Source organism: Myotis yumanensis, unplaced genomic scaffold, assembly GCF_028538775.1.
Source record: "Myotis yumanensis isolate MYYU_CA2020_CCGP unplaced genomic scaffold, mMyoYum1.0.hap1 SCAF_1, whole genome shotgun sequence".
Classification (NCBI taxonomy): Eukaryota; Metazoa; Chordata; class Mammalia; order Chiroptera; family Vespertilionidae; genus Myotis; species Myotis yumanensis.
In genome coordinates, this window is record NW_027223752.1 from 130,534,197 (window position 1) to 130,750,886 (window position 216,690).

Consider the following 216,690-nt stretch of genomic DNA (forward strand, 5'->3'; position numbering starts at 1 on the left):
GCCACTACACCCAGAGGCTACATCAAGGAGGGCAATTGCTTCCACTGGTTCAGTTTTTTCAGAAAGTAACAAGAATTTTAGCGATGGTGTATGAGGACATTTAAATATGTGAATAATCTTTATGAGAAAGTTGTTAAAATAATGAACAATAAATAGCTGGGAAACCTCATCTTCCTGCCTGCCAATTTTTTAGCAAAAGAGATTATATTTAAAACTGGAGGCATGGAGTTGTATCAAAAGATAAGGAATGTGTTTTTTTAGGAATTTATATAGGAATTTTACAAATTTGGGATTCTTTATTATGTATGCTGTTCAGAAGGAGTTAACTCCTTGCCTTTTAGAGCTTTTAGTGGTGATGTGTGATTTCTCTCTAAAATGTAAGGCTCTCTCACTGATATGGTTATGAACTTGGCAGGGACGTGTGTTTGTATTACATTGTGCCAAGCCCTCACACTCTGTACTCTTGGAGTCAGAGAAGTATATTAAATTGGTGGGATGGAACGAAATTTTTATTTCAAAAAGACCAAATCACTCACTTAAGGACTTATAGGATAAAGCCCCATCACCAAACCGAGACCTAATGCCTAACCTAATTTGCAGCTTTGGCCTCTCCCAGGAACGTAAAGGTAGCCAGTCGGTCTGGAATCCCTGGTCAGCAGGTGAGGAAGTCCACCTGACAGAGCCCTGCTTCCCCCACTCTCTGCTGTAAACTTCCTTTTCTCACCCCTTCTGATTATAAAAGCCTTCCATTTTGTACAGCTCTTCAACAGAAATTAGGAGGAAGATTTCAGCCTTGTATGCGGATGAACTTTTGAAACAATTTAGAAATGTACTTGAGTTACTATTGGTGCCTGAGAAGCATTTTCCTAGATGATTCCATAGTCATAGGGGCAGATCACCAGATGCTGGAAGAGAAAACTTGCTCAGAGTGGGGAAATGAAATTTAAGAGAAGTGGAGTGCTTCTGCCTTGTGGTCAACATGGACCAAGGAATCTTGGCCCATGATTATATTTAAAACTGGAGGCATAGAGTCCTGCAGGAGACAGTTGGCAGCATTGTGGGCTTCCTACATGGATTTACTGAACTTTACTCAAAGACACTGATAAAGCAAGAATTTGGACTATTTCATTCTCATGTGATAAATTCTAACGCTGGAATGGAACCGAAGGGAATTAAGTTTTGCCACCATGAAGATGCTTTTGGAATATTGATTTTAAGCTGTTTGTTAAGAAACAAAAGGCTCAGATGTTTTGACTCTACCCCCCTCCTCCTGCCCAAGAGATTCAGAGAAACCTGTTTCAGAAAGATCTCAGGATGTTGCCTTGGCCTAATTTGAATTCAGTATCTAAGTACGAGAGGGTTTCAGGTGGGTGCCTGTTAGCTAGGTACCCCGTGTCCACTGTGTCTGAGTCACCTAGCAGGGCTATTCCTGCCATGTGAGTTCAGCTCTTCCTTCACTGCATGTAAATCGCTCATTCTCACTTCTAAAATCTAATACCCCATTCTCCTTTGTCCAAATGTCTGACATACACAGTATTGCCTGTCATTGGAATTTTCATGCTATGTGAGCTCCCCATGCTCATGTATTAAACTTTTATTTTCTCCTGTTAAGAAGGAGGAGGAGGAGGAGGAAGAGGAGGAGGAGGAGGAGGAGGAGGAGGTTGTTCAGAAAAGCACTATTTTTAATAGCCCCAGAATGGAAACAACATGAATATCATTCACCGATAAAATAGATAAAATTGTTATGTATTCATAAAATAAATTATACTAACAAAGATGAAAGAATTGCTACATGCAAAAATATTCATTATTCACAAATATTGAACAAAAGAAGCCAGGCACAGAAATGTACTTAGAACATTACTCTATTTACATACATTTCAAGAGACAGGCAAAACTCGTCTGTGGCAACAGGAGTCAGAGCTGGGTCTAATGGCTGGGAGTGGGCCAAGGCAGGGTTCCTCGGTGCTAGGAATGTCGCATTCTTATCTGGGTGCTTTTTACATGGGTTTGTTCATTTTGTGAAAATTCATTAAGCTGTACATTTATTATTTTTGCAGTTTCCTGTATGTATATTCTGCTTCAATAAAACGTTTACTTAAAAAATGGTCATGCGGGCCACACACACAATGGACTGCAGCTGGGAACAGAAGCTAAGCTATGTTAGGTTACTGTGGTAGGCTGGACTGTAATATGCAACAGAAATTCTGGGCAGTGGCCTTAACTATGGTCCTGCTGAAGACAAAATTGGACTTCTTCCGTGGTGAGACGGACAGAGATGGGACCATGGAGGGGAATTCCTTTGATTTTACATCAGCAATAAAGCTTTCCACGTAACCCCATCCTCCTAGGGGGCTCAGAAAATTCTTTTCCTCGTGGTACCTCAAGACCTTCACTTCCACAGATAACAGAATGATTAATATTGTGACAGAACCTTAATGGATTTTAGTAATAGAATATCAGTATTTCTAGCATGTATGTGGGGAAAATAAATTCTATGTTAAAATTATTTTTAAAAAATTAACTTACACTGCTCTTACATTTTGCAGTATTAATCATTGCTAGTTGGATCATAATTTCTACAATCAATAAAAAGCTAAATAGCATGTTACCACTTACTGGAATCAATTTCTGAACCAAGATAATTACCCTAGAATGTTAAATATTTGAAAGCATTAAAAGAGCCTATTATACTTGAATGTCCCTTTATTTCACCTGCTAATTTTTCAAAGGACAACCTATCAGAAATACTGATATTCTATTACTAAAATCCATTAAGGTTCTGTCACAATATTAATCATTCTGTAAAAACACATGTTTTTACAATGTGTTTATAACTCATCGGCTAATATCATGCAAGCACAACTTCAAAGAATTAAACTAAGTCATTCTGCCCATTACTAAGATGTTCATTCCACTAGGAAGATTTCAAATAAGAATTTTGATTATTATTGTTAGAAATTCAAATTACTCCTTATCTCCCCTAGAAAGCTATGTTAGGTTACTGTGGTAGGCTGATAACAACCCCCCAAAGATATCAGATACAATCCCAGAAACCTGTGAGTGTTATCCTATAGGGGCCAAAAGTTCTTTGCACAAGTGATAAAGTAAAAGATCTTGGGATAGAGAGATCGTTCTGGATTATTCAGGTGGGCCCTAAATGCTATCACATGTATCCTTAGAAGAAAGAGACTTGACTACACACAGAACAGCAGGTGATACAAGGACAGAACAGAGCCCTGTGTGTGGCTCAGTGGTTGAGCATCGACCTATGCACCAAGAAGTCACAGGTTGGATTCCTGCCAGAGCACATGCCCGGGTTGCGGGCTCATTCGGGTTGCGGGCTCATTCCTCGGTGGGGGGCATGCAAGAGGCAGCCCATCAATGTTTCTCTCTCAGCTATGTCTTTATCTCTCTCTCCTTTTCCCTTCTTCTCCCTCTAAAATCAATAAAAATATTTTTTTTAAAAAAAGACAGAGCAGAGCCCTGGCCAGCATAGCTCAGTGGTTAGAATGTTAGCCTGTGAACTGAAGCATTCTGTGTTTAATTCCGGTCAAGGGCACGTACCTGGGTTGCAGGTTTCCTGTTCCAGTTGGGGCATGTGGAGTTCTTTCATGTCGATGTTTCTCTCTTCTCTCTCTCTCTCCTCTCTCCTCTCTCCTCTCTCCTCTCTCCTCTCTCCTCTCTCCTCTCTCCCTTCCCCTCTCCCTTCCACTCTTTCTAAAATCAATTGAAAAAAGATCCTCCAGTGAGAATTAACAAAAAACAAACAAACAAAAAGTCAGGGTTCAATTCCTAATCAGGGCACTTGCCTGAGTTGCAGGCTTGATCCCTAGTGTGGGCCATGCAGGAGGCAGCCAATCAATGATTCTCTCTCATCATTGATGTTTCTATCTCTCCCTCTCTCTTTCTCTCTAAAATCAATAAAAACATATTTTTTTAAAAAAATAAACAAAAAGAGAGAAAAATCCCCTCTAAACCTACTACACTATGCGATGTGAGAGGGGGCCTCTCATAGTCATCCTGCCTGTTTGAATGGTGGAAGGCCATCTGGAGACATCACAAAAGGAGTCCCTCCCTGTAGGAAGCAAAGCCTGGTCAACTGGAAAAGGGAGATCTGAATTCAGCTCCACTTTTCAAATTCTCAAGTTAGACACTATTTTCTTTTATTAGAACTAATCTGAGGTGTGGGGACATCATTTGCTGTCAAACGTTTCCCAATACTCAATCTGATACTTGGAAGTAAGGTGTTACCTCTAACAGCCAGAATGACATTTTGATGTCACTAGGTAGATGTGAATATTCCTCCACTAACAAACAGGTATTTGGCAATCTTTATTTGATAGTAAAGCAGCTGGTTAAATGATCTTTGAAATATCTCAATCTGGCACTATTTCCACTGAGAGAGGGGGAAAGGGCATTCAGAGTTTCCCAGAAAACTGGAAGGGGCCATTCTTTACAGATATGTTAGGTTAACTGTTACTCAATTTCTCTGGTTGATCACGGTGAGATTGATAATTGGCTAATCATCTTTCATAGTTATTATGTCTAGACCTATATATTTGAAGCTCTGATCACTTCTTACTATATGCACTGCTACTAACCTGAATCTCCACCATTTCTCAGCTAGATCATTATAATAGACTAGTAGCCCTGCGCACGAATCCATGCGCCAGTAGCTCACTGCCGCCCTCCTGTAGCTCTCTGCCCGCTGCCCTGCCCTCCTTAGCTCCCCTTTCACCCCGCCCCCCCCATTAACTTGCTTCCCTGCCCCCTCTTGTAGCTCTCCGCTGCCCTCTTGTAGCTCACTGCCCCACCCTCCTGCTGATTCGTGATCTGGTCGTTATGCGGTCAGTCATTACATAACGACCATTTGCATATTACATCTTTATTATATAGGATTCCTAACTGGACTTTCTTTGCATTTCTGATGTCTATTCTCTACTCTAAAACCAGAGTGAACCTTTAAATTTTTATTTAAATCATCTATTTTATTTTTAATCATCATCTGAGGATATTTTTTTCCATTAATTTTTTTCAAGAGAGTGGAAGAGAGAGGGAAAGACAGAGAGAAATATCAATGTGAGAGAAACACATTGATTGGTTGCCTCCTGCATGTGCCTGGACCAGGGCCCAGGGCGGGGGGGAGGGGTGCGGGGAGGGGCCAAGGTATGTGCCCTTGACTGGAATCGAACCTGGGACCCTTTGGTCCACAGGCTGACACTCTATCCACTGAGCCAAACTGGCTAGGGCTAATTCATCTTATTTTATTGTTCAAAACCATTCTGTGGCTCTCCATGTCACTCAAAGCAAAAAGCAAAATTCTCACAATGGTCTGCATGATCCACCAATGTCTCTAATTCTCAGTAAAGTTATTTCCCTCCTTCTTTCACAAGACCAAAAGAATAATTCAACACAATTCTACAGTCTGATATTTTTCTACTTAGTTATCTAAACTTCCAAACCCTGTAGGCATATGATATATGCCCTTCCCCAACACACACACACACACACACACACACATATACAGAGAGAGAGAGAGAGAGAAAATCAAAGCAGCATAAAGCTCCTATCACCCTTTGAACAGGGAAACCGAGGGAAGAGGTGACATTACCTGAACCTGGTTGGAGGCGGCCTCCCACAGCTGGTACTCAGACCTCTGGTGCGGGGCTGTGGTTTGATCGTGCTGAGTGCAGAGGAGAGGCGGATGCAGCTTGGTGCTTCTGAAACTCTAACTCCTGGATGCTTGTTTCTGGGCTGTTATTCATAACCCGGAGGGCACAGGATATGTCTAAAGGACCTGGGTTCTGAGCTTGCCTGTCCTAAGCAGAGTGAGGTCAACAAGACCAGGGAGCTGGAAGCTCTTCCTAACTTCCAGCCTTCTAACCTCTGCCAGTGACTAACTCTCAGCTGGTAAGGGAGTTGGCTAAATAAAGTTTACAAATTCCAACCTCAGGATCACTGAGAGAAAAATAGAGGTGTAGGCTTGAAACTAAGAGACTCAAGTAAGTAAGGGCTCCCAAACAGAATGTTGTAATGCTTTTAGGTTGCTAAAGACTTGACTACAGATTAAAATTCTGTGAGTTCTTAAAGTGCCATACATATTTATTTTCAGGCTGATACTAAGAGCCTTGATTCACATAGGAACTGACTGGTATAACAAAGTTGTCACAGGTTAGGTTCCCAATAAGCAGGTACTAAGAAAGAATTGGGCTGCAAAATATCTGTTAGAGATTAATGTCAGTAGTGGGAAGGGAGAGGAAGAATGATTGAGGAGAATAGTTCTCAAACATTGGAATCACCCAGAAATTGCTGCTTCTCACTCCCATAATATCTGATTCAGTAGTTCTGAGAATTCACATTTTTTAAAATATCCCAGTTGAGTAGGAGAATACTCAATCTGTAATGGAGATTCAAAAAAAGCCTTGGTCACCCTGGCAGGTAGCTCTCAGGAGAGTGCTGCCCATCAGATGATAACCTGCTGGGCCAAAAGAATCAGGCCCATGTCCCCTCATTTCTCTCAGTCATTGGTCACAGAGAAGAGCATGAAGTTGAGGAGGCCAAGCTCTGTGTAGCTATGGTAGGCTCTGAAGATGTTACAAGCTGTCTTCCTATCTTCCACTGGTAGGCAGTAACCTTCCTGATGGCAGATCAGGTGGTACATCTCCATATCTCCCAAAAAGGTGGAAATAGTTTCTTCATTATGGACTACTGTATGTCTTTTAAATTTTTAAATCAATATCCAATATATATATAGCCATATAGATATATAGATATATATATATATATATATATATATATATATATATATATATATGGCTAAGCAACCGTCTGACTGCCCAAACGGTAGCTATGGTGCACAATGATCAACAGGGGGAAGATGCTCAATGCAGGAGCTGCCAAGCTGCGGTGACTTGGCAGCAGCGGTCCTCGGGTGACGAACCCCAGAACCAGAGGAGGGAGCCCAATTCTGGGGCACATCACCCAAGAACCACCCTCTCGCAATCAAGGACTCATTGGGGATGTTGGAGAGCCGGTTTCAGCCCAATCCCCGCAAACAAGGCCAAAGGACCCCACCTGCTGGAGGGGCCTTCCTCACTCCACAGACAACCTTCCAGCCACGGCCCTGCCCTAGATGCTGGGCTGGGAAGGGACCACAGGAGGTTGGCTCCAGGGGGTACCCAGCCCCGTTTCACCCAGTCCCACCCTGCCAATCACCTTCTAATTAATTTCCTTTCAATTGCACAAATCTGTGCACCGAGGCACTAATATTCAAACAAAATGCAAATTACAGAACTATGGTTCCCTACACAACCATGAAACACATGAAAAGAAAAATGTGCTTATAAAATGAATGTGATATCTCTGTGTCCTCATATTGTTCTGAAATAATTGTACAATAAATCTATAAGACAAAACTATCTTAAAAAAATAATACATGGTGCAATTAAAGATGTTAGAGCTCTTCTGAAACATATAAATGTAAAATACAAGTATAATGGGTAAAATTAATATTTTAATTATGTACAATACTTCCTTGGTTGAAAACATAAACAAAGTTCAAATCATGGTTGGTCTAATTATGAATTTACTAGAGGCCCGGTGCACAAACATTTGTGCACTCGGGAGGGTCCCTCAGCCCGGCCTGTGCCCTCTTGCAGTCTGGGACCCCTCAGGGAATAATGACCTGCTGGCTTAGGCCCGCTCCCCGGGGGATTGGGCCTAAGCTGGCAGTCAGACATCCTTCTGGCAGCCCGGGAACCCTTGGGGGATGTCCACTAGCCAGCAGGGAGCAGGTCTAGCTGCAGTCAGACATCCTTAGCACTGCTGAGGAGGCGGGAGAGGCTCCCACCACCACTGCTGTACTGGCAACCATCAGCCTGGCTTGTGGCTGAGCAGAGCTCCCCCTGTGGGAGCACACTGACCACCAGGGGGAAGCTCCTGCATTGAGCGTCTGCCCCCTGGTGGTCAGTGTGTGTCATAGTAACCAGTGATTCCCAGTCTCTCTGCTGTTAGGGTCAATTTGCATATTACCCTTTTATTATATAAGATAGAGGCCTGGTGCATGGGTGGGGGCCAGCTGGTTTGCCCCAAAGGGTGTCCCGGATCAGGGTGGGGGTCCTGCTGGGGTGCCTAGCCAGCCCGGGTGAGGGGCTGATGGCTGTTTGCAGGCTGGCCACAGCCCCTTCAGGGTAGGTGTCCCCGTTGGGGTGTCTGGCCAACCTGGGTGAGGGGCTGAGGGCCATTTTCAGGCTGGCCACACCCCCTTCAGGGTGGAGGGTCCTGCTGGGGTGCCTGGCCATCCTGGGTGAGGGGCTGATGGCTGTTTGCAGGCTAGCCAAGGCTCCCAGCAGGGACCTTCATCCCATGAGGGCGTGGCCATCCTAGGTGAGGAGCTGATGGCTGTTTTCAGGCTGGCCACAGCCCCCAGCCACTCAAGCTCCCAGTGGAGGCTGGCTGGAAGCAGGTATCTGGGATTTATTTAGCTTCTATAATTGAAACTTTGTTGCCTTTTGCGGAGGCCACAGCCGGCCAGGGCAGGCGGGAAGCATGGCTTCCTCCATCGCCGGGGCAACCAAGCATCCTGCTTGCTCCAGCTCCATGGCTGCCGGCCGCCATCTTGGTTGGGTTAATTTGCATATAGTCACTCTGATTGGCCGGTGGGCATGGCCTGGGTATGGCAAAGGTATGGTCAATTAGCATCTTTGTGTTTTATTAGTGTAGATACTGAAACCAAGAATAAACTTGTTGATGAATTATAAATATTTCAACATTGATATTAAGTATATTTAAATGTACTGTATCTCCAGCTTAAATTCTTATATCTACATATATTTTAAAGCATTAAAACTTTATTTTTATATGTATCCAGAATCACAAAAAAATATTTTTTATTTAGAAGGTAACTAGCAGGAGCTTTTCATTATGAGAAATGAATCAAATATGTACTACATAAAAGTATCTCTTCTATTTTAAAATCTACTTTTCTTAACAGAATGAGTTAGATTCTTGTTTGCTTTATTTTTCAAATTCCATTGTTGTGTATAAAACTCAGGTTTATTTCAAAATGACCACTCAGAGCTAGTTGATTCCATCTTCATGACAGTAATAAGTTTATTCAAAAGTTGCCATATTAAAAGATGCAAAGTCTAAAATATTCATAAAAATAGCTGAAATAGTGTCAACATCTAATAGAAAACATATTATACAAAAAGTTTCATTCTTCATGACATTCACTTTAAGTACTAAAAGTGACTCCTTAAAACTCTGGAGCAAAACTTCACCCAAAAAATGATGTGTTTAAAAAAAAAAAAAAAAAAAACAGATATGCTAGTTCCTCAAGAATTCGTATGAATATTTTATATTGTAACACTAAATGTAGCAATTCAATTGTTGTTTTTTTCATTTTTTCCCCTGAAGTTTTGTTGTGAGTGTACAAGAAGGCAGTGGATTTTGCACATTGATTCTGTAGCCTGCAACTTGACTGTATTTGTTTATTATTGCTAATAGATTTTTGGTGGAGTCTTTAGGGTTTTATAAATACAGAATCATGTCACCCACAAACAGTGACAGTTTGACTTCTTCCTTCGTTATTTGGATATCTTTTCTTACTTTCTTTCACTTGCCTTATTGCTCTAGCTAGGACTTCCAGCACTATGTTGAATAAGAGTGGTAAGAGTAGACATCCTTGTCTTGTTCCTGATCTGAAAAGAAATGCTTTCTGTTTTTCATCATTGAATATGATATTATCTAAGGGTTTATCATATATGGCCTTTAGAATGTTGAGGTATTTTTCTTCTTTTCCTATTTTATTGAGTATTTTAATCATAGATGGGTGTGTTATCAACTGCTTTTTCTGCATCTATTGATAAAATCATATTATTTGTATCTGCTTTTGTTGTTGTTGTTAATGTGGTGTATTATGAGTATTGATTTGCATATTTTGTGCCCCTGGAATGAACTCCATTTGATCATGATGTATTATTTTTTGTATGTTCTATTGTATTTGATTTGCTAGTATTTTGTTTAAGATTTTTGCATCTGTATTCATCAGAGATATTGGTCTTTAGTTTTCTTTTTTTGTGTTATCTTTGCTAGTTTTGGTATCAGGAGTATATTGTCCTCATAGAATATGTTAGGAAGTATTGCCTCTTCAATTTTTTGGAAGAGTTTGATAAGGATAGGTTTTAAACTTTCTTTTAACATTTGGTAGAATGTTAAATCTTCTTTTAACATTTGGTTAACTGGTGGGACCATCTGGTCCTGGACTTTTGTTTTTTTGGCAGGTTTTTTATGGTTGTTCAATTTCTTCACTACTGATTGGTCTACTTCGATAATCCAATTCATATATAAATATATATATATATATATATATATATATATATATATATATATATATATATATATATTATTGATTTCTTACAGAGAGGAAGGGAGAGGGATAGAGGAACAGAAACACCGATGAGAGAGATACATCAATCAGCTGCCTCCTGCACACTCCCCACTGGGTATGTGCCCACAACTAAGGTACATGCCCTTGACCGGAATCGAACCTGGGACCCTTGAGTCCACAGGCCAATGCTCTATCCACTGAGCCAAACTGGTCATGGCTTATTATCTGTTGCATTTAGAGGTGATGTGTTGTTAACAGTGATCTTCATTTTATTTTTTTTAATTGTTTTATTGCTTAAAATATTACAAACAGTATTATATATGTCTCCTTTTTATTTCTCCCCTTGACCCTCCCCGAGCCTCCCATGCCCCCCAATGTCTTGTGTCCATTGGTTATGCTCCTATGCATACATACAAGTCCTTTGGTTGCTCTTACACCCCCCCTCCCACCCCGCAACCCTCCCCAGCCTTCCTACTGTAGTTTGACAGTCTGTTCAATGTTGCTCTGCCTCTGTATCTATTTTTGCTCATCAGTTTATAATGGTCTTAATTATCCATAAATGAGTGATATCATGTGGTATTTTTCTTTCATTGACTGGCTTATTTCACTCAGCATAATGCTCTCCAGTTCCATCCATGCTGTCGCAAATGGTAAGAATTCCTTCTTTTTTACAGCAGCATACTATTCCATCGTGTAGATGTACCACAGTTTTCTAATCCATTCATCTGCTGATGGGCACTTAGGCTGTTTCCAGATCTTAGCTATGGTGAATTGTGCTGCTATGAACATAGGGGTGCATATATCCTTTCTGATTGGTGTTTCTGATTTCTTGAGACATATTCCTAGAAGTGGGATCACTGGGTCAAATGGGAGTTCCATTTTTAACTTTTTGAGGAAACTCCATACTGTCTTCCATAGTGGCTGCACCAGTCTGCATTCCCACCATCAGTGCACGAGTGTTCCTTTTTCTCCACATCCTCTCCAGCACTTGTCATTTGTTGATTTGTTGATGATAGCCATTCTGACTGGTGTGAGATGGTACCTCATTGTTGTTGGTTTTTTTTTATTGTTTTATTGCTTAAAGTATTACAAAGAGTATTACATATGTCTCCATTTTTTCCCGGCCTCCCCTACTCCCCAGTGTCTTATGTCCATTGGATATGCTTATATGCATGCATACAAGTACTTCGGTTGATCTCTTACCCCCCCGGTCCCGCCCCTCAACCCTCCCCGGCTTTCCCACTGTAGTTTGACAGTCTGTTCGAGGCAGCTCTGCCTCTGTAACTATTTTTGTTCATAAGTTTATAATGGTCTTTATTATCCATGAGTGAGTAAGATCATGTGGTGTTTTTCCTTCATTGACTGGCTTTTTCACTTAGCATAATGCTCTCCAGTTCCATCCATGCCATTGCAAATGGTAAGAGTTCCTTCTTTTTTATAGCAGCATAGTATTCCATTGTGTAGATGTACCACAGTTTTCTAATCCATTCATCTACTGATGGGCACTTAGGCTGTTTCCAGATCTTAGCTATGGTGAATTGTGCTGCTATGAACATAGGGGTGCATATATCCTTTCTGATTGGTGTTTCTGGTTCCTTGGGATATATTCCTAGAAGTGAGATCACAGGGTCAAATGGGAGTTCCATTTTTAGTTTTTTGAGGAAACTCCATACTGTCTTCCATAGTGGCTGCACCAGTCTGCATTCCCACCAGCAGCGCATGAGTGTTCCTTTTTCTCCACATCCTCTCCAGCACTTGTCGTTTGCGGATTTGTTGATGATAGCCATTCTGACAGGTGTGAGATGGTACCTCATTGTTGTTTTGATTTGCATCTCTCGGATGATTAGTGAATTTGAGCAAGTTTTCATATGTCTCTTGGCTTTCTGAATGTCCTCTTTTGAAAGGTGTCTATTTAGGTCCTTTGCCCATTTTTTGATTGGATTGTTTATCTTCCTTTTGTTAAGTTGTATGAGTTCCCTATCAATTTTGGAGATTAGGCTCTTATCCGATATAACATTGGCAAATATGTTTTCCCACGCAGTGGGCTTTCTTGTTGTTGTGTTGATGGTTTCTTTTGCTGTGCAGAAGCTTTTAATTTTGATGTAGTCCCATCTGTTTATTTTCTCTTTAGTTTCCAATGCCCTACAAGCAGTATCAGTGAAGAAATTGCTTCAGCAAATGTCTGAGATTTTGTTGCCTTTGAATTCTTCTAGTATTTTTATGGTTTCCCGTCATACATTTAAGTCCTTTATCCACTGTGTTTATTTCTGTGTATGGTGTAAGTTGGTGTCTAGTTTCATTTTCTTGCATGTATCCGTCCAATTTTCCCAGCACTATTTATTGAAGAGACTATCCTGACTCCATTGTATGTTCTCACCTCCTTTGTCAAATATTAATTGAGCATATTGGTTCGGGCCAATTTCTGGGCTCTCTATTCTATTCCATTGATCTATATGTCTGTTCTTGTGCCAGTACCAGGCAGTTTTAAGAACAGTGGCTTTGTAATACAGCTTGATATCTGGTATTGAGATCCCACCTACTTTCTTCTTTCTCAGGATCGCTGCAGCTATTCGGGGTCTTTTTTTATTCCAGGTGAATTTTTGGAAAGTTCGTTCTAGGCCTGTGAAATATGCCATTGGTATTTTAATGGGAAGTGCATTGAATGTATAGATTGCTTTGGGTAGTATGGACATTTTAATGATGTGGATTCTACCAATCCATGAACACGGTATGTTCTTCTATCTGTTTATGTCTTCCTCTATCTCTTTTTTCAATATCCTGTAGTTTTCTGAATAGAGGTCTTTTACCACTTTAGTTAAGTTTATTCCTAGGTAGCTTAATTTTTTTGGTGCAATGGTAAATGGGGTTGTTTTTTTAGTCTCCCTTTCTGTAAGTTCACTATTAGTGTATAGAAATGCCGTAGATTTCTTGGCGTTAATTTTGTATCCTGCTACATTGCTGAATTCATTTATTAAGTCTAATAGTTTTTTGATGGATTCTTTAGGGTTTTTTATGTATAATATCATGTCAACTGCAAATAAGGACAGTTTTACTTCTTCTTTTCCGATTTGGATGCCTTTTATATCTTCTTCTTGTCTAATTGCAATGGCTAATACTTCCAGTACTATGTTGAACAGGAGTGGTGAGAGTGGGCATCCCTGTCTTGTTCCTGTTCTTAGGGGAAATGGTGTTAGTTTTTGTCCATTGATTATGATGTTGGCTGTGGGTTTGTCATATATGGCTTTTATTATGTTGAGGTATGATCATTCTATTCCCACCTTGCTGAGAGTTTTATCAAAAATGGGTGTTGGATTTTGTCAAATGCTTTTTCTGCATCAATTGATATGACTATGTGGGTTTTTTCTTTCAATTTGTTTATGTGCTGTATCACGTTTATTGATTTGCGTATATTGTACCATCCTTGCATCCCTGGGATATATCCTATATGGTCATGGTGTATGATCTTTCTGATGTACTGCTGGATCCGATTTGCTAAGATTTTGTTGAGGATTTTGGCATCTATGTTCATGAGGGATATTGGCCTGTAATTCTCTTTCATTGTGTTGTCTTTACCTGGTTTTGGTACTAGGGTGGTGCTGGCTTCATAGAATGAGCTTGGAAATGTTCCTTCCTCTTGAATTTTTTGTAGTAGTCTGAGGAGGATAGGTTTTAGTTCTTCCTTGAATGTTTGGTAAAACTCCCCTGTGAAGCCGTCTGGCCCTGGGCTTTTGTTTGCTGGAAGCTTTTTGATGACTGCTTCAATTTCTTCCATAGTTAATGGCCTGTTGAGATTTTTAGATTCTTCTGATTGAGATTTGGAAGGTTGTATTTTTCTAGGAATATGTCTATTTCCTCCAGGTTGTCTAGTTTGTTGGAATTGAGCTGTCCATAGTATTTTTTAACAATCATTTGTATTTCTGTGGGGTCTGTTGTTATTTCGCCTCTATCATTTCTGATTTGGTTTATTTGGGTCCTCTCTCTTTGCTTCTTGGTGAGCCTGGCTAGGGGTTTGTCAATCTTGTTTATCCTTTCAAAGAACCAGCTCTTGGTTTCATTGATTTTCTGTATTGTTTTTTTGGTCTCTCTGTCATTTATTTATGCTCTAATTTTTATTATTTCCTTCCTTCTGCTCACTCTGGGCTTTTCTTGTTGCCCTCTTTCTAATTCTTTGAGTTGTAGAGTTGGGTGATTTGCTATCATTTTTTTCTTGTTTTTTGAAATAGGCCTGTAGAGCTATAAACTTCCCTCTCAGGACTGCTTTCATTGTGTCCCATCGGTTTTGGATTGTTGTGTTTTCATTGTCATTAGTTTCCAGGATGTTTTTAATTTCTTCTTTGATCTCATTGGTAACCCAATCAATATTTAATAACATGCTATTCAGCTTCCAAGTGTTTGAGTATTCTGGGTTGTTTTTATTGTAGTTTATTTCTAATATTATGCCATCGTGGTCTGAGAAGATGCTTGGTATGATTTCAATCTTCTTGAATTTGGGGAGACTTTGTTTGTGACCCGATATGTGGTCTATTTTTGAATATGTCCCATGAGCCCTTGAGAAGAATGTATATTCCATGGCTTTGGGGTGAAGTGTTCTGAAGATGTCAATTAAGTCTATCTGATCTAGTGAGTCATTTAGGATTGCTGTTTCTTTGCTGATTGTTTGTCTAGAGGATTTATCCAGTGATGTCAGTAGTGTATTAATGTCCCCTACTATGATTGTATTATTGTCGATCTCTCTCTTGATATCTTCCAGGAGTTTTTTTATGTATTTGGGTGCTCCTGCATTGGGTGCATATATGTTTATCAGGGTTATATCCTCTTGTTGTATTGATCCCTTTAGTATTATGAAGTGGCCTTCCTTATCTCTTGTTATAGCTTTTACTTTGAGGTCTATTTTGTCCAATATAAGTATTTCTACCCCAGCTTTTTTTTTCATTTCCATTTGCCTGAAAGATATTTTTCCATCCCTTCACTTTCTGTCTGTGTGAGTCCCTTATTCTGAGGTGGGTCTCTTGTAGACAGCAAATATATGGGTCATGTTGTTTTATCCATTCAGCCACTCGATGTCTTTTGATTGGAGCATTTAGTCCATTTACGTTTAAAGTTATTATTGAAAGGTACTTCTTTGTAGCCATTTCTATTTTTTGTGCCTGTTTTCTTTCTTAGCTTTTTATTTCTTCTTTTTACATCAGTCCCTTTAGCATTTCTTGCATTGCTGGCTTGGTGGTGATAAACTCCCTTAACCTTTTTTTGTCTATGAATCTTCTTATTTCCCCTTCAATTTTGAATGATAGCCTTGCTAGATAGAGTATTCTTGGATTCAGTCCTTTGCTTTGCATCACTTTGTAAATTTCCGTCCATTCTTTTCTGGCCTGATGTGTTGCTGTTGAGAAATCATTTGATAATCTAATGGGAGATCCCTTGTATGTAACTTTCCGTCTCTCTCTTGCAGCCTGTAAGATTCTCTCTTTGTCCTGAACATTTGCCATGGTAATGATGATGTGTCTTGGTGTGGGTCTTTTCGGGTTCACCTTGTTTGGGACTCTCTGTGCTTGTGTGACTTTTTTCTTCCCCACCTAGGGAAGCTTTCTGATATTATTTCTTCCAATAGGTTTTCTAACCTTTGTTCCTCTTTCTGTTGTTCTGGCACCCCTATTATTCGTATATTGTCTCGTTTCATGTTGTCCCATAGCTCCCTTAGGCTCTCCTTATGTCTTTTAATTTTTTCTTCAATTGCAATTCAGTTTGGGTGTGTTTTGTTTCCCTGTCTTCTAATTCACTAATTTGGTCCTCCACTTCTCCTAGTCTATTGTTGAAACTTTCAATGGTGTTTTTTATTGAAGCTATATCACTCTTCATTTCTTCTTGGTTCTGACATAAGTTATTGATTTTTTCATCCATTTCTTTTTGATTATTACATAAGTTGTTGTTTTTTTTTTCATCTGTTTCTTCTTCTTTTTTTTTTTTCGTATTGGTATCTTTTAATTTTAAAAAAAATTTAAAAATCGAAGAAGAGAGCCTGGCCAGGGCCAGGATGCGACAGATGGAACCCTTCAGAATCCGAGGCAGAGGAAGGCTGTTTGCCTCTGAGAATGTAGGATGTGAACAGGGAGGGGCAGATCATGCACAAAAGGACTTACAAATTACACCCCCTGCCCAACTGAGAAGAAAAGCCCATCACATAACACCAAACAGCAACATTATCACTGAGCCCTTTCTCTGCTGCCATGCCTTATTTGAGAGTGGAGGCCTGTGAGGAGAGGGAGGAGAGCAATGGTGAGAGGGAAGGTCTGCACTCAGTCTGGTTTCCAATTTCCACCCTCTTCCAGATCTTCAGTCATCTAATGGCCATGACCGGGGTGCCATTGTTGGTGGAGTAGCCTTGCCTCAACATCTCAAAATATGATGCCTGCACAGTCTTGTGGTACTGCAGCACTTTGATGGCCTCTTTTACCTTAAACCACTCCCGCTTCCTTCCAGTGTTAACTGAGTCCTCCCAGTCTTCCAGCACCTCCGTGACAATGAGCACATAGACATATGTTCTGTGCTTCCTCTCCTGATCTCAAAAATTCCAACTAATCTTCCCAATGTCCCTTTTACTCCAGCCTCCTCGCAGACTTCCCGGACTGCTGCCACTCTCGGCTCTCCTCAGGCTCCATGCCTCCTCCAGGGACAATCCACCGGTCTGGATGGTGACTACTGCTCACCAGTAGCACCTCCTCCTAGCTCTCGCTGCGGAAACACAGGCACGTGGCCCGCTTCTTGTAGCCGTCGCCGTCGTAGGTGCGGGTCTGGTTCGACTTGAGCTTCATCATCGTCTGGCCCGGGTGGGGGTGTGGTGCGGGTCGCGGGAGTGGAGGGTGGGAAGCCCGCTGTGGACGGCCGCACGCGCGCGCCCCCAGCTCAGCCAAGGGACGCGGAGAGGGGGGGCGGCTCCTCCACTACACGGATCTGCTGCTGGCTTGCCGCGGCCTCCTCATTCCCCCTGTCCCAGGCCCCGCGCCACCGCCGCCGTCACGGCTGTCGTCCCAGCTGCCACCACGGCCGCCGCCCCCACTGCTGCTGCCACCCCCGACGACGACCGCGCCGCCATCTTGGGCGCGCTGCGTCAGCGGCCCATCTGTTTCTTCTTGATTCTTGCATAAGTTGTTGATTTTTTCCTCCATCCGTTTTACGCACTCTAGGACCCTTAATCTGAATTCTTTTTCTGACATGTTGCATGCCTCTGTTTCACTTAGCTGCTTTTCTGGTGAGCCCTCTTCTTTCCTTTGGGGGTTTCTTTGTCTACCCATGTTTGATCTCACCAACAGATCTAGATGTTGAGTCGTTCGGGGGCTGCTCCTTGGGTGGCTGTGGCTCCTTGTGCTGTGGTTGCTCCTCGGGTGGTTATGGTAGCAGTCGCTCCTCAGTTGGCAGCAGCTCTTCTGGTGGGTGCTGTTCACAGCCATAGTGCCTCCTCTGGCTGGTGGGGGGAGGCTTCTCACACAGCTGCTGTTCCTCAGACAGAGGGTGTGCTGATCACGAGGCTGCTGTTCCTTGGATGGGGGTGGGCTACACACACAGCTGCTACTCCTTGAACTGGGGTGGACTGCTCACGTGGCTGCTGTTCCTTGAATGGGGGCTGGCTGCACGCTGCTGTTGTTCCTCTGATGTGGTGATCTGCTTGTGGGGCTACTGCTCCTTGGACTTGGACAGGTTGATTGCAAGTGTGCTCCTCCTCGGATGGGGGTGGGCTGCTTGCATGGCTGCTGCTCTTTGGACAGGAGTGAGCTGCACGTGTCACTGCACCTCCTCTCCAGGTGTCTGGTTATGTGGCTTGCTCTCTAGCATGGCACTGCATGTTCTGGTCAGCGCTTCAGGCTGCCCCCTTTAGGTTCAGTCCTCCATAATTATGGCACCCAGATCTTAAATCCCCCGGCACCAACAGTCTTGCAGATTTCCTTTCCCCAGTCAGGGGCTGTGCCTGTCCCAAAGGATGCAGCTGGGTGTTGCACGGTCTCCCTCTGACCCTCTGGGCTCAGAGATCTGGCAAACTTTCCTGCCCAGGTGCCTGGTTTTTACCTTTCCAGGGGAACTCTGCCCTTCCCAGCTGCAAACTGTCTTACCAGCTGAGTATACTTCGCCAATTCGGGGGTGGATGTTATCTGTTTCAGCTGCTCATTCTATTTGCTCTGGGACAAGCCTTGGGACAAGTCTGCCTATTCTGCCGCCATCTTGTCTCTCTCTGGTGATCTCCATTTTGTAAATCCGATAATCCAATTCTTTATGATTTAGTCTGGGAAGATTATATATTTCTAGGAACTTATCCATTTCTTCTAGGTTATTGAATTTGGTAGCATATAGTCTTTAATAATATTCTAGTATGATCCTTTGTATATCTGTGAGGTCTGTGGTGACTTCTCCTCTCTTATTTCTGATTTTTTTATATAGGTCTTTTCCCTTTTTTCCTTAGTGAGTCTAACCAGGGTCTTGTTAGTTTTATTAATCTGTTTATAGAACCAGCTCCTTGTTTTATTGATTTTTTGAATCGTCTTTTTGTTGTTTATTTCATTTAATTCTGCTCTAATTTTATTAGTTCCTTTCTTCTCCTGCCTTTGGGTTGCTTTTTTTCTTTTTCTAGTACTTTAAGATGTGATGTTAGGTTGTTTACTTGAGATTTCTCTTGTTTCTTGAGATAGGCCTATAATGATATAGACTTCCCTCTTATTACTACTTTCATTGCATCCCAGAGGTTTTGGTAAGTTGTATTGTCATTCTCACTTGTCTCTATATATCTTTTTATCTCATCTTTTATCTCTTCTTTGACCCAATCCCTTTTAGTAGTATTTAATCTCCATGTATTTGTGGTTTTCTTTACTTCCTTTTTGAAATTGATTTCTAATTTGGAGGCATCATGGTTAGAGAATATGCTTGGTACAATTTTAATCTTCTTGAATTTGTTGATGCTAGTTTTGTGACCCAACATATAGTCTATCCTTGAGAATGTTCCATATGCACTGGAGAAGAATGTATAATTAGATGTTCTGGGATGAAAGGTTCTGAAATGTCAATTATGTCCATTTGGTCTAGTGTGTCATTTAAGGCTGATATTTCTTTATTGATTTTCTATTTGGTTGATCTGTCTAGAGCTGTCAATGGAGTATTAAGGTTCCCGACTATGACTGTGTTTTGATCTGTTTCTCCCTTTTGTCCTTTGAGTAGTTGTTTTATATATTTGGTGCTCCATGGCTGGGTACATATATATTAAGAAGTGCTGGGGTCCAATCCCAGCGGGTCCAGGGGTCCCCAAAGGTGTGGACGGAGTCGGCGAAGAAGGAATGACACAAAGACAGCCTTCAGTTGATCAGCAGCCTAGTCAGGACCTATACCCAGGATTTCCAGCCAAAGTTCTGGTCGGAGCTCTGGTTAGGAACTGATGAGGTTCTGATGAGGATCTGATGTTTATTGTCTTGTTACATCCGTATTTATACCAGCCGATTTTAATCCTGTCAATTTCTATTACAAAGGTTAGGGCGTTTCTTATCTCCATTCCAGGGAGTAAAGATTATGTAGCTTAACTACCCGCCTGGCACTAATTAAGGGGTTGTATCCCCTCCCTAACCTCAGGGAATGATCTCCACCTGGGGAAACAACCTTTCTCGGAGAGGTGACCTTGGTTAAAACACATGGCGCTAACGGGAGCAAACATATTAAGAACAGTATGCTATATATGCCAGGTCCATTGAAACATATGCTGTGCAGATGTTTCTTTCCTGCAGCGACTGTGTAAGGCAGCAAGGATGGACCGGCTTCCGGCAAAGAAGTGTTATATGTCCTTGATGTAATGTTCCCTTTATCATTATAAAGTGTCCATCTTCATCTCTTGTTATTGTTGCTATTTTGATATCTATTTTGTCAGACATAGTATGGCCATACCTGCTTTTTTGTGGATTTTATTTCCTTGGAGAATCATTTTCTACCCTTTTCACTTTGAATATAACTTTGTCTTTGCAGCTTAGATGTGTCTCTTGTAGGCAGCAGATGGTTGGGTTTTGTTTTTTGAACCATTCTGCTACTCTGTGCCTCATTATTGGTGAATTCAGAATATTTACATTTAGGATAATTATTGGTGTATGAGGATTCTCTATAGCCATTTTATCTTTTGTTTTCTGGTAGCTCTGTACCTCCATTTGGTTCTCTTCCTTTATGTTTCTGTCTGCTATTTTTGTTTGGTGATATTCCATACATCTCTCCTCTGTTTCCTCTTTTTGTTTAAGCTAAATGTCCTAGTTTGGAGGTTTTTGTGTGTGGTTACGATTAGGTGTACAAAAAATCAAGTTGCATACATACCATAGTTTTTTCCCCTTTTGAGTGCATTTGATCTTCACCTTTTTTTGCCAGTTCAGACCTTTCTGCTTTCCCTTGTATGTTTTTGTTGTCACAAATTATCCCCGTTTATGCTGTAAGCCAGTGATGGCGAACCTATGACACGCGTGTCAGAGGTGACACGCGAACTCATTTTTTTGGTTGATTTTTCTTTGTTAAATGGCATTTAAATATATAAAATAAATATCAAAAATGTAAGTCTTTGTTTCACTATGGTTGCAAATATCAAAAAATTTCTATATGTGACATGGCACCAGAGTTAAGTTAGGGTTTTTCAAAATGCTGACACGCCAAGCTCAAAAGGTTCTCCATCACTGCTGTAAGCTTTTTAGTGATCTTACTTGTAATGTTGTGACCTTATGTTCTTTGTTTCAGGCAGAATAACTCACTTGAGTATTTCCTGCACTAGAGGTTTTCTGGCAATAAAATCCCTCAACTTCTTTATTTCTGGGAATGTCTTTATTTTGTCTTCATATTTAATAGATAATTTTGCTGGATATATTATTTGTAGCTAGTAATTCCTCTCTTAGACGTTTGAATGTTTGGTTCCACTCTCTTCTGGCTTGTAGAGTTCCTGCTGAGACATTGGATGAAATTCTGATGGAATTCCCTTTGTAAGTCATGTCCTTTTTTTTGAGAATTTTTTCTTTGTCATTAATTTTTGACAGCTTCAATACCAAGTGCCCTGGAGAGGGTCTCTTTGCATTGAGATAAGTAACTAGATGTTTTGTTTGCTTCTTGGATTCGAGAAACTAGTTCTTTCCATAGATTCAGGAAGTTCTCATCCATTATTTGTTTTAATAGACTCTCCATTCCTTGTTCCCTCTCTTCCTCCTCCACAATGCCTATAATTTTAATATTACCTTTTCTGATAGAGTCAGAGAGGCCTCATAGAGCTTTTATTTTTCTTTATTCTCATGTCTCTCTCTTCTTCCCTTTGTGTCATTTCTTGATTCCTATCTCTGATATCACTAGTTCTTTCCTCTAACTGGTTGGTTCTATTTTCTATGCTCAGTTTCTCATTCTTAATCTTCTTAATTGCAAACTTCATTTCCAGGATTTTTTATTAATTCTTTCTCAAAAGTTCAATTTCCTTGGTAAAATGCTCATTTTGTTCAAAGATTTGTTTTCTGAGTGCACTGAATAGTCAGTGTTTTCTTGTATCTTGTTGAGTATTTTCAGAACTACAATCTTGAAATTTGTCTTGAAATATTTATTTCATGTATTTCCATGTGTTCCAGCCTGCTTTCTGGGGATTCTTCATTTTCTTTCTGGTTATCATTGTTCCTGTGGTTCTTCATGGTATTTGCTGTCCTTTGTTTTCACATTTATCTCTGAAGAGGTTTTTCCACTATATTCCAGTAGATGGCACTGAATCACGAGATTTTTACCTCTGTCATCTCCCAGTCTTGAACCTCTGTGGCTTCCTTAGGATAGTACAGACACACTGCTTGGTGGTGGGGTTTGTTTTGCCCTCACTACAATGGCGACCTTTGATCTCCGCAAGGTCCCACCCCAAGAACCCCTCCTGAGGATCAGTCACAGAAGGAAACAGCGACTCTATTACAACAGCTCTTGGATTACCGATGATATGCTTCTGGACCCAATTCCAAAGGCAAGAGGAGGTGAGTCTTCGGAGTTCAAACTACGGCAGGGCTCTGTGGCTCTGTTTCTGTCTGAAACACCTCTGTCAGCCTGCCAACTCAGACACTATTTGCTCTCTCACTGCTCACAGCTTACTCTGCTGGGCTGCCCCCAGCCCTGCAGCTCTTTGTTCCTCCTGCCTAGCCAAGGGAAGCGCCTATTACCTCCACCTTTCTCCCCTTTCCTGGCCTGCTGAGCCATGAGCTCCCCGCTGCAGGCCTTCTGTGCTTTTCTCCCTTCTGGTTTCCCTGTTTATTCCCAGATTCCCACCTTTATGTGTTTCACTGCATGGGTCTCTCAGGTGTGCATCTGTGCTGAGCAGAGATTTCTTTGTTGAGTTATAGATGTTTAACTTGTTGAAATGTCTGGGGGAGAGGAAAAGTTGCGCCCTTACACTGCCACTCTTCTGACATCACTTATTCTGTGTTTACCATGTTATGCATAGGAGAATAAATTTAAGTATAAATTTTGTGATAACAACTCATCATTTTGTTTTTTTCTATTGCCCCAACATGTCAGCTGTCTTCATCCAATATCTTACTATATTAAACTATGGTGGTGGCAAATGTAGCTCCAAATAAAGAAGTTCCCAGTTTTTCATGTTCTTTTATATCCTTTACCCCTGAGTAACACTATAGTGGCTGGTCCCCAGCTACAAGAAAATATTCTCCAAAAACTCAATTGCCCTTGTATTTGGATTTTTTCTCCTTCGTTTTTCTTCTACGTGTTTACAAAACTATGTGGTGGGTGGTAGAAGGTGGTTCTTTCTCAAAGGCCTTTTAATCTCTAATTAAGTTAGTCAATGAAGTTTCCCAGGATTACTTTAAGCAATATTATGGTGCTATTTTAGAAATGAGAATTTCTAGTTGGCCATCATTTATGTAAATCAATTTTTTGTTTGATAAAATCACATATATTTTTTTTATATTTTATTGATTTTTTACAGAGATGAAGGGAGAGGGATAGAAAGTTAGAAACATCGATGGGAGAGAAACATCGATCAGCCGCCTCTTGCACGCCTCCCACTGGGGACGCACCCGCAACCAAGGTACATGCCCCTGGCCAGAATCGAACCTGGGAACCTTCAGTCCGCAGGCCGACGCTCTATCCACTGAGCCAAACCAGTCAGGGCAAATCACTTATATTTTTAACAGCATTGCCCAATATTAATATTAGAAAAAGTTTCAGGCAACTTGGCCGCCGACATGGCATCCAGACTGAGGAAGACCCGGAAACTTCGGGGCCACGTGAGCCATGGCCACGGCCCCATCGGCAAGCACAGGAAGCACCTGGGGGGCCGCGATAATGCTGGCGGCCTGCATCATCACAGGATCAACTTCAACAAATATCATCCAGGTTACTTTGGGAAAGTTGGTATGAGGCATTACCACTTGAAGAGGAACCAGAGCTTCTGCCCAACAGTCAACCTTGATAAACTGTGGACCCTGGTCAGTGAGCAGACACGGGTGAATGCTGCCAAAAGCAAGACTGGAGTTGCTCCTATCATTGATGTGGTGCAATAGAGCTACTACAAAGTTCTGGGGAAGGGAAAGCTCCCAAAGCAGCCTGTCATTGTGAAGGCCAAGTTCTTCAGCAGAAGAGCTGAGAAGATTAAGGGTGTTGGTGGGGCCTGTGTCCTGGTAGCTTGAAGCTACATGGAGTGGAGTTCATTAAAATGTCCAAGTACTTTTGTAAAAGTAAAAAAAGAAAAGAAAAAGTTTCAGAAAAGTTATTTAGTAATGTCTTTTAAGAGAATTCATACATTTTAAAGTCATCATATAAAGAAATAATTATTGTATAACAGGTATTATTCTCCAGTCACATGATGCTTAATTCATGTAATATTTGACAAAATTTAATGAGAATATATTGTTTACATATCTCACATTTGATTAGGGTATTGTTACAGGGTTTTAGGAATGTGTCGTCTTTGCTTTTTTTTTAATCTTTATTGTTGAAAGTATTATAGATGTCCCTTTTTTCCCCCATTAACCCCTTCTAGTCCACACCCACCCCACACCCACCCCAGGCCTTCACCACACTATTGTCTGTGTCCATGGGCTATGCATACATAAATACAGTTCTTTAGTTAATCTCTTCCCAACAACCCACCCACCCTCACCTTCCCTCCGAGATTCAAAAGTCTATCCCATGCTTCTGTGTCTCTGGATCTATTTTATTCATCAGTTTATTCTGTTCTCTAGATTCCATATATGAGTAAAGTCAGGTGCTATTTGTCTTTCTCTGACTGGCTTATTTTGTTTATCATAATACTCTCCAGTTCCCTCCATGCTGTCTCTAAGGGTAAGAAATACTTTTTTACTGCTGCATAGTGTTCCATGGTGTAAATGTACCAGAAGGCCTTTGCTTATTTATTAAGAATTCACTAGAAAAGCTTTTTGAAACATGATCTTCACCTTTAAAATGATTGACATTGAGGATAGACTATGTCCTTTTGTTCCTATGCAAAAAAGTTATTTTGTTTAAATATTAATAATCTGTCTTTCTGTGAAATGCAATACTTAATTTTATTTAATGAGCTTAACATATTATTGTGCTATGATAATCATCAGAACAATGCACTCATTACCTAATGTATTTTATTAAACATGGACTCCAAGCTTATCCAAAACATAATATAGAAGCATAATCATTAAGCAATTCCCAAATATATTTGAAATGTGACTATTTGAGAAAGCATATCTAAATTACTCAATGGATATTTGTTAGAGAATTAAAATATTATATTGAGCCAAAGGCTGCCAGCTTCTTTCATATGCTTACATTCCCTGCAGTGCCTGAGACATAGTAGAAGTTAGTAAATATTTGGTGTAGTCCCCTTATGGTATTCAAGAGCATCAGAATATAAATCTAAAAAACGGCATCTAATTTTTTAGTTTTTTGAGATTATCAGTGTAGCACTTGTTGTTTGCATGTACTGAGGTGAAAAGTCATGTCTCTCTCATCCACTCTGGTCTCTTACCTCAGATTTTTCTGGGTGCAAGTAGCAGTATTCTCTAAGGAAACCACTGTGCCACAGGGAGCAGTTTGTCCCACCAATGTAACATCTGTACATTGTTATTAGGATAAAAACTAGTTAACTCTTCCAAGAACCAAATTTAATTGATATGAGCATTTCCTAAGTATATTTATTTTTTTATCCCCAGAACTCAACATTTCTCCAAATTTAAGCTTTTACCTCCCATAAAAATATCAAAGACTTTTCTGCCATTGGCCCCTCCACTGTCACAAACTGCCTTTAAAAAAATTAGTGCCCTAGCTTGTTTGTCTCAGTGGATAGAGCATCAGCCTGCAGACTGAAGGGTCCCAGGTTAGATTCCAGTCAAGACCACAGGCCCCTGTTGTGGGGCTCCAGCCCCAGTAGAGGGCGTGCAGGAGGCAGCCGATCAATGATTCTCTTCATTGATGTTTCTATCTTTCTCTCCCTTCCTCTCTGAAATCAATAAAAATATAATTTTTAAAATTGAGTATAGCTGTTAATCTGCTTTTGGTCAAAAGCAAATTGGATGTCTTAGATCAGTGATGGCGAACCTATGACACGCGTGTCAGAGGTGACACGCGAACTCATTTTTTTGGTTGATTTTTCTTTGTTAAATGGCATTTAATATATATAAAATAAATATCAAAAATATAAGTCTTTGTTTTACTATGGTTGCAAATATCAACAAATTTCTATATGTGACACGGCACCAGAGTTAAGTTAGGGTTTTTCAAAATGCTGACACGCCGAGCTCAAAAGGTTTGCCATCACTGACCTAGATGAACCCTCATTTCTCTTTAATATGATTTCCTGGATTGTTTTAGTATTACCTCTTTCATCTTCCCCAAATTACCTCTCTTCTATAACTTTCTTATTTTAGTAAGAATTTTTGAAATAAGATTTTTTTAAAATTCCAAATATTAGTAATAGCCATTCTAACATACGTGAACTGGTATTTCATTGTAGTTGACTTTGGGTGGTGGGCACACATCTATCATAGAAACGTACACTTGAAACTTAATAATCTTATTAACCAATGTCACCGCAATAAATATAATTAAAAATTCCAAATGTGATTTTTTCCCATCAAAAACTATAGTTGTCATATGTACTATCATAAAATAATCTGCCTCACAAAAATACATTTCACTATGCTTTTCAATTTTTGGAAGTTTATATTAAATAGCATTCTTAAGTTACATAGCAATCTTTTAAGTGCTACAGCATTGAAATGTTGAATTGAAAAAACAATATTTCTTTGTGACATTGGAAAATTTATAATGTAGTGTTCATCTTGAGAACTTCATATGATCTATTTAATTTATAATTTGGGAATATTTGCACCAATATTGTTTTGTTTTGCCAGTAAAGATTCTGACATTAAAATGATCTATAAAGTTTCGGAATATTAATGGTATTTATCTTTAATTTCCTTTATGGTTAGTAATAACTTTGAACATCAATGGTCTAAATGCATCAACTAGAAGACAAATTGTCAGCCTGGCTCAAAAGAAACTCAACTAAATGTTGTTTATAAGAAACTCCATTGCCGAAACCGGTTTGGCTCAGTGGATAGAGCGTCGGCCTGCGGACTGAAGGGTCCCGGGTTCGATTCCGGTCAAGGGCATGTACGTTGGTTGCGGGCACACCCCCAGAAGGAGATGTGCAGGAGGCAGCTGGTCGATGTTTCTCTCTCATCGATGTTTCTAACTCTCTGTCCCTCTCTCTTCCTCTCTGTAAAAAATCAATAAAATATATTTAAAAAAAAAAAAAAGAAAGAAACTCCATTTTATAAAGACATATAGATTAGGGTAAAGTGATAGAAAACACATATTAACCTAACAATAACCAAAAGAAAGCAGGAGTAGCTGTATTCATTTTAGATAAAACCAATCTCAAAGCAAGGGAAGATATCAGGGATACTGAAGGGCATTACATAATGATAAAGCAGCCAATTCTCCGAGAAAATATAACAATCCTTAACATATACACCCAATAACAGAGTGACAAACTACATGAGGCAAAAAAAAAATTACAAAGAAAAATAGACAAATTTACTATCATAATTAGAGACCTCAGTACCCCTCTATTATAAATGGGCAGATTTAGCAGGCAGAAAACCAATGAAAACAATGAACTGAATATAATTTGACATCTATACACTACAACAGAATATAGTTATCATATTCAACTAATTTATGGATCCAAAATTTAAATAGTCCAGGGGCAGCAAACTACCACCCATGGGATAAATCTGGCCTGCCATCTATTTTTGACCAGCCTTCAAAACTAGGAATCGTTTTACAGTTTTTTAATCATGAAAAAAGCAAACAAATAATATTTTGTGATGTAGAAATTAAAGTTTGAATTTCACTGTTCATGAATAAATTTTCATTGAATCACAGCCACATGCATCTGTTCTTATTTTGTTTACAGCTTCACTGTGCTACAATGAAATAGTAGGCACAATGGAATAGTTTTGACAGAGACCATATGCCGTGCAATCCTGTGGTGTTTACTATCTAGAAAATCTTCACATGAAAACTTAGCCAACTTCTGTTGTAGCACAACACAAAGAGTCAACAATCTGAGAACTCACACTAATGCTACATGGATTTAAAGGCATTGTTCGACAGCTCAATGTCTATTATGTCTAGAAATTTCAGCTGCAACAGTTTTTTATCAGGTAATATACTTTTTTTCCCCCAATTCAATATATGATACTTTTAGTGTCTTTTTCACTAGGCTAGCCAAACATGTACAAAGTTTCATCTAACATGTGACATCTATTTCATATGTTAATTTACATGTGGGACTGCAGGGGAAGTATTGGGGAAGATGGAAAGATGTGAAATTGGAAGAAAGACAATAATTATTGAAATAGTATCTCTCAAGTTAAATGGGGGTAGAATTTTCTTCTGGCAGCGAGGAAAGGCTACATGCGGCTCAACTGGAAAATGTAATTTCCTCTTTGTGGGGATGCACACCAACATACTGGCTGGAGATGCACCAGCCCACAGTGACCATTGCAGTTCTTAGGTGTGCCCACAGCCGGGCATAAGACACCATCATGTTCCTTGTTCGTGATAGAGCTGATTTTAGTTCCTGTTCCTAAACCTTTAGGGGGCAAAGGACCCTCTCAACAGGTGCGCTCAATGGGTTTTTGTTAGAGATATAAAATGTGAGAGCGATCTGTCTCCCCACTGGAGCAGATTCCCTTGAGAGTGCCGTCCTCGTCCATTCTCTCCCTGTCCCTCTGGAAGCGGCCTACTTTTTGGAAGACGACAACATTACCATAGAGGTAGGATTTCATTTCATCTGTGAAACAAATATTCTTATTCTCTGTCACCTCGATAATATAAATTATTTATATTCCACGTCTTCAAAAGAGTGGAATTTGAAGTTACAAATGTTTAAAATGTCTACTTGAAACTGTTTTTGCTATTTAATGAGAAAGTTAACAGTTGAAGAGTAAGAAATGCATGTAGTTACTGAAGTGATTTCTGAGGCATGACATTGTGTCGTCTCAATGAGCTAATAGATGGATTAGTTCATTCAGGAAATACATCATTAGTCTATACTTACATATCTACATACGGAACCAGGTGCCCTGAGAAACACAAAGGTTACAATATTATGGGTGATTAAGACAGTTGGAAGTATGTAATTAGTGTATCAAGAATGACACAAAGTAGCCCTGGCCAGTGTGGTTTGGTTGGTTAGAGTGTTATTCCGTACACCAAAAGGAGGCAGATTTGATGGCTAGTCAGCACACATACCTAGGTTGTGGGTTCAATTCCCATTGGGGCATGTACGGGAGGCAACTGATCAATGTTTCTCTCTTTCTCCCTTCCTTCCTTTCTTAGGATCAATTCAAAATAAATAAATAAATAAATAAATAAATAAATAAATAAATAAAAAGAACAGTGGGCTTTGAATATATCAAAAATAAAAAAACAATGACACAAAGCACTATAAGGATTCAAAGGAGAGGGATGTTTTAGTTACATTTATTATGTAAGAGTTCATGGAGTTTCATTTACAGTGGAGTTTAAAGGATTGTAGAATGTGGACAGATGCTCAGTGAGCACATCAGTCCAGGCTGAGAAAATTGGATGAAAGGGGTATAGAAGTATGAAAGGGAAATTGTGTTTTAGGAATGGTCAGTAGTCCCATTTGATTGGACAATGAAATAGAGTGCTTACTATGGGCTAGAATGTTTAAATATTTTATAGGAATTATTTAGGAGTATTACCTTTGTTTTCAGATGATGGAACTGTGGCTTAGAGAGGTTATTTGTCCAAACTATTTACCTGGTTAGAAAATGGTAAAGCAGCACTTGGACTTCAGTGATTTGGCTCAAGAGTCTATGTATGTATCGCTTAGATCAGGAGTCCTCAAACTTTTTAAACAGGGGGCCAGTTCACTGTCCCTCAGACCGTTGGAGGGCCGGACTATAGTTTAAAAAAAAACTATGAACAAATTCCTATGCACACTGCACATATCTTATTTTGAAGTAAAAAAACAAAACTTCAAAAAAAAAAAAAAGGCTCTCCTAACTTCAAAAAAAAAGCCCTTCTAACTGCAAAATAAATAAAAAAAATAGACCTCCTAACTTCAAAAAAAATAAATCCTAACTTGTTCTTACCTCAGTCCTCAGGCAGCAGCACGCTCTGCACAGGCAAGCTCATGACTCGTCCGATCACACCCGAGCCTGAGAGGAGGAGTTGAGAGACAGAGAGGAGGAGGGGAGTCGGAGAGTGCGGCGCACATTCCACACATGCGCACTGCGGGCCTGGGATGAGTCGGCTGCTAAGCAACAGGCAGTGGCGGCAAAAACACCCGGCAGGCCGGATAAATGTTTTTGGCGGGCCGCATGTGGCCCGCGGGCCATAGTTTGAGGACCCCTGACTTAGATCATAGCTGCCTTCTTCAAGGAGATATGTGCAATAAAGTAAAAAGTTAGATTTGGTGTGGACTCTAGACAGTGATGAATGTGATGAATGGTTAGTTGCATAAGAAGTCTGAGCTTCATCTTAGAGGTAATGGGGATCTTTACATTTTGGGGCCAGGAAAAGAAACAATCAGAAGACAATTTACATTATCTTTAGGCAGCAGTTTAAAAAATGGGTTTGAAGTAGGTTAAATTAAGAGCCAGTAGAGACTAGTTAATAATTTACTGGAGCAACATAAGTAGACTCTCACCTAGAAACAGGACAGTGGGACAAGATAGGATGAATGGATGCTTTGAGGATAACTGCATGGAAGATGATCATGTTTTCCTGATACTATGAGTAACAAATAATTAAAACAGGTCTACAGTTTTTGCATTCTGGCTATGAAAGTTTAATTACTATTATTAATTAAATTGATTTTATAAAGTACCCTGTCTATATATATCTAATCTAAAAAAAGACAAACATGCAAATTGACCATACCTTCACTATGCCTTAAGCCATGCTCACCAGCCAATCAGAGTGACGATTTGCAAATTAACCCAACCAAGATGGCGGCCGGCAGCCATGGAACTGGAGCAAGCAGGAGGCTTGGTTGCTCCAGTGATGGAGGAAGCCAAGCTTCCCAACTGCCGTGGCCAGCTCTGAGCTCCACTGAAGGCAACAAAGTTTCAATTATAGAAGATAAATAAACCCCAGATACCTGCTTTCAGCCGGCCATGGCCACGGAGCTGGAGCGAGCAGGAGGCTCCACTGAAGGCAACAAAGTTTCAATTATAGAAGGTAAATAAATCCCAGAAAAAAAAAAGAAAAAAAGGAGAGGCTGGGAGCTTCCATACTGGGGGGCTTGGCCAGCCTGAAAAAGGCCATTAGCCCCTCACCCAGACTGTCCAGGCACTCCAGTGGGGACCCCCCACCCTAAAGGGGGTGTGGCCAGCCTGAAAACAGCCATCAGCCCCTCACCCAGGCTGGCCAGGTATCCCAGTGAGGACCCCCACCCTGATCCGGGACACCCTTCAGAGCAAACCAGCTGGCCCCCACCCATGCACCAAGCCTCTATCCTACATAATAAAAGGGTAATATGCAAACTGACCCTAACAGCAGAATGACTGGGAATGATTGGTCACTATGACACACACTGACCACCAGGGGGCAGATGCTCAATGCAGGAGCTGCCCCCTGGTGGTTAGTGCGCTCCCACAGGGGGAGCTCTGCTCAGCCACAAGCCAGGCTGATGGCTGCCAGTACAGTGGTGGTGGTGGGAGCCTCTCCCGCCTCCTCAGCAGCACTAAGGATGTCAGACTGCAGCTTAGGTCTGCTCCCCGCTGGCAAGTGGACATCCCCCGAGGGCTCCCGGGCTACCAGAGGGATGTCTGATTGCTAGCTTAGGCCCAATCCCCCAGGAGCAGGCCTAAGTCAGCAAGTGGACATCCCTGAGGGGTCCCAGACTGCGAGAGGGCACAGGCCGGGCTAAGGGAACCCCCCCCCCCCCCGCACCAAGTGCACAAATTTTTGTGCACCGGGCCTCTAGTATATCTATAAAAGCCCAGAGACTGGAAAGGCAGAACAACCAGGACAAACAGTGGCTATGACATGCACTGTGGTAGCCAACCAGCCTGATCCAGGCCCCAATTGCAACCCCTCCTCGGCAGACCAAGCCCCCAGTCGGCCCCCAACACCTGAATTAGGGGTAGGGCCAGCCACCAAATGCCCGCAGCCCCTCCCTCCCAAGGGCCTGGCCGGATAAGCCCCCATTGGGGTGAGCCAGCCAGACCCCACCCATGCATGAATTCATGCACTGGGCCTCTAGTATTTTTATAATGTTATAAATAAAAAACAGCTGGTAGAGATCAAATATAGCAAAGTCGAGACCTAATATTCCTCCTTTAAACTTTATTTCCTTCTTTTTTCCCTTCAATTCTTTCTTATTTTCCTTCCTTCTCTAACTCCTCCCTTCCTTCTTCCCTTTGTTTTTCTTTGGTATTGTCTATTATTCTTTCTGGCTGGCAACATATAAGAAAACTATTCTAGCTAATAAAGAGGTAATGTGAAAATTGACTATCACTCCAACACACAAGATGGCCACCCCCATGTGGTCACAAGATGGCCTGCAGGAGGGGACAGTTGGGGGCGATCAGGCCTGCAGGGGAGGAGAGTAGGGGGGGAACCAGGCCTGCAGGGGAGGGCAGTTGGGGGCAATCAGGCCTGCAGGGGAGGGCAGTTAGGGGTGACCAGGCTGGCAAGGGAGGGAAGTTAGGGGTGACCGGGCCAGCAGGGGAGGACAGTTAGGGATGACCAGTCCTGCAGGGAAGGGCAGTTGGGGGCAACCAGGCCTGCAGAGGATCAGGCCTAAATGGGCAGCCGGACACCCCTCAAGGGGTCCCAGATTGGAGAGGGTGCAGGCTGGGCTGAGAGACACCCCCCATGCACGAATTTCGTGTACCAGGCCTCTAGTATTGGTATATAATAGCCATTATCTTACAGGCAACTTTTTCAAGTTTCAGTAGCAAACATATTCGTTTAGGTACAGGGAAATTAGATAGAACTGCAGTATAGGAAAACTTGTCATGGAACCACTTGGTAAGATTATTTGGTTCCTTTTTTAACATATATGTCTACTTTTCACCTTGAACTATAATAGGGAAACGCCTAGAACTGTGCCTGCTACAAAGCAAGTAGAGCAAGAGTAAGCAAAGTTTTACAAAAGAATTTTAATTTAAATACATAGAAGAGTGCTTTCTACAGAACCAAATCATTTTTAATGTTCTTGCATTTACACTGTGTTCCATCTTGTCCTTTGTCATCAGATAGATTTTTTCCCATCTCTTTTCTTTTGAAGCCATTTTCTTGCTTTTTTGGTAAATGATAAGCCATTTTTTTCTCTAAAAGGGTGTGTTTCTAAAACATTAAATAAAATATATTGGTTAGCATCAATCTGCTATTTAAAAATGCAAAACAAATCCTATATAATACAAGTGTAGTATGCATTGTCTCCTCGACCAGGAGTTCGTCTGGGAGTTTGACCAGGAGGAGGGGCCAGCCAGGGGAAGGGAGGGAGGCCCTGGGGAGGGAGGCCCCAGCTTGCAGCATGGCAGTGGTGGCAGGCGGCTGGGGGAAGGGAGGAAGTACCTGGCTGGCAGCCATTACGGATCCTACCAGAGCACGAATTTTATGCACTGGGCCACTAGTATTTATAGTATGATAGTATAAGATTTAAAATAGCACCAGAGTAAGTGGATGCTGGACAGATATGATAGTATATTGGAAATGAATGGTCATTCATGACTTGTAAGGTTACTCTGAGTACAAATCTGAGAGGGATATATATTAAGCATTAAATTTCCATTTGTGGTCAAACATGATAAATATACATATTTAACACATAGATGCAATTTACCTCACTACACATATTCAAGGAACTAGTCCAGTTTCAGATTAGAAAGGGTCTCTTAATCCATAGCTGTCCTGGGAAGCTGAGGGCATTTCTAAATCACCTTCAATTGGAGGATGTCTGAGTGACTTAACCACAGTCATGCAGGCCGACCATAGGTAAACATGACATAATACATGAAATGTGACTTCCCTTTGTGAATCTCGGGGCTAATATTGATCCTGAATGTATCAGAAAGGATATGACTGCACAGAGCAAGAACCCCAGATCTCCTCAGAGGGTTCCCTAGCATAGTCAGCAAGAGACTGGATCAGTACATGCATGTGAAAAACTATCCAAGGCCACAGAAAGGCCCATCCTAAAGGATTAGGGAGAATAGCACTCCTCACCCACCTGTCATGTGTATCCTCAACAGCCACTCTGGAAACATGTTATTCACAGAGCATTGGATAGAGTATTAAAATAGGTATTGTCTCAGTAGTGGGGAACAACTAGTCCCAGATTAAACATGGTTCTGGCTCCATCTAACAAATTTTAAAAAGCAAGTCTTATAGCAAACTGTTCCTAAATAAATTATCTCCATCCAAGGAAAAAGCTAAAAACATTTATAGGAAAATAAAAGTACTCAGCACTCAAAAAAGTAACATTCATTATATCTGGCAACCAATCAAAAACTACTCGGCATATCAAGAAGCAGGGAGATATGACCCTTAAAATGACTAAATCAATCAAAATTGACCCAGAAATGACACAAATGTTAGAATTAAAGAAAATAACATTAACATGGATAACATAATTGCATTCCACATGTTTACAAAGCAGAGACATGAAAGATATACAAAGGTCTAAAATAAAAATTTTAAATATGTGAAACAGTAATACAATGGATACATTTTTAAAAAAGCACAGTAGACAATTCCAAAGAAGAGATTAATTAACTCCTATTGAGGAACAGAAACCATCCAAAGGAAAAAAACTAAGAGAAACAAAATGACAAAATGAAGAGTATCAGTGAGAGATGTGGGACAATACCAAGCAGCCTAATATGTCTGTAGAGAGGATAGAGGGGGAAAGAAGTATTTGATAATAATGTTTATTATCACTGCTTCTATTCTACATTATAGTGGAGGTTCTAGTCCAAGGGTGGGCAACCCCTGGCACGTGTGCCAAACAAGGCACGCCAGTAACTTTCGCTGGCACGCGAAACCCTCTCTTATAATCTTCCATTTACAATTTTTGTGAACATTTGAATGACTTAAATGTTAAATTACAAGGAACTGGCAAGACATTTGATGTTACATTTGGTTACATAAAGGCTTTTGCAAAGAAACTGGAAGTCTTTAAGAGGGATGTGGATGGTGAGAGATTTAGTTATTTCCCAAACCTCAAGAGGCACATCAAAGACCTCCGAAAAGATGACAGAACAGACTGCCAAAGCCTTCAAAAGCTGTTTTTCAACATTATTGAGTCAACTATTAAGCAGTTCTTTTCAAGATTTGCGAAATTCAGAGAACTGGAAGAGACAGCAAAATTCATGAGGTTTCCAGACAGCATGAAACTGGAGGAACTAAACTTACAAATGTTTTCATGGATAGACATGGCTGACTTTGAAATGCAGTTGATTGAATTTCAGAGTAGCTCAATTTGGAAGCAGAAATTTATTGACCTTAGAGTTGACTTGGAAAACATTGAAAAAAAGCGATTAGAGACAGGAGTACCAGAGAGAAGTGTTGAAAACGAACTATTGAGGACTTGGAATGCCGTTCCAGAAAATTTTCTGTTTAAAAAACTTTGCAACAGCATTACTCTCCATGTTTTCACCTACATATGCTTGTGAATCTTTGTTCTCAGTAATGACTTTTGTTAAGTCTTGTAATAGGAGTAGCCTGACGGATGAAAGTAGTAGCTCGTGCATATCTATGAAGTGAGAGGCGCCAATATAATCAGGAGGGTCAGAAGGGGCAGATGGAACAAACGGCACCAGGGTAATCAGGAAAGGTCAGAAGGGGCAGATGAAACAAACAACTTTTATGGGAGACAGCTGCAGCCCGGGAGGGAACTGAAGAACAGACAACTTGATAAGAAACCAGACAGGCATTAACTCACGCGGCGCCAGATCTCCAGTAGAATGACCCCAGATTACTTCCCCCGTTTGCTAGAAAGTATATAAAATGTGCTTAAACTCTTGGTCGGGGCTCGTGGCCGCTGCTCTGTGCTCAGAGTATGCTGCGGGCCCCAGCATGCTGGAAACAATAAACCCTTTGCTTTTTGCATGAGAAGCGTCTCTTGGTTCTTTGTGACAGCGGCTTGCGTCCAGGGCGTTACATTTGGAGGTTCCACCGAGATTAACTGCAGCCGCCTTCGGGTATCAACGTTCCAACAGACGCTTCTTGGGGTAAGTGACGGCGCCTTTTTGGATAAGAATAGCAATCGCTTAGATATTGAGAGCTCGAATTTTGTCTGAAGCCGGCAAATCTGTTTGGTCAGAGTTCTGTTCGTTTGGTGGCTGTCGGGGAGGGGCATGAGCCTCCCCCGCTGTTTGGCCAGTGCTAGCAAATCTGTTCGGTCAGAGCTCTGTTCGTTTGGTGGCTGTCAGGGAGGGGCGTGAGCCTCCCCCGACTGCGGCTGACAGACGTGTCGGGAGGTCGCAGGCCACATCCCCGGGGGACGCCCTGGTGGAGTCTGGAGAGGACCAGGGGCGCCTGGATTCCTCTCGTTTGTTCTGAAACTCTGTTGCCAGCTGGGTCAATTGGCTTTGAAAAACCTTCTTTTTGGATCCTTCGATTTTTGTCCCAACGCGTTGTGTCTGTCCTTGTCTTTTGTTCTTTGTTTCTTGTCGTTGGTGTGTTGGTGTGTGTGTTCTCTCCTCCACCCTCTGCTCCCTCCCCTCCACCCTCTGCTCCTCCTGGACGGACGTTGTGGAATGGACTCGGACTGCTCCTTTGGGTATTGTGATTGATCAATTCAAGGAGATTGGGGGAGGCTTTAGAGCTCCCTCAGAAATTGGGAAGTTGTTAGGAATTAAATGGATTGTTTAAACTCTGAATGAATGTCTGGTGAAAGTATGTGAGTGTAAAGACGGGGGGGGGGGGGGCGCAAGCGTGCGGGAGTGCGGTGCGCGGTGACCGCAGCCCTCGCCCCGGAGCCCGGCCGCGCCGCGGGCCCAGGCAGCTCGGCTGCAGCGGCGGCCCCGGGAGCTCGGCCTCCGGCCCGGTCGGCGGCGGGCACTGGGCCGGAGCTGGAGCCCGAGCGGTGCAGCCTGGAAGAGGCCGGAGGCCGGGAGGGGCGGCGGCAGCCCGGGCGGCCCAAGCCCCGCAGCTTGGGCCTGCGCCCGGCGCCATGGGCGGCGGTGCGCCTACGGGGGGCGGCCCTGGGGGCTCGGGCCGGGCACGGACTCGTTCGCGGAGCCTGGCTGCGGCGGCGGCGGCAGCGGCCGGCGGTGGCCGGCGTTGGCCGGCGTTGGCCCCGGGCTTGTGGCGAGTGAGTGGAGCCAGGTGGAGCGCGGGGGGGGGGCGGGGCCGGCGCGTCGCTTGCGGGAGGCGGGAGCAGCGAGGCCCCCGTCGGCGTCGGGTCCGGGGGAAGGTCTGGGAAAGGTCCCGCGCGGAGCCCATGGGCCGGACACCTGGGGGCGGCGCGGCTACTCTGGACGGGAGCAGGGCTCTTCCCATGGAGATTGCGCCAGCTAGATGACAAAAAGTCCTTCTTGTAATTGAAAAGTTTTAAAATGTGTCTGGTATTTCTGTTCACGTGTAAAGAGAAAAGCTGGTTTAAAACTAATGCGCGCAATTGTCCTGTTTTTGGACATTTAGATAGAGTTTTGAACTAGAGTCTCTTCACACATGTACAGAATAAAACCCAAGACTGATTATTTCCTAAGGAAAATGGCTAATTTTACCCAGGGAAGCAATGCAGGCTTGTTCTAGCAACAAGCCTCCAAAAGAAAATTCAGTGAGATTGCCTCTGTTACAAAATTTGCCAAAGTAAATGCCTTAATAATAATAATTGGATTTGAATCTCAAGAAATTATGTAGCTACAAATTTGCCTATTGACTTTCCCCAGAGAAAAATGGTGGTTTTAAAGTCAAGGGCTGGGCCAGGCCTGTTTGCCAGCCTCAGGTGTGGTTTTCCATAGCTGCTGGGAACTTGAGACCTTAAAGTTTGCTGAGTCAAACAATAAAAAAAAACATTCATCTAGGTATTTTGAAGTGACATAATATACAATATTAATCTGAATGTGCCTCGTACGAAATCTAGAGGGTAGAATTGAATCTGTTGGTTAATTGTGTCTTGTATTTTTGAAGTTTACGAGAAGTCGCTGACCACAGAGAGACAGACAGCTATCCCAAGATGACGTCAACAAGGCCTGTATACTCACAAACTGATAATTGCTAGCTGTGGTGATTCAAAGTTTTAATGGAGAATGTTATCTATCTTTATTGTTTAAGTATATGTCTTTGTTGTTTAAAATTGTTTAGCTAGTGAAATTTTTGTTTGTGTCTCTAAAAAAAATGATGAATGTATTGCTAATCTGAGGAATGTTAATTACTTACATGTCACCTTAAAAATTAATTAAGGCTTAGAGTTCTAACTAACTGGAATGTACAGCTTTGGTGTGATGGAGGAAGGTAAAAAAATACTTAATGGAAGGTCTGAGGCATGGTTATGCATTTTTGAAGGACATAGAAAGAAGGTTTAAAGGCTAACCTAAAAAAATAAAATTTATAAAGATTGTGTATGTAATAAAAAGAAAAAGATAAATGTTAAAAGAAAGTTAAATGCATGATAGGCCAGTAAGCTGGGACAAGTAGAATAGGGAAACTAAGCAAAAATCCTGTCTTCCCTAAACCAAAGACATTTGGAGTAAATGCTTTGCATTTGCCTCCCTAAACAAAGGTTAAATCGTTTATGTCAATCTGATTAGTGTCATTTGTTGTCCACACCCAGGGACAAATGAAGTTAGAAAATAAGCCTTATTTTGATTAATTCTTTTATTCAGGAGGAGCCAACCCGGTCCCTCCCTGCAACATGAATGATAAAATGTATGTTAAGAAATTTTAAAATTGCTCAAAACTCGCTGCCTTGGGTCCAGTTCTGCGTGTGTAAGAAGGGACAGAGTAAGGTTTAGTAGCAGGAGTGGAGAGGCAGGCAGGGCAGGAGCAGGCCAAAAGAAGCTGGCAAGGCCATCCAAACCACCCAGCCGCTATTGGCCAGAGCCGCCTGAGGCAGACCTCCTCGGACTGGCAACAGCTGACTCTGACTAGGACAGGCTGGGCTCTTTCCAACTGGGCCCCCATGAACCGATGGTCGAAATGAAAATCGGGGGCCAGACTGTGAACTTTATGATTGATACAGCGGCAGAGCACTCGGTAGTTACTCAGAAGGTAGCTCCCCTCACCATTATTGGAGCTACCGGGACCACAGCTGCAGACTGTTCTGCTGCCCCCGCCGATGTCAGTTAGGCGGCCATCAGGTGGTTCATGAATTCCTGTATTTGCCAAATTGCCTGGTCCCTCTAATGGGCAGAGACCTTTTAGCCAAAATGAAAGCAGAAACCACTTTTGCCCCAGATGGCTCAGCACAGCCCTGCCTCGGTGAAGAGACCTCTTCAATGATCCTGCCCTTAGCAGTGCCGAGGGAGGAAGAATGGAGACTTTATACCCCCCCCCAGCCAAAGGCCCCCACATCTGTTCCTGTCAGGCCCCCATCAGGGGACTTGGATGATGTTCCTGTTATCTGCTCAAGAGCCCAAGACTGTAAAGATACTTGTTCACTAAAAAGATGTAAGTATGTTTGTAAACTCCTCTGTCTGTTTGTTTACTGGGAACTTTGATTTTCTATGTGATATTCTGTGCTGGGTTGGGATTTTGAAATTCTAGTCTGATTGGGACATTTAAGGATGGGGCTCACAGTTCCTCAAGGCAAAGACTTAATGGGCCTTTCCCCCTGCCTGTGAAGGAAGATAATGGGCCTTGAAATCTGTAAAGATAGACGAAAATGAAGCTGGTCAGGCCCCACCCCCTATCATTCCTGACTTTCTTGCTGCAAGAATTGTCTCTTTTCTTGAGAGGGCGCACGAGGACATTTGGCTGCGCCTCGGTGCCACCCAGGAGACTGGCCCAACCCCAACTCCTCATCAGCACAGACCAGGAGATTGGGTCTACATCAAAAGGCACCACCTGGAGCCTCGATGGAAAGGTCCCTACACCCGACTCCGTGGTGCTGACGACCCCCACCGCTCTCAAGATAGACGGCGTCTGACCTGAGTCCATCACACCCACGTCCGGTCAGCGGACCCATCCATGATCCGGAAAGACTTCGTCAAGCTACGGCGTGCTCGACCTGCCTGATGCTGGTAACATTGAATAGACTTAGATAATGCCTGCATCTTCATGGACATGGCTCCAAAGAGACAAAGACAATTTATAGAATCACATGTTTAATAGCAGAAGATGTGGCTGCCTAAAGCGGCCATGATGCCTATATTATGTTTCATTGTGTTGATATGTCACATTAACCTTTAATTCTCTTGCAGGTTTGAATGTATATTGGCTGTCCTGGAAGGGTACTATGTGGGGTGAACCCCAAAAAGTAAAGGGTGCCTAGCTGCCAAGAGGGCAGGTGCCCACCTGGGCAGGGAACAGTGCCCATCAGGTTTTGGTCTCTGTTGAGAGACAGCTAACAGTTGGCAGCCTGTGTACTGCTTGCAGGCCTTTATGACCATGCCCATGTCAGGGGTAGTCTGAAAAAAAAAAAAGGCCTGTTTAGAGTGAAAAGTCTGAAGCATAGTTATACATAAAAAGAAAGTTTAATGCCAACAATTAAAAGGAATTGGCAAGGAAAGTCAGAAAATCTTAGAGTAGATCAGTATGTCTTTCTTCTTATGTAATTCCTCCGAAATTTGGCGATGCTAACATGGCAATACGTTTCTTTGCATAGATTCAATAAGACCGGTTCCTAATAGTGGTTTTATTAACGGAAAACTTTGACTAGAGTATCATGTTTTAAAGAGCCCTGTCTAAGCTCTAAAGACTTGAAGCCAGTAAAAATGCCACGAAGGAAGCCTGGTATTCTGCTTGGAAGCCCTGAAGATGGCTGGCGCTGGAATGTCAGGCCGATGCCCTACCATCACTGGCGGTTGGTAAGAGTAAAAGGGGAGCAGTAGGGATGCCTCTGCATTCCTGCGGAGCCCCCACACGCTCTGGGCCGCAACAAGTAGGAGGGCTACTGAGATGGGCTTAAAGCCTGGAGCGTGGGCTCAGGTGGAATTGCTACAGGTGAAGAATTCACCTAACTCAGCAGATACTGCAGGCGGGCCTGATGGCAGCTGGGTGGCGTGGCTTCCTGGCCCTACGAGGCACATTAAGATTCAACCATGAGATTCCAGCAAAGGTAGTCAGTTACCATTCTTGTTGTGTTTATGCAAACATCAGGACAGTAGATAAATTAATCTTAATTTGGCTTTTTGATAGCCATGGAGGAATTTTAAGAAGAAAAATCCTATTTCAATAGAAGTTGCTAAAACTAAAATAGTTTCTTTCCCCTCCACCAGACCATTTGTTAAAATATGCCCAGTACGAGCCTCTAGCAACGGTGGAATCAGTCCGTCTCCCTCACATCACTCTCAGAAGTGGTCTTACAGAACAGACGAGGTTTAGATCTCCTGTTCATGCAGGACGGCGGGCTCTGTACAGCCCTCAAAGAAGAATGCTGTTTTTATGCCGATCATACAGGGGTAGTAGAGGAGTCCATGACCAAACTTCGGCAGCGGCTGGCCGAGCGACAGAAGGAAAGGGAGGCGCAGAAAAGTTGGTTTGAATCTTAGTTTACACAGTCGCCATGGTTAATGACCCTCTTATCAGCAGTTGCTGAACCGCTTATAATCCTGTTGTTAATCCTCTCTATAGGACCCTGTATTATAAATAAAATTATGGAATTCATACAACAGAGGGTAGAGGACATTAAGCTCCTTATTATCAGGCAACAATACTCAGCCTTAGCTGAGCCTGAAGGTCTCTAAGATTAGAAACCGTCCACAGAAAAAGGGGGGAATGAGAGGCGCCAATATAATCAGGAGGGTCAGAAGGGGCAGATGGAACAAACGGCACCAGGGTAATCAGGAAAGGTCAGAAGGGGCAGATGAAACAAACAACTTTTATGGGAGACAGCTGCAGGCAGGGAGGTTACGGGAGATGGCTGCAGCCCGGGAGGGAACTGAAGAACAGACAACTTGATAAGAAACCAGACAGGCATTAACTCACGCGGCGCCAGATCTCCAGTAGAATGACCCCAGATTACTTCCCCCGTTTGCTAGAAAGTATATAAAATGTGCTTAAACTCTTGGTCGGGGCTTGTGGCCGCTGCTCTGTGCTCAGAGTATGCTGCGGGCCCCAGCATGCTGGAAACAATAAACCCTTTGCTTTTTGCATGAGAAGCGTCTCTTGGTTCTTTGTGACAGCGGCTTGCGTCCAGGGCGTTACAGAAGGTCATGAAATATAAACCTGATGTAAAATCTCGGTCATCAGTGATGCAGCAGCAAAAGTCCCACTGATAATATCAAATGGAGACATAAAGTTTTCTGTTGGACTATCAGTGTACATGTATACATTAAAAAATAAATGTATTTTTCATCATCATATACTGTGTTTTTGTCGCTCAAATGAATTTTATTTCTTAAAGGTTCTTCACATACGTACACCTTAAGAGATATCAAGTAGGCGTAACATGTTCTCAAAAAATTAGGGTTGGCACCCAGAAGAATTTTGAGTCAGAGATTTTGCTGGTTTTGGCATGCACTCACAAAAAGGTTGCCCACCCCTGTTCTAGTCCATACAATCAGGCAAGAAAAGAAATACAACGAGAAGAGAATTTGAAGAGAAGAAATAAAACTACCTTTATTTACAGACCATCTGATCATTTGTGTAAAATATCAATTTGAAACAGGAATTTTAGGGGAATACAGGCAGGCTTAGGGAATTTTTAGAATTGGAGTCTATGGAAAAAAAACACAGGGATACAGACTGGGAGAAGGTACATTTTCATAACACAAGGAAGCCAGGCATGGTTACATCTCCATAACACAAGGGAGAGGCAACAGCTACATCTACATAAGATAAGAGAACTGGGAGTAGCCAATAGGACTATATTTACAAAATAAAGAAGGAGGAAGAAAGCCCAGAAGGAATAGGAGGACAGTGAGGGAGGAAGGCCTCCAGTTACTATAGTAACAATTTGAAAGGGAATATTGACCAATCAAAGGGGATATCAGGACGCAGGAACTGCAGCCTCTATAAACCATGGACACAGGAAATCTGTGGGACTCTTGCCCCTCCCTATGTGGGAGTCTGTACCTGTTCTTTAATAAATTTCCACCTTTGCTATACCACCTTCTGTCCATGGATTCATTCTTCAACTCCAGTGGACAGAGAATTTGGGACATCCTGCCCAGGGGAACAGCGAGTATTCCAGTCCAAAAATACCATATCAAATTGGCATCTGGGAAAAAACTACTAGAACTAATAAATAATTTTTAATAATGCAGAATTCAAGGTGAATATAAAATTGTTTTCCTTTTTCTTTTCTTTTTAAAATATATTTTATTGATTTTTTACAGAGAGGAAGGGAGAGGGAGAGTTAGAAACATTGATGAGAAAGAAACATCGATCAGCTGCCTCCTGCACACTCCCCACTGGGGACATGCCCGCAACCAAGGTACATGCCCTTGACTGGAATCAAACCTGGGACCCTTGAGTCCGCAGGCTGACGCTCTATCCACTGAGCCAAACCAGTTAGGGCTAAAATTGCTTTTCTATATACTAATATCTAATTTGAAAAAAAATACAAATTATAATAGTAAAAATTATGAAATACCTAGGGATGAATATATCAAAAAGATGCGTAAGATTTGTACACTGTAATCATCTTTAGAAATAAAGGGATTGTAGGAGAAAAAATGGTGGTTGAATAGGCAGACTTGTTGTGCACCTCCTCCTGAAGTATGGTAACAATCATCTCAGGTAGAAACTGTAGTTTAACTCTAACCCTGCTGTTTGGTTTCTGTACTTATTTGCTTGCGAAAATAATAGAAAAGTTATTTTAATTCCTGGATTATATAAATCACCCCATTCGATTAAATACCCTATTGATTATGTGAATATCCCCCATTGGTTGTGGTTATACTGGTCTTAGAAAGCACATTCTCCTTTACCTGGGAAGGACAGCACAATTATTCCAAGGGCTCCAGTTAACGTGTCCCTGTTGACTCAGTGTTCTGGGGACCCAAAAACTGTAATTTAGATAACATGCTGCTTCTGCTTCTGTAAACTGCTTTTTGCAGACGAGGTTCCTCATTCCAGACCCGAGGGCTCTAGATAATGTGTTTCTGTCAATTCAGTGATCCGGAGACCCAAAACTATAATTTAGATAACATGCTGCTGCTGCTTCTGCTTCTGTAAACTGCTCTTTTGCAAATCAGGTTCCTCATTCCAAACCTTGGGATGTAACCAATACCTTTGTGATTTTTGCCTATATAAATCTGGTTTTGCAGCCATCTCATCTGTTAGGTCGGAGAGAGCCCAGGATCAGATACATGCAGACATGTGATGAGATAATGGACCTTCCCTGGATTTCTAACAGATCAGCGTGCCAGACACAGATGCCGGCTTCTCCCTGAATCCACAACGACCCCCACACAGCTACTGACTCCTTCCTGAATACCCTGCCGACCCCCTGTGGCAGGGACTTCCTCAGTTCATGCCCCCCGCCCCTCACCCAACTGCAGTATAAAAAAGAAACCTCCCTCCCTGTTGGCCTGAATCCACGGGCCCTGTCTTTGGGGTTGGTGGGTCGCCCGGGGACGCAGAATAAAACCTTTCCTTTCTTTTCTAATTGACTCAACTCTCTTTATTTCCTACACATTCTCCTGAGCCACCTAACCTAACATTTGGTGCCAAAACTGGGTGGCATGAGCACTCCATTTGGCCATCCCTCCACGGCTCTGGATCCCGCCTCTCCCTCCTCGTGGCTCTGGATCCCTTAGGACCGCATTTCTTCAGCTTGGCAACCTTTCCCAGTTTGGCAACATCAGCGGTGAGTCCCGCCCCACCCCTGTGCCAGTCCCTTGTGGTCACCCCGCCCACCGGCGTCTCTGTCCGTAAAACATGGCCACGTCAGAGATTGCCTTTCCAGACCCTTCCAGGAAGGCTCCTCCGGACCTCGGGAGGTAATGGAGACATCCCTACCTCCCCCAGTCCCTCCATCCGTCTGTAGCTGGGGTCAAATCGCTAGGACGCTGGCCTTTGGCCCCCGCTACAGGCCATAGGTATTGAGCACGGGGAATCCAAATTCCAAACCATAGCTGAGCACACCTCTAGGGTGCCTGCCCGCCAATCTGGCTAAACACTAGGCCTGCCCCGGACCTGCATCCTATTTCTGTAAGGTAGCATGGCCTCAGTATGAAAACGGGACTTTGACTTTACCGTCCGTACCAATCTCAGTAATTTCTGCCAGCAAACCAGGAAATGTGCCCAAGTCTCTCTCTCTCTCCACCCCATCTGCGTCCCTGTCCCTTCCCCCAAAGTTCCTTCTGCCTTCTCTCCTCGGTCTGTCCTCACTCCTCCCCCCGGGCTGTGGCCACACTGCGCCGCACGCTGCTGAGCCGCGGTGTCTGTGGTATGTGTGTGGGGGGATCAGCACCAGTGCTGGCACCATCATCGTCATCGTCATCGTCATCCCCGCATCCTCCCACCCCCCCCACTGGAGACCACCACCAATTCCCCCGGCAATGGCCACCCGTTCTCTTGCCGGCTGGTGCTCCTATCCGTCCACATCCTCTCCTCCTCCCTCCCTGTTGGACCCTCCTCCAGCAACGCCTTGTCCGCTACCTACTGACCCCGCCTCCCTTCTTCCGCCCGCACCAAGCTGGTAACTCAAACTGCCGGACGACAACCCCGAGCCCCTCCACAGCACCGCGCATGCTGCGCCCTCGTCCTCGGGCGCAGGTGGTCCATCTGCCTGCCTCACCGCCATTGGGAAGCGGTCTGCTGGGCCAGGTTGGTGCCATGCCGCCCCCTGTCCTCCTCCCTCCACTACCCCGCTCCAGTGATGCCTTCTCCTCTTTGTGCTGACCCTCCCCACTTTCCACCCACAGCTGCGGGCCGCAGCAGCCACTGCAGGAGCCTGAAACTCAATGCCAGGCGACTGCCCCCTCCCCCACCCCTGCCTGCTTCCCCAGTCAGTTGTTCGCAGGCTCCTCCTCCCCTCTGCCCAACCCCTGGGAGGTTGCAGCTTCTGAGTACGATTGAAAAGTGGCTGGTGTCCTTCTTGCCAACCCCAGCTTGTTCGCCTGCCCAGGATCATTTATCTCCACCTCTCCCGCTCTCCCCCTGTGTGCTCGTGTTCATTCTAACTGCCCCTTGTGTGCTCGTACTCATTCTAACTGCCCGCCTCGCCACGTGCACTCTCCGCCAAATCTCCAGCAATTGAATTCACAGGTGGCCAGCCAGTTCCCTTTGCAAGAGGTTGCAGCTGGGAAGGATTTTATCCGGACAGCCACTCTCTCTCACTCTTCTGATCGTCCTCAAATTGAAAAACGCCTCGCCTCTTTCTTTTCAGACCCTCTTAACCAGCAGCTGCCTTCTCCCCTATCCCTGAGAGCCCAAATCCTGAGAACGTGAGCTATTTCTTCGCCCATTCTACCCCTGAGGGAGGCAGCAGGGACTGAGGGCATAGTCTGAATCTATGCCCCCACTCTCTACGTCCAGCCTCACAGAATGAGAGGCATCTCAGGTCCTTTTCCACTGACCTGACCACTTTTACCGTAAACTTAACCTGACCTTTAATGTCCTTAATAGCCCTCAGACCCCAGTCCAAGATCCAGTGAACATGGTCTTTAAGGTTAATGCCCGTGAGGAGCAGGCAGAATCAAATTGGGAGGCCTGCCTTCAACAGAAGGTAGACCTGCAAACTTGGTTGCAGCCCTGCGGCTGATGGCAGCCGACATGGCCCCAAGGGGGCTGTGCGCGGTGGGGGTGCAACAAAAGGAACGCCACCGGAGAATGCTTCAAATGAGGAAATGAAGGCCACTGGGCAAAGCAGTGCCCCTGGCCCCGGGTTCCAACCAAGCCCTGCCCGGCGTGAGGTCAAAGCTGCCACTGGAAGAGTGACTGCCCCTGGAAAGGTGGCGGGCCCTCTGCACCCTAGCGTGGAGGGGCCACCCTTCCAGGTCATGACCCGCCTCTGGCCATGCTGGGACTGGCTGAAGAAAGAAGACGCCCTGACACGATGACCCCCACCACCCTCGCCTAGCCCAGAGCTGCGCTGAAGGCAACGGGTCACCTTCCTGGTCAACACAGGGGCTACCCTCTCTGTCCTGCCCTCCTTGTCAGGGCCCCTTTTTCCTTCCAAGATCTCGGTCATGGGTACTGACAGAAAATCCACCTGCCCGCTGACCACCGGACCCCTTACCTGCCTCCATGATGATAGCCCTATAACCCACTCGTTCTTAGTCATGTTTTCATGTCCCATGCCCCTTTTAGGACGAGATATTCTCACCAAATTAGTGGCCACTCTGCAGCTCACTCGGAGCCCTTCAGCCTCCCTGCTCCTTCCACTCCTGGCCCCCTCCCTTCACAGGGAGGCCGATCCTCCACTACCAGGCATCCCGTTATGGGGCCCTGTGGTCCCAGACCACGGTCGCCTACTCAGTCTCACTGTGAACACCTTATCTCCTTATCTCCTCCACAACTGTCCCCTCCTCTGAATAAGAAATGTTCTCCTTCCTCAGTCTCACTGGGTACTCTCACCTCCAGGTTCACAACTGTAGTCTTCTTGCAAACCTCCTCTACGACATGACATGGCGAAGGGACCCCCTCACTGAGCCCATAGATCCCAAGGCCAACATCCTCATCCCTTTAAAAATATATTTTTTGATTTTTTACAGAGAGGAAGGGAGAGGGATAGAGAATTAGAAACATCGATGAGAGAGAAACATCGATCAGCTGCCTCCTACACACTCCCTACTGGGTATGTGCCCGCAACAAAGGTACATGCCCTTGACCAGAATCGAACCTAGGACCCTTGAGTCCGCAGGCTGACGCACTATCCACTGAGCCAAACTGGTTAGGGCATCCTCATCCCTTTAATGCTCTGAAAACTGCTCTGACCTCGACGCCTTCTCACCCCATCCCTCTCCACCCTTCGCAAAGGAAACTTCCTTGAATGCACTGGTTTATCTAACAGTCTGGCTATTATCAGAAACTGAGATCATTATCTCTGGAAAAAATACGGCAACTTTAAAATCCAAGCAGCTAGAGGCCTGAGAACAGGCTGCGCAACCTGCTCCCTCCCTCCCCCTGCCTTTTCTCCAGCCTCCAGGTCCCTGGCTTCCACTGCCCTGTCCCTTTCTCTTTTCCCTTGGATAACAGCGCATTCTAACATTCCCTCCCACTTTCACTGCAATACCTACCTCTCTCAGGCTCACCAAATGCCTCCCACCATCCCCGAAGAAGATTCAGCGACACCATCCAGGACCTGATGACCCATCATTCCTTATAGGCTCTTACCTGGCAAGGGACCCTCCAATTTTTACTCCAGAAAAAGCTCAGGTTTTTAATATTTTCAGGTGAAATGGACATGGAATGATGAGGAAGTCATCAAGTCTACTGTCTGGGATGGGAAATCCTCTAGTGTCACTCTCTATTTACGAACCCTGGACCTACTCCTATGCCCACCCTCATCAACACAACTTCCATCTACTTTCTAACATCAATCCCGCACCCTCTACATCCTGCTGGATTTGTCTGTCACTGGCTCGAACCCTCATCATAGCCACTCAGTTCCAACGTATTGAATCATCTAACTAAACTCTCTGTAGAAATTCACAGCTCCTGGCTGAACCTCCTGCCCACAGCCTCGACCAGAATCCGGGCTACACCAAGGAGCCCCACCTTCTTGAGCCCTTTTGACCCTTCTTGCTCAACCACCGTCTCCTTACTGATCCCCCTCCCCTGGGTACTTATCTTCCATATCTTAATCAGGCAGCTGCTCCGAGAACACGCTGACAGGTTTCTGCCCAAGCCAGAGCCAACCAACCAGGACTCCCGAGGACCAGCCCTTCACCCTGGTGACTCGGTCCTCCTTAAGAACCTACATCCACAAGCCTTGGAGCCTAGGTGGATGGGACCTCACACTGTAATCCTCACAGCCCCCACCACGGCCAAGCTGCTTGGTGACCCGTCGTGGCACCACCTCTCCAGGCTCAAGGGGACCCTGGAGCAGCATGACTTCTATAAATGTGAGGTGTTGGGCCCCACTAAGGTCCGCCTTGGTCGCCCTCCCCCTCCTCCTGGCCCTGAGCAACCTACACCCACCCCGACCCGATTATGTGTGGAGGTTCAAGGTCCGTGAAACCTCTACCAGATGGCAAACAAGTCACCCGGCAGGTAGGATCTCAGGACTGCCTGCTGGTCAGATGCCAGACAAAGATCCTGATGGCTGTTGACATCTGGTCAGTGGTCAATGGTGGCCAACCCTATGTCTGTTTTGCTTACGACCAGCGGAACCCAGACAGGTGTAATCAAAATGTCAACACCTATGGGGGTTGCCGCTGGAGAGACTGTGTCATCCATGATGACTATAATGAGGTCAGGGGTGGCCTCCTTTTTTCCCTTTGGGAACCCAAAACTCCAGAGCCCACCCTGCTCCCACAGATGTGCTACCAGACCAGTAATCCAGTAACTGGGGGATGAGTCACTTGGAACTGCACCCAAAACCACACCGCAGCCAGTCTCACCAAGGCCAGCCCGGGTACCTTTTTTTGGTGCAACAGCAGCTTAAGCAACTGCGTGAACTCCTCTGACCCCGGGCCTTGCTTCATGGTCACAGTAGTTCCCCAACTAACCTTGTATGGAGAGTCAGAGCTCGCCTGGTTGCTCCCTCCATCCCACCCCCAGGCCCACCAGGCCGTCTTTCTCCCTGTCATGTTAGGGGTGAGTATCGCTGCCTCAGTAGGCCTCACTGGGGAGCCCTCGGGAACAGTCTGGTCACTGCTCAGGACTTTAATGACAAGCTCCAGTTAGCCCTGGAGTCTACTACCACCTCTTTTAGCCTCCCTACAGCGGCAAGTGACATCAGTAGCCCAGGTAGCCCTACAGAACCAGCACGCCTCAGATCTTCTGACTGCAGAAAAAGGAGGAACCTGAATATTCCTTCAGGAAGAATGCTGCTACTACATCAACAAGTCCGGAGTAGTGGAGCAAAACGTGCAGACCCTGACTAAGCTGAGTGAAGAACTACATGCAAGACACTTCCAAGACAACTCTCCTTTCGGCTGGTTCCGAAGTCCCTTAGCTACCTGGGTCCTACCCATGATAGGGCCCCTGATTCTCATCTGTGTCTTTTTTCTCCTAGCCCCCTGCCTCCTCAAGTTCATCCGCTCCCAAAGAGATGTCATGGGTGACTGTGAATCAGCTCCTGCTCCATCCCTACACTCGGCTCCCCTCTGATGTGCCTCTGCCTGACCCTGGCCTTTAAAAAAAAAAACCCTCGTGGTCCCTGGTCAGCTGGAAGCAGTCAGAACAAGTCAGCGTCCCCTATCACCAAAAGGCCAGGATGTTAGGTCGGAGAGAGCCCAGGATCAGATACATGCAGACATGTGATGAGATAATGGACCTTCCCTGGAATTTCTAACAGATCAGCGTGCCAGACACAGATGCCGGCTTCTCCCTGAATCCACAACGACCCCCACACAGCTACTGACTCCTTCCTGAATACCCTGCCGACCCCCTGTGGCAGGGACTTCCTCAGTTCATGCCCCCCGCCCCTCACCCAACTGCAGTATAAAAAAGAAACCTCCCTCCCTGTTGGCGCGAATCCACGGGCCCTGTCTTTGGGGTTGGTGGGTCGCCCGGGGACACAGAATAAAATCTTTCCTTCCTTTCTTTTCTGATTGACTCAACCCTCTTTATTACCTATACCGCCTCCTGAGCAACCTAACCTAACATTATCCCTGCGAGATTTGGAGTGCATGGCCCCCTCGTAGTCCCAGATTACAATAAATGTGACTCTTTAATTCGACTTCTTGAGGTGTCCTTCTGTGATTCGCAGGTTACATTACAACACTCCCAGGGCCAGACTGGAAATACAACTAAATTAGAGAATATCCACATGGGATTACCAATTGAGGTCTAGCTGAGGAGGAGACTTATATTAAGTAAGGACCAGAAGGAAGGGTGAGGTTGAGAGAGGAGCTGACCCAGCTCCCAGGGGCAGCAGGGCCGAGAGTGGGGAGAGAGGTCCTGGCTATGGGAGGATCTGTTCTCTCAGAAGATAGAGGCCTGCAACCCAGGCTGGGCTCCACAGCCCAGAGCACTACAACCAAGACCTATAGCCCATGTAACATGAAAGGCAGGGATGCTGGCCGCAGCAGAGTCTGGAGACGGTAGACTGGAGGCAGAGAGAAAGCCCCAGTTTCGGGGGGTTTGCTGCTGCTGTTGTGTTTGGGTGGTTGTTGTTTTTAAGGCCCAGAGCACAGGAGTTTTCATTTGCAACTACTCACCTGATACTTTGGTGCAGGGAGGGAGACACAAACTCGAGGTGCCTAAGGAGAGGCTGGAGTGGGAAGCATTGCAGGGAGACATGGAAAAGCAACAGCCAGGAGTTATTCGGTCATAGATCCCCAAACTGAAACAGCCATTTTTCCTGAGAGGAGCTAGCCACTTCCAGTAGCAATAGGGCAGGTAAAGAAAAAAACCCTCCCTAGGTGATACAGTCTGTCCTACCCTCAGGAGCCCTGCCTGGCACACCCTGCATTCTGAACTTTTCAGAGGAAACAAAAGCAGAGGCCAAGCCTACAGGTTTGAACAGTACCAGGAGTGCCAGTGACTGGATTGGGGTAGGGGCTATCTGCCCCACTATCCTGGGAACTAGACAGGTACTTTCCTGCACAGGAGGGCTGATAAAAACTCCAGCCAAACCCACTGGCACAACGATCTCTGTCCAGCCAAGGGCAGAGTAAAATTTGGGCCATTCACAGAGAAGTAGCTCTGGGACAGGGAGACACACCCACCACTTTTTCTGAAAGCTGAACAGCACCTCCTCCATGGAAAGCCCTTTCAGAAATAGACTTTTGAGAGATTAAGATTGACAGCTGGCTGGCAGGCAAAAGCAGACAGAGGCGGAGCCTGGGGAATGAGGGGAAGTTTGTTGACCCACCCCTGGGTCCCATGCAAATATAGCTAGTTGCAGATTGGCTCCTCCCGCTTGCAGCCAAGGTCAACAGCTTAGACGCAGTGGTTCTCAACCTTCCTAATGCCGTGACCCTTTAATACAGCTCCTCATGTTGTGGTGACCCCCAACCATAAAATTATTTTCGATGCTACTTCATAACTGTAATTTCGCTACTGTTATGAATCATAATGTAAATATCTGATATGCAGAATGTATTTTCATTGTTACAAATTGAACATAATTAAAGCATAGTGATTAATCACAAAAACAATATGTAATTATATATGTGTTTTCCGATGGTCTTAGGCGACCCCTGTGAAAGGGTCATTCGACCCCCCAAAGGGGTCGCGACCCACAGGTTGAGAACCGCTGGCTTAGAGCTTCAAGCAGGTTGATGAAAACCAAAGAACAAGTCCTGAGATTGGTTAGCACTTAAGTACCTCAGAGGAAGCCTAGAATTGGCAGACAGAAAAGAAGAACAGGACCTAAAGGGAGCTCCCATGGATCACTAAACTCTGCTGATATGAATTGCACTTCACCTTTTTCTCTTTATTTCCCTTTTTTATTTTCTTCTCTTTTTAAATTATTTTTCTTTCCTTTTTCCCCTTTTTGTTTTTATCTATGTGCTTTATTGTTTTGTTATTATTCTAGGATCTGTTGTTTCATTCATATATCTAATTTTCCTCTTCCTTTTGCCTACTAAATTTTTTTTTCTGTCACAACTCAAATTTTTTTCTTTCTCTTTTGTTTGTCTCCTGCTTTCTGATCTTTTTTCCTTTACTTATTTTAGATCTATTTGTTTTCTCTGTTTTCCTTTTCAAAATTTTTTCTTTCCATCTTTGCTTTGCTTTTCATCACCTTCATTTTAAACCGTTTTCCTTCCACTATTCACCTAATTCTTTAGTCTTATTTTCTTTATTTCAGCTCTGCATCTATATATTCCTCCCCCCAACACACACACATTTTTGTTGTTTTTTCTTTGTGCTTTTTGTTTGTTTTGTTTTCTCCTCATATTTTTTCTTTCTTTCTATCATTCTTGTTCTCTTTTCTCTTTGCTAATTATCTCTTCTCTGGTAATTGCTTTTGTTGGTGCTGTAGGGGTCTTTGTTTCGTGTTTTCTTGTGTTGTATTTTGTTCTGTTTGGTCAGCGCCTCCACAACAGCTTGCACAACGTGGTCAGAGGTGAGCCACATAGTTAGCCAAACTGAGAGGAGAGACCATCTACAAACGGGACTATAACCCAACTACAACAGGAGAACCCAAGTAACTCAAGTAAGGTGCTTTCCTAGAGCAGCCAGCTCAGGAGATCTAAGAGACTGCATCACTAGGTTCCACAAAACACCTTCTACACAAGATCAACCCACAAAGTCTGGGAGGCAGAGCAATTTGATCTAATACATAGAAACAAAAACAAAGGGACAACAAAATGGGGGAAAAAAAACAACCCCCAAATTAAAGAAAAGGAGGAATAGCAGAAAGGGAACTAAATGAAATGTAGGCAAGCAATTTGTCAAATAAAGAATTCAGACTAATAATAATAAGGGTGCTCAGACAATTCAGTGAGAACTATAAGCAACTTAGTGAGAACTCTAAGGAACTTAATGGGAATTATAAGGGACTTAATGAGAGCTACATCAACTTGAAAAAAGAGGCTGGAATCAATTGGAAATGAGGAACAAAAAAGATGAAAGAACACCCTGGAAGGCTTCAACAGTATACTAGAAGAAGCTGAGGACAGAATCAGCAAATTAGAAGACAAGGTAGAAAAAAACACAACCATTCAGAGCAGCAAATGGAAAAAAAAATATTAAAAAGCAGGAGGAGAGTGTAAGGGAGTTTTGGGACATGAAATGTAACACCATTTCCTTTACAGGGGTGTAAGAAGGAGCAGGATCTAAGACAGGAACAGAGAACCTATATGAAGAAATAATGGCAGAAAGTTTCTCTAACCTGGTAAAGAAAAAAGTCACTCAAATTCCAGAAACACAGAGTCTCAATAAAGATGAACCCCAGGCCCTGGCCGGCTTGGCTCAGTGGATAGAGCATCGGCCTGCAGACTGAAGGGTCCCAAGTTCGATTCCGGCCAAGGGCACATGCCAGGGTTGCGGGCTCGGTCCCCAGTGGGGGGCATGCTGGAGGCAGCCGATCAACGATTCTCTCTCATCATTGATGTTTCTATCTCTCTATCCTTCTCCCTTCCTCTCTGAAACCAATAAAGAAATATATTTTTTAAAAAAAAAGATGAACCCCAGACAACCTATACCTAGGCACATTATCTACACTAATAAAAGAGAAACATAGTAATTGGCGTACGACCGCTACCCTTCCCATTGGCTAATCAGCATATCCTTATGCAAATTAACTGTCAGCCAAGATGGCGGCCGGCAGCCATGCACTGAAGCAAACAGGGAGGCTTGCTTGCTTCAGTGACTGTGGACTCCAACGTTCCCGCCTCACTTGCCGGCCTCTCAGCTGCAACTCTAAGCAACTATGTACTATGTTGCAAATAAGAAGCTAAACAAAACCCCAGAAACCAGCCGGACTGAAAGCCAGCCGGACCGCAACATTGTATCGATGTTTTCAGCAGTGAGGCCTCAGAGCTAAAGCTGGCCCAGAATAAAAAAAAAAGAAAACAAGGAGCGGCTGGGAGCTTCAGTCACCCGCTTCCGGAAAACAGCCCTCAGCCCCTCACCCAGACTGGCCAGGCACCCCAGTGGGGACCCCCACCCTGATCCAGGACCCCTTCAGGGCAAACCAGCCAGCCCCTACCCATGCACCAGGCCTCTATCCTATATAGTAAAAGGGTAATATGCCTCCCGGCACCGGGATCAGCGGAGCAGCAAGGCTCCCGGCACCGGGATCAGCGTGACAGGGGGCAGCGCCCAAACCCCCTGATCAGCCCTGCTCTGTGCCTGATAGGGGGGAGCTCCACAATCCCCTGATCACCCTGCGACTCTGTGTGTGACAGGGGGTGGGGCCACAACCTCCCTATCTGCCCTGCTCTGTTCGTGACAGGGAAAGGTGCCCCAACGCCCTGATCAGCCCTGCTCTGTGCCTGATAGGGGGGAGCTCCCCAATCCCCCGATTGCCCTGCGGCTCTGTGTTTGACAGTGTGCAGCACCCCAACCCCCTGATTGGCCCTGCTCTGTGACAGGGTGCGGCGCCCCAACCCCCGCCCCCCTACGGGCCCTGCTCTGTGTGTGACAGGGTAGAGCCATAACCTCTCCATCGGCCCAGCCCCGAGTGTGACAGTGGCGGCTCCCCAATCCCCTGATCGGCCCTGCTCTGTGGGTGATAGAGGGTGGCGCCCCAACCCCCCTCCACGGGCCTTGCTCTGTGTGTAACGGGGTAGAGCCATAACCTCCCCATTGGCGCTGCCCTGAGTGTGACAGGGTACGGAGCCCCAACCCTCCTGATGGGCCCTGCTCTGTGAGTGACAGGGGGCAGCGCCCCAACCCCCTGATCGGCCCTGCTCTGTGAGTGACAGGGGGCAGCGCCCCAACCCCCTGATCGGCCCTGCTCTGTGAGTGACAGGGGGCAGCGCCCCAACCCCCTGATCGGCCCTGCTCTGTGAGTGACAGGGGGCAGTGCCCCAACCACCTGATTGGCCCTGCTCTGCGAGTGACAGGGGGTGGCACCGCAACCTCCCTATCGACCCTGCCTTGAGTGTGATAGGGGGCGGTGCCCCAACCCCCAATCGGCCCTACCCTGAACGTGACTGAGGATGGCATCGCTACCTCCCGATCCGCCCTGCTCTGTGCATGATAGGGGGCGGCGCCCCAACTCCCCAATCAGCCCTGCTCTGAGCCTGACCAGGGGCTGCACTTAGGGATTGGGCCTGCCCTCTGCCACCCGGGAGCAGGCCTAAGCCAGCAGGTCGTTATCTCCCGAGGGGTCCCAGACTGCGAGAGGGCACAGGCCGGGCTGGGGGACCCCCCTCCCCCCGCCCCCTGAGTGCACAAATTTTTGTGCACCGGGCCTCTAGTCCTATATAATAAAGAGCTAACATGCTCATTAGACCCGTAGGCGAACGACCTTCTGACCAGTGGGGGGAGGAGGGGCCGGCAGCAGCTGGAGCCACTAGGAGGGCTGAGCCCCTTGCACGAATTTTGTGCATTGGGCCTCTAGTAATATTATAATATTACAATGTGCCTAGGTACATTAAATATTAAAGACAAATATTAAAGACAAAAAAAGCACCTTAAAGGCTGCAATGGTGAAAACTAAAGATACCTATGAGGGAACTCCAATTCCACTGTCAGATGACTTCTCAATAGTAACACTTCAGGCCAGAAGGGAATGGCATGAAGTATACAAAGTAATGAAAACCGAAGGACTGAACCCAAGATTACTCTATCCAGCAAGGCTATCTTTCAAAATTGAAGGTGAAATAAAGAACTTCACAGACCAAAAAAAAAAAGGCTAAAAGAGTTTATTACCACCAAATAAGCACTGCAAAAAATACTAATGGGACTGTTTTAAAAGAAGAAATATAAATAGAAAAACACAAGCATAAAGAATAAAAATGGCAATAAATAAGTACCTAGCAATAATAAACTTAAATGTAAATGGATTAAATGTACCAATCAAAAGACATAGGGTAGCTGAATAGATAAGAAAACATGACCCATATACATGCTATCTACAAGACTCCCACCTCAGAACAAAGAATTCACACAGAATGACAGTGAAGGGATGGAAAAAAATTTTCAAGGCAATTGGACATGAAAATAAAAAGCTAGGGTAGCAATACTCATATCTGAAAAAAAACAGACTTCAAAGTGAAGGCCATAACAAGAGTTAAGAAAGCCACTTTATAATATTAAAGGGATCGATACAACAAGAGGATATAACTATGGTAAACATATATGCACCCAATACAGGAGCAGTCCTGATAGGGAAGTTTATAGCACTGCAGGCCTACCTCAGAAAAACAAGAAAAAGTAATAAGTAATTTAACCTTACAACTTAAAGAATTAGAGAGAAAGAACAACAAGAAAATCCCAGAATAAGAAGAAAATAATAAAGATTATAACAGAAATAAATTACATACAGACTACAAAGGAACAATACAAAAGATCAATGAAAACAAGACCTAGTTCTTTTGAAAGGATAAACAAAATTGATGAAGCATTAGTCAGACTCATCAAAAAACAAAGAGGTAGGATCCAAATAAATAAAATAAAAAATGAAGGTTGTGAAGTAATAACTGACCCCACAGAAATACAAAGGATTATAAAAAAATTAAAATAAAATACTAAGAACAACTATATTCCAACAAACTGGACAACCTGGATGAAATAGACACATTCCTAGAAAAATAGCATCTTCCAAAACTCAATCAGGAAGAATCAGAAAACCTGAATAGGCCAATAACAACTGATGAAACAGAAGCAGTAATCATAAAATGCCCAGCAAACAAAAGCCCAGGTATGGACTGCTTCACAGGGAAGCTTCACAGGGGAGTTTTGCCAAACATTCAAAGAAGAACTAACACCTATACTCTTCAAACTATTTCAAAAAATCCAAGAGGAAGGAACACTTCCAAATTCTTTTTATGAGGCCAGCATTATCTTAATTTCAAAACCAGATAAAGACACGACAAAGAAAGAAAATTTCAGGCCAATATCCCTGATGAACATAGATGCTAAAATCCTCAGCAAAATATTAGTAAATCATATCCAGCAATATATTAAAAAGATCATACACCATGACCAAGTGATGTTTATTACAGGAATGCAAAGCTGGTATGATATTTGAAAATCAATAAACATGATACAACAAATAAGCAAATTGAAAGACAAAAAATCACATAATCATACCAATATATGCAGAAAAAGCATTCAACAAAAATCCAAAACCCTAAAAACTTTCAGCAAAGTGAAAATAGAGGTAGCATATCTCAACATAATAAAGGCCATATATGACGAATGTACAAAGAACATCATACTCAATGGGCAAAAACTGAAACAATTTTCCCTAAGAACAGGAACAAGACAGGGATGTCTACTTTCAACAATCTTATTCAACATAATATTGGAAGTCCTAGCCACAGAGATCAGACAAGAAGAAGAAATAAAAGGCATCCAAATTGGGAAGGAAGAAGTAAAACTCTCATTATTCACAGATGACATGATATTATACATAGAAAAACCTAAGGACTTCACCAAAAAACTACTAGATTTAATAAATTAATTTGGCAGTGTAGCAGGGTATAAAAGCAACACCCCAAAATCGATGGCTTTTTTATACATCAACTAGAGGCTCAGAGCATGAAATTTGTGCATGGGGTGGAGTGTATCCCTCAGCCTGGCCTGCACCCTCTCCAATCTGGGACCTAAACTGGCAGTCAGACATCCCTCTCACAATTGGGACCACTGGCTCCTAACTGCTCGCCTGCCTGCCTGCCTGATTGTCCTTAACTGCTTCTGCCTGGCAGCCTGATCACCCCCTAACCGCTCCCCTGCCAGCCTGATTGATGCCTAACTGAACCCCTGCCAGCCTGATTGCCCCAATTTCCCTCCCCTGCCAGCCTGATCGCCCCCAATTGCCCTCCTCTGCCAGCCTGATTGACGCCTAACTGCTCCCCTGCCGGCCTGATTGCCCCCAACTGCCCTCCCCTGCTGCAACCCGCCTCCTCTGCCGGGCCATGCCTCTGCTGTGCACGTAGCCATCTTGTGACAGCCATCTTGTGATGACATTAGGGCATGATGTGTGAGGGCATGAGGACCACCTAGGCTATTATTAGTATAGATAATGAATTCTCAGAAAGAGAAACTAAACAAACAATCCAACTTACCATTGCAACAAAAAAATTAAGATACTTAGGCAAAAATTTAACCAAGGATGTAAAAGACTTGTACTTGGAAAACTAAAGGATGTTGAAAAAAGCGATAGAGGAAGATGTAAACAACTGAAAGAATTGCCGAAACCGGTTTGGCTCAGTGGATAGAGCGTCGGCCTGTGGACTGAAAGGTTCCAGGTTCGATTCCGGTCAAGGGCATGTACCTGGGTTGCGGGCACATCCCCAGTAGGAGATGTGCAGGAGGCAGCTGGTCGATGTTTCTCTCTCATCGATGTTTCTAACTCTCTATCTCTCTCCCTTCCTCTCTGTAAAAAATCAATAAAATATATTTAAAAAAAAAAAAAAAAAAAAAGAATATATGATGTTCATGGATTGGTGAATTAACATAATTAAAATGTCCATACTATCCAAGGCAATCTACAGATTCAATACAATACCTATTAAAACACCAATAGTATACTTCACAGATCTAGAACAAATACTCCAAAAATTTATATAGTATCAAAAAAGACCCTGAATAGCCTCAGAAATTATGAGAAAGAAGACCAAAGTTGGAGGAATTACACTACCAAATATCAAGTTATACTACAAAGCCACCGTAATTCCAAGAGCCTGGTACTGGCACAAGAACAGGCATATAGATCAATGGAACAGAACAGAGATGCCAGAAATCAGCCCAAGCCATTACACTCAATTAATATTTGACAAAGGAGGCAAAACCATAAAATGGACTCAAGACAGTCTCTTCAATAAATGGTGTCAGGAAAATTGGACACACACATGCAAAAAAATTAAATTAGGCCATCAACTTACACCATGCACAAGAATAAACTGAAAATGGATAAAACATTTAATTATAAGACATAAAGCCATAAAAATCCTAGAAGAAACCATAGGCAGTAAAATCTCAGACATCTCTCATAGCAATATGTTTATGGATACATCTCCAAGTGCAAAGGAAACTAAGGAGAAAATAAACAAATGGGATTACATCAAAATAAAAAAGTTCTGCACAGCAAAAGAAACCATCAACAAAACGAAAAGGGAGCCCACTTTATGGGAGAACATATTTGGTAATGATACATCTGATAAAGGGTTAATATCCAAAATATACCTGGTTGGCACGGCTTAGTGGTTGAGCATCTACCTATGAACCAGGAGGTCATGGTTTGATTCCCAGTCAGGGCACATGCCCGGGTTATGGGTTCGGTCCCTAGTAGGGGGTGTGCGGGAGGCGGCTGGTCAATGATTCTCTCTCATCAATGATGTTTCTAACTCTCCCTTCCTCTCCCTTCTTCCCTGGAATAAATAAAAATATATTTTAAAAAGATATATATAATTGATACAACTTAACAAAAGACAATCCAATTTAAAAATGGGCAAAGAACCTAAATAGACACATCTCCAAACAGACACTTCTCCATGAAAAAAATGCTTAAAGTTACTGATATTCAGAGATATGCGAAGTAAAACAACAATAAGGTATCACCTCATACCTGTCAGAATGGCTGTCATCAACAAATAAATGAAAAGTGCTGGCATGGATGTGGAAAAAAGGGAACCCTAGTATACTGCTGGTGAGAATGCAGACTGGTGCAGCCATTCTGGAATACAGTATGGAATTTCCTCAAAAAATTAAATATAGAACTCCCATTTCACCCATTGATCACACATTTAGGAATATATACTAAGAAACCAGAAACATCAATCAGAAAAATATATGCACCCATATGTTCATCTATATTAATAAAAGGGTAATATGCTAATTAGGGCAGACGTCTTCCGGACGTCCATCTGGAAAAAGCCACAGCAGCTGCAAGGCCTGGGGCTCACAGCAGCCGTGGGCTGAGGCAGCCGTGAACCCTGGCGGCTGCGAGGCCCAGAGCTCAGGCCTCGCAGCCGCCGCAGCTGGCAGTGACAGCAGCAGCGGGGTGATGGGGATGACACCTTCCCCTGATCAGCCCAGTCGCCTCCCACAGAGGCGAAAGAAACCACCATCAAATTGAAAAGGGAGCCTACTGAATGAGAGAACCTACTTGCCAATGATACATCTGGTAAGGGGTTAATATCCAAAATATATAAAGTACTAATACAACTCAATAAAAAGAAGATAAACAATCCAATTAAAACATGTGCAGGATTTAAAATGGCAGCAGAGTAAGAGGATACTGCATGCACACACTCCCAGGAACAAACTGGAATTACAACTAAAATACAGTAAGACTTCCTGAATGATCAACGGAGCAGCAACTGAAGCTCTGGAGAGATATCTCAGCTATGGGGAGAGGGGCAATGAGGGCAATGAGTACTCTGGGATCTAATCCCCAAGCTGGGCTCCCCAGCAGAAAGCACCAGAACTGAGAAGGGTACCCCATAATATCTGACTGTGAAAAGCCTGCCTGCCAGGGAGACACAGCTGGAAATTCAGGCACCCTCTTAAAGGGCCAATGCAAAAAATTCCTGTGGAGCCACCCACCTTGTGCCCCAGCACAGGGAGGGCAGAATGGACTGGAGCTGTGTGAGCAGAAACCAGGATTGGGAGCTCAGGGGTTAGAGCTCAGAAGGCAGACACCCCCAGTTTCCTGGGATGAGTCATTCCCTCACAGCGGGACTGGGCGAGATGGCCCTGATGAGCCCCAACTGGGACTGGGGGAGATGGGCAGACATGCCCTGGAGCCCTCCCATGGTCCTTCCCTGGCCGGGGTGGGGTCCCAGATTGTGAGAGGGCACAGGCCAGGCCAAGGGACCCTACTGGTGCACGAATCCAATGACCTGTAGGCAATAATAACCCTAAATATAAATGGAGTAAATGCTCCAATCAAAAGACAGGGGTAGCTAAATGGATACAAAAACATGCCCCAACTATATGCTGTATAGAAAAGACCCACCTAAGAACAAATGAATGAGAGTGAAGAGATGAGAATAAAGAGATGGAAAAAAATTTTTCCATTAAAATGGAAAAGAAAAAAAAAGTTGAAGTAGCAATACTCATATCAAACAAAATAGACTTCAAAATGAAGGCCATCACGAGACAACAAAGGTCACTATATAATACTAAAGGGATTAATCTAATAAGAGAATATAACCCTGGTAAACATATATGTACCCAATACAGGAGCACCTAATATATTTAAAAAAAAAAAAACAACAACTTCTAGAGGACTTTAAGGGAGAGAACAACAACAATACAGTCATAGTAGGGGACTTTAACACCCCGCTGACTTCATTAGATAGATCTTCCAGGCAAAAACTTAAAATGGGAACAGTGACTCTAACGGACACACTGGGTCAGATGGACTTAGTTGACATGTAAAGAACATTTCACCCCAAAGTAACAGAATATACATTCTTCTCAAGTGCACATGTATCATTCACAAAGACATACCACATGTTAGGACACAAAACCAGTCTCTACAAGTTCAAGAAGACTGAAATCATATCAAGCATCTTCTCAGATCACAGTGGAATGAAATTAGAAATCAACTACCGTAAAAACACCCAAACAAATTCAAACATATGGAAGCTAACTAGCATGTTATTAAAAAATGAATAGATTACCAATGAGATCAAGAAAAAAATCAAAAACTTTCTGGAAACAAATGAAAATGAACACATAACAACCCAAAATCGCTGGGACACAGCAAAAGCAGTCCTGAGAGAAAAGTTCATAGCACTACAGGCAAACCTCAAAAAAAAAAATTAATAATAAACTATTTAACACTACAACTTAAACAACTAGAAAGAGAACAAGAAAAGCCCAGAGTAAGTAGAAGGAATGAAATAATAAAGATTAAAGCAGAAATAAATAACATAGAGACAAAAAAAAATCAATGAAACCAAGAGCTGGTTCTTTGAAAGGATAAACAAAATTGATGAAGAACTAGCCAGACTCATCAAGAAACAAAGAGAGAAGACCCAAATAAATGAAATAGAAACAAAACTGGAGAAATAACCACTGACACCACAGAAATACAAAGGATTGTTAGAAAATACTACGAACAACTATATGCCAACAAGCTGGACAATGTGGATGAAGTGGACAAATTCCTAGTAAAATACAGTATCCCAAAACTGAATCAAGAAGAATCAGAAAACGTGAATAGGTCAATCACAACTGATGAAACAGAAGCGGTAATCATAAAACACCCAGAAAACAAAAGCCTAGGTCCGGACAGCTTCACAGGGGAGTTTTACCAAACATTCAAAGAACTAATACTCCTATATTACTAATATAGAACTAATACAGCAGCAGTTCTTAATTCAAAGAACTAATACACCTATACTTCTCAAACTATTTCAAAAAATCCAAGAGGAAGAAACACTTCCAAACTCTTTTTATGAGGCCAGCATTACCCTAATTCCAAACCCAGATAGAAAGAAAGAGAATTACAGGCCAATATCCCTGATGAACATAGATGCTAAAATCTTCAACAAAATATTAGCAAATCTGATCCAGCAACATATTAAAAAGATCATACACTATGACCAAGTGGAGTTTATTCCAGGGATGCAGGCTGGTAAAATATTCACAAACTAATAAATGTGATACATCACATAAACAGGTTGAAAGACAAAGATCACATGATCAGCCCTAATCGGTTTGGCTCAATGGATAGAGCGTTGGCCTGCGGACTAAAGGGTCCCAGGTTCGATTCCGGTCAAGGGCATGTACCTTGGTTGCGGGCACATACCCAGTGGGGAATGTGCAGGTGGCAGCTGATTGATGTTTCTCTTCATCGATGTTTCTAACTCTCTATCCCTCTCTCTTCCTCTTCATAAAAAAATCAATAAAATATATTATTTAAAAAATAGATTATCAATAGATACAGAAAAAGCATTCGACAAAATTCAACACCCATTTTTGATAAAAACTCTCAGCAAAGTTTGAGGAGAGAGAGAGCATATTTCAACATGATAAAGGCCATATATGACAAACCTACAGCAAACATCATACTCAATGGGCAAAACTAAAACCATTTCCCCTAAGAACAGGAACAATACAGGGATATCCACTTTCACCACTCTTACTCAATATAGTATTGGAAGTCATAGCCACAGAGATCAGACAAGAAGAAGAAATAAAAAGCATCTAAATTGGGAAGGAGAAAGTAAAACTCTCATTATCTGCAGATGACATAATATTGTACATAGAAAACCCTAAAGACTCCACCCTAAAACTACTACATTTAATAAGTGAATTTGGCAATGTAGCAGGGTACAAAATCAATACCCAAAAATCTATGGCTTTTTTATACACCAATAATGAATTACCAGAAAGAGAAACTAATCAAACAATCCCATTTACCATTGCAACAAAAAAATGAAGATACTTAGGAATAAACTTAACCAAGAAAGCAAAGACCTGTACTCTGAAAACTACAGGATGTTGAAAAAAGAGATAGAAGAAGATATAAACAAGTGGAAGAATATACTGTGTTCATGGATTGGTAGAATCAACATCGTTAAAATGTCCATACTAACTTAGGCAATCTACAAATTCAGTGCAATCCCTATTAAAATACCAATAGCATATTTCACAGATCCAGTCAACAAATACTCCAAAAATTTATATGGAATCAGAAAAGATACTGCATTGCTGCAGCAATTTTGAGAAAGAAAAACAAAGTTGGAGGAATCACAATACCAGATTTCAAGTTATACTACAAAACCACCATAATCAAAACTGCCTGGTACTGCCACAAGAACAGGCATATATAGATCAATGGAACACAACAGAGACCCCAGAAATTGACCCAAGCCATTATGCTCAATTAACATTTGACAAATGAGGCAAGAGCATACAATGGAATCAAGAGAATTTCTTCAATAAGTTGTGTTGGGAAATAGGACAGATACATGCAAAAACATTAAACTAGACCGTGAACTTAAACCATACAAAAGGATAAACTCAAAATTGATAAGACTTAAGTATAAGTCATGAAACCATAAATATCCTAGGAGAAATCATAGGCAGTAAATATCTCTTGTAGCAATATGTTTACAGATACATCTCCTAGAGCAAAAGAAACTAAGGAAAAAATAAACAAATGGGACTACATGAAAATAAAAATACTCTGTACTGCAAAAGAAATCAACAAAACAAAAAGGGAGCCCACTGTATGGGAGAACATATTTTGCAATGATACATATGATAAAGGGTTAATATCCAAAATATATAAGGGACTCATACAACTTAACAAAAGGAAGACAAACAATCCAATTAGAAAATGGGCAAAGGACCTATAGACACTTCTCCAAAGTGGACATGCAGATGGCCAAGAGACATGAAAAAATGCTCAAAGTCACTGATCATCAGAGAGATGCAAATTAAAATGACAATAAGGTATCACCTCACACACCTGTCAGAATGGCTATCATCAACAAATCAACAAATGACAAGTGCTGGCGAGGATGTGGAGAAAAGGGAATCCTAGTATACTGCAGGTGGGAATGCAGACTGGTATAGCCATTATGGAAAACAGTATGGAGTTTCCTCAAAAAATTAAATATGGAACTGCCAATTGACCCAGTGATCTCACATCTAGGAATACATCCTAAGAAAACTGAAACACCAATATAACAAATGTGTACACCCCTATGTTCATAGCAGCACAATTTACAATAGCTGAGATCTGGAAACAGCCCAAGTGCCCATCAGTAGATGAGTGGATAAAAAAGCTCTGGTGCATTTATACCATGGAATACTGTAAAAAAAGAAGAATCTCTTACTCTTTGAGATAGCATGGAGGGGCCTGGAGAGTATCATGTTAAGTGAAATAAGTCAGTCAGAGAAAGACAAGTATCACATGATCTCACTCATATATGGAATCTAAGTAACAAATAAACTGATGAAGGGAGTTTATCCAGAGACATGGAAGCATGAAACAAAGTGAGGAATCTCATAAGGAAGGCAAGGGAGGGGGGGTGGGGGGGACGTAATTAACCAAGAACCTGTATGCATATATGCATAGCCCATGGCCACAGACAATGGGGCAGTGAAAGCCTGGGGCAGGTAGCGAGAGCGGGCTGGAGGGGATTAATGGGGGGGAAAGGGAACATATATAACACTTTCAACAATAAAGAATTTTTTTTTAATAAAGAAGAAAAGGACACAGAAATAGAAGAAGGTATGTGCAGGTGGAAGCACAGATTGGAATAATGTGACTACAAGCCAAGGGATGCCAAGAATTGCTGACTACCACCAGAAGCAAGGAGATAGGCATGGGGTCGTCTGTCCTTCAGAGGCTCTGGAGGGAATCAACTCAGCTGATACCTGGATTTTGTTCTTCTGATCTCCTGAACTGTTAGAGAATACATTTCTGTTGTATTAAGTCACAGAAATTTAAATGTAATACAATAGAAATTTAAATTAATAAAAATTTATTGTATTTTGTTACAGCAGCCACAGGAAACTAATACAAGAATGATGAGAATAATAAAGTAGGGTAGACACAGGCAATATTGAGAGAGAGAGAGAGAGAGAGAGAGAGAGAGAGAGAGAGGAGAGAGAGAGAGAGAGACTGGGAGGATTTTTGTTATATGGGTGCTGAAAGACCTCACTGAGAAAGTGACCTTGGAGCAGAGACCTAAAGGTAGTGCCAGGTAGAGAGAATGTTTCAGAAAGGGAGAGCAGTAACAAGACCCTGAGGCAAGAGTGTGCTTGGCATGTCAGACAGGTGAGAAGACCAGTGCATGAAGAACGGTGGAGTCCCAGCAGAGGGCGCTGAGAAGCAAGGGAGTCTGAAAGCATTCTGAAGACAGAGCCAGTAGGATTTCCCATGGGTTGCATAGGAATGTGCTGCATGTCCTGGAAGGAGGTGCTCAGTGAATTCCTCTGATAGGCATCTTCTACTTGTCTCCCTACCCAAAGCTTCACCTCATCTCAGTCCCAACCTGGGGCCAGTGGGTGGGTTGGTCAGACTAGGACCCTGTTTTGGAAACTGGCATCTATTATTCCAGAATAAGAAGGGACAATTTCAACTAGCCAATTTCCTGCTAAAGTGGAGAGAAACAGTAAAACAATGAGAAATTTGTTATTTCTAAACTATTATGGGTACTGGGTACCTTAAATTAATTTCAGTCAAGCAATGGACTTCTCTGACTTCAATTTATTAGGAGTTGAGAGGAAAGGTTATGTAAAATGATTATCCAAAGTGTATGCTATTATTTATCATTTTTAATCACATGTAGTTTAAGTACCAGTGAATTTCTGCTTCTATTTAAGACCTAAATATTCTAAAAGGCTATTAAATTACAAAGAATATTATCACTTATCAGCCTGCCTGGATATGAGGCACAAGGGGAAGAAGGAGGGTGAGGGTTACAAGCTACCAGCAGTCAAATATCAAGAAATAGAGTCGAGCTGAGAGACAGTCTGCAGCCAGGAAAGACAGAGAACTCCTAAAAAATACGGATGGTTAGAGATTGAGGCTGAAACCTCCCCCTGGGCGCCAGCGCAGCGGCGAGACCGCACCATCTTAGGTAGCTGTTACCGGCATCCAGAGATCAGCTACTAACCCGGCGGCTACTAACCCGGAGGCAACGACTCGCAAGCAACGTGACTGTAAGAGCCCAGAGGAGACCTGCACCCCTCCACGGAAAGGTTAGACTTACCCCAAAGGTGCGGTTTGCACTTCAGGTTGGAGCGAGGAACGTGCGCAGGCGCGTGCGCGGGCGCAGGGGGAAATCTACCCCCTCCAAAATCCGCGCCCATAGAGGCCAGCGTGACCCGCAAGTGGGGAGGGCTCCCACAGGGCTGCTGCCAGAAGGTAACACTATAAATGAGCCCATAGTTGGACTGGATGCAAAAGGGCGGCCTCAGAGTTTCCCTGATAGCCGGCTACTTGTCGCTTGAGCGCGCGCAGACATCCCGCGCAGTTCTGGAGGGTGGAACCCTGTGAGTTCGAACAGCTTCCCAGGCTCTTGTTTGCACACTTCCTCTTACTTCTGTGTGTTTGATTGTTGGCCCAGAGCATGTGATTGCCCAGTTGGGGTCACTAGCAGAGCTTGTAGGGGAAGACTGTTTTTGGGGAGCCTGGAAAACAGAGCTGGGAGTGGCGCCTGGGGAACCAACTCTGGGCGGAGCTGGTTCAGGTACAATAGAGAGCTTCTGGACAGAGAGAACTTTTAGCCTCGGAGGTCAATCCAGACACACTGCCACCCAGAGGCAGAGCCACGAACTGACTCTTCTGTAAATACAGATAAGGCAATAAGGGGATTTTACAGCCGGCCTTAAAATCAGGACTGTGGCTTACACCACGGAGGAACAGTGTAACGGAGGAAAATTCAACATTCTCCTGAATTCCGGGCGTGCCAATAAGAAGAGTAGAAGATCTGAAGCACCTGCATTACTGCACATTTTTATTTTTATTTTTTTAAATTACTTTTTCTCCTTTTAACTAAGAAAACATTTTTTTTCTTTTTTTCTTTTTTCTTTTTCTCCATCACCTGATTTTGCCCTTTCAGCTGCTACATTTTTATTTTTAACTAGTATTATTACCGCTACCATTTTACCACTCTTTAAAGTGTCATTTTATTTTGTCTTTATTTTATTTTGGGACTAATGTTCTCCATTCTACTTTCATCGTTCCTTTAGCAACATGTTTCTCTACCTCAATTTGCCTCTGTGCTAAACAATCTCCCCCACTTTTTCCCTTTTGCTGTCCTGTTTCTCTTACCCTACTCCAGCTTTTGATTTTCCCTACTCTTTTTACCCCCTGTCAAAATTTAACCCTGCTTATATATCCTACGTCCAATCCCCTGTTCTAAATCCTTATACACCTTTCCCTTATCTTCCTTCACTATCCAATTTTTTTTTCTTTTTTTCTCTTCTTCTTCTTCTTTTCTCTCTCCATTGTTTTATTGTTGTTTGCTTGATTGACGAGTATATTGGGTTTTTTGGTTTTTTTTTAGGATTGTTTGTGAGGTTAGACTGCTTATTCTTTTTATTTTCCTGCCCCTCCCTCTCCCCCGCCCCTGGTTATTTCTGTGCTTCTGTTTCCCCTTGCGTTGCTTGATATTATTGGTTGTTTGTAGTTTGTATTCATCTCCAGGAATCTGTTGCTGTAATTTGTTGGTATTAGTGACGGACCTATAGGAGTTTTCTCCTCTTATAAATAGTCTCTTCCCCTTCTATACTTCATTCTCTTTTCTCTCTTACTTTTTTTTTTCTTTTCTTTTTTTTTTCCTCCTCTTTTTCCCCTCCCTTTTTCCAATTTCATTTTTGCACTCCTTTTTTTCTTTCTTTCTTTTTTCTCTTCTACCTTTTTCTCTTCTTTCCCCCTTATCTCCCAACTCTCTTAGCTCGGGTGGCCACCTTTATTTGGGGTTAGTAATATCGTAAATACAATAGTGTTCAGTGCCTGGTACGTTGTGCCTTGTTGTGTTGTATTTTGTGCCTTTAAATCAACGCAGCAGATTCAAGCAACAGCGGCCTCCTGATCACCACACGCTCTGCCTGGGGAACAGTTGCTGTGTGTGAAGCCTCCCTCCACCAGCCAGAAGAGCCACCACAGCTGTGAACAGCACCCACCAGAGGCTCTGCTATCAACAGAGGAGCTGCTGCTACCACAACCGCCCAAGGAGCAACCAAAGCCCGAGGAGCCACTGCCACCCAGGGAGCAGCCACTGCCACCCAGGGTCCAGCCACTGAACGATTCAACAACTAGTCATGTCAGTGAGATCAAACATGGGTAGACAAAGAAATCCCCAAAGGAAAGAAAAGGAGGACTCGCCAGAAAAGCAGCTAAGTGAGACAGAGATATGCAACATGACGGAAAAAGAATTCAGAATAAGGTTCCTAGAGTACATGCACCAGATGTTCAAGAAGCAAGAAGAAACAGATGAAAAACTCAACTACTTATGCAAGAAGCTAGAAGAAACAGATGAAAAAATCAACAACTTAAGTAAGTCCCAAGAAGAAATGAAGAGCGACATAGCTTCAATAAAAAACTCCATTGAAAGTATCAACAGTAGACTGGGAGAAGCGGAGGACCGAATTAGTGAATTAGAAGACAAGGAAGCAAAACACACTCAAACTGTACGGCAAATGGAGAAAAAAATTAAAAGACAGGAGGAGAGCCTAAGGGAGCTTTGGGACAACATGAAACGAAACAACATACGAATAATAGGGGTGCCAGAACAACAGAAAGATGAACATGGATTAGAAAACCTATTCGAAGAAATAATATCAGAAAACTTCCCTGAGGTGGGGAAGAAAAAAGTAACACAGGCCAGAGAGTCCCAAACAAGGTGAACCCGAAAAGACCCACACCAAGACACATCATCATTACCATGGCAAATGTTCAGGATAAAGAGAGAATCTTACAGGCTGCAAGAGAGAGACGGAAAGTAACATACAAGGGATCTCCCATTAGATTATCAAATGATTTCTCAACAGAAACACATCAGGCCAGAAAAGAATGGACAGAAATCTACAAAGTGATGCAAAGCAAAGGACTGAATCCAAGAATACTCTATCCAGCAAGGCTATCATTCAAAATTGAAGGGGAAATAAGAAGCTTCACAGACAAAAAAGGGCTAAGGGAGTTTATCACCACCAAGCCAGCCATGCAAGAAATGCTAAAGGGACTGGTGTAAAAAGAAGAAATATCAAGCTCAGAAAGAAAACAGCCACACACACACACAAAAAAAGAAATGGCTACAAACAAGTACCTTTCAATAATAACTTTAAATGTAAATGGACTAAATGCTCCAACCAAAAGACATCGAGTGGCTGAATGGATAAAAAAACATGACCCATACATCTGCTGTCTACAAGAGACCCACCTCATTAGAAGGGACTCACACAGACTGAAAGTGAAGGGATGGAAAAATATCTTTCAGGCAAATGGAAAGGAAAAGAAAGCTGGGGTAGCAATACTTATATCTGACAAAATACATCTCAAAGTGAAGGCTATAACAAGAGATAAGGAAGGCCACTTCATAATACTAAAGGGATCAATACAACAAGAAGATATAAACCTGGTAAACATATATGCACCCAATGCAGGAGCACCCACATACATAAGAAAACTTCTGGAAGATATCAGGGGAGAGATCGACAACAATACAATCATAGTAGGGGACTTTAATACACCACTGACATCACTGGATAAATCCGCTAGACAAAAACTCAGCAAAGAAACAGCAATCCTAAATGACTCACTAGATCAGATGGACTTAATTGACATCTTCAGAACACTTCACCCCACAGCTGCGGAATATACATTCCTCTCAGGAGCTCATGGGACATATTCAAAAATAGACCACATATTGGGTCACAAGCAAAGTCTCCACAAATTCAAGAAGATTGAAATCATAAAAAGCTTCTTCGCAGACCACGATGGCATAATGTTAGAAATAAACTACAATAAAAACAACCCAAAATACTCAAACACTTGGAAGCTGAATAGCATGTTATTAAATATTGATTGGGTTACCGATGACATCAAAGAAGAAATTAAAAACATCCTGGACACTAATGACAATGAAAACACAACAATCCAAAACCTCTGGGACACAATGAAAGCAGTCCTGAGAGGAAAGTTTATAGCTCTACAGGCCTATCTCAAAAAACAAGAAAAAATGGTAGTCAATCATCTAACTCTACAACTCAAAGAATTAGAAAGAGAGCAACAAGAAAACCCCAGAGTGAGCAGAAGGAAGGAGATAATAAAGATTAGAGCAGAAATCAATGAAATAGAGACCAAAAAAACAATACAGAAAATCAATGAAACCAAGAGCTGGTTCTTTGAAAGGATAAACAAGATTGACAAACCCCTAGCCAGGCTCACCAAGAAGCAAAGAGAGAGGTCTCAAATAAACCAAATCAGAAATGATAGAGGCGAAGTAACAACAGACCCCACAGAAATACAAATGACTGTTAAACAATACTACGGGCAACTCTACTCCAACAAACTAGACAACCTGGAGGAAATGGACAAATTCCTAGAAAAATACAACATTCCAAAACTCAATCAGGAAGAATCTAAAAACCTCAATAGGCCAATAACTATGGAAGAAATTGAAGCAGGCATCAGAAAGCTTCCAGCAAACAAAAGCCCAGGGCCAGATGGCTTCACAGGGGAGTTCTACCAAACATTCAAGGAAGAACTAAAACCTACCCTCCTCAGACTACTACAAAAAATTCAAGAGGAAGGAACGCTTCCAAGCTCATTCTATGAAGCCAGCATCACCCTAATACCAAAACCAAGTAAAGACATCACAATGAAAGAGAATTACAGGCCAATATCCCTCATGAACATAGATGCCAAAATCCTCAACAAAATCTTAGCAAATCGGATCCAGCAGTACATCAGAAGGATCATACACCATGACCAAGTAGGATTTATCCCAGAGATGCAAGGATGGTACAACATCCGTAAATCAATAAATGTGATACATCACATAAACAAATTGAAAGAAAAAAACCACATGGTCATATCAATAGATGCAGAAAAAGCATTCGACAAAATCCAACACCCATTTTTGATAAAAAAAACTCTCAGAAAGGTGGGAATAGAAGGATCATACCTCAACATAATAAAAGCCATATATGACAAACCCACAGACAACATCATAATCAATGGACAAAAACTAACACCATTTCCCCTAAGAACAGGAACAAGACAGGGATGCCCACTCTCACTACTCCTGTTCAACATAGTCCTGGAAGTATTAGCCATTGCAATTAGGCAAGAAGAAGAAATAAAAGGCATCCAAATTGGAAAAGAGGAAGTAAAACTGTCCTTATTTGCAGATGACATGATATTATACATACAAAACCCTAGAGACTCCATCAAAAAGCTACTAGACTTAATACATGAATTTGGCAATGTAGCAGGATACAAAATTAACCCCAAGAAATCTGAGGCTTTTCTATACACCAATAGTGAACTTTCAGAAAGGGAGATCAGAAAAACAATCCCATTTACCATCGCACCAAAAAAATTAAGATACCTAGGAATAAACTTAACTAAAGAGGTTAAAGACCTCTACTCAGAAAACTACAGGACGTTGAAAAAAGAGATAGAGGAAGACATAAACAGATGGAAGAACATACCATGTTCTTGGATTGGTAGAATCAACATCATTAAAATGTCCATACTACCCAAAGCAATCTATAAATTCAACGCACTTCCCATTAAAATACCAATGGCCTTCTTCAAAGATCTAGAACGAACTCTGCAAAAATTCATCTGGAATAAAAAAAGACCCCGAATAGCTGCAACGATCCTGAGAAAGAACAAAGTAGGTGGGATCTCAATGCCAGAGATCAAGCTGTATTACAAAGCCACTGTTCTCAAAACTGCCTGGTACTGGCACAAGAACAGACATATAGATCAGTGGAATAGAATAGAGAGTCCAGAAATTAGCCTGAACCAATATGCTCAATTAATTTTTGACAAAGGAGGCATGAACATACAATGGAGCCAAGATAGTCTCTTCAATAAATGGTGTTGGGAAAATTGGACAGACATATGCAAGAAAATGAAACTAGACCACCAACTTACACCATACACAAAAACAAACTCAAAGTGGATAAAGAACTTAAATGTACGACAGGAAACCATAAAAATTCTAGAAGAATACAAAGGCAACAAAATCTCAGACATATGCCAAAACAATTTCTTCACTGATACAGCTCCTAGGGCAGTTGAAACTAAAGAGAAAATGAACAAATGGGACTACATCAAAATAAAAAGCTTCTGCACAGCAAAAGAAACCATCAACAAAACAACAAGAAAACCCACCTCGTGGGAAAACATATTTGCCAACGTCATATCTGATAAGGGCTTAATCTCCAAAATTTATAGGGAACTCATACAACTTAATAAAAAGAAGATAAACAATCCAATCAAAAAATGGGCAAAGGATCTAAATAGACACCTTTCAAAAGAGGACATTCAGAAAGCCAAGAGACATATGAAAACATGCTCAAAGTCACTAATCATCCGAGAGATGCAAATCAAAACAACAATGAGGTACCATCTCACACCTGTCAGAATGGCCATCATCAACAAATCAACAAACGACAAGTGCTGGAGAGGATGTGGAGAAAAAGGAACACTTGTGCACTGCTGGTGGGAATGCAGACTGGTGCAGCCACTATGGAAGGCAGTATGGAGGTTCCTCAAAAAATTGGAAATGGAACTCCCATTTGACCCTGTGATCCCACTTCTAGGAATATATCCCAAGAAACCAGAAACACCAATCAGAAAGGATATATGCACCCAGATGCTCATAGCAGCACAATTCACCATAGCTAAGATCTGGAAACAGCCTAAGTGCCCATCAGTAGATGAATGGATTAGAAAACTGTGGTACATCTACACGATGGAACACTATGCTGCTGTTAAAAAGAAGGAACTCTTACCATTTGCAACAGCATGGATGGAACTGGAGAGCATTATGCTAAGTGAAACAAGCCAGTCAATGAAGGAAAAATACCACATGATCTCACTCTTTCATGGATAATTAAGACCATTACAAACTTTTGAACAATAATAAATACAGTGGCAGAGCTGCCTCAAACCGATTGTCGGACTTCAGTGGTAAGGCCAGGGAGGGTTGGGGGACAGGAGGGAGGGGAGTAAGAGATCAACCGAAGGACTTGTATGCATCCATATAACCATAACTAATGGACATAAGACACTGGGGGGTAAGGGAGGGCAGGGGCTTGTCAAGGGTGGGGGGGAAAAAGGACACTTATGTAATACCCTTTGTAATACTTTTAGCGAAAAATAAAAAAATAAATAAATAAAAAGAATATTATCAATTATATTATAATACCTGTTTGGTATCAATTAACTTTAAAATACTATTTATTTATTAACTGATGCAACTAGACTTTTTCAATAAAAATATACCATTTTGTCCCCCTCCACCCCATTTTTGTTTTGTGTATGTGTTTTATACACAGTATATTTTCAGTCCATTACTTAATACTAGAGGCCCAGTGCACAAAATTTGTGTACTTGGGGGAGTCCCTCAGCCTGGCCTGTGCCCTCTCCCAATCCGGGAGCCCTCAGGGGATGTCTGACTGACGGCTTAGGCCCACTCCCCACCAGAAAAGGAAACAGAGGCAAGCAATTTGTCAGAGAAAGAATTCAGAACAATGGTTATAAGGACACTGAAAAGGATGGAAGACAAATTCAACATGTGTAAGAATCAAGAAGACATGAAGAAGAATTGATAGTAAATAATGACACAGCCACAATAAAGAACACAATGGAAAGTTTCAGCAGATTAGAAGAAGCTGAGGACTGCATCAGTGAGTTAGAATACAAGGTAGAAAAAAAAACACCCAAGCACAGCAGCAACTGAAAAGAACTTAAAAAGCAGGAGGAGAGCCTAAGGGAACTTTGGGACAAGATGAAACGAAACAACATCTGCATAATAGAGGTGCCAAAAGGAGGGGAAGATGAGCAAGGAATACAAAACCTGTTTGAAGAAATAATGAAAACTTCCCTGATGTTGGGAAGAAAAAAGCCACACAATTCCAAGAAGCACAAAGAATCCTAAACAAGATGAACGCAAAAAGACCCACACCAAGGCACATCATAATTAAATTGGGAAACATCAATGACAAAGTAAGAATCTTAAAGGCTGCAGAGAGAGACACAAAGTTACCTACAAGGGATCTCCCATTAGAATATCAACTGATTTCTCAACAGAAACACATCAGGCCAGAAGGAAATTGGATGAAATATATAAAGTGATGCAAAGCAAGGGACTGAATCCAAGAATACTATACCTGGCAAGGCTATCATTCAAAATTGAAGGTGAAATCAGGAGCTTCACAGACAAAAAAGGGCTAAGGGAGTTTATTACCACCAAGCCAGCAATGCAAGAAATGCTAAAGAGACTGCTGTAAAAAGAAGAAATAGAAAGGGAAGAAGGAACACAGGCATAAAGAATAAAAATGGCAACTAACAAGTACCTATCAATAATAACCTTAAACGTAAATGGATTAAATGTTCCAATCAAAAGACATAGAGTAGCTGAATGGATAAGGAAACATGACCCATATATTTGCTGCCTATAAGAGACCCACCTTAGAACAAAGGACTCACACAGACTGATAGTGAAGGGACAGAAAAAAATTTTTCAGGCGAATGGAAATGAGATAAAAGTTAGGGTAGAAATACTTATATCTGACAAAATATACCACAAAGTGAAGGCCATAACAAAAGATAAGGAGAGCCACTTCATAATACTAAAGGGAGAAATTCAACAAGAGGATATAACTCTGGTAAACATATATGCACCCAATGCAGGAGTACCCAAGTACATAAAAAAAACTTCTGGAGGATATCAAAGGAGAGATCGACAGCAATACAATCATAGTGGGGGACTTTAATACCCCACTGACACCAATGGATAAATTCTCTAATAAAAAAATCAGCAAATAAACAGCAATCCTAAATGACTCACTAGATCAGATTGAATTATTTGACATCTTCAGAACATTTCACCCCAAAGCTACAGAATACACATTCTTCTTAAGTGCACACAGGACGTTTTCAAAGATAGTCCACATATTAGGAAACAGGCAATCTCTTCAAATTCAGGAAGATAGAAATCATATTTTAAAAATGGGCATAAGACCTGAATATACATTTCTCCCAAGAGGACATACAAATGGCCAAGAAAAAAAAATGCTCAAAGTCACAAATCGCCGAAACCGGTTTGGCTCAGTGGATAGAGCGTTGGCCTGCGGACTGGAAGGTCCCAGGTTCGATTCCGGTCAAGGGCATGTACCTGGGTTGCGGGCACATCCCCAGTAGGGGATGTGCAGGAGGCAGCTGATCGATGTTTCTCTCTCATCGATGTTTCTGACTCTCTATCTCTCTCCTTTCCTCTCTGTAAAAAATCAATAAAATATATTAAAAAAAAAAGTCACAAATCATCAGAGATACGCAAATTAAAACCACAATGAGATATCACCTCACACCAGTCAGAATGGCTATCATAAAGATTTTTTTAGCTCTAATTCAAGCCCATACTTTGGAGTTATAAAATACATAAAGTCAAATCTGAAAGAAAAGATATAAAAATATTGATACACATACAAATGAACTGAAAGGTTCTTATAGTAAAACATGATGTAAAAAAGACAATTTAGAATAACTCTATTGGAAATATCAATGCTTCAAATAGCTCCACCATTAATATATCTTAAGCAGTCTGTAGTGTTACCATGCCTCCCATCAGTGGTCATGTCTAATGGGTACTTCCTGTGCCAGAATTTACCCATTGTACTGGTTGCCACTAATGTTGGCTAGGACTCACTGAACAGAAATTAGCATCAGGAAAAATTAAGGGAAAACCTGGGGCATTCTGTTGCTCTCCAAAACAAAGATTTTTCAGAGATGTCTAGAAGCAAAAAAGAAAAGAAAAAGCTAACTTGGAGAGAACTCCCACTAAAAAAAGTGGTAACAAATTGAATATTAAAAAATAATAATTACAAAAAATTGGAATGAGCTAAGTTTGCCATCTAAGCAGTGAGTTCCTGATAATACTACAAAGTACATGTGACAAAAGTATCTTTTCCATACATATTTGAATTTCCAATATTAAAAAATTTGTGATATAGCAGTATATATCAATGTATAACAAAATTATGTAAAGCTTACACTTAGTCTAGGTATGTCAAAAATAAGTTACCTAAGATGATTATCCTATACTAGAGGCCCGGTGCACAAAATTTGTGCACTCGGGGTGAGGGCCCTCAGCCCGAGGGCCCTCAGCCCAACCTGAGCCCTCTCGCAGTCTGGGAGCCCTTGGGGGATGTCTAGCTGACGGCTTATACCGCTCCCCCTGGGAAGCAGGCTTAAGCCAGCAGTCGGACATCCTAAGCACTGCCACAGTTGTCCTGTCCTATCCCTTTCTATCCACTGATTTTATTTCGGATGTAAAGTAATCCACTGCTACTGCACTCACCAGCATAAGCCCGGCTTCTGGTTAAAAGGGTAAGATGCAAATAGACTGAATGGCAAAATGATGGGACCCCCACCCTGATCCGGGACACCCTTCAGGGCAAACCAGCCGGCCCCCACCCATGCACTAGGCTTCTATCCTATATAATAAAAGGGTAATATGCAAATTGACCCTAACAGCAGAACGACTGGGAATGACTGGTCACTGTGACACACACTGACCACCAGGGGGCAGATGCTCAATGCAGGAGCTGCCCCCTGGTGGTCAGTGCGCTCCCACAGGGGGAGTGCTGCTCAGCCAGAAGCTGGCTCACGGCTGGCGAGCACCTGTGAGCACAGCAGCAGTGGCAGGAGCCTCTCCCACCTCCACAACAGTGCTAAAGATGTCCGACTGATGGGGGAGTGGGCCTAAACTGTCAGTCCGGCATCCCCTGAGGGCTCCGGGACTGCGAGAGGGCACAGGCTTGGCTGAGGGACCACCCCCCTCGAGTGTAAGAATTTCACCGGGCCTCTAATTTACAATGTTAGACCAACATTTATTGATATGGCATGTTGTCATTGTTATTTAAAAAAGTAATCTACATACCCTGGCTGGCTTGGCTCAGTGGATAGAGCATCAGCTGGCAGACTAAAGAGTCTTAGGTTCAATTCCAGTGAAGGGTATGTACCTCAGTTGCAGGCTTGATCCCAATGCAGGAGGCAACCAATCGATGTGTCTCTCTCACATTGATGTTTCTCTGTCTCTCCCCCTCCACTCTCTCTAGAAAGCAATGTAAAAATATCCTCAGGTGAGGATTAATAAAGGATAAAAATAAATAAAGCAATCAACAAAACAGCCTAAGAGGTATACTAACAAGAATTAATTTATTTATTGGAATATTTAAATATTCAGAGAAATATTATGTTTGTGTGTGTGTGTACACAAGTTAATAGGGTGGTGCTGGGATTACAAATGATTTCTCTTTCTCTTTAAACAGATTTATACTCTAAATCCTAAAATATTATATATTATTTAAAATTAAAAGCACTTACTCTAAAATTAACTGATGGGTAAAAATTGAAAACTTTTTCCAAGAAATTCTGATTCTAAGAATTATAAGTATAGTTTATGGTGTGAAATAAAATCAAAAGTAGTTACTATATATATAAAAGGCTAAGCAACCATTCAACCATCCAACTGTCCAACCAATAGCAATGACACACACTGACCACCAAGGAGCAGACACTCCTACCGGTAGCTATGACGTGCACTGACCACCAGGGGGCAGATGCTCAACACAGGAGCTGCCGAGCTGTGGTGACTTGGTGCAGCCGGGTGGGGAGGGATCGTAGGAGGTTGGCTCCAGGGTGTGTCCAGTCCATCTGGCCGAGTCCCGCTCCACCAGCCACCTTATGATTAATTTCCTTTCAATGTGCACAAATCCATGCACTGAAGCAGTAGTATCAAATAATAAGGCAGGAATTTTTATATTATGGTCAAAATATAACACATATCATTTAGGGGAACCAATCCATTGTTATCTTGTATAGGGTACTTTCAAAAATCCAAACTAATAAAAGCTTCTCCTCTAACAGCCCATATTAGAGGTGAAAGTTAAATCTACCTTTTTGTCACCCTCTCCTCTATTTCTGCGCCGTTGTATCTCTAGCCCAGCTTCTTTATGCACACCTTCTGCAGACTTTGTCAGAAGCAGCATCTCTTTTTTCTTCCATTCCTGAAGAGCACAGTGTTACTGTGATTAGTGTTTACAGTAATCCCTTGTATTTTGTCCACCACCAACAAGCAAATTAGAACAAGTCAAGAGCCTAAGAGAAATCAGATCAAGTGTAGTGGAAGTCAAACATTGGCTTTTGAATGGGCTTCTTTCCTTCCTGCACTATGACTAGGAATGCTAAATTTAAAAAGATATCCCCCTCACACTGAGGGCGATCAGGGAGTTAAATGGTGCCTGGTAACTTCCACAATCCTCTCCTTAAGAGCAGATATAATTTGTGGTGTCAGCCTCATTATTTTATGTAACAACTTGTATATCATAGCTGTGAAGAAAGATTAATGTGGGTAAATTACTTAGACTTGAAGTGACTTCAAGAAATATTATAGACAACTAAAATTATTTTCAAATAAAACACTAGGCACAATCTTTCTCTTAATATTTTAAATGTATCTCTCACCTCTTCAAATTTTCTATGAAGAATATGTTTTCTTCTTGCTTGTTCCTGCTGTCGTCTTTTTTCTCTTTCCAACCAGAGGAGGCGCTGCTCTTCTCTTGTACATCCACATTGATCTAATTTCATACTTATCTTATCCAAATAACTAAATAAAAGTGCAAATGCAAGTGAAGATGAATTGCATGTTTCCCTTATAGTGGCATCAGCTGCTTTGATACGCCCAGACCACCTCATTACTCAGTCTTATTTCTTGCACTATAAGAATTTTCAGTTTTTCTCTCAGTTCTGTTCATGGATTTGTAAGCCAGCTCTCACCATGCTTTGTCATACAGATCTCTCTACCATGTCAGTATCTGTTCTTATGGCCAAGACAGTGGTAAAATATGGAGCAGATTCCTTCAAAATATTTTGCACAGTCCTAGCCATTTTGGCTCAGTGGACAGAGTGTCAGCCTGCAGACTGAAGGGTCATGGGTTCTATTTCAGTCAAGAGCAAGGACCTCAGTTGCAGGCTCAATCCCGGGCCCTCATGTGGGAGACAACCAATTGATGTCTCTCTCACATTGATGTTTCTCTCTCTGTCTCTCCCCCTTACTTCCACTCTCTGAAAATCAATAGAGAAAATAACCTCGGTTGAAGATTAACAAAAACACAAAAATACATTTTGCACAGTAATTATTCATAACTCAGTGAGTTTGCAAAGAAGGCTGGAATAACTGAAAATTTAATTTCAAATCTAGAAAGAAAAAAAAAGGTTGAATTTCCAAAGAAAAAGATGTATCCTGGGTCCCCTGTGACTTACAGAGCCTTCAACAAATCTTCCATCTATAATTCGGGTCTCTGCTATGTCAATATGCTTATGGAACTACCACAAAATGGACCCACAGAAAATAAAAGTCAGGCTGTGCAGCCCAATCCCTCACCTTAATGAAGGATGAAAGAGGAGGAGGAGAAAACGATAATAACCCTAAGATATGGGCTTGACCATGAAATGGTTATGGTTGACCATGAGCAGGTAATATCTGAAGAGCTTACACATTTTCTTTTGGAGACAATGCATCTCTATATCGGCATTAGATATAGTTTAGACAAACCTCTATTTATGACTTTGCATGAACTTCCTTAAATTTAATGCTGTCAGCCCTTAAAGATGAATCATAAAAAGTGACTGCTGACCTAGCCAGTTTGGCTCAGTGGATAGAGCGTCAGCCTGTGGACTAAAGGGTCTCAGGTTTGATTCCGGTCAAGGGCATGTACCTTGGTTGTGGGCACATACCCAGTAGGGGGTGTGCAGGAGGCAGCTGATCGATGTTTCTCTCTCATCGATGTTTCTAACTCTCTCTCTCTCTCTCCCCCTCCCTCTCTGTAAAAAATCAATAGAATATATTTTAAAAATTAATAAAAGCGACTGCTAAAGGCCAGTGCTAAAGGATTGTTTTCCTCCATTTGCAACAACAGGAAAGATTTTGGATCTCATTTGTCCTTTAGTTATCAGTTTTGATTACCTCTTGTACTCCCAGAAATCCTGTCGTCTCTGGTGGAATTTGCTCTTCCTTCCCTTGACACTCAAGTTCCCAATTTCTGTACCTCTTGGTCTCCCTTCCTCTCTATACTTAGGTCAATAGTGGAATTAAATAGTGTCTAGTACATTTTTAAAAATTCCTAGCTCCAATTCTTTCTAGTATTTTTCCAACTTATTTGAGTCTACAATCTATACATAAAATATGCATTCACTTCCATCTTACCTGGGCATTTCTAATGGCTCCTGGTCCTTAAAAGATTGGTTCTCCTCCCATAACAACCAATTTTGGAATTGGGCATCATCAGGAAGTCCACGTAGCTGATTGTTTAGTTGTAGTTTATTTATTTGTTTTGCAAGCATTCCCTATTTTAAAAAGTGTGTATCATATAAATGCATATATCTGTATGTGTGTGTATTTATACATATATATGTTTTTAAAATTTACAGAAATGAATTGTCCTTTGACATACCTTTTTATACTTAGTGTTTAGTAAACTTCTTGTATTTTCTAAATAACTAAGTCAGTTTAACTGCATTTAAATCTATTTCGAATCCATTACAGACATGGGTAACTGAACCAAAGTAAAAATGTATCTCTCTAAAAATTAAAAGTAAATATCTCATTGTACATTTCTATCCATTCTGAAAAAAATTAAATGAAAGTATGGAAGAAGGGCAAGAGAAACTCTAGACACAGAGGGAGAAATATAGAACACTTAAAGGTAAAGGTAAGTTATTCTCATTTCTATACCACTTTCTCACTGTAGAACACAAATTTGTAAAAGTATACATGCACATACCTTTCTTGACCCTAAAATCCAAATTCACTCATGGGCATGTGTTTGCATCACACACACACACACACACACACACACACACACTAACTTTGAGTCAAAAATTGAAAGGAGCCTGGCCAATGTGGCTAGTTGCTTGGCTGTTGCCCCATGCACCGAGAGGTTGCTGGTTCCATTCTGGTCAAAGCATTCCCCTCATGGCACATGTCCGGGTTTCAGGCTCAGTTCCCGTAGCGGACAGGCAGGAGGCAGCCACTCCATGTTGAGCTCTCATATCAATGTTTCTCTCTCTTAAAAAAATCAATATAGCTATTCTTTTTTTAAATAAAAATTTTAAAATTGAAAAGAAGTCACTATTCATACTCACTTTCTCTACCCCTAATCATTTCACTTTACCTTTAATATAATTTTTTACTGGATGAACACAGCTGCATGTGCATAAGTACAAACACACAGTGTATATGTTCTTGAGTCACCTGTAGGACATTATAACTATTCACACTGTTCCTCTCCTATTACTCAAGCTAACTTTGGTTCCAGTTTAAAAATCTTGCTGCCACAATAGATTATTCCTATTGGCCCCAACTCAGATAAAAGAAACACACTGGATTAGCAATTTAGTTACTAAATTATACCCAACTACCACTGACATATTAATAGATGGCCTGGTCCCTTTCCATTTCTTGGCCCAATAAAGCAACCTCAAATTCTTCTTTATTCCTGCTCTAAATTTTCATTTGGAAAAAATAATTAGTCTGCCATAATCAAAGGTAAAAGTATTACAAGAAAATACTTTTTATACAAGTAAACCTTTCTTCCAAACTTAAAGTAAGAAAACAAATTTAACTATTTAACTTACTTGTTCTTTTACGTAGTGCCTTTCGAAGTCTAATTTCAGACTTGTAAGATATTGCCTATACTTGTTAAACTCAGTCAAGTTACATATAACCTAAAAAACAAAACAATAACAAAAAATATAAGTATAAACATTTAAAAATGACAGCAATCACTTTCTGAAGGAAAAATATTAATAACATGCAATTTGATAGCATTTTGATATCAAGAGTAATAAATTGCTAACAATTTTGTAAGTAGTAGCTCTCTACAATTGTTAAACAACAGGACATATCTAAGTCTCATTACTTTTTTAAAATATGATTTATGAATTTAGTACACATAATTGGAGTTAATAGAATAAAATGCCTATCTATATATATAAAAACCTAATATGCTAAGTGTCCAACCAATTGGTCAACCGCTTGATCAGTCGCTATTACACACACTGACCACCAGGGGGCAGACACTTCAACCAGTCAGTTAGTTTGCTGCTGGAGTCCCGCCAATTGGGACTGGGTGAGACGGGCCAGACATGCCTTGGAGCCAAACTCCCGTGGTCCCTCCCCAGCCTCTAAAATATTTCTTCTAATTAATGTTCTTTCAATGTGCATGAATTCATGCACCGGGCCTCTAGTGTAATAATAATTACATATTCAATACATATTAGAATATAAAACTATTCTTATGTTTTATCAAGATTGTATCAGGCTAATATTGCTGTGTTCCTAATCTTTTTTCTTTTTAAAAATATGGAAAGCTTCATGGATTTGCATGTCATCCTTACTCAGGGGCCATGCTGATCTCTGTATCATTCCAATTTTAGTATATGTGCTGCCAAAGTAAGTACCTGTGTTCTTATTTTGTCTTGAGTTTTTAAAAATTTCATAAGACATAATCCTTGACAAGCATACAAAATGATTGGACACAGAGAAAGAGAACTGTGATACAGTCAGAAAATTATTTTTATATCCTCAAATTACTTGGTAATCACCTTTTGATATTATAAACAAAAAAGATGGAAGAAGTACTATCATTTAGAAATGCAATTGTTGTCTGATTTTCCCTTGACCCAAAATACTAAGTAATTTATAGAATTTCTCATTAAGTATCACCAAGTTAAAAGTGAAACCCCACCCCCACCCCAGTGAGGTATAGAAGCCAGTTTATATCAAGTCTTGGAAGTCTTCAATGATTAAAAGGAAGTAATCTTCAACCCACTTCATTATTTCGGGTGATGTAGCCTCCTTTCTTTAATCTCCTCCGGATATCTTCACGTGAATGGTATGCTCTTAAATGTGGATCATGAAGACTATTATATTGGTTGTCCAAAAGTCGACAATAAGGATCAGTCAGGTTAAAACCATAAGAAGGTTGAAAAAGCTGCAAACACAGATTTAAAAAGATGATAAATGTAAATTTTGAAGATGACTGGAATATTATTCCAAAATAAAGCATGCAAGAAGAATTCGACATGGGGAAAATCAGCAACAGAAAGATTTGGATTGGGTAATGCTTATTGCTTATTCCTACTCACCCCGCCCCCCACACACACATCTGACCTGAATTATTCTAAAAACCCACCCTCACTCAATTCCTCCACTGATCTCCATCAGTTTCTACCCCTGAGCCAGAGAGAAAGGAAGACAGGAAATGAAAGAGACTAGGATAAAATGTGTTTTAATGGATAAAGCTAATGCTAAGTTCTCCATTTCCTCCCTCCCTCTTCCAGGTCAAGGCACTGCATTCAAAGTATAAAGAGATAATATTAACTATGACTGTTATATCTCAATAATCTAAAAATGAAGAAATTGGAAAATCTTTTTCAAAGATGCATGGAAACAAGTTTATCAAATAATAATAGAAATAAAGCTCAGATGTTAAAGATGATGGATTAAAGAGTTATTGTTTCTTGGGATCTTTTCTAATACAAGAAATCAAACAATCTCTGAGTGCTACAATCAGGAAAAAAATCAAGATCTGGATTTTAAAGTTTAATATATTGAACCAGTTATGAAGGATATTGACAGGAATTGAGATTTCTCCATATGTGAAAGACCAAATACAACCTTGTGCAATAGCCATTAATATTTAAAAGAAGAAAAATATCAGCTAATAGTCATGTGTCTGTATGTGTTATTTTGCAGGGGTGGGGAAATCTTATCTGCCAAGGGCCATTTGGATATTTATAATATCATTTGTGGGCCATACAAAATTATCAATTTAAAAATTAGCCTGCTATATTTGTCAAACATTTAATTAACTCACCCCTAATGCCTTAGCAGGGCCAGACCAAATGATTTTCAGGGTCTTATAGGGCCCAAGGGCCGAATGGTCCCCACCCCTGCTTTAGAGGAAATCGCTGTTATTTAATCTCAGTTGTAAATGAAAAAATTACCAACTTGGGGCTTTTTTTGTTGGTTGGTTGGTTGGTTGGTTAGTTGGTTTTTCTGGTGTGAATTCTTAGTCCAATTTTTAATAGCAAGATGGTGTTAATACATTAAGCAAGAACCTGTGAAAGGGAAAAAGTAGAGGACAGAAGTAGATGTGGACTTTGTCCTAGTGTCTTTACATTATTTTTGTTTTTATTTATGTGTTTTTGCTCAGGAAAACAGAAGTTTTAGTCTAAAATAACATTAAAGTAGGAACTGGCCCAAGTGAAAGGCAACTGGAATGTGTGGGGATGTGGCAAACCTGAGAGCACCTGGCCTGTTTGCAGGCCCTGATTCAATGTACAAGACTCCACAGGCCTGACCTGTCTGCAGGGACCTGTGTTGCTCTGTCTGGCAGCAGCCATGTCAGTCATGTTCTGAACACTAAGCAGCCTGGCTGGGTGGGGTCCTCAAAGAACTCCCTTAAGGTAGGTGGGAGGATGCTTCATACGTGGGCAAAGGGGATTGGTGGGAACTGATAGGATGCTAGCTTTCCTTTCCATTTAAAGCTTCCTTGGAAAGTTTCTGTTTTCAGCCTTAACACCAGGCTTTAACCCTTCCAAGGGGCCTAAATCATAAAGTGCAATCATTCCTTAATTGCCAGTGCTTCTCTGAGAAGGAAGAGCATGGAATTCTATGGGGCAATGTCTTGAATTCAGTGAAGCCAGATATGAAGCAACCAACAGTCATGAGCCCAGGACTGGTCTGGCTGTTTCTTTTAGAGGTTGACATTTAGCTGTCGAGTTCTTTTAGATATTGGCTTTCAGTTGTGATAAGATGTTTCTCAAGATCAAAACCGGGCTCCTTGACCTATAAACAAAGAACACCTTTTAAACAAATCCATTCATGCCCCACCTGGTTTGGCTCAGTGGATAGAGCTTTGGCCCATGGACTGAAAGGTCCTAGGTTCGATTCTGGTTACAGATTAGGTCCCCAGGCATGTGCGGGAGGCAACTAATTGATCTGTCTCTCTCACATCACATTAGGTCCTTGGGTTGCGTGGGAGATATTTTTGCCGTAAGTTGGAACCCACCTACATAAGCACCTGTGTCACTCACCTGGAACATATACACAGCAGTAATGAAGTGAAACAGTAAAAAAAAATTAAAAGAAAGATAACAATTCCTGACCTTTACTTGTGGTAAATAAATAATAAAAAACATAAAGCACATATGTACATACGTCAAAATGACGGAACTTTTTTTTTTATATAAATAAATGGGAGATGGCGACGTAACCACAAAACAATGCACCTCGAATCCAACGTAACCTGAGGACTGCCTGTATTTCTCTCTCTATGCCTCCCCCCTCCCTTCCACTCTCTCTAAAAATCAATGGGAAAATATCCTCGGGTGAGGATTAACAAAAAATTCATTCATTGGAGCCAGGATAATCCTGTTTGTCAATTAAAATAACTGGTTTGTGTCCCTTTGGAAAAAAAAAGAAACACACTAAAAGTGTAAATATAAAGCATTATTCATTGAGGAACTTTTACTAAAAGAAAAGGAAAGCTCTCACAAACTCAGTCTTCAAGGAAATTGCTTGGTGCCAAATTATAATTAAATGAAGACAGTTTGGGGAAAACGAACATAATAAGAATAGAGAGAACATTTTTTTAAAAGTAGTTGACAAGCAAATTAATATTTGACAGAAAATGGTAACACAACAAATAATATATTTGAGGAAGCAGACAAAAGAAAGAGGGTAAAATTTAAACACAAGAGAAGTAGTATAGGTGGCAAGCATGCTGTAGGAAAGCTATTTTGTGTGAATGTGACCCAGTTAAATTGTGTGAGGTAGGCATGTTTTTAGTCAGCTTGCTCTATCCTAGAAAAACAGATTTGTTTTTAAAAACAAGTATTTTCCAGAAGCAAAACTTGCTTTAAGAAATCATGTTTACTTGGCAAGTATCAAATACCTACTCATTTCTGACATCACAGAGAGTAGAAGGGTAAGGGGGTCGCATGGAATTCTTCCTTGTAGAATTTTTGGCTCTGTTAATCAAAGAAACCATTCAAACAGAATGTCCTCCACCTCCTTCAGGGTTAGTGTTTGACTCAAGGACTGGGTAGGTTTCAGGGTGGGAGTAGTGTTGAGAACTAAAAACAAGAAAGGGTTTGAGGGAAGTATACACTATAACCCAGTATGAGTTAAGTTATAAAACTGTAATTACAGAATTGTAGTGTTGAGTAAAATTATACAAACAAGGGCAATGCAAATTCTAAGGAAATATAAGCTCACTGGGGGCTATGATAGTTCACAAAAAAATCTTGAAAGATGGCTGAAGTTCACAGACTGAGGAGAAGAAAGGGTATGCCAGGTTTGGGGGAAGGTGAGGAAAGGCACAGAAGCATTCCCATGGTATGTGAGAGGAGGTATGAAAGACCCCAACTGGAAGAAGCGGAGGTTCTGGGTGGGAGTAAAACTGGACAGGAAGGTTGGGGGAAATCATGGAGTGTCTTCCGGGAGGCAGAGCCTTCTTCCATTAAAGTGAAGTTAAAGTACCTAAGCATGTTAACTCACTTCAATTCCATTTTTTCCTCACTGTTGTGTAGGAAATAGAATTTCTCTCAAAACAAAATCATAGAGAAGTTTCTATAATGAGAGTTTTGTCCAATTTATTATTGGTTAAAATCATAACATAATTAAATGCCAGCCAACACCAATAATTTTCCACCTTTGAACCAAACATATTTATTTCTAAGTAAATAAAATCTCACTAAATATATTTTGTGTTGTTACAAAGAAAAGTTAATATGCTTCCAAAACTTGAGAGAACTAAGAATAACACCTGTCCATCCCATGATTCTGTGCAAACCAGACTAAATGAAGTTGATTGACATGAATCCTAAACAATACCTTGGTTTACATGTGGGTTTGAGTTGATTTTTTTTTCTGTGAATGTTAATGCGAATTCCCTTAATGGAGTTTGTATAATGTAGCACTTGACTTTAAAAGCAAGTAGAAATGGGCAAAGTCAAACAATGTCAAGACAAAAATTACCTTTTTATTTAACTTCGTCGTATAGTATAAATTATTGCTCCCAGGGATCACAGGCAGCTTGACCTCAAGAGGCAGATCCAGTAGTGCAGTCACTCCACAGCCAGGGAAATGGGCTTTGTGCTCACCCTGTCGGGAAAAAAAGGATAGTTTTGTCTTTCCTTTTAGTCTTTATTTCCTTAGTTCAAGCCTATCTACCCCTAGTTTAACCAAAGGAAGCAAAGGGTCATACAGTCAGGATTAAAGGGGCCTGGCCTGCCAGACAGCCCTGAAGACCTGGTCTGTCACCAGCCAGTTGCTGCTCCCCACTGCACTGCATGAAGGTACCCCAAGCACCATAGTTACACCCATGGGACCTGTCTGTGGCTCTCTTTTCCCTGCCCTACAGGAAAACAGGGCCTCTTGCCACTCACAGCTCCACACTGCTGGGGGTTGTTGTCCAGGCTGCTAGAGTTCTTCCTGGTAGTGGCAACGCTGGTAGCCTTGGAGTGGGTGCTGAGGTACTGCTCCATAGTAGGCCTAGGCTCCTGCTCTCCTCGTCCCTTGTCCTGACAGCCCAGAATGCCCAGTACCCCTTTGTCTCACTGTCTCAGAGTTCCAAGTTGGAATGTGGGGGCCCCAAAGGGCAGAGCCCTCAGAGGGCTGTCCCCTCTTGCTTGAAGCTTGAGCACCCAAAGTTGGGGAAACCAGTATTGGGGCCTTATCTAAGAGGCCCACAGTCGAAATATAATTTCTCTGAAACCAACAGTCAAACCAAACCCAAAATCACAACATATAACACTTTGCTGGCACAAAGCTGGCTAATTTCTTCTGGCCTCCAAGGAGCTATGACTCTAGAAAAAGAAAACTCCAGGAGTGATTGTACCAACCATTCTAGGGCCAGAGGCCTGGCTTTCCACCTGTCCCCTCCTAGACACTATGACCACACCCTGCTCCAGGCTCCTGCAACCACTTCCCACTCCAGGTCTCAATGACGTTTCTTTTAACCCTTGTTTCTCATCCGGTTCATCTGACTGCTACCTTTTATCCTTCTTGATCCTTTGGTGTCCACTGTCACCTCTCTTGCTTTAAGCTCTCACCTTATAATCCAAAAGTTTAAAAATTAAAAGTTAAAGTAATGTAACATTCAAAGGGCTCAACAACATATATTCATTCATGTTACCAAATAAGAACAGGCAACACTTAAGGGTTAAGGACTGTTTCTACCCTGCTTTGCTCCATAACAAATACTGCTCTCAGCTCCAGAGCTCAGGCCCTCTCTGCCCGGCACATCTACTTCCTCCAAAGGCTGATCTACCCAGCGTGCCCAACTCCTTTCCTGGGTCTCAAGTTAAGCTTAAGTGGTAGGTTGTTAATATTATAATAATTGTTTTAATTGTCTGATACACATACATGCTTTCAAATGTTTTTATTGTCTGATACACATACATGCTTTCAAATGTTTTTATGGTGCTGGTATAGCATAAAGTCAGTGAATGTTAACTTCTAATCAAAGCTGGATCTGAAATTCTTTTCCAAGATAATGTCCTTACAGGGAAATCCAATTGATTATTCTAATTCACAGCATCCACTCCTTAAAATAAGTCATCCACTCCTTAAAATGACATCTGGGTCGAAACAGGAAGTATGGGTAGAAGCTGGAGAGAGAGGAATGGGGACCAGCCAGGTACAAATGAGCTCACAAGAGAGGAATGGGGACCAGCCAGGCTGTGGCCCAGGAGAGGGACAATCAGCATGCCCCACAGTCCCTGCAGTCCCGGGAGCCAGCGGCCCAAGAGAGGGACAACCCACCCGCCCTGCGGTCCTGGGCACCAGTGGCTGTGTCTGCACCTGCAGCCCAGGAGTGAGACAAGCTGCCCGCCCTACAGTCCTGGGCTCCTGCGGCTGCAGCCTGGGCAAAGCCGCCCAGTCACAGTCTCCTGTGGCTGTGGTTGGCCCGGGTGAAGCTGGCCTGGGGTCTGGGTGCCTGTAGCCAGCCAGAGAGAGGGAAGCCTGGATCACGGGTGAAGCAGAGGCGGTTAGGGGCTATCAGGCCAGCAGGGGAGAAGTTAGAGGCAATCAGGCAGCAGGCAGAGGTGGATAGGGGTGATCAGGCAGTCAAGAAGGTGAGCAATTAGGAGCCAGTGGTCCCAGATTGCGAGAGACAGTCGGACATCCCCCCGAGGGGTCCCAGATTGGAGAGGTTGCAGGCCTGGCTGAGGGACCCCCTCCCCCATGCACAAATTTTGTGCACCAGGCCTCTAGTATTATAAATAAAATGCAAAAGAGTAAAGAAAAACAAATAATCATAAAAGCAGCAAGAGAAAAGTAGTTGGTTACCTACAGGGAGTGTCCATATGACTGTCAGCTGATTTATCAACAGAAACTTTGCAGGCCTAAAGGGAGTGGCATGAAATATTCAAAGTGATGAAAAGCAAAGACCTACAACCAAGATTACTCTACCCTACAGAGCTATCATTTAGAATCGAAAGACAAAGAGCTTCACAGATAGGAAAAAGGAAAGGGAGTTATCACCACTAAACCAGTATTATATGAAATGTTAAATGGTCTTATTTAAAAAGAAGAAAAGAAGATAAAAAGTATGAACAATAAATACATATCTATCAACAATTGAATGTACAAACAAAAGAACAAGCAGAACAGAAACAGACTCATAGATACAGAGAACTTTTTGTTGACTGACAGATGGGAGGGGAGTTGGAGGGTAGGAAAAAACGGTGAAAGGATTAAGAAGTACAAATTGGTAGCCCAGCCGGCATGGCTCAGTGGTTGAGCATTCACCTATAAACCAGAAGGACATGGTACAATTCCCAGTCAGGACACATGCTGGGTTGTGGGCTCAATCCCCAGTGAGGAGCATGCAGGAGGCAGCCAATCAATGATTCGCTCTCATCATTGATGTCTCTACCTCTCTCTTTCCCTCTTCCTTCCTCTCTGAAAACAATAAAAGTATTTTTTTAAAAAAAGAAGTACAAATTGGTTGTTACAGAAAGGTCATGGGGATGGAAAGTACAACATAAGGGATATAATCAATAATATTCTAATAACTAGTCATGGTGCTGGATGGGTACAGGATTTATTGGGATAATCACATATTGAGCTATAATGCCTGGTCACGGGGGCAACAACAAAATATATATATTTGCATTACATATATTGCAAAAAAATGACTCAGGTTTGCCACTATTACTTGCTATTTGTACACTGGTCTGCTTTTGTGTTTTGCTTGTTTGCTTTTTGTATCCTCTTCAGGATTCTACAGGTTGGAAAGGTGGCTGGGTCAAAATGGAATTAAGTATTAGTGATTCCTAGTGACATCTAATCTCTCTGTTTTTTCTAAGATCAGCCTGTCTCGAAAAATTTATATGCAGTTGATTTCAAATCTGTTCTAAAAATAGTTTAATATCACTTTTTAAAGTGTCATAAATAATTAATATGAATATTTTATAACCTCTAAATGATCAGCAAGAAAAGTAGGCAAATCTGATTAAGCTGCAAATATTACTGATGTTCTGAATAATTACCTGGAAATTCTCTAAAACAATTCTTAGAAAAAGTATGTTAATGATAGTCTTAATTAAAATGCCAGCAATAATAGCATTACTTGCATTTCAGCTCAAAATAGGAGGAAAATCTGAATTGGCCATTTTTCACTCTGCTAGATGAGAAAGAAGTAAGACTTTTCACATTAACTATATAGAACTTTCATGAAAACATCTCATAAACAACTTTTTCTTCTTTGTAGCCAGAAGACTCTTCTAGAGTAAAATATTTCACCCAATACATGATGCAAAATCTTTTGAATTTCTAAAGTATTTTTCAGTGCCACTTTTTCATATTATACTGAAGAAAATAGGACTCGATGATCATATAATATGAAAATTAACTGGGAGGTGTAATCCAAAGATCTGAATCATGACACTGTTTTTACATTGTAATTCAGTTCTTCTTTGATTGTTAAGTAGTGTCGTATTTTTCTACCATAAGCAATACTTAACTAATATTCTTAGTATAAATTGTTTTATCACAGTAAATTGTCAAGTTCTTTTGAAACAGGATATCTTCTTTGCAAAACTTCATTAAATACTTCTTTTCCAATCATCTAGTGTTACTGTGACCTAATATAAAAATGGATAGTTATATATAATCTGAAACACAGTCTAAATAACTCTGAACTGAACACAACTACACATGAATATTCAAGACTGCCTCTACTTCATATGCTTTATCTTACTGCTACAATTATTTAGGCTTTTGAGGTTGAGAGGTATTTGTGGGTTTACAAAGAGAAAGGCAACCACCCACTCTACTGTAGCTCTCAATCTTTTGCAATAATTTGTGGTATTTTAAAAATCACGATGATAAATATTAAGTCCCTGCCATTTGCAAAGTTGTTGTGTTTTCCCTTTCACTTCAATGAGTTATAGTAACAAAGGGAGAGAACACTTGATATCAAAACTGTCCTGGAAAATATAATTTATTTTAATGGTTTATAATGTCACCATAGGAAAGTTAAAGACACTGAGGGCAAGAAACAACTTATGAAACAGAAGTCTAGGGACCCAAGATTTAGTCCTATCCTCTCTAAAAAAAAAATACAAGGACACTTCTAAGATAGAATGGGAATTATGGGACCTACAAATTAGGTCTAAGCAATTACAATTAGGTATTATTATACCTAAAGGTATAATAATAACAGTTAACATTACTGAACAGTTACAATGCCAGGAACCGTTTTAGTGCTTTACCTGTATTAATTATTTTATTTCTCCAACCTTAGGTGTAGTAATTATTATTATCCCCATTTATAATAAGAAAACTGAGCCATAAAGAAAATAAATAATTTGCTCAAAGTCATGAAGCAAGCTATGAAAAAGGCAAGATGTACTATCAATATAGTAGCCACTTAGAGACATGTAACTATTGAAAGTCTGAAATGTTGCTAATCTAAATTAATATTTCCTTTAAGTATAAAATATACACTAGTTTAGAAGACTTAGTACACACACAGAGACACATAGAATGTAAAATATTTCATTAACAAATTTAATAATGATTATAAGTTTAAATATTTTTTAAGTTTATTTAAATAAATATACTATTAAAATTAATTCCACCCTTCTTTTTCACTTTATAACATAGTATCTAGATATTTTTTAAAATAGATTTTTATTGATTTTTAGAGAGAGAGGAAGGGAGAGGGAGAGAGAAATAGAAACATCAATGATGTGAGAGAAATAGCAATTGTCTGCCTCCTGCATGCCTCCTACTTTGGTATGTGCCCTGACTGGGAATCGAACCAGTGACTTTTTGGTTCCTGGATGGATGCTCAAACACTGAGCCATATCTAGCCTGGCCCTTAATAATTTTAAATTAAGTATGATCCTTGCATTGTGTTTCTGCTGGACAGTGTTACACTGGACCATGCTACCACCCTTCATTAATATTCTTTAAAAGAAACAAGTTCGGGGGTGAGGGGGTAGAAAAAATAAAAATAATAATAAAAAAAAAGAAACAAGTTCTTTCTAAAGAAAAAAAATTTCATTGTTTCTGCAAAGGGTAAAAGATTATGAATCATGACAGCTCACATAAAAGATTAAAACAAAGCTTTTCTGGCTGCCAAATATAAACAAATGGCCTACGATCTAAACAGTAACAATTAAAGGATTTTAAGCAACTATCAGTACTCTCACTTTAACACCTACTCAGAAATATCTTTTTGGAAACTAAACTTTTTCAAAATTTTTAATTAAAATTGAAGTAACAATCAATTCATTATTGCTGAATGTTCAAACCTTTAGGGTAAAGGTTTCTGGGGAAAAGACAGTCATAGCTTTGTAATGCACAGATTTGGTGGTCTGTACCTTAACTAAGTGATCAACTTCAGTATTACCAGTAGTGGGACAACCTGACAATTTATACATCCTGGTGGGATCCAGTAAGAAGCATGTAATATTCTTGCTAAAAGTGTTTAATTTAAATCTAAACATGAAGAAATAATTACATAAATACAGAATGTGAGACATCCTAACTGCCTAGACCAGGGGTGGGCAAACGTTTTGACTCGAGGGCCACAATGGGTTCTTAAACTGGACCAGAGGGCCAGAACAAAAGCATGGATGGAGTGTTTATGTGAACTAATATAAATTCAAAGTAAATATCATTACATAAAAGGGTACGGTCTTTTTTTTTTTAGTTTTATTCATTTCAAACGGGCTGTATCCGGCCCGCGGGCCGTAGTTTGCCCACGGCTGGCCTAGACTCTTCAAAAAGAAGTCAGTGTCATGAAAAACTAAAACAAGGGGGTTGCTTGATTAAAAGAGACTTAAGAGACAAAAACAAATGCAGTAAGTGATCTTTTATTGGGCCCTGGTCTGAAAAGAAACATTTAGGGAATAATTGGGTGAATTTAAGTTTTTGGTATATTAGATAATATTACTGAATTAATTTTCATTTTCTTCTATGTGATTAATAGTCTGTTATGTAGGAAAATGTACTTATTCCTAGATACTTCTGCAGTATTGAAACTTTGAGATGAAAACACTGCATTGGGGTGTTGAATGTCTAAGCAATTACAATATACCAGAAGCTATGCAACATGTAGCCTATGCTCTTAGGCATAAGGGCTCAAAAAAAATTCAGATAGGTGAAATTAATTATAGAACCCAGAAGAATTGTAACTTACAGAAAAATCACCTCTATGGCCTAAATGAAACAGTGGACATTTGTTGGTTCTTCAGCTTTCCCATTGATCATTGAAGCTACTACACATCATTTCAATAAACTTATTTTTTACTGAAGTTAGTTAAAATTTGTGATGCTTGCAATAAAGAAACACTTAATATTCAGAGTATATAAGATTTAAAATGGATTTACTATCACACCCTATTTAATAAAAGGGTAATATGCAAATTAAGCATCACTCTTTCACAAAGATGGCTGTGTCCATAGCCACAAGATGGCAGCATCCAGTCCTCTCAGCCCCGCCAGAGTCCCCCAGTGCCGGGGGCGGAAGGCGGCCACTGAGAGCAGGCAGCATGAGCAGCCAGGCAGAATGTTTGCTTTGAGGTCCTGCCCAAGCCACAGCGGAGGCTTGAGCAGGCCCAGAGATGGGGGGTAAAGGGGGTGACAGCTGAAATAGGGTGGCTTGCTGGCACTCCTGCTTCTGTGTGTGAGCTGCAGAGAAAACACTTTTTCTGACTGCTCATTGGCTAAGCTCCCGGTACACCACTGGCAGTGTTCTTGGTAACTTGGGTAAAAAGAATCCAAGAAGGTGATCTAGAGCAGTGGTCGGCAAACTGTGGCTTGAGAGCCATATGCAGCTCTTTGGCCCCTTGAGTGTGGCTCTTCCTAAGCCTTAGGAGTACCCTAATTAAGTTAATAACAATGTACCTACCTATATAGTTTAAGTTTCAAAAATTTGGCTCTCAAATTTCTTTTTTTTTTTAAACATTCTAATTTTTATTTTTATTTTATTATTTCTTTTATTGCTAAAAGTATTACAAAGGGTATTACATATGTGTCCTTCCCCCCCCCCCCACCTTTGACAATACCCTGGACTCCCTTACCCCCCAAATGAATCATTGCACTGTTGATATTTGACTCTGCTGACTAATGAGTTTGCCGACCACTGACCTAGGGTTTTTCCACCTCACTCCTGGAGGAAAAAAAGGAAGGTCTGCTGCTGGAGGGCTAAGAAATGTCATATCCTGCCCTAGCCGGTTTGGCTCAGTGGATAATACCTTGGCTTGCGGACTGCATGGTCCAGGTTCGATTCTGATCAAGGGCATGTACCTAGGTTGCAGGTTCCTCCCTGGCCAGAGCCCAGGTCAAGGCTCACGCAGGAGGCAACCAATCTAAGTGTCCCTCTCACATTGATGTTTCTCTCTATCTTTCCCTCTCTCTTCCACACTCTCTAAAAATCAATAGAAAAATATCCACAGGTGAGGATAAAATAAAAAATGTCATATCCTATGAAAGACACATCTTGAAAATGCCTAAAGAAAGTTGTCATTTTTTCATAGTGAAGGGACTGGAGTCCATGTTGATGAAAACACCCTAGGGTGTCAGTAGGACATCCCCTGAGAGGGGGAAGGCTGGGCTGAGGACCTTCCCCGGCACCCCACACCCAGTACACAAATTTCGTGCACGAGGCCTCTAGTTTTCATATAATTAAAGAGTTAAAAATTACAGAGAAACCAAGATGGCAGCATAGGTAAACACCAGAAATTGCTGCCTGCACAACCACCTCAAAAATACAACTAAAAGACAAAACGAACATCATCCAGAACCACAGGAAGGCTGGCTGAGTGGAAATTCTACAACTAGAAGGAAATAGAAAAGCACACTGAGACTCAGAGGAGGTGCGGAAGTAAAGTGCAGAGGTACGGAGGCACACGTGGAAAGGGCTGGCAACTGAGGACACAGTTCTCTTTTTCAATTGGGAGGGAGTCTCAAGCTCCCAACTGCTCTGAACTCCAGTTCCGGGCAAATCTCTGGGGACCGAGACTCATACGGGGAGAAACTGGACTGTCCGGCATTGGTCAGAACTCGAGGGTGGCTTTCTCTCAGAGGTGCTTGCAGCAATTACCGGGACATTGAGACGTGGGGCCTCTTAGGGTAGGACTGAGGGGAGCCATAGTGCTTGCTCTGCCCTGTTGATCCCCTGAGACCCCTCCCCACCCAAGCTGTGCACAGAGGCTTTTGCATATGAAAGGCCTGGCCCTTTGCAATCTGAAAATTACCTAACAAACTGCAGCTGGGTCAGAGAGACTCAGAACTTCCAAAAGAAGGCCCAAGGCCCCACAGCAGCTTGCATTGCTTCACAGCTGGGCCTCATCTAGGCACCTCCAAACGCCAAACAAAGAAGAGGAATCTGCAGATCTCTCCATAGCTCCTGCTGGGTAGCCTCAGGCAGAGGCTAAATTAGCACCTCCTTAGAGATCCAAGAGCCAGTGTACCCAATGGTCAGAGTGGGACCATCCAGATTACAACTCCTCAGATCCATAAGGGACACACTCAGGGGGCAGACTCAGTGAGCACCAAAGCCCCACTGAAGCAAGTCTTGCCCCAGAAGGGTGTCTCCAGCACAGAAATTCTACCACTGCAGACACAGCCAATAGGCCTGGAGGTCAATTCCTCTCAGTGATACCTACAACATTCAAGACTTAACTACAACAAGACTGTGCACAAAGCCCACAAAGGGGTGCACTAAGAGTGTCCACCTCAGGTAATTGGGGAGGCTGAGCCACTGGGCCCTATAGGACACCTAGCACAGAAAGCCACTCTACCAACACAGGGAAGCATAAAAAATGCAGAGACAAAGAAATAGGACACAAATAACAGAAATGGAAGACAGCAAACTACTGGATATAGAATTCAAAACCACACTTTTAAGGCTTTTCAAGAATTTTCTAGAAACCGCCGATAAATGTAGTGAGACCCTCAATAAATGTAGTGAGACCCTCGACGTTAATGATAAAGGACCAACTAGAAAGTAAGCATACACTGACTGAAATAAAGGATATTATGCAGAGTTCCATAGCAGGCTAGAGGATCACAAGAATCAAGTCAAAGATTTGAAATACGAAGAAGCAAAAAACACCCAACCGGAAAAACAAAATGAAAAGAAAATCCAAAAATACGAAGATAGTGTAAGGAGCCTCTGGGACAGCTTCAAGCGCACCAACATGCGAATTATAGGGGTGCCAGAAGATGAGAGACAGCAAGATATCGAAAACCTATTTGAAGAAATAATGACAGAAAACTTCCCCTACCTGGTGAAAGAAATAGACTTACAAGTCCAGGAAGTGCAGAGAACCCCAAACAAAAGGAATCCAAAGAGGACCACACCAAGACACATCATAATTAAAATGCCAAGAGCAAAAGACAAAGAGAGAATCCTAAAAGCAGCAAGAGAAAGACAGTCAGTTACCTACAAGGGAGTACCCATATGACTGTCAGCTGATTTCTCAACAGAAACTTTCCAGGCCAGAAGGGAGTGGCAAGAAACATTCAAAGTGATGAATAGCAAAGAACCTACAACCTAGATTACTTTATCCAGCAAAGCTATCATTCAGAATTGAAGGTCAGATAAAGAGCTTCACAGATAAGGAAAAGCTAAAGGAGTTCATCACCACCAAACCAGTATTATATGAAATGCTGAAAGGTATCCTTTAAGAAGAGGAAGAAGAAGAAAAAGGTAAAGATACAAATTATGACCAAAAAATATGCATCTATCAACAAGTGAATCTAAAAATCAAGTGAATAAATAATGTGATGAACAGAATAAACTGATGATTATAATAGAATTAGGGGCATTGAAAGGGAGTGGACTGACTATTCTTGGGGGGGAAAGGGGTGTGGGGGATGCAGGAAGAGATTGGACAATAATCGTGCACCTATGGATGAGGACAGTGGTGGGGGGGGTGAGATTGGAGGGGGGATGGGAACCGGGTGGAGGGGAGCTATGGGGGGAGAAAAGAGGAACAACTGTAATAATCTAAACAATAAAGATTTAATTTAAAAAAAAGAAAGTGAAGTTATAAGATAAAATGAGATAGACTAAGAAATGTAAAATCTGAGGAAAGCTGAGGACCACATTCTACAGAACACCAGCATTTAAGAAAATAAGCCTACAAAAGTCCCAGAGGTCAGAGGACAAGAGAACATGGCATCCTCAGGAGTCAAAGAAATATTTAAAGGAGGATTAATGGCTAAGAGTGAAACAAAGGTGGACACACATGACCTAGGCAAGAACAGATGCCAGACTACAGTGTGCTCAGGAAAAAGATGGAGTATGAAGAAACAAGGCCTGTAAAATGTAGAACAGCACTTCTCAAATGCATCACTTGGTTAAATCAGTAGTTGGAGGGTGAGGCCTGAGATTGTACATTTCTAATGAATATCTAGTTGATGCTGATTCTGCCAGTCCACAAGCAACACTTTTGAGAGGCAAGGATATAGAGACCACTTTCAAAAAGTTTGGCTCTAAAGGGTAGAGGAGAGAGAGGTTGGTAAATCAAGAAGATCTGAGTCTGGTCTTCTTTTATAATCTTTGTAATAAAGGAGATACTTGATATGATAAAAGATGGAAAGAACCAGAGGGTGATAAAAAATACTTAGGCAAAAGAAGATAAGATTAGGATCCAGGCTTCTGGCCATAGTGGAGTAATTAGGACTAGACTTCACTTCCTGTTTCAGACAACTAGAAAACTGGACAAAATCAATGAAACAATGCTGTTCAGATACTGGGCAACAGGCAGTACAAGACTGTGACTCCTGAGAGAAAGGACACAAACAAGATGTGCCCTAAAATTAGCCCATATTACAGCTTAAAGATATCCTATCTTTCGAGGTCACAGCAAGAAGAGAAAAGCAAAGAGATATCCTAAGACTTGCAAGTTGAAGAGACAGATCAGAGTTGGGTAAACAAAGGTGACTATAATTTTCTGGGCAGAATACATTGGAGCCTTGACGTATGAGTGTCCCAACTAACAAGTTTTTCGAGATACGAGCCGTCTCTCGGCCAATTTTTTGCTTTGAGTTGCGAGCTAAAATTCAGGTTACAAGCCAGCTTCAGATACCCCACCACTAGTTGGCGCACGAACATCACAGTGAACACCACAACATCAGTCCAGCATTTCAATTCATTGTAATGGTGAAAATTGATTTGACATACGAGTAATTTGAGTTACGAGCTCCGTCACGGAACAAATTAAACTCATAAGTCAAGGCCCCACTGTACAGAAAAGGAAGGAGCAGAGAGACAGAGACAGAGAGAGATAGAGAGAGGGGGCATATGCGCGCGCGTGCTCACACACACACACACACACACACACACACACACAACACATGCATATACAAACAAACCCTGGAATTTCGTGGAAGAGTCCCCTTGAATCTTTGGGTGCCTATGCATGTAGGGTGAGGGGGTTAAAATTATACAAAGTATGTTTTCTAACCACAGTGGAATTAAACTAGAAATCAATAACAGATATTTGGAAAATCCTAAAACATTGGTAAATTAAGCAAAATAAGAACCAAAAGAAGAAATCACATGAGAAATTACAAAATATTTTAACTTAATAAAAATATCGCAGGTCAAATTTGTTCAACGTAACTGACACAATACTTAGACTCTTATAGGGAAATTTTAAGCATCAAATATCTACATTAAAGAAGACACATAGGATGCCCTAACAGGTTTGGCTCAGTGGATAGAGCGTCAGCCTGGGGACCGAAAGGTTCCAGTTTCGATTCCGGTCAAGGGCATGTACCTTGGTTGCAGGCACATCCCCAGTGGGATGTGCAGGAGGCAGCTGATCGATGTTTGTTTCTTATTGATGTTTCTGACTTTTTATCCCTCTCCCTTCCTCTCTGTAAAAAATCAATAAAATATATTTAAAAAAACAAAAGACATGTAGGAAGATTGATTTTGGATCAGAGGATTTCTTTTTTTGTATCAAGATGTAAGATGAGAAGACAAGCTTGGTGGTAGTTATGGGAGTCATTGTTAATTGCTTGTATAATCTCTAAAGCATGAGGTGTGTAAAACTGTTGGTACAGGCAGGCTAGAGATGTTGGGAAGGGACTAATGTTTGCAGATGGTTGTAAACACCTTAACCAGCAGCAGTGAGCATGGAAGGCAGCACTAAAAAGGAAAAGCAGACTACTGGGCTGCACTGAGATTCCAGTTAAATAAGTTCAAATATGAAAATGTGGTTTTTGTAAAGGATACTAGTTAAAGGGAAGAGAAAATAGATGTTGAAAACCGAATGTTCCTTGGCAGATGAGTAGGAAGTGACAATGAAGTAAGAGGGTTGAAGATATCAGCAAGTGATTGTCAATGGGATCTAAGATCGACAGGGAAGGAAATGAACAGGAGTGGAGTTAGATGGGTAAAAATGGTGGCTGTATAATGTGAGAAACCTGGAAGGACAGAAGATGGTGAGACTGTGATATTATTTTAATACTAGAGGCCCAATGCAGGAAGATTCCTCCAAGAATAGGGCTTCCTCGGGCCTATTCCTGCAAGAATAGGGCTTCCTGAGGCCGGAGTGAAGCAGAGAAGGGAGCAAAGCCCAGCTCGGCGGGCTTTGCTCCCTTCTTCGCTGCCTCGTTCCCTCCCATGTCCGCCGCCTCAGCTCCACTCCCGTCTCCGCTGCCTTGGCTCCGTTCCCTTCTACGCTGCTTGGCTTCCTTCTACGCTGTCTTCAGCCTTCGCTCCGAGCCTGTGTATGCAAATTAAGTGCCATCTTTGTTGGGTCAATTTGCATATCGCTCTGATTGGCTGGTGGGCATAGCCGAGGGATGGTCAATTTGCATGTTTCTCTTTTATAAATGTAGATTTCAGCACTGTAGAGTAATGACAAGGGGTAGGGTGCAGTTATGGAAGCTAGTGCTAGAAGTAGCATGAAAGAGAAGTCACTGGAGATGACAAAGTTAAAGAACTGAAGATGATATTAGAAAGGTAAGCCAAGCAGATACTCAAATATCCAGAACAATGGTAGACTTGGAATGGAGAAGAAAATGTAAAATAAGACCTTAAGTTTTCAGTAAACGAAAGTGGATAGTTAGTACATATACAATAGTGAATGAGGAAACTAAAGATAAAATTTAGTGGCCCACATCTTGAAAGGTGGAAATTTTTATAACTATTTCACATTTTTGAAATCTATTTTTACATTCTCCTTCAGTAACCAACTATTTTCTAGAGAACTGATATCATTTGCAATATCACTAAATGATAGTCTTACAAGCTCTATAGACCATGTTCTAGAATTTTTCTGTTCAACTGTACATTTAATAATGGAAATAAACTAAATTTAAAAGCTTGTTAACTCAAGCCAGCATTAGTAAGTTACAGACAATTTCATATTTCATTCACTGATTTTGTAATCTGTTGATAATATACTTCTGATGTGAAATAATCTTGCCGGAGGGAGGGAGAAAGGAGGAGACAAAATCCAAGAAATATGTTAATATCAGAAGGATAAGACACAAGCCCCAAAATACAATAAAGCCATATTGTAACAACCAAGCAATTGTAAATACATTTGTGGAAGTAAAATAAGCCTTTTCCATACCACTATAAATGCAGTCTCAAGACCATGACAAATAAATGCCTGTGGGGTTTTTTTTAGATTTTTCTTTTTAATTTTTAAAAATTTTTAAATCATTTTTATTTTTCATTACAGTTGACATATATTATTGTATTGGTTTCAGGTGTACACCGTAGTGATTAGACATTACATGACTTACTGGGTGATCATCTTGATGGATCTTATACTTATCTGACTCCATACAGAGTTATAAAAAAAAAGTCTACAGATGTAGAATTAGTTACTAAAATGAAATGCAAATGGTCCTTAATCATTTTTAACAGACCTCAACCTCACTCATAATTCAAATTAAAACTACACTGAGATACAATTTCTCACTTATCATATTGGCAAAAATCCAAATGCTTAACAACATACTCTATCATCAAAGTAAAGAGAAAAGGGACTGATGGAAATGCAAAATGGTACCCACTATAAAGGAAAGTTGCAACATCTAGCACAGTTTTATATGCATTCGTCCTTTGACTTAGCAATCCCATGTTTATGAACCTATCCCAAAGATACACTGACTAAAATATGGAGACAGGTACAAGCAAGACTACTCACTGTAGTGCTATTTGTGGTAACAATCTGGAAGCAACCCTGATGTCCATCAGTAAGGGACACATTGAACAAATTATGGTACAGTGACACAAGGCGGTACTATGCAATTACAAAAATGACTACAGATAACTTTATATTCTACCATGGGGTGGTCTCTAGAAAAAATTAAGTAAAAAAAGCAAGGTTGGGGACAAGTGGGTATTTTTATCTAAAAAAGGTGGGATATATTAATACACACACACACACACACACACACACACACACACATACTTTTTAACCCATATAAAAAGAAGAAATATGGTTAGAGAAGAATTCAGCTAGATGTCTCTAAATAGAACTTGTTCATAGGTTTGACTTCAGGACCACATAAATATTGTACATAGTTAAAAAACAACATTAAATTTTAAACATCCCTAAAAATTAAAAGCAGAAATTAAACAAATCTAAATCTCTGGTGGTTATTATAAGCACACAGAGATTAACTAGTCTAAGAGAATATAAGAACACAATAACCAAACTATATTAGCAGAATATGCCTTAAGAACTAAAAGAACTGCATAAATTTTAAACTGTCTTAATAACCATTTTGTTGACGTTACTAGGAGACTTGTGTATGTGTGTGTTGTGGGATAATGCAAATGAGTAATATCATTGCCATCATGAAGAACAAGATTCTCAATGTGGAAGAAAAGTGATATACATATAACACAAATGAGATTAAGTAAAAGCCATGTGTGCCTCCATTTTAATTGTAAACACCAATGTAAATTTATATTTTATTCATTTAAAAAGTATGTACATCTTAGCTAACTTCACTGGAAAAGCATAGTAAAAATGACCAATCCAGTAGCAATGAGTACCTTCCATACAGAGATTTGGCTCTAAATTCCATTTTCCACATAAGAGAACCTTCAAAATCTGGCTCACTCCAGGTCTTCAATTGAAACAAGGATGAATCTGAAACATCTTATTATGCCAGAAAACAAAAAGCTACCAATGACTACTAAGGTCATCCCAAAAGACTCAAGAGAATCTTGATGGCCAAATATGGAAAATTTAAACACTGATAATGATAATAATGCAATAAATTGAAACACTCAAATATGTTTAATTCCATTACTTTATAATAACCTTAAAAAACCTAATTGGTCACTTTGGAGAATGTTACAGAACCAATTCATTATTTTGAAAAGTGGTATTGCCCTGACCGGTTTGGCTCAGTGGATAGAGCATCAGCCTGTGAACTCAAGGGTCCCAGGTTCGATTCCGGTCAAGGGCACGTGCCTTGGTTGTGGGCACGTCCCCAGTGGGGGATGTGCAGGAGGCAGCTGATCGATGTTTCTCTCTCATTGATGTTCTAACTCTCTATCCCTCTCCCTTCCTCTCTGTAAAAAATCAATAAAATATATTTTTTAAAAAAAAGAAAGAAAAATGGTATTAAAGAGTAAAAAAATTAAGTAATTAAGTAAAAAATTAATCAAACTATTCCTAATGCCAATAAATTGTTGATGAAAGTAAGTTTCTGTTTATAAAAGTATAAAAAGTTTCCACCTACTAATGAAAGAATGATACAATATCACCCTTTTGCAACCCTTAATGAAATAACAATTCTGAGCAACAAACATCAATGGCTCAAGAGTCGGCAAACTTTTTCTTTAAATGAGCCAGATGGTATATATCTTAGGCTTTGCAGGCTACATACAGCTCTGTCTCATATTCTTTTTCGCTTTTAAGCTTTCATTTTTAACATCATTTAAAAATGTAAAAACCAAAAAAAAATGTAAAAACCAACATCAGCTCATAGGATGCACAGAAACAGGCCACACACCAGATGTGATCCACAGGCTACAGTGTGCTGAACCCTTGGTGGCTAGTAGCAACATTACAGTATATGTCTCTTGATGAAACCATGTACCACCACCACATATGACGTGGTGGACCTACAAAATCTTGAAGTTGAATTAAGCAAAAGTGCCACCAAAAATACATGATATACTTTTTAGCAAAGAGAGTTCTAAGTTATTTGTTAGATAACGATATACTTTGCTCTTATTTTAACAGGTGTCTAGAAATCCAGCAGGTGAGCTTTAAAATAAAGCTCTTTTTTTTTTTTTTTTTTTTTCCCTTATGGGGGGATCGGATACATTTTTCTTTTTTTTTTTTTCTTTTTTTAATTAAATCTTTATTGTTCAGATTATTACATTAGTTACTCTTTTTTCCCACCATAACTCCCCTCCACCCAGTTCCAACCCCACCCTCTGCCCTCACTCCCCACCCACTGTCCTCATCCATAGGTGCACGATTGTTGTCTAATCTCTTCACTCACCCCCACACCCCTTGCTCCCCTCCCCCCCCAAGAATAGTCAGTCCATTCCCTTTCTATGTCCCTGATTCTATTACAATCACCAGTTCATCAGATTATTTATTCACTTGATTTTTAGATTCACTTGTTGATAGATGTGTATTTGTTGTTCATAATTTGTATCTTTACCTTTTTCTTCTTCTTCCTCTTCTTACAGGATACCTTTCAGCATTTCATATAATATTGGTTTGGTGGTGATGAACTCCTTTAGCTTTTTCTTATCTGTGAAGCTCTTTATCTGGCCTTCACTTCTGAATGATAGCTTTGCTGGATAAAGTAGTCTTGGTTGTAGGTTCTTGGTGTTCATCACTTTGAATATTTCTTGCCATTCCCTTCTGGCCTGTAAAGTTTCTGTTGAGAAATCAGCTGACAGTCGTATGGGTACTCCCTTGTAGGTAACTGATTTTCTTTCTCTTGCTGCTTTTAGGATTCTCTCTTTGTCTTTTGCTCTTGGCATTTTAATTATGATGTGTCTTGGTGTGGTCCTCTTTGGATTCCTTTTGTTTGGGGTTCTCTGCGCTTCCTGGACTTGGAAGTCTATTCCTTTCACCAGGTAGGGGAAGTTTTCTGTCATTATTTCTTCAAATAGGTTTTCAATATCTTGCTCTCTCTCATCTTCTGGCACCCCTATAATTCGGATGTTGGTACGCTTGAAGCTGTCCCAGAGGCTCCTTACACTATCTTCATATTTTCGGATTCTTTTTTCATTTTGCTTTTCCGGTTGGGTGTTTTTTGCTTCTTCGTATTTCAAATCTTTGACTTGATCCTTGCGACCCTCTGGTCTGCTGTTGGGAGTCTGTATAATATTCTTTATTTCAGTCAGTGTATGCTTAATTTCTAGTTGGTCCTTTATCACAACATCGAGGGTCTCATTAGATTTCTTGAGGATCTCACTACATTTATCGGCAGTCTTACCAGTCTTTTCGAGGGCTTCTAAACAGTTCTTTAAAGACCTTAAAATTGTGGTTTTGAACTCTATATCCAACAGTTTGCTTTCCTCCAATTCTGTCGTTTGTGTCCTGTTTCTTTGTCTCGGCATTTTTTTATGCTTCGCTGTGTCGATAGAGTGCCTTTCTGTGCTAAGTGTCCCAATTACCTAAGGTAGACACTCTTGGTGCACCCCCTTGTGGGCTTTGTGCACAGTCTTGTTGTGGTTAAGCCTTGATTGTTGTAGTTATCACTGTGAGGAATTGACCTCCAGGTCAATTGGCTGTGAGAATCAGCTGTGTCTGCGGTGGGAGAACTTCTGTGCTGGAGACACCCCTCTGGGGCTAGACTTGCTTCGATGGGGCTTTGGTGCTCACTGAGTCTGCCTCCTGAGTGTGTCTTTTATGGTTCCATGGAGCTTAAAGCTGGATGGTCCCACTCTGACCTCTGGGCTTCCTGGCTCCTGGATCTCTAGGGAGGTGCTAATCTAGCCTTTGCCTGAGGCTATCCAGCAAAAGCCTCCCTGCAGGGCTTGGGCGGGGCGGGTCCCACGGGATCAACAGGGCGGGGTTAGCAATTATGGCTGCTCTCAGTCTTGCCCTCAGAGGCTCTGCTTCTCAGTGTCCCAGTAGTCGCTGTAAGCCCCACAGAGAGAAAGCTGCCCTAGGGTTCTGAGCGATGCCAGACAGTCCCGCTTCTCCCGTATGAGTCTGGGTCCTTAGAGACTCGCCCGGAACTGGAGCTCAGAGCCTGAGACTCCCTCCCGATTGAAAACAACCGCGCCCTCAGCCTCCAGCCCGCTCCACATGCACTCCGAACCTTAGTATTTTACTTCAGCACTGCGCCTCCTCTGAGCCTCGGTATGCTTTTCTCTTTCCTCCTAGTTGTAGAACATCCACTCAGCCAGCTTTCCTGTGGTTCTGGATGATGTCCGTTCCGTCTTTTAGTTGTATTTTTGAAGTGGTTGTTCGAGGCAGCAAACTCCCGTGTTTACCTATGCCGCCATCTTGGTTGTCAATCCTAAAGCTCTTAATTATTGTCCTAAACCCAACTAGAACAGCTGACACTTGTCTAGTACCTAGTTTCCTCTATTAAATAGATACTCTCCATCTCACAAAGATAAAAATGCAGTAAGTAACATTGACTCAGGGAACAGAAGTCAGACAGCTATGTACAAATGTACAACTCCTAAGTTACAAATGCGACTTCTCTATATGAACTCTGTAATTTTACCCTATTTCAATATAAGCATAAATGCATATTCTGAAGACAAACAAAATATTTTGGAATTATCCGTATAACCTCCATTTGAACAGATAGTTCAAACTTTAAGTAATCACAAATCATGTTAAGCATTCGTTTAAATAACTTTTCTTAAAGGTGCCATATAAAAGAATATAGCTCACTATGCACAAAAGCAGAATATTTGAATGCACCAAACAGTGCTGAGTTCACTGATAATTTTTCTTAAAATCTTTTTTATTATTAAGAGAAAAATGTTTGTTTTCCAGTGGATTACATCTTTAAAATAGTGAAACTCAGTTGGAAAAAAGATAATTATATAAACAAATTTTCAACTCATATATACAACTTTTCAGAAACATAATGTGTATGACAAGGTCAAGTAATACTAAACCATGTTACATATATGTACATATACCAATGCCCACGGTATCTAAAGAAGGTTTCTGCACAGAATAGGCACTAGTCTGGTTAAAACTTTTGAGGTTCAAATTTTAAATCTTATAAACTAGATTTATAGTTAGAAAAATAGCTAAGTAAATTAATGCACATTGATACTATACAGTCACTAAAAATTGTGATGAGAGGAATTAAGAATAATGGATAAGGACATGAGTTCAAGCATCAGGCTGCCTGAGTTCAAATCCCATTTCTTTCATTTGCCAATTATGTGACCTTGGAAAAATTATCTGATCTCAGTTTACTCATCTATAAAATGGGGATAATAGTTACTGCCTCCTAATGCAGTTGGGAGGATTAAGTCATATAATATATGTAAACCATTAAGCACAGTATCTGGCACATACTACACGTTCAAAAATGCTATTAAATTGGAATTCTAAAATGTTAATCAGATTAAATAGAAGCTGTACTGCCATTCTCCCAGGACCAAACTAGAATTACAAGTAAAATGTAGAAAAACCATTCTGAATAACCAACTGAAGACTAGCTGGAGAGAAGCCTTATAACTAAGGACATAAGTGGAGACCGTGTCCCCGGGTGGGCAAACTTTTTGACTCGAGGGCCACAATGGGTTCTTAAAGTGGACCGGAGGGCCGGAACTAAAGCATGGATGGAGTGTCTATGTGAACTAACATAAATTCAAAGTAAACATCATTACATAAAAGGGTACAGTCTTTTTTTTTTTAGTTTTATTCATTTCAAACGGGCCGGATCCGGCCCGTGGGCCGTAGTTTGCCCACGTCTGGACTAGTAGGAAGTGCAGGGATGCAAGGGCTGGCAATGCTCCCAGGGGCAGCAGAAGAAGTCTGGAGGGATAGCTCAGCTGCAGGAGGTTCCCACTGAGAACTCCAGGGCCTAAAACCCAAGCTGGGCTCCCCAGCCCAGAGCACCAGAACTGAGAAAGGGCCATATAACATCTGGCTGTGCAAAGCAGTGAGGTTTCTGTCTGCCAGGAAGAGATGGCAGGAAATATAGGCACCTTCTAAAAGGGCCAACACACAAAATTTCCTGTGAGCCACTCACTTTGGGCTCTGGTAAAGGGATGGCAAAGTGGTCTACAGCTGTGTGAGGAGAATCCAGGGTTGGTGGCTCTGAGGATAGAGCTCAAAGGGCAGCCATCTGGATTCCTGTGCTGAGTCATCCCCCCATACAGAGCATGACCTCTTCCTCTGGCAGACCTTTACCACCCAGGCAGCTTTTGCCAGGGGGGAAGAAAGGGAAGCAATTCCCCAAGAAGTTAGAAAAACTCTCACCCCACCCTGTGAAGTTTATGCCTTGTTGTGCTCTACAGCCTGAAGCTCATTAAGAGACAGCAGGCAGAGGCAAATCTCTGGGTGCTATGAGTTTTTGCCTGATCTGTTTCTGGGCCTAGGGTTAGGAAAAGCAGGCCTTGATGTATATCTTGGTCCTTTCCAAATGCACCCAGCCCCAGCAGAGGGAGTTACAAGCTGTGGATCTATGATAGCTCCAAAAAGGGTACCAAGGACCAGGTACAAATAGTGTCTGACATTGGTCTGTCCCAGAAACTCTCCCAAAAGACTGGGAGTCAGAGCAGATTACCTAGTATTTAGAAACACACCCCAACAGGCAGCCAAAATTGGGAGACAAAAAAACAAAACAAATAAACAACAACAAAATAAAAACAAGCCCCAAATGAAAGAACAAGAGGATTCTGCAGAAGAAGACCTAAATGAAATGGAGATAAGCAAATTATCAAATATAGAGTTCAGAATAATGATTATAAGGATGCTCAACAGCATCAGAAAAGATTTATAAACTATGAAAAATGACCAGTTGGAAATAAAGAATGACATAGCAGAAATAAAGAATACATTGGAAGCAATGAACAGAAGATAGAGGAAGACAATGATCAGATCAACAAATTAGAAGACAAGGTAGAAAAAACACACACAATCAGAGAACTGAAAAGAAAAAAAACAATTAAAAAACAGGAGAACAGGGCGGGGCCTCTGGCCAGCTTGGCTGGGCTGCGGAGCGCTCTCCTGCGCGGGTTTGGAAAGGAGTTAGCGCCTGGGGCCGCTCCTCGAAACCCCCAGGAACTGCCGGCCGACCCCGGGAAGGCGCCAGGGGACCTGGAGGTAGCGTAGGAAGCTGCGTGGGTGGCAGAACGGTGGCCACTAGGACGGAGAAGGTGCCATGGGCCTTGGAAGAGGAGGTCTCCCGTCCTGCCTTGTCTTCCCCATGGCTTCCTCCTCCTGCTGCGGTGCTCCAGGACCTGGGTCCATGTGTGTCCACGGGGCAACCTTCCTGAACTCAGGAATCTGCAACGGAGCCACGCGAGTGCAGATACCTGGCTGCTCTTCCTCCTGCTGCCAGCCCTTGGTTGTGTGGCTTCTTCGCCACGGCCTCTGCTTTCAAATGAAAAGCACCAGTCTTGGTGCGAAGGTGTTCCTCCCACCCGAACCCTGCCAGAAAAGTGGAAATAGAACCCAGGCCATGGCATCTGAGTTTCATTTTAGTGTTTGTGGGAGATGACCATGAAAAGAGCTTTTGTTACTTTTTTTCCCAAGTGTGTTTTCATACAATGTGTTATTAATCAACTGCTGCTATTTCATATCAGCTCTTACTATTCTTTTAGCCCTTTCAATGGCTGCATTTAAAAGTTATTTACACACATATGTATATATTTTTCCTTTGGTTCTCAGCCGTGGTAAAACCTGAGAAGCTTAGAAATGAAAAGCAAAGTGTCCAAAATGTATAATCACCGTTTGTACACAATTAAAATCTGTCAGTTTGATGGCTATGAGTTTATTGTTCCAATTGGAACATGGACTTATCCTCTAATTGATTCACATTGTTATGTATTTCACGTTAAATAATGGAGTACAAAGGAGATGATGGATGGAATTGAGGTGGGATAAAATAAACTAGTAAAAAAAAACCAGGAGAACAGTTTAAGGGATTTGTGAGAAAGCATGAAACTACCAGTATATGCATCATAGGAGTGCCAGAAGGAGAAGAAAGTGAACAAGGTATAGGGAACTTGCTTGAAGAATAGTCAAAGACAAGCATTACATGATCTCACACAGATGTTGAATCTAAGTAACAAAATAAACTGATGAACAAAATGGACCCAGAGAAATGAAAGCATGGAACAGAGAGAAGAATCTCAGAGGAAAGGTGAGGGAAGGTGGGTGGGTGAGAGGTAAACAACCAAGGAATTTGTATACATAACCCATGGATGCAGACAGTGGGATGGAGAGGGCCTGGGACAGGGGGCGGGGGTGGTAAATGGGGGGGAGGGAGGAAGGGGACATATGTAATAATTTTAACAATAAAGATTTTGTTTAAATAATAATAAAATAAAATAAAAATGAATAATAAAATGACCAAAAAAAGGAAAGAAAGAAAGAATGGCAGAATACTTCCCTTACCTGGTGAGGAAAAAGTCACGTAAGTTCAGAAAACACAGAGAATCCCAAGCAAGGAGAACCCAAAGAGGCCCACACCCAGATACATCATAATTAAAGTGCCAAAAATTAAAGACAAAGAGAGAATCTTAAAGGCAGCAAGAGAATAGCAAACTGTTACCTATAAAGGAGCTCCCATACAGCTGACACCTGATTTCTCATCAGAAACTCTACAGGCCAGAAGGGAATGGCATGAAGTATTTATGAAAAATGAGGATCTGAAACCAAGATTACTATATCCAACAAGGCTATCATTCAAAATAGATGGTGAAATAAAGAGCTTCCCAGATGGAAAAAAAAAAAGGCTAAAAGAGTCTGTCACCACAAAACCAGCATTGCAAAAAATGTTAAAGGAACTTCTGTAATAAGAAATAGAGAGAGAAACTTGGGCATAAAGAATTAAAATGGCAATAAATAAGTACCTATCAATAATAACCTTAAATGTAAGTGAATTAAATATTCCAATCAAAAAACAGGGTAGCAGAATGGATAAGAAAACATGACCCAAATATATGATGTCTATAAGAGACCCACCTCAGATCAAAGAGTCACACAGGATGAGATTGAAGGGATGGAAAAAATTTTTCATATAAATGGAAATTTTAAAAAGCTGGGGTAGGAATGCTCATAACTGACAAACTAGACTTCAAAATGAAGGCTGTCACAAGAGACAAAAGAAGTCACCACATAATACTAAAGGGACTGATGCAACAAGAGGATATAAACCTAGTAAACATATATGTAACCAATGTAGAAGCACCTAAATATATTTTAAAACACCTTACCATTCACAGAGATAGACCACATGTTAGGACACAAAACAAGTCTCTACAAGTTCAAGAAGATTGAAATCATATCAAGCATCTTCTCAGATCACAGAGGAATCAAATTCAGTTGATCTGAGAAGATCAACTAAAAAAACATTCAAACACAAGGAGGCTAAATAGCATATTATTAAATTAAAAAATGGGTTACAAATGAGATCAAGAAAGAAATCAAAAACTTCCTGGAAACAAATGAAAATGAACACATAACAACCCAAAATCTCTGGGACACAGTGAATGCAGTCCTGAGCGGGAAGTTCATAGCAATACAAGCCTACCTCAAAAAAAAAGAAAAATTAATAATAAATTATTTAACCCTACAACTTAAGAACTAGAAAGAGAACAACAAGAAAAGTCCAGAGTACATTTAAAGAAGGAAATTAAAAAGACTAAAGCAGAAATAAATGACATGGAGACTAGAAAAAAAAATACAAAAAATCAACAAAACCAAGAGCTGGTTCTTTGATGCCCTAACTGGTTTGGCTCAGTGAATAGAGCGTCAGTCTGCAGACTGAAGGATCCCAGCTTCAATTCCAGTCAAGGGCATGTACCTTGATTACAGGCACATCCCCAGAAGGGGGTGTGCAGGAGTCAGCTGATCGATGTTTCTCTCTCATCGATGTTTCTAACTCTATCCCTCTCCCTTCCTTTCTGTAAAAAATCAATAATATATATATATTTTTTTAAAAAAAGAGCTGGTTCTTTGAAAGGATAAACAAGATTGTTGAAACAGTAGCCAGATTCATCAAGAAACAAAAAGAGAGGACCAAAAAAAATAAAAACAGAATGAAAATGAGAAGTAACCACAGACACCACAGAAATACAAAGGAGTGTAAGAAAATTCTATGAACAACTATATGCCAACAAGCAGGACAACGTGGATGAAATGGAAAAATTCCTAGAAAATAAAACAATCTCTCAAAACTGAATCAGGAAGAATCATAAAACCTGAATAGGCCAATAACAACTGATGAAATAGAAGCAGTCACCATAAAACTCTCAGCAAACAAAAAAACGGGTCCGGGTGGCTTCACAGGAGAGTTTTCCCAAATATTCAAAGAAGAACTAAAAGGCATCCAATTGGAAAGGAGGAAGTAAAACTCTCATATTCACAGATGACATGATATTGTACATAGAAAACCCTAAAGACTCCACCCTAAAAATACTAGATTTAGTAAGTAAATTGGCAATGTAGCAGGATACAAAATCAACACCCAAAAATTGATGGCTTTTTTTATACACCAATAATGAATTATCAGAAAGAGAAACTAAACAAACAATTCCATTTCCCATTGCAACAAAAAAATGAAGATACTTAGGAATAAACTTAACCAAGGAGGCAAAAGATCTGTACTCTGAAAACTACAGGACATTGAAAAAGGAGACATAAACAAGTGGAAGAATACACCATGTTCATGGATTGGTAGAATCAACATCATTAAAATGTCCATACTACCCAAGGCAACCTACAGATTCAATGCAATCCCTATTAAAATATCAATAGCATAATTCACAGAGCTAGAACAAACACTACAAAAACTTATATAGAATCAAAAAAGACCCCCAAATAGCTGCAGTGATTTTGAGAAAGAAAAACAAAGTTGGAGGAATCACAATACCAGATTTCAAGTAATACTACAAAGCCACCATAATCAAAACAGCCTGTTACTGGCACAAGAATAGGCATATACTGTAGATCAATGGAACAAAACAGAGAACCCTGAAATCAACTGAAGCCATTATGCTCAATTAATATTTGACAAAGGAGGCAAGAGTATACGATGGAGTCAAAAGATTCTCTTCAATAAATGGTGCTAGGAAAATTGAACAGATACATGCAAAAAAATAAAACTAGAACACCAACTTACACCATACACAAGAATAAACTCACAATGGATCAAAGACTTAAATGTAAGTCATGAAACCATGAAAACCCTAGAAGAAATCATAGGCAGCAAAATCTCAGAATCTCTCATAGCAATGTGTTATAGATATTAGTACATCTACTAACGTGAAGGAAATTAAGGAGAAAAATAAACAAATGAGACTACATCAAAATAAAAGGCTCTGCACAGCAAAAGAAACCATCAACAAAATGAAAAGAGATCCCACTGTGGGAGAATATATTTAGCAATTATACATCTGATAAAGGGTTAATATCCAAAATATATAGGGAACTGATACAACTTAACAAAAGGAAAACAAACAATCTAATTTAAAAATGGGCAAAGGATCTAAATAGACACTTCTCCAAAGAGGATATACAGATGGCCAAGAGACATATGAAAAAGTGCTCAAAGTCACTAATCAGCCAAGAGATGCAAATCAAAACGACAATTAGGTACTATCTCACACATGTCAGAATGGCTACCATCAACAAATCAACAAATGACAAGTGCTACCAAGGGTGTGGAGAAAAAGGAACCCTGTACACTGCTGGTGAGAATGCAGACTGGTGCAGTCACTGTGGAAAACAGTATGGAGTTTCCTCAAAAAATTAAATATGGATTTGCCATTTGACCCAGTGATCCCAGTTCTAGGAATATATCCTAAGAAACCTGAAGCACCAATCAGAAAGAATGTGTGCACCCCTATGTTCATAGCAACACAATTCACAATAGCTAAAATCTGGAAACAACCCAAGCGCCCAACAGTAGATGAGTGGGTAAAAAAGCTGTGGTAAATTTATACCATGGAATACTGTGCAGCAGTAAAAAAGAAGAATCTCTTACCCTTTGAGACAGCATGGAAAGACCTGGAGAGTATCATGCTAAGTGAAATAACTCAGTCAGAGAAAGATAAGTATCGCATGATTACATTCATATATGGAATCTAAGTAACAAAATAAACTGATGAACGAAGTGTATCCAGGGGCATGGAATAGAATGCAGAATCTCAGAGGGAAAGGGGAGGGTGAGTGGGTGGGAGGTAATCAACCAAAGACCTTGTATGCATATATGCATAACCCATGGACTCAGACAATAGGGTGCTGAAGGCCTGGGGCAAGGGGGCACTCGGGAGGAACTAGAACAGGTTAATGGGGGGGAAAGAGGGACATATGTAATACTTTCAACAGTAAAGAATTAATAAATTATAAATAAACATAATTTAAAATGACAAGGATCAACAAAGATGTAGTAATGAAAATTTTTTAAATTTTATTTTATTTTATTGTTTACGGTATTACGAATAGTAGTACATATGTCTCCTCCCCCCGCCCCCAACTGACGTCTCCCTGGCCTCCCTACCCCCTGGCACTTGCCCTCGTCCCCCCAACCCCAGTGTCTTGTGTCTGTTGGTTGTGCTTATATGCATGCATACAAGTCCTTCGGTTGATCTCTTACCCCCCCCCAACCCTCCCCTGATCTCTTAGATTGTCAAATTAAAAAATGACAAGAGCCCAGCCAGTGTGGTTCAGTGGTTGAGCAATGACCCATGCACCAAGAGGTCATCAGTTCAATTCCCGGTCAAGGCACATGCCCTGGTTGCTGGCTCAATCCCCAGTGTGGGGCATGCAGAAGGCAGCAGATTGATGTTGCTGTTTCTCCCTCATCGATATGTCTCTCTCAATCTTTCCCTTTCTCTCTCTAAAAATCAATAAACAGGAGAAACCAAGATGGCGGCGTAGGTAAACACCAGAAATTGCCGCCTCGAAGAACTACTTCAAAAATACAACCAAAAGACAAAACGGACATCATCCAGAACCACAGGAAGGCTGGCTGAGTGGAAATTCTACAACTAGAAGGAAAGAGAAAAGCACACTGAGACTCAGAGGAGGTGCAGAAGTAAAGTACAGAGGTATGGAGGCACACGTGAAAAGGGCTGGCAACTGAGGACGCGGTTGTCTTTTTCAATCGGGAGGGAGTCTCAAGCTCCCGACTGCTCTGAACTCCAGTTCCGGGCGAAGCTCCGGGAGAGATTTCAGCCGCAGTCTCCAACCATCTCCTTTCTCCGGGTGTCCTCTGTCTTTCCCAGTTGCAAACTGTCTCCCAGCTGAATATCTTCTGCTTATTCGGGCTGTATGTTACCCGTTTCAGCTGCTCGCCCTTATCTGCTCCATGACAAGGCAGGGGACACGTCCGTCTATACCTCCGCCATTTTCTTCCTCTAAACACCTATTTTTTAAATGACAACAGCCAACACAACAATAGCCATACAGTATGAATAAACAAAATTATAACTTTTTTTTTGTCAGATCGTCAAAAAATATATTTTTGGTGTGCCACAGAATTTTAGTAATTAGTTTATGTGTACCATAAGATGAAAAAGGTTGAAAATCGCTGGTCTAAAATATTCTTAGACTTCTTTGTCCATAATTCCACTTCTCAGGAAACAAAGTAACCAATAAGGAAATGGTTATTCTGAACTCAGAGAGCATTCTAACAGAGAAACTGATTAGAGAAATGAAGTGAGAGAGAAAGCAAACATGCCATTTGCTCTCACCTTTGTATTCATGTAGTCAGAGAGAGGAACCCTGGGACATGCTCAAAGTGGTGTTGCTCTCCAGGCTCCATGCTATCACTTCAGAAAATTTTTTCTTTTAATATCCTTCAACATTGTCCTCCCCTTTGAAGATCCCACCATTATATATAACTATTATTCTCTTCCCATTCTCATCATTGTCCTTATGAACCCCTAAGACCTCAGCATCTGGTTAGGATCCTCCTTCATACTCCAAGTCCTGCCACATTCTAGCTGACTTCATCATACACCCCAAGGATCCACTAAACACTAATTGCACCATTGTCTGACCTTGACCCCTATCATTAAACTCCCTCAGCCTGAAAGTTTCTGCTGAAAAATTCATCCATGACCTTATGACACTTCCCTTGTACTTTTATTATTTTCTCCTATCTTTAACTTCTATCTATATACATAAAAGGTTAATATGCAAAGTGTCCCCTTGAGGTTCAACTGGGAGACCAGGAGTTCGATCGCTCGCTATGATGTGCACTGACCACCAGGGGGTGGTGCAGAATGAAGGAAGGCCCAGGCCAGCAGCTGACAGCCAGGGAAGGAAGGCCCCAGTTGGCAGCTGGAAGGCCCCGATTTGCCCCGATCGCCAGCCAGGCCTAGGGATCCTACCCGTGCACAAATTTCATGCACCAGGCCTCTAGTCCTATCTAATAAAAGGAAAATATGGTAATTAACCATAACTTCACTACCCTTCCCATTGGCTAATCAGGGCGATATGCAAATTAACTGCCAACCAAGATGGCGGCCGGCAGCCAGGCAGCTGAAGCGAACAGGAGGCTTGCTTGCTCCAGTGATGGAAGAAGCCAAGGTTCCCCACCTACCGCTGCCGGCCTCTGAGCTGCACTCTAAGAAACAATGTTGCAATTATAGAAGCTAAACAATCCCCAGAAACCTGCTTTCAGCCAGCCAGGCCTCGGAGCTGGAGCTGAAACAGTGTTCAGTTATAAAACCCAAACAAACCCAGATCAGCAGCCGAGGTCTCAGAGCTGGAGCCGAGCCTCAGAGCTAAAGCTGGCTCTCAGTTCCAGTGACAGCCATAGAAGGTAAATAAATCCCAGAATAAAAAAAAAGAAAAAAAGGAGAGGTTGGGAGCTTCAGTCGCCCGCCAGCCTGAAAATGGCCCTCAGCTCCTCACCCAGACTGGCCAGGCACCCCAGGGGGGACCCCCACCCTGAAGGGGGTGTGACCAGCTGCAAACAGCCATCATCCCCTCATCCAGGCTGGCCAGGCACCCAAGCGGGACCCCACCCTGATCCGGGACACCCTTCAGAGCAAACCAGCCGGCCCCCATCCATGCACCAGGCCTCTATCCTATATAGTAAAAGGGTAATATGCCTCCCAGCACCAGAATCAGTGGAGCCGCAAGGCCTCCTGAACCCAGGATCAGCAGAGCCGAGAGGCCTCCTGAACTCAGGATCAGCGGAGCTGCGAGACCTCCCAGCCTAAGATCAGCGGAGCCGCGAGGCCTCCTGGCCCCTGGAGCAGTGTGACAGGGGGCAGTGCCCAAACCCCTGATCGCCCTGCGGCTCTGTGTGTGACAGGGGGCAGGGCCACAACCTCCCTTTCCGCCCTGCTCTGTTCATGACAGGGGAAGGTGCCCCAACCCCCTGATCGGCCCTGCTCTGTGCCTGATACGGGGGGGTGGGGAGGGAGCTTCCCAACCCCCTGGTCAGCCCTGCTGTGTGTGTGACAGGGTGCAGCGCCCCAACCCCTCCATGGGCCCTGCTGTGTGTGTGACAGCGTAGAGCTGCAACCTCCCCATCAGCCCTGCCCTGAGTGTGATAGGGGAAGGTGCCCCAACCGCCCCCCCGCCATGGGCCCTGCTCTGTGCCTGATAGGGGGGAGCTCCCCAACCCCCTGATCGGCCCTGCTCTGTGTGTGACAGGGTGCGGCGCCCCAACCCCCCGATGGGTCCTGCTCTGTGCCTGATAGGGTGGAGCCGCAACCTCCCCATCGGCCCTGCCCTGAGTGTGACAGCGGCAGCACCCCAACCCCCTGGTCGGCCCTGCTCTGTGCGTGACTGGGGGTGGTATCGCAACCTCCCAATCCACCCTGCTCTGTGCACGACAGGGGGTGGCGCCCCAACTCCCCAATCGGCCCTGCTCTGAGCCCAACCAGGGGCTGCACCTAGGGACTGGGCCTGCCCTCTGCCACCCGGGAGCGGGCCTAAGCCAGCAGGTCGTTATCTCCCAAGGGGTCCCAGACTGTGAGAGGGCACAAGTGGGGCTGAGGGACACTCACCCACCCCCCGCCAGTGCACAAATTTTTGTGCACCGGGCCTCTAGTTTAATTATAATGTGTATTAGTGTGGGTCTGTTTAGATTTATCTTATTTAGATCCCTTGGGCTTTGTGGAGCTGGATATCTGTTTTTTCCCCAGCTTAGATAAGTTTTCATCCATTATTTCTTTGAATAAGCTTATTGTTCCTCTCTTGTTCTCTTCTTTTAGGACCTCTATCCTGTGTATATTGGTCAACTTCATAGCATTTCATAAGTCTCTTATGCTATCTTCACAGTTTTTTTCTTTTTTATTCCTGATTTTAAGCATTTATATATATACTAGTGGCCCGGTGCACGAAATTCGTGCACGGAAGGAGGGTGTCCCTCAACCCAGCCTGTACCCTCTCCAATCTCGGACCCTTTGGGGGATGTCGACTGCTGGTTTAGGCCTGATCCCAGGATGTCCGACTGCCGGGATCGGGCCTAACCCGGCATTTAGACATCCCTTTCACAATCCTGGACCGCTGTCTCCTAACCACTCACCTGCATGCCTGCCTGATTGCCCCCTAACAGCTCCCCTGCCGGCCTGATTGACGCCTAACTACTCCCCTGCCGGCCTAATCATCCCCAACTCCCCTCCCCTGCTGTCCCGATCACCCCCAAGGCTTTTATTAGTATAGATATGACCCTTCACAGAAAATTTCACTAACCCTGCTTTACAATAAGGGCTTGACGATTGAATCATTGGGGCCAGGCACCAGGATTTCCTTTCTTTGAATAGTGGAGGGAATAATTATCTTGTCTTTAAATTGCCCTGAACATCAAATGAGATAATGACTTAGAAAAGCATAAAAGCATCATATAAAGACAACTGTCTTATTATATACTGAAAAGACAATAAAGTGGTAAAATGAAAAACACTATTTTTATTCTCCCCCTTCCTTCCTTTACAGCCTTTATTTAAACTTTGAAATTTAGAAAAATTTCACTCCTATTTTCATTTCTTTACATTCAATATTATTTTGTATTAGTTTCAGGTTTATTAGTTACAGAATAGTGGTTAGACAACCATATACTTTACAAAGTGTTCCCTGATACTTCCAGTACCCATCTGGCTTCATACCATCATTACAACACTGTTGACTCTAGTCCCTATTTAAGTGACAATAGGTTGACAGGTTCCTTCCAACCTTTCTTTTGTGTTGCTTGACCTTCCTTTTCTTTCTCAGGTCTTCCCTTATTTTCTTTATATAGTATCTCAATTGGCCCTCAAAGCTCAGTGAAGGCACTGGGACACGCTTAACACATTTTACGGAGCAGGAAACTGAGGCCAATTCCAGTTGGTTATGGAACTGGACTCCTCGCGCAGGGAGCCCTCACAGCCGGCTCTCTGCCTTTCCTAAGGGACAGCCAGGGCAAACAGAACAAACCTCCCCAAGAGGCTTCCAAGCCTCATTCTCCAGCACCTCTTCATCATGGATGCTCCACATTCTTTCCTCTCCCCCGCCCCACCCCCATTCTTTACTGCCCCCCCTTCTGGGGAGCAGGTGGTAGGCTTGCACTCACTGTGCAGGTGTGCACCCCCATGGGGTGGGCAAGAACTGGGGGCGGGGCGGGCGCAGGCTTAGTTTTGGGGCCAAGGCGGGAGCAGGAGTCCTGGCCTCTCAAGTGTGCAGGCCGCAGGGAGGCCCGGTCAGCACCGGGAGCTTCACCAAACCGCTGCAGTGGGGTACCCAGCATGGGGCGCTCCTCCACTGAGGTGGTGCCACCCCTCCACCCCGCCTCAGGGCTGCGAGTCTGTGCCCCTCTGCCTGGGCGTCCTTCCACACCTGCAGTCATCCCTGCAGTCATCGCCTCTTGTTTCCTGCCTATTGGGGCCGATACAGAACCTCACTCTCTGCAGGCGAGGCAGATCCCTGCCCGCCAGCACCCTGCCCAGGCCTGAGCCCCCCCGAGTGCACCCCACCTTGGCGCCGCTCTGCGCTCCTTGGGCCGCCCGCCTGCTGGCCAGCTGCTTCCCCCAAGCCATGGCGCTTGCCCAGGATCGCCCATCAGGCGGAGGCCTGTGCGCGTGCCTGCAGACCCCATGGCCACGGCTCCTGGCAGGGGCTTTGCCAAAGGTTCCTCTACCTTCAAGCTCTCTCCTCAGACTCTCAGGAGCTTGGCTCCCGCGGCCCAGCCCGTGGCTCCCTGCAGCCCTGCTCTACTCAGCTCTCCCGCCACCCACCTGTCAGGAAGCTGTCTGGAGCCTTGCTGCGGGCAGTGTGGTTCTGGGGCAGGGGCAGGGGTGTGGGGAGCAGGTCCAGGAAAGTTTAGTAAACCCCCGGTCCCCAGCCCCTCTTTGAGCGGAGCCCAGGGCAGGCTGGGGGCCTGGGTCCAAACACTGCAGCTGCGGAGGCCCCGCCCGCCCAGGGCCACACACAGGGGTCCCGGCTGGGGGCGTGGTTTAGGCCGCTTGTTCGCACCGCCAAGGCACCCCCACCCCCTCCGCCCAGGTCGCAAACGGGTCCCCGCTGGGGGCGTGGTTTAGGCGGTTTGTTCGCACCGCCAAGCCCCCGCCGCCCAGGCCGCACACAGGGCAGTTGGGGGCGTGGTTTAGGCGGCTTGTTCGCACCGCCAAGCCCTCCCTGCGCCCAGGTCGCACACAGGGGTCCCGGCTGGGGGCGTGGTTTAGGTGGCTGTTTGAGCCGCCAAGCCCCCCACCCCCACCCCGCCACTCAAGGCCGCACACTGGGGTCCTGGCTGGCGTTGGGGCTTAGGCGCCACGGGGGCGGGATGATAGCTCAAGCTGGCCCAACCTGCCTGCATGCAAATTAGCTGCCATCTTGGCTGACAGTTAATTTGCATATACTCACTGATTAGCCAATGAAAAGGGTAGTGGTCGTACGCCAATTACCATGTTTCTCTTTTATTAGTGTAGATATTTATATTTTTTAATTTTTTATTGTTTAAAGTATTACATATGTCCTCTTTTCCCCCCATTGTCATCTCCCAGCCTGCCCCCACCCTCCAGTCCTGGCCCTACACCTCTTATTTTTGCTTCTCTGATTGAATGATTTCTACTGCCCTGTCATTGACATTGTTGATCTTTTCTTCTGCTTGATCTAGTCTGTTGTTTACCCATTCTATTGAATTTTTCAGTTAATCAACTTTATTCTTCAGGTCTGTGACTTTCATGTGTAATTTTTAAATATTTTCTATATCTTTTTGAAATTCTCACTTGGTTCATGCATTATTGTCCTTACTTCAGTGTGCCTCTTATGACCATTATTTGAATTTTCTACCAGGTAAATCTATTTCTATTTCATTAAAATCTCTTTCTGGAGATTTATCTTTTTCTTTTGTTTAGAACATATTCCTTGTTTGGTGGGGGTTTTCCCATTTTCCTTGCCTCTCTGTGCTATTTTCTGAACATTAAACAGCCACCTCTCCCAGTCTTGACAGAGAGGTCTTATGTAGATGAACCTCATCAATCAGCTCAGCCCAAGTTTCAGGTAATCAATTAAACTTCTGTGATTATTCAAGACACCATCTTTGTTCTTATGGCTCCCAGTAAGTGAAGTTGTCAAGACCTATCTGTGTCCCAAAGGGGAGGACTGCAGTCAACACTTAGTAACAGGATAATCAAAACATGAACTCTCAGACAGCAGATGAAAAAGATGTAGCTAAGTCCCTTCCAGCGATAAAATAGCTAATAGGCATTTTTGCCTGCTTCCTTTGTGCTGAACCCAGATGTATAGCCACAGAGGGGTGCTCCTGCATCCATTTAAAAACTGTAGGACTTGTGAATGCAAGCACTGTTGGTTATCAGAGCTAGAGGGTTTGAAGGTCCATCCCTCAAGGAGAAGCCACGAAAGCTGGGGCCCCAGACATGTGTACAAGCTCCTTCCAGGGAGATACTGGCAACTACGTTTTATTGTGATAGTGAGCCAGAAGGCAAAGGCAAGGGAAATATCCAAGTTTCCCTAGTGTCAGGAAGGATTACTGCCAGCCCTAGATATATGCTAAATTCCCTCAGATAGTTGCTTATATACATCAGATTTTTTTTTTTTTTTTTTGGAAAGACTGTGAGATAGGCATTTTACCTGCTTCCTGTGTTGAGCCCTAGGTGTATAATCTCTACAAATGATCACGTTCTGTTTACAAACTGCTTGTTTGCTGCAATCCTGTGGGACTTGTGAAGGCAAGCCTTATTGGCTATCATAGCCAGGTGACCTGGGGCTTTGTATTCAGGCAGTGGCTACAAGCTGAGGTGTCAGATGTGCATACAAGCTCCTTCCAATGAGATACTAGTGACTTGGTTTTACTGTTGGAGCAAGCAGAGGACAAAGGCAGAGGAAGTGCCTTCCACTGACTCTTTCCGGCTCAAAGGATGATCATAGCCACCCCCTAGACATATAAAATTAGAAACCATATCCTCAAGCAGCAGCTTGTAAAGTAGGCAGTTAGATTCCTTTCAGGGAAAGACTGGGAGATGGGCATTTCTGCAGGCTTCTTCTACTCTGAGCCCTAGGGAGACAGCCATGCCAGGTACTTGCACACCCATTAAAAATTGCTTCATTTGATAATAGTCTCATGGGTCTTGCAGACTCAAGCCCTGGTGGCTTTCAAAGCTAGGTGTCTTGGGGGTCTATTCATCAGGTAGAAGTCTTAAAACTTGGGATGCTAGATATGCATTCTTTGTTCCTCAGACGGAAGCTGAGAGTTGGGTTCCCTCTCAATTGTTTGGCACTCAGCTGGGGGTAGACTTTCTGGCAAGAGTGTGTCTCAGCCTTTCCTGCCTGTTTTTATGTGGTATTTCTCATTTGCCCAATGGGTAGTAGCTGTTCAGCTAGTTTCTGGATTTCCTTCAGAAGCAATTTCTTTGAATGTAGCTGTGCATTTGGTGTATCCATGGAAGGAAGAACGTTCAGGAGCCTCCTATGTCACCATCTTGGTCAACTCTCCAAGTGTTTTATATTTTTAGTAGATACTGTGAAATGGCTCGCTCAGTACATGTTTTAACCCTTCTTCTAATATGCTGAGACTAAAGCTAAAAACTATTTCTCAATCCTTCACACCTAGGGTTCTAGCTTTTATTTAAGTTCCTACAATCAGATGTAAAACCTGGCTTTGGCACCCAGTTTTGTTGGTGTGGCTTGGGACAACAGCGCCACCGTCTGCAACAGCAACTATAGCAGCAGCTTCCTAACGACAGGCTACTTTCTGCTCATGGCAGAGGCTCTGGAGCTGATAGTTGTGGTGGTGTCTTCATGATACTATAGCATCTGATTGTGACAAAGGCAACAATCCCTCGGCAGCTAGTATGGCTTTGGAAATATTCCTGGAAGCCCAATCTTGAGTATGTAAGCCATTAATGCTCTTTCTGCTTAAACAAGTTAGAGTAAGTTTTATTCTCCAAACTGAACACTAACCAAAATTCCATTATTATTATTTCTTCTAGAGCAAATTCCCATTTGGAAAGAAAAAGATTTGTGACCAAGACAGCAATTCAGAGACAGGTAACTCTCCACACATTTGACTTTGTCAGTGAAGTAGGAACTATACCCAAAAACAATGAATGGCAAGCAATGGTTTATAATGGGCTTCTGCAGGCATTTGAGGTGTTGAAATTTGGTGTAGTATTTGAAAACATACCTGAATTCCTTGATTATAACAGTGTTAAAATATCATGCCACTGTTTTTGTATATCTCTTTCTATAAGCATGTATCATAATTTTTCCAAATAAACATATTTAAAAAGCAGTCATGCCCAGCCAGCATGGCTCAGTGGTTGAGCGTTGACCTATGAACTAGGAGGTCATGGTTTGATTCCCGGTCAGGGCACATGCCTGGGTTGCAGGCTCAATCCCTCATGTGGGGGGTGGAGGAGGCAGCCAATCAATTATGTTTGTATATCTCTCTCTCTCCCTCTCCCTTCCTCTCTGAAATCAATAAAAAATATATTTAAAAATAAATAAAAAGCCCTTGCAAGTTTGGCTCAGTGGATAAGAGCGTCAGCGTGCAGACTGAAAGGTCCTGGGTTCGATTCTGGTCAAGGGAACATGCCTGGGTTTCGGGCTCCATCCCCAATACGGGGAGCTTGCAGGAGGCAGCCAGTCAGTGATTCTCTTTCATCATTGATGTTTCTCTCTCTCTCCCTGTCCCTTCCTTTCTAAAATCAATAAAAATATTAAATAAATACATACATAAATACATAAATAAAAACAGTCATTACTTATCTGCATGCACTTGCAGGCCCTGGAACACTGGAGCACAGGACTGAAACTCCTCTCAGGAGCATAAGAGAACTCAGAATCAATGTCTCTTTACTGCTAGAACCTCAATGCTGTTCTGTCTGAATTTAGCTGCCATTCTTTCTTCACCTCTGTGCCCTTAAGAAGCTCTCAGGATCATATTATCTACCTTAAAGCCTACTTTAAGTAGTAACAGATGAATAGCTGAGAAAGATGAGTGATGTTCTCCATAGCTTTGAATTCTATGACCCCATTGTTATTTTCTAGGTGATCAAGCAATAACCATAACGTAGAACCAGTAAATTCTTGTGCCAGCCTGTCTGGTGACAAAAAATATTTATTGAATGCCAAAGGTAAAAAGCATTTCAGGTGATTGAGATACAAACAAAAAAAATAGACCTAGTTCCTGCTCTTAACACACACACTGGCCATTTCACTTATGAGTGTTTCTGTTTACTTGTAATGTCACAGAGATGAAATTGAAGAAAACAAAAAGCACAGATGCAGACCGTAATCTGAGATGTGTTTCTGTACCTATAAAATAAAACTATCCTATAATCCCTTATTATACTATAATAAGTAATTTCATCCCACCAGTTTACTGACTTGGAAAAGCCAAGAATTTAACCATTTTCTACTCTCTGTATATGGAAAAACTAACCACCAAATACATCCTCTATATCTTGATAGGGATGGTATATACATGCTAAATCTCTAGGAGAGAAGTACAAGTATGCCTGAAATTTGCTTTGAAAAAAAAACCATCCAGGCTTTTGCATGTGTCAAAACTTATCTAATAGTACACCTAAGATTTAGATTTCACTATTACATAAATTTTACCTTTAAAAAATGAACTGAGAAACATTAAACCCCATTAATTATATGCATTATAAAATGTCTGGGAATGAAGTACACTTATGTCTGCAACTTATTTTGTTTACAATTAGTAATTAATCATGCCTCGGACAAACTTCATTGGCTACGATACTGCCACTGTGCAAAGCTGCCTGCAACTTATTTTGAAGTACCACAAAAAATAAGATGGAAGGATGGAAAGCAAACACAATGTTAACAAGCATAGAGCCTAGGTAACATACACTTTCAACAATCTTCCAAATTTTCTTTATATCAAAATTTTTCAAAATAAAAGTTGAGGGAGGAGAATGGTCCCCTATCAGTGACCAATCGCAATTTTCAAATGGCACTATTCTGAGACCACACTAAGACACACAGATAAAGAATACTAAGAAGAAAACCAAGATGGCAGCATAGGTAAACACCAGAAATTGCTGCCTCGCACAACAACTTCAAAAATACAACTAAAAGACAAAACGGACATCATCCAGAACCACAGGAAGGCTGGCTGAGTAGAAATTCTACAACTAGAAGGAAAGAGAAAAGCACACTAAGACTCAGAGGAGGTGCGGAAGTTAAGTGCAGAGGTACGGAGGTGCACTTGGAAAGGGCTGGCAAGTGAGGACACGGTTGTCTTTTTCAATCGGGAGGGAGTCTCAAGCTCCCGACTGCTCTGAACTCCAGTTCCGGGCGAATACCTGGGGACCCAGACTCATAAGGGGAGAAACTGACTGGCTGACATCGATCGGAACTCGAGGGCGGCTTTCTCTCAGAGGTGCATGCACGGGTTACCGGGACACTGAGACGCAGGGCATCTTAGGGGAGGACTGAGGATCAGCCATAGCTGTTTGCTCCACCCTGTTGATCCCCTGAGACCCCTCCCCACCCAAGCTGTGCACAGAGGCTTTTGCATATGAAAGGCCTGGCCCTTTGCAATCTGAAAATTACCTAACAAACTGCAGCTGTGTCAGAGAGACCCAGAACTTCCAAAAGAAGGCCCAAGGCCCCACAGCAGCCTGCATTGCTTCACAGCTGGGCCTCATCTGGGCACCTCCAAGCCCCAAACAAAGAAGAGGAATCTGCAGATCTCTCCATAGCTCCTGCTGGGTAGCCTCAGGCAGAGGCTAAATTAGCACCTCCTTAGAGATCCAAGAGCCAGTGTACCCAGTGGTCAGAGTGGGACCATCCAGATTACAACTCCTCAGATCCATAAGGGACACATTCAGGGGGCAGACTCAGTGAGCTCCAAAGCCCCACTGAAGCAAATCTTGCCCCAGAAGGGTGTCTCCAGCACAGAAGTTCTCCCACTGCAGACACAGCTGATTCTCACAGCCAATTGGCCTAGAGGCCAATTCCTCCCAGGGATACCTACAACAATCAAGGCTTAACTACAACAAGACTATGCACAAAGCCCACAAAGGGGTGCACCAAGAGTGTCCACCTCAGGTAATTGGGGAGGCTGAGCCACTGGGCCCTATAGGACACCGAGCACACAAAGCCACTCTACCAACACAGGGAAGCATAAAAAATGCGGAGACAAAGAAACAGGTCACAAATGACAGAAATGGAGGAAAGCAAACTACAGGATATAGAGTTCAAAACCACACTTATAAGGTTTTTCAAGAATTTTCTAGAAACCGCTGATAAACTTAGTGAGACCCTCAAGAAATCTAGTGAGACCCTCAAGGATATGAAAAAGGACCAACTAGGAATTAAGCATACACTGATTGAAATAAAGAATATTATACAGAGTTCCAACAGCAGACTAGAGGATCGCAAGAATCAAGGCAAAGATTTGAAATACGAAGAAGCAAAAAACAACCAACCGGAAAAACAAAAAGAATCCAAAAATATGAAGATAGTGTAAGGAGCCTCTGGGACAACTTCAAGCATACCAACATCTGAATTATGGGGGTGCCAGAACAAGAAAGAGAGCAAGATATCGAAAACCTATTTGAAGAAATAATAACAGAAAACTTCCCCTACATGGTGAAAGAAATAGACTTACAAATCCAGGAAGTGCAGAGAACCCCAAACAAAAGGAATCCAAAGAGGACCACACCAAGACACATCATAATTAAAATGCCAAGAGCAAAAGACAAAGAGAGAATCTTAAAAGCAGCAAGAGAAAAACAGTCAGTTACCTACAAGGGAGTACCCATACAACTGTCAGCTGATTTCTCAACAGAAACTATGCAGGCCAGAAGGGAGTGGCAAGAAATATTCAAAGTGTTGAATACCAAGAACCTACAACCAAGATTACTTTACCCAGCAAAGCTATCATTCAGAATTGAAGGTCAAATAAAGAGCTTCACAGATAAGAAAAAGCTAAAGGAGTTCATCACCACCAAACCAGTATTATATGAAATGCTGGAAGGTATCCTTTAAGAAGAGGAAGAAGCCGGACCAGATAGGGGCGAGCAGCTGAAACGGGTAACAATCAGCCCAATCAAGCTGGGGAGGTTCAGCTGAGAGACAGTCTGCAGCCAGGAAAGACAGAAAACTCCTAAAAAATGCGGATGGTTAGAGATTGAGGCTGAAACCTCCCTCTGGGCGCCAGCGCAGCGGCGAGACCGCGCCATCTCAGGCAGCGTTTACCAGCATCCAGAGATCGGCTACTAACCCGGAGGCAACGATTCGCAAACAGCGCGACTGCAAGAGCCAAGGGGAGACCTGCACCCCTCCACGGAAAGATTCAAGCAACAGCGGCCTCCTGATCACCACACGCTCTGCCTGGGGAACAGTTGCTGCGTCTGAAGCCTCCCTCCACCAGCCAGAAGAGCCACCACAACTGTGAACAGCACCCATCAGAGGCCCTGCTATCAACAGAGGAGCCGCTGCTACCACAACCGCCCAAGGAGCAACCACAGACCGAGGAGCCACTGAAACCCAGGGAGCAGCCACTGCCACCCAGGGTCCAGCCACTGAACGATTCAACAACTAGTAATGTCAGTGAGATCAAACATGGGTAGACAAAGAAACCCCCAAAGGAAAGAAAAGGAGGACTCGCCAGAAAAGCAGCTAAGTGAGACAGAGATATGCAACATGACGGAAAAAGAATTCAGAATAAGGTTCCTAGAGTACATGCACCGGATGTTCAAGAAGCAAGAAGAAACAGATGAAAAACTCAACTACGTATGCAAGAAGCTAGAAGAAACAGATGAAAAAATCAACAACTTAAGTAAGTCCCAAGAAGAAATGAAGAGCGACTTAGCTGCAATAAAAAACACCATTGAAAGTATCAACAGTAGACTGGGAGAAGCGGAGGACCGAATCAGTGAATTAGAAGACAAGGAAGCAAAACACACTCAAACTGTACTGCAAATGGAGAAAAAAATTAAAAGACAGGAGGAGAGCCTAAGGGAACTTTGGGACAACATGAAACGAAGCAACATACGAATAATAGGGGTGCCAGAACAACAGAAAGATGAACATGGATTAGAAAACCTATTCGAAGAAATAATATCAGAAAACTTCCCTGAGGTGGGGAAGAAAAAAGTCACACAAGCCCAGAGAGTCCCAAACAAGGTGAACCCGAAAAGACCCACACCAAGACACATCATAATTACCATGGCAAATGTTCAGGATAAAGAGAGAATCTTACAGGCTGCAAGAGAGAGACGGAAAGTAACATACAAGGGATCTCCCATTAGATTATCAAATGATTTCTCAACAGAAACACATCAGGCCAGAAAAGAATGGACGGAAATCTACAAAGTGATGCAAAGCAAAGGACTGAATCCAAGAATACTCTATCCAGCAAGGCTATCATTCAAAATTGAAGGGGAAATAAGAAGCTTCACAGACAAAAAAGGGCTAAGGGAGTTTATCACCACCAAGCCAGCCATGCAAGAAATGCTAAAGGGACTGGTGTAAAAGAAGAAATATCAAGCTCAGAAAGAAAACAGCCACACACACACACAAAAAAGAAATGGCTACAAACAAGTACCTTTCAATAATAACTTTAAATGTAAATGGACTAAATGCTCCAAATAAAAGACATCGAGTGGCTGAATGGATAAAAAAACATGACCCATACATCTGCTGTCTACAAGAGACCCACCTCATTGGAAAGGACTCACACAGACTGAAAGTGAAGGGATGGAAAAATATCTTTCACGCAAATGGAAAGGAAAAGAAAGCTGGGGTAGCAATACTTATATCTGACAAAATACATCTCAAAGTGAAGGCCATAACCAGAGATAAGGAAGGCCACTTCATAATACTAAAGGGATCAATACAACAAGAAGATATAACCCTGGTAAACATATATGCACCCAATGCAGGAGCACCCACATACATAAGAAAACTTCTGGAAGATATCAGGGGAGATATCGACAATAACACAATCATAGTAGGGGACTTTAATACACCATTGACATCACTGGATAAATCCGCTAGACAAACAATCAGCAAAGAAACAGCAATCCTAAATGACTCACTAGATCAGATGGACTTAATTGACATCTTCAGAACACTACACCCCACAGCTGCAGAATATACATTCCTCTCAGGTGCTCATGGGACATATTCAAAAATAGACCACATATTGGGTCACAAGCAAAGTCTCCACAAATTCAAGAAGATTGAGATCATAAAAAGCATCTTCTCAGACCACGATGGCATAATGTTAGAAATAAACTACAATAAAAACAACCCAAAATACTCAAACACTTGGAAGCTGAATAGGATGTTATTAAATATTGATTGGGTTACCGATGACATCAAAGAAGAAATTAAAAACATCCTGGACACTAATGACAATGAAAACACAACAATCCAAAACCTCTGGGACACAATGAAAGCAGTCCTGAGAGGGAAGTTTATAGCTCTACAGGCCTATCTCAAAAAACAAGAAAAAATGGTAGTTAATCATCTAACTCTACAACTCAAAGAATTAGAAAGAGAGCAACAAGAAAACCCCAGAGTGAGCAGAAGGAAGGAGATAATAAAGATTAGAGCAGAAATCAATGACATAGAGACCAAAAAAACAATACAGAAAATCAATGAAACCAAGAGCTGGTTCTTTGAAAGGATAAACAAGATTGACAAACCCCTCGCCAGGCTCACCAAGAAGCAAAGAGAGAGGTCCCAAATAAACCAAATCAGAAATGATAGAGGCGAAATAACAACAGACCCCACAGAAATACAAATGATTGTTAAACAATACTACGGGCAACTCTACTCCAACAAACTAGACAACCTGGAGGAAATGGACAAATTCCTAGAAAAATACAACATTCCAAAACTCAATCAGGAAGAATCTAAAAACCTCAATAGGCCAATAACTATGGAAGAAATTGAAGCAGTCATCAGAAAGCTTCCAGCAAACAAAAGCCCAGGGCCAGACGGCTTCACAGGGGAGTTCTACCAAACATTCAAAGAAGAACTAAAACCTACCCTCCTCAGACTACTACAAAAAATTCAAGAGGAAGGAACACTTCCAAGCTCAGTCTATGAAGCCAGCATCACCCTAATACCAAAACCAGGTAAAGACATCACAATGAAAGAGAATTACAGGCCAATATCCCTCATGAACATAGATGCCAAAATCCTCAACAAAATCTTAGCAAATCGGATCCAGCAGTACATCAGAAGGATCATACACCATGACCAAGTAGGATTTATCCCAGAGATGCAAGGATGGTACAACATCCGTAAATCAATAAATGTGATACATCACATAAACAAATTGAAAGAAAAAAACCACATGGTCATATCAATTGATGCAGAAAAAGCATTCGACAAAATCCAACACCCATTTTTGATAAAAACTCTCAGAAAGGTGGGAATAGAAGGATCATACCTCAACATAATAAAAGCCATATATGACAGGCCCACAGCCAACATCATACTCAATGGACAAAAACTAACACCATTTCCCCTAAGAACAGGAACAAGACAGGGATGCCCACTCTCACCACTCCTGTTCAACATAGTACTGGAAGTATTAGCCATTGCAATTAGGCAAGAAGAAGAAATAAAAGGCATCCAAATTGGAAAAGAGGAAGTAAAACTGTCCTTATTTGCAGATGACATGATATTATACATACAAAACCCTAGAGACTCCATCAAAAAGCTACTAGACTTAATACATGAATTTGGCAATGTAGCAGGATACAAAATTAACCCCAAGAAATCTGAGGCATTTCTATACACCAATAGTGAACTTTCAGAAAGAGAGATTAGAAAAACAATCCCATTTACCATCGCACCAAAAAAATTAAGATACCTAGGAATAAACTTAACTAAAGAGGTTAAAGACCTCTACTCAGAAAACTACAGGACGTTGAAAAAAGAGATAGAGGAAGACATAAACAGATGGAAGAACATACCATGTTCTTGGATTGGTAGAATCAACATCATTAAAATGTCCATACTACCCAAAGCAATCTATAAATTCAACGCACTTCCCATTAAAATACCAATGGCCTTCTTCAAAGATCTAGAACGAACTCTCCAAAAATTCATCTGGAATAAAAAAAGACCCCGAATAGCTGCAGCGATCCTGAGAAAGAACAAAGTAGGTGGGATCTCAATGCCAGATATCAAACTGTATTACAAAGCCACTGTTCTCAAAACTGCCTGGTACTGGCACAAGAACAGACATATAGACCAGTGGAATAGAATAGAGAGTCCAGAAATTAGCCCGAACCAATATGCTCAATTAATTTTTGACAAAGGAGGCAAGAACATACAATGGAGCCAAGATAGTCTCTTCAATAAATGGTGTTGGGAAAATTGGACAGATATATGCAAGAAAATGAAACTAGACCACCAACTTACACCATACACAAAAATAAACTCAAAATGGATAAAGGACTTAAATGTACGACAGGAAACCATAAAAATTCTAGAAGAATACAAAGGCAACAAAATCTCAGACTTATGCCAAAACAATTTCTTCACTGATACAGCTCCTAGGGCAGTTGAAACTAAAGAGAAACTGAACAAATGGGACTACATCAAAATAAAAAGCTTCTGCACAGCAAAAGAAACCATCAACAAAACAACAAGAAAACCCACCTCTTGGGAAAACATATTTGCCAACGTCATATCTGATAAGGGCTTAATCTCCAAAATTTATAGGGAACTCATACAACTTAACAAAAAGAAGATAAACAATCCAATCAAAAAATGGGCAAAGGATCTAAATAGACACCTTTCAAAAGAGGACATTCAGAAAGCCAAGAGACATATGAAAACATGCTCAAAGTCACTAATCATCCGAGAGATGCAAATCAAAACAACAATGAGGTACCATCTCACACCAGTCAGAATGGCCACCATCAACAAATCAACAAACGACAAGTGCTGGAGAGGATGTGGAGAAAAAGGAACACTTGTGCACTGCTGGTGGGAATGCAGACTGGTGCAGCCACTATGGAAGGCAGTATGGAGGTTCCTCAAAAAATTGGAAATGGAACTCCCATTTGACCCTGTGATCCCACTACTAGGAATATATCCCAAGAAACCAGAAACACCAATCAGAAAGGATATATGCACCCAGATGTTCATAGCAGCACAATTCACCATAGCTAAGATCTGGAAACAGCCTAAGTGCCCATCAGTAGATGAATGGATTAGAAAACTGTGGTACATCTACACGATGGAATACTATGCTGCTGTTAAAAAGAAGGAACTCCTACCATTTGCAACATCATGGATGGAACTGGAGAGCATTATGCTAAGTGAAACAAGCCAGTCAATGAAGGAAAAATACCACATGATCTCACTCATTCATGGATAATAAAGACCATTACAAACTTTTGAACAATAATAGATACAGAGGCAGAGCTGCCTCAAACTGATTGTCAAACTGCAGTGGGAAGGCCAGAGAGAGTTGGGGGGCAGGAGGGAGGGGAGTAAGAGTTCAACCGAAGGACTTGTATGCATGCATATAAGCATAACTAATGGACATAAGACACTGGGGGGTAAGGGAGGGTAGGGGTTTGTCAAGGGCGGGGGGGAAAAAAGGACACTTATGTAATACCCTTTGTAATACTTTAAGCGAAAAATAAAAAAATAAAAATTAAAAATAAAAAAAAATAAAAAAAAAAAAAGAAGAGGAAGAAGAAGAAAAAGGTAAAGATAAAAATTATGAACAACAAATACACATCTATCAACAAGTGAATATAAAAATCAAGTGAATAAATAATCTGATAACAGAATAAACTGGTGAATATAATAGAATCAGGGGCATAGAAATGGAGTGGACTGACTATTCTCGGGGGGGGGGGGGAGGGGTGTGGGAGGTGCGGGAAGAGACTGGACAAAAATCGTACACCTATGGGTCAGGACAGTGCGGGGGGCGGGGGGTAAGGGCAGAGGGTGGGGTGGGAACCAGGTGGAGGGGAGCTATGAGGGGGAAAAAGAGGAGCAACTGTAATAATCTGAACAATAATGATTTAATTTAAAAAAATAAAAAAAGAATACTAAGAAGTGGGGGAAGCATAAGTAGCAAATAAGATAAATCATGGGAGGTTCATTTTTCTAGGCACAGGGAAAATGGAAGGAGGAGTAAAGAACATTAAGAACCTCATTAATAACATCCTGGTAAGAAAAATCCTGCAATCAGCAGGTAAAAAATGTGATTGAAATTTTGTTATTTAAATGTCTGCAGGGCACATAATAAAATGTTTTTATTACAATGAAAAGAGAAAGATTGTTTTGCTTTCTGTTTCAGGTTAATCAACTGCTATCAATATCTTCTGGGGAGGGGAATCACACTTAATGAAGGGCCCCCTACATTAAGAAGAGCAGCTTGGTGGTTTTGGGGAAGTGGGGAGAGACAGAGAGAAAAAGATGGAGAGGAAGTAGAAGAGAGAACCAGAGAGCTAGAAGGAGGCAAGGGGGAAGGGGGATCTGAAGTTACAGGGCTAAGATAAAAGAGGAGCCAACCAGAAAAAGAAAAACTGAAATAAAATAATTCAGTAAAACTCCATGGTGGTAGGCAGCCAAAGGACATCATGAAACCTGGGAAGCTGACTGATTCATTCCAGGTTATTTGTGTAACTACTATGTAAACTTTGCTGCTATCCTTTCTCCAAATCTTCACTAAAGGCTCTTAAACTCATGAATGTTTTATGGGAATGGGCTTTTAGTGAACATCATTCAGGGAACTCTGGGGTTTTTTTCTGGGTCTATGTAGTGCAGAAATCTCAAGAAGCACATCAGACTCCCACAGGCCTTTGGAATGAGAGGTGTCCAAGTCAGTTTTTTTTATTGGAGATGTCTGGGGCTCAGGATGAATGAAGGGGGTGGGGATTTCTATGACATTTGGCTTATTCAAAGAAAATCTGGCCTGCATAGAAAAAAAAAATCAAGCCTACTTTTTCTTATTCATTTTTAACCCAGAACATTATCATTACCAGGTCTGGTAATTCAGGAAAGTCATTTTCAACTTTTATTAATGTCTTTTTTCATGGGGTAACACTGCCACCTATTGGTATTTGTAAAAAATAACTTTTATAATAGTTTTAAACTTGAAATTGTTTGCCAACCTTAGAGAGTCTTTCATTTACTGACAAATTCTTCCTTTGTGCTGTAACACAAAAGTAGATGAGGTTCTTTGTCCTCAAAGACTTTATATTATCTAACTAGAGGCCCAGTGCACAAAATTTCTGCACTCGGGGGGTCCCTCAGCCCAGCCTGTGCCCTCTCACAGTCCGTGAGCCCTCAGGAAATATCCGACTGATAGCTTAGGCCCACTCCCACAGACATCCTTAGCACTGCCGTGGAGGTGGGAGAGGCTCCTGCCAACATCACTGTGCTCAACAGCTGATTCTGGCTGAGAGGTGCTCCCCCTGTGGGAGTGCACTGACCACCAGGGGGCAGCTCCTGCATTTATGTTATCTGAAGTTGGCCACTGGGTGTGTTGTTTCTGGACCAGGGTGTAGAGGTCTGGACAGACCAGGGGTATCAGTGACTGAGTGGTGTGACTTAGAAGCAGAGGCCATTACCCCCACTTTCCTGTGAACTTGACTGGTGCCTCCCTCTCATGGGGGTAGAAATACACTAACCCCACACTCCCAACTCCAGGAATCCCTGCCCTATTGAGCTCAGGCTCCTGGCAGAATTTTGGACAGACTAAGTTGTGTGGCTCTAGGATGGGGGCCATTTTTCCCACACACACTTGAGTAGTGCAGAGCCCTCCCTTCAGGCAACCAAATCTTGGTCTGTCTGGGTCTCATAAACTCTGCTGGCATTACCCTAACAACTCCCTGAAACCCCACCCTAACATAAAGGTATGCAGCACCCAGCAGGGGGCAGCTAGACTTTTTATACATGGGACATTTGCTGAGTGGCCTAAGACCCAGCATTTGCACTAACTTTGAACCTACATCAATCTGGTGACCACCACTCACCCCCTACCTGATGACTCACTGAGAACCTATCTCATGCAACTCGAATACCACCAGAGCTCTTTCAGTGACTGAGCCTACCAGGCAGCCAAAAGATGGAGAGAGGCAAAGGCAGATTTCAAGGTGCCTTGAAACTTTTGCTCATTTGAACCCTGGGCCCAAGTGCTGGTAAAAGACAGCCTTGGTGTGCAGCTTGGTCCTTCCCATGCACACCCAGGTCCAGCACACACAACCACAAACTGTGGATCACTTTGTAACTCCAAACAGGTTGCCCAGGGCCAGTCAAAGACAGCATCTGACATTGGCCTGCACCAGAATCCCACAAGAGGCCCCAGAAACAAAACACCCAGTGGCCAGCTTCAGATAACATCAGAGCAAGATCCAATTAGCTTCACAAGTAGAATATCTAAAGGAAGATCTCAGCAGGCACCAGACCCTGTTGGGGCAAATCCCACTTCATATGGTCAGCAACTGCACAGCAGTTCATACACTAAGGTATGGGTCAATCTTTACAGTCAGCCAGCCTGAAAGTCAATGCCACTCATCAACAGGCCAATAGGAATCAAGGCTCAATTACAATAGGCAGGCCCACATAACCCACACAAAGGACAGTCCTAAAGCACCCTGCTCAGGTGATCCCAGGACTGGGTCCCAGAGACACCTACTATGTAAGGCCACCCTACCAAGACTGAAGACATAGCAGATCTATCAAATACATAAAAATAAACACAGAGAGGATGTCAAAATGGGGAGACAAAGGAATATGCCCCAAATGAAAGAATAGAAAAAATTTCCAGAGAAAGAGCTAAATGAAGGGGAGGCAAGCAATTTACCAGACATAGAGTTTTAAAAAAAAAATGGTTATATGGATACTCCAGGAACTTAGTGAGAACTTCAACAAAGAAATAGCAAGCATAATAAGCATAACTAATGGACATAAGACACTGGGGGGTAAGGGAAGGTAGGGGTTTGTCAAGGGCGGGGGGGGGGGGAAAGGACACTTATGTAATACCCTTTGTAATACTTTAAGCGAAAAATTAAAAAAAAAAAAAAAAAGAAAAAAAAAAAGAAATAGCAAGCATAGTAAAGAACATACCAGGTGTACTGGTTAATAATGTGCTTTTTTTTCAACAGATGAAGTTACACATATGTTGATATATATGTGATTTGATATGTATGCTATTTTGTTGTATTGACAGCAAGCTTCAAAACTTCATGTATCAAATTTGCCGAAGGTGTTAACATCATAGATATTTTTATGCTTAAAAATGTTGAATCTCTCCCCCCCAAAAAAAGAGCATTTGCAGGAAGTTGTAATTCATTACTTTATTTTGAAGAAAAAGTTATATACTTCAGGAAGCTTATGGTGAACATGCTCCATCTCAAGATACTTGCAATGATTTTGATGTGAAAGACAAAGAACATCCAGGTCAACAAAAAAAGTTTGAAGACCAACAATTACAAGCATTATTGGATGAAGATGCATGTCAAACTCAAAAACAACTTGCAGAAAGATTAAACATTGCTCAGCAAACAATTTCCGATCATTTACAAGTAATGGGAAAGATTTTAAAGGAAGGAAAATAGGTGTCACATCAACTGAACGAAAGACAAATGGAAAACCGAAAAGTCATCAGTAAAATGTTGCTTCAATGGCACGAGAGAAAGTATTTTTTTGCATCGAATTGTGGCTGGTGATGAAAAGTGGATTTATTTTGAGAACCCAAAATGCACAAAATAATGGTTGATCCAGATCAACATCGACTGCAAGGCCAAATCGCTTTGGAAAGAAGACAATGTTCTGTGTTTGGTGGGATCAGGAAGGTGTGGTGTATTGTGAGATTCTAAAACAGGTTAAACCATGAATACTAATCATTACCAACAACAAATAATCAATCTGAACAAGGCCTTGATCGTGAAACGACCAGAATGGGCCAGAAGACATGGCAAAGTAATTTTGCTTCATGATAACGCACCATCACACGCTTCAAAGCCAGTTAAAGACACGTTAAAAGATCTTGCCTGGGAAGTATTAACCCACCCACCGTATTCACCAGACCGTGCTCCTTCAGATTACCACTTGTTCTGATTGATGGCACACACACTTTCTGAGCAGCACTTCAAAATAAACGAAGAAAATTGGGTCTCTGAATGATTTGCCTCAAAACAAGAAAATTTCTATTGGGACGGTATTCACAAATTACCTGAAAGATGGGGGAAATGTGTAGCTAGCGATGGACATTACTTTGAATACAGCACTTTTGATGTTTCTCTTGAAATCATCGTGTTTTCTTTGATTACAAAATTCTCCATTATTAACCGGTACACCTGGTAGAAACAATAAAAAATAAGCAATCAGAAATGAACAATAAAAAAAACAGTCAAAAATTAACAATACAATATCTGAAATGAGAAATACACTAAAAGAAATAAATTGTAGGTTGAATGAAGCAGAGGATAGAATCAAAGATTTGGAGGACAAGGTAGCAGAAAACACCCAATCAGGGCAGCAAAAAGAAAAATGAATTTTTTTAATTTATCTTTATTGTTGAAATAATTACAGATATCTCCTTTTTGCCCCATTGACCCTTTTTAGCCCGCATTCGCACCCTGCCCTACGCCTTCACCACACTATTGCCTGTACCCACTGGTTACAATATATGCATACAAGTTCTTTGGTTAATCTCTTCCCACCCACCTACAGACACCTTCCCTCTGAGATTTGACAGTATGTTTCACCTTCTATGTCTCTGGATCTTTTTGCTCATCAGTTTATTTTGTGATACTTGACTTTCTCTGACTGGCTTATTTCACTTAGCGTAATACTTTCAAGGTCCCTACATGCTGTCTCAAAGGGTAAGAGATCCTTCTTTTTTACTGCTGTAAAGTATTCAATTGTATAAATGTACCATAACTTTTTTATCCACTCATCTACTGATGGGCACTTGGGCTATTTCCAGATCTTAGCTATTGTAAATAACGCTGATATGAACATAGGGGTGCATACATTCTTTTTGATTGGTGTTTCAGGGTTCTTAGGATATAACCCTAGAAGTAGGATTACTGGGTCAAATGGCAGTTCCATTTTTAATTTTTTGAGGAAACTCCATACTGTTTTCCACAGTGACTGCACCAGTCTGCATTCTCACCAGCAGTGTGTGAGGGTTCTTTTTTCTCCACATCCTCACCTGCACTTGTCATTTATTGATTTGTTGATGGTAGCCATTCTGACAGATGTGAGATGATACTTCATTATTGTTTTAATTTGCATCTCTCTGATGATTAGTAACTTTGACATTTTTTCATATATCTCTTGGCTATGTGTATGTCCACTTTGGTAAGGTATCTATTTAGGTCCTTTGCCCAGTTTTTAATTGGATTGTTTGTCTTCCTTTTGTTATGCTGTATGAGTTCTTTATGTATTTTTAATATTATTGGCAAATATATTCTCCCATGCAATGAGCTCTCTTGTCATTTTGTTCATGATTTCTTTTGCTGTGCAGAAGCTTTTTAAGTAGTCCCACTTTTTTACATTCTCCTTAGTTTCCTTTGCTCTAGGAGATGTGTTGCTATGAGAGATGTCTGAGATTTTGCTGCCAATAGATTCTTCTAAGATTTTTATAATTTCCTGTCTTACATTTAAGTCCTTTATCCATTTTGAGTTTATTTTTGGGTATGGTATAAGTTGGTGGTCTAGTTTCACTTTTGTGGCATGTATCTGTCCAATTTTCCCAATACTGTTTATTGAAGAAACTGTCTTTACTCCATTGTGTACTCTTGCCTCCTTTGTCAAATATTAATTGAGCATAATGGCTTGGGTTTATTTCTGCGGTCTATGTTCTGTTCTTGTTCTGATCTATATGCCTGTTCCTATGCCAATATCAGGCTATTTTGATTACAGTGACATCCTATCTAATAATAGACAAACATAGTAATTGACCATACCTTTGCTACGCCTCCCATTGGCTAATCAGCGCAATATGCAAATTAACCGCCAACAAGATGGCTAATTTGCATACTGCAGGCAAGGTGGGACAGCGTGATCCCGCCTGCCCCGCCGCCATACGGGCCTTCGATTTGTGACCCGGGGCGGCCAGGTGGTGCAGCAGCGATCGGCCGGCCCACCTGGTCACCATCCTGGCGTCCCGTGTGGGACCCAACCAGGGGCGGCCGGGCGGGGCAGCAGCGATCCGTCGGCCCCCCAGGCCGCTGTCCAGGCGTCCCGTGTTCAACCCGACCCGGGGCGGCACCCCAATCCCCGGATCGGCCCTGCCGTGTGCGTGACCCAGGGATGACCACCTGCTGGCTTAGGCCCGCTCCCCGGGAGATTGAGCCTAAGCTGGCAGTCAGACATCCCTCTGGCAGCCCAGGAGCCCTTGGGGGATGTCCACTTGCCAGTGGGGAGCCGGCCTAAGCTGCAGTCGGACATCCTTAGTGCTGCTGAGGAGGCGGGAGAGGCTCCCACCACCACCGCTGTATTGGCAGCCATCAGCCTGGCTTGTGGCTGAGCAGAGCTTCCCCTGTGGGAGCGCACTGACCACCAGGGGGCAGCTCCTGCATTGAGCATCTGCCCCCTGGTGGTCAGTGTGTGTCACAGTGACCAGTCATTCCCAGTCGTTCTGCTGTTAGGGTCAATTTGCATATTACCCTTTTATTATATAGGATAGAAGCCTGGTGCATGGGTGGGGGCCGGCTGGTTTGCCCTGAAGGGTGTCCCGGATCAGGGTGGGGGTCCCGTTTGGGTGCCTGGCCAGCCTGGGTGAGTGGCTGAGAGCTGTTTTCAGGCTGGCCACACACCCTTCAGGGAGGGGGGTCCCGCTGGGGTGTCTGGCCAGCCTGGGTGAGTGGCTGATGGCTGTTTGCAGGCTGGCCACAGCCCCTTCAGAATGGGGGTCCCCACTGGGTGCCTGGCCAGCCTGGGTGAGGGGCTGAGGGCTGTTTTCAGGCTGGCCACACCCCCTTTGGGGTGGGGTTCCTGCTGGGGTGCCTGGCCAGTCTGGGTGAGGGGCTGATGGCTATTTGCAGAATGGCCAAGCCCACCAGCAGAGACCCTCACCCCATGAGTGTGTGGCCATCCTGGGTGAGGGGCTGATGGCTGTTTGCAGGCTGGCCAAGCCCCCCAGTGGAGACCCTCACCCCATGAGGGTGTGGCCAGCCTGGGTGAGGGGCTGAGGGCCATTTTCAGGCTGGCCACAGCCCCTTCAGGGTGGGGGTCCCCCCTGGGGTGCATGGCCAGCCTAGGTGAGGGGCTAATGGCTGTTTGCAGGATGGCCACAGCCCCTTCAGGGTGGGGGTCCCCAGCCAGCCTAGGTGAGGGGCTGAGGGCCATTTTCAGGCTGGCCACACCCCCTTCAGGGTGGAGGGTCCTGCTGGGGTGCCTGGCCATCCTGGGTGAGGGGCTGATGGCTGTTTGCAGGCTGGCCAAGCCCCCCCAGCGGGGACCCTCACCCCATGAGGGTGTGGCCATCCTGGGTGAGAGGCCGATGGCTCTTTGCAGGCTGGCCAGTGCCCCCAGCCACCCAAGCTCCCAGTGGAGGCTGGCTGGAAGCAGGTATCTGGGGTTTATTTATCTTCTATAATTGAAACTTTGTTGCCTTGAGGAGAGGCCACAGCCAGCCAGGGCAAGCGGGAAGCTGGCTTCCTCCATCGCCGGGGCAACCAAGCCTCCTGCTTGCTCCAGCTCCATGGCTGCCGACCGCCATCTTGATTGGGTTAATTTGCATAGAGTCGCTCTGATTGGCTGGTGGGCATGGCTTGGGGCGTAGCAGAGGTGCAGTCAATTTGCATATTTCTCTTTTATTAGATTAGACTAGAGGCCCGGTGCACAAAAATTTGTGCACTCGGGGGGGAAAGGGGGTCCCTCAGCCCGGCCTGTGTCCTCTCGCAGTCTGGGACCCCTCGGGAGATAACGACCTGCTGGCTTAGGCCTGCTCCTGGGTGGCAGAGGGCAGGCCCAATCCCTAGGTGCAGCCCCTGGTCGGGCTCAGAGCAGGGCTGATTGGGGAGTTGGGGCGCCGCCCCCTGTCATGCACAGAGCAGGGAGGATTGGGAGGTTGTGATGCCACCCTCAGTCATGCTCAGGGTAGGGCTGATTGGGGGGTTGGGGCACTGCCCCCTATCACACTCAAGGCAGGGTCAATAGGGAGGTTGCGGCACCACCCCCTGTGATGCACAGAGCAGGGCCAATCAGGGGGTTGGGGCGCTGCCCCCTGTCACGCACAGAGCAGGGCCCATCAGGGGGTTGGGGAGCTCCCCCCTCTCATGCACAGAGCAGGGCCCATCAGGGGGTTGAGGAGCTCCCCCATCACGCACAGAGTAGGGCCGATAGGGGAGTTAGGGCACCGCCCCCTGTCACACACAGAGCAGGGCGGATCAGGGGGTTGGGGCGCCACCACTGTCACACTCAGGGCAGGGCCGATGGGGAGGTTATGGCTCTACCCCGTCACAGACAGAGCAGGGCCCGTGGAGGGGGGGGGGAGGTTGGGGCGCCACCCCCTGTCACACACAGGCCGCAGGGCGATCAGGGGGTTTGGGCGCTGCACCCTGTCATGCTGATCTGGTGCCAGGAGACCTCTTGGCTCCGCTGATCCCGGTGCTGGTGCTGGGGTCCAATCCCAGCGGGTCCAGGGGTCCCCAAAGGTGTGGACGGAGTCGGCGAAGAAGGAATGACACGAAGACAGCCTTCAGTTGATCAGCAGCCTAGTCAGGACCTCTAGCCAGGATCTCCAGCCAAAGTTCTGGTCAGAGTTCTGGTTAGGAGCTGATGAGGATCTGATGAGGATCAGATGTTTATTGTCTTGTTACATCCGTATTTATACCAGCTGATTTTAATCCTATCAACTTCTATTCCAAAGGTTAGGGTGTTTCTTATCTCCATTCCAGGGAGTAAAGATTATGTAGCTTAAGCATGATTAACTACCCACCTGGCACTTAGTTAAGGGGTTTTATCTCCTCCCTAACTTCAGGGAAAAATCCCTACCTGGGGAAACAACCTTTCTCAGAGAGGTGACCTTGGTTAAAACACATAGCGCTAAGGGGAGCAAACATATCAAGAACAGTATGCCACATACGCCAGGTCCCCCGAAACATACGCTGTGCAGATGTTTCTTCTCTGCAGCGACTGTGTCAAGCAGCAAGGATGGACCGGCTCCCGGCATGCTGGGAGGCATATTACCCTTTTACTATATAGGATAGAGGCCTGGGGGCCGGCTCGTTTGCCCTAAAGGGTGTCCTGGATCAGGGTGGGGGTCCCCACTGGGGTGCCTGGCCAGTCTGGGTGAGGGGATGATGGCTGTTTGCAGCTGGTCACACACCCTTCAGGGTGGGGGTCCCCACTGGGGTGCCTGGCCAGTCTGGATGAGGGGCTGAGGGCTGCTTTCAGGCTGGCGGTTTTGACTGAAGCTCCCAACCGCTCCTTTTTTTCTTTTTCTTTTTTTTCTTTTGGGCCAGCTTTAGCTCTGGCTCTAGCTCTGAGGCTTCCGCTGCTGGTTTGTTTGCCGTTCTATAATCAAAACAATGTATAACTTCAGCTCTGAGATCCCAGCCGGCTATATTTGTTACAAAGTTTCAAACTGCCAGCTCAGAGGCCGGCAAGTCAGGCAGGGAACGTTGGAGTCCGCAGTCACTGAAGCAAGCAAGCCTCATGTTCGCTTCCAGCTGCCTGGCTGCCGGCCACCATCTTGGCTGACAGTTAATTTGCATAAGGATATGCTGATTAGCCAATGGGAAGGGTAGCAGTCATACGCTAATTACCATTTTTCTCTTTTATTAGTGTAGATTAGGTACCAGGCTTTACATATATTCATTAAGTTACATAATCATTATAATAATCCTGTGAAGTAAGCATATTATCCTCATTTTATAGTTGAAGGAAGTGAGGCACAAAGAGACTAAATAGCTAAGTTCTCACAGCTAGGATATGGTAAACCTCGGACCTGAACCCAGGTAGCCTGGTTCTGATGTCTACATTCTTAATATCCACAATATTCTATTGCCTTCCTTAAATAGAATATAAATATTATCAACTTAGATCATTTCAAAGTAAATTAATATTTGACAAATTAAAAGGCATAAAGGATGTAAAAAAGTTGAAGAAAAGGGCATGAATGACAGATAATACTGTGTCCTCACTTTATAAAAGGGAATAAGAGATACTGCTAAAATTTAATAGAACGTGAAATGGAAGTTTAGATATACTGGAGTTGCAAATATAGAGGAAATAATGTGAATAAGCTATCCTATATAATAAAAGGCTAATATGCAAATTGTCCCCTCAGAAATTCGACAGCTCACTATGACATGTGATGACCATCAGGGGGTGGTGCAGAACGAAGGAAGGCCCCAGCCGGCAGCCAGCAGCTGGGGGAAGGAAGGCCCCGGCCAGCAGCCGGAAGGCCCTGACCGGCCTTGATCACTGGCCAGGCCTAGGGACCCTACCCATGCACAAATTTCATACACCAGACCTCTATTAACTACATAAATTTTGAAGGAGGGTACAGTAACACAAGAGTAGTGTAAATGAACTAAAGCCTATTATTTAATGGCAGGCCATCAATAGTTACTGCCTTAGTTGATGAATCAAGGAATAGTGGTATATTACTCTAAATTATAGACCCATCCACCAGAAGAGAAAATCATTAAAATCAGCTTGCAAATTTTCAGATAAGCTAGTACAGTACTGCAGTTAAAAATATAAACTCTGAATCAAAACTTCCTTGAATCAAACCCCATTCTCCAATTGGTATTAATTGCACTATTAAGGGAAGTTACTAAATCTTCTTTTCCTCAATTTCTTATTTGAAAATGGTTATAAGCTGAAAATAGTTAATTCATATGGATGTTATGCAAATTAAGAGTTAATACATGTAACCTGGCTGGTATGGCTCAGAGGTTGAATGTTGACCCATGAACCAGAAGGTCACAGTTCAATTCCCAGTCAGGGCACATGCCTGGGTTGCAGGCTCAGTCCCCAGCAGGGGTTGTGCAGGAGGCAGCTGATCAAAGATTCTCTCTCATTATTGATGTTTCTATCTCTACCCTTCTCCCTTCCTCTCTCTGAAATCAATAAAAACATGTTTTTAAACATTAATACATGTAGAATATTAGATCTGTGACTGGCCCACAGTAAGCCCTAAACATTAGTTATCAGCTATGAATTAGAGGAAAGGAAACACACATAGTTAAGTTTACATTTAGTTCTTGACTTAGCCAAGGATACAAAATCTTTTCACTAGTGAGGTTGCCACTCAGAGCAGGAACAGATGTACCATATCTCAGCACAGCTTCCACTGGCCTCTAGAGTCATGCACTACCAGTAACAGGGCAATGTAGGTCTTGCAATATGAGAAGCTCAATTGTTATGGTTCCACTTCTCTTTTATGCTCTGGGCTTACATCACCAATTTGGGAAGAACAAGTCCTAGCAAGCTATGGCCTTTAATGGGAATAAATTACAAACATCTGGGTTCCTGCTGATTCTTGCGACAAACCCAGTGCCAGTAAAGTAACAACTCCATCTAAGGAAAGAAATTAGAATCAGCCATGCTTCTCCCCTCAGTTTTCTAGTGTTTGGAAAGACTTTCCCCATATTGCCTCTGAGGAGTAAAACTGGGATTCTGATCCCTGTGGAAGACATTAAAAATCATGTCCCTGCCACATATCCCATTGGCTCATGAGGAAAAAAGGACTTATATAAAAACTAGAGGCCCAGTGCACAAATTCAAGCCCAGGCAGGGTCCCTAGGCCTGGCTGGCGATCAGGGCTGATTGGGGCCTTCCAGCTGCCGGCCGGGGCCTCCCTTCCCTAACTGCCGGCTGGGGCCTCTCTTCCCTGACTGCTGGCTGCCAGCCAGGGCCTTCCTTCATTTTGTGCTGCCACCTGGTGGTCAGCGCATGTCATAGCGAGCAATAGAACTCCCGGTTGAACTCCTGTGGGGACACTTTTGCATATTAGCCTTTTATATATATAGATATGATGAACATACAAGATAAGGAGGAGGATGTAATAAAGACAGAATTTTGCAAAATGAAATAAAACAGTTTGAAAAAGAAACAGATCATTCTGTGATGAGATAAAGCTGCTTAGAGTAAACTGGATTTAAGTTGAGTTGAAAGAAATAAAAAAGCATTCTAAGAAAAGGAATAGAATGAGCAAAAATAGGAAAGCAGCAAAGCAAAAGGAGAGCTTCGGCAACAAGTACTCCAGCCTGACTGAAATAAGAGATTTATATGAAACCACACTGTGAAAGGCCATAAACAACCTGGAGCCTTTGGGTGTGTGTACTTAGCAGAGATATTAAGAAGTAAAATATTTCAAATGCTTAATCTCTTTTCTTTATACACTTATTCTCTACATGACTCAATTGGCCTCATGGTTTTCAATATTATCTCTTTGCTGATGACTCCTGAACTTCAGTCTAGTATGCCAATGTGATACCTAGACAGTCTCGTCCTGCTTGGATGTCAAGCAGGCATCACAAACTTAGCATATCCAAAGCTTAAATTCATGAAAACCCTGCATAATCTGTTTTCTCAGAGCCACCTTCATCTCACTTAACGGCAACTCCATCCTTCAGCTGCTCAGACCCAAGACCCTCAAATAATTCTTGAGTCTTCCTTTCTCCTCACATCCAATCCAGCAGAAAGTTCTGTTGAATCTACCTCAAATATATCCTGAACCAGAATACTTCTCACTGCTATCACTGATGTCTGAGCCACCATGACCTCTGAGCAAGATTTATGTCAAAGCTCCTAAGTAATCTTTTTTAAAAAATATTTTTATTGATTTCAGAGAGGAAGGGAGAGGGAAAGAGAGAGATAGAAACATCCATAATGAGAGAGAATCATGGGTCAGCTGCCTCCTGCACGCCCCCTACTGGGGATCGAGCCCACAACCCAGGCATGTGCCCTTGACTGGAATTGAACCCAGGACCCTATGGTCTGCAGGCCGACGCTCTGTTCACTGAGCCAAACCAGCTAGGGCACCTAAGTAATCTTCCTGCTTCCCATGGCTTCTCAATGTAGTTGTCAGTATGACTCTGTTAACATGTAAGTCAGACTATGTCACTTGTATGTGAAAAATCCTCCATAGGCTAGACATCTCATTCAGAGTAAAAACCACACTCCTACTTGTGACCTCCAAGACCCTACTCAATCTGTATCTTCCCATTCAATACCACTCCCCCTAATACACACCTTGCTTCCTACTACTCATCTTCCAACTCACTCTGCTCTTTACCAATATACAAACATACCAGGCACTCTTGCACCTGAGGTCCTTTGCAGCTGCTGTCCCCTTTGCCTAGAACCCTCTTACCCCAGATATTCACTGCCCTCCCCACTCACTTTCTTCAAGTCTTTACTCAAATGCCACCTTTACAGAAGGCCTTCCTGGCTACCTAATCCAAAATGTCAGCCTTCTACCCTTAATACTCTCTATCTGCCTCCTTCATTTATTTTTCTCCTTTGCCATTAACACCTTCTAAGACACTATGTATTTTTGCTAATTTGTTATTCCTCTACCTCACCAAAATTCATAAGTTTTTGTTTGTTTTATTACTATATCTTTATTCCTAAAGAGTACTTGGCACATAAGTGCCCGATAAATATTTGTTAAATGAAAGAACATAGCAATGCTGAACAAAATAATCTAAAAAGAAGAAATTATAGTTAAAATACCATATTTTCAAAAACATTCGTTTAGTGCCATTTATGTTGCAAGGCCTTTTGGGTATACAAAGATTAAACAGAAAAGATGAGGAAAAAAACAAGATGGCAGCATAGGTAAACACCAGAAATTGCTGCCTCGCACAACCACTTCAAAAATACAACTAAAAGACAAAACGGACATCATCCAGAACCACAGGAAGGCTGGCTGAGTGAAAATTCTACAACTAGAAGGAAAGAGAAAAGCACACTGAGACTCAGAGGAGGTGCAGAAGTAAAGTGCAGAGGTACGGAGGCGCACGTGGAAGGGGCTGGCAACTGAGGACGCGGTTGTCTTTTTCAATCGGGAGGGAGACACAAGCTCCTGACAGCTCTGAACTCCAGTTCCGGGCGAGTCTCTGGGGACATATGGGGAGAAACTGGACTGTCTGGCATCGGGCGGAACTCGAGGGCGGCTTTCTCTCAGAGGTGCTTGCAGCTATTACTGGGACACTGAGACCGGGACCTCTTAGGGCAGGGCTGAGGATCAGCCATAACTGTTTGCTCCACACTGTTGATTCCCTGAGACCCCGCCCCACCCAAGCTGGGTGCAGAGGCTTTTGCATATGAATGGCCTGGCCCTTTGCAATCTGAAAATTACCTAACTAACTGCAGCTGTGTCAGAGAGACCCAGAACATCCAAAAGAAGGCCCAAGGCCCCACAGCAGCTTGCATTGCTTCACAGCTGGGCCTCATCTGGGCACCTCCAAATCCCAAACAAAGAAGAGGAATCTGCAGATCTCTCCATAGCTCCTGCTGGGTTGCCTCAGCAGAGGCTAAATTAGCACTTCCTTAGAGATCCAAGAGCCAGTGTACCCAGTGGTCAGAGTGGGACCATCCAGATTACAACTCCTCAGATCCATAAGGGACACATTCAGGGGTCAGACTCAGTGAGCACCAAAGCCCCACTGAAGCAAGTCTTGCCCCATAAGGGTGTCTCCAGCACAGTTCTCTCCCTGCAGACACAGCTGATTCTCACAGCCAATAGGCCTGGAGGTCAATTCCTCCCAGGGATACCTACAACAATCAAGGCTTAACTACAACAAGACTGTGAACAAAGCCCACAAAGGGGTGCACCGAGAGTGTCCACCTCAGGTAACTGGGGAGGCTGAGCCACTGGGCCCTATAGGACACCTAGCACAGAAAGCCACTCTATCAACACAGGGAAGCATAAAAAATGCAGAGACAACGAAACAGGTCACAAATGACAAAAATGGAGGAAAGCAAACTATTGGATATAGAGTTCAAAACCATGGTTATAAGGTTTTTCAAGAATTTTCTAGAAACCGCCGATAAACTTAGTGAGACCCTCAAGAAATCTAGTGAGACCCTTGAAGATATGAAAAAGGACCAACTAGAAATTAAGCATACACTGACTGAAATACAGTGGGGCCTTGACTTACGAGTGTCCCGACTAATGAGTTTTTCGAGATACGAACTGTCTCTTGGCCGAATTTTTGCTTTGAGTTGCGAGCTAAAATACGGGTTATGAGCCAGCTTCAGATACCCCACCGCCAGTTGGCACAGCGAACATCACAGTGAACGCCACAACATCAGCCCAGCATCACGTGTCTCACTTGTTCACTTTAATGATTTGACATATGCGTAATTTGAGTTACGAGCTCCGTCACAGAACGAATTAAACTCGTAAGTCAAGACTCCACTGTAAAGAATATTATACAGAGTTCCAACAGCAGACTAGAGGATTGCAAGAATCAAGTCAAAGATTTGAAATACAAAGAAGCAAAAAACAACCAACCGGAAAAACAAAAAGAATCCAAAAATATGAAGATAGTGTAAGGAGCCTCTGGGACAACTTCAAGCGTATCAACATCTGAATTATAGGGGTGCCAGAAGAAGAGAGACAGCAAGATACTGAAAACCTATTTGAAGAAATAATGACAGAAAACTTCCCCTACATGGTGAAAGAAATAGACTTACAAATCCAGGAAGTGCAGAGAACCCCAAACAAAAGGAATCCAAAGAGGACCACACCAAGACACATCATAATTAAAATGCCAAGAGCAAAAGACAAAGAGAGAATCTTAAAAGCAGCAAGAGAAAAACAGTCAGTTACCTACAAGGGAGTACCCATACAACTGTCAGCTGATTTCTCAACAGAAACTATGCAGGCCAGAAGGGAGTGGCAAGAAATATTCAAAGTGTTGAATACCAAGAACCTACAACCAAGATTACTTTACCCAGCAAAGCTATCATTCAGAATTGAAGGTCAAATAAAGAGCTTCACAGATAAGAAAAAGCTAAAAGAGTTCATCACCACCAAACTAATATTATGTGAAACCAAAGTCCCGGTGCACAAAAATTTGTGCACTCTGGTCGGTCCCTCAGCCCGGCCTGTGCCCTCTCACAGTCTGGGGCCCCTCAGGGGCCCCTTCCCCTCGCTGCTGGCACCAGTTTTCCTCTGGGGCCCAGAATCCAGGCCTTCGCTCTTCACTGGGCGGGGCCGGCGCAGTGGGCTTTCTTCTTCGATCGCCGCTCGGGCCCTGGGGGCGAGGCTGGCACGGTGGGCTTCCCTCTTTGCTCTTCGCTCGCCGCTCGGGCCCTGGGGGCGGGGCTGGCGTGGTGGGCTTCGCTCTTCACTCTTTGCTTGGGCCCCACGGGCAGGGCCGGCGTGGCGGGCTTCATTCTTAGCTCGCCACGCCGGCCTTCGCTCTCTGCTCCTGCCCGGAGTTGGCAGGCTTCGCTCCATCGCTTGATGCCTACATATGCAAATTAGACGCCATCTTTGTTGGTGGTTAATTTGCATATCGTGCTGATTAGCCAATGGGAGGCATAGCGAAGGTATGGTCAATTACCATGTTTGTCTATTATTACATAGGATGCTGAAAGGTATCTTTTAAGAAGAGGATACCTTTCAGCATATACAGTATATAAATATATATTGTGACATATTTATGCATTTCAGTTCTGTATTATGTTTTGAAACTTTACTTGCTATTTTTAAAAATATATATTTTATTGATTTTTTTACACACAGGAAGGGAGAGGAATAGAGAGAGTCAGAAACATTGATCAGCCGCCTCCTGCACACTCCCTAGTGGGTATGTGCCCGAAACCAAGGTGCATGCCCTTGACCGGAATTGAACCTGGGACCCTTGAGTCCGCAGGCCGACGCTCTATCCACTGAGCCAAACCGGTTAGGGCTACTTGCTATTTTTTTATATCACTTCATATTATTATTTTTTTAGCACTTTCTTAGTGATTTCTTCCTCAGTACTTCAATTGTCCATTTGTTCTTTTATTTTTCTCTTTCATGGATGCCATGTTCTTTGGAAGCTGGTTTAGACCAAGTTAATGGCCTTTTAGACTTCCTCCACGTGAATAGGAGTTCATTTTTGGAATAATAAAAATTATATGTGACAGGAGGGCATCAAGATTTTAGAGATGTTTAGATGGGGCATGGTTAAAAAAAAAAGTTGGAAACCACTGCTTTAAGGAGTCTATATTTTGTGGGAAAGAACATTAACGAGAATAAATCAACAGTAAGTAAAATGAATAAGTAAGCTTTGTTGCTGATCAGAGGGGGAAAAAATCACTGAAATCTGGAGTAATAACAGGCCACTTTAAAAAATAGTGACACTTTAATTCAGCTTTTATATTTAAATAGAATTCAAATATGAAAGGGATTGTAACTCTTGAGAGTAGAGACTACATGTACAAAGGCATAGAGATGAGAATGACCATAGCACATTGATGACACAATGAACAAAATAGCTTGCACTAGAAGAGCGAATATTGCTAGGAAAGGAATTAAAAGTCATGCAGATATTATAGAAGAAAATATGAGCAAGGAAAAAGCATCATAAGTTTCTAAAGAAGTATCATGGCAGAATCCATATTTTAGAAAGGTAAGTCAATAGGGGTATCAAAGTTGGAGTAGAGTGAGTGGTGATTCTTCACTTACAGGAATTATATACCATATCTTTTAAATATATACCAGCGGTTCTCAACCTGTGGGTCAAGACCCCTTTGGCAGTCAAACGACCCTTTCACAGGGGTCGCCTAAGACCATCCTGCATATCAGATATTTACATTACAATTCATAACAGTAGCAACATTACAGTTATGAAGTAGCAACGAAAATAATTTTATGGTTGAGTCACAACATGAGGAACTGTATTTAAAGGGCCAGAAGGTTGAGAACCACTGATATATACTTTAGGACTAACGAAGTGCTCAGCCCATGGTGGAGAGTAATTGCATCGTCCTTAAGCAGGACACACATTTTTAAATAATTAAAATTTGTTAGAAATACTAACTAAAGATATTATATGTTCACTTCACCAAACTCCTGACACTTAAAATAAAAAACAACATATGACCCTATCAATACATTTTTTAAATAAAAAACAACATATGATCATATCAATACTAGTACATGCAGAAAAAGCATTTAATAAAATCCAGCACCCATTTATGATAAAAACTCTCAGCAAAATGGGAATAGAGGGAACATACTTCAACGTAATAAAGGCCATCTATGACAAACCCACAGTCAACATACTCAATAGGCAAAAACTATAAGCATTTCCCTTAAGATCAGGAAAAAGACAAAAAAGAGGTCTGTTTTCACCACTTTTATTCAACATAGTACTAGAAGTCCTAGTCACCACAATCAGACAAGAAGAAATAAAAGGCATCCGCCCAGCTGGTGTGGCTCAGTGGTTGAATGTCGACCCATGAACCAAGAGATCCAGTTTAATTCCCCGTCACGGCACATGCCCAGGTTGCAGGCTTGATCCCCAGTAGGGGTGTGCAGGAGGCAGCAGATCGATGATATTTCTCTCTCAACAATGTTTCTATCTCTCTATCCCTCTCCCTTTTTCTCTATCTCAAAAAAAAAACAAAAACAAAAAAAACAACATATTTTAAAAAATAAAAGGCATTCAAATTGAAAAGAAGTAAAATTGTCATTATTTGCAGATGACATGATACTGTATATAGAGAACCCTAAAGATTCCACCAAAAAACTACTAGAACTGATAAATTCAGTAAAGTAGTAGGATACAAAATAAATATACAAAAATCAGTTGCATTTTTATATACCAATAAAGAACTATCACAAAAGGAGTAAGAAAACAATCCCATTTAAAATTGCTTCAAAAAAATTAAATAAAATACCTAAGCCCTGGCTGGTGGTTAGAGCATAGGTCTGTGCACCAAAGGGTCTTGGATTCAATTCCCACTCGAGGGCATGTATCTGGGTTGTGAATTCACTCCCTGCTCCCAGCCGGGAAGCATGCAGGAGGCAGCCAGTCAATGTGCCTCTCTACTTTGAGTTCTCTCTCTCTCTCTCTCTCTCTCCTCCTAATTCTCTTCCATCCACTCTCTGTGAAAAGCAATGGAAAAAATGTCCTCAGCTGACGATTAACAAAAACAAAATAAATTAAAATACCTAACAATAAATTTAACAAAGGATGTAAAAAACCTGTATATTCGGAAAATTATAAGATACTGAGGAGGAATCTATGGCTTTTTTATACATCAATTATGAACTCACAGAAATATAAACTAAAAAAAAAAAAATCCCTAGAGGAGAACCAAGATGGCGGCATAGGTGAACACCTATACTTGCTGCCTCTCACAACCACATCAAAACAACAACTAAAAGGCAGAACAACTACCACCCAGAACCACAGGAAAGTTGGCTGAGTGGAAGTTCCACAACTAGAGAGGTGAAGAAAGCGCATTGAGACTGGTAAGAGGTGCAGAGGTGCGGAAAGTGCTGGCACTTAGATGTGCTGCTTTTTTAATTGGGAGGGAGATACAAGCTCCCACTTGCTCTGAATTCCAGTTCCGCACAAGACTCTGGGGACTCAGACACATATGGGGAGAAACTGGACTGTCTGGCATCAGGACAGGAATGCGAGGGCGGCTTTTTCTCAGAGGTGCTCCCCGCAATCATTGTTCCTGCATGGGGGCGTGGGACGCGGAGACTCGGGGACCTCTCCAGTGAAGGGCTGACTGGCAGCCATTGCTCCACCCTGGTGATTCCCACAGACACCACCCCACCCAATTTACAACCCCACCCAAGCTGTGCACATCGGCTTTTGCATATGAATGGCCTGCCCTCTCTCCGCCTAAAACCTGTCAAACTACAGCTGGGTCAGAGAGCCCCAGAGCTTACAAAAGAAGGCCCAAGGCCAGCAGCAGCAGCCTGCTTTGCTTCACAGCTGGGCCTCATCTGGGCACTTCCAAACCCCATACAAAGAGGAGGAATCTTCAGATGTCTCTGTAGCTCCTACTGGGCAGCCCCAGACAGTGGCTGACCTTGCACCCTCTTGGAGATCCAAGAGCCAGTGTACCCAGTGGTCAGAGTGAGACCATACCGGATTACAACTCTTCACATCCATAAGAGACACACTCAAGGGGCAGACTCAGTGAGCACCAAAGCCCCACTGAAGCAAGTCCTGCCCCATAAGGGTGTCTCCTGCGCAACAGATCTTCCAGTGTAGACACAGCTGGTCATCAGTCAATTGGCCTGGAGGTCAATTCCTCCCAGTGATACCAACAGCAATCAAGGGTTAACTACAACAAGACTGTGCAAACAATCCACAAAGGGATGCACCAAGAGCGTCCACCTCAGGTGACTGCAGAGGCTGAGCCACTGGGCCCTATAGGACACCTACCACACAAGGCCACTCTATCAACTCAAGGAGACTTAGCAGCTACCCAGTACATAGAAACAAACACAGGGAAGCAGCCAAAATGCGGAGACAAAGAAACAAGTCACAAATGAAAGAAATGGATGAAAGCAAAATACTATAGAGTTGAAAGCCATGGTTATAAGGTTACTCAAGAATCTTCTGGCCAAAACCGGTTTGGCTCAGTGGATAGAGCGTCGGCCTGCGGACTGAAAGGTCCTAGGTTCGATTCCGGTCAAGGGCATGTACCTGGGTTGCGGGCACATCCCCAGTGGGAGATGTGCAGGAGGCAGCTGGTCGGTGTTTCTCTCTCATCGATGTTTTTAACTCTCTCTCTCTCTCTCTCCCTTCCTCTCTGTAAAAAATCAATAAAATATATTTTTTTTAAAAAAGAATCTTCTGGAAACCTCCGACAAATTTAGTGAGACCCTCAAGAATATGAAAAAAAAAAACAATTAGAAATTAAGCATACACTGACTGAAATAAAAAATAATATACAGAGATCCAACAGCAGACTAGAGGATTGCAAGAATCAAGGCAAAGATTTGAAATACAAAGAAACAAAAAACACCCAACTGGAAAATAAAAAAGAATCTAAAAATATGAAGATAGTGTAAGGAGCCTCTGGGACAACTTCAAGCGTACCAACATCTGAATTATGGGGGTGTCAGAAGAAGTTCAGAGTAATGATGTTAAAAATGCTCAACAGTATGAAAAAAGACATAGTAACTATGAAAAAAAGAACAGTCTGAGATAAAAAATGACATAACACAAATAACACATTGGAAGGAATACACAGCAGATTAGGGGAAGCTGAGGATCAAATAAGTGAATTAGAAGACAAAGTTGAAAATATCACTCAATTAGAGAACCAAAAAGTAAAAACAATTTAAAAACAGAAGGACAGCTTAAGGGAGCTGTGAGACAATGTAAAAGGTAACAATATTAGAATAGTAGGTGTGCCAGAAGAGGCAGAAAGGGAGAAAGGAATAGAGGTGTTTGAAGAAATAATGGCAGAAAACTTCCCTAACCTGGTAAAGGGAAAAGTCACACAAGTTCAGGACGCGCAGAGAACCCCAAACAAGAACCCAAACAGACCCACACCCAGATACATCATAATTAAAATGCCAAAAATTAAAGACAAAGAGAGAATCTTAAAGGCAGCAAGAGAAAAGAAAACTGTTACTTGCAAAGGAGTTCCCACAAGGCTGACACCTGATTTCTCATCAGAAACTCTACAGGCCAGAAGAGAATGGCATGAAGTACTCAAGGTAACGGAAAGCAGGGATCTGAGACCAAGATTACTATATCCAGCAAGGCTATCATTCAAAATAGACTGTCAAATAAAGAATTTCCTGGACAAAATAAAAAATAAAAGGCTAAAGGAGTTCATCATCACCAAGACAACATTACAAGAAATGCTAAAGGGATTGCTGTAAGGGATTGCTGAGAAGAAGAAAACAGAGAAACGTCGCCATATAAAATTAAAATGGCTATAAATAAGTACCTTCCAATAATAACCGTAAATGTAAATGGATTAAATGCTCCAATCAAAAGGTGTAGGGTAGCTGAATGGATACAAAAACATGACCCAACTATATGCTGTCTCCAAGAGACCCACCTCAAAACAAAAGACACACACAGGATGAAAGTGAAGGGATGGGAAAAAATTTCTATTCAACTAGTATGACCTGGAAAAGTTTGATGGTTATTCCAGGAGGAAGGGACACCAGAGATTATCTGAATGCTACTCAACTACTATCTAAAACAGGATTCGGGAACGTCCGGACTGTATAAGGTCCGTGAAATCATTTGGTCTGGCAGTGCCAAGGCACTAGGGGTGAGTTAATTAAATGTTTGACCAAATATACCAGGCTAATTTTTAAGTTGATAATTTTTAAGATATATTTTTATTGATTTCAGAGAGGAGGGGAAAGGGAGAGACAGAAACATCAATCATGAGAGAGAATGAGATCAGCCACCTCCTGCACACTCCCTACTGGGGATCAAGCCACAACCTGGACATATGCCCTGACCAGGAATCAAACTGTGACCTCCCAGTTCATAGGTCGATGCTCAACCACTAAGCAACACTGGCCAGGCTATGTTGATAATTTTGTACGGCCCTGGAATGATGTTATAAATATCCAAATGGCCCTTGGCAGAAAAAAGATTCCCCACCCCTAATCCAAAAGATCACTTGTCAGCTTAGGCCATTTTTTTATTATTATTATTTTTAAATATATTTTATTGATTTTTTACAGAGAGGAAGGGAGAGGGATAGAGAGTTAGAAACATCGATGAGAGAGAAACATCGAACAGCTGCCTCCTGCACAGCCCCTATTGGGGATATGCCCGCAACCAAGGTACATGCCCTTGACCGGAATCAAATCAAGTCTGCAGGCCGACGCTCTATCCACTGAGCCAAACCAGTTAGGGCAGCTTAGGCCATTTTTGTTCAATACAGAGTTTTAGACATCTCTGGATAAGAAGTCACTGGGCCATGGTATCTACTGTACTAGAGGGATTTCAGAGTGGTTGCTAGCCCACACCCTGTTCTGAAGAAAACTCCTTCCTCTCTTCACCCTAATCTCCACAACCATCAGTCCAAAGCATTTAGCACATTAGTCCATCCTCCTAACTTCAGCTAATAGAACTAGGGCAGGAACACTTGGCTTTAAGCAGCCAATCAATAGGAATGTCAGCAATTTTTTGTACCCTGTCTTCCAAAGATAAGCCAATCAGATTCTCTCAAAAATTTCAACTATAGACAAAGACCAAATTTGCAAATGAAAGTGAATGCTGGAGCTAGAAGATCTGTTCAGGGCTAGCAGTTTGGGGTCCCATGTAAAATGAAAAAGCAAAGGAAGTTTGCTGAAAAGACAAAAAAAGATTAAGGTACTCAGGGATGAAGAGACCTTAGTCCCTGCTTTTAGTTCCCCATTCTAGTCCCTGTGAGGCTCAGGTATGCTCTAATGCATGGGTATGGATGTCCTCAAAACTCCGTGTAATATCTTTAAAAAAGAGAGAGAAATCCCCTCATTTACTTAAGTTAAATAAGGAACTCAATTAAAATGATTACTTAGAGACTGTGCCCCTTGAGTAATATCCCTTGTGAGCCCGATTATGGGATAGTGCCTATAATATAAGCTATACAACTCCAAACAAGATAATAAAAATCAGCCAATTCCTGATTTTAACTAGAAGTCAAGGAACCTTATTGGTTGAATCAACTGCATCAAAGACAGCTACACTCAGTTTTGAATATATTTTAGCAACAAAAGTTATCTCTAAAAACACCCATCCTCTTGAATAAAAGACAAGACATCAGTAATGATAAAAAAGACATTCAAGTTAAACCATTTTTTATTTTTTATTTAAACTCTGAAAGGAATAAATTAAAAAATAGTTCTGGAAATAGACTTAAATAACAGAAATTAGCTAACACGGCTAGCTATTGGAACACAAAGTGGACCCAGCCCACATGTATAGGAGAGCTCTTTGGTAACCTGATGTCCTGCAGACTAAATCTGGTTTTGTTTTGCCCTTAGAGTATTTTTAATGTGAATGAGCTGGCAATCAAGACATTTCATCTTTTAGAAAATTAGTATTTTAGTTTCTCTTGAAAAAACTGGGAAATCTGGAAACACAGAGACTACCTTCCCATTTGGGGAAGCAAACTCTAATAAGCCAAAGTCCTCTCCACACCCCATCACAGTGTTCTTCTCTCATTGCTCCTGTCTCTTTTAGTATGTAAGTTATCAATGCCTGCTTTATTGATATAGATCTTCCAATTCATTAACTTGCACAGTCACCTTGTGATTGGCTTAATTAGGAAAAGTTCTGATATGAGCAACATGGCATACCTAGGAAAAAGACCAATGACTTGGTCCTTTGTCCTGCAGCCAACTCACCAGTGCAGACTTACTCAATACTAAAGACAAGTTTACTTCAGTCCCTAATTTCTTTTTCCTGTAATATGACCTCACTAGGAACCATTCCAATCCATCAGACAAGGGAGGAGAGAAAGGAATCATGTTCCCAGTTCCATTCTCCCAGGAGGTTCCTGTGTCTTTAAATAAATTTCTGGATGTTTGATAATAGATAATTATAAAGAAGTTATGTCATCTCTACCTGCCAACAGAGTCTGAAATCCAGAAAAACACAATTTTTTCAAGAAATGTTTGAATTTGAGCAATTTGCATGTGTATTGGTAGTCCTGAACATCTTTTCATGATGTAGCTAAATAAAATCTGTATTGCTTCACAGCTGGGCCTGTGTACTTCAGTGGTTGAGCGTCGTGAGGGTTTTTTCTGTTAAAAATTTGCAAGTGATTCAGCATAATCTATATATATAAAAAGCCAGTGACTGCAACACCATAACGACCGAAATGACCGGTCACTATGACGCCCAGTGCAGCCAGTGAACCCGCCCGATCGGGGGGTGGGGCCCATGGCCAACCTTCCATGGCCCCTCACCCCAGCCAGCCCCAACCCTGATCAGCCTCTCCCACCTGAATCGAGGGCAGGGCAGCCGGCCAACCTCCTACAGCCCCTCCCCTTGGCCAGCCCCACCCCCAATGGGCCCCCACCACCCCAATGGGCCCACAGCCCCTCCCCCTGGCAGACCCTGCCCCTGATTGCCCCCCTACCCCAATAGGGGGCAGGGCCACCCGGCCAACCTCCTGCAGCCCCTCCTCCTGCCTGGCCCCACCCCAGGTTGCCCCCCCACCCCAATCAGGGGCAGGGCCGCTGGCCAACTGCCTGCAGCCCCTCCCTCTGACAGGCCCCACCCCTGATGAGCCCCCACCACCCCAATCGGCCCACAGCCCCTCCCTCCAGCCAGTTTCACCACCGATTGGCCCCCCCACCCCACCTGGGGTGGGGCCAGCCAGCCCACTGCCCACAGCCTCTCCCCACAGCCGCTCCTGCCCCCACCACAATCGGGGGCAGGGCCCACTGGCCAATAGCCCTCAGACCCTCCCTCCCCCCCACCCCCCGCCCAGCCCTGATTGGCCCCAATCAGGGCGGGACAGCCAGCCAACCTCCTGCCGTCCTCCTCCTCCCGATAGCCCACCCCTGATCCACCCCAGTTGGGGCTGAGCCAGCCGGACCCCACCCGTGCATGAATTCGTGCACTGGGCCTCTAGTAAAAGTATATTTTTATAACGATTGTTTGTCAAGCTGCCAAACAATGATGATAATGAAGAGAAAGCTACAGTAAAAATATATTTAACAACCTAACTGGAAAAAGCACTAATTTTAGCATGTTAGAAAAGTAAGATTATAAGAATACTGAATGTTTAATTTCTCTCTAGTCAAATACATTAGAATGAAGACATCTCTAAAACAGAATCAATCATAATAAATCAAATGAGAAAAACAGAACAAACTTTTTACTATCAATAGGCAGGCACATATCCAAACCACCAGAGCACAAACCACCATCTTGACGTTATAGTCTTAGGCACCATTTGTTGCCTGTGTTGCAAATCCAAATAAGCATGGGCAGTTGCTACAGTGACAATATGCCTCTTTTGGCACTAGGAGCTTAGTACTACTAAGTACTTATGAGCTTCATAATGTCAGTACTTCCTCCCACACTTGGAATTATTGTAACTTCACACAATGTGATTTGATTCTGTCCTTTAGAAGTCAATTTTGTTATGTTATCAAAAATAGTTTACTTTATCAAGCATAGTATACATACGTGTCATGAGATATTATCTAACTCATCTAACTTGCTACAAGTATACAAATTCAAAAATACTTAATTAATATTAAAGATGTTTGCTTAATAAACAAATTGTATGACATCACTGGAATTTACTGTTTTAGTATTGTAACTGGACAAAAGCATATCTTATTCATGTCTTAGCTCATTGTATTCCTACCATCCTTCATTTAAAAGTGAAAGTTAAAAATTCAAAAACAACATTAAGAAGCTGAATTTTATTTTATAGCAGATTGGTACATTTTTATTTCCTTTGGGAACTATTCCTAATTACTGAAGACTAATTATTAATGATATCCAAAGAGAACATCATTTTGTTGCTAATAAAATGCCAAGAATAAGAAAAAATATCAATCTCAAATCAATCAAAGAATATTTTCAGATCATCAAAAGTCAGAGACTGGAAACCCTCATTCATTGCCCATAGGAATAGAAAATGATGCAGTATCTTTGGAAAATAGTTTGGCAGTTTCTCAAAAAGTTGTACACAGAATGACCAAACAACCTCTCTCTTTCATTCCTAGGTATCTACCCAAGAGAAATATCCATAAAAGACTTATATATGAATGTTCATAGATATCCTATACAATAAAAGACTAATATGCAAATAAACTGAATGACAGAACAACCAAACAACTGAGCAACCAGTTGCTATGGCGTGCACTGACCACCAGGGGTGCGCATGGAACATGGCAGGTGTCAGCAGCAGGCAGCAGAGCGTGGAACATGGCAGGCATCGGCTGTGGTGGGATAGTGGAGCAGGTGAGTGGAGGCACCAGACCAGGTCGGGATACCGGTCACTGTCATCAGGGCAAGTCTCTGGTGGTTACTGGAAATTCTTTGCTCCCACGTGCCACATTCCCGCCTGATACTCACACCTGCTGCTGGCACCGGCCCCACTAGTACCTGCAGACGGCACCCGAGTGACCACTCGCACCCACTGCTAGCACCCGGCACTGGTCTCAATTGCTTGCCACCGCCAACAGGTGCAAGTGGCAGCTTAAGGCCCCAATTGCCTCTGAGGGCTTCTCCACCTCCCCCTGCTCCTGAGGAGTTATCGGGACAGCAGCTGCCACTTGCACCCGCTGCTGGCACTGGCCCTAATAGCTCCATGCCGTCAGCGGGTGCAAGTGGGGCCTGTGCTGTCTGTGCATGGGAGCGGTGGTGGCGGGAGTGGGGCTGCCGGCAGACAGGGACCAGGGGCCGCAACAGGAGGGGCCAGGTGGGGGCACAGAGGATGGGCCAAGACCCCACTCCTGTGCCCATCGCAGCCTCGTGGCCCACAGTTTCTTTCAAGGTGCAAGAATCCATGCACTGGGCCCCTAGTGTTATTCATAATAACTAAAGACTGGAAAACTAGTGAATGGGTAGGCAAAAAAAAAAACAACAAAAACACCACCACCAAAACATATCATGGAATACTTGTTAGAAATAAAAACAAATGGAATACTGGCACATGCTACATCAGGAATGAAGCTCAAAAACAAGAAGTCAGCCCCTAGAAGATTTGACTCAGTGGGTAGAGTGTCGGCCCAAGGACTGAAGGGTCCTGGGTTTGATTCTTAGTTACAGGCTCATCCCAACCCTGTGCAGGAGGCAACCAATCAATGTGTCTCTTTCATAACAATGTTTCTCTCTCTTCTCTCTCTCTGTCTCCCTCCCTTCTACTCTAAAAATAAATGGAAAAATATTCTCAGATGAGGATTAACCAAAAACAAACAAACAAACAAAAAACATGAAGTCAGACACAAGAGATCACATATTATACTGGAGGCCTGGTGCACAGATTCATGCACTGGTGGGGTCCCTTGGCCTGGTCTGCAGGGATTGGGCTGAAACCGGCTCTCTGACATCCCCCAGGGGTCCTGGATTGTGAGAGGGTGGTTCTCAGGTAACACACCCTGGAATTGGGCTCCCTTCTCTCTGGTTCCGAGTGCATCATCTGAGAACCACAGCTGCCAAGTCACTAGCTTGTGTGTTGAGCGTCTGCCCCCGGTGGTCAGTGCACATCATAACTACCAGTCAGACAGTCAAACGGTTGGCCAGTCGCTTAGGCTTTTATATATATAGACTAGAGGCCCAGTGCATGAAATTGCACAAGACCCAGACCTGTTGCGCTGTAGGACCCATCAATGCACCTCCTGGTGACTGGTCTTCGGTCGTTACAGTGTTACGACCACTGGGTTTTTATTATATAGATGATTCCATTTAAATGAACTGTTGAGCCCTAACCGGTTTGGCTCAGTGGATAGAGCATCGGCCTGCGGACTCAAGGGTTCCAGGTTCGATTCCGGTCAAGGGCATGTACCTTGGTTGCGGGCACATCCCCAGTAGGAGATGTGCAGGAGGCAGCTGATTGATGTTTCTCTCTCATCCCTTCTGGGTTCTAACTCTCTATCCCTCTCCCTTCCTCTCTGTAAAAAAATCAATAAAAATATTTTTTTTTAAATGAACTGTTGAGAAAAGGCAAATTTAGAGACAGAAAGAGTATAAGTAGTTGCCTGGGGGTAAGAGTGGGGATTAGCTGTCAATGGGCATGTGGAATCTTATTAAAGAGATGAAAATATTCTAAAACTGATTTAAAGTGATGGTTGCACCATTTAGTAAAATTACTAAAACTCTCTGACATATAGTTGAAATAGGTGAATTTTATGATATGTAAAATATCCTATATAATAAAAGCCTAATATGCAAATTGTACCGTCGGGCAGTTGTTCGACCAGGAGTTCAACCAGGAGACCAGGAGTTCGACCACTCACTATGACGCGCGCTGACCACCAGGAGGTGGTGCAGAACATGGCGGGCGGCGGCAATGCGGCGCTGGTAGTGGGTGGCAGTGGAGGCGCTGCTGACCCCCATGGGCCCTGATGAGAGCGGAACCACAGTGGGATGGTGGAGCAGGTAAGTGGGTGGCGCCAGGCCAAGGTGGGTGCAAGCAGGGGCCCAATCGTCCCGCCGATCACCCTGCAGACGGTGACCAGCGGCAGCAGCGGTGGGTTAGGGCCGCCGCCCAGCTCCCAAGAGCTGAGGGAGCCAGGTGGGGAGCCTGGCCCTGATCGATCGTCCCGCAGGCAGGATGGTGGAGCAGGTGAGGAGGCCATGCCAGGCCAAGGCAGGGTGCCAGGCGGGACTGCAGGGCTGCGAGGCTGGGGCATGAGCTGGGACTGCAAGGCTGGGAGCACGAGCTGGGGCCCAATCTCTGCAGGCCACCCCAAGGGACCCCACCCGTGCATGAATTTGTGCACCGGGCCTCTAGTATTTCATAAAATCATTGTTGTTTTTTAAAGTCAGAGAACAACAGAGCTGCCAAAACTCTATTTGTATAGACGAAAAAAGTGAGGCCCAAAAAGATTAAGCAAGTTGTTTAAAGGTCACCCAGCCAGACCTTGGCAAAAGCAAAACAGAAAAAAAGATTAAAATCCAGCCTAATCCTCCCACCAGTCCAATATTACATCTACTAAAAAAAATGCTCAAAGAATATTTAAAAAGTATAATTACATAGAATTCCTTGAGAGGTATTGTAGAAGCATCAAAAATTGAAAAACAGAAAGAATGATTAAAACATACCCAAATCTATTAGTCCATAATGATGTTCAGAAAAGATAAAAGCTAGAAAAACTCATTTATCACTCTTTGAACCACATTATTTTAAAAATTGGTAAGTAAAAGAACTACATTTTTTTTTGTCTTTCAGGGTAACTGACTTCACCGCCCATTGCAACCAGTTAACCCCTTCCCAAATTGTGATGAAGGTAAGGAGCACTCTCCAGAAAACCCTTTTCTCAGGCTAAAGAAAACCCTTACTATAGCCACCACAACTGTATTTCAGGGTAACTGAATGTTGCCAGCATATGAAAGAAAGCTTCTACTCAACAGAATAATGCAGGTTATTAAATATAGATGGAAATGAAAGAATTAGAAATTATCATTTTTCAACCCCTAATAAAATTGAGTCAGGCAAGAATTAACAATTATTGTTAAGGCCATTAAGTGAATGGATGATGGGGGCTAGACATTTGTAGGAAACCAAAATAGCACCTCACAGCTTACTTTGTCTTAAGGAGAAAAGCAAAATAAACAAACAAAAAAAAACCCAGAAGGTTACATGAGGTAGATTAAGGTGTCACAAATCTAGGGGAACCTTTAGCATTATGTGCAGGTTTATTAGAAATGCAGGGACCAGCTCTGGCCAGTTTCACTCAGTGGTTAGAGGGCCCGAGAGTGAAGGGTCTCTCTTCCCCGTCAAGGACATGTACCTCAGTTGCAGGCTCAATTCCTGGCCCAGTAGGCAGGCAATTGCTATGTCTCTCTCACATCAATCTCTCTCTCTCCCCCGCTCCACTCTCTCTAAAAATCAGCCCGGGCCCTGCTTGTGGCTCGTGCAGGAGGCAACCAATCAATGTGTTTCTATCTTTCCCTCTCTCTTCCACTCTCCCTAAAAAAAATCAATAGAGCCCTAGCAGGTTTGGCTCAGTGGATAGTGCTTCGGCCTGCAGACTGAAGGGCCCCGGTTCGATTCCAGTCAGGGGCACATGCCTGGGTTGTGGGCTCAATCCCCAGTAGGGGGTGTGCAGGAGGCAGCTGATCAATAATTCTCTCATCGTTGATGTGTCTATCTCTCTCTCCCTCTCCCTTCCTCTCTGAAATCAAGAAAAAAAATCAATGGAAAAATATCCTCGGGTGAGGATTAACAAAAAATAATAATAATAAAATAAAAATCAATGGGGAAAATATCTTTGGGTGAGGATTAAAAAGAAGAAATGTGGGGACCAGAGCAGTAAGCTAAACACCAAGAGAAAGTAATCAAACATTTAAAAGGTGAGCTATTCTACAGGGAAAAAAGCCTGGACTCTTTAGCCAATCAGAGTAAGAAAAACAAAGTGGGTGGGCTATTTTATCTCTTAAAAGGCTTGACATACATAACCAAAAACATATTTGGTCCTTAATTGGATCCTGGTATAACAAAACAGCTGGACATAGGACATCTGGGAGATAATTTGATAAATTTAAAGATGGAAAATTAGATAACATTAAGAAGTTATTTATTTTAAAATGTGATATTTTTGTCTTATAGTAATTTGCTTTTACAGATATGCATGCTGAAGTAGGTAGAAGTGGCTGATGTAGATGTCTATGATTCACTTCAAAATACATCAATGAGGTTAAGATATAAAAAATTAAAATGCAAGTCTTAGAACTTCCTAACTCACTGCTGTTTCCATAAATGCTCATTAATTTATGCATAAGGTATAATAATTACATTGAAAGAACTCGGGCCCAGCGGTGTGCCTCAGTGGTTGAGCAGCATCGATGAACCGGGTCATGGGGTGGATTCCCGGCAGCGCACATGCCCCGCTGCAGGCGGGATCCCCAGTAGGGGGCGTGCAGGAGCCGCTGATCAAGGTTCTCTTTCATCATTGCTGTTTCTCTCTCACCCTCTCCCTTTCCCTCTGAAATCAATTACATAAACACAAGAACTCTTTCAGGCAGAGGTTCAGAGAAGTGACCTACCATGGATGTTACCTTTTCTGTAAAACAGGTCCTGAACCAAAGAGAACTCAAAGGTTAACAACACAATATTGTTGGCAACGTGGTCATGCACGAGGTACCAAAATGCATCAAAGCGGCATGAACAGAGAGCTTTGTCCTCAAAGAACTAAAAATCCCTAACGGAACAAGTTCTGGGTGTTTACTGCAGGGGAACAAGGCTGTTCCAAGATCACAGTTCAGGCTTTGAAGCCGCAGCCTCACCAAAACAATCCTCAATTGTTACATGAAGTCATCTTCCTTTCTGACTTCACCGCCCATGGCAACCAGTTAACCGCTTCCCAAATTGTGATGAAGGTAAGGGGCACACTCTCCGGAAAACCCTCTTCTCGGGCTAAAGAAAACCCTTACTATGGCCACCAGTCTCATTTCAACGAGGGCCCTCTCCATCTCCGAACTGGGAACTGACAGGCGCCTTCAAACCCTGGGAAACCCGCAAGCAGCCCGTTCCTTTGCCCCCCCGACATCCACAGGGCGGCGCTGTCCTCACGCGTCCGCTCACACCAGGTGTGCGCCGAGTCTGTTAGTCGGTCCGACCTGGCAAAGGCCCACCAACCGCTTCTCTCCCGACGCAGCCCGTCGGGGTCTGCACACGAGTGCGTCCGGTCCCCCCAGTTAGTGGCTCTCTCTCGGGGAAACTTAAAAATACTCTGGCAGGTGAGACGGCCGAGAAAGACCCTGCACGCTGGCACCGTAGCTTGGACTCTCCGGCCTAGCGACTGAGAAACGTGTGAGAAAAGCGTCACGGCCCTCGCACTAACCCGAGCTCCGCGACTTCCGCCGCCTGAACGCCCGTGGATGGGAGCCGCAGCCGCCGACCGACGGCAGGGGGCGCTCCGAGCGAGGCCCGCCCACGCTTCCCGCCCCGCCCCCGCCCCCTCCCCCACCCCCCGCCGCCTGCGTGCGTCAGGGCTCACGTGCCGCGTCTCCCTCCCTACCGGCTGCAGGGCGCTTCCTCCTTCCGGAAGTCGCTCCCACCGGCGCCGGGCTCCTCCCACCACAGGCGACGTCAAACTAAGCTCCTACCACTGCTCTGCCTCCGCCTCCAGGCGCAGGGAGGGCCGCGGTTTCCGTACAGTGACTCCTGCCGCTTCCGGGCCCTGAAACCGGCCAGACGACGGTGTTGAAGTCACTGAGGCTGCAGGCCTCGGAGGCTGTGAGTAAAGGCTGAGAGGCCAGCGGCTGGTTCTCCGGGGCCACCCCCGCAGGGGCCTTTCCCCCTCTCCGCCACTTGAGCTGCACTTGGTTCCGCCGAGACCCACGACGGTTCCGCCCCCTTCTTCCTTGTCATTGATGTTGTTGTTCTTGTCAGTGCCGCAGCCCCGACCGCCGGGAGCTCGAACCCGAGCCGGGGCCGCCCGGGCGGCGCGGTGGCGGCGGCGGCAGCGGCTGCGGCTGCAGCAGCTGCGACGGCTGCGGGGGCTGCTCCGGGGCCTGCGGGGGCGGCCGGGGGCCGGCGGCCGGCGGCGCGGCCGGATGGCTCTGTGCGGGCAGGCGGCGGGGGCCGCGTCGCTGCCCAGCGAGCTGATCGTGCACATCTTCTCCTTCCTGCCGGCGCCCGACCGGCTGCGGGCCTCGGCCTCCTGCTCGCACTGGCGCGAGTGCCTCTTCTACCCGGCCCTCTGGCCCCAGCTCCGCGTCTGCCTCCGGGTCTCCCCGGCGGAGCAGCCTCGGCTCGAGTTCCTCATGCGCAAGTGCGGCTGGTTCGTGCGGGAGCTGCGCGTTGAGTTCGCCGCCGAGAATTACCTGAGCGGAGGCGGCGGGCCGGGCGACGGAGGCGGCGCGGACCCCGGGACCGGCGGGGAAGAGGTGGAGGCCTTGCAGCTGTCCGCCCGTTGGCTGGAAGTGCTGCGCACCTACTTGGAGCTGGTGCTGTGCGTGCTGGTCAGCATCCGGAACAACAGGTAGGCTCGTCTCGGCTCCTCAGCACCGCCACCGCCACCCCACCCCACCCCTCCGCACCCGGCCCCCTCCCCCACCGCCACCGCGGGGCTCGGAGTGCCTCCCTCCTCTCACCCAGAAGTAGATTCCGTGAGGCTGTGCTTGGCCCGCTTCGGCGTCGCTCTCTGCAGTGGCTGGGGGCGTCACTTCTCACCCGGCGCTGGTATTGAGGCAGGAAGGCAGAACGGGGGCCAGCGGGACTACTTTGTAAACGGGGGTGTCCTGGGCGTTGATCAGACATCACTCCAGGCGCCTTCCAGGCAGTGGCTCATTCATCCTCTCTCCGTGGCGGTGCGATGGAGCTGTCAGGCGCCGGCATTACTCATTTGACAGACAGGAAAGCTGAAACTTGGAGCGTAAGGCCTGTGGGTTTGGGGAGAAATAAAAACGTAACGCGGTTTTTCTGACTCTGAACCTGTCCATTCAAAGCAGATAGCTAGACAGGGGGTGGGGCAGCATGCTACTGGTGTCATAATTACAAGACTCTTCCTAAAAGAAATCTTGGACAGCCACTTTCTGGCTGGCAGTAGTTTGGATTAACTGGGCCAGGCACAGAGAGTAGAAGAAGTGCTTGTTAAGCCTAGGGATTGGGGAAGAGCCTGCTCATCGGGATTGGAAGTCCTTCCCCATACACCTCGGGACCCCGCTTGTCCCGAGTGAGGCACCGGAAAGCACAGTACAGCATGGTGGTTGCCTGTGTTGGGCGAATTGGCCGATGTCTGCAGAGGGTCAGCACGTATGTAACTGTCCTCGTTTTAGATTAGGATTTTACTGTAATTCTAGGACTAACTTCCTGTGTTCTATGTTCTAACTGATTTTCCTAATAAGAATTATTATTTCTATTCTTTATGGCCCTCTCCATGATCTTATTAATTTTTATTTTCTGTATCTGTATATTCTAACTAACCTTACAATTAAACTATGAGTTGGAAAAAAGTTCAAAAGGTCAAAGGAGCAACGTACATAGTAATAATAGTTGAGCAGTTCCCAGGTACTTTCACATTCACTGTCTTAGTTGATCCTTTCAGTGATCCTGTGCATTAGGCAGGAGGGCTACTATTAGGAAGGAAACTGACACTGGACTATGTCAAGTGATGGCACATTGTTTTGCAGCATTGTTTTTCTCCAAGAGCAAGCAGTGTCTTTTCTTTTGCAATAAATATAGTATGTTGAACGTTATGCATTATGTTGAACAGGATTAATGCTAAACCGAATATATATATATATATATGCTAATCCCTTCACCTTCTTTATCCAGTCACCCCCACTCTCCCTCCCCTCAGACACCCGCCAGTCTGTTCCATGTATCCATACTTTTGTCTGAATCAAAAGTGGGCAAGATAAGCATATAGCTCCAAGTTGTAGCTGAGCATGGCTCCAATATTCCCTAGCTCTTCACAAAGCATTCCATTTCCTTACTTTCATTTTATGTGGCAAGAAAGGCTTTTTGAGGCCTTGATCAGATTGGAGACTCTTTGACAGAGTCAAATGCATGGCTAGAGGACCAACTGACCCTGAAGTTGAAAGGATTCTATCTGTGAGCACTTAACTACTGATGAGATCAAGAGTGGGGGTGAATTCAGCCAATACCAATTAGATTTTCATGTTCGGAGATACAATAGCACTTCTGAGCAACCTTCCAAAAAAGTGTGCCTTTGGTCTAAGAACAAGTCTTGCACAGTGCCTAGTTCCTCTTAGTGTTTTAAGAACTGGTTTGTTAGTTGGATAGGTAGATAACATTACATAGACATATTCTTCCCTTTGGTGTTTAATTTTTCTCTCCCTCCCTTCCTCCCCATGACTTTTTTTTCCAGCTTTATTAAGGTATAATTGACAAGTAAACATATACCTTCCACTTTTATTAGCATCCCAATCTACCTATCTATGAGACCACCCTATACCTGTCCTTTTGGGTTAACTATCATTTCTATACACTGTCATTCCTGATTTTAAGGCTTTGTCATTTACTATAGGGATGGTGCTGTGTTGTATAGCCAAACTTAAAGTGTAGTGTCATTACATGTATTACTACTAATGCTATTTCAAAGGTTTTTAAATTTATGTTTGGAAGTAAGTTAATCTCATCACGGCCCCCCCCCCCCCCCCCCACCAGCCTGGTCGCCCCATGCAGCCTGCTGTTCAGTCGTTTGGTCGTCCCTCACTAACACCCCTGCCAGCGTGGTCATAGGCTGCCATCTTGTGAGGGTGTGAGGGTTAATTTGCATATTACCTCTTTATTATATAGGATAGCATGTTGTCTAGCAATTTTGTATGTCCATCTCATTTGTTAAAATTTTGTATGTCAACCTTATTGTTTTAATCTTTTTTGTATAACCTCTGTGATTTGAGGATGATAGTAATTGAGATGGTAATTGAGTAAATGAATTTGTAAAGCAAATTCTGAGAAATTGCTTTTAGTTAATGGATCATAAAAAAGCTAATAAGGAATGCTATTATAGGCTGATAACTTATTTCTGGTCTCTAAAGTTGTGCTGTCTAATATGGTAGTCACTAGCCACATATAGATTTTTATTTTATTTTTATTTTTTTAGAGAGAGGAAGGGTGAGAGAGAACTAGAAACATCGAGCAGCTGCCTCCTGCACACCCCCTACTGGGGATCAAGCCTGCAACCTAGGCATGGACCCTGACTGGGAATTGAACCAGTGACCTCTTAGTGCATGGGACGGCACTCATTCCACTGAGACACACTAGCCGAGCATAGCCACATATAGCTATTTAATTTGTTGAGTAATTAAAGATTTAGTTAGTCACACTAGCCACATTTCAAGTGCAATAGCCATATGTGGATAGTGGCTACCATATTGGACAGCATAGAATAGAGCATTTCCATTATGACAAAGGTTTATTGGCAACATTTCTGTAAAAAGTTTGTTTGATTTGGTTGTGGTTATTTATTAGTACCTGTGAGAGAAGGAAATATGTTTGTTTATTTTTTTAATATATTTTTATTGATTTCAAAGAGAGAGGGAGAGAGAGATAGAAACATCGATGATGAGAGAGAATCATTGATTGGCTGCCTCCTGCACGCCCCACACTGGGGATCAAACCCGCAACCCAGGCATGTGCCCTTGACTGGAATCAAACCTGGGACCCTTCAGTCCACAGGCTGACACTCTATCCACTGAGCCAAACCAGCTAGGGCCTTTTTTATTTTTTTAATATATATTTTCATTTATTTCAGAGAGAGGGAAGGGGAGGGAGAGAGAGAAACATCAGTGATGAGAGGGAATCATTGATTAGCTGCCTCCTGCATGCCCCACACTGGGGATCGAGACCACAACCCAGGCATGTGCACTGATCGGGAATCGAACCCTAACCTCCTGGTTCATAAGTTGATGCTCAACCACTGAACCATGCCGGCCTGGCGAGGAGGAAATATGTTATCAAAGTATTATGTGGATATAAACACACTTGATATTAAACATGAACTAAAAAGAATAGAATTGACCTGAAAGAATTCCATGCAGTGATGTAGTTTAGTTTAGCTTTTATCTATTTAAAAAAGGAAAATATTGCATTTTATGAGCTACTTTACAGCATTGTAGAACATTTTAACTTTTTTAAGAACATCATTTTAAAGTATCAAGTTCTTACAGATTTTCCTTTTCCATAGTTAATTAGTTTTAGCTGTATTAACTCTAATTTAAGGTGGCTGTTTTTGACATTTTGGCCCTGGTACTACTTTATTACATCAAAAGAAATAATTTTGGATCCTCTGAAATGAAAGAAAACATACTGAAGTTGCTGCCACAGGTAAAGTTCCCCAATTTTGAACCACAGAAGAGTTCCCCAGTTTTGAACTACCCAAGATATTATGATTAAGATCTTCAGTTGTATTAAACAGTCCAACAGAAATACCATAAAAAGATAAAAGGTTTTTAGCCCTCTGCAATGATAACTTAAGGATTAATTCTTAGGTTCATAGGTAGTTAAGATTGGTTTTGAGAAATTGCTCAAACCCACTAAATCTATATGTGTAGATATTTATAAAAGGTTATCAAAAATTGTGATAAAAAATTGTGATGGTGGCCCTAGCTGGTTTGGTTCAGTGCATAGAGCATCGGCCTGGGGACTGAAGGGTCCCAGGTTCATTTCCAGTCAAGGGCATGTACCTTGGTTGCAGGCACATCCCCAGTAGGGGCTGTGCAAGAGGCAGCTGATCGATGCTTCTCTCTCATCTGTTTCTAACTATCCCTCTCCCTTCCTCTCTGTAAAAAACCAATAAAATATATATTTTTAAAAAATTGTGGTGGTGGTTTAGTACATAGGGAAATTCTTATGTTAAAAAAACAAGATATCTCTTTTTAATGGAAGTTTAATATACATATTTAAGTTATGTTTTTTATATGCATACTAAAACTATGGTTGAAAGATAAGTACAAATCATAGGTTTTGAGGAAATAATTTTATTTTTCTGGGCAATTGTTATTTTTAGAGGAATTCCAAGTGTATAATGTACCTGAAAACTGGTCTGCACCCTAAATTTGTGATGTGTGAGGTGTAGCTAAACAGACCCTAGTTTTTGTCATGCACTAAGGTAAATATAACATTCAACAAATATTTACTGAATGCCAGGCCCTCTTCTAGCAGCTGGGGATACAGCAGTAATCAAAAAGCCTTGTCATTATAGAGCTTGTTCTAATGGGAAAAAAAGACAAAAATATGTAGTATCACAGTTGGTAATACATGCATGAAGCAAAATGAAGCACTGAGGGGAGGTAGGAATGGTGGAGGTGGAAAGGAGTGTTGTGTAAAATAGGGAACTTAAGGAAAGAAGTAGTGTTCGAAGGAAAGGAAGGGAGTATAAGCCAGGTGTCTCTTTGGAGAGTGATTCTTGAGGGGAGGAGCAGTAATGGAAGAGTGGTATTTTAGTGGGAATATGCATACTTAAGTATATCACAGAGAACAATGAAATGTACAAGAAAGAGGTCAGCCACTAAGAAGGAAAAGTGATGTGGAAATCAGTAAGACCTTATTGAGCTCTTGTAAGAATTTGACTTTTACTCTGAATGAGGTGAAGGGGCCATGAAAAGGTTTTGAGTTGAGGAGTGACATGATCTAGTATTTCTAAAGGAATGTTCTAGCTGCTATGTTGGGACTAGTTTGTAGCAAGACAAGGATAGAAGCAACAAGTCAAGTTAGGAGGCTGTTGCAGTAATCCAGGCAAGAGACTTTGGTGGTGTGCACCAGCATGAGAGCAATGAAAGCGATTGAGTGCATTACTCTGATTCTGTATTTTTATCTGGAGGCCTTTTAGAAGTGGAATCCTATATAATAAAACCCTAATATGCACCCTAACCAGTTTGGCTCAGTGGATAGGGCGTCGGCCTGTGGACTTAAAGGTCCCAGGTTCGATTCCAGTCAAGGGCATGTACCTTGGTTGCGGGCACATCCCCAGTGGGAGGTGTGCAGGAGGCAGCTGATCGATGTTTCTCATCGATGTTTCTAACTCTCTATCCCTCTCCCTTTCTCTGTAAAAAAAAAATCAATAAAATATATATATTTTTTTAAACCCTAATATGCAAATCGACCAAATGGTGGAATGACTGGTCGCTATGACACGCACTGACCACCAGGGGGCAGACACTCAACACAGGAGCTGCCCCCTGGTGGTCAGTGCACTGCTCAGCCAGAAGCCAGGCTCATGGCTGGCGAGCACAGCGGTGGTGGTGGTGGTAGTGGTAGCCTCTGTGGCAGCGCTAAGGACCTCTCGGGGGATGTTAGACTGTTGGCTTAGGCCCTCTCCCTGCAGGGGCCTAAGCTGGCAGGCAGATATCCCTGAGGGGTTCTGGACTGCAAGAGGGTGCAACCTGGGCTGAGGAACCCCCCGCCCTCCCCCCCAGTGCACGAATGTCATGCACCAGGCCTCTACTGTAAGTATAAAAGAATAGATGTTATTGTTCAGCTAACATTACAGAGCCCTTTTAATGACTATTCCCTAAATATGTCTAAAAATATTTTTCCTTTAGCTGTTTTTATTCATTTTGTTTTCCTTTTGTGGTAATGATTTGCCTTCTCTTTAAGAAAAATAGATGCCTAGGATTTTGATATAGTTTATTTTCTGAAAACATGCCTTGTCTTTGGTAGTTAGCTCCTTTACCATCCAGCAATGCCCTATTCATGAAGGCCTTACATAAATTTGAATCAGTTTGTTAATTGCCCCATAAACTTCCTGGTCTTCCTTGCTGCAGTCACTTGGGATTTTCCTTTCTCTGTTTTCTCCTCTTTCACTTTCCTCCTTCATGTAAATCCATTACTACTTGGAATTTGCCTAAGTCTGACCCTAATATGAGCTATGGGTTCAAGATGATGAGACTGAGTGGAAAGGAAGAAGCAAATGGTACTGTGCACAAAGATTCTTCCCTTTTTTTGCCCCCATATCACTGGTTTCATCACCTGTACAACTAGGCCTAGATAAATCTGTTTTCTGTCCACTCAAAATTTGTACTCTTCTATTAACTCTCTTAAGTGGACAAGGGAAAGAGAGGAAGTGAAGGACAAAGTTGAACTGTCTTTTAACCTGGTTTGTTATTCATATGTGGCTAGAAACTTCAAAAGGACAATTTTAGAATCAAGGCAAAGAAGAAAGGTGGTCACCTGAGGTAAAAGACAGATCTTCTGTAGCTTAGACCCACCTTCTTAAGCCACACACCCTCTCCACACAAGAGTCCTATTAGAGTCACCACCACGGTCATGGGACTGGGTAAGCTCTATTCCTATTGCAGTACTGAAGGGCTCTGAGTAGGTGTGTACTTGACAGCCCTTAAAATCCTAAGCTAGGCCCTGGTTGGCGTGGCCCTATCTCCTAGTTTCAGTAATTAAAGGATTTTTTCATATTAGCTTTCTTTTCTCTTTAGTGAAGTATTTTAAAACAAATCCAAGATATTGGTATCATTTTACACTACATACTTCAGGGTAAGGCTCTGAAAATTATAGGCATTTTTATATATCGCAACAATGCCATTAATACACTTAACAAAGTTATCAATAATTCCTTAGTCTTACCTGATTTTTTTAAAAATGAGTCTTTTTTAAAATTTTATTTCCACCCCCAGAGTATAAACTCATGTGCACTTGAAATATAACCAACATAACTTTTCACATCACTAGCACACAGTGCATGTTTTAATAATCAGATGAATAAAGAATAGGAGAGCGAGCAGCCTGTAGGCTAAGTTTCTAAGTTAGGTGTAAGTACTTAATGATCTGACAGCTCTGTATCTGGAACTGATGATTTTTAAAAATAGGGTTAAAGAAGAATGCAATTAAGTTGAAGAATTCATTATTTTCTGGCAATACTATGTATGGCCTTTTGCATGTTTTAGAAAGATTGATTATCAAACACATTTTAGGATTTGCAAAGGGACTAGTAAGTAGGTTGTATCCTATTAAGTTACCATAGGAACCGAGCTAAATTAATTTGAATAATTAAAATGAAAGAAAAACAGTTTAACCAACTGTAATGTTTCCCAGTATGTGTTTGTTCATGCTTTTTGAACAGTTGCATGGTGGGCATTGTGCAGGAAAGAACCATGTTTGCAGCCGAACCGGTTTGGCTCAGTGGATAGAGCGTCGGCCTGCGGACTCAAGGGTCCCAGGTTCGATTCCGGTCAAGGGCATGTACCTTGGTTGCGGGCACATCCCCAGTAGGGGCGTGCAGGAGGCAGCTGATCGATCTCTCTCATCGATGTTTCTAACTCTCTGTCCCTCTTCCTTCTTCTCTGTAAAAAATCAATAAAATATATAAAAAAAAAAAAAAGAACCATGTTTGCTTCTTCAGTTCACTTGCTGATTCAACAATAAATAAATGAATGAATAAACTCCTTAAGTAAATAAAAGTCAGATCACAGATATCATCTTTAAATCAATAGATGTCTCATTTTGAGGCCAGGAGACTATATCCGAAACAAGGGAATATGACATAATTCCCTTGTTTCGGATATAGTCTCCTGGCCTCAAAATGAGACATCTATTTATTGCCATGGTTCAGTAGATTCTATTCTAGTGTTGTTGCCTCAATGTTCTTTTCAATCCATATTTATCATCTGAAACAATAATGAGCCACCTGGGGGCTATATGCATGCAGTCTCCCTAGCTTCACCATAAGATCTAAAATCTAATTTCAACATAATATATTTGAAGCTTGCTCTTGAGTTGCCAGGTTTTTCCCCTAAGTTTTAAAAGAATTACTATTTTTTATATCACTTAATAAGTAAAATTTCATTTTGAATGGAAAAATAAGTACTTAAAATTTTTTCCACAAATGTCTCTCAGATACTGCTCTAAAATATGCACTTTTAATTTTTCTAATAACTTTCAATAAGACCATTGTATTCTAGGACACAGTTTAATTATAAGAAACAACATGAGCTAAGTGGGAGTCAGAATCCTCTACGTACTTCTGTGCTAACTATATTGCAGTCTTACACAAGTCACTTCAGTTCCTCATGTGTAAAGAGAAATTGTTGGATTGAATGATCCCACAAATCATTCTAGCTTCAAAAGTATGTCAATGATTACATCTGTAAAGAAAGTTCATGAGTGTATCACTGGTTATATTGTAATAAGATTACTGTTCTATTGCTGCAAATAAAAAGAATTTTTGTTAAATTGTCCTTGAGTGGCATGTTTCTAACATTGCTGGGACATTTAAAGATATTATATAGCTGGAACTAAAACAAATCTTTCAGGGATTCTCCTTATTACTTGTTAAATTTTAATAATATGCAGGTGGTCAATTTTTAAATTATTTTCATGTAAATTAGGTTCTTAATAAAGGTGAGAAGCTATGTAAAGGTAATTTAAATTTCTTTTCTGAATTTCTTAGTATGTATTTGTAAAAATAGAATATTTGAAAAATACAGAAAAAAGTAAAAAAATTCAGCAGCGATAATCGCTGGGAAAATGTGATACATCCTTTTGCAAAATAGGAATAATAATCTGTGTATGGTTATCTATTAATATTATATCTTGTGCATTTTTTCACATCAAAAGTCCATTCACCTACTTAAAAGGTCAAAATCCAGAACACTGACATCAAATGCTACCAAAATGTGGAACAATAGGAGCTCTCATTAATTGCTGGAAGGAATGCAAAAATAGTGCAGTCACTATGAAAGATAATTTAGCAGTTTCCTACAAAACTAAACATAACTCTTAAAATACAATCCAGCATTCTTGCTCCTTGGTATTTGAAAGCAGTTGGAAACATATGTCCTAACAAAAACCTGATATAGACTTTTATAGCAGCTTTATTCATAATTGCCAGAATTAGAAACAACCAAGATGTCCTTCAGTAGGTAAATGGATATATTAATTTTGATACATTCAGACAGTGGAATTATTATTCAGAGCTAAAAAGAAATGAGCTATCAAAACATAAAGATACATGGAAGAACCTTAAGTGCATATTTCTAGCTGAAAGAAGACAATCTGAAAAAGCTAAATACTGAATAATTCCAACTATATGAGATGCTAGAAAGAGCAATACTGGAAACAATAAAAAGATAAGTGGCGCCCTAGCCGATTTGGCTCAGTGGGTAGAACATTGGCCTGCGGTCTGAAAGGTCCAGGGTTCGGTTCTGGTCAAGGGCTCAATCCCTGGCCCGGTTGAGGCATGTGTAGGAGGCAAACAGTTGATGTGTCTCTCTCATGTGAATGTTTCTCTCTCCCCTCCCTCCCACTCTCTCTAAAAATCAATGGAAAAATATTGGACTGCCAGTGAGGATTTTAAAAAAGAAAAGTGGTTGCCAGGGATGGGGAGGAAAGATCTGAATAGTCAAAGCACAGAGGATTTTTAGGCCAGTGAAAAACTTTGCGTGATATTATAATGATGGCTTATGTCATTATGCATTGGTCCAAACCCACAGAATATACAACACCAGGAGTGAATTCTAAGGTAAACTATGGACTTTGGATGATCATGATCTGTCATAAGTTCATCCTTGGTTAAAAAAAAAAAAAATGTATCATTCTGCTGAGTGATGCTGATAATAGGGGAAGGTATGCATGTGGTGGAATAGGGTAAATAGTTTCTCTCAATTTTGTTGTAAACTTAAAACTACTCTTTAGAAAAAAGAAGTCATTTTGCCCTAGCTGGGTATCTCGGTTGGTTGTTACACCAAAAAGTTTGTGGGGTCGATTCCCAGTCAGGGTACATACCTAGGTTTCGGCTTCAATCCCTTGTCAGGACTCATAGAGGAGGCAATCCATCATTGTTTCCCTCTCAAAAAAGTCATTTTAAGGGGGGAAATGGGGGACGTGTAATACTTTCAACAATAATTATTTTTTAAAGTAATTTTAACATTGTATCATGAGGTAAATAATTTTTTTACACTCTTTTTTAACTATTCAGTTACGTAGAACATGTTATGCCCCCTACAAACTCAAAGTATATGTGATTCACTCATTTTTTAAAAAATACCCTGGCCATCAAGTGTAGGCAAACATAGAATTTACATTAGAAATTCTATCAGTTTCCCCCTCCTCCATTTGTTTGGGGGATTTTTTAGTTGTATTTTTGTAAGTTTTTTTAATTGAGGTATAATTGACATATAATATTATATATTAGTTTCATATATATCAAGATAATTATTTCATACTTGTGTATGTTGCAAAATGACCACAATAAGTCTACTTAATCCCCTCTCCCCATTTTAAACCATTTAGTGTTTCATTCCTGTGGTCTCTATAAGACAGTACTAGTAAATCTCAGTTTGGAAGCATATCTCCCACACTTCCCCTAATTTATGCTTAAAGAAAAGTGTTACTGACAGAAATGGGTTGTGCATGTAAACAGTAAAGAAAAAAATGTTAAAGTTGCCCTAACGAGTTTGGCTCAGTGGATAGAGCGTCGGCCTGCAGACTGAATGGTCCCAGGTTCGATTCCGGTCAAGGGCATGTATCTTGGTTGCGGGCACATCCCCAGTGGGAGGTGTGCAGGAGGCAGCTGATCGATGTTTCTAGCTCTCTATCCCTCTCCCTTCCTCTCTGTAAAAAATCAATAAAATATATTTTTTAAAAGAAAAGGAAAAAATGTTAAAGGCTATGTGTATATATGACCACTGATTCTAAGAGAGCCCAGAAATAGACCCACATAAGTATAATCAACTGATATTTGACAAAGGAGCAAAGACAATACAATGAAGAAATGATAGACTTTCAACAAACTGTTGGGACAGCAGGGCATCCACATGGGAAAAAATTAATCTAGACACAGACCTTATACCCTTCAAAAATTAACTCAAACTGGATCACACGCCTAAATGTAAAACACAAAGCTATAAAACTCCTAGAAGATAACATAGGGGAAAATCTAGATGATCTCGGGATTGACAATGACTTTTTAGATACAACACCAAAGGCACAGTCCTTGAGAAGAAGAATTGATAAGCTGGACTTCATTAAAATTAAAATTTTCAGCTCTGTGAAGGACACTGTCAAGAAATAAAAAGAGAAGCCACAGACTGGGAGAAAATATTTGCAAAAGACATATATGATTAAAGGACTGTTAACCAAAATATACAAAGAGTCTAAAATTCAACAATAAGAAAGCAAACAACCCTATTAAAAAGTGGGTCAAAGACCTTAACTGACATCTATATATCTTCATTAAAGTAGATATATAGGTGGCAAACATGCATTTGAAGATGCTCCACAAGTTATGTCATAGGGAAATGCAAATTAAAACAACAGACATCACTACACATCTAGTAGACTGGCCAAAATACTGGCAAAGATATGGAACAACAGGAACTCTCATTCATTGCTGGTGTGAATGCAAAATGATAGTCATTTTGTAAGACAGTTTGTCAGCTTCTTACAAAACTGAACCTACTCCATATGATCCAAAAATTGTGCTCCTTGGTATTTACCCAAAAGAGTTGAAAATTTTTTTTGTCCACACAAAACCCTGCGCATGTTTACAGCAGCTTTATTCTTAACTGAGAAAATTGGGAACAACCAAGATGTTTTTCAGTAGGTGAATGGATAAATAGCCAGACAATGGAATGTTATTCAGTGTTTTTTAAAAATGGTCTATCAAGCCATGAAAAGGCATAGAGGAAACTTAAATGCATATTGCTGAATGAAAGAAGCTAGTCTGAAATACTGGTTTCAAAGTGTCTGTATTAAATACTATTCCCAGCAACATGTATAAGAGTTCTAATTATTCTATATACTTTATAACACATAGTATTATCAGACTTAAATTTTAGACATTCTAGTATGTGTGAGTAGTATCTCATTGAGGTTTTAATTTTCATTTCCCTAATGAGGGGGTGAACATTTTTTCATGTATAATTTGCCTTTTGTATATCTTCCTTGGTACAGTGTCTATTCAAATCCTTTGCCCATATTTTTAGTGGTTGTTTTGTCTTATTAAGTTGTAAGAGTTCACTGTGTATTTTCAATACAGTTTTTACAACTAAATTTATGTCCTAAATATGTATATTTTCTCTAGTATTTTGCTTGTCTTATTTTCTTTTGTTGTTGTTGTTATACTCACCGAAGGATATTTTTCCACTAATATTTAGAGAGAGTGGAAGAGGGGGGAGAGACAGAGAAAGAAAAAAACATCAAGAGACACATTGATTGGCTGCCTCCCACACAGAATTGAACTCGTGATCCTTCAGTCTGCAGGCCGATGTTCTTTCCACTGAGCCAAGCCAGCTTGTCTTTTCATTTTCTTATCTTTTCAAAAGCATAGGTGTTAATTTTTATGAAAACCAGTTTATCAATTTTTTTAATTAGTGCTTTTTGTGTCCTATCTAAAAAATATTTGCCTAATCCAAAGTCAAAAGATTTTTCTCCTGTATTTTCTTAATCAGTATGTATTATAGTTTAGCTGTTAGATTTAGGTATATGATCAGTTTCAAGTAGATTGTGTGAGCTAAGGATCCACTTGTCCTAGCACCATTTTTTAAAGACTATACTTTTTTACATTGAATTGACTTTCCAAATTTGTCACAGTTGCTGATTTTCATTTTATGTATCATTGTCTTATACAAAAATGAACATTATGTGGATACAATGACCATATATGCATGGATGTAGTCTCTGTTCTGTTCCATTGATCCCTGGATCTTTGCTTAAGCCAGCACCCTCCTGTCTATAATCTATTTCTAAATTGTTTTGGCTATTCTTTTTTTATTTTTTATTTACTTATTTATTTTTTTATTAAATCTTTATTGTTCAGATTATTACATTTGTTCCTCTTTTTTCCCCCCATAACTCCCCTCCTTCCAGGTCCCACCCACCCTCCGCCCTCACTCCCCATCCACTGTCCTCATCCATAGGTGCACGATTTTTATCCAGTCTCTTCCTGCATCTCCCACACCCTTTCCCCCCCCCAAGCATAGTCAGTCCATTCCCTTTCTATGTCCCTGATTCTATTATAATCACCAGTTCATTCTGTTCCTCAGATTATTTATTCACTTGATTCTTAGATTCACTTGTTGATAGATGCATATTTGTTGTTCATACTTTGTATCTTTACCTTTTTCTTCTTCTTCCTCTTCTTAAAGGATACCTTTCAGCATTTCATATAATACTGGTTTGGTGGTGATGAACTCCTTTAGCTTTTCCTTATCTGTGAAGCTCTTTATCTGACCTTCAATTCTGAATGATAGCTTTGCTGGATAAAGTAATCTTGGTTGTAGGTTTTTGGTATTCAGCACTTTGAATATTTCTTGCCATTCCCTTCTGGCCTGCAAAGTTTCTGTTGAGAAATCAGCTGACAGTCGTATGGGTATTCCCTTGTAGGTAACAGTTTCTTTCTCTTGCTGCTTTTAAGATTCTCTCTTTGTCTTTTGCTCTTGGCATTTTAATGATGATGTGTCTTGGTGTGATCCTCTTTGGATTCCTTTTGTGTGGGGTTCTCTGCGCTTTCCTGGACCTGTAAGTCTATTTCTTTCACCAGGTTGGGGAAGTTTTCTGTCATTATTTCTTCAAATAGGTTTTCAATATCTTGCTCTCTCTCATCTTCTGGTACCCCTATAATTCTGATGTTGGTATGTTTGAAGCTGTCCCAGAGGCTCCTTACACTATCTTCGTATTTTTGGGTTCTTTTTTCATTTTGCTTTTCCGGTTGGGTGTTTCTCGCTTCTTCGCATTTCGAATCTTTGACTTGATTCTTGCGCTCCTCTGGTCTGCTGTTGGGAGTCTGTATAATATTCTTTATTTCAGTCAGTGTATGCTTACTTTCTAGATGGTCCTTTATCACACCATCGAGGGTCTCATTAGATTTCCTGTATATCTCATCAAGTTTATCGACAGACTCTAGAAGCCTCTTGAGAGACCTCAGAAATGTGGTTCTGAACTCAATATCCTCCCTTGATAGTTTTGTCCTGTTTCTTTGTCTCCGCATTTTTTTACACTTTCTTGGTACACCCCCTAGTGGTCTTTGTGTACAGTCTTGTTGTAGTTAAGCCTTGATTGTTATAGTTAATCCTAGAGGGATTTGACCTCCAGGCCGATTGGCTGTGATAATCAGCTGTGTTTGCAGTGGAAGAACTTGTGTCCTCTAGGGAGGTGCTAATCTAGCCTTTGCCTGAGGCGATCCGGCAAATGCCTCTGTGCAGGGCTTGGGCAGGGCGGGTCCCACAGGATCAACAGGGCGGAGGAGGGAGCAGTTATGGCTGCTCTCAGTCCGTCCCCAGGGGCTCTGCCTCTCTGTCCCAGCAACAGCTGCAAACCTCGGAGGGACCGTAGCCAGACAGTCCTGCTTCCCCCGTTTGAGTCTGGGTCCCTAGAGACTCGCCCGGATCTGGAGCTCTGAGTCTGAGGCTCCCTCCAGATTGAAACAGACAACCACGCCCTCAGCCACCAGCCCGCGCCGCAGGCACTCCAAACCTTAGTATTTTACTTCAGCACTGCGCCTCCTCTGATTCTCGGTTCCTCCTAGTTGTAGAACTTCCATTCAGCCAGCCTTCCTGTGGTTCTGGATGATGTCCGTTCCGTCTTTTAGTTGTATTTTTGAAGTGGTTGTTCGAGGCAGCAAACTCCGGCGTTAACCTATCTGTTTTGGCTATTCTAACTCATTTCTTTTTCTCTGTCCCCCCCCCCCCCCCTTCTTTTTCTTATAAATTTTAGAAATAGCCTGCTGGATTTTGATCGGGATTGCGTTGAATCTATTAATAATTTGGGAAATACCACCATGTTAACAACATTTCAACATGTTAGTAGTCTTCTGATGAATAAATGTGGTATATTTCTCCATTTATGTAGGTCTTTGATTTCTCTGAGCAATGTTGTATAGTTTTCAGTGTACTGTTACCAGATTTATTCTAACTATTTTATATTTTTGATGCTATTGTAAATAGTACTGTTTTTGTTTCTTTAAATATATTTGTTGATTTCAGAGATAAAGGGAGAGGGAGAGATAGAAACATCAATAATGAGAGAGAATCATTGATTGGCTGCCTCCTGCATGCCCCACACTGGGGACCAAGCCTGCAACCCAGGCAAGTGTCCTGACCTGGAATCGAACCTTGACCTCCTGGTTTATAGGTCAACATTCAACCATAAGTCACACCAGCCAGGCAATAATACTGTTTTTTAGATTTCAGTTTTCCCAGATGTTCATTGCTGGTGTATAGAAGACAGTTGATTTTTATATATTGATCTTGTATCCTGTGACCTTACTAATTAATAAACTAACTTACTAGTTCTAGCGGCTTTTTTAAGGATTCCTTAGAATTTTTTGTGTAAATGATCAAATAATTGGCAAATAAAGACCATTTTACTTTTCCCATTCCAATCCACATGTGCTTTTTTATTGATGGGTAATATTATGGAGTATCCTATATAATAAAGAGCTAATATGCAATTGGTCATCGCACCCTTGCATCCTCGTTCTGGGGCCGGGGGACCTGAGGCCGCGCCCCCTGTCCCCGTGCAGAGGGACCTAAGGTTGTGCCCCCCGCCCCAGCGCTGGGGCTAGGGGACCTGAGGCTGCACCTCCCACCCAGCAGGACTTGATGGGGGACCTGAGGCTGTGCTCCCCGCCCAGTGTGGCTTGACGGGGACCAGGCGCCGGGCCGGGGGACCTGAGGCTGCACCCTCTGCCCTGCGGGGCTTGACAGGGGTGGGGCTGGACAGGTCTGGGTCTCGCATGATTTCCAGGCGCACGTGCGGGTAGGCAGGGACTTGACTGTGGGTCCCGTGGCGTTACCCCAGACTCTGACAGAAGGGAGATTTTCATATATATTTTACTAATTTTCTTTCATCTCTGACACTTCTATTATAGAGAAAAGGCAAATAACAATATTAAAATATTTCCTCTAATTAATTCCCTTTTAATGTGCACAAACTTTGTGCACCAGTCCATTAGTATTTTTAATAGTTGGTTGAAGTTCCTTGCTTGTTAATTTCTTCATCTGTCATTTCTAGATACTTCTGTTGATTCATTGTTCATAGTTGTTAGTCATTTTTCCTTTTTCTTTTTGTTTGGTAATTTTGGATGCCAGACCTTGTTATTTTTTACATTGTTGAGTCCTATATTTTTTAATTATTTTTATTCCTTTAAAGAGAGTTGGGCTTTGATCTGACACATAATTAATTTATGTGAAATCAGTTTGATCCTTTGGAACTTTGCTTTTAAGCTTGGTCAGGGCAGACCCAAAATACCCTTTATCTAGAGCTAACTAATCTCCACTACTAAGACATGGCTTTTCTGAGAACCCTACCCAATGCCCCTGTATTATAGTATCTCTTAAGTTTGGCGGTGGGACCATAAACTCTTCCCACCACTGTGTGTGCTCTATTATTTTCCAGTGGTACTTTCTCCAGCCTTGTGCAGTTTCACCCCACACATGTGCAGATCATTACTCCACCAAAGACTAGGGTAATGTTTTGGCAATTCCCTCTGCAAGTTTGTCGCACATTCTCTGTGCAGCTTTCTTATCTCTGGTATTTTGACCTGCAAATTCTACCCACTTTGGGCTCCCCAAAATCTGTCGCCTCAACTCAGAGAGGCTATTGGACTCTTTTTTGGTTCCCCCACACTGTGAAGCAGCCTGGAAACTCTCCAGGCCATTTTCTGAGGCAATTATAGTTGTTCTTTTTTTTTTCCCTCTTTCAGGGATCACAGAATATATTGTTTATTGAACAGTGTTTGAAAACAGTTGAGTCATAGTTTTTGTCCGGTTTTCTAGTTTTGGGAAGGTAGTTCTCATGGCTGTTTGATCCTCTATGGAAGAGGTAAAAGTTTCTCACATATGTGTTTTAATACCACAAGGACAGTGTTACAGATATACAGTAGAAATCAGTGGAAGCTGGGTTGAAGGGAGAAAAATATTGAGATTGTATGAACTTGTATAGGAATCTCCTCTCTAAATACTATTATTAGAAATTGAATGTGATATCTTTTTTCTATATTATATAAAAACTAATATTCTCCCAAAATAAATATTGATTTTTTAAGAAGTCTTTAAATTTGTTTTTCTTTCTGGAAGAAGTTATGAGAAGCAGATTAACAACCTATTTGTAATTCATAGATGTAGTGGCAACTTTAGAATAAAGAGTAAAATGGAAAATATTTTAAAGGAAATCATAATTATATATTATAATAATGTGTCCTTTAGAGTCTGATATGGTAGCTATCCTCTCAAGAACAATTATATATCCTTTTTTTAATGGGGGAAAAATGTTTTAAGTTAATGTCTCCCTTTGATATATTTTTAAAAATAGTTTTTCTGATAACGTCATGGAAAGTTGATTAGATCTACTAGTGACTAAGTAAAATTTTTTAGAAGTCAAGTAAAAACAAGATTATACCATTAGTAATCCTTCTAATATTTTCCTCGACATGGTTTACTTGGCTGTTTTATAATCTACCCCCATTTACCAATTGGATTCTTAATGTTTTAGTTTTTATTTATGTGGAGTTATTTTATCTAATCTAATAAAAGACAAACATGCAAATTGACTGTACCTTCGCTATGCCTTAAGCCACACCCACCAGCCAATCAGAGCGACTATATGCAAATTAATCCAACCAAGATGGCGGCCGGCAGCCACGGAGCTGGAGCAAGCAGGAGGCTTGGTTGCTCCCATGATGGAGGAAGCCAAGCTTCCCGCCTGCCGCGGCTGGCTCTGAGCTCCACTGAAGGCAACAAAGTTTCAATTATAGAAGGTAAATAAATCCCAGAATAAAAAAAAGAAGAAAAAAAGGAGAGGCTGGGAGCTTCCATCGCTGGGGGGCTTGGACAGCCTGCAAATGGCCCTCAGCCCCTCACCCAGACTGGCTAGGCAACCCAGTGGGGACCCCCACCCTGAAGGGGGTGTGACCAGCTGCAAACAGCCATCAGCCCCTCACCCAGGCTGGCCAGGCACCCCAGTGGGGACCCCCATCCTGAAGGGGGTGTGACCAGCCTGCAAACACCCATCAGCCCCTCACCCAGGCTGGCCAGGCACCCCAGCGGGACCCCCACCCTGATCTGGGACACCCTTCAGGGCAAACCAGCTGGCCCCCACCCATGCACCAGGCCTCTATCCTATATAATAAAAGGGTAATATGCAAACTGACCCTAACAGCAGAACTACTGAGAATGACTGGTCACTATGACACACACTGACCACCAGGGGGCAGACGCTCAATGCAGGAGCTGCCCCCTGGTCGTCAGTGCGCTCCCACAGGGGGAGATCTGCTTAGCCACAGCCAGGCTGACGGCTGCCAGCACAGCGGTGCTGGTGGGAGCCTCTCCCGCCTCCTCAGCAGCACTAAGGATGTCCGACTGCAGCTTAGGCCTCCTCCCCGCTGGCAAGTGGACATCCCCAGAGGGCTCCCGGGCTGCCAGAGGGATGTCTGATTGCCAGCTTAGGCCCAGTCCCCCGGGGAGCGGGCCTAAGCCAGCAGGTGGTCATCCCCTGAGGGGTCCGAGACTGCGAGAGGGCACCAAGCCTCTAGTCTAGTATATATATAAAAATAATATTTGTTGCAAATGTTTTTCTCACTATGTTGGTTTTTCCTTTTTAGTGAGATGTGCTATTAAATATCGAGTTTTTCATTTATATAGTCAAATTTTTCTCTTTCTAATTTATTCTGTTATTTCTAGGCTTATAAAGTTTTCTCCCTCAGAAATTAGATAAAAATGTATTGCACTTTCATACCACTTTTACCTTGATTTGATGTTTTAGTATGTAATGATATCTTTGTGGATTATTTTGGTCTCTTGAGAAGTCTCTTCCATCTCTCCTTTTCACAGTGATTTTTTTTTTTAAGATTTGTCTTTTTTACTATCTCTTTCCTCACATCCAGTTTTTCTAACCATACCACATAAAATGACTTCCATTCTGATCACCATGTTGCTAAGTCAAATGAAGGGTTAGCCCTTATATTATAAGACCTCAAGTCAGTATTTGACACAGCTATTGATCACTGTATTCTTTGTAAAAGAGTCATCCATTAGTCTCTGTGATTTCCACACTCCTGACTTTTCACCAACTTGTCACCTCTCTTTTGTAGCTTCATCCATCTCTAGTTTAATTATTGAAGTTCCTCACAACTTTTTACTGGCTTTTCTTCTCATTTGTACTCTTACCCTAAGTAAGCCCCACTGTTCCCATTCTTGACTTCAGTTATCATCCAGATAACTGCTTGGCTCCAGACCTAGAATTGCCTACTTGACATCTTAACTTGACCCTGTTAAAGAACCTCAAGCTCAACATATGCAAAATAGTTATATAATCTAAATATTCTAACACCTCACCTCCACCCTCCAGTGCCCCCCCCAAAAAAAGCTAATTAATTTCTGATCTGTTTTCTAAGAATCCCAGTGTCAATGAAAAGCTCTACCATCTTGACTACTCCCTCCGTCACCTCCTATAGATAATCCAGCACCCCTTTCTATCCAATTTAGCTCCTAAATTGCCCATTTTCTTCACCTCTACCATCAACAACCCAGTTCAAGCTACCATTATTTGTCATCTCTATTACTAAAATATTCTCTTAACTAGTCTCCCCACTTTTACTCCACCTCCTTCCAGGTTGTTCTAACGCAGCAGTAATATTTTCCAAACACAAACTTAATCATTTTATTCCCTGCTTAAAGTCATTTTGGGGCATCTCATTGTTTTGAAGACAAAACCAAGAATGTTTATTTGACATAGAACTTCATTTATCTCTATGGGCTCATTTCATGTTCATTCTCTACTCTGGATTGCTTTCAGTATCTCAAGCTCACTCTGCTGCCGTCAACTTTAGGGACTCTACACATGCTTTTCCTTTTTCCTGTAACACCTTTCCTTGCCCTTCTCTTGGTTAACTACCAAGTATCCCTAAGATCCCCTTTTAATCAATTTATTTAGAGAAGCCTTCTCTGACTTACACAATATCAGATATACCCAGATACATGACACCGTATGCTTGTCCTTCACAGTACTGGATCACTGTCTTGTCTCCAATAGAATGCACAGTGCCAGGCACTAATAGGCCCTCAGTATTCATTGGTTGAATGAATAAATTCATGATTATTTTTCAACCTAAATTATAGAATCATCAGGCTTTTTAATCAAACTAAGGTTATTTAATTTGGGAAAAATGGGACATACTATCAAATGTTATTTTTTCATTCACTTAAATCTTTTTTTTTATTTACTTAAATCTTTTATCACTCTTGTGGGTTATACATTTCTTATTAAAAGTTATCCTATGTTTTTTTAATCTTATTTTTTTAATTTTTTGTGTAAAGTTTTACATATGTCTCCTTTTTCCCCGATTGGCACTCTCCCTCCCCCCCCCAAGCCATTCCCACCCCGGGCAAACCCCCAACGCCCCAGTGTCTGTGTCCATTGGTTATACTAATATGCATGCATACAAGTCCCTAAGTTTTGTGTTATAAGTGGAATCTCTAGTTGCTTATTGTTGGCATTTAAGCTTTTTTATTTGTATCCAGTTATTAGTTTTTTCCTACTTTATTTAGAATCTTACTACTAGAAATGTATATGTTTTTTAGCTAAAATTATCTAAAACTGAAAGATTTTTAAATAGTTTTTATCTCTCTTGATCATCAGCTATACTTTAGATCATCAAACTGGGGGGACATTCTCTAGATTTTAGTCAAAGAATATTTTTACTGAGAAGATAGCTTCAAGGCAGTGCCCCACCCTTGAGAATTTAAGACACTGATTAAGTTAACTGGTTTGGGAAATTTTTATAATTAACATCTATATAAAACTTAGAGCTTATACAGTTCTTTCATATGTCATTTTTACATTTATTCACCTATCCTTAAACCTTTTAAGGTAGGTATTATTATTACTGATAAATAATTGAGTCTTGGGGAAATTAAGAGACTTATCCATGGTCATTAAAATATTGAGTTCTTGAACTGATGTTATACCCCAGGACTCATTCTTGAGAGCTTATGCTGTTTCTCCTGTATCACATTGCTTTTCATGTGTGTACAAAACAAACTGAAAGTCCTTAATTGGATACTAAGTGAGTAATAAGCTAGAAACTTTGCTAGAATATCCCTTCTGAGTATTTTTAATATTTATATTTTTATATGAATCATTTAGACAATTATTTTAAATTATTTTTCTTATAGGAACCTCCAGAAGTTTAGCCTTTTTGGAGATATAAGCGTTCTACAACAGCAAGGAAATTTGTCAAATACATACCTCAGCAAGGTGGACCCTGATGGCAAAAAAATCAAGCAGTAAGTTATATAGTTAGTAGAAGGGGCTTATTTAATAATAATTTCAGTTTTTTTGAGAAATTTTAAGGTATGATACAATAAGAAGAGTAATGATTATTTTTCTAAAAAGAACATATATCCTGGAAATGTCTTAACAATGAAATACAATAACCATTATATGCCATTTCGTGCCATAAGTTTTAAGACAAATCAAGGAATTTTCTGGGTAATTATTGCTTTGTGAAACTTATTTCTCTGCTTGCTTTTGCTATAACACAAATTGTATGTCACCAGTCTTTCCTGCTATACTGAAATAAAATGCTGCTTTCCTTGAACATATCTCTATATTTTTAATATATCTATATGTTTAACACATTTTATTCCTTATATTTTAATGTGAATTTTAATGGCATTTATGATAATACTTGTGAGTTGGATAGAAATTAACTGAGAGAAAATGGATCTCAAAATTGCATGCCATTTCATTGCCTGTTTTTTAAAAAAAGTCTTAAAAGATTAGAGCCAAATGTTAACAGGATCTTTGTGGCATGTGTTTTTCTTACAGAATTCAGCAGCTGTTTGAAGAAATACTGAGTAATAGCAGGCAACTAAAATGGCTGTCCTGTGGGTTTATGCTGGAAATAGTAACCCCAACATCACTGTCATCTCTCTCAAACTCTATTGCCAACACCATGGAGCACCTGAGTTTACTGGACAACAATATTCCTGGTAACAGCACCCTTATCACTACAGTGGAACTAGAGCGATTTGTGAATCTGCGCTCACTTGCCCTGGATTTCTGCGACTTTACAGCTGAGATGGCAAGAGTCTTAAGCGATAGCAACCATGTGCCTTTGCAGCGACTGTCTCTCCTGGTCCACAATGTTTCTGTGATGCACAAGTCTCTGGACAACATGCCAAATGATGAGCATTGGAAAGCCTTGTCACGAAGGAGCCCCAGCCTCCGGGTCTATATCATGGCTTTTGATATTAAGAGTGAAGACATGTTAAAGATTCTGAAACCCAGTATACCACTAGAGAGGATTCATTTTGACAGCTACATCACTTGTGTTTCGGGAGCTATTGTTGATCTTATATCTAGGCAGTATGACAAGTTCCTCACTCATTTCATATTAATGAATGATGTGATTGACACGTCTGGTTTTCCAGATCTTAGTGATAACCGAAACGAAGATCCATTGGTGTTATTAGCGTGGAGGTGCACAAAGCTTTCTCTTCTGGCAATTCATGGTAGGTGATTTTCGATTAGTTAATTTGATATCAGTATTACATCTGAAATGTTTTATGCTATAAGAGATAACATTGGCATTTAGTGTTAAGAAATCTTATAACAAATTGATATGCAGATTTTTATACTTTAAAGTTTATAAGTTTATATCACTTACAAGTAGGAAGTCACATCTCTACCCTAAGGATTCTTATCCAAGTTCCCTGTTACTTTTTCTTCCATCACGCGATTAATGGCATTTCACAAAAATGGTATTTGAAATCAGTTTATCTAAGAAAACATACATATTTACTGACAGTAAAAATATTTCCTCTAATCACAGATCTCTTAAAAAGATAACATGGAAGGAAGAGAAAGTATGATTTTTTTTTTCATTCCCATTGCCCCATCTTCTAGATTCTAGGTATTACCATATTAATTTATATGACTTTTATTTTATTTGGTGATTCCATTGATTGGGCATATTCTTATTTTATACTGGGGCCTTTCATCTTAATGTGAACTGTTCTTATTTGGAGAGAGAGTTCCATTCTGATAAATTAGAAAAACATTTTACTTCCTTTTTGATACTTATAAGACATGTACAGGGTACAAATTAGGAAGTCTCTGTGAACGTATCTTACACTCCCTTTATTACCTCTGTTTCTTTTCTTTTTAGCCACATTTGTGTCTTGCTTTTCAAGTTTTGTTTTGTAATTTGGTCAGCCAGCAGAGATAGTAGCAAAGAATAGACCAATGTTGAAGGTAATAAATAAAATGAGGATTTTGAATGGGATAAAGAAATGTTAGGTTATTTTCAAAGTTAATTTAACCTAGTCTTTTTAAAGCTTTTTTTTCTTCTTTTAGTAAATAAGATGTTAAATACAGCTAAAGCCTCCCATTTTATTCCTTCCCAGAGGTAATTATTATTCTGAAGTTAGTATATATCATTCCCATGACTGTTTTGCACTTTACATATTTGCTACTGACAATTAACAATTTATCTTTAAAGTGTCAATTCATAACTTTGGACTATGAATGATTTTCACTAATGAAAAACACCAGTTTAATTATGTATTAATGGACACATATATATGAAGTAAAAAATTTTTTCTTTATGCTACATCATTATCCAGTTATAAAATTATATTTTAAACATGTATGGTTTTACTAAATGTGGTATCGGAATAGGATTACAGCACCTTCCATTTCACCACCCACAGTAAATTCTTGGGAGACAATATCAAACTTAGTCTTTTTTTTTGCTCACTAAACAATCATACTTCCTTCTCAAATCTCAGTATTAAAGGAAAAGGACCAAAGTCGTCATTGTGATACCAATTTGTGGAAAAGATTAACTTATCATATAGACAAAATAAAATGCAAGGAAATTATAGTGCTTGTGTTTTGCTTTTTTTAAGGTTACACAGTGTGGGCACACAACCTCATTGCCATTGCTCGTCTTCGTGGCTCTAATCTAAAAGTACTTGAAGTCACCGAAGAAAGCATTGATTTTGACCAAGGTGAACTGGCCGACCAGGATGTGGATCCAGTGCATAACCTTATTGAGCAGGTATCCCTGGGCCTGGGTCAACCTTGGCACGCAGTCATGGACATCGAATCACTCAGTGTCTTCACTGAACCAAATCGTCATTTTTACAGAGAGATGCAAAGCTTTAGCGAAGACATTTAGCTTTTTTTTAAATGTACAATTCCTGTGGTTACATATGCAAGTAGGGTCCTATTATGTTTTTTTCAGTAGTGTGAATTAATCCCTTTGTGCTGTGTTTAATCAGTATTAGCTTCATAGAATTATATATGTATATTCTACTTCTTGATCAAAGAACGTAGTCGGGTATTGGATTAGAAGTTCAAAGTGACAATGTATAGGGCTTTCACGGTTAATAGACTTGTTACCAAACCTTAAAGATACACAACCGAAGGTTGTCTGAGGTTGCTGGCTAACTTTATTTTTCACTGAGTTACTCTCTCTTTTTGATTATTTTATTCTTTGTGTGTCAGAGTTGAACTCAGGAGCCAAAATATTTTTATACATATATAGATATATACCCATAGCCTGGTGGATTTGTATGCAATATACTGCATTCATGCATTCTAATAGCATTTCATTAATTTTTATTTAAAATCGAAGGGAGGATAATGTCCCAAATGAGTTATCTTTAACAGAAAAGCCAAGATTTTAACTTTCATTACATATATAAAATTGATTATCACCAATTACCATTCTGAATTTTGTATAGTATTAGGTTAGAATCTTGCTTAACCCTTTTTTTAAAATGCATTTACATAAACAAATACTCAAATTGTTGGATTTTTAGAAACTATATCTGACATGATTTTATTTATCAATTATATTACACATTCAAGTTAGCTTTTAAGCCCAGATTTCAAGTTGTGGAGGGAGAAAGAAACTATATTCCAGGGTAAAACCTCCTAAAAGAAAATCAAAAAACAGAATTGTAAACACACATGCTTGCAAACAAACATTAGTCGTGAAATCCCTAGCAACAAGTCACTGGATTTTTCTCTGTCAGCGCGCGTGTCAGCTGCCAAAGAATAGACTTAACTGAAGAAGTGCCCACATGCTGGCAGGGGCCGGCCCACTCTGGCCAGCCAGATTCTGCTAGATTGTAATATTTAAGGTCGAATTTCGACCTGTGGTACACAGCTGTGCTGTGGCTCAGTCAGCAACCTCAGAACTCTGAAAAACAAAACACAAAAAAAAAGAAAAAAAAAATGCACCTGTTTCACTGTGAATAGTGAATGTAAAGGAAGAGAGGAAAAACTGAAAACTTGTTCTATCACAGGTATGAGCTGCTATAATACATGAAGAACATTCCATGAAGTATGTTTTAAAACCTTGTTATATCTGAGAGGCTTTAAAAGCCGATTTAACTGTTTCAGGGCAACCGCGGTACAGACGTGGTCTCTGTGAGACTTCCACCTGACCCCAGTTTTAAGTGGTACGAATGTTGTGCATTTAATGTTAACGGACAGTCTGCAATAATAAAGTAGCCAACATGGGTGCCCAGCAGTGCTGAGACCTGGCTGCTCTATTGTAAGCTTTGGAAACACAATTTATGCAACAGATGTCCAGATATGATTCTATTTATGGAAAAAGTTTATATGTGTTTTACAAATGGTTTTACCATCTTATATTAAAATGACCTTTTGACAGGTGTGCACTGTTTTGTCTCCAGTGGGCACATACCATGCGGATTTTATATGTACATCAGTAGTGTGAATCCACTGGCACAGTGTGTGTAAATGCCAGATGTGGTGAGATTTTATCTTATAAATGTGATCAGATAAAATAACTCCTGACAGAAACTGTAAGGAAACCAGCTGAATGTTTGACCTGATGACTGATGTTATATGGTTTATGTTAAATGTATATTCTTTTAATCAATGAATAAAGCATTAAAAAGTGGTCATTGATATATAGTTTATTGTTTATGAAGCATGAAAACTTTTAGTATTAAATAAACTGCAATACTCCTTATATTGTGTATAATTATATGTTAGCTCCTATTGTAATCTGAGCAGTGAAGCTCAAATTTGAGAATATATCATAAATCTTAAACTGAATAGTTGGGAAGAATTTAATATTTTACCTCACCTTGGCTATATATAAGCTTAAAAGCAGACAATAGACTGGTTAGCACACAAAAAAGCAACTTAACTTCAATATGCCAGTATTAAATATAGTTTATAAACCCCTATATTGCTTTAGTTTGGCTTTGCAGTCTTCATTTTGGATGTTGAGGCAAACAGCTGTCATTTATGAAGAAAATGGCTCTTTTCCTTCCATCCTTAATCATTCCAGATACAGTTTCTTCTAGGCACTGCCTCACTTTGGAACTGTCATCATACCTGCTGCATCCTTGTTAGACACACCTAACTCCTCTGAATAAATCACCATGTTTATGTATTTAAAGAACCAAATAGTACTCAAAAATGTATAAAAAAAGGGAAGCCTATTTATATATGAGTAATATACAAGCGTAGGTTGGTACAGGGAGGCACAAAACTAGTAGACTTGACACCTGTTGTCCACTCTACGCTCTGACTCTAATGCTACATGAGCCCAGACTCTTCCTTGAGCTTCAGTTTCCTCATCTGTGAAATGAAGGGTTGGACTTGGTTATCTAAAATTCTGATTCTTCATCCGAAATTTCAACCCTTGTTAGCCAACAGCTTATAGACATCTTTGAACAAATGTATTAAATAAAATACTCTCAAAACATAGCTTACTGTGAAATTTACATATTGAAAATTACATTCACCCTTCTCCCACCACCCTAGGAATTAAGAAAGTTAGGGATTCAGTGGAGCCGAGCTTGGAAAGGAAGTGTGCTTACGGTTGAACACATGGTTTCAAAACCTAAATTGCTTGGGGCCTATAACATGAATTAGATTGGATCTCTACAAAGTAGTACATAAAATGGTTCAAATGGAGTTAATACACAGGAAGCTATGAAAACCCAGTAACTCCCCCACATTGCCTATATCAAGGTTTCCCAACCTTTTCATGTCCTGACATAATTAGAAAATATTGTACACCAAACTGGTATAAACTGGGAGGAATTGGAGCAAAAAATAATCCTATTTATAATCCTCACCTGAGGAAATGTCTTTTTTGTTTGTTTGTATTTCTTTTAGAGAGAGAGGAAGGGAGAGATTGGGTGCTTCCATAGACACCCTGACTGGGGATCAATCCCACAACCTGGGTATGTGCCGTGACGTGACCAGGAATCAAACGTGACCTTTCAGGATACCGGGATAGCACTCCAACCAACTGAGCCATACTAGCCAGGGATCATATTCTTTATTCTATAATTGATGAGAAGAATAAAATGAAGATTTGGGAATCATGAATTTGTTTAGAACTTTCAAATAAAGTCTTGTCATGTTTTAACTGATAACCTCTTAAAAATTTTAATATTGCCACCAATGAGAAACCCCCCACAAATAAGTGATTTTTAAACCTTTTTCTTTTCTTTTCTTTTTTTTTTTTTAAATATATTTTATTGAATCTTTACAGAGAAGAAGGGAGAGGGACAGAGAGTTAGAAACATCGATGAGAGAAATCGATCAGCTGCCTCCTGCACAGCCCCCAGTAGGGATGTGCTTGCAACCAAGGTACATGCCCTTGACCGGAATTGAACCTGGGACCCCTGAGTCCGCAGGCCGACGTTCTATCCACTGAGCCAAACCGGTTTGGCGCAAACCTTTTTCTTTTCACAAGCATTCAAAACTTATGAAGCTGAATTAAACTTAAAAAATTTAACTGTTCTTCCCTAGCCAGTTTAGCTCAGTGGATAAAGCATTAGCCTGCAGACCAACCGGTCCCGGATTCAGTTCTGGTCAAGGGCATGTACCTTAGTTGCAGGAGGCAACCAATCGATGTGTTTCTCTCAAATTGACGTTTCTCTCTGTCTTCCCTCTCTCTCTCTCTTCCACTCTCTCTAAAAAAATGAATGGAAAAATATCCTTTGATGAGGATAAACAACAATAAAGAAATTTATTCTAATAGTAAATGTGATACTGAGATTTGTGAATTAATTTCAAATTCAAGTGATTTTTTTTCATTATAAGTATTTTAAAATAACAATGCTCTCACTTACAGTCTCCTACACGTGACCATGCCACTAGTTCAGCCACCACAGAGAGCAGACATCAGCTACCAGTAGACAAGTATGTAACTTGTAAGTCAACTAGAGGCCTGTGGAGCCCCCTTCTCTCACCTCCACCTCCCAGTTCCTTCACACATCTAGGGCTTCACACACCTGGCCTTTCCTATCTTCTCCTAGGATACCTGGAACATACTTCTCTCACAGCTTCATAGACCCCCCCCCTTGTCCATGATGGACAGTGGAGCACTCTGCATCTGGCAGGGGCGTAGCAAGTGCTCTCCACGAAGAGGTTGAAAGCATCTCTAAGCAACCAGTCAGGGCTCCCAGCCACCCAGAATTCAGGAAGCCTGGAGGGGCATCACTCTGGTTCAACCTCCTAACTTGGCTTCCTGGTTTTGGAAAGAATTTGGAAGGAGGTATATTGTGAATAAATTTTCAGGACGCTTGAATCAACCTTTCTAAAAGATTAAAAAATTAGCCTTGGCCAATGCGGCTCAGTTGGTTGGAGCATTGTCCCATGCACCAGAAGGTCTCAGGTTCGATTCTGGCCAGGGCACATACCTAGGTTGCAGATCCAATCCAGGTCAGGGTGCTTATGGGGGCAGGAAACTGATTGATGTGTCTTTCTCACATTGGCGATGTTTCTCTCTCTCTCTCCCCCCCTCCCTCCCTCCCCCCTTACTCCCTCTCTAAAATCAATTTTTAGAAGAAACTTTAAATAAAATATTAAAGAATTAAACGAGGGCAAGATAACACCAAGTGTTGGCAATGATTGGGGAAGCACTGAGAGTTGAAATTTGGATTGGTATATCCACTTTAGAGAGCAAAATTACAGTATCTTATAAAGCTGAAGTTATCTGTGCCCTGTGACCCAGCAATTTCACTTCTAGCTGTATTCTCTTAGCACCAAGTCTTTGATCATTTTGTTCTCATAGTCCCTAAAAATCCTAAAGGAATTTTGAAAAACCATGTACTCCTTTGCAGTTTAAGTTAGACATATAACATTGGCCAAAATTTTAACATAATAGTTTTCAGTGAACTTTAGTAAATATCACTTAGCTTAGTGGATAAAGCATTGGCCTGTGGATCAAAATGTATATAACTGGGTCTAAATGCCATAGTAATTCAGTACTTCCAACCATCATTCATTTTAAAAAATACAATAAACTTGATGATTTGGAAATTTTACATCATTTTCCTCCTAAACTCATATATTTTGTCAGTTATCAATTTATTGCCTCACCTCTGAATACACCCTTCAGTATATGCCCTCCAATAATGGAACTCCTTTAAGTAGTGCACCTTTAAAGTCAGCACAATGTTAAGTTTTCTCACTAAAAGGCATGCAGGGCACGGTAGAAGGAAGCAGCTCTCCTGTATTCCCCAGGTAGGCAACCTGGGTGTGAAGCCTTGCCGTGGAGCCCGCCCCAGCCATGGGCCCAGACTGTCCCTCTGTGACCTCGCAGCCTCAGCCTGACCTTCAGCCCTTTTGACACAGAAACGAGCTGCTGCATAGACGACATGCTTGCCACTGCCTGGCCTACTCATGGCTCTGAAGGCCTCCACATCTCCAGCACCGGACTCCCACCGCACACCCAGGCCACTGGTTCCTGGTTCCCTGCTCCCCGTGAAATGAGTCAGGCCAAGTATAAATTCTATTCCTGTTTTTCATTTCTATAAACATAAGTGTTAAAAAAAATCCTTTTCACATAAGTAGATGAGAAGAGAGTTTTGTTATAATGATGGCATTCATTTTTGAACTCCTGAGCTTATAAGACCAAAAAATAAAAAGTCAAACTGGTTATTTGGTTGATGCAAATAGAGTTACTCACTTTCTTGGCACTGATACCAATATTTCAAATTGTCTCTTGGGGGTTCCTGAGGTTAGGACACTTTAATATGATGCATTATAGTACAATCAGAAGTGGGTGAAAGGTATGTGCTCCTTTTATAACATGGGAATAGGGTAACTGCAAAAGGAAGGCAGGAAAGGAGAAGCTCACCTTCTTAAGTTCATCCTTAGGCAGAACAGCTGTGGAAAATACACATGGAAGGTGAAAGTCCATGAAGTTCCCTAAGAGCACACCTGCATGCTGCATGGAAATTCTTTGCATACTCACAGGGCTTGTACCCCAAATTTCAAAACTGTAGGTCTAGAGATATTGCTTATGTGACAAAAGAAACAAATACTAAAATGCTTATTTCCACATTATAATGAAAAAGCAGCAGCAGCCTAATGTCCATTAATAACAGAATGAATTTATTGTCACATATCCATACAGTGGAATACTATACTGCAGTCAAAATTAACTAACTAGACCATTTTATTAAAATGGATGAATCTCAAACAATGTTGAGTGAAAAAAGCCAGCTTCTAAGGGCTCTATATGTAATGATGCTATTGATGTACATTTTAAAAAGGCAGACAAACTAAACTTACATATACGGTACATAAACATTTAATTGGAAAAACAAAACTCTACACAAGAGTGTTTACCTCTAGGCAAGCATGTCATACTCTCGGGCAGCATGCCACTGACCAGGAGTTTGACATGCTTTCTCTAGGGCATGAGACCAAGAGTGGTATGGCATGAGGACAACTGTATCTGTTTTATTTTTTCTTTAAAAAAAAAAAAAAAAAAGGCAAACCTTAAATTTGCTCTAGGTTATAAGTAAAGGGAAATTAATTATATTACTTGGTTCTTATATTTATAATTTAAAATCAGTATGATACAAGTTACCAGTAAATGAATGTTTATGGTTAGACATGTAACATTAATGACTGTGGCTGAGTCTAAAATGTGACCAAGGCAGGAGGATAGAATATTGCCTTCTACTCTCTCACAAAGGAGTGCAGCATAGTAAACTGAAAGAGGCTCAAGGATCTACTGAGAGTTTAAAGATTAGATTCATTGTAAATAGGGAAGTTCTAAATAATTTTTTATTGATTGATTTTAGAGAGGAAAAGAGAGAGAGGGGAAACATGGATTTGTTGTTCAATTTATTTATGCATTCATTGGTTGATTCTTGTGTGTGACCTGACCAGGGATTGAACCCATAACCGTGGCATATCAGGATGACACTCTAAGCAAGTGAGATACCTGCCAGGGCCTAAATATTTTTTAAAAATTATTTCAGAGGAAAGGTGAAGGAGAGAGAAATAGAAACATCAATGATGAAAGAGAATCATTGATCAGCTGCCTCCTGCACATTTCCTACTGGGGATTGAACCCACAATCCGGGCATGTATCCTGACCAGGAATCAAATCACGACTACCTGGTTCACAGGTCAACACTCAACCACTGAGCCATACCGGCCAGGCCTAAATAATATTTTAATAGATCATTGCAGTTGACTCTGTATATATTTCAATTTAAAACACTATTGTCAGTAGAGTATTATTTCAATACTAGAGGCCCAGTGCACAAATTCATGCACAGGCGGGGTCCCTTGGCCTGGCTGATGATCGGGGCTGATCGGCGGCCATCTCACCCAGTCCTGATCAGGGCCGGCTGGTGGGGGGCCTAGATGGGGGGGAGGGACCACAGGAGGTTGGCTGTGGGAGCACACTGACCACCAGGGACAGCTCCTACATAGAGCATCTGTCCCCTGGTGGTCAGTGCATCATCATAGCGACTGGTCATTCGGTCAACCGGCCATAACAGTCACTTAGGCATATATATATATATATGTATGTATGTGTGTGTGTATATATAATAATAGACAAACATGGTAATTAACCATACCTCTGACACGCTTCCCATTGGCTAATCCGGGCAATATGCAAATTAACTGCCAACCAAGATGGCGGCCGGCAGCCAGGCAGCTGAAGCGAACAGGAGGCTTGCTTGCTGCAGTGATGGAGGAAGCCAAGGTTCCCCGCCTGCCACTGCCGGCCTCTGAGCTGCACTCTAAGAAACAATGTTGCAATTATAGAAGCTAAACAACCCCAGAAACCTGCTTTCAGCTAGCCAGGCCTCAGAGCTGGAGCTGCAACAGTGTTTCAATTATAGAAGCCAAACAAACCCAGATACCTGCTTTCAGCAGCCGAGGTCTCAGAGCTGGAGCCGAGCCTCAGAGCTAAAGCCGGCTCTCAGTTCCAGTGACAGCCATAGAAGGTAAATAAATCCCAGAATAAAAAAAAGAAAAAGAAAAAAAGGAGAGGTTGGGAGCTTCAGTCACCCGCCAGCCTGAAAACAGCCCTCAGCCCCTCACCCAGACTGGCCAAGCACCCCAGGGGGGACCCCCACCCTGAAGGGGGTGTGACCAGCTGCAAACAGCCATCATCCCCTCATCCAGGCTGGCCAGGCACCCAAGCGGGGCCCCACCCTGATCCGGGACACCCTTCAGGGCAAACCAGCCGACCCCCACCCGTGCACCAGGCCTCTATCCTATATAGTAAAAGGGTAATATGCAAACTGACCCTAACAGAACTACTGGGAATGACTGGTCACTATGACACACACTGACCACCAGGGGGCAGATGCTCAATGTAGGAGCTGCCCGCTGGTGGTCAGGGCGCTCTCACATGGGAGGAGCTCTGCTCAGTCACAAGCCAGGCTGATGGCTGCCAGTACGGTGGTGGTGGTGGGAGCCTCTCCTGCCTCCTCAGCAGTGCTAAGGATATCCAACTGCAGCTTAGGCCTGCTCCCGCTGGCAAGTGGACATCCCCCGAGGGCTGCTGGGCTGCCAGAGGGATGTCTGATTGCCATCTTAGGCCCAATCCCCCGGGGAGCGGGCCTAAGCCAGCAGGTGGTCATCCCCTGATGGGTCCCAGACTGCGAGAGGGCACAGGCCGGGGTGAGGGACCCCCCTCTCCCCCCAAGTGCACAAATTTTTGTGCACCGGGCCTCTAGTATATGTGTGTGTGTATGTGTGTGTGTGTGTATGTGTGTGTGTGTGTGTATATATATATATATATATATATATATATATACTAGAGGCCCAGTCATGCACTGGAGGGGGGTCCCTCAGCCCGGCCTGCCCCCTCTCACAGTCCGGGAGCCCTCAGGGGCAGGAGGCAACCTGGCGATCAGGGGAAGGCGAAGCCCCCATCACACCTCTGCTGTTGACACTACTGGCACCTGAGCATCGGGTGGCTCTGGGTGGCTGGAGGGCTGAGGGGACTGGGAGACTCCGGAGGCAGGCACGCAGAGCAGCCAAGCCCACCTAGGGGTGGGCCCGACCTTGCCACGCCTGCCTCCCCGGTGGGGCTGAGGGGACTGGGCACCGCCATCTTGTGGCTGTGGGCACTGCCACCTTTGAGGGTGTGGCAGTCAATTAGCATATTCCCTCCTTAATGGCTGTGGGCACTGCCATCTTTGCAATGGTGTGAGGGTCAATTAGCACATTCCCTCTTTATTCGATAGGTTTATATAAAACAAACATAGCTATCAGTATTTTGATTGTAGCCAAGGATCCAGAAGTAAGTATAAAAGATTTGTGGGACACAAAAGACCCCAAATAGCCACAGCAATCTTGAGAAAGAAGAACAAAGTTGGAGGTATTATGCTACCTGATATCATGCTATACTACAAGGCTATAGTTATCAAAACAGCATGGTACTGTCATAAAAACAGACACATAGATCAACTGAACAGAATAGAGAGCCCAGAAATAAACCCACACCTATCTGGTCTATTAGTATCTGACAAAGGAATGAAAAGGGTATCATGCTAAGTAAAATAAGTCAGGGAAAGACAAATACCATATAATTTCACTTATATGTGGAATCTAAAGAACAAGATAAAATAGAAACAGACTATAGGCACAGAGAACAGACTGATGGTTGCCAGATGGGAGTTTGGGGGGTTGGGTAGAAAAGGTGAAGGTGTTAAAAACTATAAATTGAGCCCTCACTGGTTTGGTTCAGTGGATAGAGCACTGGCCTGCGGACTGAAGGGTCTTGGGTTCGATTCCAGTCAAGGGCACATGCCCAGGTTGCGGGCTCAAGCCCCAGTAGGGGGCGTGCTGGAGGCAATGATTGTCTCTCATCATTGATGTTTCTCTCTCTCTCTCTCCCTTCCTCTCTAAAAACAATAAAAATATATATTTTTTAAAACCAACAAATTGATATTTACAGAATAGTCATGGGGATATAAAGTACAGCATAGGGAATATAGTCAATAATACTGGTATAACTATATATGGTGTTAGGTGAGTACTGGAAATATTAGAGGGAACACTTGAAACTAATACAAAATAATACTGAATGTAAACTATAACTGAAAAATAAAATAAAAAAGACTTGTGGGCCCAGATCATTCCCGGCACTAATACTTAAAGGTGTAATATACAGAAGAGCCACTTCCACTTCCTTTTAGCTCACTTCCTCTTACTTTCAGCATCATTCTAAGAAGCCTGTTTGATTTCTCAATCTACAGGTCAGATGTAGAGGGTAGGCTTGACTATGAAAGGCACAGAAGTTTACAAACTTGAAAAGAGAACATAACTAATCTTAAGCTATTTGATTTGGAACTTGAACAGACTTAAACACTCCTATAACTAAACTGTTATATAGGGGGTTCCAAAAAAATGTATACACACTTTAACAGCTGATAATTCACTTAAGTTTCACTCCTTTTCAAGTTTAACTGATTTGAAATAATGGGTGAAGCCAGACTAAGCTTTGAACAAAAAAATACTTATCCTAAAGCGCCACTAGACTCTTCTTATGGGGATACATAAAAGATAAAGTTTACAGTACAAAACCGGCAATAATAATGAATTGAGGGCGCACAAATACCGAAATGATTCTTGATGTTTTCGATTCCATTGCTTTGCATTATCAGCAGTACCTGGACCAAATGGTCATCAGTTTGAAAACAGGCATTGATAAAAAAAATTTATTCATTTCTGTAGGTTCTTTTAAATTTTGAAAATGAACTGTATGTTAATAAACACTGGCTTTATAATAACTCAAAGTGTGTATATATTTTTGGGGGACACCTGTATCTAGAAATGATAAATATTTGTAATGGCTCCATATCAGTAGTAAAATACATTATCTTCAGATATGTATTTGGTATATGGCTAACCTACTTACTACATAATAAATTAATAGAACATTTAATACATTTTAGAAATATTTTCACACCAGGTGGTTAAAAGAAGGGTTGGTAGTTAAAAGAATTTTAATCAAGAAATATTCACTTACATGAAATTTTCTGAGAAAATAGGTAAAATAGCATCCCTATATTTATATGACCTCTATGCTGCTACTCTTTAAATACAATTATACTATTAGTAGGCAAACAATACTGGGTTTTCACCTTAGTTTTTCAAATGTATGGATATTAAATGTTAAAGTCTCATACTCTCCATGTACCAGTATTCTTGTTGTATTTCTTGAATTGCATTAACTGCCCTTGATATATATGTGTGTGTGTGTGTGTGTGTGTGTGTGTGTGTGTGTGTGTGTGTAACCATACTTATTGAATCACAAAGCAACAGAATGATCGTGTAGGTGTATGAATTTATGTGGAACACATAACTGTATGTGGCAACGTTGAAAATGTAAATGTACTACATAACCTAACGTATGTGTATAACTTCATTCTAATTTTTAATAAACAAAATCATACAGTTGGTATATGGCTAACCTACTTACTGACAAGAGACAGGCAAGATAACTGTAAAATTAGAATAGTTACTACCTTGTTACTGTAATTATTTCTGGAAGTTAAAAACTCTACTTACCTGGGATGATATGTTAGAGATTTTCAAGTGATTGAAATATATGTATTTTTGGTCCTTTATAAACATTATTTTATCTATGTTTATGTACCCAACAAATTGAGAAAAATTTTAAAAGGCTAGTTGATCACAATGCAGTTTTGTTAACCCATTATTAATAGACAGACTTAATCATGTTTTCCACTGAATTAATAAAATCAATGGACTATTTACGCATGTTGTTATCCAAAAGGCCATCAAATTAACAGATCCAAATAGTTCAAACCTAGGTAGTTACCTATCTCTTTTCACCAATTTAAGAAAATTAAATTCTCTTTTGAACACAGTGAGTACTTTGATAATACTTCCTATTATATTAATAAATATAATTTTATTAAAATATCAAATAGATAAGTGAGACTTTAAGCTTTCTTTACATAGATTTAAGGATTAAAATAAAACAGACGCTGAAGGCAAACTATTTCAAAATAGAAAATTAACAAGTATTTATTAGTTTCAAGATAATTAAAAAAGATTTCAACATATAAGTTCACAGGAGATGAATTATCTTTGGTTGAAATAAACAATTCAAAATGACAAGTTTCAACAAAGAAATGGTAATAAAAATTTTAAAGCACTGTTTAGATCATGTGCAAACAAAGGAGAGTCAGTATAATTATGGTTTAATAAAGTAACATCAAAAAAATTGGAGAGGGAATGTACCTCAATATAATAAAGGCCACAGAAGCCAAGCCCACAGTTAACATCATAGTGAATGGTGAAAAGCTGAAAGCTTTTCTTTTAGGATCAGGAACATGAAAATGGTGTCAATTCTCATCACTTCTATTCTACATAGTATTGGAAGTCCTGGTCATAGCAACTAGGCCAAAAAAAAGAAAAAGAAAAAGAAAAAGAAAAGGCATCCCAATCACGGAAAGGAAGAACACTGTGTTTGCATATGACATGAATTTTTACAGATGCTTCTCGACTTACAATGGGGTTATGTCCTGATAAACCCCATCCTAAGATGAAAATATTCTAAGTCAAAAACGCATTTAAGACCCTGGCAGGTTTGGCTCAGTGTTCAGAGTGGTGGCCCGCTGATCAAAGTGTCCTGGGTTCAATTCTGGGTCAAGGGCACATACCTCGGTTGCAGGTTCGATCACCGGCCTTGGTCGAGGCATGTGCAGGAGGTAACCAGTCGACGTGTCTCTCTCACATCAATGTTTCTCTCTCTTTCTCCCCTTCCCCCTCCCTTCCATTCTCTCTCGAAAGATCAATGGAAAAAATATCCTCTGGTGAGGATTTTAAAAAAAGAAAATGCATTTAACACCCCTATCCTATCACATATGATAGGTTAGCCTACCCTACCTTAAATGTGCTCAGAACACTAACAGTATTTAGCCTACAATTGGGCAATTATCTTGCGTTCAACCTCAAGAGTAATTGCCTTCCTCTACTGACCAGAAGCAGGAGACACAGTTGGGTGTTTTTAGACATGATGGGATGTGAAAACACAAAATATAATATCCAAAAAATACTGACAACAACAGTACACTGTACGGTATTGGCTATTTACCCTCATGATCATGTAGCTGACTGAGAGCTGTGGCTTGCTGCCACACGAGAATAAGGTACCACAGGAAAAGATAAAAATTAAAAATTCAAAGTACAGTTTCTATTGAATGCATATCACTTCTGCACCATCCTAAAGTAAAAAAAAAATCTTAAGTTGTGGACTCTGTACATATAGTCACTTGTAGCTTAACGATGGTGATACATTCTGAAAAACGCATTGTTAGGCAATTTCAGCATTGTGCAAAAACTGTAGAATGTAGTTACACAAACCTAGATGGTACTTTTATACAACTGGCAGTGCAGTTGGTTCATTTATACCAGCATCACTACAAACACATAAGTAATGCATCATTATGGTGTTAAGATGGCTATGACATTACTAGGTGATTGAAATTTTCAGCTCCATTATAACCTTGAGACCACCATCATATATGCAGTCCAGCACTGACCCAAATGTCATTAAGTAGTGCATGACTGTAGTAAACCCTAAATACTGCACCGAAACACTGCTAGAACCAATCACTGAATTCAGCAAAGTTGCAGGTACAAAAAATCTGTTGCATTTCTAAGCACTAACAACAATCTATCCAAAAAAGGAAATTTTTTTAAAAATCCCATTTACAATAACAACAAATTAGAATAAAATATTTAGAAATAAACTTAACCAAGGAGGTGAAAGATTTGTACAATAGGGAGAACCAAGATGGCGGCATAGGTAAACACCGGAGACTGCTGCCGCAAACAACCACTTCAAAAATACAACTAAAAGACGGAACAGACATTACCCAGAACCACAGGAATGCTGGCTGAGGAGAGACTCTTCAACTAGAAGGAAAAAGAACAGCAAACCGAGGCTCAGAGGCAGCGCAGTGTGGAAAATACAAAGGTACTGAGGTGCGCGCGCAAAGCGGGCTGGTGGCTGAGGGTGCGGTTGTCGTTTTCAGTCGGGAGGGAGTCTCAGACTCTGGGCTCCAAATCCGGGCGAGTCTCTAAGGACTCAGACTCAGACGGGAGAAGCGGGATTGTCCGGCATCAGTTGGAATCTGAGGGCAGCCCTCTCTCCGAAGTTTGCAGTGGCGGCCGGGGTTCTGAGAAGCAGAGCCTCTGGGAACAGGACTGAGAGCAGGCATAACTGCTCCCTCCGCCCGCCCTGTTGATCCCACCCCGCCCAAGCCCTGCGCAGAGCCATTTGCCGGATCCCCTCAGGCAAAGGCTAGATTAGCACCCCCCCAGAGGACAGAAGTTTTCCACACAGCTGATTCTCACAGCCAGTCAGCCTGGTGGTCAAATCCCTCAGTATTAACTAAAAAAATCAAGGCTTAACTAGAACAAGACTGCGCACAAAGACCACAAGAGGGTGCACCAAGAAAGCATAAAAAATGCGGAGACAAAAAAACATGACAGAAATGGAGGATATGGAGCTAAAAAACGCAATTTTGAGGGCTTGCAATAAACTTGTGGAGAGCCTCACAAAAACTAATGAGACCCTCAATGCTACGATAAAGAAACTAGAAATTAAGCATACACGGACTGAAATAAAGAATATTATACCCAATAGCAGACCAGAGGAGCGCAAGAATCAAGCCAAAGAGTTGAAATTCGAAGAAGCAAAAAACACCCAACCGGAAAAGCAAAATGAAAAAAGAATCCGAAAATACGAAGATAGTGTAAGGAGCCTCTGGGACAGCTTCAAGCGCACTAATATCAGAATTATTGGGGTGCCAGAAGATGAGAGACAGCAAGATATTGAAAACCTATTTGAAGAAATAATGGCAGAAAACTTCCCCCACCTGGTGAAAGAAATGGACTTACAGGTCCAAGAAGCGCAGAGAACCCCAAACAAAAGGAATCCAAAGAGGACCACACCAAGACACATCATAATTAAAATGCCAAGAGCAAAAGACAAAGAGAGAATCTTAAAAGCAGCAAGAGAAAGAGACTCAATTACCTACAAGGGAATACCCATATGACTGTCAGCTGATTTCTCAACAGAAACTTTGCAGGCCAGAAGGGAATGGCAAGAAATATTTAAAGTGCTGAATACCAAGAACCTACAACCAAGAGTACTTTATCCAGCAAAGCTATCATTCAGAATTGAAGGTCAGATAAAGAGCTTCACAGATAAGGAAAAGCTAAAGGAGTTCATCACCACTAAACCAGTATTATATGAAATGCTGAAAGGTTTCCTTTAAGAAGAGGAAGAAGAAAAAGGTAAAGATACAAATTGTGAACAACAAACATGCATCTATCAACAAGTGAATCTAAGAATCAAGTGAATAAATAATCTGATGTACAGAATGAACTGGTGATTATAATGAATCAGGGACATAGAAAGGGAATGGACAGACTATTCTTGGGGGGGGAAGGGGAATGGGAGATGCGGGAAGAGACTGGACAAAAATCATGCACCTATGGATGAGGACAGTGGGTGGGGAGTGAGGGCGGAGGGTGGGGCGGGAACTGGGAGGAGGGGAGTTATGGGGGGGGAAAAAAGAGGAACAAATGTAATCTGAACAATAAAGATTTAATTAAAAAAAAAAAAAAAAAAAAAAAAGATTTGTACAATAAAAATTATAAGAAATCAATGAAAGAAATTGAAGAAGACAACAGTCCCACAGGGTACTGGTTTGGAAATGCAATTTTATCCCAAACAGGAAGAGTAAGAGCCAACCCAGGAATTCTTCTGGACTTTTCAAAATAATGGCTCTTTTCCCTCCTGAGAATGTAAACACTAAATTCCATTAAGTCTGGAGATGCTACGACTACATGGAGAGATAATATACCCAGGAATGAAACTAATAGAGAGGAGCAAAGCAAACAGAATATAAGAGAAAGACCATATTTTGATGTTATAATTTAAACTATCTCTCTATATAAAATCCCAATATGCAAATAGACTGAATGGCGGAACAACCAAACAACTAAATAATTGGTCACTATGATGTGTGCTGACCAACAGGGGGTGCATGCGGAACATGGTGGGCATTGGCAGCAGGCGGCAGAGTACAGAACATGGCAGGCATCGGGCGCGGCGGGATGGTGGAGCTGTCATCAGGGCGAGCCTCTGGTGGTTACTGAAAATTCTTTGCTCCCACTCGCTGCGGTCCAGCTGGACGCTTGCACCTGCTGATGGCACCAGCCCCGTTCACACCTGCTGCCAGCACCTAGCACCGGCCCCGATCACTTGGCACCGTCAGTGGGTGCGAGCAGCGGCTGCTGGCCCTGATTACCCCTCAGGGCTTCTCCACCTCCCCCTGCTCCTGAGGGGTGATATGGGCAGCAGCCACTGCTCACACCCGCTGCTGGTGCTGAACCCAATCACTCTGCGCCACCAGTGGATGCAAGCGGGCCTGGTGCCGTCAGTGTGTGGGAGTGGCGGCAGCAGGAGCGGGGCTGCTGTCAGACGGGATCAGGGGCCACAGCAAGAGGGGCTGGGTGGGAGCACGAAGGATGGGCCAAGACCTGCCCCTGTTCCCACTGCAGCCTAGCGGCCCACAGTTCCTTTCAAGGTGCACGAATTCATGCACTGGGCCCCTATTTGAATATAACTGTGAAATCCCGAAAGCCTTAGTTGCACAAACCAATATTATTACATGTATTTTTCTCATACTGGTTTGAGCTGCATTTTTGTCTTGCAAGCAAGAAACCTAATACAATATAATAAACTTAATTACTCTTTATGTACAATTATCAGAAAGCTCTCACATACCACCAAAAAACCCACCATCTCTTCTGTACCACTCATCAAATTCTGTCAAAGTTAACTGCTACTCTGAAAGAAAAAGAAGGCTTAGTTTGCAAAGATTATAAGGTTAGATGCTTTTCTAAGTAGACTCATGGTGAAACCTGAACCACACCTGCAGAAGCAGACTAAAAATTACCAACCATACTCACAAAACAATTTCATAGCATCTAAGCATGTCTGTAAATTGTCTGGATTGTCCAGCTGGTTCCAAAAAATTTCATCTCTTTTCCTCTTAACAACCTCTCTCTCCTCTGCTCCAAATTCTGGCCCCAGAATATATTTTAGGTATATATATTCCTAAAAAATCATCTTAAGCCCAATGGGAGAAAAATATATGCATAGATATTATACTATCATATATAACTAGAGGCCTGGTGCATGAAATTTGTTCCCAGGTAGGTCCCTAGGCCTGACCAGCGAACAGGGCCAACCAATCAGGGCCTTCCAGCTGCCAGCCGGGGCTTTCCGTCATTCCACGCCGCCCCCTGGTGGTCATAGTGAGTGACTGAGCTCCAGGTCTCCCGGTCGAACTCCCAAGGGGACAATTTGCATATTAGGCGCATATATATATATATATTTATTTATATATAGATTCTTTAAAATTTCTTAAAAAAAGAAAACAGCTTTAAGTGTTCAGCAAGAAAAGGATGGTCAAGTAAACCATACTCACAAAAGGTAAAGTTACACACCATTAAAAATGAAGTCTGGCTGGCTCAGGCTCTGCACCAGGTACTCTTGAATGTCCCCTAAAGGTCCTTCCAGCATCATATCCTCTGAATGGTCTGGTGGAGCCCTAGTGTTTCTATAGCAACCTTAAGAATTTTTTATTTGTAATTTTTTCATTAAGGAACACTGTCAGTTTTATGAACATACTAGAGGCCCACTGCACAAAATTCGTGCATGTGGGGGGGGGGGGTGTCCCTCAGCCCAGCCTGCACCCTCTCCAATCTGGGACCCGTTGGGGGATGTCCGACTGCCAGTTTCGGACATCCCTCTCACAATCTGGGACTGCTGGCTCCTAACTGCTCGCCTGCCTGCCTGATTGCCCTTAACTGCTCGCCTGTGCCCTAACCGCTCCCCTGCTGATCCGATCGCCCCCAACTGCCCTGTCCTGCCGGCCATCTTGTGGCGGCCATCTTGTGTGACGTGGGACGGCCATCTTGTGACGACATGGGGCGGTCATCTTGTGATGACATGGGGCGGCCATCTTGTGACGACATGGGGTGGTCATCTTGTGACGACATGGGGTGGTCATCTTGTGACGACATGGGGCGGCCATCTTGTGACGACATGGGGTGGTCATCTTGTGACGACATGGGGCGGCCATCTTGTGATGACGTGGGACAGCCATCTTGTGACAACATGGGGGTGGCCATCTTTTGATGACGTGAGGGCTTGACAGTCACCTAGGCTTTTATTAGTATAGATGCTCAAACAAAGATCTGCTTTAGATGGAAGGGGTTGGAACAGCATGTAGCAAGGCTATTAATAAACTATTTTTGGATGGAGATTGCACATTTATCTGTTAAATAGAACACCTCAACTTTTCTTTTAAAGAGAAATAACAGTTTAAGTTTGTTTTTTATTTTCACCTAATTGCCTAAAAGCAAATACCAATGGCTGACCTCAGTGTATGAGACAAAGGGTCAGTATGATATGTTTTGCTTTTAATCAGCTATTTTGCACTTAAAGTGAAAATTTTAAGTGTTTGAAATAAGTAATGTCTAAAAATAAAAATTGAAGTTTACAAAGACTGCATAAAAATTGTATTAGGTTAAGTTTAAAAATATGAAATTATAGACACATAATTACAATACAAAAGATAGTTGAAGAATAAGAGGCTTAAAGGAAGTACAACATAAAATGCAAAAAGTGCTTTTTTGATGACTCTGGATGATTATGTTTTCTTCTGCTTTTGACCATATTCTAATTTTTCTTATAAGATTGTGTATCGGAGTCGACCAAGATGGCGGCGTAGGTAAACACCGGAGACCGCTGCCGCAAACAACCATTTCAAAAATACAACTAAAAGACTGAACGGACATCACCCAGAACCACAGGAAGGCTGGCTGAAGAGAGACTCTACAACTAGAAGGAAAGAGAACAGCAAATCGACGCTCAGAGGCGGCGCAGTGTGGAAAATACAAAGGTACCGAGGTGCGCGCGAAAGCGGGCTGGTGGCTGAGGGCGCGGTTGTCGTTTTCTGTCGGGACTGAGTCTCAGACTCTGGGCTCCAGATCCGGGCGAGTCTCTAGGGACCCAGACTCAAACGGGAGAAGCGGGATTACCCGGCATCAGTTGGAACCTGAGGGCAGCTTTCTCTCCGAGGTTTGCAGCGGCTGCCGGGGTTCTGAGAAGCAGAGCCTCTGGGAACGGGACTGAGCGTGGCCATAACTGCTCCCTCCGCCCGCCCTGTTGATCCCGCCCCGCCCAAAGCCTGCGCACAGCCATTTGCTGATCGCCTCAGGCAAAGGCTGGATTAGCGCCTCCCCAGAAGACAGAGTTTTCCGCACAGCTGATTCCTATAGCCAGCCGGCCTGAGGGTCAAATCCCCCTAGTGTTAACTACAACAATTAAGGCTTGGCTAGAACAAGACTGCGCACAGAGACCACAAGGGGGTGCACCAAGAAAGCATAAAAGATGCGGAGACAAAAAAACATGACAGAAATGGAGGATATGGAGCTAAGAATCGCAATTTTGAGGGCTTGCCATAAATTTGTGCAGAACCTCACGAAAACTAATGAGACCCTCGATGCTACGATAAAGAAATTAGAAAGTAAGCATACACGGACTGAAATAAAGAATATTATACCCAATAGCAGACCAGAGGAGTACAATAATCAAACCAAAGATTCGACAAAAAACACCCAATTGGAAAAGCAAAATGAAAAAAGAATCCGAAAGTGTGAAGATAGTGTAAGGAGCCTCTGGGACAGCTTTAAGCGGTCTAATATCAGAGTCATTGGAGTGCCAGAAGATGAGAGACAGCAAGATATTGAAAACGTATTTCAAGAAATAATGGCAGAAAACTTCCCCCACCTGGTGAAAGAAATGGACTTACAGGTCCAAGAAGCGCAGAGAACCCCAAACAAAAGGAATCCAAAGAGGACCACACCAAGACACATCATCATTAAAATGCCAAGAGCAAAAGACAAAGAGAAAATCTTAAAAGCAGCAAGAGAAAGAGGCTCAATTACCTACAAGGGAATACCCATACGACTGTCAGCTGATTTCTCAACAGAAACTTTGCAGGCCAGAAGGGAATGGCAAGAAATTTTCAAAGTGCTGAATACCAAGAACCTACAACCAAGATTACTTTATCCAGCAAAGCTATCATTCAGAATTGAAGGTCAGATAAAGAGCTTCACAGATAAGGAAAAGCTAAAGGAGTTCATCACCGCCAAACCAGTATTATATGAAATGCTGAAAGGTATCCTTTAAGAAGAGGAAGAAGAAGAAAAAGGTAAAGATACAAATTATGAACAACAAACATGCATCTATCAACAAATGAATCTAAGAATCAAGTGAATAAATAACCTGATGTACAGAATGAACTGGTGATTATAATAGAATCAGGGACATAGAAAGGGAATGGACTGACTATTCTTGGGGGAAAAAGGGGTGTGGGAGATGCGGGAAGTGACTGGACAAAAATCATGCACCTATGGATGAACACAGTGGGTGGGGAGTGAGGGTGGAGGGTGGGGTGGGAGCTGGAAGGAGGGGAGTTATGGGGGGAAAAAAGAGGAACAAATGTAATAATCTGAACAATAAAGATTTAATTTAAAAAAAAAAAAAAAAAAAAAAAAAAAAAAAAAAAAGATACACTATGCAAAAAAAAAAAAAAAAAAAAAAAAAAAAAAAAAAAAAAAAAAGATTGTGTATCACTTTTCTACTTAAAAATGATCAGATCAAAGTGGAGGGAAAACTGTACCACCAGGACCAAGAAGTATTCTTTCTTGAAATGTCCAAGCCTGTTGCATATCAGCCCAAAATAATGCTCAGTTCAATATCCTGAACTTTGACATGTCCCTTTCGCTATCCCTTCAGATGGTAGTAACAGCAGCAAAATTAGAACGCAAGCTTCAAGATGGCAGAATAAACACATGCATTTACCACCTGCCCTTCAAGGACCAGTTGAAATAAACACAAACAGCCCAGAGAAATAAGCCCTGTAACACTGAAAAGAATAAATGAAGTCACCAACAAATAAGGTTTCAAAATTTCATAAAAGACATAAGGAACAGATGGGCCTGGGTGGCATGGCTCAGTGGTTGAGCATCGACCCAGGAACCAAGAGGTTGCTGGTTCAATTCTTGGTCAGGGCACATGCCCGGGTTGGAGGCTCAATCCCCAATGGCAGCTAATCAATGATTCTCTCTCATCATTGATGTTTCTTTCTCTCTCTTCCTCTCTGAAATCAATAAATATATATATATTTTTAAAAGAAACAGATGAGATTTGGCTGAAGGATAAAATAGTGAAAGCTGCTGCCTAGAACTTATCAGGGGCTGGGAGTCTATCTGCCTGATAGAACCTGAAGCTGGGCTCAGAGCCAGCTGGTATACTGTGTGCGGAACTGGTGTAAGAGGTAAAAACAGAGAGCTTACTTGAAGCTCTACATACAGAATAACTAACACTTGCTACCACCATTCCTTCTGCCACAGCCCCAAGCACAAGGCAGAGCCAAGATTTGCCTCCAGCTAAAATACTGAATAGATATTCCCTAAAGAAATCAAACTGTTTGGAACAAGCAAAAGCTTCCAGTGTGAATAGTGTCCTAGATGAACACTTCTCATTCTGGTATCTGGAGGGCTTATAATCAGTCGACCAGCTCCCTATGGGGCCCATCCTAAGGCCAAGCCAGTCAGTTATAGATCCCCTGTCTCCACCCCTGCCCCCCACCTACCCAAACACAAAGATTCCCAGTCTAAATCCTCACTCAAGAAAGAGATCTAACAGGAAAACTGTCTTTCTTACGTAGAAAAAGGTATGAAATAGAATATATGGTTTGGTCTTTCTTACATAGAAAAAGGTATAAACGAGAATATATGATTTGGTCTGATTAAATATATTTAATTGAGTATAATTTAATTAAGTACTTTCACATTTTCCTATAACCATAGTAAATACAGTTCTTGGCATAAAGACACAGACTTTGGAGTTTAAAACATCCCCAATTGCAAGATTAAATAAAGGGATTACTATTTAAATAACGATGATGATGCAAATGCTATTCAATGATTTTCAAATTTTAGATCAACTATGGACCAAGTATAGAAGAGAGGTTATGCTGTAGGCATAATATATTAGCAACTTTGAAGGTTGCTAATATATAGCTAGGAAAATATATAGCTAGGAAAATATATAGCTAGGAGAAACTAGATATTTGGTCAAGGTAGGGAAAGAAGAGAGGTGGAATAAAGGAAAGGAGTACTAATTGAGGTTTAAATATGTTAAAATTACAAAGGTAACAATAGAAAACATTAATTTGGGTAAATATCAAACATGAAGAGGAAATAAAAATGGGGATGGAAACAGTATAAGTGTATTTAATCCCAATTTTTCATCTTAAGGAATTAATACACAAACTGATAAATTTAATAAATCAAGTTGATAAATCAGAGATTACAGATATAAGCATACCTTCTAAAATCCTAAAATAACCAGAATTAAATAGTGAAAACGAGTTAGTAGAGAAACTAACCAGGAAATATAACTGGGGATAAGGAATAAATGGGGCAAACTTGCTAGTCATCCTAAAAAACTATTATTTGCCACATTCCCATTTGGTTACATTACTTTAATAAAAATGTATTTTAAAGCTAAATATGTTCATTTATTCTGGAACCCCAAAGTATTTTAAACTACTCAACCCATATCAAGTCTTCTTGTCTTCCACCATGCTTTCATCCAATGCTCTCCCTGACTCCTCTATGCTTTGCTTCCTCAGTTTATTACCACTCTCACTACTATGTTTGATTTGCCTTCTCCTCTCTCCTCTTCTGACTTAAGCCAAAACAGGTCTTCCCTATCCTAGACCAAACAAAAAATTTCACTTGACTGGAATGGTCTGCATCATTCCTCTTCTGTTTCTCTTCTTCTTTTCACTTTACCATTTTTAAAAGTAGTCTTTATTACCCTCTGAAATCCAGCTTTTAAAGTGTAATGATGCTTTTACAGTCCTCATTCTACTTAATATTTTATTCAAGCATTTCACACGGAGCCTTTCTTTTTACCCTTTTTTCTAAGGCAGGATGAGAATGGAGAGGGAGTGAATTACCTCACAAGAACACTGTTCCAAAGAACACCTGGGCTGGCATGAAGCGTTCCAATTACAAATGCATCATTGCTTTGCTCAAGAATATTTAATCTGCCTTTTGGCACCAAAAGAAATCCAAGTAAACAACTAGAAACAACCAGCCTCTCAACATGAGTATTGTGATATTTATTAGCCTTTCATAATCATATTAATGTGCACGAAGACTAATAGAATACAAACCTGAGTTAGGGAAACATTCTCAAGATAATTGAGTCCAAAGCTCAACATGATGACCATTGCCTCAGTATAGTTATCCTATAGTAAACTCAACATTCCCCACTAAAAACAGTAAATATCTTACAAATGAAGAGAAGAAATAAAATAAGGAAACCAATGAAATTTACTATTAGACAATATCCTGGTTTTCTTTAAAATATAATAAATTTTGACTGTTAAAAGTATATTAACCCTAGAGTGCTGGGGAGCGCGATTGCGCTCCTCCTGTCTTTTGCCAAAAGTGCCGGGAGCACTATCGCGCTTCTCCTGCAGTGTCACTATTAGATGCTAGTAGTTCACTCTTTATTGCAATTCATAATTTTTTTCCTAAACTACTGTAAAATCAGCAAAAATGCCTTGGCAATTTTAGCATAGTTCCTAGGATATTGGTTGGCACTCAAAGGGTTAATTTGTTGCATCAGGTCATTCACATCTATTTGCAAGATATAGGTCACACTTTGGGTAAGATAACTGTATGGGAAAGACCCATAATA

At 42.1% G+C, this 216,690-nt stretch overlaps 2 protein-coding genes, 2 non-coding genes and 2 pseudogenes across 4 annotated transcripts; 2 read left to right on the top strand and 4 right to left on the bottom strand.

The window, feature by feature from the left end:
* Positions 1-16,552: 16,552 nt before the first annotated feature.
* On the bottom strand, positions 16,553-17,215 carry LOC139005726 (diphosphoinositol polyphosphate phosphohydrolase 1 pseudogene; annotated as a pseudogene).
* Positions 17,216-23,604: 6,389 nt separating this feature from the next.
* Positions 23,605-24,069, top strand: LOC139005735 (large ribosomal subunit protein uL15 pseudogene; annotated as a pseudogene).
* Positions 24,070-33,094: 9,025 nt separating this feature from the next.
* LOC139014170 (fibrous sheath-interacting protein 2-like) lies at positions 33,095-167,389 on the bottom strand. Its single transcript, XM_070421060.1, has 9 exons — positions 167,201-167,389; positions 138,733-138,856; positions 88,468-88,593; positions 84,254-84,415; positions 83,058-83,147; positions 81,628-81,767; positions 79,887-80,028; positions 79,319-79,429; positions 33,095-33,253 (listed from the first exon to the last, which is right to left on the bottom strand). Exons 6-9 carry the CDS (start codon positions 81,762-81,764, stop codon positions 33,095-33,097), a joined length of 549 nt encoding a protein of 182 aa, XP_070277161.1. The 5' UTR covers positions 81,765-81,767; positions 83,058-83,147; positions 84,254-84,415; positions 88,468-88,593; positions 138,733-138,856; positions 167,201-167,389.
* LOC139000028 (U6 spliceosomal RNA) lies at positions 83,779-83,882 on the bottom strand. Its single transcript, XR_011469510.1, has one exon. It is a non-coding gene; the product is annotated as a U6 spliceosomal RNA (small nuclear RNA).
* On the bottom strand, positions 126,175-126,314 carry LOC138999621 (U4 spliceosomal RNA). The gene has a single exon (XR_011469413.1). It is a non-coding gene; the product is annotated as a U4 spliceosomal RNA (small nuclear RNA).
* FBXO33 (F-box protein 33) lies at positions 167,258-194,530 on the top strand. The gene is made up of 4 exons (XM_070431776.1): positions 167,258-168,078; positions 189,686-189,796; positions 190,341-191,026; positions 192,425-194,530. Exons 1-4 carry the CDS (start codon positions 167,468-167,470, stop codon positions 192,694-192,696), a joined length of 1,680 nt encoding a protein of 559 aa, XP_070287877.1. The 5' UTR covers positions 167,258-167,467; the 3' UTR covers positions 192,697-194,530.
* Positions 194,531-216,690: the final 22,160 nt, after the last annotated feature.

What these genes read in the sequence shown, in the direction of transcription:
- FBXO33 (XM_070431776.1), top strand. Translation starts at nt 167,468, where the DNA reads ATGTTGTTGTTCTTGTCAGTGCCGCAGCCCCGACCGCCGGGAGCTCGA. An exon ending in GTCAGCATCCGGAACAACAG is followed by an intron (nt 168,079 to 189,685) that starts GTAGGCTCGTCT and finishes TTTTTCTTATAG; the next exon opens with GAACCTCCAGAAGTTTAGCC. An exon ending in TTCTCTTCTGGCAATTCATG is followed by an intron (nt 191,027 to 192,424) that starts GTAGGTGATTTT and finishes GCTTTTTTTAAG; the next exon opens with GTTACACAGTGTGGGCACAC.
- LOC139014170 (XM_070421060.1), bottom strand. Translation starts at nt 81,764, where the DNA reads ATGCTTGCAAAACAAATAAATAAACTACAACTAAACAATCAGCTACGT. An exon ending in GAGCCATTAGAAATGCCCAG is followed by an intron (nt 80,029 to 81,627) that starts GTAAGATGGAAG and finishes ACTTTTATTTAG; the next exon opens with TTATTTGGATAAGATAAGTA. An exon ending in GAGGAGAGGGTGACAAAAAG is followed by an intron (nt 33,254 to 79,318) that starts GTAGATTTAACT and finishes TTAATGTTTTAG; the next exon opens with AAACACACCCTTTTAGAGAA.